At 44.4% G+C, this 244,931-nt stretch overlaps 2 protein-coding genes, 1 long non-coding RNA gene, 18 other non-coding genes and 2 pseudogenes across 60 annotated transcripts; 5 read left to right on the top strand and 18 right to left on the bottom strand.

The window, feature by feature from the left end:
- The first annotated feature begins 27,235 nt into the window (after positions 1-27,235).
- Positions 27,236-27,307, top strand: Trnac-gca10 (transfer RNA cysteine (anticodon GCA) 10). The gene has a single exon. It is a non-coding gene; the product is annotated as a tRNA-Cys (tRNA).
- Positions 27,308-31,859: 4,552 nt separating this feature from the next.
- Trnac-gca12 (transfer RNA cysteine (anticodon GCA) 12) lies at positions 31,860-31,931 on the bottom strand. Its single transcript has one exon. It is a non-coding gene; the product is annotated as a tRNA-Cys (tRNA).
- A 7,292-nt stretch (positions 31,932-39,223) lies between these two features.
- Trnac-gca13 (transfer RNA cysteine (anticodon GCA) 13) lies at positions 39,224-39,295 on the bottom strand. The gene has a single exon. It is a non-coding gene; the product is annotated as a tRNA-Cys (tRNA).
- Positions 39,296-44,877: 5,582 nt separating this feature from the next.
- On the bottom strand, positions 44,878-190,249 carry LOC108350703 (uncharacterized). Of its 4 annotated transcripts, none has more exons than XR_015686538.1 (4): positions 189,310-190,249; positions 95,943-96,053; positions 53,340-53,537; positions 44,878-45,176 (listed from the first exon to the last, which is right to left on the bottom strand). It is a non-coding gene; the product is annotated as an uncharacterized LOC108350703 (long non-coding RNA). The 4 variants fall into 4 exon arrangements; XR_015686536.1 differs by lacking the exons at positions 95,943-96,053; positions 189,310-190,249 and adding exons at positions 76,382-76,603; positions 76,938-77,711; XR_015686539.1 differs by lacking the exon at positions 95,943-96,053 and having other exon boundaries at positions 189,310-190,103.
- On the bottom strand, positions 50,920-50,991 carry Trnac-gca39 (transfer RNA cysteine (anticodon GCA) 39). The gene has a single exon. It is a non-coding gene; the product is annotated as a tRNA-Cys (tRNA).
- Positions 52,499-52,570, bottom strand: Trnac-gca14 (transfer RNA cysteine (anticodon GCA) 14). The gene has a single exon. It is a non-coding gene; the product is annotated as a tRNA-Cys (tRNA).
- On the bottom strand, positions 58,684-58,755 carry Trnac-gca15 (transfer RNA cysteine (anticodon GCA) 15). The gene has a single exon. It is a non-coding gene; the product is annotated as a tRNA-Cys (tRNA).
- Positions 81,226-81,297, bottom strand: Trnac-gca16 (transfer RNA cysteine (anticodon GCA) 16). Its single transcript has one exon. It is a non-coding gene; the product is annotated as a tRNA-Cys (tRNA).
- Trnac-gca17 (transfer RNA cysteine (anticodon GCA) 17) lies at positions 84,108-84,179 on the bottom strand. The gene has a single exon. It is a non-coding gene; the product is annotated as a tRNA-Cys (tRNA).
- Trnac-gca18 (transfer RNA cysteine (anticodon GCA) 18) lies at positions 85,099-85,170 on the bottom strand. The gene has a single exon. It is a non-coding gene; the product is annotated as a tRNA-Cys (tRNA).
- Positions 101,705-102,257, top strand: Mrpl17-ps2 (mitochondrial ribosomal protein L17, pseudogene 2; annotated as a pseudogene).
- Trnac-gca19 (transfer RNA cysteine (anticodon GCA) 19) lies at positions 113,987-114,058 on the bottom strand. The gene has a single exon. It is a non-coding gene; the product is annotated as a tRNA-Cys (tRNA).
- Trnac-gca20 (transfer RNA cysteine (anticodon GCA) 20) lies at positions 115,002-115,073 on the bottom strand. The gene has a single exon. It is a non-coding gene; the product is annotated as a tRNA-Cys (tRNA).
- On the bottom strand, positions 122,035-122,106 carry Trnac-gca22 (transfer RNA cysteine (anticodon GCA) 22). Its single transcript has one exon. It is a non-coding gene; the product is annotated as a tRNA-Cys (tRNA).
- On the bottom strand, positions 124,793-124,864 carry Trnac-gca23 (transfer RNA cysteine (anticodon GCA) 23). Its single transcript has one exon. It is a non-coding gene; the product is annotated as a tRNA-Cys (tRNA).
- Fgfr1-ps1 (fibroblast growth factor receptor 1, pseudogene 1) lies at positions 128,302-130,720 on the bottom strand (annotated as a pseudogene).
- On the bottom strand, positions 131,583-131,654 carry Trnac-gca24 (transfer RNA cysteine (anticodon GCA) 24). The gene has a single exon. It is a non-coding gene; the product is annotated as a tRNA-Cys (tRNA).
- On the bottom strand, positions 132,564-132,635 carry Trnac-gca25 (transfer RNA cysteine (anticodon GCA) 25). The gene has a single exon. It is a non-coding gene; the product is annotated as a tRNA-Cys (tRNA).
- Trnac-gca (transfer RNA cysteine (anticodon GCA)) lies at positions 143,593-143,664 on the top strand. Its single transcript has one exon. It is a non-coding gene; the product is annotated as a tRNA-Cys (tRNA).
- Positions 144,572-144,643, top strand: Trnac-gca (transfer RNA cysteine (anticodon GCA)). Its single transcript has one exon. It is a non-coding gene; the product is annotated as a tRNA-Cys (tRNA).
- On the bottom strand, positions 156,359-156,430 carry Trnac-gca (transfer RNA cysteine (anticodon GCA)). Its single transcript has one exon. It is a non-coding gene; the product is annotated as a tRNA-Cys (tRNA).
- A 58-nt stretch (positions 190,250-190,307) lies between the features above and the next one.
- On the top strand, positions 190,308-211,750 carry Krabd3 (KRAB domain containing 3). Of its 24 annotated transcripts, none has more exons than XM_087658051.1 (18): positions 190,308-190,566; positions 197,745-197,884; positions 198,251-198,370; positions 198,861-199,010; positions 199,634-199,789; positions 200,678-200,809; positions 201,204-201,377; positions 202,036-202,203; positions 202,936-203,136; positions 203,584-203,757; positions 204,133-204,312; positions 206,259-206,411; positions 206,920-207,069; positions 207,729-207,923; positions 208,014-208,154; positions 208,892-208,996; positions 209,332-209,445; positions 210,477-211,750. In XM_087658051.1, exons 2-18 carry the CDS (start codon positions 197,851-197,853, stop codon positions 211,286-211,288), a joined length of 3,159 nt encoding a protein of 1,052 aa, XP_087514177.1. In that variant the 5' UTR covers positions 190,308-190,566; positions 197,745-197,850; the 3' UTR covers positions 211,289-211,750.
- A 7,037-nt stretch (positions 211,751-218,787) lies between these two features.
- Positions 218,788-243,244, bottom strand: Zfp467 (zinc finger protein 467). Of its 14 annotated transcripts, none has more exons than XM_087658691.1 (6): positions 242,815-243,244; positions 240,875-240,950; positions 240,128-240,241; positions 239,271-239,384; positions 236,400-237,023; positions 218,788-219,107 (listed from the first exon to the last, which is right to left on the bottom strand). In XM_087658691.1, the coding sequence occupies exons 2-6, from the start codon at positions 240,906-240,908 to the stop codon at positions 219,046-219,048; spliced, it is 948 nt and encodes a 315-aa protein (XP_087514817.1). In that variant the 5' UTR covers positions 240,909-240,950; positions 242,815-243,244; the 3' UTR covers positions 218,788-219,045.
- Positions 243,245-244,931: the final 1,687 nt, after the last annotated feature.

Genomic DNA, 244,931 nt, shown 5'->3' on the forward strand with positions numbered 1-244,931 from the left:
CTTTTTCTACCCTGCAGAAGAACTCCTTAAAACAGAAAAACTCCTTTAAAAAACTCCTTAAAATAACTAGAATAGCACTGAGTTAGTATGATGGAAATCCATTCGAGAGGGACTGGTTCACCAGCACCATTAGGGATACTTGGTTATCTCTATCTGAAGTCCCCATACATGTCTGGGAGTGGAGGACCATGGGTGGGAGGCACTGTTGAGGGAACTGGGAATAAGGAAAGATGTGTTTGAACCCCAGTTCACTGGGATGGATAGAACTGTGTTGACAGAGAGATTAAATAAATAGCAGGGACTGCTGGCCTAGTATGAGCTTTAGCTGAGCGCCTTGGTGAAGCAAGCTCTGTGTGAATGGAAAGGCTTCAGCACATCTCAGTGGCCTCGTCCAGCATATAGTGTCTGTCCAGTGAGAAAGCAGCCTACAGGAGACAAGGAAAGCTAAAGCCAAGGAACAGGCATGTCCGAAATATCTAACTGGAGTAGTTCTTAAGGGGAAAACTGTTAGAAAGCAAAGTAGTATGCTAAAGAGCTGCTGGAAGGCTTTAAAGCCCGAGAAGCAGCTCACAGAAGATAGAGAATGTATAGACGAAGATGATCGAGTCTGTTCCAGCAGTGGGTAGTTCCTCTCTCCAGGTCAAGGAGGGTACATTTCCCTCTAGTAAAAGGTTATGCTAGAGGTGGATATGGTTTGCCCCACCAGAAATTCCCCCACTGTCAGGTGAATGGGAAGCACTACCTACATTGCTAACCCAGGGCTTCTGGGACCGAGGGATCCGGCAGGTATAGCAGTGAGGAGCAGGGCCCTCTGCCCCCTTAACCCTGGGTAAGGTTGAGCAGATCACAGAAGCTCACTGAATTCATCAGGCATGGAAAAAGGTAGGGAGGCTCCGTGGTAGAGCTCCAGGATACGAAAGTGTAATGGTCCGGAGAGCGCGACTGAGGATGGCAGGAAACTAGTTAAGTTGGTGCCTCCTACCCATGTTTTGTACCCAACCTGGATCTGTGAAGGAAGCACATGACACAAATGGATGGAAGCTGTCCATGCTGTATTAAACCTTGCTCATTTCGACTTTAGTTATCTTCTTAGTTGTGAACTGCTGGGCTCACCTGACACTCGCTGAGGACAGATGACTGACTTTCAGGTGTTTCACCAAGGTTATCTTTGGAACCCCTTGTCTCAGTGTTTCACCACTGTGAAGAGACACTATGACCACAGAAACTCTTACAAAAGAAACATTTAATAGGGGCTGGGTTACAGTTTCAGAGTTTTAGTCCATTATCATGGTGAGAAGCAGGGTGGTGTGCAGGCAGACATGGTGCTGGAGGAGTTCTATATCCTGATCCACAGGTAACAAAAGGAGACTGTGTGTCACACTGAGCTTAGCTTGAGCATAGGAGACCTCCAAGCCCACCCCCATGGTGACACATTTCCTCCAACAAGACCACATCTCCTAATAATTCTATACCCTTTGGACCATGCATTCAAAGACACGAGTCTATGGGGGCCATGCCTATTTAAACCACCATGCCCCTGTTTGTTATGGGATAATGATTCGGGATGTCGCCTTGTTCTGTATATCCTATGGAAAAGGTTTTGTTATATTGATAACATAATGCTAATACCTGAGTATTTTGCAGATTTGGAAAGCCACTGGAGAAATAATCAGGTACAATGGTACTTCCGCCTATCTTAAAACCCTTACAGAGGCTGGGTCATATGTAAGGAAAAAATTCAAGCTACATGGGTGGAAAAGGACATTCACAGAAGCCATAATGTTATTAAATGAAACCCCCCAGTGCTTTGTACCAACATGCCACACAGGATGTGCTGGCACTATAGTGGCTCCACTGTCATTGGTAAGACTAATAGCCTTCCATAAGTTTGACTTAAGGCCTGCTCCATAAGAGGTAGTTTCATATCTGGTATGGTAATCCAGAACAAAAACCTGTGGCTAGAGTGATTATAGGTCCCAACGGGGAAGCAACCTCTATCCTTTTACCAGGTGGATGTGATGTACCTGTCGACTGCCTTCTAAACATTTGTGTTTACACCCAAATCACTGTTGTGAGCTTCAACTCATAACCAATGGTGAAATGCTTAAGAACAAGTACACCTAGTCTGTAGCTATGACACAGATGGACACCTAAGGTTACCTCCTCCAAGGCTCAGGGGTCTCTGTGGAAGAGGGGTCAGAAAGAATCCAATAGCTGTAGGAAGAGGTGGACTATTGTGTAGTAGTTTGATTACTGAAACATTCTATTCTACAGGGAAGCTACTTAAGCAGAAGACAATCAACTCAAAATAGTTTCAGAAAGTCCCTGAAACTGATCAGATTCACTAGGTCTCTCCTTCCTTTCGAGAGTAAACAGTAAAGATGTCTGAGGATCATTCTCAGACAAACAAAGCTGCAAAGGTTCTGAGATCAGCTGATCTGCCTGGAAGAGGTTTAGATCAAGGAATCACTTGGAAAAAATACTTTACAACCTGTTGAGCTGCCTGCAGGCTATGCAGGGTGCTCCAGGTCCCAAGTGTTTATGAACTGTTACCCTTGCTGGGGTTGGCTTTGGTGCTGTAGTTGTTTTGAATCATTTCTGCTCCTAAAAGTAACTTCTCACCCCCACTCTTGTAGGTAACCCCAATTAAACTTATTAGTTTGCCAAATTGAATTTTAGTAGTATCCATACTTTGTTCTGTCACAGACTTCCTATTTGTGGTGTGTAGGTGTGTGTGTTATCTTCACAGGAAAAAGATTTGTCATGTATGCAACATTCCTTTAACCTCCACCTTCAGCTGGGCATCTCTGTTTTGGTTTGGTTTTAAACGACCAAGGTAATGAGGTCTTCTTCTAATTTTATTTTGTTTCTATTTTGTTTCTTTTTAGCCTTTCATCCCCAACAGCCACATTCATCTTAGCAATGCTTTTTGTGACGTTCATGTCCTCGTTCCAAATTCATTATGGAAAACACTATTGAACTTTACAATGAAAGCAGAGGTTATTAGGCTGCCCCAACTCCCTCACTAATGCAACTCCCCTTCAAACACTGATGTAATTGTTATCTTTTAAAAACACTGTATCCCTCAGCTTGGGCACCAAGGCACTTTTCAGAGGCACAGGCTTTAATTGACTTAATTAGTGTGGTTGTGAAAAAATTTCTTGCATGGATCATTTCATTTGGAGACCCCAGCAAAATTATGCCATGTTCAATGGGATTCAGTCTCACTCATGGTCTTCACTACCAAGAAGAGATTGCAGGGAAAGTGACCCTGACAAATGCTCCAGGGCTCTGCTCCTTTCACTGAGTCTAGAGAGATCTGTTGAGACTACCATGTTCTGGACACTAAAACAGTCCTTCTGACACTCCACCGAGGTAAGTCTGTACACTGAACTCACTTCTGGTTCTTTTGAGGAGTTTGAGGCCCACTTAATGAAAAGGGCTAGGTAGGCTCCAGGTGAAACACTATAATGTGCCCTTTTTCTGGAGAGATATTTTCTTCTGGAAAAGGGGTATATTCCCAGGGGAATCTTCCTTGAGATTATGGAAGATATCCCTGTTCAGGGAGACCTCTTATGATCTGGAAATTTATCTACTTGGGGATAAAGATTTCGACAGGAAATCCTTCCCCAGTTCTTCCTTGCTAAGTTGGGAGTTACTACCCTGGTTCTACCTCTCATGAGGGATATGGCTTTGATTTTGCTTGAATGAATGGCCAGCCAATCCTATAAATGAGTGACTGTGTGATGGACAAGTTTGGCCCAGGGAGTTTTTTTATTTACTTCCTTGATTTTGTTGCTGGTGTTTCAAAAGACTTCTCTCCCCAAAAGCTAGGTGACATGCTTAAAATTCTGTTGATTTCTCTGGATTCTGCCACTAGGTGGCACCCTGTGTACGCTGTTGTTAGCTATTTGTCCTTTTTTGTCTACTACAGAAAAGGGAGGGGCGGGTAGGGAAGAAAGGATGGAGGGAGGGAGGAAGGAAAGAAGGAGGAAAAAGTCTACTTTTCTCTCCAGGACAGGAAAATTCTAGTCATCTCAGTCTGTTCCTGGAGTCACACACACCTGCCCCTCCTCCAGCGCCTCTCAGGTTGAGGTGAGGGGGTGGGGCGTCAGGTCATGCGGTGGGGGACATTCGGGGGGCACCCAGTCCAGGCTACTCTTGCCTTGGGCACCAGCCCAGCACCAGCCTGGGTGCCCAGTGTTAGCATTCTGTCTAGGCTCCGCCCCACAGTTACCTCAGTCAGGTGTGCCTGAGTCACTATAAAAAGGGCTGCATGCCCCTTCCTCTCTCTTGCTCTCTTGCCCTCTTGCTCTCACTCTGTCCTCTACCCCATGCTCCCTCTCCCCCCCCATTCCACTCCCCTCCTCTCTTCATATGCTCATGGCCGGCCTCTACTCTTCTACTCTGTCTCTCTGCCTTTCTCTGTCTTTACTACCCTCTCAACTCTCCTCCCCATGCATGCCCTGAATAAACTGCATTCTATACTATACCTTTGTGTGGCTGGTCCCTCAGGGGGAAGGGATGCTTCAGCATGGGCGCACAGAGGCAACCCTTCCCCCTCACCTGACTACACATCCACCAAACATATTCCTTCTCTCTTTATTTTTTTATAAAACACAACACCCAGACTCCCACTACTGTCCAGAAGATGGAGATCTGCCGAAGGTCCTAAGTTCTTGTAGTGTCAGCCAGAAAGCTTTGCCTGGGGAATGCAGCTGCTCTCCCTTCCACACCAAGACTAAACTACCAGAGGTGCCAGTGAGTGAGTGGGCTTGCCAGGGATGGGGTCAGGTTGCTCGCTCTGATGCGGGGCTCCCTGTATGGACACAAGCCTTGCCACAGGTCATGTCGACCCAAAAGGCAAAATTGACTGCTCTCACTCAAGCCACATGCTGGAAAAGGGACAACTGAGCAACCATTTATACAGATAACAGATATGTTTTTGCTGCCCTTCATGTCCATGCCATGATTTATAGTGAGAGGTGTGGGATGATGTCATACAGGTGAGGCAGGTACAAGATAGAATGAGGCCTGTCATTGGATGAGAAGGAAGGATGGGCAGGAGTAAAGTCTGAGGGAAGATGAGGAGACCGAAACGGAAGGAGACGGGAGAGAAGCCGCAGAGAGAACATGGAGGCTAATGTTAGGAACACCCATCCAGAGCCTGCCCCACATGTGGCCCATACATATACAGCCACCCAATTAGACAAGATGGATGAAGCAAAGAAGTGCAGGCTGACAGGAACCGGATGTAGATCGCTCCTGAGAGACACAGCCAGAATACAGCAAATACAGAGGCGAATGCCAGCAGCAAACCACTGAACTGAGAATAGGACCCCCGTTGAAGGAATCAGAGAAAGGACTGAAAGAGTTGAAGGGGCTTGAGACCCCATATGAACAACAATGCCAAGCAACCAGAGCTTCCAGGGACTAAGCCACTACCTAAAGACTATACATGGACTGACCCTGGACTCTGACCTCATAGGTAGCAATGAATATCCTAGTAAGAGCACCAGTGGAAGGAGAAGCCCTGGGTCCTGCTAAGACTGAACCCCCCCTGAACGTGATTGTTGGGGGGAGGGCGGCAATGGGGGGAGGATGGGGAGGGGAAGCCCATATAGAAGGGGAGGGGGAGGGGTTAGGGGGATGTTGGCCCAGAAACCGGGAAGGGTAATAACAATTGAAATGTAAATGAGAAATACACAATTTAATAAAGGTGGAAAAAAAAGGATTCCACTCTGTGTATTTACAGGTTGTTATGAGTGTTCTTTCTTTTCTTTTTTTTTTTTTTTCTATTTTTCGGAGCTGGGGACCGAACCCAGGGCCTTGCGCTTGCTAGGCAAGTGCTCTACCACTGAGCTAAATCCCCAACCCCGTTATGAGTGTTCTTAAGGGATGGATGTGTATAGGGCTTTGTATGTTTAGGTGGGCAATTACAATCTTATCAGTTGGATCATAGGTTATTGTGTTGTGTGTTCTTTCATGTGCAGATTTAAGTGTAAGAGAGTGTGAGGTAGCGAGAGACACTGGGCTGCCACAGAGTTGGAATGTGTGCTTTTAGCAAGATATCTACCAGATATCTTGGGGCACTGCAGTGCTGGACCTATTGGGGGTGGTAAAAGACAGCCATGTTTATATTTTTACAACAGAGAGGGGTCTATTGACTGAAAAAAAAACCCTTAAAAACAAAGAAAAACTTCTTGTTCTTCTTAAAGCTGTTTGGCTCACCAAGGAAATAGATGTCGTCCATTGCCAAGGAGCATCAAACTTCCAAGGAAATCAGAGGGCATATCAGCCTGACAGGCAGCAGAGATGCCATGGAGCCCCTTTCTGTATTGCCTATTGTTTTCCTCAAGCCACATTTCTCCTCTCCCCACCCCAACCCATCTATAGCTAGGAAAGAGGACAGGGCTTGCTCCTAGGATGTAAAATAGGAGGGGAAGATCATTCTCCTGGAAATAACTGGCAGGATGCTGGTAACTGACCTTCACTAGGCTACTCATCTGGGGTTCATGGAACTTTCTGAGATTCTCAGACCAAGGAGGATTGGACCCAGGCCAAGATCTGGATGGGACAGCCTGACATCCAGTGTCAGCCAAGTTGCTAGGTTTGTGCTCAAGTAAATTGAAGACAGATAATCCTTACCCAGTGTGATGGCTTGTATATGCTTGGCCCAGGGAATGGCACTGTTGGGAGGTGTGGCTTTGTTGGAATAAGTGTGGCCTTATGGTTGTGAACTTTAATACCTTTTCCCTAGCTGCCTGAGAGAGAGTATTCTGCTAGCAGCCTTCAGGTGAAGATGTAGAACCCTCAGCTCCTCCAGTCCCATGTCTGTCTGGATGCGGCCAGGCTCCCACATTGATGATAATGGACTGAACCTCTGAACCTGTAAGCCAGCCCCAATTAAATATCATCCTTTGTAAGACTTGCCTTGGTCATGGTGTCTGCTCACAGCAGTAAAACCCTAACGTACCCAGAAATTGTTCCAAATAAGAGGCCAACACCCCAGTAAACTCTGGAAATCCAACTTTACTAAGACCTGGCCTGCCAGGGAAGGCTATACATACTTGCTAGGTTTTTTTTATAGATACTGATTCTGGGTGGGTAGTTTTCCCACCCAGTCTGAAATTGGTTTGATTTGTCATCCCCCTAGCAATGGGTTTGACAGTGGCCTGGATTTCATGGTCAAAGCCTCTGAATTAACAGTTAAAGCTTTAGACATAGATTGAAAACTTCATTGTGCATATAGACCTCAGTGTTCTGGGCAGGTAGAAAGAATAAACAGGACATTTACACAAAAACCTAACAAAACTCTCATTAGAGTTCAGTGAAGGCTAGACAAACCTCCTTCCCTTTGCTTTGCTTTGCTTTGAATCTGCTGCAGTCCACATAGCAAGGGGTATAGCTGGCCTTTGCTATTTTGTGGGTTCTTTCCCCCCATCCTTTACCCTCTCAGTTTTACCTCCTATCACTAGATATGAGAGAAAGAAGGATAGTGAGGGAAAGAGAGAGCTAGAGATCTCTGAGTCTAACTTCTCTCTTTGAGCATGACTACTAACAAACTGCATCCAACCCTCCTGAGAGACCAACAGTCCCCCCAACTGCCTCTCAGTGCCCCTAGCATTCACATACTGTGGTGGTTTGAATATGCTTTGCCCATAGGAAGTGGTACTGTTAGGAGGTATGGCCTTGTTGGAGGAAGTGTGTCACTGTTGGGGTGGACTTTGGAGGTCTCCTCCTATGCTCAGGCTCCACCTATTGTGGAAGGGAGCTTTCTCTTGGTTTCCTTTGAATCAAGATGCAGAACTTCTCCAGTAACATGTCTGCCTAGATGGTACCATTCTTCCTGCTATGATGACAATGGACTAAACCTCTAAAACTGTAAGCCAGCCCCAATTAAATGTTTGCCTTTGTAAGAGTTGCCTTGGTCATGGTGTCTCTTCATATTAATGAAAACCCTAACTAAACATATACCCTCTGAAAAGTTCCCAGATTCCAGATGTCACACAATTGCAGGAACTATTTGCAGCTGGCAAAACCATGCCTTGGCTAGAGCACGAAGTAAATCATAGTCAGTTGCTGCAAAGCAGCCCATATCCCACACCTGGGATTAAAATGAAAACGTATTCCTACAATATTACTATGTTTTTAAAGAAGCCTAAATTCCAGAATTCTCTCTACAGAGGAATTTAATCCCTATGCAATTTTGTTTGGAAGACCTCCCTCACTGCACTCCTTCTCTAATCATTCCTTTCTCAAGTCACTACAGGACCACCAGTCCTCCATAAGGTTCACCTGATTGTCTGAGAGACCATGCTGAAGACTGAGTCCCTCACCAGTTTTCCCTTGTTCAAGTCTAAGGATAGTGTCTGGGTCAAGCAGGTAGCCAAAGGTTACTGAAACCAAATTGGAGAGAACCCTAAATGGGAATTCTCTCCACTTCTATGGCTGTGAAGGTAGCTGGCATTACACCATGGATTCACCACACTCAGGTCAAGAAAGCAGAAACCATGACTACCACCATCAAATGGACTGTCTCCTTCAAATGGACCTGTGAAAATTAAGGTTTTATCAGGGCCCTTCTATCCCCCGCCCCTCTACCTCCTCCAAAGTCTTGTGTTATGACCTATGGATATAAGTACAGGGCCGTAGTCCAACTCCCACTGCCTTCAAGTCTGGAGCTGGGAGTTGAGGAAGACAGGTAAAGGGGAGGTGTTGGCTCTCATGACTACAATCAGTAACCAATACTCCATCTTGACCTTTGCTCACTGATGTCCACTTTAAGTGTCTGGTTGAATTGGAGAAAGGGAGGATATGGAAACTTAACTTTTGAGATAGGAATATAGCTTAAAATTCTGTGCATGCCCATGGCTGAGCCCCCTACTTGCCAAGAACTAGGGAGTTTCCATTGCAAAGAATGGGGTTGTGAAACAGAGGCTTCCTGGAAACACGTGGGTAAACACACACACACACACACACACACACACACACACACACAGAGAGAGAGAGAGAGAGAGAGAGAGAGAGAGAGAGAGAGAGAGAGATATAACCCCTTCTCAAGGAATGCATAATAGAAAAATGTAATTCAGTGCCCATAAAATTAAAGGTTTAGACATTCCTTTAAAATTATTCTGGCCTTTGGAAAACGGAGTACCTAGAGAATCAAATTCTGTGCCACATGAAGGGACCTTGAGGATAAATTTACTATTCAGAAAAAAACACCTCCTTTCCCCTCCCCAGACCTTTGAGTCCTAATAAAGATCTGCCTGTGACAAAGCCCTGACAATCTCTCCCCTCCAAAGAAACTACCAACTCAACACACTGGGGGCTAGAGTCCCACCTCCTGCTGTCCAGGAGGCTGTCTGCTTACTGTTGTCCAGAAAGCTGAGGGATCTCCATTTCTACTTTCCACTCCTGACAAGGTCTACCACTTAATTAATTATTCCCAGCGAGTAATCAGTCAGAATCACTGGTTATGTTTAAACATTTGAACCCTACTACACAGGGATAGGAACTAACCAGACAGTACATTAACAAAACTCACTATGAGTGGGGCAGCTCAAATTAACAGTAGAGGAATTGAAAGGGGCTGGAACCTGTCTACTCCACAAAACCTTGAACGTAGGCCCTTATCTTTATTCTGGTGCCTACTATTCTGTATACAAGTAAACTGTGGACAACAGCAATATTACTGGGTCCCTGAGATACTTGTTTTGCACTGTTTGATTAATGTACCTCTTCTGATGTTTCTAAACTTAAGGACACCCTTTTTGTGTGTCTTGGTACTTATTCTGCCCCAGGTATCCTATTTAATGGGAAAGAAGGGAGAATACATTTTAATATAGATCCTGGATGACAAAGGGGGAAAAAAGTTGCATCAGTCCTCACCCCATTCCTGGTCATTGCAGGCACAGCCACTCAACAGCCATAGGCACATCAGCCATTATCATGGGGATACAAACGTTAAGGAACTGAAGAGACAGGCTGATTGGGACCTAGAGGTGTTGAAAGTTTCCATTTTGGAATTAGAGCAACAATTAGGCCCCTTGTGGAAGTGGTCCTGCCAAACCAGAGGCTGAAGCTTATTTCTCATGAAACAGAAATGCGGAGTATATATGGCTTTGGGAGAAACCTGTTGTTACTATTCTAATTGATCAGAAGTAATTACAAAAAAAGCTTTCTGTAGTTGGGGAAAACAACACAGTGGGGGGAGGGAGGGAGGCAGGGAGGGAGAGAGAAACAGACAAACAGAGACAGAGACGGGGGCGGGGGGATCAGATAATTGATTCCAGTTTCTGTTTTCTTGGTTCATCCTACATACTCTGCTATTAGCATTGACTGGGTGTTTAATTCTCATTCCAACTGGATTAATGGTGGGGTTCTGCATCTTAAAATGCAAACAATTATGTAAAACAAAGGCTTAATTCAGTCAAAATAATGGTCTTGAGTCCAGGATTTGACTAATTCACTAAGGCCAGTGGGGAATATGGCGGGGCAAAGGTCCCTCCATTGAGTCTCATTTGGAGCCATCTTTGGTTTAACTTGAAACTGACCCCCTCCCTTTTTCTACCCTTGCCATGAAAAGTCCCATGGGAAAGCACCAGCCCTACTCTAGAAGCTCAAGGTTGAAATGCCCCAGTTGTTGGCTTCTGTTAAACTGCTTGCTTGCTTTACTTCCCTTTACAAGTGCCACCGAGGATGTAGGTTTTCTGTGTTCTTTGTCCTTTTAAAAGCTCCCTGTATAATGCACTTGAGGCTGTTCTGTGAGAATAGTTTCTCCCCAGGATGACTATAGATTCTCAGTCTGACACTGCGCACTGAGTGGACTTTTGATCTTTACAACAACAGGGGCTTAGTTCCCTGTACACCAGTCTCGCCTGCTGTATGACCTCAGAATGGCTGTATAATAGTCCAGATCTATGTATGGTTATGCATGTACTTCCCCAAATGCATGCTTACTCAGGACTAGAGGAGGCCCACCTCTTACTCACCTTTGGGCTGCCCCATCAGCAGACAGGAGAGCTTCCCTTCTTGTTCCAATGAAGTAAATTGCCTTTTAAGGTTCATCAAACAAAAATTGCCTCAGAACTCAGTATTTACCCTGTAGACAAATTCAAAGTTTTTTTTTTTTGTTCTTTTTTTTTGGAGCCAGGGACTGAACCCAGGGCCTTGCGCTTCCACTGAGCTAAATCCCCAACCCCAAATTCAAAGTTTTAAAAGTAACAAAATTGTGGGGTGTGTGTGAAATGACTAAGGTAACACCATCTTGTCCTTTTGTTTCTGCCGGGCCATTTCTCAGCCTTTCACCCCTAGCAGCCACATTTACCTTGGCAGTGCCTTGGGAACTATCTATGATCCAGACTGTGGTCCAAACAGACTATGTAGTATCTGGGAAATACCACTGAGCTTTACAAAGAAAGCAGATGTTACTAGGCCATACCAAATCCCTCACTAATGTAACTGTCTGTAAACACTGATGCAAATGTGGATTTGTCTTTAAAACACTGGTCCCCTCACCAAGGCATTTTCAGAGGTATGAGCCTGCTCTTGGTTTGGCTATTAATAAAAGGACTAAAAACCTTGATTGGCTTAATTGGGGTGGCTGTTGATAACTATCTTGTGTGGATCATTTCAGGTTATGTAACAGATGGTTCCCATCACTGTGTCTGTCCTAAAGGGAACAGAGCTCTGGTGTAGCTGTTCTTCCAGCTGCTCAGCCAAAGATCTGACTGCTTCCCTTTGTGGTTTTCTCTCATTCTCTGAATCTGTGGTGGTTTGAGTGTAAATGGCCCCAATAGCCTTATAGATTCAAATCCTTGGTCCCCAGGGAGTGGCAGTATTTGAAAGGATTAGAAACTCATTCCAAGCTCAGAATTTCTCTTCCTGTTGCCTGAGGATCCGGATGTAGAGCTCTCTGCTACTTCTCCAGTACCACATCTGCCTGCATACCATAAGCTTCCCACCCTGATGACAATGGACTAAACCTCTGAACTGTACACCAACTCCAACTTAATATTTTTCTTCATAAGAGTTGCCATGGTCATGGTGTCTCTTCACAGCAGTGGAAACACTGTCCAAATCACTATCAGCTCCAGCTCCTGTTCATGTGACTTCAATACACATCCGGTTTCTGACCACTTCTCTTTACCTCTACCACTATGGTGCTAGACGGATTCCCAACTATCTCTTTCCTGGCTCACTGGAGCTAAGTTAGATCAGGGTAGAAAAAACAGACATATGGCCCATGAAGATTTTGGAGCCAGGTGTAGCAAGGCTGGAGGCTGCAAAGGCTGCCTCAGCCTCCTGCAGGACTATCCTTTGCCTGCTGACATTTCTAGTACATCAACATGTCCTAGCTGGATGCTTTGTTGCATGTTGGAAGGAAGAGTGATGGCACAGGGAAAAGCTGGAAATAAGCATGGCAGAGAAGATGAATGGAGGAAAGACACACAAGGCTCTGGGTCTAATGAACCTAGGGGCTTGCAGGGACTGCTGTGCTAATGATATTATACTCAGGTAAAGGATACTAATCATGGCAATCCTCAGCCATGGGGGTATAGCTCATGGGTAGAGCATTTGACTGCAGATCAAGAGGTCCCTGGTTCAAATCCAGGTGCCTCCTATTGGTATCTCTTGATTTGATTGATTCAGGGCTCTCCTCACTTAGAATGTCTTCAGTTATTCCCAATCTCACTTTGTCAGCCTGCTCCACTGAGAAGTAACAGGTTCACATCTGCCAGACTCTTCCCCCTCTCATTGACCATACTTTGAGCTTTGTGACATTTCCTCTCCTCTTTCAGTACTGAGACACTTCCTGTTCTCTCCTTCAAGCTTGGTTGGTTGTATCTATCACAGACAACCTGAAGACAGAAACCTAGTAATTAAATACAAAAAATCTATTGGGAAGAATAATTATGGTAAGAAAGAAGAGTATAAGCTTCAAAGAAAAAGACAACGTGTTCTGCAGGATAAGGGTTCAAGCAAGTTCAAAGTTGGAAGGGAGTCCTCTCCAAAGTCCTGCTCACACTGGGGAAAGAGTTTTTGTTTGCTTTTAATTATTATTTTTGGGAGGACATTAACATACAAAGTGATGGGTTTCATTATGCATCGGCATACATGGGTCATTATACTGCTTTCATCCCCGCACCCTACTGCCTTCCACTGTGTTCCCATCTCCCCACTACTCAGTTGTACCTCCTGCCTTCTTATCATATGTGTTCCATTGCCCTCTCCATTGAGATGCCCTCCTCACTTCTTATGATCCCATTTTTAGTGTTCTCTCTGTGTCTCTGACTCTGTCTCTTCACACACACACACACACACACACACACACACACACACACACACACACACACTTTTAAACAAGGTTCTCTGGAAAATATCATCCTGAGTGAGGTAACCCAATCACAGAAAAACACGCATGATATGCACTCATTGATAAGTGGATATTAGCCCAAATGCTCGAATTACCCTAGATGCACAGAACACATGAAACTCAAGAAGGATGACCAAAACGTGAATGTTTCACTCCTTCTTTAAAAGGGGAGCAAGAATACCCTTGGGAGAGGATAGGGAGGCAAAGTTTAGAACAGAGGCTGAAGGAACACCCATTCAGAGCCTGCCCCACATGTGGCCCATACATATACAGCCACCAAACTAGATAAGATGGATGAAGCAAAGAAGTGCAGGCTGACAGGAACAGGATGTAGATCTCTCCTGAGAGACACAGCCAGAATACAGCAAATACATAGGCGAATGCCAGCAGCAAACCACTGAACTGAGAACGGGACCCCCGTTGAAGGAATCAGAGAAAGGACTGAAAGAGCTTGAAGGGGCTTGAGACCCCATATGAATAACAATGACAACCAACCAGAGCTCCCAGGGACTAAGCCACTACCCAAAGACTATACATGGACTGCCCCTAGGCTCTGACCTCATAGGTAGCAATAAGTAGCCTAGTAAGGGCACCAGTGGAAGGGGAAGCCCTTGGTTCTGCCAAGGCTGGACCCCCAGGGAACGTGATTCTTGGGGGGAGGGCAGCAATGGGGGGAGGAATGGGAGGGGAACACCCATATAGAAGGGGGGGTATTAGGGGGATGTTGGCATGGAAACCGAGAAAGGGAATAACATTTGAAATGTAAATAAGAAATACCCAATTTAATAAAGATGGAAAAAAAGAAAAAATAAAAGAAAGAAAAATAAAAAATAGTAATTTAAGTTATAAATATAAAAAATTTGAATTTTTTTAAAAAAAAAAACCAAGGTTCTCTAAGCCTGAACCATGAAGTATTTATCTTTTGGAGTTTGCCTTGTTTTGCTTAACATGATTTCCATGTACATGACTTTCCTGCAAATGTCATGATTTTGTTCATTCTACATAGGTGAGTAAAATTCCACAGTCTTCTTATCCATTCCCATCAATCTGGGAAAGGGTATTAATAGATTACTAGCCATTCTTGGTTACAGTTTCAAGGCAAGCAGACAGTAGCCCTGTATAGATTACATGAATCATGAGGATGTGAGGTCAGGGGTTACCAGGGGCTACAGTGTTTCCCAGAAACAGTCCAGGCAGCAAGGGCATCAGTGGACCAGGCTAAGTCTGTAGGCAGAGGGTGGTTCCAAGACTGGCTAGGGCTGTGAGGTCTCCAAGGGCCAGACTTCCTTCTCTGGACAGAGAAGCACCAGCCGAAGTGACATTGCACTATTGAGCAACCATCCAGAATCAGGGAAGCAGGCATACTTGGGAAAGCATAAAGCTACCTCTGTTCCTGACCTCCTTGCAGGAACCCCTAGAGACAACTGTCCAATCATGTTTCCTCAAAACAGGTTCCTTATGGCAGAGTAAATAAGGAGGGTAGATTGACAGCTGAGAATCACAGACTGATAGTGGCTGAAGTAGGACTCGTTTGCTTTGGTCAGTGGGTGTGCAAAGATGTGATATAGGCAGGACATGAGGCCAGTTGGTAAGACTGCTGTCTGGCACTTCCATGATGAGCATGACATGTGCTTGTCCTATGGTCCTATGGTACCTTTTTAGCTGGACCTTAGAAGGAGCACACATGGTCACACCTGAGCATAGGTGGTAGTGAGGAGCCAAGGCCAATTGAACCAGAAACTTGAATCTATGAAAGTAGTTGGAGCCAAAATGGAGTCATCTATGCCAAATATTAATGAAACAGAATGAGGAGGCCATGAAAGAGGGTTTGTCACACATATTCATGCCTGTGACTAAAAGTACAACAAAGACTTTCTGAATCTACAACCCTGCATAAAGCCCACTGAAATCTTACACAGGAAATTCCTCTGGGTGGATGCCTGTCCAGAGTCTATTGTCGAACAGTGGACAGACACCACCCCATTGCCACCCCTGATCCTTGGGTAATTGTCTCAAATAGTACACGAAATCTCATTTTTCTCCTGCTCATCTGGGTGTGCCTATGGGTTCTCAGAGCCTGTGTGTCCTGGATTCTGATTTCTCTTGTGTTCCCGAACAAACTCATTTCTCTGTAGAGCCTCTCTCCATGTCACCATTTTTGGTTGACAAAAAGTCCAGTCTAGACCATTCATTTCACATTCCAACTGCAGGCTCACAGGCACTGTGACAGATGGCTGTATTTTGTGACACTAGACTTTCTGTGGCTTGTTACGCAACATCACTGTGAGTAAGACTTCCCAGTGCTGAAATGGGTATTTGGAGGGGTTCTTGCTGGGACAGATCCCAAATCCATGGTCTCTGTGTGTAGCAAGCAATCTGTTCCGTCAGCTGCAGGGATGGTAGGAGCCACTGCCAAGGGCAGGGAGACAGCAGCCTGGGAAAGCCTGGGAAGCAGAAAGTGTCCTTGATGGCGCAGAGCAGGGGAGGGATGGTGGGTAAATGTTCAGTGTGTGAGCTCCTTGATGTAGGCTGCATCTGACCTGAGTTCAGATGAGAACTGCCTAGCTTTATAAGCAGCATTTAAAGGTGGTGTGGATTACTCAGAAATTGCAGAGTTGGGAAAGTAAGATTGATCTGTCTGAGACTATGATACCAGTTTAAGAAGAAGGAAATTCAATGCCTTTTATAGACACAACCTCAGGGGAAAAGCCAACTCGACCATGTGGCTTAAAAGCCCTTTTACCAGGACCACTGATATCACCAAGGTGGTGCCAGCTAAATAACTCTTGTTGGCAATGAGTGTTCCTCAGAAGATGAAGGGCGTGGTCCCACAGGAACCTGATGTGCCCAAAATTTACAACCAAGCCAGAGAAAAGCAGTATCAAAAAGGAGTGTGGAGGGGTTGGGGATTTAGCTCAGTGGTAGAGCGCTTGCCTAGCAAGCACAAGGCCCTGGCTTCGGTCCCCAGCTCCAAAAAAAAAAAAAAAAAAAAAAAAAAAAGGAGTGTGGAGATGGCTGTTTAGAATGAAACCAATTTCATAAGCAACCCATGATTTTCTTGAGGGCTTCTATTAGCAGGCTTCTGTGTTGCTGCGTCCAAATATCTGAGGGAAGCATTTTAAAGGAGGAAATGTTTATTTTGCTTGTGCTTTCTGCTGCTGTTGCAGGGGTGGAAAGCATGGGCAGAGCAGATACGGTGGTGGGCAGAGGACAGGAGCACAGGAAGGTTCCAGGGTAAATGACAATGCTCAGGGCATGGCTTGTGACCTACTTCTTACTGTGAGGTCTCACCACCTGTGTTTCAGCACTAGCTCCATCCTATGATGAGTTCATGGAGGCACGAATCCTTCCTTCTGTCATGATCCCTGGAGACCACTTCCTGGTCATCCTCAGAGCTGGCTTAACTAATCTCCTGGTATTTTTCTACCCCTTCAAGCTGACAATTAAGATCCAGCAGCACGGGTTGTATTCACAGAAGTGTGACAAACTAAACAAAAGAGACCAAGAACACAAGAGATGCAAAACGGCCTCGGAGTCAGTAGCACTCTACAGGCGGGAGCAGCTGAAGGGACCGCTCAGCCATCGTAAAGCATGTAGTTTTTGACAACCTTTTCAGAAATAGCAAAGAAACATGGTGGATTTTCAATGAGGAGCCAAATGTCTTCCTGAACAATGACAGAAGCTGCTTCAGTGGCATGGCCAGAGCCTAATGAGGGAATAACCTGAACCCCAGGGTTCTCACCTATTGGTCTGGGTCTCCTAGTTTGGAGGTTAATTTGTTATGGCATATGGTTGAGGGAAGGTTGGAAAACACTGAAAGTGGCATATAAAAGAGGAGTCACTGTGAGGAAGTGATAACTGGGACCACGTCCACCTATAGCTAACTCTCCATGGCTGTGTACACTTCCGGTGTTGTTCAGTCTGTATGCACAAATGTTTTGCAGTCTTTTCTGATACATCCTCTATATTTGGGGTCCAGGATGGACAGAAATTTTGTCTTTTAACTTCACAGAATTTTAAATCAAGAAATTCCACCAAGCCTTATTATAGTCCATGATCCTGGACCTTGACTGGATAAGGCTTTGGGAGAGCTGGCCTCAGGTCTTTACTTACATCCCTTTCCAGATCTTCCCAGAGAGAGGACATACTTCCTAGCCATTGGCTAGGGCTCAGTCCTGAGACCAGCTTTTACCAGGAGGAGGTCGCATGTGATACAGAAGAGCCTGGAAACCTGTTCACTAGTTTGACATTCTCAACTGATTTCTGCCTTTTTCACAGAGGTATTTTCTTGCCAGCTGTTTGTTCTCCACCAGGGACCCCAGAATGAACACATAAGAAGTAGGCTGAGCCAGATCACAGAGATAGAAAGAAATTAAATCCATAGATGGACCCACAGCTTGAGACAGAGCTGACTAAGCACAGTCTGGACCCACTGATGGACATCTGCCCTACTAACTATGGAAATGGAAATAATGCTTATCACTGTGTGGGGCTCAACTTTGGAATGATTCGTTAGATAGCATTGTTGTGGAGGTGGCAGACAACCTCAGCCATGGTTCCCATGCCTGCCCCTTCCCAACACCCATCAAGTTCTGACAGAGAGGCAGATAAAGCACCAATATATTGAATTCAGAATGTGTAGATGATGTAGAAAGAAGATGCTGATCCAAGTGAGAGACATCATCGGAATGTAGTGGTGAATTCTTCGCTGGAGGGAGAGTATCTAGGCAGCTGTGACAGGTTATCCTAGCCTATCAACGAGTAAGAATTGCGTACACTGTGGAAACCTTGGATATAGTAACACAGGTATTATTATTACTTGGATATGAATATTTCCTGAAAGGCTCCTGTGTTTAAGATTTAAATCAGAATCCAGCGAGGTTCAGAGGTGTGGTTTTAGGGAAGTGACTCCACCATAAGAAATCTCCATCAATGATTAATCTATTAATGGACCATATTCTCATGCATTATCTGTGTGTCGTGTGTGTGTGCATGTGTGTGTGCGATTGTGTCCTCTTGAAGGAAGTAAATCACTGGCATAGAGCCTGGAAAGATATTCTATATGCCCTGCCTCTTCCTGCCTCTGTCTTTCCCCACTTCCTGGCTGTCATGAGCTTGATGACTCTACTCTGTCACACCCTCTCTGCTATTATTCTCTGACTCATGACAGGCTGCACAGACAGGGCCAAGTGATGTTGTCCTGAAACCTCTGAAATCTGAACCAAAGTGCCTCTACCTTCCTCTTACATAATCTCTTTCAGATATGTCACAACAACACAACATAAGATGACTAGTCAGTGGAATAAATTGAGGAGAAATACTGGCCAGTAAAGGGTTAAAGCTCTGCTGATTCAGAGAATCTGGGATTCTCTCCTGGTACTCACTCTGTTGCCAAACCTAAAATTCTCCAGTTTCCTCCTATATGGTGGTAAGGATTGAACCTAGAACTCTCCACATACTAGACAAGCACCATACCCCTGAGCTATACCTCCAACCCTAAAATGTCCTTTTCTTTCTTTACTAGGCCCTCTGATCATCGCTCTTAGGACTTGTTTCAGTTTTCTCTGTTGACATCAAGACACGGTTGTCATGAGAAAGGGTTCTCTTCCTAATGGTTGTGTGTATTTTTAAAAAGGACTTACTTATTTTTATTTTAAGAATATGAGTATTTGCCTGCACGTATGTCTCTGTGGATCAAGAGTGTACCTGGTTACTGTGAAGGTTAGAAGGGTGTCAAATACCTGAAAACTGGCATCCCAGACAATTATGAGTTGTCTGTTGATGCTGGAAACCAAACCTGGGTCCTCTTCTAGAGCGGTTAGTGCTCTGCACTGCTGATCCATCTCTTGAGCTCTGAGTGTATATTTTTAAACACTCATAACTCACTGGTTGCTTTTAGGAGGGATGTGCTAAATCAGAGGTCATGCAGCCTGGCTGAATCCTCTCTCATTAGCAGCACTTGGAACCACCAGGAACCTTGACACTGGTGTGGAGGAATCCCAATCCCCTCCTAGCATCTACCTAATAAATTCCGTGATCTTAAGTGACAGAATTTGCACCACCATGTGATTCCAAATGGCGCACAGGTGAACGAACATCGGTGAAGCTCAGCTCATCTGCCATCTGTGATCGAGGGACGTAATGCTGGGTTTAGACTAGATGATGTAACTGTGGAAAGGACTAGAATGAGGACAGAATCCAGGAACTGGGGAAAGGGTAACCAATTGGAGTGACCCAGCACTGTTGAAGGTAGTGGTGGCAGGCCACCGTGTATCCACTCAACTCCCTGAACTAAGCTCAGAAGTGAAGCATGCTCATCGCAGCATTGCATGTTTCTGAATAAGCGCTTAGCAGACCACTCCTGAGTCCAATTCCCACACTCCCTACACCAGTTATTTGCTCAAAAAAACCATGGTGTTAAGAACAGACTTCCCTTGACCTCCTGAGCCCATGTATGCTGAATCTTCCTACAAGAGTGGAAGAGAGGATAAATGGGTATATAGTTCTTCCCTGGATTGAAGAACAGTCCCTGGAAGAGGAAGGGAAGACACTTCCAAGGCCCATGAAAGTCACAAGACCCACCCACCCCCAGGTCCTATAAGAGGGAAGGGAGGTCTTCAGTGGTGCAGCTACCTGCAAGTATATGTGGGCATTCTTTGCTTGGAAAGTTGTTTTCCAGCCTTTCACTCTGAGGTAGTGTCTGTCTTTGTCTCTGAGGTGTGTTTCCTGTAGGCAGCAGAATGCAGGGTCCTCGTTGCGTATCCAGTTTGTTAATCTATGTCTTTTTATTGGGGAGTTGAGGCCATTGATGTTGAGAGATATTAAGGAATAGTGATTATTGCTTCCTGTTATATTCATATTTGGATGTGACTTTCCAAGCAAATGGTCAGAAGAAGCAAGCTGGAGTAGCCATTCTAATATCAAATAAAATCAATTTTCAACTAAAAGTCATCAAAAAAGATAAGGAAGGACACTTCATATTCATCAAAGGAAAAATCCACCAAGATGAACTCTCAATCCTAAATATCTATGCTCCAAGTACAAGGGGACCTACATACATAAAAGAAACCTTACTAAAGCTCAAAACACACATTGCACCTCACACAATAATAGTGGGAGATTTCAACACCCCACTCTCATCAATGGACAGATCATGGAAACAGAAATTAAACAGAGATGTAGACAGACTAAGAGAAGTCATGAGTCAAATGGACTTAACGGATATTTATAGAACATTCTATCCTAAAGCAAAAGGATATACCTTCTTCTCAGCTCCTCATGGTACTTTCTCCAAAATTTGACCATATAATTGGTCAAAAAACGGGCCTCAACAGGTACAGAAAGATAGAAATAATCCCATGCATGCTATCAGACCACCACGGCCTAAAACTGGTCTTCAATAACAATCAAGGAAGAATGCCCACATATACTTGGAAATTGAACAATGCTCTACTCAATGATAACCTGGTCAAGGAAGAAATAAAGAAAGAAATTAAAAACTTTTTAGAATTTAATGAAAATGAAGGTACAACATACCCAAACTTATGGGACACAATGAAAGCTGTGCTAAGAGGAAAACTCATAGCGCTGAGTGCCTGCAGAAAGAAACAGGAAAGAGCATATGTCAGCAGCTTGACAGCACACCTAAAAGATCTAGAACAAAAAGAAGCAAATACACCCAGGAGGAGTAGAAGGCAGGAAATAATCAAACTCAGAGCTGAAATCAACCAAGTAGAAACAAAAAGGACCATAGAAAGAATCAACAGAACCAAAAGTTGGTTCTTTGAGAAAATCAACAAGATAGATAAACCCTTAGCCAGACTAACGAGAGGACACAGAGAGTGTGTCCAAATTAGCAAAATCAGAAATGAAAAGGGAGACATAACTACAGATTCAGAGGAAATTAAAAAAATCATCAGATCTTACTATAAAAACCTATATTCAACAAAACTTGAAAATCTTCAGGAAATGGACAATTTCCTAGACAGATACCAGGTACCGAAGTTAAATCAGGAACAGATAAACCAGTTAAACAACCCCATAACTCCTAAGGAAATAGAAGCAGTCATTAAAGGTCTCCCAACCAAAAAGAGCCCAGGTCCAGACAGGTTTAGTGCAGAATTCTATCAAACCTTCATAGAAGACCTTATACCAATATTATCCAAACTATTCCACAAAATTGAAACAGATGGATCACTACCGAATACCTTCTACGAAGCCACAATTACTCTTATACCTAAACCACACAAAGACACAACAAAGAAAGAGAACTTCAGACCAATTTCCCTTATGAATATCGACGCAAAAATACTCAACAAAATTCTGGCAAACCGAATCCAAGAGCACATCAAAACAATCATCCACCATGACCAAGTAGGCTTCATCCCAGGCATGCAGGGATGGTTTAATATACGGAAAACCATCAACGTGATCCATTATATAAACAAACTGAAAGAACAAAACCACATGATCATTTCATTAGACGCTGAGAAAGCATTTGACAAAATTCAACACCCCTTCATGATAAAAGTCCTGGAAAGAATAGGAATTCAAGGCCCATACCTGAACATAGTAAAAGCCATATACAGCAAACCAGTTGCTAACATTAAACTAAATGGAGAGAAACTTGAAGCAATCCCACTAAAATCAGGGACTAGACAAGGCTGCCCACTCTCTCCCTACTTATTCAATATAGTTCCTGAAGTTCTAGCCAGAGCAATCAGACAACAAATGGAGGTCAAGGGGATACAGATCGGAAAAGAAGAAGTCAAAATATCACTATTTGCAGATGATATGATAGTATATTTAAGTGATCCCAAAAGTTCCACCAGAGAACTACTAAAGCTGATAGACAACTTCAGCAAAGTGGCTGGGTATAAAATTAACTCAAATAAATCAGTTGCCTTCCTCTATACAAAAGAGAAACAAGCCGAGAAAGAAATTAGGGAAACGACACCCTTCATAATAGACCCAAATAATATAAAGTACCTCGGTGTGACTTTAACCAAGCAAGTAAAAGATCTGTACAATAAGAACTTCAAGACACTGAAGAAGGAAATTGAAGAAGACCTTAGAAGATGGAAAGATCTCCCATGCTCATGGATTGGCAGGATTAATATAGTAAAAATGGCCATTTTACCAAAAGCAATCTACAGATTCAATGCAATCCCCATCAAAATACCAATCCAATTCTTCAAAGAGTTAGACAGAACAATTTGCAAATTCATCTGGAATAACAAAAAACCCAGGATAGCTAAAGCTATCCTCAACAATAAAAGGACTTCAGGGGGAATCACTATCCCTGAACTCAAGCAGTATTACAGAGCAATAGTGATAAAAACTGCATGGTATTGGTACAGAGACAGACAGATAGACCAATGGAATAGAATTGAAGACCCAGAAATGAACCCACACACCTATGGTCACTTGATTTTTGACAAAGGAGCCCAAACCATCAAATGGAAAAAAGATAGCATTTTCAGCAAATGGTGCTGGTTCAACTGGAGGTCAACATGTAGAAGAATGCAGATCGATCCATGCTTATCACCCTGTACAAAGCTTAAGTCCAAGTGGATCAAGGACCTCCATATCAAACCAGACACACTCAAACTAATAGAAGAAAAACTAGGGAAGCATCTGGAACACATGGGCACTGGAAAAAATTTCCTAAACAAAACACCAATGGCTTACGCTCTAAGATCAAGAATTGACAAATGGGATCTCATAAAACTGCAAAGCTTCTGTAAGGCAAAGGACACTGTGGTTAGGACAAAACGGCAACCAACAGATTGGGAAAAGATCTTTACCAATCCTACAACAGATAGAGGCCTTATATCCAAAATATACAAAGAACTCAAGAAGTTAGACCGCAGGGAAACAAATAACCCTATTAAAAAATGGGGTTCAGAGCTAAACAAAGAATTCACAGCTGAGGAATGCCAAATCGCTGAGAAACACCTAAAGAAATGTTCAACATCTTTAGTCATAAGGGAAATGCAAATCAAAACAACCCTGAGATTTCACCTCACACCAGTGAGAATGGCTATGATCAAAAACTCAGGGGACAACAGATGCTGGCGAGGATGTGGAGAAAGAGGAACACTCCTCCATTGTTGGTGGGATTGCAAACTGGTACAACCATTCTGGAAATCAGTCTGGAGGATCCTCAGAAAATTGGACATTGAACTGCCTGAGGATCCAGCTATACCTCTCTTGGGCACATACCCAAAAGATGCCCCAACATATAAAAAAGACACGTGCTCCACTATGTTCATTGCAGCCTTATTTATAATAGCCAGAAGCTGGAAAGAACCCAGATACCCTTCAACAGAGGAATGGATACAGAAAATGTGGTACATCTACACAATGGAATATTACTCAGCTATCAAAAACAATGACTTTATGAAATTCGTAGGCAAATGGTTGGAACTGGAAAACATCATCCTGAGTGAGCTAACCCAATCACAGAAAGACATACATGGTATGCACTCATTGATAAGTGGCTATTAGCCCAAATGCTTGAATTACCCTAGATGCCTAGAACAAATGAAACTCAAGACGGATGATCAAAATGTGAATGCTTCACTCCTTCTTTAAAAGGGGAACAAGAATACCCTTGGCAGGGAAGAGAGAGGCAAAGATTAAAACAGAGACTGAAGGAACTCCCATTCAGAGTCTGCCCCACATGTGGCCCATACATATATAGCCACCCAATTAGACAAGATGGATGAAGCAAAGAAGTGCAGGCCGACAGGAGCCGGATGTAGATCTCTCCTGAGAGACACAGCCAGAATACAGCAAATACAGAGGCGAATGCCAGCAGCAAACCACTGAACTGAGAATAGGACCCCCGTTGAAGGAATCAGAGAAAGAACTGGAAGAGCTTGAAGGGGCTCGAGACCCCATATGTACAACAATGCTAAGCAACCAGAGCTTCCAGGACTAAGCCACTACCTAAAGACTATACATGGACTGACCCTGGACTCTGACCTCATAGGTAGCAATGAATATCCTAGTAGAGCACCAGTGGAAGGGGAAGCCCTGGGTCCTGCTAAGAGTGAACCCCCAGTGAACTAGACTGGTGGGGGGAGGGCGGCAATGGGGGGAGGGTTGGGAGGGGAACACCCATAAGGAAGGGGAGGGGGGAGGGGGATGTTTGCCCGGATACCGGGAAAGGGAATAACACTCGAAATGTATATAAGAAATACTCAAGTTAATTAAAAAAAAAAAAAAAGAAGAAGCAAACTCAAGACCAGATCATTGAGTTAAGCCAAAGAGAGGAAGACTCAAGTCTTGAGGCAGAGATTTTTAATACCAGCCTACACCAGCTTCTGGGTGCTCCTAGTGCTGAGCTGTAAGCAGGAGAATAAATGTGTGCTGTTGATGCAGCTGAAGTTGGGGTGACTGTTGTGGAAGTGCTGGCTACTGCAACCATGATTCCTACACCTGGTACCCAACTGGGTGCATCAGGGACTGACTATGGGGAAGAGGAGATTTTAGTATCCAAAGAATTCAGAATATGTATACAGAGTATAAGTGAAATTCTCAGACATAGGAGGGACCACTGGGGCATAGGATAGCAAACTCTAAGTTGGAAATAGCATGTTCTATCAGTCCCTGTTCTATTCCTGTGAAGAGACACCACACCCAAAGCATCTCTTATGAAAGCAAGTATTTAATTGGGGGCTGGCTTACCATTTCAGAGGGTGGTTGGTCCATTATCATAATGGCAGGGAACATAGCAGCTCCCAGGTAGGCATGGCCCTAGAGAAGTAGTTGAGGGTTGTAACTTGATTGAGAGAGAGAGAGAGAGAGAGAGAGAGAGAGAGAGAGAGAGAGAGAGAGAAACAGAGAGAGAAACAGAGACAGAGACAGAGAGGTCTGGGTTTTCAAAACCTCAAAGTTCACCTCCAGTGCCACACCTCCTCCAACAAGGTCACACCCCCTAGTCCTTCCAGTTCATTAGCTGTGGGCTAAACATGCAAATGTATGAGCCTGTGGGGGCCATTCTCATTCAAACCACTGCACGTGTCTAAACAGTTGGAATTGGTTGATCGATTTTTATAGTGTAAGAATGAGAAAACGTATAGTACATTAGAGAGTCAAGAATAGACATAGACAAAAAAATCCCTAAGGATGTGTGACACCAGAGTGAGTCAGAGAACAGTAGAACTTTTAAAGTAGACAAGACTCCAGAAAGAAAGTAGAGAGCAAGACTTTGGCTCTGAACAGTAGTTCTCCAAACCAAGTCTCCACAAAGTCCTGAGGAGGAGGCCAGGATGCTGGCTAGGAACTACCTCTATAAGTGTAACAGTCTTCCAGACCTTCTATGGTGATAGAACCCTTCAGGCCATAAAATTCAGCATGCAGGCAGCAACCCCCTGCCAAAACAAAACCAAAGGTCTAACCCATCAAAACCCACAGTTATGGAAAAGAATGTGTGTTGGTTCCAATATGTTGGCCCAGAGAGTGGTACTATTAGGAGGCACAGCCTTGTTGGAGTAGGTGCGGCCTTTTGGAGGAAGTGTGTCACTGTGGGGGTGAGCTTTGAGACCCTCCTCCAAGCCACATGGGAGACAGTCTGTTTCTGGCTTCTTTTAGATGATGCTATAGAACTCTCAGCTCCTCCCACACCCATACCTTCCATGCTCCTGCCTTGATGATAATGGACTGAACCTCTGAACATATGAGACAGCCCCAATTAAATGTTTTCCTTATAAGAGTTGTCTTGGTGATGATGTCTATTTACAGCAGTAAAACCCTAACTAAAACTCTAAATGTAATAAGCTTGCTTGTTGGCTTCTATAGTTCTGCTTCTGGCCAACTGTTCTTGTTAACTAAAGTATGTCAACCTAGGACATGTTTTTTGTGCTTAAAAGCTCACCTTGAGAGAGGCTTGAGGCCATACTGAGATCCTGTACACCCAGTGTAGTCACTGGCTGGCTAATAAAGACTTCTATTGCCTTAAACCAATATTCAAGTGGTCTTTTCTTGTGGATATCCCAAAACATAAGAGCTGTGATGGGTCTATGGAAAGGACAGTGTAAGTTCAAGGTTAAATAGAGGCCTATCATAAAGAGGTCAGTCCACTGTGACTATCTGACTAAAAGTGAGGAAGCTTCACAATGCATGTGAGTCCTTGTGTGTTCAAAGCACAGCACAGTGATGTGAATCCCAACAATTAAAACAGGTAGAGTGTGAGTCAGATGAGAGTGTCTGAAGCTTTCTGAAAATGGAAAATAAGAGAGGAAGAAGGAGAGAGGAAGGAAGCCAGGGATCCTCTGCCCTGGGCTGTTTGGGGGCAAAGGTCCTTTACCATAAATGTGGATTCTGTGTGTGTTCTGGTCACTAATCAGGTGTTTTGTTTGGGCATGATTATAACAATTGCCATTTTTTCTACATGTGCACAACAGAAGGAAGCAGATTAAATCACTAGTTGCAAACTGTCAATGAGTCAGAGGCATCCACTGAGCTTGTCTAAGATACAGGTCATCCTCCTAGAGAGTCTTGTTTAGTTCTTAGGTAGGAGTTAAGACATGAGTTTTCTCTAGCCCTGCCCCCATCTATCTCCAGATTTCAGTTGAGTATCCAAACCTCTACATCTGAGTCTTATAGGCAAGTCTGAAAGATAGGTCTAGCACAGAGCTCAGGACTTAATGCCCCTGTCTAAACTGGGAACTAGGTCAGGATGATGATTGCCAGGAGGAAGTGGCAGTTAGATGGACAAAGACAGCCCAGGGTTGGGTATCCTAGGAGGAAGCAGATAATGGCAAAAGACTGGCAAGTATGAATGCCAGATGGTGAGTCAGGGAGTGGTCATGAAGGTTTAGAATGTTTATTAGACCTATATAAGCAGGTGGGGGTATAGCTCAGGGGTAGAGCATTTGACTGCAGATCAAGAGGTCCCCGGTTCAAATCCGGGTGCCCCCTATTTTTTCCCCATGAACACTGAGTGGGTTGTATGCTTTTCAGGAGAGTCCCAGTCTTTCGAAACTTTGTCATTTTTGTAGGGCTAAGGCTAGTTTTCATTGGCTCAATTCTGGTGGAGGCAGTCTTGCCTCTGGTTAAGGAAGACAACAGTGACAGATGTTTGAACTGGGCACATTGATCATGACTGAACAGAGAAAACAGAATTGACAGTGTGTGAATTGTGAACTTTGTATGCTTACACAGAGACATACTGAGAAATGCTTGTGCAGTTTTGGGGTAGAAAAGGGAAGAATACAGGCTAGAGACTTGGAAGAGGCAACATGGTAGGCAGAATCTGAGGAATGTGTGAAATCAAATTTCCTCCTCCTTGCAGACATCACTCTTTCTTCCCAGGCCTTTCTTTACCGGATACAGGAGGAACATCTGCTTTACAGTGGCAAATGGACCTTGCTTAAAGTCTTCCAATGGAAAGTCGGGTACCAACAAAAACCTGCCTTCACAACACTATCTGCATTGGCATATTATGGCCTCAATGACTGGCAGCATGATTTATTTAGCACAATGGATAGTACCCAAGCTTCTCAGTGATGTGCCTTGAAATAAGGCTGTGAGTGTTGAGTAAGCTACATAAAGAGGTGGAGAGATTTGGAGAGATCCTGGAGTTGGCTGACCCAGGCACCAGGCTAGATGCTGAAGCCAGTGTTTATTGTATCATTCTGATGGGCAATAAGGCTGGCTGAAGTCCTGGTCCCATGTTTCCTTAGGTCTTATTTCTTTTCCTGCATCATCTTGAGGTCTCTGCCATCCTTCCAATGATGATCTTCCATGTTACTTATCCACAGATAGGCTTTTATTTAAACAAAGGGCTGCTGCTGGAATCGTTTGGTAACAAGAACGATTCTCAGAAAAGTACATGAAGTGAGGCTGGTCGACCTCATGGGACCCAAAGATCATAAAGATCCATATGTTTACTCCAAAAAGGCCCTGCCTCCTAATGCTGCCCAAACAGTTCCACTAACTGGGGACCAAGCATTCAAATACAAAAGGCTTATTATTTTTCAAACCACCACAATTCAGTAGACTCCAGGGGTGGAATGAACACTCCCAGATCTTCCAGAACACAGTGAATGGCACTAGCCCTCAGTTTCCATAGACCACTATGCAGTTTCCAGAGAGTACCGGCAGTGCCTGCAGATTCAGTACAGATATGCTCGAATGTCACATTGCATGCCCTGGTCCTCATGAGATAAAACATGGAGCCCTTTCTGGCCAAAATGTGAAGACTCGCTGGCCTCCAGTTACTACAGATGAGAAGCAGCCAAAAGGTAGAGCAAAGGCTGATCTCAGCTAGCTGGCTTCTGTGTCAGTGGCATCTATAATTTCCCTGGTTTTCTTGCTGAAAATAGGTTAGTGGTTAAGAAAGAATTGAACTTGAGGGATGGCAATGTGGAGCTACGAGAGCACTGGGACAACGTAGATATTAATCACATCAATAGCTCTACATAATCTATCAGCCAATCATGGTTAAGTCTTGTCCTCACAGTCTGAAGACTGACTCCTTTAGTCATTTACCTGGAAAATCAGTCCTGAACAAAGGAAATGTCTTCCTTGTCCCTGTATTCACAGCATTGTCCGAGACTGACACGTGACAAGCTCCATGTTTGCCCAGTGAATGAATGACCAAGTGAAATAGGAACACCTTCTCAAAGCCTTGGAGTTTGGACACGGCTCTTCTGTGTTCAGTGTCAAGTTACTTTGAAGACCAGGATAAACTGCTCTTGTCCTGACCAGTGTGTGACTTTAAGGACTCTTACAGTGAGGTATCTTTTCCAGGTGCAAGGCTAGTGCCTCCACCAGACTCTGAAGTATGGGGCACTGAGTGGGACAGGTTAAAGTTGAAAATAAGGGAAGGCAAGCTGTAGTGGAGAGTGAGGCCACAGTGGAATATAAACCCATGCAGTGCCATGGTTAAAGAGATACTAACAAGAAGTTATATATAAGTGGGGGGATAGCTCAGGGGTAGAGCATTTGACTGCAGATCAAGAGGTCCCTGGTTCAAATCCAGGTGCCCCCTACCTTTTGTCACTGAATTGTTTTCCTTGTAGGTCAGAAGTCCTGGAAAAGAATGATGAAGCACATCAAACTCTAATCCATAGTAGAAGCACAGACCTGATGTCACTCAGGTGACTTAATGCACCTGTTAGAGGTTGTAAGACATGGATCCTTGCTTCTGCTAGCCCTCAGATTTTACTCTGGGGTTGTTGGAAAGCTCCTCCAAAATGCTGGTGATCCATAGATGAGGCTGGTCATTTCTTCTCCTGCCTCCTAAGCTGGAGCATCATGTCCCTTGCAATGGAGTGGCTCCCAGGTTTCTAATTCCACCATGCCAGGCTGTAGGTCAGAGGCCCTGGACCTTGGGTCTGTATCCTAAGTCTGGCGCTCCTTCCCTGGGCTGCTGCAGATTACTAGCCACATGCACTTATGCCTTGCCTTATCCAGATCTGGGAATAGGGGAAGAACAGGATTCTAGGAGGCTCTCTAGGACAAAAGCCCAGAGTGAGGTAGTGATGGAAGTCACTTAGGGGTTCTTAGAGGATTGACCTGAACTTCTTGGTCTCTTCTCTACACCCTACATGATAACAGGTTAAGAATCATGGGCAAAGGGGTTGGGGATTTAGCTCAGTGGTAGAGCGCTTGCCTAGCAAGCGCAAGGCCCTGGGTTCAGTCCCCAGCTCCGAAAAAAAAAATCATGGGCAAGAAAAGAAAACCAGAGTCATATCCTCAGATCAATAGCTAGAAACAAGAAGACCTGAATTAAAGTATGATCTGTCTTTAAATGCTCATCTTATTATCTAATGACAACCTAAGGATTCTGCTAATGCCTTGTGTTCTCGATATGCAGTAATCCACAGCTGCAGACATTATGGGAGCATCTGCAGACTTGCAGATGAATGTGAGGCATGGCTGTTCTACTGGGACATCATCATAGTTTCAAATTAGGGAGATTCTGATCACAGAGGGCATACCTGTGTGGGAATAAAGATTGACAGGCCCCATCTCATAGCTCCAGCATCTGAGATGGGGCAAGGACATTTTGGTGGTGGTGGTTTTTCTGTTTTGTTTTTAACAAGATCTTCCCATGATCCCAGTGGAACTGGGAGCCTCCAAGTTTGTTTGATGCCCCATAGTATAGACTTCAAAAAAGGTTGTGATTATGAGACATGTTGAAACATACACACCCTATTAAAAGCAGGGTTGGGAATGAATCCCAGTTTGGGCTCTCTCCACCAGCCCAGCCTAGAACCTCAATACGACCTGCTGGCTACATCTGGTCTTCAGTCTCTAAAGCTCGTTGAGCTGGGTCTTATGAAATGGCCCTAAAGACTGAGTTTATTTAATACTAGCCCCATTATACCTCAAAGGAGACAGGCAGGCAGGCAGCAGGCAGGCAGACACACACGCACGTGCACACACACACACACACACACACACACACACACACACACACACACGCACATGCAGAGCCCTGGATTTGAATTATGAACCTCCTGACCTGTAGTTAATGTTCCTTCATCAAGCTGAAGCCCACTTCAAGCAAGTTCTGTCGTTGGTGCTGTTTAACCACTGTGGGCATCTTCTGGGAACCTTTAGTTCAGTTTATCGATGGTTAGAGCCCATGTTGTGACCTACCCTCTGCATGCAAACCGCTCCTCTTCCAGTCACCAGCTGCCTCCTGACCATTCAGTTGGACAGGGGAGGCCTCCTGTGTCCTGCCTAGTGTATACTCTTCCTGTATCCAGCAGGGAGCAGTACACTAGCTTCGGAGTCATCTCCTGTTAGCATGGCATGACTTCCCTGCTGTTCCCATCCTGGACTCTTTTCACTCCACTGTCACCTTTTAGACTAGTGGCTGGAATTTTGCTCTTTTATCCATTTTCTAGTTTTTTCTTTTCTTTATACCAAGGCCAGATTCTTGGCACTGGTCTTCCTGGGCTGAACTTGTGAGGAACCTGAGGCCAAGCCTGGTAACCAATCTCAGGAGATCTCATTTTAGCAAGTCAGCACACTTGGAAGAATAGAGATTGGGTTGCCTTAGGATCCAAATGAAATTCCCAAGGGGTTTTCAACTGAGAAGAACCCGCCTCTACTGCTAAATGTTTACCTAGACCCCTCAAACCACAGGTTTAATACGTATCTTACCCTCAAGGTGTACCTGGAGGTTACCACAGCCTCACTGTTGCAAAATTCCAAGGTCAAGTTCAAACTCATATAACAGAGGTCCTGATGTTTTAGAAAGTCACACATCAGGTCTTGCACTGGTAGATGGAAGAGAGATGCTGGCCATTTTGTAAGAGGTTCAGCTTGCTGGATAGTCATATAGAACATCAAGCCCTGGCCACAAGACAGGGAGGAACACAGGGACAAATATAGGACAAGGCCCTTCTGGGTCTGTTCCTTACTGAGCTATTCTTGCCTACCTCTTGTCTCTGAGAATTAGAATGTTGGGGGTAGCGAGGAGAGCTGACTCAGGGGCTAAAAAGACACAATTACTAGGGGGCACCTGGATTTGAACCAGGGACCTCTTGATCTGCAGTCAAATGCTCTACCCCTGAGCTATGCCCCCTTCCTGCCATACCTTGGAATTAGCACTAATAACCAGGTAGCCCTCTAACTACGACTACTAAGTACTGTAGTTCCTATTTGATCTTAGGCTCCCTTTGGTCTCTGGTAGATTTCTTTATTTGGCTGCAAGTTCCTCCTTCTCTGATCTTTCAGGAGATTCTCCCCAAACCTCCTTTTATCTTATTTCATGTTTTTCTTCCTTAGTACTGTCTGATATTCCCATAGAGAACCAGTAAATGGAATTTCAGATTTTTTTTTAAATCGGTCTTCTTACCCCATCCTATGGCTAATTTGTGGCCTTAGCTGAATTTCCACAGACCTGCTCAACATCAGAACAGGTATTTGGCCAGAAAGGGGCCAGAAAGACTGGTCCCTTTCAAGAGGACATCACCATCCTTGGCTGTAAAGAACAAGCTGTATGGCCCCTGAGATACAGTACTCTTGTGAGTACTCTTCTGGCAAAACTCTGGCTCCATAGCAGGACAAAAATTGCTAGAAGATCTGTGCCTGCACCAAGCAGACATAGAATGACAATATGTCTGACCTCCTCTGTGTTGATGATAGTCCTTCGTTCCAGTGTTTCTGTGCTGTCCTCCTGTGTCTTCCTTTAGGAATGGGAATGTTTACTCTGTGCCATGGTATGGCAGAAGTACATAATGTATATTTGATTTACAGCCAAGAGTTTGTCTTGGTCTCAGAAGTGATTTTGGACTTGTGGGGCCTGTTAAGATTGCGAGGACTCTTGCCGTTGGACTGAATGTTCTTTATATTATTACCTGACCACAAGCCCAAGGGAGGCAGGGGCAGAAATTCAGGGTTCTGTGCGTACAGCATAGGTTTTAACACTTGGTCCTCAGATGGTGGACCTGTTCTGGAAGTTTGTGAGACTTGGATATGCATGCCCTAGATGGCAGTCACAGGCCACCAGATGGTGGCTTGAAGGTTAGAGTCTGTCCCCACCGCTAAGTCCACTCTTTATGCTTTCTGCTTCTGGATTTTTTTTCTGATGTTCCTGCTGCCATCAACTCTACCATGCCTTCCTCAGTGTGATGGACCAAAACAACGGGCCCAAATAAATCTCTCCTTCCTAAGTTGTACTTTGTCACAGTACTAAGGAAAACATTGAACAAGCATTCATTATAATTACGCCCACCATTTGCTGGTTCTAGAAAAGTCTAGAATGTTTATCATGGTAGCTACTAAAATGGAGAACTTGAAATTCACATTTTTTTAAAGAAGAGAAAAACCTAGATACAAATAGGGGACTTGTGGCTTTGAACCAGCTACCTCTTGATGTGCAGACAAATGCTCTGCCCATGATCCACACACACACCTGCTACTATAAAGTTTAATTAATATATTTCACTTCTAAAACCACTCTCAGTTCCTTTGTAAACAGTACTGCCACTTTAAGATAGTTGCTTTGCAAAGCTTCCAGGCCTGAGTCAGAAGAAACTCATTAGCCTGTTCCCAGAAGCCTTGCCATCTGTAGCCTTCAGTCATTAGGGCCAGGGAGCAGCCTGGAGAGACAGCTGCTAAAAGGCCCTGGGTCAGGACTGAACCATAGAAATTCAGACAGTGAAGCCTACCCAGGAATTCACACATGGGAACAAATGACTCCTCTCACCATTTGCATTACCCTCTAATGAGGAATTTATCTATTTTCTTTTACCATGTCCTGAAATTTTAAGTAAAATTTTAAATTAAAAAGTGACGAACTAATTCAGTTGGTGGAGGAAATCAAAAGACCAAGTAGCATTCAGTTAGTGGCCCAGTTAATGCTGACTGCTATTAACCAGATTTAGGCTAAACTGCAGAGTGGAAGATGAGATAGACAAAGCAACCATGCTCATTAAAGAGGTTAGCACCACTGAAAAGAAGGCAAACTGTCAGGGTGACCAACCACTTCCTGATTGGATGTACAGCCTGCTCCACAGGAGGGAATTCTGGTACTTAAAACTTGACCAAGAGTCCCTGGCTGAGAGTGTCAAAAGTCCTAGGGGTTAACCTACCATGAGGTTGTGCTGTCAAGTTGCCTTCTAAATACTTATGTCTATACTTTGGTTGCAGAAGACCTTTGCCTTTTTCCACCTGCAGTGGGCACCCATTATTGCAGATATCCATACTGGTCAAAGTGCTGAGAATAAGAATTTAGAGCGCTTGGCCCTAAGTGGTACATCTACCTCAGCATCACACTCCCCAGGGCTCAGGGAGCATTATGGAAGAGGGGACAGACAGGACGTAAGAGCTGGAGGATGGGAGGATGCTGAGATGTGCTGTCTTCTGGGTATGACATAGCCATTGCACTCAGGAACACACAGCAGCTGAGGGTAACTGCATAAGCCAGAATCCCAGCACGGACCAGGAAGGGGCTGGTAAAGCCCCACCCCTAGCTGGAGGGCTGTTGGCAGTTGATGGAAATTATGGAAATGAGGGAGGATCGCTTTTCCTTTTTGCTGTGGTCACAGGTAGGTTAGCCATTATCTAGTAGGTGACCACACACCCATTTGCAGCCAGAGAACACTAACTAGACTATGTGTTACTGTTAAAACAAAGAAGAGGACATGGAGTTGGGAAAGGGATGTGTGGGGTGGTCTTGGGGGAGTTAGTAATGGGTAGATATGATCAGAACACATTCTAAGCATGCATAAACTTCTCAAAGCATAAGTGAAATGGTCTTATGTAAAAAGGAAAGCAGTATTGAAACTGCAGGAAAGGTGGCTGCAAGGCAAGACCCTGCTGCTCACGGCTTCCAAGGTATAAAACTGAAGACCCCTTGGGAAGCCTTTTCCTTTGTACAGAGAAAGCCGACGTGGTCCTGCTGGTAAGACTGCCCACTGGAGAGCTTTCCTGACTCAGCTGAGTAGACTTAGAAGATTCTAGTCCTAGAGGGGCACAGCTGCTACTCCAGCTAGAAGCAGAACTTGACCTCATCCATGGTTCTAAGTTTTCAAGCATGCAGAAGAAGGTCAGGGCTATGGGGTTGTGGAAATTTGTGCCCATTAAAATATGGAAAGATGAATCCTGCTTTTGAGAATAGACAATATTTAGCCTGGTCAGATCTTTGAAGGGATCCTCTGAGAAGCCGATCTATGAAGCTGTGAGGATAAAGTCTGAGCTGCAATCTCCATTGCATTAGGATATTACAATCATTGGATATCTGCCAAGGAAGCCTGCAGGCACAGAGTAGAGCTGGCCTGAGAGAGAGGCCATGCATGCTATAAAAAACAAGGTTGTGCTTGGGAAGAGAAACCTATTTGAACCTATTATAGCTCTGATGTTGCTAACATGTGCCCTAGACGCTGGATAAGGAGCCATGGTATTTACCACTGGCCCTGTGCAATTTGGGGCTTCCTGCCCTTCTCCTGTTTGAAATGACAGTACTTTGTGCAATTGTGTATTAGAAACACACACACACACACACACACACACACACGTTAGTTTTGCCAGATAAAATAGTTACAATGATACCAAAGTAACTTACAGCATAGAGATGATACCAAATATCAACAATGCCTTAAAATAATATGTTAAAATAATAATAATAATAATAATACATATTATTTTATGGAGACTCACAGCTGTGATATTGCACCTGGACTTGAACTCTTGAATGAAATTAGAGTCATTAAGACTTAAGGAGTCTTGAACTTGGAAAAGGCACTTTGCATTATACAATGGCCCTGAAACTCTGGGGACCAGGGTTGAATGTTATGGTTGGAATCCTAATTGTTCTCCATGAGCTCATTATTTGAATACTTGGTCAACAGCTGGTGGCACTGTTTTTAGGACGCTGAAGCCAGTGTTTATTGTATCATTCTGATGGGCAATAAGGCTGGCTGAAGTCCTGGTCCCATGTTTCCTTAGGTCTTATTTCTTTTCCTGCATCATCTTGAGGTCTCTGTCATCCTTCCAATGATGATCTTCCATGTTACTTATCCACAGATAGGCTTTTATTTAGGACTTTTAAGAGACGGGGTCTTGTTGACAGAAGTAGGTCCCTAGAGGTGAGCCTTTGAAGTTACCTGTTCTGGATCTTCCTTGCTGTCTGCTTTCTGCTCCACCCTGCTGTGAAGGGTCTGTCATGTGTTCCTGTTTGCATGAACTCTGCAATGCCTTCCCCACCATGAAGAACTGAATCCATGAAACCAAATAAGTACTCCATCTCATAAATAGTTACAGTGACACAAAAAGAACTAATACAGCATAGAAATGATACTCAATATCAGCAGACAATACCTTAAAATCTGCTTGCTAGGGCAATACCCACCATCCCAGTAGAACATGGACAGCTCCTGAGCTTGCACTACCACATATCAGAGGTAGGAAACAAGGATAAGCTGTAACATCAAGGTTACCAGACAAAGTAACTGTCTCAGGCTGTGTGTTGCTCACAGAAGAAGGAATTCACTACATTGGATCACTACCAAAGTGATGGTATCTCCATCTGTCAGAGACTCATTAACTCCACAGGAACAGAAAACTCAAAAGCAACATCCCAAAGTAGTCAACGTAGTCTCTCAACTCCTCTCTCAGAGGGGTGTTAAGACAGAAAATGCAGAATGCTGTGTTTTCTTACAGGATGTTCTAAGGTTCCTCAAAGCACCAGACCTCTAGAAGTTTCACCAAGGTACTAAGCTCTCTCTAATCATCCCAATACAATGTAGGCATCTCCAGGACAGAGTTGTCAGGTAAATGGCTGAAGAAGGCTTTGAGGAATTCTGATGGAATAATCTAAAACTCTATAGCACATGGCTGGATATCACAATTGTTCTTTTTTTTAATCCTTCAGTCATTGAGGAACAGTCTTTAAAAACATTCAAGTATGGAGCTGAAGGGAATTACTACTGCTGATTAGATGAGCAAGGCACAATCACCAATCTATCCCCTGACTTTCAGTCTAAGGATTCATTCTACACTATGCTAGGAAATCCCTCATATCTGAGCTACATCTGAATTGACCACCTGTGAATGCAGGTCTGAACAACAGGTTTTTAAGTTGTTCCAGATGTGACATTTTAAATATGAGGGCAATTGGGTATAACCATAAAAACTCATCACACTTATTTAAATGTATAGTCTTCTAACTTCATAAAATTTGTAAAATATGCCCCATCTACACATGCTCTCTATAATTTGCTGCTGTCAATTAACTGGTTTAAATGGTTTGGGAATATCTGCAGCTCACAGAAGTTGGAGAAGAATGCATCTGGATTAGAGTAATCTGAGCTCTGGCTATGATCTCCAAGTGTGAGGGTAGTGTTAATCTCCCACTGCAGAGCAAGTCCCCAGTCCATCGGGCTGGCTTCCACACAGAAGAGGCTGGCTTGTCTGACAGAGATTACATAGAGCTGGTGATTTGGTTAAGACTTGTGCTGTCTTAACCAAAGTTAAGACACTGTTCTCATAAGTCCACACTGCCTTCCCTGAAGTTCCATGCTTCTTAACCATTGCTTTTTCAGCAAGGAAATGAAAACTATGGAAGGTACAGATGTCCTCACCATACGGAACTGATGTCCTAGATTCACGAAGTTTGTAGGACTCAAGGGAAGCAGGGCGTCAACAAGCCACTGGAGCTGCTCAATAAATACCCACCTCAGCCTCTGGCCTTTGTTATTGCTTGAGCTCTGCCTCTTTGGGTAACACCAAAACCACCCACCTCTGTATGACTTACTCAGTGCTCAGAGTCTGATTTAGGAGTGCATGGTGGAAGAGTTTAAGTCAATTACTTATTGCACTAGATAATTTTATACGGTCCTCTAGGAGCATAGCTGTTTGGTCCAACACAACTGAGTTGTCTGTCAAAGCATGTTTTGTTGTGAGCCATATTTTTTTTTTGGTTCTTTTTTTCGGAACTGGGGGCCGAACCCAGGGCCTTGCACTTCCTAGGCAAGCGCTCTACCACTGAGCTAAATCCCCAACCCCGTGAGCCATATTTTAATCAGTAGACTTTGAGTCAATCCTACCACTGTCTGTAAGGTGGGTAGGTCACCTGCACCAGCTGATGTCTTAGGAGGAAAGACTCGAAGTCTCTGGAGAAGGAGGAGATCAGCCGACTGGCTTTCATGTCACCCCTTCCTAGTCTCCATACCATGGAACATGAGACTTGTCCTTTCTAGTGAGCTGCTTATTAAAATTCCTCTCTGTAAGACACAAACCGCTCTTATTTGTGCCCTTTCAGTTCTGTCTGCTCTGGACAGCCACGAGTAACACACCTATTCAGGACATCTGCCACTATTGTCTTTCTTAACCAGATGCAGGATCTTGTCTCCACCCATACTAAACCAATGAAGAAATAGTTCCTGGCTCACTGGGCGTATCTCCAACTCAAGACATTTTGTACACTAAGGGAAAAATATGGGATACCTGAACTTGAACCAGGGACCTGTTGATCTGTGGACAACTGCGCTACTGCTGAGCTACACCCCCACTTTGGTGTGGTCTCTCATTATCACCTATCCATCCATGACACCACACCAGACTACTGTGTACTTTAACTCTGCTGGCTTCTTTGCAGGTTCTGAGGACTGGAAAGTTCTCTGTACAGCAGTCTGTTCTCCCCTCCTCAACCTTACCTAGTGATCATGATCCCTCTACCTCAGGGTGTGCTGAGGGCATCACCTTTCATTTGGAAAGTTGCCCTACTATGATTTTTTTCCTCCAAGTCCCCCATGCAGCAGTCAGGACAAGAGCTGTTGGATTAGGTCTATAGTGAACCACTTACATTGCCTAGATACTCCACAGCCTCAGGAGGTGCTCCCTAATTCATACCATCATTCATTCACTCACACCGAGGAGCCTCTCAGGCACTGGTTTCTAATATCTAGGACACAGAAATAGAAATAATAAAACATTGTTCTTGTTCTTCAGAGTTTTAGCACAAATAGGGGACAAAGTCATGGACATGCTTCCATAGAGTCCACTGAAAGCTGAGAGTAAGAAACACCCTATAGTAAGCTGAAGATGAGCTTCTTGGGGGAATGATAAGAAAGAATTAACAAAAGCAGGTCAACTTCTAGGCTGGACTAGCCACAGTGAGCGAACCCCATGATTACTAACTTAAAGGGCAGTTGTGCCACAGTGTGAGTGCATGTGACCCAGATGGCCTCACAATCCTTTGTTAGCTTCTACCAGAGGTAAGGACACAGGTTAGGCCTGAGAAGAATTTAGAACACAAGGGGAACACAGTTCAGTGAGGCATACTGGGAAGTTTAGGCAATGAAAGCCATATATTTGACTGTTATTGTCTACTTCAGGAGTTTTGCTCTCTGGCATCCAAAATAGAATCTGGCAAGGGGGCACCTGGATTTGAACCAGGGACCTCTTGATCTGCAGTCAAATGCTCTACCCCTGAGCTATACCCCCACCTTCTTGCTTATGCCTCATAGGTATTCTAAACCTGCATGACAACTTCCTGACTGACACAGCTGTGACACATGCACTTGCATCATCAGCTTCTTCCTATGATACCCAGCCCTGAGCCACCTTGGCACATCTGACTGCCACCTTCTCAGTAACCAGTAGCCACTTCCCCTCTGTGGGGGTTTGAATGAGAATGGTCCACATGGGTTATATATCTGAATACTTGGTCCCCAGTTGGAGGAATTATTTGGGAAATATTAGGAGGTTCCACCTTGCTGAAGGAGATGTGTCACTGGGGCCTAGCCTAAGGTTTCAAAAGACTCAGGCTATGACTCTCTGCCTCATGGTTGTAGATTAAGATGTGAGCTCTCAGCTGTTTTGTTACAGCACTAGAATGTAACTAAATAACCTTCATTTTCAGCTGAGGCAGGGTCTACAGCTAGAATATTTTCAGACCCACCTGGAAAAGTCAAACTCAGAGTGTTGGATACTAAGCAGACCATTTATACATAGCCGAGATAGGGCGGGACAAAGGCAATTTTCCTATCAGTACCTAAGGGTTAAACTAGACTCTGAGAAGGGGACCAAGGGACACAATTTAAAACCTCTAAAGACAATTCTGACTCACAAACTATGTGGAGATACTGATTTAATCTATGTCCCCACCCCACCACCATGGCGTAGATGTGGAAAACGACAGTGGGTAAAATCATAAAATAAACACACCTGATTAGTGTGGGCAAACCATCCACAGAAGGTGATAGGGACGCTCTGCCTCAAACACCCGGGGCTGGGAATGGCCTCACCTTTGCCTCTCCTTCCTTTCTTATTTCCTATTTGTAGAACCCTTCATGTGTCAAACAGAAGTATTCTGAGGAAAAGATCTGGAAGTGAGAGCCTACAGATGGCAGTCTTGATCCGGGAACTGCAGGCTTGCAATCAAATGTTTTCCTCCGAGTTCCACCCCCCACACCTGCTTCACTGTTCAGATTTTCACACTTGTCTGTGTGTGGTCACATGTGGGGACCCCTGGGTATCGTTGTTTCCTTGTTTCTAGTGAACTTGCAGCCGTGGTTACTTCTTTCAAACAGACCTAGGTTTACCCTGAACTTGTCCTTCCCATAGACCTATCACAGGACTTCTACAGATCTTGGCTGCCCAGCATCTGCGACCTCCTACTTGTGGTGCCTTAGTGTTGAGAGCCGGAGTCTGGTCTTGTCTAAGAGCCTGACTTTGTGAGTCTTTGCCTCCCTCTCACCCTCTGCTGCTTCCATCTTCTTTGGGATTCACTTGTTACTCTGTTCTCCTTCACAGTTTCTTATTTTCTAGCTCTGGGCTTGAAAGCCAGGCACCTTTCCAGAGAGGTTTCCACCCCTCACTGGTCCCAAGCCATCAACTCAGCACAGCTGGAAGAGTGGAGGCCAGGTGGACAGGATGGCTTTCTGTGTACCCAGGGTGCACTGAAGTGGGTTCTGGGAACTCTTCTTGTTGGCCCTTCCCTTGAGAACTACCAGGTCAGTGGACAACAGCTATCTCGAGAATGCAAGAAATATCCTGAGGTCTGAGCCTGTCCTAAGAGAAGTCTGGGAGGTTAAAGCCTTAAATCCTTGTGATCTGTGAGAGATGGTCAGGTAAAAGTGTTTTCTTCCTGAACAATAATTGATTTGATTGTATTGATTAGTTGGGAAATATGGTTCTGGTATAATAGCGTGTCTCTACCCAGGTGCCTCTGACTGGCTGTGGGAGATGCAGATGCAGAGTTACAACATTTTACACCCTGAGTCCTCACAACTGAGAGGTTCAGAACAGACAAAGAGATAAAGCTGTCCCTCTACTCTGACCCCCAACCCTTCAGGGAGAGTCATTTCTCCTCACACCACTGTCATCCTCAAAATGTGGACAGAGGACACATACTGAGGATAAAGAAAGAAAAATTGAAAACTATAAGAGAACTACTCTGCCAAGAAAATGAAATAGGGGTGAACAGGTCTGAAGGGTTAGAGTGGGGGGCACATGGATGGCAGAATCATGGGGAGGGGGTTCAGCCTGACCACTACTGAGCTACTGCTTACCTCAGATGAGAACCAAAGCAATGATCTCCTCAGATGGGGTTACTTACAGGGTGACTCCCAGGCATCTACTTCACCAGTCACCCCAGCATGGCTGACTGCTCCTGAGATCTACATCACTGGAATCCCATGAGCACCTTGCAGGTAGCTGCACCACTGAAGACCTCCCCTCCCTCTTATAGGACCTGGGGGTGGGGTTGGGGTGTTGTGGGTCTTGTGACTTTCATAAGCCTTGGAAGTCTCCTCCCTTCTTCTTCCAGAGACTATTTCAATCCAGGGGACAACTACATACCCATTTACCCTCTCCCCAACCCTTGTAGGAAGATTCAGCATTCAGGCCCTCAGGAGGCAGAGAGAGATCCATTCCTAATAGCAACAGATGTGCGGGATGTGGGAACCTAAATCAGGGGCCGTGATTTGCCACGTGCTCACTCAGTACTGTGAAGAGCCTGCTTCAACTCTGAGCTTAGTGCATATGGCCTGCCCCACAGATCAGTGATAGAGCCCCTCCACTTGGTCACCCTTTCCCTGTGGCTTCAGTTCACTTTCCAGGCATCTCCCACAGTTACACACCTCCATGATACCTGCCATTGTCTATGACTAAGCCCCACATGACATCCTCAGTCATGGGTGGGCTTGAGAACCTCTGATGTTCACCACAATGCCATTTAGCATCATAGCATCACAAAGCTGCGTAAATTCCAGCGAAATTCACCTGCCAGTTACTCGCCGGATATCAAGAGGGAATTTTGACCCCTGTATTAAAGTTCCACTTGCTCTTGCCTGATATTAATCAGAAGTAAATGTGCTAGCCAGAAAACCTGAAGCAGAATAAGGTTGGCTGATCTCTCTCTCTCTCTCTCTCTCTCTCTCTCTCTCTCTCTCTCTCTCTGTGTGTGTGTGTGTGTGTGTGTGTCTGTCTGTCTGTCTGTCTGTCTCCCCCCCCTGTGGCTGGCTAGTTTTCTGTCAACTTGATGCAAGCTCCTCAGAGAGGAGGGAAACCTCAGTTGAGAAGATGCCTCCATAAGATCAGGCTCAAGCCTGTAAGGCATTTTCTTAATTACTGACTGATGTGGGAAGGCCCAGCCAATTGTGGGTGGGGTCACAGTTGGGCTGATGGTCTTACTTGCTGTAAGAAAACAAGCTGAGCAAGCCAGCTTGCAGCACCCTTCCATGGCCTCCACGCCAGCTCTTGCTGTCATGTCCCTGGCCCCAACCCCAGTTGAGTTTCTGTCCTGACTTCCTTGATGGTGAGCGGTAATAGTAAGCATAGCCAACCTCTTTCTCCCAAAGTTGCTTTGGTAATGGTATTTCACCACAGCAATAATAACCCTAAGACAGAAATTGGTACCAGGTTAGCAGGGTATTGCTGTGACAGACCTGACCATGTTGATTTGGGGAAAGTTGTAGAAGGACTTTGGAAACTTGTGCAAGAAAAGATACTGAACGTTCAAAGCTTTGTGACTTGTTCTGTGGGAGCTTGGGAAAAGAGTGTTGAAAGAATTCCTAATGCTGTGACCCTTTAATACAGTTCCTCATGTTGTGACCTCAAACCATAAAATTATTTTCATTGCTATTTTATAACAGTAATTTTTCTACTGTTGTGAAGTGTAATGTAAATATCTGATATGCAGAATATCTAATATGCTACCCCTGTGAAAGGGTTGTTTGACCCCCCAAAGCGTTGTGATTCATCTGGAGCTAAAGAATCAGCTGTGATTAGCACAAGACCAAAACCATCAAAGAAAAACCTTTCTTTCCTGGGACAGTTGATGATGGTTAACTAGAGCTGAGAAACTAGTGGTGATTAAGAAGGGACCAGCATCAGTGGGGTGAAATCTTTTGGGAAGTGTTTCCTCCAAGTAAACACATAGTAACTATGTTCCAGAGGCACCCCAGGTTGTGCCTTGTGCTGACAGCCCAGACTTGATAATGTGTAAGAGTCTCCTAGGTGATACTAGCTTTGAATGCATGAAGAGGTCATGGAGAGCAGCTGAGGCTTGGCACTGTGAGAAGCCAGGAGAGGCCATTGGTAAAGGTGCAGCCTCAGTGGCAGTTGAAGGCCCAGGATTAAAGGGGTCATGCAGAGAAGTTGAGGCTTGGCATCATGAAGAGAGCCCATGGGAGACTCTTGGTGAAAATGCAGTCCACTGCATCAGAGATCCCATCATTTTGGAGATGCCAGCCATGGAATGACCATCAAGAACAGCAGCTGTAGGGGTGGTGTGGAGCCAGACGGAGCCTAAGACCACTGAGTAGGCTGTGGAGGACAGAGACTGAGACGTGACCCAAGACTCTTGGAGGAACCCAGAAGACCCTGAGCGAACCCCAGACACCGGACAGCGAGTTGTTGCTATTGGAGTTTGGCTCTGTTTTGGCAACTGTGCCCTGGTTCTTCCTTCTTGAAGTAAGAAAGTATTTCATTTATTATTGATTTTATAGGAGTCAACACCTGGGAGAATCTAAACTTTTGAAAAAGAGATTTTGGAGTTTTAGAGAGACTTTGGATTTTAAGAGACTGGATATTTTTAAAAAGAAAACTTTTAAAATATTTTAATTTACAAGGCTCTGGCGGATATTTTACTTTTAAAATATTTTATATTGTGATGTTTTTATTAATATGTGACTTTGGGGATGAAGAGGACAGGAAAGGTGGCTTAACAGTGATGGTTTGTGTGTCAAGTTGACAAAAAGTCAGTTGTGTTGTCCAGTTTTATAACAATTTGACACAAGCTGAAGTCACCAGTGAGGAGATAACCTCAACTGAGAAAATCCCAATGTAAGATTGGGCTCTAGGCAAGCCCGTAGGGCATATTCTAATTAGTGATTGGTGTGGGAGGGCCCAGACCATTGTGGGTGGAGCCACCCAGGTTGGTGATCTTAGGTTCTGTAAGAAAGCAGGTTGTATAAGCCAGTTAGCAGCACCCCTCCATGGCCTCTGCACCAGCTTCTGTTTCCAGGTTACTGGCCTGTTTTAGTTCTTGTCCCAGCTTCCTTCAATAATGGGCTATGATATGGAAGTATAAAACAAATAAACTCTCCCAAACTTGCTTGGTCATCACGTTTCATCATAGCAATAGTAACTATAACTAAGACAAGGACCCTGCGTCAAACTAGTGATGTCACTGAGAACATTAGAGCAAGTTCTAGACAGAGTGGCGATCAGAGGGAGGCATTCATAGTACTACACCTTTAATCCCAGCAGACAGGAGGCAGAGGGAAGTGGATTTCTGTGAGTCTGAAGCCAGCCTAGTCTAGATAAAGAGTTCTAAGCCAGCCAGGGCTACATCGTGAGACCTATCTAAAAAAAGAGCACTGAAGAGATGGCTCAGCAGTTAAGAGCTCTCAAAGGACCTTGGTTAGGTTCTCAACACATACATGGCAGCTAATGGCTGTCTGTACATCCAGTTCCAGGATCTGAACCCTATTCTGGTCCCTGGCAGCACTACACACATGTGGTGCACAAACATCCATGCAAACAAAACATCCATACATATAAAATAAAGAGAATAAATCTTTACAAACTACAGATTTGTAAAGGTGTGCTGGTCAGCAGGACTAGTAAGCAGAACACTTGATCAAAAAAGATCATTTTAGGGTTGGGGATGGAGCTCAGGGGAGTGTGCTTTGTCTAGCACACCGAGGCTCCAGGTACAATCTTCAGCACCACCATGGGGAATAATTGGAGAGCAAGTAGACCAGGAGGGTGGTCCTGGATTTGATCCAGTCGAGTTATAACCCTTTCCATGACTGGAGTTCCTCCTCCGCATATCTCACCACCTTCTCAGTCATCTGTGCGTTGCTGTGACAGACACCTGAAAGAAAAGATGTAAAATGAAGGTACATTTGTTGGTCCAAGTTCCAGCCGGATACAAGGCATGGCATCCTGGGAGGAGAAACCCAGAGAGTTTGACTGTGCTTATCCCACATCTGCAGCCCGCACAGGACAGATGCTGGGCTTCAGGGAAGTGCTAAGTCACCACTGTGGGGATGGGAAAACACAGTCAGATGCAAGAAAGCCAAGGCTGGTATTTCCTGGCCTCTGAGCCACCAGTCACTGCTGGAGAACACACAGAGAAGTCAGGAATGAAGTGTCGTGGGTTCCCGGGCCTATGACGAGGCCAGAACCAGGCAGTCCCAAACTCCTGGACTTTCAGGCACTGCTGAGTCTCCAGGAGTTGAGAGAATAGTCAGGGACCGGGCATTTAGCTTGGGGTTGAGGGAAAGGCAAGCTCTGGCTTAGCTCAATGGTGATTGTCCTTAACTTGGCTGCAGTTGTGGCTGGAAACACAGAGAGGCCTTCTGCAGGAGGATTAGGCTGCAACTCGGTGGTTGAAAACCCCTTCCATGTTCCCCACGATGATTCTTGATGGAGGAGACAGCCCGTGGTTCTAAACTGTTTATTGACTGTTCATCATGGAAAATGGATGCATAGTGTACCAACTTTTCAGGGTGGGTTGGAAATTGAATACCTTTGTCGGAGAAGGGAAGCTTATTGGCTAACCCTCAGGGCCTCTAGGTACCTCTTTGGCATGGAGAACTCTGTTCTGATCCTACATGAGCACAGGTCATGTTTCCTTATATGGGAAGTGTGACATGTGTTCCAGGCCAGGAATGTGGCAGGGAGCAGGGAGCAGGGAGGCACCTACCATCTTCAGTGTGGGTTTCTAGGGTCTCAACCCACTCTACCTACCAACCTTCTTGGCTTGGTTCTATGGTGAGATAATGCATAGGGGAGAAAGGACGTGATGGAGGAGAGTGGCCCACCTCACTAGCCAGGGAACAGGGAAAGAAGAGACTGGAAGAGGCAGGACACAGGATTATCTTTCTGTGCCACTTTCCAATGGTCCACTTCCTCTCTGAAGCTCATCTCCTAGTCCCCATCCTCCTCAATAATACATGAGAGTGCGACTCTTTATCGGTGGATCAGCCATGGGCACAATGAGGCTCCATTGGTGGATCAGCCATGGGTTCAGTGAGGCTCCTCACAATGGAGTCACTATCCCAAAGATCCACCTCTGAGCCTCACCATGTTGGAATTGTTTTCTACACTTTTTATTTCTTCTTTAGGTGTCTACAAGTATATTTATGTGAATTTATGTGCACCACTTGTGTGCAGTTCCCACAGAGGCCAAAATAGGGCTGGGTTCCCTGGAACTGGAGAGTTAGAGATCTTTGCTTCTACCTTGTGGGGGCTAGAATTTCGAGAACTAGAGCCAGCTCTCCAGCCTCCAACACATAAGCCTTTTAGGAAATATTCTTACCCAAACCATAGTACCAATGTTACCACAAAAAGAATCCCACAAGGGACAATAAACCTTACTCACTGATAGGCTAGGGAAACTGGCAACCCACCAGCAGCTGCCTAGATGCTCAACTTCCATGAGTTCACCACTACATTTCTGAGAGTTCTCTCACTTATCTAAACACCTTTGCTATTCCATCCACACATCTTGAATCCAACACATTTATGTTCTTCCTCTTCTCAGTCAACACTTGATGGGTGTTGGGAAGGGGCAGGTGTGGGAGCTATGACTGCCACAGCAATGCTAGCCAACTCCCCATTCCACAGTTGAGACCCATGCAGTGGGAAACATCCCTTTATTCTCATCGTTCAGTAGGTTGGACGCCCATCGGTGCGTGGGTCTAGGCTGGGCCTCAAGCTGTGGGCCCATCTGTATTCTTCTCTCTGTGTTTGGGGCTTAGCCAGCTTCATGTTCATGCTGGAGAAGTAGCAGCTGGCAAAGGGACACTTTCATAGCAGTGACAGAAACACAAATGAGGAAGTCTGACTAGGTGAACAGGTTTCCAGACTCGGCTGGGCACTCCCTACCATCTCATGCCAAGTACATTAGAAGATCAAGGACCAGGAAGTATGTCCCATCTCTGTTCTGGACTGAACTGGGGCTCAGAGCTTGATTGACCATGCTCTCCTCCTGATGAGTCCTACATGTACAATACACTAACCTCCACCCACTGCTTCCAACCAATCTTCCAAACTCAGCCCAGGATCTTGTGTTCCACATTAAACCCTATTGAGTTGGATGGTTAATCTCAATGGTCATCCTGAGGGGATGCAGAATCACAGTGGAGACAATGCTGAGCAGGTCTCCTAGATCAATTTAATAAGAGAGGAAATTCACTAGAAGGTCTGGGACTCTGCATGAACTATGATAAATAGCCCCTCAAAATTCCACTTATCTTCTAAGTCTCTGCAAATGGTACCATTACTTATCAATTGCTCAAGACAGAAGTTTATGGTTCACTTTTACTGAAGTAAAAGAGAAAGCTAGCTGAATAGACATCACTCTCTGACTGTAAATATGATCTGAACAGCTGCCTCCCATTCAGATTCCAAATGTCTTCTCACCGTGCTGGGCTTCTGAAACCAAAGGCCAAAACAAACCCTTTCTCTTAAGCTGCCTTTGTCAAGGTCTTTTGTCCTAGCAACAATTTGGAGGCTTCTTTTATTCATGAACTTAAATAGATAAGATTCTGACACAAACACCCACCCACCCCATTCCAAATTCAGAGGAGTAGACTTTCAGCATCACAATTATACTCAAATACTAAAAAAACAAAACAAAACAAAACAAAAACCAAAAACAAAAAAAAAAAACAATACAAGTACATGATATTAGAAACTGACTTTAACAAAAAAGAAAAGAAATTCTCAAGTATGTGGTTGGGAATGTAGACCCATTGGTAGAGTGCCTGCCTAGATGCATGAGGACTTAAGTTGGTACCCCAGTAACACATAAGCCGGAAGATGCAGGGATTGCCTAAAATTTCAATTATTGGTAGGTGGAGACAAGGGTAACAGAAGTTCAAGGTCATCTTTGGTTATAAATTGAGTTCTGGTCAAAGACAAAAAGAAAACTAAGATTCAGATCCAGGTGAAATGCTGTGCTTCTCTATCACAGTTACCTGTGTCTCTGTCTACAAGCCAATGTGAGCACCTCCAGACTGTTCCCTGTCACTCAAACAATTACCCCCAAAGTAACAAGCACACCCCATGATTACAAGTTTTCTTTCGGGGCTGGGGATTTAGCTCAGTGGTAGAGTGCTTACCTAGGAAGCGCAAGGCCCTGGGTTCGGTCCCCAGCTCCGAAAAAAAGAACCAAAAAAAAAAAAAGAAGTTTTCTTTCATTAGATCCTTGCTCTGCCACACAGGACTACTTCTCATCATTGTTCTATATGACTTTTGGCTCTGTCATCTGAGAACCTATCTTTTCCACTATCCTATAAATCTGAAAAGATTACTGGAAATATGTCATTTCTGAGTAGTTACCATGCCTGACTCTCCCGTGTGCAATGACTGGTGCAGTGGTCCTTCTTAATGCCTTTGTGTAATTTGTTCACACTACTTTGTGTAATTTGAACACAGCCTGTGATAGTGGATCTTAATAGTGACCTTGAAGGGATGGAGAAAACACCAAGAGATTGAATAGGTCAGGAGGCAGTTCCTAGGATTCATTAGATCGTGGTAGCTCTGACCTAAGGTAGGATCAATCTTTCCATGGATTCACTATGCATAGGATGGAGTTAGTGCTGAAACACTGGTGGCGGGACCTCACGGAAAGAAGTAGGTCACAGGACATGTCCTGGGCATTGTCATTTGCCCTGGCACCTTCCTGTGTTCCTGTCCTCTGCCCACCACAGCATCTGCTCTGCCCATGCTTTCCATTCCTGCCACAGTAGCAGAAAATCACCAGCAAAATAAACATTTCCTCCTTTAAAATGCTTCCCTCAGATATTTGGACACAGCAATACAGAAGCCTAGCTAATACAAGCCCTCAAGAAAATCATGGGTTGCTTATGAAATTGGTTTCATTCTGAACAGCGATCTCCACACTCCTTTTTGATACTGCTTTTCTCTGGCTTGGTTGTAAATTTTGGGCACATCAGGTTCCTGTGGGACCACGCCCTTCATCTTCTGAGGAACACTCATTGCCAACAAGAGTTATTTAGCTGGCACCACCTTGGTGATATTAGTGGTCCTGGTAAAAGGGCTTTTAAGCCACATGGTCGAGTTGGCTTTTCCCCTGAGGTTGTGTCTATAAAAGGCATTGAATTTCCTTCTTCTTAAACTGGTATCATAGTCTCAGACAGATCAATCTTACTTTCCCAACTCTGCAATTTCTGAGTAATCCACACCACCTTTAAATGCTGCTTATAAAGCTAGGCAGTTCTCATCTGAACTCAGGTCAGATGCAGCCTACATCAAGGAGCTCACACACTGAACATTTACCCACCATCCCTCCCCTGCTCTGCGCCATCAAGGACACTTTCTGCTTCCCAGGCTTTCCCAGGCTGCTGTCTCCCTGCCCTTGGCAGTGGCTCCTACCATCCCTGCAGCTGACGGAACAGATTGCTTGCTACACACAGAGACCATGGATTTGGGATCTGTCCCAGCAAGAACCCCTCCAAATACCCATTTCAGCACTGGGAAGTCTTACTCACAGTGATGTTGTGTAACAAGTCACAGAAAGTCTAGTGCCACAAAATACAGCCATCTGTCACAGTGCCTGTGAGCCTGCAGTTGGAATGCGAATTGAATGGTCCAGACTGGGCTTTTTGTCAACCAAAAATGGTGACATGGAGAGAGGCTCTACAGAGAAATGAGTTTGTTCGGGAACACAAGAGAAATCAGAATCCAGGACACACAGGCTCTGAGAACCCATAGGCACACCCAGATGAGCAGGAGAAAAATGAGATTTCGTGTACTATTTGAGACAATTACCCAAGGATCAGGGGTGGCAATGGAGTGGTGTCTGTCCACCGTTCAACAATAGACACTGGACAGGCATCCACCCAGAGGAATTTCCTGTGTAAGGTTTCAGTGGACTTTATGCAGATGTGAAGATTTAGAGAACCTTTGTCACACTTCTAGTCACCAGCAGTGTGTGTGTGTGTGTGTGTGTGTGTGTGTGTGTGTGTGTGTGGTAAGTTGAGTCATGGAACGCATAAGATAAAAAGGACTTGGGAGTCATTTGGGAAGAAAAGGGAACTGAGTGGGAAGAGGGATGGAGGTGGGGAAGGGAACAAGTGAGGACGAAGTGTAATGATACATAGGTATGAAGACACCACACTGTGGTGACACAAAGTGCTTTCTACACTAACTCAAAGCATTAAACAAAAGTAAACAAAAACTTCTCCAGGAGGCTAAACCTTTACTTGGACCCCTGCTGTTCTCATTTGATCTTGCTTGGGTCTCTCACTACAAAGAACTACGTACACACAGTTGTCTTCATGTCTTTACACTGTCTTTGTAGTGTAACTCTCTTTTACTGGCCTTCTGTCTCCTGCTTGATTGTGACTGATAGAACTCACTAGTTTAGAGGATGTGAAAGTTTCTGGCTATCAAAATCAGGTGCAAGTGTCTATAAGACTCAAGGTATGAACACAGAGAGCTGAGGGATCAGGTGGAGGTATAGATTGCCATCCCTCTGTGTGGCAGAGGGAGGTAGCTCAGGCTGACATAAGGGAGGCTAAAAATGTCTGAAAATATTTCTAGTGAGGATAGCACTAAATTAGGGAGGCAAAAGAGATACCTAAAGGGGGCACCTGGATTTGAACCAGGGACCTCTTGATCTGCAGTCAAATGCTCTACCCCTGAGCTATACCCCCTTGCCCTTGCCTGAGAGGTAATATAATTAATAGCCTTTACAAGGCAGTCCTGCAAGTTAGATGTTGCTGCAAGCCCTCTCTGAGTTCCACTTCCTTCTGTTCTGTAGTACTTCTCATACGTGACTGAGGACAGCCCTCTGGCTTGTTGGGGCATATACCTGAGGATTCCCTTAAACCAGCCAGAGAATTGTCTTTGACAATGGCAACCATGGAGTACTGACTTATTGTCAGCTGCCCTGGGTTGGGAGCTTGTCACTGGGTGACAGTATCTTCCCGTGCATGGAACAGAATTTCAGAGCCCTTGGCTTGATGTTTATTTTATAAAAGACTAAGATTCCTGATAATTTGTCAAGTGTGTAGGCAAAATACAAAATGCATGTGGGTGGAATCATGGAGATTTGAGCTTTTAACAATGTAGTGTTGTCATGTGGCCCATACATATACAGCCACCAAACTAGATAAGATGGATGAAGCAAAGAAGTGCAGACCGACAGGAGCCGGATGTAGATCGCTCCTGAGAGACACAGCCAGAATACAGCAAATACAGAGGCGAATGCCAGCAGCAAACCACTGAACTGAGAACAGGACCCCCGTTGAAGGAATCAGAGAAAGAACTGGAAGAGCTGGAAGGGGCTCGAGACCCCATATGAACAACAATGCCAAGCAACCAGAGCTTCCAGGGACTAAGCCACTACCCAAAGACTATACATGGACTGACCCTGGTCTCTGACCTCATAGGTAGCAATGAATATCTTAGTAAGAGCACCAGTGGAAGGGGAAGCCCTGGGTCCTGCCAAGACTGAACCCCCAGTGAACATGATTGTTGGGGGGAGGGTGGTAATGGGGGGAGGGTTGGGAGGGGAAGCCTATATAGAAGGGGAGGGGGAGGGGTTAGGGGGATGTTGGCCCAGAAACCGAGAAGGGGAATAACAATCGAAATGTAAATAAGAAATACTCAAGTTAATAAAGATTAAAAAAAACAATGTAGTATTGTTTATATTTTAACTGTTAATATCAATCATATTGCTTGTGTTAAAAAATAAAAGTTAGCTATGTATGGTGGAGATCACAGCACTCCAAAGGCTGAGGCGGGGTTGAGGTTGAGGAGCTAGACATCTTGCTGAATCTCTGTTAGTTATTTTTCTTTTTTCTTTTAAGTTCCTAGAGAAAAAAATGGTCCCATTTTCCTTCAGCAGTGCTCACATAGTTGTACTCGGATACAGAGATTCATTGGTTCCCGATTTTAGTCAATAAAGAACTGGAGCTGTGAGCATGTGCATCAGAGATTATGCACATTCATGGGATGGAATATGATATACCCATAAAAAATAAAATGGTCCCAGGACACTCTCCAAAAAAATACATCTCAGTGAGAGCATCCCACAAGGAAAGGACATTGCTGCTATATGTAATATGGTTTGTTCTTTGTCTTTTTTAAAAACTTGGTTTATTTTGGACTTTTGAGACAGGATCTCAGAAGCATTGTGTTCGATGAGTAAAAAAGGGAAGGGGGCACCTGGATTTGAACCAGGGACCTCTTGATCTGCAGTCAAATGCTCTACCCCTGAGCTATGCCCCCACCTGTTTATATATGTATACTACATAACGTATAATACATAATTCTAAACCCACATGGCCACCCCCTGGCTGTTAACATCTGACATGTGCACTTACCAGTGCTCTGCCATTATCTGCTTCCTCCTCTGAGGCCCAGGCCTGAGCTGTCTCTGCACATCTGACAGCCACATTCTCATGAACAGCAGCCTCCTGCCCTAGTTCCCAGTTGAGGCAGGCACATTAAAAATTTTGGAGTTCAAGGGCTCGAGAATTGGCTCAGTGGTTAAGAACATTTGTTGTTATTGCAGAGTACTCAGGTTCAAGTCATCCCAGCACCCAGCAGCTCACAACCATCTGTAACTCCAGTCCTGGGGGACCTAACCCCCTTTTCTGACCTTGGTGCGTGTCACATGGTGCAGACATTTATTCAGGTAAAATAGCTATACATATACATAATATATATAGCTATACATATAACATAATAAAAATTATGTCTCAAAACTCTACAGCTCCACATACAAGAGAACAACCCAGAAAATAGCTGTTAAACAGATCTTCTGGAGGTGTGAGAAAAAGCAAAACTTCTTGATATTAAAAAAATCATGTAGAAAAATCTGAAGAAGAATGTAGACTCGTAGGGAAGGGAGCTAGGGATGATGTATGTTGCTATCAAGCTTAATGAAAATTCACACTCACACTCAGATTGAAGATGTTGATTTAATCTGTGACCTTCCATATTGTAGATATGAAAAAAAACACTGTCATTAAACTCACTTCCAAATACAACATACCTGATTAGTGGCCATGCCACAACCAGAGTCCACATTTACACTTAAGTAGCCTCTTTGCACAGTGTTCTGGGGCAATAGATGAACTTGCTTTGTTTCTCTCCATCCTCCTTCTTCCCCATTTGCAGACAGAAGTTATCTGAGGAGAGGATCCGGTCCACAGAGGGGTTGTTGGCTCAGCAGCTTGATGGGGTTGTGTTGCTGTAAAATTATGAAAAAGGCTGTCTTTTACCCCTCCTAGATCTGGCACTGCAGTGCCCCAAGATATCTGGTAGATACCTTGCCAGAAACACATATCCCAACTCCGTGGTGGCCCAGTGTCTCTCTGCCACCACACACTCTCCCAAAGTCAAATCGCCACAAGAAAGAGCACACAACACAATAACCTCTGATCCAATTGATAAGATATAATTGCCCACCTAAACATGCAAAGCCCTGTACACATCTATCCCTTAAGAACATTCATAACTACCTGTAAACAGAATGGGATCTTTACATCAGCCTCCATGTTCTTTTGGCGGCGGCTTCTCTGCAGCCTCCCCCAGCCTCCCATCCTTTCCATCCCAGTCTTCTCCTCTTCCCTCAAACTTTTCTCCCGCTCATCCTTCCCTCTTGTCCAATGATAGGCCTCATTCTATTTGTACCTGCCTCACCTGTATGACATCATCCCACAGGGTTGCCAGGATGTCACCACACCAGGAAGGGCCCAAGCTTCATGTGCAGACAAGGGCTTTCTCCCTGGTCGGTGCTGCTTTTCCTAGAGACTCCTGCATCGCCCATGTTGGCTCATCCAGTAGCCCATGATAGAGTGTGACTTCTCAAGTCTTGTGCACTCGTGGGTTGTGACGGGGCACACAGGCCTTCACCTGCCCTTTCTCACAGACTCATCTCTAAACTTGTAGAAACCTTCCCTACCCAGACCCCTTTGGCCTCCTCCTCAGGTCCCATTGGGTACTTTTCTGGAGAATCGAGCCCACTCTCCCTTTCCCTCTAATGTCTTCTTTTACATTCCCCCTGCTATAGGTGTCTCTCTCCACCTCATTCTCACCACTGCACATTCGGGTACAACTTGTTTGCTGATTTCTATTCTCAGCTTTTCTCATCTTCTGGTCCTGGATTTCAAAGGTAGAGTTTATGACCTGTCACTTCAACCTTTCAGTGAGAACAGGAAGCAGCATAAAAACAGGCTTTACAACACCCAAGGCCTCCAAGGTGCGCTGAAGTGGAGCCAGGACTCTCTCCCATGTGGGCCCTCCTGACCCAACAGATTGCATGACGCACAGTGAGAATTGTCTTCCAAAGGGGTCTCATTCATGGAGACAATTATTTTGGGAAAGGGGTGAACTCAACAATGAATCATGATCCACAAGAGACACTCAGGCAAGCAGCAGTGTTTTATTCTTTGGGTAATGAGTTATTTGATTATTTCAACTAGCTAGGAAATGTGCCTTCAGGTATAAATAATATATGTTCTTTGGGTCTCTCTAATGTGCCTCATAGGACTGAAGAATTCTAAGTGAAGCTGTTGACTTTGCATATTGGATATGCACATGTAATGTGAGTCAGGGGGACCTGGCTGGGTAGAGGGGGGAGAGGCTGTTGTCTACTCTATTGTGGGGCTGCAAGTAGTCATTTCTTCACAGAGAGCCACCACTGGAGATTCTTAATTGTTGACAGGCTTCACAGGTTTGGAACAATATAAGAATGGAAAATCAAATGAGAGATTTTTGTCTACCCAAGAAAAGTAAGATATGACTGGATAGGACTGAAGATAGGCTGTGGGTATGTCATTTGGAGTAGAAATATGGTAGATGGGGGTGGTGAGACAAACTCACTCGGCCCTTCATCCCTCCTTGCAAGAAGACCCAGCATTTAGAACCCAGAAAAAGAAAACTTTCCTAATGTTCCATGGACAAACATGTGTAGCTAGAGAACATACAAATTGGAATTAGAAATTTATGATCATCAGTACAGAAAAGTGATTCTCAAAAAGCAGGAAGGAGGCCAACCAGTATCTTTTCAGCATCAGAAGGAGGGAATTTGAATTCTGAGTGTTAAAGCCCAGAGCTGAGTTCTTATAGCAAGCTACCACCCCAAGAATAATGTGCTTCTCCACACGGTCACTTTTCAGCCACACCCACAGTTTCCAGGCCTTCTCCATAGTCAGCTCTGCACACCTGGTCTTTATCTGTCCCAAGCTGAACATCCTATACCCTTCAGGCATGGCTGAAGTTACTAGTTGGGGTGGCACATGATATTCAACACAGCTGTGACATTTTGCATTGCATGTTGTTCTAAGTTCCAGTCCATGCTACCTGCTACTCGAAGTCACTGGATGCTGGGATGGATGTTGGCAGGAGATTATACTCCCTAAAGGTAAAAGAGTGATCTATTTTTTATTAAGGTTGGAGTCCCCATTGCACCCCAACTTCTCTGACAGGCCCCTTTCCAGCCTGTATTGAAAATCAGAAACCCTTCAACAAACTATCTCCTTCTTATAGACAAAGTCTCCAAGGGACTAAATATGACAAAGCCCTGTCATACATGGTCATTTATCTGCCATTCAATATAGAAACCAAGATATTCTTGCACCCCAAATGGCTTTACAAGGACTCATTTTGACCATACAAGATGCAAACTCCTGATTTTTATACAAATCCAGTGAATCATGGAATATGTTCTAGGTACTTATTTTTTATTAACAAAATATTTTTATTGATTATTTGGAAGTTTCACATAACGCACCCTTATCACATTTATTTCCCAGGTCCTCCCCCATCCTTGTGAGCTCCCCCAAAACAAAAGAAAAAAAGGAAGAAAAAAATTACAAAGTCCAATTTGTGTTGCCCATATACTCACTGGAGCATAGTCAAACTCCCAGCGGCCAGTTTAAAGAGTTGTCTTCAATGGCTTTCTTTTTTTGGGGGTGGGGGGTGGGGAAGTATCAGAGGATGGGGAAGAGAGGTTTCCCAGAGGCCTTCTATGTCTCTCATTCTCAGCTGTGAGTCTGCAGTCATCAATACCACACCAAGAAAAGCTTTCTTGCCCTTTATAGTCAGTGTAGTATGGATCACAGACTTCCACACAACCTCCGGCCACAGCAGGAACCATGAACATTGCCATGGATTCTGGTGCAGCACAAACCATGGACATCTCTATGGCCTTCAGTGGCATCTAGGGTTTCTGTTGCTGTGAAGAGACACCATGACAACAGCAACTCTTATGAAGGAAAACATTTAATCAGGGCTGACTTACAGTCCAGAGATTTAGTTCATTATCACCATAGCAGGAACATGGTGGCATGAAGTCAGACATGGTGTTGGAGAAGGAGCTGAGAGTTCTACATCTTGATCCACAGTCAGGAGGAAGGACTGTGAGACACTAGACCAATCTTGAGCTTCTGAGACCTCAAAGCCCACCCTCACAGTGACACTCTTCCTTGGGCAAGGCCATACCTACTCCAATAAGGCCACACCTCTTAATAGTGCCACTCCCTCTGGGCCAAACATTCAAACACATGTCTATAGAGCCCATTCCTATTCAAACTACCACTGGCAGTACACTTACTACAGATATCAACATGGCCTTCAGCTGCAGCATGGACCACAGACACCAGCATGGCTCCTGGCAGCACCATAGGCCATTGACATCAACATGGCCATAGCCAGATCACAGAGACCAACATGGCCTTTGGCAGCAACCCGGTCCATGGACATCAACATGGCTTCAGGTGGCAGCACAGACCACAGACATCTCCATGGCTTTTAGTGGTAACAAAGGCCATTGACATTGGCATGGCCTCTGTCTGCAGCAGGGTCACAGACACCAACATGGCCTTTGGTGGTCACAGGGACTACAGACATAGGCCACATATATTAACGTGGCCTCCAGTGGCAACACAGACCATGGACACTGACGTGGCCTGCAGCAGCAGTAGCATCAGGAACCACAGGCATCAGCATGGTTTCAGGTGGCATACAGACAGTGAAAATTCCCACGGCCTTTAGTGGTGATGAGGGCCATAGATATCATCATGCTTGGCACTTTTTTTAAAAGGCTATAAAAGATGTTTCATGTGAGGGATGGTAAAAGCCATAAGTGGAACTTCTGAACTATATTCTCCAATCTGTACCTGTAGAGAGCGGTGCGGCAAAACAAAGATGGCGCCGACATCCAGCCTTGTCTGGATATAAACGACTTACTGCGCATGTGCAGGCTTGTCCCCCTTGCTAGGGCTCCCTCTAGTGGTGAACAGCGGTACTGCACATGTGCGGTTTATGCACCAGGTGTCAGTTGACCGTTAATATGCTAATGAGGTGATTCATTCTCCGCCAATCCCTGGAGGACAAGTAGTGGGGTGATCCAAGCCCCACCAATCCCTGAGAGATAATTAGCATACTGTTGTCTATATAAGCTGAGTGATTTTGCTACTCAGGGTCCCTGTTCAAGAGAGCTGTAACACAGTAAAGGCTTGTTCGCAGAAGAATCCTGTTGCCGCGCGTTGTTCTTACTGGCGGGACATTAGGCGCGCGACATGTACCCACAATGGGTTCTGAGAGTTTTTACCAAAAAGCTGTTTGTTCTTCAAAATATGAAAAGTAACATGATTTTAGTTTTGAGACAGTTTATATTTTGTACAGCTTTTTTTCCAAAGTGTGAATAACACAGTTACCCTTGTGTGTTGCACTAACTAAACACATCTTAAAACATCTTACCCACGAAGTTGCTATCACTCTCTGAAACCCCTGCCCCCAAACATCCCCCCTCTCTGTTCTGGACTTATGAGAACTATCTTACTGAGCCACAGATCTTAGTAGCTGTGATCAGAAGACCAATTTCATCTCTTCCTGGGAAGAATTCTTGGACAGGCAAGAGAAAAAGATTAAGAAAGTAAGAAGCACAGAAAAGGGATGATCTGTCTCTGAAAGGTGCAGTCCAGTCCGGTTTTAGACATTTTACATATTAACATATCACACACAAATGCTTGTGGATATGAGTGAAGGTCCAGACAGATAGAGCTGTGCAGACAGAGCTGAGTTGAGGCAGCCAGGGCTGAGGCAGCTTTCAGGAAACTCTGTAAGGCCGGTTCTCATCTCAGAGGGTTCTAGAAACCACAGGGAAGCTTTTATGAGGCCTTAGCTCCACCCAGGGTGTTCTAGCTGTTTGAGGTGAGGCCTGGGAAAGGGATCTTTTATAGACTCTTTGATTAATCATAATTTATTTTGGGTGGCAATACCACCATAAAAGCCTTAATAGTTGCTGTTTCTAAAAAATATTTTTAACTCTGTTGTCTAGTAAGGAACTAGAACTTAAAATTCAAATATCTATGTAGAAAAAAATTATGAGTAGGGGGCACCTGGATTTGAACCAGGGACCTTTTGATCTGCAGTCAAATGCTCTACCCCTGAGCTATACCCCCTTTACTAATATAAGGCTTAATTAATATCCTTCACTTCCAGAGTTACACCCACATCACTTGTACCCTATGCATCATCATTTGAGAACTTCAGGCTGAGTCAGAGAAAGCACATCACTCTCCTGCATAAAAAGTCACAGGCCCCTTCTGAAATGAAAATGTAAGGATTCTTTGGAAAGTCAGTTGGATGGTGTTTTGCTGGGGTAAACACATGAAAGTGGACATAGATATGAAAGGCTCAGGCAGACTTGCAAGGGAGCATTTCACTGAAGCAGACACAGGAGAGAGCCTTTCTGCTAAGGCAAGCAGGTCTAAGGATACACAATGAAGGATTCTTTGCTAACAACATTCATGTATTGGTCTGCCTTACATTGTATAGTTGAGCTCCATTTTCTGGACTCTGCAGACTTGGGCTGATTGGATGCACATGCTGAGGCAAAAGCCATGGAGGACATGTGATGTTTGGAGGGTATAAATAGGACTCCGAGGAGTGATGGAGAGCTTGGCTTGCTGGTATAGCTAGCTGTGCAATGCTTGTGCTTGTGGGTCTTCACTGTTCTTCACTTCCCTGAGAGAGGCACAACCAAGAACTCCTGGTATTCCTGTTGGTCCCCCCTGCTCACTAAAGCTGAGGCCTGGCTGTCTCTGCTGGGTATTGCCACCACTGCTGATTCGTGTTTGCTATCCCAACTCTACCAACTGGACTGCTGGTGTATCTGTGATGTGTTTGTGAATTCAAGCTGCTGCCTGCTGACCTATGAACTGAAGTACTGATTTCCAGACAACACAGATGGGAGCTGCTCCAAAGAATCTTTCTAAACAGGTCTACTCCCCCCCCCATCCTTTCTTTTCCACCACCTCTGGTGGGTGATGGGCTACAAGGAAGGTTAAAGCTTTTAAGAACCATCATTAAAAATTGGATTTGAGCACTTCCAGTTTCTGGCTGTGGCCAGAAATACTCTGATCCTGGCCCACAGCTCCCTGCTCTCAAATCCTGTGGGAGAGAGAGCTGAACACCCGGAAGTGCAGGCAATCCTGAGATTACAGGATAGATTGCCACTTCTGTCCACCTTTGCCTACATCCTTGGCCCAAAAAGAAACTGCATAGTGCCTCTGGACGCAGAAATATAGGAGCAGTCAGCTGCAGGAACCCCGCAGTCCAGATCTGTGCCCAGATCAGAGCTGAATTGGTCAAACAGCTCCCTGTGCCCAAATCCCATGGTGGGTGGGGAGAGCTAGACCCTCAGAGGTGCAGACACACCTAAGAACTCAGAGGAGACTACTCTCTGCTCACATTCCTGACTCAAGAGGAAAATGCCTAGTGCTATCTGTGCCCCCTGTACACAAGGACCTAGGAGCAGTAGGGGCAGGACCCTTCCAGTTGCTGCCCTCACCAAGAGCTGAAAAGCCAGCCTTTAGGAGCAACTACATGCCTGAGAGAAAAACACTCTGTTCCCATAACTGGCTGAAAGAAAAAAGGAAAACAGGTCTCCAGGAGTGCTGACACACAGGCCCACAGGAGGGTCAAGCCAACATCAGAAACAGCAAGACAAGCTAACAAGCTAACACCAGAGACAACCTGATGGCGAGAAGAAAGCTCAGGAACCCAAGCATAATTAGAGCCCAGTTCTCCTACCAAAGCAAACGCTGGATATCCAAAAACACAGAAAAAGATTTAGATTTAGATTTCAAATCACATTTTATCATGATGATGGAGGACTTTAAGAAGGTCATAAATAACTCCCTTAAGGAAATACAGGACAACACAGGTAAACAAGTAGAAGTCCTTAAAGAGGAAACACAAAAATCCCTTAAAGAACTATAAAAAACCACAACCAAACAGGAGAAGGAAATGAACAAAACCATACAGGAGTTAAAATGGAAATAGAAACAATAAAGAAAGCACAAAGGGAGACAACCCTGGAGATAGAAAACCTAGGTAAGAGATCAGGAGTCACAGATGCGAGCACCACCAACAGAATACAAGGGATAGAAGAGAGAATCTCAGGAGCAGAAGATACCATAGAAAACATCGACACAACTGTCAAAGATAATGTAAAACAGAAAAAGCTCCTAGCCCAAAACAAGCAGGAAATCCAGGACAAAATAAGAAGATCAAACCTAAGGATAATAGGTATAGAAGAGAGTGAAGACTTCCAACTTAAAGGGCCAGTAAATATATTCAACAAAATCTTAGAAGAAAACTTCCATAACCTAAAGAAAGAGATGCCCATAAACATACAAGAAGCCTACAGAACTCCAAATAGATTGGACCAGAAAAGAAATTCCTCCCATTACAAAATAGTCAAAACATCATATGCACAATACAAAGAAAGAATATTAAACTCAGTAAGGGGAGAAGGTCAAGTAACAAATAAAGGCAGACCTATCAGAATTACACCAGACTTCTCACCAGAGACTATAAAAGCCAAAAAATCCTGGACAGATGTCATACAGAGCCAAAGAGAGCACAAATGCCAGCCCAGGCTAATATATCCAGCAAAACTATCAATTAACATTGAGGGAGAAACCAAGATATACCATGACAAAACCAAATTTACACAATATCTTTCTAAAACTCCAGCCCTACAAAGAATAATAAATGGAAAAGCACAACACAAGGAGGGAAACTACACACTAAAAAAAGCAAGAATATAATCTCCTTGCAACAAAACCAAAAGAAGAGAAGCACACAAACATAATCCTCTAAATACAAAAATAACAGGAAGCAATAATCACTATTCTTTAATATTGCTCAACATCAATGGACTCAATTCCCCAGTAAAAAGACACAGATTAACAGACTGGATATGTAAAGAGGACCCAGCATTTTGCTGCCTACAGGAAACACATGTCAGAGACAAAGACAGACACTACCTCATAGTAAAAGACTGAAAAACAACTTTCCAATCAAATGGTCTAAAGAAACAAGCTGGAATAGCCATTCTACTATCATATAAAATTGACTTTCAACCAAAAAGTCATCAAAAAAGATAAAGAAGGACACTTCATATTCATCAAAGGAAAAATCCACCAAGATGAACTCTCAATCTTAAATGTCTATGCCCCAAATAGAGGGGCACCTACAATCATAAAAGAAACTTACTAAAGCTCAAAGCACACATTGAACCTCACACAATAATGGTAGGAGATTTCAACACCCCACTATCATTAATGGACAGATCATGGAAACAGAAATTAAACAGAGACATAGAGAGACTAACAGAAGTTATGAACCAAATGGGCTTTACAAATATTTATAGAACATTCTACCCAAAAGCAAAAGGATATACCTTCTTCTCACCACCTCATGGTATCTTCTCCAAAATTGACCATATAATTGATCACAAAACAGGCCTCAACAGATACAGAAAGATAGAAATAATCCCACGCATCCTATAAGATCACCACGGACTAAGGCTTGTCTTCAATTACAACAATAAGGAAAGAATGCCCACATATACATGGAAATTGAACAATGCTCTACTCAACAATAACTTGGTCAAAAGAAATAAAGAAAGAAATTAAAGACTTCTTAGAATTTAATGAAAATGAAGGTACAACATACCCCAACTTATGGAACACAATGAAAGCTGTGCTAAGAGGAAAACTCATAGCTCTGAGTGCCTGCAGAAAGAAACAGGAAACAGGAGAAAGCAGACATCAGCAGCTTGACAGCACACCTAAAAGCTCTAGAACAAAAAGAGGCAAATACACCCAGGAGGAGTAGGAGGCAGGAAATAATCAAACTCAGAGCTGAAATCAACCAAGTAGAAACAAAAAGGACTATAAAAAGAACTTTTGATTCTTTGAGAAAATCAACAAGATAGATAAACCCTTAGCCAGCATAACTAGAGGGCATAGTGTGTACAAATTAACAAAATCAGAAATGAAAAGGGAGACATAACAACAGAATCTGAGGGAATTAAAAAATCATTAGATCCTAATACAAAAGCATATAGTCAACAAAACTTGAAAATCTGGAGGAAATGGACAATTTCCTAGGAACCAAAGTTAAATCAGGAATAGATGAACCATCTAAACAACCCCATAACTCCTAAAGAAATAGAAGCAGTCACTAAAAGTTTCCCAACCAAAAAGAGCCCAGGACCAGATGGGTTTAGTGCAGAATTCTATCCGACCTTCATAGAAGAGCTCATACCAATATTGTCCAAACTATTTCACAAAATAGAAGCAGATGGAGCGCTACTGAATTCCTTCTATGAAGCCACAATTACTCTTATACTGAAACCACACAAAGACCCAACAAAGAAAGAGAACTTCAGACCAATTTCCCTTATGAATATCGATGCAAAAATATTCAATAAAATTCTTGCAAACCGAATCCAAGAACACATCAAAACGATCATCCATCATGATAAAGTAGGCTTCATCCCAGGTATGCAGGGATGGTTTAATATACGAAAATCCATCAATGAAATCCACTATATAAACTAACTCAAAGATAAGAACCACGTGATCATCTCATTAGATGATAAAAAACATTCGACAAAATTCAACAACCCTTCACGATAAAAGTCCTGGAAAGAACAAGAATTCAAGGCCCAAATCTAAATATAGTAAAAGCCATATACAGCAAAGCAGTAGCTAACATTAAACTAAATGGAGAGAAACTTGAAGCAATCCCACTAAAATCAGGGACTAAACAAGACTGCCCACTATCCCCCTACTTATTCAATATAGTCCTCAAAGTCCTAGCCAGAGCAATCAGGCAGCAAAAGGAGGTCAAAGGGATACAAATTGGAAAGAAAGAAGTCAAAATATCACTATTTACAGATGATATGATAGTATACTTAAGTGACTCCAAAAGTTCCACCAGAGAACTACTTTATCTGATAAACAACTTCAGCAAAGTGGCTGGGTATAAAATTAACTCAAACAAATTAGTAGCCTTCCTCTAAACAAAAGATAAACAGGTTGAGAAAGAAATTAGGGAAACAACACCCTTCATAATAGTCCCAAATAATGTAAAATATCTCACTGTGACTTTAGTCAAGCAAGTGAAAGATGTGTATGATAAGAACTTCAAGTCTCTGAAGAAATAAATTGAAGATCTCAGAAGATGGACAGATTTTCAATGCTCATAGATTGGCAGTTAATAGTTTATAATAAAATGTCCATTTTATCAAAAACAATCTACAGGTTCAATGCAATCCCCATCAAAATTCCAATTCAATTCTTCATAGAGTTAGAAAGAAAAATTTGCAAACTCATTTGGATAATGAAAAACCCAGGATAGCTAAAACTATCCTCAACAATAAAAGGACTTCTGGGGGAATCACCGTCCCTGACCTCAAGCAGTACTACAGAGGAATAGTGATAAAGACTGTATGGTATTGGTACAAAGACAGGCAAAGAGATCAGTGGAACAGAATTGAAGACCCAGAAATGAACCCACATACCTATAGCCACTTGATCTTTGACAAAGGAGCTAAAACCATCCAATGGAAAAAGATAGCATTTTCAACAAATGGTGCTGGTTCAACTGGAGGTCAGCATGTAGAAGAATGCAGATTGATCCATTCTTATCACCATGTACAATGTTTAAGACCAAATGGATCAAGGATCTTCACATCAAACCAGATACACTCAAACTAATAGAAGAACAAGTGGGGAAGAGTCTTGAACACATGGGCACTGGGGAAAATTTCCTGAACAGAACACCAATAGCTTATGCCCTAAGAACAAGAATCGACAAATGGGATCTCATAAAACTGCAAAGCTTCTGTAAGGTAAAGGACACTGTCATTAGGACAAAACAGCAACCAACAGATTGGGAAAAGATCGTTACCAATCCTACATCCGATAGAGGGCCAATATCTAATATATACAAAGAACTCAAGAAGTTAGACTCCAGAGAGCCAAATAACCCTATTAAAAATGGGCTACAGAGCTAAACAAAGAATTCACAGCTGAGGAATATTGATTGACTCAGAAGCACCTAAAGAAATATTCAACATCTTCAGTCATAAGGGAAATGCAAATCAAAACAACCCTGAGATTCCACCTCACACCAGTCAGAATGGCTAAGATCAAAAGCTCAGGCAACAGCAGATGCTGGTGAGGATGTGGAGAAAGAGGAACACTCCTCCATTGTTGGTGGGATTGCAAACTGGGAAACCACTCTGGAAATCAGTCTGGAGGTTCCTCAGAAAATTGGACATTGCACTACCTGAGGACCCAGCTATACCTCTATTGGGCATATACCCAAAAGATGCTCCAACATACAACAAAGACACATGCTCCATTATGTTCATAGCAGCCTTATTTATAATAGCCAGAAGCTGGAAACAAGCCACATGTCCTTCAACAGAGGAATGGATACAGAAAGTGTGGTATATCTACACCATAGAGTACTTCACAACTATCAAAAACAATGACTTCATGAAATTCATAGGCAAATGGATGGAACTAGAAAATACCATCCTGAGTGGGGTAACCCAACCACAGAAAAAATACACATGGTATGCACTCACTGATAAGCAGATATTAGCTCAAATGCTCAAATTACCCAAGATGTAATGCATGGACTACATGAAACTCAAGAAGGATGACCAAAATGTGGATGCTTCACTCCTTCTTTAAAGGGGGAACAAAAATATCTATAGAAGGTGATAGGGAGGCAAAGTTTAGAGTAGAGACCAAAGGAACGGCTATTCAGAGCCTGCCCCACATGTAGCCCATATATATACAGCCACAAAAACTAGATAAGATTGATGAAGCTAAGAAGTACAGGCTGACAGGAACCGGACATAGATCTCTCCTGAGAGACACAGCCAGAACATGTCAAATACAGAGGCGAATGCTAGCAGCAAACCACTGAACTGAGAATGCGACCCCCTTTGGAGGAATTAGAGAAAGGACTGAAGGAGCTGAAGGAACTTGAGACCCCATATGAACAATGCCAACCAACCAGAGCTTCCAGGGACTAAACCACTACCCAACGACTATACATGGACTGACCCTGGGCTTCAACTGCATAGGTAGCAGTGAATAGCCTTGTTGGGGCATGAGTGGGAGGGGAAGCCCTTGGTCCTGCCAAGGGTGGACCTCCAGTGTAGGGGATTGTTGGGGGGCAGAACTGGGGGGTGGATGGGGAGGGGAAACCTGAATGGGTGAGGGGGAAGTGTTAAGGGGTTGATGGACAGGAAACTGGGAAAGGGAATAACATTTGAAATGTAAAGAAGAAATATCCAATTTAATAAAAATGGGAAAAAAGATTATAAGACAAGGGGGACTGTATATTTTGCATAATGTCAAAGCAGTACATATATAGTATCATACATTTTCTAAAACGCATGAAATCTTACAGCAGAAATCATGAAACATAAGACAGTAAAAAACAACAAAAATGTTTAGTTGTTAAAGGGAACCTGCAAAGAACACAAAATATGGCACGATAAGGAATTGTATTCCACAGTATGAAATTTTATATGACAGGGCCAAAGCACTGACATAATCAGAATAATTGTTGAAATGACTGCTATTATTAAGATGGCCATAACTACACATGATTATTGTGTTCTAGTTGAAACAATTGTTTGGAATGGATATAAATGTTGATGATCCCATACATGTATACTGAAATTATACATTTAAAAATGTATATGGTGTATTACAACCCAGGTTCTCATATCTCTAATGGGACTTTATTGATAAGTAAGGGAAAGAAAGAAGTAATAAAATATGCTGTAGACTTTTAAAAACCACTAAAAAAAATTGAATTTGAAAAAAATTAAAGTTACACCCTTCCCTAGAAATTCTACAGCATGTTCTCCAGCCTTCAGTCCCAAGGATTAGACAGTCCTGGAGTGGCACTGATACTGGCTGCTAGAATGGTTGTCAGAGTCAAGCTTTGAGTCTATTGTGGTGTGATTTACACACATAAATTCCACACAACTGGGGTGTTGATCTTGTCAAATGTGATGACAAATTCATGCCTGCCCCTCCTGGACTAATCTTACGTTCAGGGAACTTGCTGCAGAACTCCAGGCTAGGATGAAATACGGTCACTTCTCACTCAGTGAATATAGACAGAGAATGAGGAAGAATAAACTTCTCCAATAAATAGTTGAAAGTGGGCTTCTGAATCTCCCAAACCATTAATGGACCAACAGTCATAAAAATCTAGGAGCAAGAAATATTATCAGACTAACCTATATGGCCTGGAAAAAGGTGGTGGACAAAGCCCCATTCTATCTGGAAACCAGTCTGGACATGGAGGTGTCTGCCTGACATGGCTTTTCTCCTCCATGGAGGTGTCTGTCTAACGTGGCTTTTCTCTTCTGATAGATTCTTAGCCTAACCGTGTATAAGCCCATAGTCTGTTCCTTATTTGCTGTACTTTAAAATAATCAAATCATGGATATCTGTTACACCTGATTGGGTATCTTTCTTATTTATTTTATAATCATTATTTTCTCATTAATCTGGTATAAGTTTGGATTTCTCCATAAGGAGAACTTAAACAAGAATTTCTTTTTTCTAAATTTTTTATTATATATTTCTTTACTTACATTTCAAAGGTTATTCCCCTTCCCGGTTTCCTGTCCATAAGCCCCCATTCCCTCCCCTCCCGCTCCCCCATATGGGTATTCCCCCTAAACACCTGCCTTATTGCCCTCCACCATATTCCCCTGCACTGGGGGTCCAACCTTGGCAAGACCAAGGGCTTCCCGTTCCCCTGGTGCCCCAACAAGGCTATTCACTGCTACATATGCAGTTGGAGCCCTGGATCAGTCCATGTATAGTCTTTTGGTAGTGATTTAGTCCCTGAGAGCTCTGGTTGGTTGGCATTGTTGTTTTTATGGTGTTGCAAGCTCCTTCAACTCTTTCAATACTTCCTCTAATTCCCCCCCAAGGGGGCCCTATTCTCAGTTTGGTAGTTTGCTGCTAGCATTGACCTCTCTATTTGACATGCTCTGGATGTGTCTCTCAGGAGAGATCTATATCCGGTCCATTACCACATGTGTATTTTAGCTTCATCAATCTTATCTAGTTCTGGTGGCTGTATAGACATGGGCAACATGTGTGTCAGGATCTGAATGGCCATTCCTTGAGTCGCTGCTCTAAGCTTTGCTTCCATATCCCCTCCTGTGAATATTTTTCCCCCATTTAAGGAGTGGGAACATCTGCATTTTGGTCATCCTTCTTCTTGAGCTTCCTATGGTGTGTGGATTGCATCTTGGGTAATTTGATTTTCTTGGCTAATATCCACTTATCAATGAGTGCATACCAACTGTGTTTTTCTGTGATTCAGTAACCTCACTCAGGATGATATTTTCTAGTTCATTCCATTAGCCTATGAATTTCATGAAGTCATTGCTTTTAATAACTGAGTAGTACTCCATTGTGTAGATGTACCACATTTTTTTAATCCATTCCTCTGTTGAAGGGCATCTGGGATCTTTCCAGCTTCTGGCTATTATAAATAAGGCTGCTATGAACATAGTGGAGCATGGGTCTTTGTTATATGTTGGGGCATATTTTGGGTATATGCACAGGAGTGGTATAGCTGGGTCCTCAGGTAGTGCAATGTCCAATTTTCTGAGGAACCTCCAGACTGATTTCCAGAATGGTTGTACCAGTCTGCAATCCCACCAACAATGGAGGAGTGTTCCTCATTCTCCACATCCTCACCAGCATCTGCTGTTGCCTGAGCTTTTGATTTTATCCATTCTGACTGGTGTGAGGTGGAATCTCAGGGTTGTTTTGATTTGCATTTCCCTGATGATTAAGGATGTTGAACATTTCATTAGGTGCTTTTTGACCATTCGATAATCCTCAGCTGAGAATGTTTTGTTTAGCTCTGTACCCCATTTTTTAGTAGGGTGATTTGGCTCTCTGGAGTCTAACTTCTTGAGTTCTTTGTATATTTTGGATATTAGCCCTCTATCAGATGTACGATTGGTAACGGTCTTTTCCCAATCTGTTGGTTACCATTTTGTCCTAGTGACAGTGTCTTTTTCTTTACAAAAGCTTTGCAGTTTTATGAGGTCCCATTTGGCGATTCTTGATTTTAGAGCATAAGCCATTGGTCTTTTGTTCAGGAAATTTTCCCTAGTACCCATGTGATTGTGATTGAGACTCTTCCCCACTTGTTCTTCTATTAGTTTGAATGTATCTGGTTTGATATGGAAGTCCTTGATCCACTTGGATTTACGCTTTGTACATGGTGATAAGAATGGATTGATTTGCATTCTTCTACATGCTGACTTCCAGTTGAACCAGCACCATTCTACATGCTATCTTTCTTCCATTGGATGGTTTTAGCTCCTTTGTCAAAGATCAAGTGGCTATAGGTATGTGGGTTCATTTCTGCGTCTTCAATTCTGTTCCACTGATCTATCTGCCTGTCTCTGTACCAATTATGACTATTGCTCTGTAATACTGCTTGAAGTCAGGGATGGTGATTTCCCCAGAAGTTCTTTTATTGTTGAGTATAGTTTTTGCTATCCTGGTTTTTTTGTTATTCCAAATGAATTTGCAAATTGCTCTTTCTATCTCTATAAAAATTGAGTAGGAATTTTGATGGGGATTGCATTGAATCTGTAGATTGCTTTTGGCAAAATGGCCATCTTTACTATATTAATCCTGCCAATCCATGAGCATGGAAGATCTTTCCATCTTCTGAGATCTTCCTCAATTTCTTTCTTCAGAGATTTGAAGTTCTTGTCATACAGACCTTTCACTTGCTTGGTTAAAGTCACACCAAGATATTTTATGTAATTTGTGACTATTGTGAAAGGTGTCATTTCCTTAATTTCTTTCTCAGCCTGTTTATCTCTGAGTAGAGGAAGGCTACTGATTTATTTGAGTTAATTTTATACCCTGACACTTTGCTGACATTATTTATCAGGTTAAGTAGTTCTCTGGTGGAACTTTTGGGGTTGCTTAAATACACTATCATATCATCTACAAATAGTGATATTTTGATTTCTTCCCTTTCAATTTGTATCCCTTTGACCTCCTTTTGCTGTCTGATTGCTCTGACTAGGATTTCAAGTATTATATTGAATAAGTAGGGAGAGAGTGGGCAGCCTTGTCTAGTCCCTGATTTTAGTGGGATCATTTCCAGTTTCTTTCCATTTAGTTTGATGTTAGCTAGTGGTTTGCTGTATATTGCTTTTACTATGTTTAGATATGGGCTTGAATTACTGATCGTTACAGGACTTTTATCATGAAGGGGTGTTGAATTTTGTCAAATGCTCTCTCAGCATTGAATGAAATGACCATGTGGTTCTTATCTTTGAGTTTGTTTATATAGTGGATTATGTTGATGGTTTTCCATATATTAAACCATCACTGCATACCTGAAATGAAGCCTACTTGATCATGATTGATGATTGTTTTGATGTGTTCTTGGATTCAGTCTGCAAGAATTTTATTGAGTATTTTTGCGTCGATATTCATAAGGGAAACTGGTCTGAAGTACGCTTTTCTTTGTTGGGTCTTTTTGTGGTTTTGGTATAAGAGTAATTGTGACTTCATAAAGGGAATTTGGTAGTGCTCTGTCTGTTTCAATTTTGTGGAGTAGTTTGGACAGTTTTGGTATGAGGTCTTCTAAGAAGGTCTGATAGAATTCTGCACTGAACCCATCTGGACCTGGGCTCTTTTTGGCTGGGAGACTTTTTTTTTTTTTTCGGGGCTGGGGACCGAACCCAGGACCTTGTGCTTCCTAGGTAAGCGCTCTACCACTGAGCCAGATCCCCAACCCCTGGCTGGGAGACTTTTAATAACTGCTTCTATTTCTTTAGGAGTTGTGGGGTTGTTTAGATGATTTATTTATTCCTGATTTAACCTTGGTACCAGGTATCTGTCTAGAAAATTGTCCATTTCCTCCAGATTTTCCAGTTTTGTTGAATATAGGCTTCTGTAGTAGGATCTGATGATTTTTTAAATTTTTTTAGATTCTGTTGTTATGTCTCCCTTTTCATTTCTTATTTTCTTAATTTGGATATACTCTCTGTCACCTCTGGTTGGTCTGGCTAAGGGTTTATCTATCTTGTTAATTTTCTCAAAGAACCAGCTCCTGCTTTTGTTGTTTCTTTGTACAGTACTTCTCTTTTCTATTTGGTTGGTTTCAGCTCTGAGTTTGATTATTTCCTGCTTTCTACTCCTCTTGGGTTTATTTATTTCTTTTTGTTCTAGAGCTTTAAGGTGTGCTCTCAAGCTGCTGACATATGCTCTCTCCTGTTTCCTTTTGCAGGTACTCAGAGCTATGAGTTTTCCTCTAGTACCACTTTCCTTGTGTCCCATAAGTTTGGGAATGTTGTAACTTCATTTTCATTAAATTTTAAGAAGTCTTTAATTTCTTTCTTTATTTCTTCTTTGACCAAGTTGGCATTGAGTAGAGCATTGTTCAACTTCCATGTACATTGTGGGCTTTCTGTCATTATTGTTGTTGTTATTGAAGACCAGTTTTAGTCCATGGTGATCTGATAGGATGCATGGGAGTATTTCTGTCCTCCTGTATCTGTTGAGGCCTAGTTTGTGGCTGATTATATGGTCAATTTTGGAGAAGGTTCCATGAGCTGCTGAGAAGAAAGTATATCCTTTTGTTTTAGGATGGAATGTTCCATAAATATTTGTTAAATCCAATTGGTTCATAACTTCTGTTAGTTTCTCTAACAGAAGTTAGTCTCTGTTTAATTTCTGTTTCCATGATCTGTCCAGTGATGAGAGTGGGGTGTTGAAATCTCCTACTATTACCGTGTTAGGTCCAATGTGTGCTTTGAGCTTTTAGTAAGTTTTCTTTTATGAATGTAGGTGCACTTGTATTTGTAGCATAGATATTTAGGATTGAGAGTTCATCTTGGTGGATTTTTCCTTTGATAAATATCAAGTGTCCTTCCTTATCTTTTTTAATGGCTCTTGGTTGAAAGTCAATTTTATATGATATTAGAATGGCAACTCCAGCTTGTTTCTTCGGGCCGTTTGCTTGGAAAATGGTTTTCTAGCCATTTACTCTGAGGTAGTGTCTGTCTTTGTCACTGAGGTGTGTTTCCTGCATGCAGCAAAATGCTGGGTCCTCTTTATGTATCCAGTCTGTTAGTCTATGTCTTTTTATTGAGGAAGTGAGTCCATTGATGTTGAGAGATATTAAGGAATAGTGCTTGTCACTTCCTGTTATTTTCGTTGTTAGAGGTGGAATTATGTTTGTCTCTCTTTTGGTTTCATTGCAAGGAAATTATGTTCTTGCTTTCTGTATGGTATAGTTTCTCTCCTTTTGTTGGAGTTTTCCATTTATTATCCTTTGTAGGGCTGGGTTTGTAGAAAGATACTGCATAAATTTGGTTTTGTCATGGAATATCTTGGTTTATCCATCTATGTTGATTGAAAATTTTGCTGGATACAGTAACTTGGGCTGGCATTTGTGTTCTCTTGGGGTCTGTATGACATCTGTCCAGGATCTTCTGGCTTTCATATCTCTGGTGAGAAGGTGAGAAGTCTGGTGTAATTCTTTTAGGTCTACCTTTATATGTCACTTGACCTTTTTCCCTTACTGCTTTTAATATTCTTTCTTTGTTTTGTGCATTTGCTCTTTTAACTATTATGTGACAGGAAGAATTTCTCTTCTGGTCCAATCTATTTGGAGTTCTGTAGGCTTCTTGTATGTTTATGGGCATCTCTTTCTTTAGGTTAGGGAAATTTTCTTCTATAATTTTGTTGAATATATTTACTAGCCCCTTAAGTTGGGAGTCTTTACTTTCTTCTATACCTATTATTCTTAGGTTTCATTTTCTCATTGTTCCCTGGATTTCCTGTATGTTTTGGGCTAGGAGCTTTTTCTGTTTTATCTTTCATAGTTGTGTCGATGTTTTCTATGGTATCTTCTGCCCCTGAGATTCTCTTTTCTATCTCTTGTATTCTGTTGGTGATGTTTTTGTCTACGGCTCCTTGTCTCTTCCTTTGGTTTTCTATATCTAGGGTTGTCTCCCTTTGTGCTTTCTTTATTGTTTCTATTTCCATTTTCAATTCTCTCACCTGTTTGGTTGTCTCTTCCTGTAATTCTTTTAGTGATTTTTGTGTTTCCTCTCTAAGGGCTTCTACTTGTTTACTTGTGCTTTCCTGCATTTCTCTAAGGGAGTTCTTTATGTCTTTCTTAAAGTCCTCCATCATTATCAAAAAATGTGATTTCAAATCTAAATCTTGCTTTTCTGGTGTGTTTGGATACCCAGTATTTTCTTTGGTGGGAGAACTAGGCTCTGATGATGCCAAGTACTCTTGGTTTCTGTTGATTAGGTTCCTGCTCTTGCCTCTAGCCATTGGGTTGTCTCTGGTGTTTGCTTGTCTTGCTGTTTCTGGGAGTGACTTGGCCCTGCCTTAGGCCTCTGTGTCAGCACTCCTGTAGAACTATTTTCCTGTTTTCTTTCAGCCTTTCCTGAGTACAGGTGCTCTGCTCTTAGCTGTGGCAGTGCTCCTGGAGATTGTCTTCCAGCTCTAGGAATGAGCAGGAATCAAAGGTTCCTGGCCCTGATTGCTCTTGTAGGTCCTTGCACCCAGTGGGCACAGTTTGTACTATGCAATTCCCTCTTGGATCTGGACTGTGGGCACAGGGTATTCTCCTCTGACTTCTTAGGGGTATTCACACTTCTGAGGTTGCAGCTCTCTCCCCCACGGAATTTGGGTGCAGGAAGCTGTTTGGCAGGATCAGTTCAGTTTTGGGCGCAGACCAGAACTGAGGGTACCAGCGGCTGCCTGTTCCTATGTCCCTCTGTCCAGAGGCACTGTGCAGTTTCCCCTTGGCCCAGGGATGTGGGCCAAGGTGTGCAGAGGTGGCACTCTGTCCTGTGGCCTCAGGATGTCTACACTCCTGGGTGGTCTGCTCTTTTCCCCATGGGATTTGGGTGTAAGGAACTCAAAACCAGAATTTCAAAGCAAGTAGTTTGTTTTGTAGAAAAAACATCTAGGAAAAACTGGTAGAGCATGGATAAGTAGGGTGGAGACAGGAAGAAAGGCAAGTGTAGATGGGAGATGAAGCACTCATTGATCACATGCAACTAGGGCTTTACACCAAGGCTGAACACATATAGGTCACCTCAAGTCACCCTCCCTCAAAGGACAAGGGAGCTGAGATGTTTAACTGACACCTCTAGGCAGTATTTTCCAAGGCTCTTCTTGGGCAGAGCTCTGTTTCTCTAATGTTTTTAGCATGTTGCATGTTTACAACATGAATATACTTCAGTCATAAAGTTCAATGCTGAAGTTGACATTGGCATGCAGGCCCAGAAATGTGCTGAGGGCCTGACTATGTGCATCACAGAGCTGTCTAAAGTGAATCCAATCTTGCACTCCTCAAATGATGTCAATTTGGTTATTCCTTGTTACTCATTTATTTTGCTACAATACTGACTTTGATTTATTAAGGCCTTTGTTTAACAATCTATGTTGAATAAATTAGATTGGCCTGTTGTCTTGTTTTCTCTTATAATCTTTGAAAATTTCCCAGCATCTTTAAATTAGACTTAAAAAGTGAATGGGGGTGACCCCCCCTTTTTTTTTTATTAACTTGAGTATTTCTTATATACATTTCGAGTGTTATTCCCTTTCCCGGTTTCCGGGCAAACATCCCCCTCCCCCCTCACCTTCCTTATGGGTGTTCCCCTCCCCATCCTTCCCCCATTGCCGCCCTCCCCCCAACAATCTAGTTCACTGGGAGTTCAGTCTTAGCAGGACCCAGGGCTTCCCCTTCCACTGGTGCTCTTACTAGGATATTCATTGCTACCTATGAGGTCGGAGTCCAGGGTCAGTCCATGTATAGTCTTTAGGTAGTGGCTTAGTCCCTGGAAGCTCTGGTTGCTTGGCATTGTTGTACTTTTGGGGTCTCGAGCCCCTTCAAGCTCTTCCAGTTCTTTCTCTGATTCCTTCAACAGGGGTCCTATTCTCAGTTCAGTGGTTTGCTGCTGGCATTCACCTCTGTGTTTGCTGTATTCTGGCTGTGTCTCTCAGGAGCGATCTACATCCGGCTCCTGTCGGTCTGCACTTCTTTGCTTCATCCATCTTGTCTAATTGGATGGCTGTATATGTATGGGCCACATGTGGGGCAGGCTCTGAATGGGTGTTCCTTCTGTATCTGTTTTAATCTTTGCCTCTCTATTCCCTGCCAAGGGTATTCTTGTTCCCCTTTTAAAGAAGGAGTGAAGGGGTTGGGGATTTAGCTCAGTGGTAGAGCGCTTGCCTAGCAAGCGCAAGGCCCTGGGTTCGGTCCCAAGCTCCAAAAAAAAAAATAAATAAATAAATAAAGAAGGAGTGAAGCATTCACATTTTGATCATCCATCTTGAGTTTCATTTGTTCTAGGCATCTAGGGTAATTCAAGCATTTGGGCTAATAGCCACTTATCAATGAGTGCATACCATGTGTGTTTTTCTGTGATTGGGTTACCTCACTCAGGATGATATTTTCCAGTTCCAACCATTTGCCTACGAATTTCATAAAGTCATTGTTTTTGATAGATGAATAATATTCCATTGTGTAGATGTACCACATTTTCTGTATCCATTCCTCTGTTGAAGGGCATCTGGGTTCTTTCCAGCTTCTGGCTATTATAAATAAGGCTGCTATGAGCATAGTGGAGCACGTGTCTTTTTTATATGTTGGGGCATCTTTTGGGTATATGCCCAAGAGAGGTATAGCTGGATCCTCAGGCAGTTCAATGTCCAATTTTCTGAGGAACCTCCAGACTGATTTCCAGAATGGTTGTACCAGTCTGCAATCCCACCAACAATGGAGGAGTGTTCCTCTTTCTCTGCATCCTCGCCAGCATCTGCTGTGACCTGAGTTTTTGATCTTAGCCATTCTCACTGGTGTGAGGTGAAATCTCAGGGTTGTTTTGATTTGCATTTCCCTGATGACTAAGGATGTTGAACATTTCTTTAGGTGTTTCTCAGCCATTCGGCATTCCTCAGCTGTGAATTCTTTGTTTAGCTCTGAACCCCATTTTTTAATAGGGTAACCCCCTTTTAAAATATGTCCAAGAATTGTTTGTATAAAATTTTTCTTTCCTGAAACTTTTGATATATATAACAAATTATTTTGTTATATTTTAATGTCCTCAATAATTATACATGATTTTTTATTTATTTTTATTTGAAAACTAATGTCAGCATCATAGTCTTGGTTTTTTTTTTTTTTTAATAATTCCAAACCCTTGTCTGTAATGTATCCTGAGAAATCGCAGATGAACGGCCTCCCTGATTCTCCTGTGCAGCTTTCAGGACTGCATGAGACCCCCAAAGAAAGTCTGTGCCCCAGCCCACCTCTTGGGAAGACACCTGATCATCTAACTTATCGTCTACCTCTGACCCTCAGGGGCATTCCACTCATTTCATACACACACGGATGCAGGCACAGAGAGACAGACAGACAGACAGACAGACAGACAGACACACACACACACACACACACTCAAACACATGTAGAGACACAGGCACACCTTTGAAGTCTAGGAAGCACAAACTATTTTTTTTCCACTGTCTGTCAGGTGGAACCTTCCTGCATGCCGCCTACACACTCACCTTAAAAAAAAGAATCATTTATTTGTTCATACACGTAAGCAATATGCCTTAATCAACGCACCCCAAAAGTTCCCACACACCCTTCTCCTACCTTCTGTGTCCTCTCCTTTCTTTTGTTAATAACCTGCTGAGTCCGGTTAGTGCTGCTGCAGACAGATCTTGAAGACTTCATTTTATGTGGGTTAACCACAGCTGCAGTGAGTTCATGGGCACAACTGCCCTGTGTGTGCAGAAGATGGAGTCTCTCAGCACTCCTCCAATTCTCCAGCTCTGCCATGTTTTCCCTGCGCATCCTCTGAGGTCTTCCTTGAGCCTTGGAGAGAGGAGTTTTGAGGAGCCACACAAACCTAAGGCTTTGTCAGAGGCCCTGATAAAAGGGCAAAGAGGATACTAGTTCTGTGTCCTTGCCCAGGGGCAGACTTGGCAAGGCCTGCACTGGGGCTGGGGCTGGGGCTGGGGCTGGGGCTGGGGCTGGGGCTGGGGCTGGGGAATGGGGATGGGGCCAGAGCCTTGAAGGAGTTAGGTTTCATCTCCTGGGAACCCAGATTTCCCTTCTTGAGGGCTATGGTTATCAGCCCTAACACAGCTGTGTCTGGCCTATCCCCTACTCTCTTTGCTAACATTGTTTGATTTAGCTTTCTGCTGACCTCAGTGCAGTTTCCTCCTGAAAACAGTGTGTACAATGAGGCACTTCTTAATTAACTTGCTTGGTGTAAAACAGGTTGTGCAAAACCTCCTGATCCCACCTTTTCTATCTTCTTCATCTCATCTCCTGGCCTTCCACTTAGGAGTCTGTCACTGAAGAGTGACCTGTTGACTTAGGTCAGGAGTTGATGTAGATGTCCAGTTTAAGTCAATAGTCCCACATACTCAGCACTTTGACCAGTTATGAGATTACCCTTGTGGAGTGAAACTTCTCTGGCATGGTTGAGGGCAGCATCAATCTAGCAGTGTAAACAATTTAAAGGACAGTTTGACAACATGCCATTTAGCAGTACAATGGTAGTAGGTTCCTCCCTAGGGCCCATGACCTCCCAAGTCACGGGCTTTTGACCGGATCTACAGCAGCACTCCTGAATTCCTTCCTCTGGACAGGCCTCAAATCTAATCCAAAAGCAGTCGGACACACCCACAAACTTCATTCCAAGGAGCACAGCTTGCCTGGCAGGTCAGTACTGAAGCATGCTGTGCTGGCTGCAGTGATACTGGTAAAGGCTTTTTGACTTCAGCAGCTTGAGTCACTTTCAGTCCTATAAAACTAGTTACCAAAGAAGAAGTTTTCAGCTAAGTTCTATCTTGTTTGTCTGTGCCATTCTACAAAAGTGTCAGCAATACTATCTTCACACTAATTCAGCACACTTGCATCGTGAAGACTCCACTAATCCTCACCGTCCCTGCCAGGTTGTGACTCGGCTGGTATCAGGGACCAGCCTGGCTCTGGGCCACTCTCCTTCTCATTACACCCAATGACCCTTTGTGATGCGCATCACTCTCTGGACCACAGGTCTCTATGATGGGAGAAGGATGGAGTGTTGTGACCAGATTTGCTTAGTCCAGCTCCCTGCCTCAGACACGTGACATTAACTGAGGGGCCGAGTGCACAGTGTTTATAATTCCACAGCTCTCCAGGGTCATTTCCTGTTACACTCGGAGAGATGAAAGAGGGAGGTGGCAGGGCTTCAGTATCTAAGGATACCAGGCAGAGGGTGGAGAGAAGTGTGCAACAGGAGCCGAGACTGGCGTCCTGTCCATGAGGGAGGCTGCACACAACACATCAGCTTACCTCCTTACTTGGGAAGGTGATGTTACAGTGTGGGGTTTTTTTTGCATTGAAAATAAACTAATTTTAAAAAACCCTATTTATTTATTGGCTGTCAGGTAGGTAAGAGCTTGAATCTAAGCATCAGATGCAGACTGAGAATTTTCTGGTTCAAATCTTCACACTCACCACCCAGTCTGAAATTGCTTCATTAAAGTGTAGTTCAATGCCCCCAGAAAAGTGGGAAGGGTGTTGGAGATCACAAACCTTCTGGAACAAATATAGGTTCCTGCCATGGCTCTTGACTGATGTGGGAGCCCATAGTGCCAAGTTGGCTTTGGGGGTACCCTAGTCCTGGTCCTGTAGGTTGGCTTCAGTCTGGCTGGCCTGCCCTTCCACAGGCAGTCACACTAAGGATGTAGGAGAACCCAGTCCAGAGCTCATTATTAACTTCATAGCCTCAGCCTTTCCCACCAAAGAGCCTCCCAGACAGAAATCGAGAATTCAGAATATACCTCATCTCTTGGTGACCAATAAAAGCAGACCAACCATGATTCCTCTGTGATAATGAACACAGGGCAGAGGTGAGGAGTGGAGTGGGAAGTGAACTCACGTGTGGAAGGCACTGTACACTGAGCACCTGATGTACTAACGTGAGGAGTTGGAAGCCTTTGAGAGCTTGGGTGACAGTAGTGGGTTGTGGAGCTAAGGCACTGTGATTGTTTGAATATTCCTGGCCCAAGCACTAGCACTGTTAGGAGGTGTGGCTCTGCTGGAGTAGGTGTGTCACTGTGGGTATGGTCCTTAAGACCCTAGTCCTAGTTGCCTAGAAGCTAGTCTTCTAGCTGCTTTCAGAGCAAGATGTAGAACTCTTAGCTCCTCAAGCCCCATGTCTGCCAGGACACCGCCATGCTCCCACATTGATGATAATGGACTGAACCTCCGAAATGTAAGCTAGCCCCAGTTAAATGATGTCCATTGTAAGACTTGCCTTGGTCATAGTGTCTGTTCACAGCAGCAAAGCCCTAACTAAGACAGGTACAAACACCCTAAGCTATGTAGCCCAGAATAGAAGATCTGAGTTTATATGGCTAATTCTAACTAGTCCACCAAGGCCCCACCTAAGGGAAATATGGTAAGTTAACTACCAGAGTCATGTTTAAGCAATGGGGCACCTGGACGTGAACCAGGGATTCTTGATCTATAGTTAAATGCTCTGCCCCTGCCTATACCCCCACTTTAAAGGTAAGGTAGTCTCTGATCAACACTTCAACCTTGGAGCCACACTCAAACTGTTATATGTCCATGATCTATGGCTTCTGCTACTGATCTTGAACCTGGCAGGATTTTTCCATTTGGTTTGTCCTCCACGCTTCTTCTTTCCAACCATAGCTAGCCCACCTCAATGCGCGCTCTCTCTCTCTCTCCCTCTCTGGAAGTAGAAAAGACACTTGTCCATGTGTTTTCCTTAAGTTCACACGAAGTGGACAAGACAAAAGCTGTGGGTTCTGGACCTTCATAGGCCCAACCTGCAGCACAGAGAGAAGCTTTTCCTCCAGGACATCAGGAGGGTATGCATTACTTCCCTCAATCATTAATTCACTCAATAACATGTACAGAGCTCATTAGCTTCTGGTCACTGATCAACCACATCGAGTACACAAAGAGAGATCAATCATTTCCCTTTTTGTTCACATCCTAGTATAAATAGGAAACAAATTCATGAATCAAACATGTTTCATAGTAGTGGCGGGAGCTGAAGTACAGGTTGGGAATAGCTGGGAGTGAGGAGGATACTAGGAGCCCAAGAGAGGCTTCTTGAGAGATGAAAGACAAAGGCTTCCAGGAGGTAGTTCTGTTCCAAGCCTCTAAGCTTAATTTCCAGTGATGAGTAACCCACAGGGTCACAGACTTAGAGGACAATCAATGCACAAGTGACTGTGACCTGGGTAGGCTTCAGAGAGCAGTGGGTAGAGGGACTTGAGTGAATCTACTGCACAGGTGAACACAGATCAGTGCATAATGGGACACCATCCAGGACAAGGAACAATGAGGTAATAAAGATCTTATTTGGGAGTTTTGGGCTCCTGAAGGCATTTTACCATCTAACATCTAAAAGAAAACCTGGGAAGGGGGCACCTGGATTTGAACCAGGGACCTCTTTTTTTTTTTTTTTTTTTTTTTTTTTTTTGGTTCTTTTTTTCGGAGCTGGGGACCGAACCCAGGGCCTTGCGCTTCCTAGGTAAGCGCTCTACCACTGAGCTAAATCCCCAGCCCCGAACCAGGGACCTCTTGATCTGCAGTCAAATGCTCTACCCCTGAGCTATACCCCCACTGGTACCAGTGTACACAGTTAATAATTTGCATCTCAGTGGTGATACACTAGGACGGACTACAAAGTGAAATTACAGATGCTCACAGACCTATATCCCAGAAGCTGCCCAACCTGACAGGTGAGATGCCTTCCTCAGCTTTGCAGCTTTCCAGGCCCATCCTTGAGAAAGGAGAGAAAGGAGCTGCCTGCAGACCATAAGCGCACTTCACACTGCCGTCCTGGGTTAGCTCCTGAGCTGGCCAACTGCCTGAGCCCCCAAACACCCAGATCTTCTTTATCTGAAGACAGATGGGTTCTCACAGGGTCCTAGCTGGCACTATCAGCAGCAATACTGCAGGATCCCTCTTTGCCTGGGACAGGAGCTCAGGCAGTCTTTAGCCTCTGAGGGTGAAGCAGGAAGTGGAGGTCTCTGGAAGTGGGAGAGAAGCTCATGGGAAAAATGTCTACCCTACACAGACAGCCAGATTCTGTGACTTGCCTCCTTAGCTCTGACTACAGATTCACCAGATAGCCCCAGAGGCACATACTTTTATGGTTAGGCTTCCTTATTGGTCCCTGGATACTGGCTGTCACTATAAGTACTGAGAAAGTAGATATATGCAGGGACAGGGGAGACAGATAACAAGAATGGGAGGGACAGTCAGCATGTAGGAAGAGATGGGAGACAGCCATCTATCCACATGACAGGTTGGACGGTAGCTCCCAGGTCTGGTGAGGTCCATGACTGGAATGAATGGAAGAAACATAAGACTCAGTGTGTGTGTGTGTGTGTGTGTGTGTGTGTGTGTGTGTGTGTGTGTGTGTGTGTGATATCTCCATGAGTAAAAAACAAATGTGTGGTAGGGGGCACCTGGATTTGAACCAGGGACCTCTTGATCTGCAGTCAAATGCTCTACCCCTGAGCTATACCCCCACCTGTTTATTAATGTCTCATAGGCACTCAGAACCTGCATGGCCACTCCATGGTTGTTAACATCTGGCATGTGCACCTGCCAGTGCTCTGTCATCATCTGCTTCCTCCTATGAGGCCCAGCCTTGAGCTGCCTCTGCACATCTGATGGCCATGTCCTCAGGAGTGACTACCATTCTCCTACTGAAGTCCTAGCTGAGAGGCAGGAGGCTTCAGTTGAAGCTGCTTCAACCTTCAACTCAACTAACATCCACATGTGACACAATGGCTACTTGGCTGGCCTTTGGGGATGAGTGGGAGGCAGGAGTGGATAGAATGGAATATTTGGCTGCTGAGAACTCCTTGGTCAGATTCGGTAGGAGGGACAAAGAAAACACTCCTGATTAATAACCACATAATGGAGAGACTGCAGACATGATGAAAGACATCTGGAGACCATAGTGAGTGAAGCATGATGCAGGACAGTGGCTGATAAGGTGATCAGCAGGTGACAGTCCTGGAGCAGGGCGTGATTGAGATTAATGTCCTGTGTTGCTCTTTCTAGGACTTTGTAGACTCCCCATTGGCACAGGTCACCTGCACTGCCTCACCCGAGGATGTAGAACACATGGTGACATCTGCAGTGGCTAGAGGACCTGACCCACCTCCTTCAGACCAGACTCTATCAGGCTTGGATTCACCATGTCCTCCCCAATAGACCTACCACAGGACACTCAGAATCCCTCCATGTCCAGAACACTGCAGACTTAGCTGCTCAGTGTAGGGAGAACTTTGGTTTCACTAAAAAAACCAGTTAGGTTAATGAATATATTTTTGTTTTAATTCCAGATGTGGTATATTGGTCTGCTTCAGATTGTCAACAGCCATTAACCATAATTCTTGAGATCTAAGAGCTGAATGATTTTCATCAGTGCACATAGTTTATGTTTGGAATTCTGTAAACTCTTGAGAGTCTATAAATATAAAAGTTCAGAGAGGGCCTGTGGCAGCTGTTGTTTCCCCTGCTGTTTCTGGTTCGTGCTGGTGCTTTTGCTAATGGTTTTGCTGGGTTGCTGGGTTGCAGGACTGCTGGGTTGCTGGGTTGCAAGATTGCTTGGTTGCTGGGTTGCTGGGTTGCTGGGTTGCAGGATTGCTGGAATGCTGGATCTACCTAAGTGGGACCAGGAATCTCTACTTGTGGACCTTTCTCCTAGAAGCCATCACAATGAGGCAAAGGACCACAGAGATGTCAAAGATGTAAGAGAACACCATAGCCAAAGAATGTAGTCTGTGGGGACAGAGAACAAGGAGAGGATTCAGAGAGGTCTTAGTTCAACTTTTGTGATTTGCATAAGATGATAAGGAAAATCACAGAATGCTTCTTCTTGGGAAACTATTCATTTAGATTTTATCTAGTAAATATACTTCTGCTGTATATTTTACTCATAGAACAAGACTTATGCAAGGTAACTAAACCATTATACAAAGACAAACTAAGAAGTGTCACTGGTGAATTCTTAAAGATATGTAAACAATAACATGGGATTCACACAAGGATTGAAGACACAGAGCACAAAGTTACCATTGCTAAATTCACCATAGAGTCAGCACAGGCTTAGTTTCCAGTGTTGAGAGAAATCTTGTGTGAGGGTGTGCATGCACATGTGCATGTGCATGTGTGTGTACGTGTGCATGTCCAAATGAGCTACTTTTAGGAAAACACCATCATGTTATTAGAAACATAAAGCATAGAGATGATGTTTGGTGAGTACTAACTATAAACCCACCACAGGGTTTCAGATGAATATTTGAAAAGATCCTTAGATCCAGCAGAGGATCTTCCAAGGCTCCATCACTTGTTATAGGAAAATATGCCAATAAAGGTCCACATGAGATTTCTCTTTCAAGTCTGGGGAGGTGTCAACATCCTCAAAAATCCCAGTGGAGTTGGTCACTGACATGACAATGCACACAAGGGACAGGGACACTGATCCCAGTATGGTGCTGATTTGACTCTGTGTGTGGCTTTATGGAATCTCTGTCACTTTGTACACTGTCACTGTACTAGAAAAGCAGAGGCCATCAGGCAGTGGGGAGAGGGAGGGTATTGCTGCTCTCTCCCTTTTCCTAAAAAGGGCAGACAGAGGAGCTGTCCATGGTGTGAAGCACAAACCCAGCATGGTCAGGCTCTGCTTGGCCTTTCACACTGAGCTGTGGCAACAGCTGTCACAAGAAAGTCAGGAACTTGGTTGGGAACTTTATTCCAAGAGATAACACTTAAAATAGGGACACATGGCTGACAGAGCACATATGCTGAGCCACTAGGACAGATATCAGCAATGACCCAAGCAATGGATACACACCAGGCCCATGAGCATCTTAGAAACCCCATGATCTATGAGATCCACATGATTTTATGTGCCCCTCCCCTCTGAGAGCCAGGATTCCCACATTCCCAGCTCTGATGAACCAACTGAACATCTCCCACTCTAGTGTGTTTCCAGCCCAGTATCCCTTACTCAGTTTTCTTGAGGGTCCTTTGCTGATGCCCACTGCATTCGGTTCTTGAATCCCATATGCTGAGAAACGCTCATGGTTTCTCTAGTAAAACCTAGCTTTTACAGGTTTAAAAAACTCACTATACATTCTAAAAATGCTGAAGACTCACATGAAAGATTTGAGATTCAATGAACACCTAGAGCCACCTGTCACGTGAAGGATCTGATGGGTAAGAACACAGCTGTAGCATCCACGGGTTGAATCTCCAGCCATGAGCCAAAGAGAGAAAGTGCTTCTATACTACAAATGTGGACAGTTTCCAAAATCACATGAAAAGGGGGCACCTGGATTTGAACCAGGGACCTCTTGATCTGCAGTCAAATGCTCTACCCCTGAGCTATACCCCCACTGGTATCAGTGTACACAGTTAATAATTGTCATCTGAGTGGTGATCTATTAGGACTGACTATAAAGTTAAATTACAGACGCACACAGACCTATATCCCAGAAGCTGTCCAACCTGACAGGTGAGATGCCTTTCTGAGCTCTGCAGCTTTCCAGGTCCATCCTTGAATAGCATCATCAGCCAAGGAAATGGAGAGGAGCAGCCTGCAGACCCTGAGCCCACTTCACACTGCTCTCCTGGGTTAGCTCTAGAGCTAGTCAACTGCCTGGACCCCCAAACACCCGGATCTTCTTTATCTGAAGACAGATGATCTGTCACTCAGAGTTCTCACAGGGCCCTAGCTGGCACTGTCAGCAGAAACACTGCAGGATCCCTCTTTGCCTGGGACAGGAGCTCAGGCAGTCTTTAGCCTCTGAGGGTGAAGCAAGAGAGCAGTGAGCTCTGGAAGGGGGAGAGAAGCTCACATGGGAAATGTCCACCCTACACAGACAGCACAATTCTATGATTTGCCTCCTTAGCTCTGACTACAGATTCACCAGATAGCCCCAGAGGCACATACTTTTATGGTTAGACTTCCTTATTGGTCCCTGAACACTGGCTGTCAATATAACTGCTGTGCCTAGAAAGTCCCTAATTGTCCCTTACAGTTCTTGTCTTCTATTAAACATCACATCTGCATATGCACAAATCAACAGAACCAGAGAAACTAGGTATATGCAAGAACAGGGGAGACAGATATAAAGAATGGGAGGGACAGTCAGCATGTAGGAAGAGATGGGAGGCAGCCATCTATCCACATGACAGGCTGGACTGTAGCTCCCAGGTCTTGTGAGGTCCATGACTGGAATGAATGGAAGAAACATAAGACTCAGTGTGTGTGTGTGTGTGATATCTCCATGAGTAAAAAACAAATGTGTGGTAGGGGGCACCTGGATTTGAACCAGGGACCTCTTGATCTGCAGTCAAATGCTCTACCCCTGAGCTATACCCCCACCTGTTTATTAATGTCTCACAGGCACTCAGAACCTGCATGGCCACTCCCTGGCTGTTAACATCCAGCATATGCACCTGCCAATGCTCTGCCATCATCAGCTTCCTCCTATGAGGCCCAGCCCTGAGCTGCCTCTGCATATCCGATGGCCATGTCCTCAGGAGTGACTATTCTCATCCTTATTCTCAATCCTTAATTCTACATAAGACAAGGGCACTTGAGAAGTGAGTAGCACCAGAAAAATGGAACAAAAAGGTTAAGAGCTGGTGACTGTGAGCGTGAACTTCCGGCAGAATGAAAGAGGGAAGCAGACTTCACTAGAAGGAAGATTGCTGTCCCACCCTGTGCTGGGCACTTTACGTTTCAAGTTCCTCCAGTCCCTGAGTAGGGAAGTGACCTAGAAAGGGACCTAGAGAAACAAGCCCATGCAGGATGATAGAGTTAAAAAGTCTATTTGGAGAGAAAGTGTTAATTTGAGCCAAGTGCACACCAGAGGAGTGGCCTGGAATGATGAAGTCACCATCAGTCCTCAGTAATTGTGTTAATGGTTCTGATCATGATTATGATGAAATAATGTGGTATTCTATAGAAATGATTTTTAGGCTTTTTAAAGATGCTGTTATTTCCTAAAGAATGCATTCCCCTCATGTTAAACAAGTGTTGAGTAACTTGCCTACCCCAAATAGAGTTATTTCCCTAAGACTCAAAATGTTTGGTAACAAACAGCTGTGCTAGAGGCCAGTCAACAGTTACAATGGTGAGCATGAAGGAGTGAATACTGAACAATGAAATAGAGCAAGAAGAAGGAATATTGCTAACGATCAATTGCTTGGTGAAGGGTAGTATTCTGATTTACAAGAACAAATTCGATTTGATGATGCTATTATAGAACATTGTCACTTGGTGACTTTAAGAGCTTGGGACAAAGTCGAGGAGCCCAGGTAGAGACCTACTACATTCACTAAGATTATACAAGGCTCTGAGGGAAGCCTTCACAAATTTCTTATAAAGACTGGTTTCAGCTGTAAAGAATGTCACATTATACCCTGATGTGAGACAGGTATTGATAGAGACCTTGGCTTTTGAGAATTCAAATACTGAATACAAAGGAGTCATTAGCCTGTTAGTCACAAGCAGTACCAATGGATGAGTGCCTAACAGAAATGAATATTGGCTTTCATGAGCATCACGCCAATATCATAGGACAAGCTACACTAGAGTGTCAGGATATCAAAATACCCAAGGTTTAACTGCAGTGAATTCGGCCATTTACAAGGAAATTTTGAGGCTAAAAGCCTCAGAGCTCAAAATGTTCATTCTGTAACTAAAAGACACAGTACTTTCAGGGAGAAGGGAACATGCAGTTTTTGGTGGCAATAGGTTCTCTGAAAGGACTCCTAGGCTTCCTAGGATTTGTAGGCACCGTGGCAAAGGGCACCATTGGACTAATAAGTGCAAATCCAGGAGAGACATACAAGTGATTGCTTGTGTTTGGGAAATGAAATCCAGAGCCTACCAGCTTGATGTCCTGCAGCAAAAAAAAAAAAATCTGAGCTATTTCTCCCTGGTCATCCAGAAGGTAAAAAGCAGACAGAGAAAGCACAACTGAGTATTGCTGATCTCATGCATGCTGCAGAAGACAATACTGCTTTAAATTTGGCCACAGTTAAACCTCATGCCCTATCTCAAAAAACTCGGTGTTACAAAATTACCCTAGATGCCTAGAACAAATGAAACTCAAGATGGATGATCAAAATGTGAATGCTTCACTCCTTCTCTAAAAGGGGAACAAGAATACCCTTGGCAGGAAAGAGAGAGGCAAAGATTAAAACAGAGACTGAAGGAACTCCCATTCAGAGCCTGCCCCACATGTGGCCCATACATATACAGCCACCCAATTAGACAAGATGGATGAAGCAAAGAAGTGCAGACCGACAGGAGCCGGATGTAGATCGCTCCTGAGAGACACAGCCAGAATACAGCAAATACAGAGGCGAATGCCAGCAGCAAACCACTGAACTGAGAATAGGACCCCCGTTGAAGGAATCAGAGAAAGAACTGGAAGATCTTGAAGGGGCTCGAGACCCCATATGTACAACAATGCCAAGCAACCAGAGCTTCCAGGGACTAAGCCACTACCTAAAGACTATACATGGACTGACCCTGGACTCTGACCTCATAGGTAGCAATGAATATCCTAGTAAGAGCACCAGTGGAAGGGGAAGCCCTGGGTCCTGCTAAGACTGAACCCCCAGTCCCGTGGGGGAGGGCCCAGGAGCGGCAGGACACCTGCCTGAGACACCGCCGGAACCTGAAAGAAACAGACCGGATAAACAGTTCTCTGCACCCAAATCCCGTGGGAGGGAGAGCTAAACCTTCAGAGAGGCAGACAAGCCTGGGAAACCAGAAGAGACTGCTCCCTGCACACACATCTCGGACGCCAGAGGAAAAAGCCAAAGACCATCTGGAACCCTGGTGCACTGAAGTTCCCGGAAGGGGCGGCACAGGTCTTCCTGGTTGCTGCCGCTGCAGAGAGCCCCTGGGCAGCACCCCACGAGCGAACTTGAGCCTCGGGACCACAGGTAAGACCAAATTTTCTGCTGCAAGAAAGCTGCCTGGTGAGCTTGGGACACACGGAAGCAGAATTTCTCTAGGACCGGGCACGTTCTGTGTTTACCGGAAGTCCCACACCCGCGGATCCCGGCCCGCAGCAGCTCTCTGCTCCCAGACCCGGTGAGAGAGAGACCCAACTGCCTGGTCAGGTGGGCACTCCTGAGGCTGCAGAGCGGAAGAGACCACTAACACTGCTCACCCCTGCCCACATCCCTGGCCCAAGAGGAAACTGTATAAGGCCTCTGGGCTCCCGTGGGGGAGGGCCCAGGAGCGGCAGGACACCTGCCTGAGACACCGCCGGAACCTGAAAGAAACAGACCGGATAAACAGTTCTCTGCACCCAAATCCCGTGGGAGGGAGAGATAAACCTTCAGAGAGGCAGACAAGCCTGGGAAACCAGAAGAGACTGCTCCCTGCACACACATCTCGGACGCCAGAGGAAAAAGCCAAAGACCATCTGGAACCCTGGTGCACTGAAGCTCCCGGAAGGGGCGGCACAGGTCTTCCTGGTTGCTGCCACTGCAGAGAGACCCTGGGCAGCACCCCACGAGCGAACCTGAGCCTCGGGACCACAGGTAAGACCAAATTTTCTGCTGCAAGAAAGCTGCCTGGTGAACTCAAGACACAGGCCCACAGGAACAGCTGAAGACCTGTAGAGAGGAAAAACTACATGCCCGAAAGCAGAACACACTGTCCCCATAACTGACTGAAAGAGAGGAAAACAGGTCTACAGCACTCCTGACACACAGGCTTATAGGACAGTCTAGCCACTGTCAGAAATAGCAGAACAAAGTAACACTAGAGATAATCTGATGGCGAGAGGCAAGCGCAGGAACCCAAGCAACAGAAACCAAGACTACATGCCATCATCGGAGCCCAATTCTCCCACCAAAACAAACATGGAATATCCAAACACACCAGAAAAGCAAGATCTAGTTTCAAAATCATATTTGATCATGATGCTGGAGGACTTCAAGAAAGACATGAACACACTTAGGGAAACACAGGAAAACATTAATAAACAAGTAGAAGCCTACAGAGAGGAATCGCAAAAATCCCTGAAAGAATTCCAGGAAAACACAATCAAACAGTTGAAGGAATTAAAAATGGAAATAGAAGCAATCAAGAAAGAACACATGGAAACAACCCTGGATATAGAAAACCAAAAGAAGAGACAAGGAGCTGTAGATACAAGCTTCACCAACAGAATACAAGAGATGGAAGAGAGAATCTCAGGAGTAGAAGATTCCATAGAAATCATTGACTCAACTGTCAAAGATAATGTAAAGCGGAAAAAGCTACTGGTCCAAAACATACAGGAAATCCAGGACTCAATGAGAAGATCAAACCTAAGGATAATAGGTATAGAAGAGAGTGAAGACTCCCAGCTCAAAGGACCAGTAAATATCTTCAACAAAATCATAGAAGAAAACTTCCCTAACCTAAAAAAAGAGATACCCATAGACATACAAGAAGCCTACAGAACTCCAAATAGATTGGACCAGAAAAGAAACACCTCCCGTCACATAATTGTCAAAACACCAAACGCACAAAATAAAGAAAGAATATAAAAGCAGTAAGGGAAAAAGGTCAAGTAACATATAAAGGGAGACCTATCAGAATCACACCAGACTTCTCGCCAGAAACTATGAAGGCCAGAAGATCCTGGACAGATGTCATACAGACCCTAAGAGAACACAAATGCCAGCCCAGGTTACTGTATCCTGCAAAACTCTCAATTAACATTGATGGAGAAACCAAGATATTCCATGACAAAACCAAATTTACACAATATCTTTCTACAAATCCAGCACTACAAAGGATAATAAATGGTAAAGCCCAACATAAGGAGGCAAGCTATATCCTAGAAGAAGCAAGAAACTAATGGTCTTGGCAACAAAACAAAGAGAATGAAAGCACACAAACATAACCTCACATCCAAATATGAATATAAAGGGAAACAATAATCACTATTCCTTAATATCTCTCAATATCAATGGCCTCAACTCCCCAATAAAAAGACATAGATTAACAAACTGGATACGCAACGAGGACCCTGCATTCTGCTGCCTACAGGAAACACACCTCAGAGACAAAGACAGACACTACCTCAGAGTGAAAGGCTGGAAAACAACTTTCCAAGCAAATGGTCAGAAGAAGCAAGCTGGAGTAGCCATTCTAATATCAAATAAAATCAATTTCCAACTAAAAGTCATCAAAAAAGATAAGGAAGGACACTTCATATTCATCAAAGGAAAAATCCACCAAGATGAACTCTCAATCCTAAATATCTATGCCCCAAATACAAGGGCACCTACATACGTAAAAGAAACCTTACTAAAGCTCAAAACACACATTGCACCTCACACAATAATAGTGGGAGATTTCAACCCCCCACTCTCATCAATGGACAGATCATGGAAACAGAAATTAAACAGTGATGTCGACAGACTAAGAGAAGTCATGAGCCAAATGGACTTAACGGATATTTATAGAACATTCTATCCTAAAGCAAAAGGATATACCTTCTTCTCAGCTCCTCATGGTACTTTCTCCAAAATTGACCACATAATTGGTCAAAAAACGGGCCTCAACAGGTACAGAAAGATAGAAATAATCCCATGCGTGCTATCGGACCACCACGGCCTAAAACTGGTCTTCAATAACAATAAGGGAAGAATGCCCACATATACGTGGAAATTGAACAATGCTCTACTCAATGATAACCTGGTCAAGGAAGAAATAAAGAAAGAAATTAAAAACTTTTTAGAATTTAATGAAAATGAAGATACAACATACTCAAACTTATGGGACACAATGAAAGCTGTGCTAAGAGGAAAACTCATAGCGCTGAGTGCCTGCAGAAAGAAACAGGAAAGAGCATATGTCAGCAGCTTGACAGCACACCTAAAAGCTCTAGAACAAAAAGAAGCAAATACACCCAGGAGGAGTAGAAGGCAGGAAATAATCAAACTCAGAGCTGAAATCAACCAAGTAGACACAAAAAGGACCATAGAAAGAATCAACAGAACCAAAAGTTGGTTCTTTGAGAAAATCAACAAGATAGATAAACCCTTAGCCAGACTAACGAGAGGACACAGAGAGTGCGTCCAAATTAACAAAATCAGAAATGAAAAGGGAGACATAACTACAGATTCAGAGGAAATTCAAAAAATCATCAGATCTTACTATAAAAACCTATATTCAACAAAATTTGAAAATCTTCAGGAAATGGACAATTTCCTAGACAGATACCAGGTATCGAAGTTAAATCAGGAACAGATAAACCAGTTAAACAACCCCATAACTCCTAAAGAAATAGAAGCAGTCATTAAAGGTCTCCCAACCAAAAAGAGCCCAGGTCCAGACGGGTTTAGTGCAGAATTCTATCAAACCTTCATAGAAGACCTCATACCAATATTATCCAAACTATTCCACAAAATTGAAACAGATGGAGCCCTACCGAATTCCTTCTACGAAGCCACAATTACTCTTATACCTAAACCACACAAAGACACAACAAAGAAAGAGAACTTCAGACCAATTTCCCTTATGAATATCGACGCAAAAATACTCAATAAAATTCTGGCAAACCGAATCCAAGAGCACATCAAAACAATCATCCACCATGATCAAGTAGGCTTCATCCCAGGCATGCAGGGATGGTTTAATATACGGAAAACCATCAACGTGATCCATCATATAAACAAACTGAAAGAACAGAACCACATGATCATTTCATTAGATGCTGAGAAAGCATTTGACAAAATTCAACACCCCTTCATGATAAAAGTCCTGGAAAGAATAGGAATTCAAGGCCCATACCTGAACATAGTAAAAGCCATATACAGCAAACCAGTTGCTAACATTAAACTAAATGGAGAGAAACTTGAAGCAATCCCACTAAAATCAGGGACTAGACAAGGCTGCCCACTCTCTCCCTACTTATTCAATATAGTTCTTGAAGTTCTAGCCAGAGCAATCAGACAACAAAAGGAGATCAAAGGGATACAGATCGGAAAAGAAGAGGTCAAAATATCACTATTTGCAGATGACATGATAGTATATTTAAGTGATCCCAAAAGTTCCACCAGAGAACTACTAAAGCTGATAAACAACTTCAGCAAAGTGGCTGGGTATAAAATTAACTCAAATAAATCAGTTGCCTTCCTCTATACAAAAGAGAAACAAGCCGAGAAAGAAATTAGGGAAACGACACCCTTCATAATAGACCCAAATAATATAAAGTACCTCGGTGTGACTTTAACCAAGCAAGTAAAAGATCTGTACAATAAGAACTTCAAGACACTGAGGAAAGAAATTGAAGAAGACCTCAGAAGATGGAAAGATCTCCCATGCTCATGGATTGGCAGGATTAATATAGTAAAAATAGCCATTTTACCAAAAGCAATCTACAGATTCAATGCAATCCCCATCAAAATACCAATCCAATTCTTCAAAGAGTTAGACAGAACAATTTGCAAATTCATCTGGAATAACAAAAAACCCAGGATAGCTAAAGCTATCCTCAACAATAAAAGGACTTCAGGGGGAATCACTATCCCTGAACTCAAGCAGTATTACAGAGCAATAGTGATAAAAACTGCATGGTATTGGTACAGAGACAGACAGATAGACCAATGGAATAGAATTGAAGACCCAGAAATGAACCCACACACCTATGGTCACTTGATTTTTGACAAAGGAGCCAAAACCATCCAATGGAAAAAAGATAGCATTTTCAGCAAATGGTGCTGGTTCAACTGGAGGTCAACATGTAGAAGAATGCAGCTCGATCCATGCCTTCACCCTGTACAAAGCTTAAGTCCAAGTGGATCAAGGACCTCCACATCAAACCAGACACACTCAAACTAATAGAAGAAAAACTAGGGAAGCATCTGGAACACATGGGCACTGGAAAAAATTTCCTGAACAAAACACCAATGGCTTATGCTCTAAGATCAAGAATTGACAAATGGGATCTCATAAAACTGCAAAGCTTCTGTAAGGCAAAGGACACTGTGGTTAGGACAAAACGGCAACCAACAGATTGGGAAAAGATCTTTACCAATACTACAACATAGAGGCCTTATATCCAAAATATACAAAGAACTCAAGAAGTTAGACCGCAGGGAAACAAATAACCCTATTAAAAAATGGGGTTCAGAGCTAAACAAAGAATTCACAGCTGAGGAATGCCGAATGGCTGAGAAACACCTAAAGAAATGTTCAACATCTTTAGTCATAAGGGAAATGCAAATCAAAACAACCCTGAGATTTCATCTCACGCCAGTGAGAATAGCTAAGATCAAAAACTCGGGTGACAGCAAATGCTGGCGAGGATGCGGAGAAAGAGGAACACTCCTCCATTGTTGGTGGGGTTGCAGACTGGTACAACCATTCTGGAAATCAGTCTGGAGGTTCCTCAGAAAATTGGACATTGAACTGCCTGAGGATCCAGCTATACCTCTCTTGGGCATATACCCAAAAGATGCCTCAACATATAAAAGAGACACGTGCTCCACTATGTTCATCGCAGCCTTATTTATAATAGCCAGAAAATGGAAAGAACCCAGATGCCCTTCAACAGAGGAATGGATACAGAAAATGTGGTACATCTACACAATGGAATATTACTCAGCTATCAAAAACAACGAGTTTATGAAATTCGTAGGCAAATGGTTGGAACTGGAAAATATCATCCTGAGTGAGCTAACCCAATCACAGAAAGACATACATGGTATGCACTCATTGATAAGTGGCTATTAGCCCAAATGCTTGAATTACCCTAGATGCCTAGAACAAACGAAACTCAAGACAGATGATCAAAATGTGAATGCTTCACTCCTTCTTTAAATGAGGAAAAAGAATACCCTTGGCAGGGAAGGGAGAGGCAAAGATTAAAACAGAGACTGAAGGAATACCCATTCAGAGCCTGCCCCACATTTGGCCCATACATATACAGCCACCCTATTAGACAAGATGGATGAAGCAAAGAAGTGCAGACCGACAGGAGCCAGATGTAGATCGCTCCTGAGAGACACAGCCAGAATACAGCAAATACAGAGGCGAATGCCAGCAGCAAACCACTGAACTGAGAATAGGTCCCCTATTGAAGGAATCAGAGAAAGAACTGGAAGAGCTTGAAGGGGCTCAAGACCCCAAAAGTACAACAATGCCAAGCAACCAGAGCTTCCAGGGACTAAGCCACTACCTAAAGACTATACATGGACTGACCCTGGACTCTGACCCCATAGGTAGCAATGAATATCCTAGTAAGAGCACCAGTGGAAGGGGAAGCCCTGGGTCCTGCTAAGACTGAACCCCCAGTGAACTAGTCTATGGGGGGAGGGTGGCAATGGGGGGAGGGTTGGGAGGGGAACACCCATAAGGAAGGGGAGGTGGGAGGGGGATGTTTGCCCGGAAACCGGGAAAGGGAATAACACTCGAAATGTATATAAGAAATACTCAAGTTAATAAAAAAAAAAAAAAAGACTGAACCCCCAGTGAACTAGACTGGTGGGGGGAGGGCGGCAATGGGGGGAGGGTTGGGAGGGGAACACCCATAAGGAAGGGGAGGGGGGAAGGGGATGTTTGCCCGGAAACCAAAGAATTATTATTAAGTATTAAATAAATTAAAAAAAGAAATGTAAATAAATAAAATTTCCATTAAAAAAGAGTTGTTGTGGAAAAAAAAATAAATCCCCCTTCCCTTCAAAGTTACTCATTTGGGCCTTTGGTCATAGTTCTGCAAACTTAACTAATATGATGACCATAACAGATTCAGAATCTTCACAATGTAGACTTTGTGATATGTAAATTGAAACTTGAAATTAAACAAAATAAAGAACAAAAAAAGAAAAAAAAAAACAAAATAACCATTAGTGTTTGTAGTCCTTTGCCCCTAGGGACAGCAGGGAATGATCCTGGGAAGAACTAGATTAACTTTCTAAGGATCCATTCTCCATCCAGGTATTACAGACAGATGAAGCAGAAGTCTCTGGTCATGCCATGTCACGCAGACTCAGCTGGTGTTTTGCTAAGGCAAGACCCATAGGAGGACAGGTGATGTTTGGAGAGAGAATAAACAGGACTCAACAAACAGTGACCAGGCGCTTGCACAGCGAGCTGTGCAAAGCTTCATCAGTCTTACATTTTCACTGATCTTTACTTCATGGAGAGAGGCACAGCAGAGAACTTCTCATGGCACGCCAGCTGGGCCTGGTCACTCCCGCTCACTTGTGCCCATTCAGTGGAGTCCTCGATGTTTCTGCTGAATTGTCCTGTGACTGACTGCTGATTTGTGTTTGGTGACACTATTTGAACTGAACTGCTGGTATCTTGATAAATGGAGATTGGAATTGCCCCCAAAGAGTTACTTCTAAACAGGTCCACATCCCCTTGTCCGATTTAGCATCTTTTCTCCCCTATGGTGAGCAAGAGGGGTCGGAGCATTTGACCCCTTTTAACCCTTATTAAAAGTAGGGTTTGCAAAATGTACGCCTACAGATGAGGATTTCAAGGAAGGAGTTATAATTACTGCATATGTAAAAGAGATGTAAATTAGATGCAGTGGATAGGATTGCTTGGGTGCTGTTCTTTCACTACAGTAAGGCAAATTGCTCCAGCAAATACATCAGGGCATTTGGAAGTATTGGGAACCATGTGTTCTGACAAATGGCGGTTAATGATCAGAGATAAAAATTAAAATTTCAGTGAATGTTGTAGAGATAAGAGGTTTGGTGGATACAGGAGCTTGATGTCATTTCTCCAAATCCCAGAGTTCAATGGCCACTTCATAAGGTTTATATACAGTTTATAGGAAATGTCAAATTATCTCAAATAAAACAAAGTATATGATGGGCTAAATGTGTGGGACCAGAAAGGCAAACAGGGAAGTTGAAACCTTACGTAGAAGACATACTCATAAATTTATGGAGTGGGTTATTTTTTACAACAATGGGATACTCAATATTCCTGCAACCTCAGAGATATAGCTCATGATGAAATTAGCAGGGGGGACAGTAGATGTTCTTGGGGAAGGCATTGATATATATCAACACAACCACAGGCTGCGCCCATTGTCCAATCACAGATAATTACAGGGATTGAGTTTCCAAATTGGAAAAGGGGCCACTGCTGAAATACCAACAGCCTTACCTTAAAACGGTTAACTGAGAACCCTGTGTGTAAGGCAACAACCAAGGGAAGAAGATGGCAGGCACTTGAAGAGCTGGTATACAGAAGAAATCCACCAGCCCATGAATTTCCCTGTTTGTTAAAAAGAAAACAGGAAAATGGAGGATGTTAACAGATTTAAGACTGGTGAATAGAGTAATTCAAACAATGAGTCCTTTACAGTCTAGAATTCCTTTCCCCTCTTTATTGCCTAAGGCTTTTTTATAATCCTCTTGCATGAGAATGATAGGGAAAGGTTTGCTTTCTCAGTGCCTACTAAGAGTAATAATGGTCCACTAAAGAGACATCATTGAAAAGATCTTCCATAGGAACATTAAATAGTCCAACTTTATGTCAAGATTTTGTGTGACTATTGCTAGAAATAATTTGTAGGCAATTTCCTCAATTTATTATCATTACATGAATGATATTTTATTGCCTGATTCTGACACACATACTTAAGAGAAAATGTTTAAGGAGGCACAAAGAATTCTGCCATGTTGGGGGTTATAAATTGTTCCTGAAAAACTATAGAGAAGAGATTCTATTAACTATTTGGGCTATAAAATAAGTAAAAAATTAACCACAAAAGGTACAGATCCATAGATCAGTTTCAAACACTTATTGATTTTCAAAAATTAATGGTGACAGCCTACAATTGGATTAACTATTCATGATAAGTAATTTGTTTCAAAAGTTACAAGGAGATTGGGACTTAAACGGTCCAAGACGGTTGAAAGCTGAAGCAGAGAGAGAGAGAGAGAGAGAGAAAGAGAGAGAGAGAGAGAGAGAGAGAGAGAGAGAGAGAGAGAGAGAGAGAGAGAGAGAGAACTCTCTTAGAATAGAAACTACAAGATGCATATTTGGATCGAATTGACCCTAAACTTAATTGTGTTTTCATTATTTTGTATTTCAACTCATTCTACTACTGGACTCTTGCAAAGGAATGACAATATTATGGCATGAATTTTCTTAGCACATAAAGTAAAAAAATAAAGGCATATAGAAAAGGTTTCTGGATTAATCATAAAAAATAGAACAAGTTAATTGTCAGGAACAGACCTGACCAGAATTATAGTGCCTTTTACTAATGCTGCGATTACGTCATCACAGCTAATCAATGAAGATTATCAACTGGCTTGTAGCAACTATTTGGGAGAAATTAACAAATATCCAAAAAACAAAAAACAAAAAACAAAAATCAGGCATCTGCAAAGAACGAATTGAACTCTCCAACATATTGTAAAGGAAATGCCAAATCCCAAAGCACCCACATTTTATACTGATACAAATATGTTGGGAAGGGCAGGCTCTAAGTCAGACAAAATAAGCAAAATAATCCAAGCTCCTAACTTCAGTTCAAAAATCAGAGTTGTATGCAATCCTTATGATATCAGATTTTCTTGAGCCTCTTAATACAATTACTGACTCTCAATATGCAGAAAGAATTGTTCTACATATAGAAACTGTTGAATTTGTTCTTGATGATTCAGAATTAACTTTTTTGTTTATGTAACTGCAACAGGCAATCAGAAATAGAATCTGTGCATTATATATTACTCATATTGGTCTCATACAGGTTTTCCAGGTCACAAGGAAATGAGGAAATTAATCAATTATTAGTAGGAAATGTGTTAGAAGCCTCAAAATTTCATGAAAAAAAAACCCACCATGTTAATTGTTAGGGCATAGGTAAAATGTTAATAAAGTCTAGGTAATAGTTACTTGGCTGCCATTATAAAGAAACTTTCTCATATGTTCTGCTGTTACTAGGAAAATTTCTAATACCAGATTGATTATATATTTTTATGTTCTGTGCCCTTGGAAACCAAATATGATAAAAGTCAATAGAATTGTTTTGTATAGTTACCTACAATAAGCTTGGACCCAAACCAACTACCCAACAGCCCCTCCCCCCTGCACCTGTGTATAAGTGTTTACAGTATAAGCTGCCCCTGGGATAGACCCTAACACAAGAGAGACACATCTGTCCCAATGTAAGAAACTGTTTGGAATATTTCCATTTTGAGTAGGGCTTGAGTAAAGTTTAAGTTCCCAAAACCTCCCTGGGAACTGATATCCTACTTGGCAGAAAGATACATGAGTAACTGACATCCTGGTTGGCAGGTTAAGACATAAATGTTAGACAAGGCCCATCCTGATAGAAAAGTTAGGGCATAAATATTAGACAGGGCAAGTCCCCTGCCACAGTTGAGCACCCCAACCAATGGGATCAAGATAAATGTACAACAAAGACATGTTCCTAGGGACATCCCCTATTCTTAAATCCTGATGGATGAAATAGCTTGGCACAGATGTCTGTGGATTTTGGGCTTAAAAACCCTGTAGGATCTTAACTTGGATTCGTGGTTCAGTTCCTGAATGTGGACCATGGCCTGGTTGACCAGTCCTGGGGCGTTTGCTCAATAAACAATCCCTGTCTGAATGACATCAGTGTTTGTGTAGTTTGTGAGGCAATTCCTGACTCCAACATTAGCAGTAAAAGTTTAATGAGAAAATTTTCTATCACTTGACAACATGCCATGGAAATTATATGAAAATGTCCTATGTGTTGTCTGAATAACCAAACTCTATTACCTACTGGAAGTAACCCCAGGGGGCAACAAAAGAAATGAAATGTGTCAAAGGGATGTGTTTCATTTTACAGAATTTGGAAAAGTAAAGTTTGCACACTATACCATTGATACATAGTCAGAGTTCCAATGGGCAACTGCTTTGAGCTCTGAAAAAGCTGATTCTGGATTTATTGGAAATAATGGCAGTTAGAGGGCTGACACGGCCTCCATATGTCAACAGTAAGGTGAAGCAACTCTCTGCATATTACAATAGAAAGCACATTGCAGGCACACCACACAATCGTACAGGACAAGCAAGTGTAGAAATATCATACCTTAAAGGAAATGCTTATAATACAAAAAGGAAGAATAAAGACACCATGACTCCAGGGACAAAATGCATAGTATTTTGTTAACCCTAAATATTCTTTTTTTTTTTTCCGGAGCTGGGGACCGAACCCAGGGCCTTGCGCTTGCTAGGCAAGCGCTCTACCACTGAGCTAAATCCCCAACCCCAACCCTAAATATTTTTAATGTTAGTGAAAAAGGAACAATAGTAGCCGAGAGACAATGGATTATAGAAAAAACTGGAATTAAATCAGACCATATATTATAAGGATATGCTAACACCAGAATAGGAGCCTGCAATAGTTTTGTGTTGAAAATGTGGTTTTGTTTATGTTTTGACAAAATATAGAAATATATTGATACCATCCAAACTTATAATGATTAGATTTTTCCAGAGAGGACCTCCTGTGAGATGAGACATGACTATTTCTGCAGACCCAATGAATCTTTTTGACTATCTGATCTTCATGACTTATTACATGCCAACCTTTCATATGGTATGGATGGAGTTTGGTTATGTGGTCCAAATGGACTTATAAAGTTGACAGATGTCTTTCACCTGCTCAAATAAAAAACAAAATCATCTTTAGCTGAGTTGTGCACATTGCATACATACACTATTGCAGAAATGTACCTGTACTATTTATTACCTTCAGAAGTTTGTGTGTTTTCAGAGCAAAAAGGTCAGACATCAATGAAGACAATGCACGTAGCCCGGGGCACCCAGCCTCAGACTTCCTGAACTGCTGTTACCTCAAAACTTGGATCCAGGACTATTTCAAAGCCGCTAGCTCAGATGGTCCAGACTTAGAGACTGTTTCAGCCAGGACTTCAGTTAAGCTCTATACTTTTCTTTCACACAGAGAATAAATACAGGTAGCTCTCCCAGGACTTCTCCAATATCCCAATTTTCTTAGGATCCCCAAAAGATGTCTCCACCTCCAGACAAAAGGAAGCAATTTTAAAGACATGATGCCCCCCATTACTGAGAGGTGGAGTGAGTGGTTACCGGTCACTCCTTGGGTTATAGATGTTTGTTACAAGTTGTTATCGGTCTTGATCAGGGAGAAAACAAGGTAAAGGAGGTTGAAATCAGGGATCTCTTTCTGTCTTTTCTCATTCTTGACTATCCTTCTTTCTCTCCTATCTAGTATTAGAGGAAAGGACAGGAAAGGGGGATAAAAGGAAAAAGGAGAGGATATAGGAAAACAAGGAAAAGAAAAGTAGATTATTGTACCTACTTTTAAACTGAAAAGCAACCAGTAGTCTCAAGTAGTTTATGTTGGTGTGGATTTTTTATATGGGCAGAAATGTAAGGCTATGTCTTTTATAATAAACTGAACATTTAACTCTTGCTTAGGGTGTTGTGCAACTCATTTTAAAAGTAAAGTTCTATACTTATGAAGGTTACTAGTTTCAACTGTTCAGAATAATTGAGAAATGGAGTTAGTAGTCAGCCACCTATAAACAAACCTGTAGTCATGTTAGGTACTAGTTAATTACAGAAATAAGCTTTATTTAGCCTCCTGCATGTGTTTTCAAAGTTAAGCAGAAAGTAAATATCTAGAAACAAACAATGGTGTCTACTCAGATACACTTTAGAAAAATGCTCCTCAAATACTCCATAGAGCTGCAGGAATAATTAAAGGTTTTTCAGACAGACAGATACATGAGCTTTGGACAGCAGCCCCATTCACCCTCAAATCAGAGAATACACCTGAAGAACTGCCAACAGCAGTTTGCTTAAATTGTAGCAAAAAGAGCAAAGTGAACTACTTGTAGGAAATTACGGTTGTATTATTAGAAATACAAACATGCAGTTGTCCAATAGCACAGTGGAGGAGGGTGGGGTCTGCACGTTTAATCTGTGTCTACCCCAGAGGGACAGGCAGAGAAGCTGTCCATGGTATGAATCACAGACCCAGGATGTTCAGTCTCTGCTTGGCCCTTCACACAGAACTGTTGTAGCAACAGCTGTCAAGAAAGTCAGGAACTTTGTTGGGAAATTTATTCCAACAGGTATCACTTAATATAGGAACACATGCTCCAGTCTCCATCTGCACCAAGAGCTAAGGCTGTCATCCATCATGCCTGGAGAGAGCTGGTCTCCCAGAAGTGCTCTCACTCCTAGGCCCACAGGTGAGACCCACTTTCACTCCAATAACTGTCCAAAGAGGGACCCTCCAGGAGCACACAGGGCACAGGAACTGTGGAGCAGCCTAGGACAGGATCCTTCCAGCCTCCATCTGCACCAGAGCTAAGACTGTCCACAACCCTCCAGACACAAAACTTTCCAGGAGAGAGCTAGTCTCCAAGGAGTGCTCTCACTCCTAAGATCACAGGCCCAAAGGCCCACAAGAGGGACAAGCTTTACTCAGATACAGAAGGACCAAGTAACATCAGAGATAATCAGATGGCAAGAGGCAAGCACAAGAACCAAAGCAACAGAAACCAAGGATACTTGGCATCATCAGAACCCGGTTCTCCCACAACAGCAAGCTGGGATACCCTAGCACACTAGAAAAGCAAGATTTGGATTTAAAATCACACCTCATAATGATGATATAGGAGTTTAAGAAGGACATAAATAACTCTGTTAAAGAAATACAGGAGAGGGGCTGGGGATTTAGCTCAGTGGTAGAGCGCTTGCCTAGGAAGCGCAAGGCCCTGGGTTCGGTCCCCAGCTCCGAAAAAAAGAACCAAAAAAAAAAAAAAAAAAAAAAAAAGAAATACAGGAGAACGAAAGTAAACAAGTAGAAACCCTTAAAGAGGAAACACAAAAATCCATTAAAGAATTACAGGAGAGAGGTGAGGCCAAGGTGGGAGCATGAGGTTGTCCCTAGCTGCCACTATCTCCCATGGCCGCGTCTACCGCTGCCTGGGCCTCGGTCCCGAGTCCCGGATCCACCTGCTACGGAACTTGCTCACAGGCCTAGTTCACCACGAACGCATCGAGGCGACTTAGGCACGCATGGACGAGATGAGGGGCTACACGGAGAAGCTCATTGACTATGGAAAGCTGGGAGACACCAACAATGAGCCATGCGTATGGCTGACTTCTGGCTCACTGAGAAGGACTTGATCCCAAAGCAGTTTAAAGTGTTAGCGCCTCCGTTCCAAGGTCAGAATGGCAACTACACAAGAATGCTACAGATCCCGAATCGAAAGGAACAAGATCGGGCCAAGATGGCAGTGATAGACTATAAGGGGAACTGCCTCCCTCCCCTGTCTCTGCCTCACAGAGATAGCAACCTTACTATCCTAAACCAGCTACTCCTGGGACTGCAGCAGGACCTGCACCACAACCAGGAAGCAAGCCTCCACAGCTCCCATACGGTTTAAACACCAAAGACTTAACTGGAGCTGGAGAGTGCATAGGTGTGGTGCCTGTATTGGTGGGTCTTGGAGCTCTTGTAGTGTGTTAGACTTGGAAGTAGCATTGTGGAGCCCCCTCATAATGAGGCCCAGACCTCCCTGCTGACTAGAATTGATCCCCTATGCACAGTAGATAAAATCCTTGATATGAAAAAAAAAAAAGAATTACAGGAAAACCCAACCAAATAAGTAAAGGAATTGAACAAAACCACCCAGGATCTAAAAAAAGAAATAGAAACAATAAAGAAATCACAAAGAGAGACAACCCTGGAGATAGAAAACCTAGGAAAGAGATCAGAAGTCATAGAAGCAAGCATCACCAACAAGTGATAGAAGAGAGAATCTCAGGAGCAGAAGATACCATAGAAAACATTGACACAATGGTCAAATAAAATGCAAAGTACAAAAAGCTCCTAGCCCAAAACATACAGGAAATCCAGGACACAATGAGAAGATTAAACCTAATGATAATAGGTATAAAAGAGAATGAAGACTCCCAACTTAAAGGGTCAGTAAATAGCTTCAACAAAATTATAGAAGAAAACTTCCCTAACCTAAAGAAAGAGATGCCAATGTACATACAAGAAGCATACAGAACCCCAAATAGATTTGGCCAGAAAAGAAATTACTCACGTCACATAATAGTGAAAACTCCAAACTCACTAAACAAAGAAAGAATATTAAAAGCAGTAAGAAAAAAAGGTCAAGTAACATATAAAGGCAGACCTATCAGAATTGCACCAGACTTCTTCTCACCAGAGACTATAAAAACTATAAGAACATGGGCAGATGTCATACAGACCCTAAGAGAACACAAATGTCAGCCCAGGTTACTGTATCCAGCAAAACTCTCAATTAACATAGATGGAGAAACCAAGATATTCCATGACAAAAATAAATTTACACAATATCTTTACACCAATCTAGTTCTACAAAGGATAATAGATGGAAAACTCCAGCATGAGGAGAAAAACCACAACCTAGAAAAAGCAATGAAGCAATCTTCTTTCAAAAAACCCAAAAAAGATAGCCACACAAACATATTCCACCTTTAACCCCCAAAATAAGAAGAAACAACAATCACTATCCCTTAGTATCTTTTAATGTCAGTGGACTCAATTCCCCAATAAAAAGACATAGACTAACAGACTCGATACATAAAAAAGACCTAGCATTTTGCTGCATACAGAAAATGCATCTCAGTGACAAAGACAGACACTACCTCAGAGTAAAAGGCTGGAAATTTTTTTCCAAGAAAATGGTCCAAAAAAACAAGCTGGAGTAGCCATTCTAATATCGAATAAAATCAACATTTAACCAAAAGTTATCAAAAAAGATAAGGACATTCATACTCATCAAAAAAGAACTACCAAGATAAACTCTCACTTCTGAGCATCAATGCTTCAAATGCAAGGGCACTCACATTCATAAAAGAAACCTTACGAAAGCTCAAAGCACACATTGCACCTCACACAGTAATAGTGGGAGATTTCAACACCCCAATCTCATCAATGGACAGATCATGGAAACAGAAACTAAACATAGACACAGAAAGACTAACAGAAGTTATGAACCAAATGGATTTAACAGATATCTCTAGAACATCTCATCCAAACCAAAAGAATATACCCTCCTCTCAGCACCTCATGGTACCTTATCCAAAATTGACCATATACTCAGTCACAAAACAGGCCTTAACAGATACAAGAAGATTGAAATAATCCCATGCATCCTATCAGACCACCACAGACTAAGGCTAGTCTTCAATAACAACAAAAATGACAGAAAGCCCACGTATACATGGAAGTTGACAGCCAGAGCATGTGGGATACAGAGGTGAATGCTAGCAGCAAACCAGTGAACTGAGAATTCGACTCCTGTTGGAAGAATTAGAGAAAGGATAGAAAGCCCACATACACATGGAAGCTGAACAATGCTCTACTCAACTTGGTCAAGGAAAAATAAAGAAAAAAAATAAAGACTTTTTAGAATTTAATGAAATGAAGGCACCACACACCCAAACTTATGGGACACAACAAAAGCAGCGCTAAGAGGAAAACACATAGCTCTGACGGCCTCCAAAAGAAACGAGAGCATACACTAACCGCTTGTCAGCACATCTGAAAGCTCTAGAACAAAAAGAAGCAAATACATCCAAAAGGAATAGAAGGCAGGAAACAATCAAACTCAGAGTTGAAATCAACTAAGTAGAAAAAAAAAGAACTATATAAAGAATCAGTAAAAATAAAAAAAAATCTAGCCAGAGCAATCACACAATGAAAAGAGGTCAAAGGTATACATATTGGAAAGGAAGAAGTGAAAATATCACTATTTACAGATGATATGACAGTATAATTAAATGACTTCAAAATTCAGGTGTCACTCCTAAACATGATTCACAACTTCAGCAAGATGGCTGGACATAAAATTAACTCTACTCAAGCCATCCTCTACTTAAAGGATAAACAGGCTGAGAAAGAAATTAAGGAAATGGCACCATTCACAATAGTCACAACAATATAAACTACCTCAGTGTGACTCAAACCAAGCAAGTGAAAGATCTGTATGGCAAGAACTTCACATCTCTGAAGAAAGGAATTGAAAAGGATCTCAGAAGATGGAAAGATCTCCCATGCTCATAGGTTGTCAGGATTAATATAGTACAAATGGCCATTTTGCCAAAAGCAATCTACAGATTCAATGCAATCCCCATCAAAATTCCAACTCAATTCTTCATAGAGTTAGAAAGAGCAATTTACAAATTCATTTGGAATAAAAAAAACCCAGGATATTGAAAACTATTCTCAACAATAAAAACAAAAGACAAAAAACAAAAAAAAGTTCTAGGGGAATCACCATCCTGACCTCAAGCTGTATTACAGAGCAATCATGATAAAAACTGCATGGTATTGGTACAGAGACAGGCAGATAGACAACAGGCAGATAGACAGGGGAATAAAATTGAAGACCCAGGAATGAACCCACACACCTGTGGTCACTTGATCTTTGACAAAGGAGCTAAAACCATCCAGTGGAAAAAAGACATTTTCAACAAATAGTGCTGGTTCAACTTGTGGTCATCATGTAGAAGAATGCAAATCGATCAATTCTTATCTACCTGTACAAAGCTCAAGTCCAAGTGGATCAAGTACCTCCACATAAAACCAGATAAGATGAAACTCATAGAAGAGAAAGTGGGGAAGAGCCTGGAACACATGATCATAGGGCAAATTTTCCTGAACAGAACACAGGATCAAGAATTGATAAATGGAACCTCATAAAATTGCAAAGGCAAAATTGTAAGGCAAAGGACACTGTTGTTAGGACAAAATGGCAACCACCAGATTGGGAAAAGATCTTTACCAATCGTACATCTGATAGAGAGCGAATATCCAATATATACAAAGAACTCAAGAAGTTAGGCTCCACAGATCCATATAACCCTATTAAAAAATGATACAGAGCGAAACAATGAGTTATCAACTGAGGATTATTGAATGGTTAGAAGAAGCTAAAGAAATGTTCAATATCCTTAGTCATCAGGAAAATATAAATCAAAACAACCCTGAAATTCCACCTTACACCAGTTAGAATGGCTAAGATCAAATGAGTGACCGCCGGAACCTGAAGGGACCGACCGGATAAACAGTTCTCTGCACCCAAATCCCATGGGAGGGAGAGCTAAACCATCAGAGAGGCAGACATGCCTGGGAAACCAGAAGAGACTGCACTCTGCACACATTACTGATTCCAGAGGAAAACACCAAACGCCATCTGGAACCCTAGTGCACGGAAGCTCCAGGGAAGGGTGACATATCTTCCTGGTTGCAGCCCCGACGGAGAGCTCATAAGCAACACCCCACGAGCAAACTTGAGCCTCGGGACCACAGGTAAGACCAACTTTTCTGCTCCAAGCGACTTGCCTGGTGAACTCAAGACACAGGCCCACAGGAACAGCTGAAAAACTATAGATAGGGAAAACTACACTCCCGAAAGCAGAACACTCTGTTCCCATAACTGGCTGTAAGAAAACAGAAAAACAGGTCTACAGCACCCCTGACACACAGGCTTATAGGACAGTCTAGCCACTGTCAGAAATAGCAGAACAAAGTAACACTAGAGATAATCTGATGGCGAGAGGCAAACGCAGGAATCCAAGCAACAGAAACCAAGACTGCATGGCATCATCGGAGCCCAATTCTCCCACCAAAGCAAACACGGAATATCCAAACACACCAGAAAAGCAAGATCTAGTTTCAAAATCATATTTGATCATGATGCAGGAACTCCCTTAGAGAAACACAGGAAAACATTAATAAACAAGTAGAAGCCTACAGAGAGGAATCGCAAAAATCCCTGAAAGAATTCCAGGAAAACATAAATAAACAAGTAGAAACCCATAGAGAGGAGTCACAAAAATCCCTGAAAGAATTCCAGGAAATCAAACAGTTGAAGGAATTAAAAATGGAAATAGAAGCAATCAAGAAAGAACACATGGAAACAACCCTGAATATAGAAAACCAAAAGAAGAGACAAGGAGCTGTTGATACGAGCTTCACCAACAGAATACAAGAGATGGAAGAGAGAATCTCAGGAGCAGAAGATTCCATAGAAATCATTGACTCAACTGTCAAAGATAATGTAAAGCGGAAAAAGCTACTGGTCCAAAACATACAGGAAATCCAGGACTCAATGAGAAGATCAAACCTAAGGATAATAGGTATAGAAGAGAGTGAAGACTCCCAGCTCAAAGGACTAGTAAATATCTTCAACAAAATCATAGAAGAAAACTTCCCTAACCTAAAGAAAGAGATACCCATAGACATACAAGAAGCCAAATAGATTGGACCAGAAAAGAAATTTCTCCCATCACATAATAGTCAAAACACCAAACGCACAAAATAAAGAAAGAATATTAAAAGCAGTAAGGGAAAAAGGTCAAGTAACATATAAAGGCAGACCTATCAGAATCACACCAGACTTTTCGCCAGAGACTATGAAAGCCAGAAGATCCTGGACAGATGTCATACAGATCCTAAGAGAACACAAATGCCAGCCCAGGTTACTGTATCCTGCAAAACTCTCAATTAACATAGATGGAGAAACCAAGATATTCCATGACAAAACCAAATTTACACAATATCTTTCTACAAATCCAGCACTACAAAGGATAATAAAGGGTAAAGCCCAACATAAGGAGGCAAGCTATACCCTAGAAGAAGCAAGAAACTAATCGTCTTGGCAACAAAACAAAGAGAATGAAAGCACACAAATATAACCTCACATCCAAATATGAATATAACGGGAAGCAATAATCACTATTCCTTAATATCTCTCAACATCAATGGCCTCAACTCCCCAATAAAAAGACATAGATTAACAAATTGGATACGCAATGAGGACCCTGCATTCTGCTGCCTACATGAAACACACCTCAGAGACAAAGACAGACACTGCCTCAGAGTGAAAGGCTGGAAAACAACTTTCCAAGCAAATGGTCGGAAGAAGCAAGCTGGAGTAGCCATTCTAATATCAGATAAAATCAATTTTCAACTAAAAGTCATCAAAAAAGATAAGGAAGGATAGTTCATATTCATCAAAGGAAAAATCCACCAAGATGAACTCTCAATCCTAAATATCTATGCCCCAAATACAAGGGCACCTACATACGTAAAAGAAACCTTACTAAAGCTCAAAACACACATTGCACCTCACACAATAATAGTGGGAGATTTCAACACCCCACTCTCATCAATGGACAGATCATGGAAACAGAAATTAAACAGAGACGTAGACAGACTAAGAGAAGTCATGAGCCAAATGGACTTAACAGATATTTATAGAACATTCTATCCTAAAGCAAAAGGATATACCTTCTTCTCAGCTCCTCATGGTACTTTCTCCAAAATTGACCACATAATTGGTCAAAAAACAGGCCTCAACAGGTACAGAAAGATAGAAATAATCCCATGCGTGCTATCGGACCACTACGGCCTAAAGCTGGTCTTCAATAACAATAAGGGAAGAATGCCCACATACGTGGAAAACAATGCTCTACTCAATGATAACCTGGTCAAGGAAGAAATAAAGAAAGAAATTAAAGACTTTTTAGAATTTAATGAAAATGAAGGTACAACATACCCAAACTTATGGGATACAATGAAAGCTGTGCTAAGAGGAAAACTCATAGTGCTGAGTGCCTGCAGAAAGAAACAGGAAAGAGCGTATGTCAGCAGCTTGACAGCACACCTAAAAGATCTAGAACAAAAAGATGCAAATACACCCAGGAGGAGTAGAAGGCAGGAAATAATCAAACTCAGAGCTGAAATCAACCAAGTAGAAACAAAAAGGACCATAGAAAGAATCAACAGAACCAAAAGTTGGTTCTTTGAGAAAATCAACAAGATAGATAAACCCTTAGCCAGACTAATGAGAGGACACAGAGAGTGTGTCCAAATTAACAAAATCAGAAATGAAAAGGGAGACATAACAGATTCAGAGGAAATTCAAAAAATCATCAGATCTTACTATAAAAACCTATATTCAACAAAACTTGAAAATCTTCAGGAAATGGACAATTTCCTAGACAGATACCAGGTACCGAAGTTAAATCAGGAACAGATAAACCAGTTAAACAACTCCATAACTCCTAAGGAAATAGAAGCAGTCATTAAAGGTCTCCCAACCAAAAAGAGCCCAGGTCCAGACAGGTTTAGTGCAGAATTCTATCAGACCTTCATAGAAGACCTCATACCAATATTATTCAAACTATTCCACAAAATTGAAACAGATGGAGCACTACCAAATTCCTTCTATGAAGCCACAATTACTCTTATACCTAAACCACACAAAGACACAACAAAGAGAGAGAACTTCAGACTAATTTCCCTTATGAATATTGACGCAAAAATACTCAATAAAATTCTGGCAAACCGAATCCAAGAGCACATCAAAACAATCATCCACCATGATCAAGTAGGCTTCATCCCAGGCATGCAGGGATGGTTTAATATACGGAAAACCATCAACGTGATCCATTATATAAACAAACTGAAAGAACAGAACCACATGATCATTTCATTAGATGCTGAGAAAGCATTTGACAAAATTCAACACCCCTTCATGATAAAAGTCCTGGAAAGAATAGGAATTCAAGGCCCATACCTAAACATAGTAAAAGCCATATACGACAAACCAGTTGCTAACATTAATAAATGGAGAGAAACTTGAAGCAATCCCACTAAAATCAGGGACTAGACAAGGCTGCCGACTCTCTCGCTACTTATTCAATATAGTTCTTGAAGTTCTAGCCAGAGCAATCAGACAACAAAAGGAGATCAAGGGGATACAGATCGGAAAAGAAGAAGTCAAAATATCACTATTTGCAGATGATATGATAGTATATTTAAGTGATCCCAAAAGTTCCACCAGATAACTACTAAAGCTGATAAACAACTTAAGCCAAGTGGCTGGGTATAAAATTAAATCAAATAAATCAGTAGCCTTCCTCTACACAAAAGAGAAATAAGCCGAGAAAGAAATTAGGAAAATGACACCCTTCATATTAGACCCAAATAATATAAAGTACCTCGGTGTGACTTTAACCAAGCAAGTAAAAGATCTGTACAATAAGAACTTCAAGACTCTGAAGAAAGAAATTGAAGAAGACCTCAGAAGATGGAAAGATCTCCCATGCTCATGGATTGGCAGGATTAATATAGTAAAAATGGCCATTTTACCAAAAGCAATCTACAGATTCAATGCAATCCCCATCAAAATACCAATCCAATTCTTCAGAGAGTTAGAACAATTTGCAAATTCATCTGGAATAATAAAAAACCCAGGATAGCTAAAACTATCCTCAACAATAAAAGGACTTCAGGGGGAATCACTATCCCTGAACTCAAGCAGTATTACAGAGCAATAGTGATACAAACTGCATGGTATTGGTACAGAGACAGACAGATAGACCAATGGAACAGAATTGAAGACCCAGAAATGACCCCACACACCTATGGGCACTTGATTTTTGACAAAGGAGCCAAAACCTTCACATGGAAAAAAGACAGCATTTTCAACAAATGGTGCTGGTTCAACTGGAGGTCAACATGTAGAAGAATGCAGATCGATCCATGCTTATCACCCTGTACAAAGCTTAAGTCCAAGTGGATCAAGGACCTCCACATCAAACCAGATACACTCAAACTAATAGAAGAAAAACTAGGGCAGCATCTCGAACACATGAGCACTGGAAAAAATTTCCTGAACAAAACACCAATGGCTTATGCTCTAAGATCAAGAATTGACAAATGGGATCTCATAAAACTGCAAAGCTTCTGTAAGGCAAAGGACACTGTGGTTAGGACAAAACGGCAACCAACAGATTGGGAAAAGATCTTTACCAATCCTACAACAGATAGAGGCCTTATATCCAAAATATACAAAGAACTCAAGAAGTTAGACTGCAGGGAGACAAATAACCCTATTAAAAAATGGGGTTCAGAGCTAAACAAAGAATTCACAGCTGAGGAATGCCGAATGGCTGAGAAACACCTAAAGAAATGTTCAACATCTTTAGTCATAAGGGAAATGCAAATCAAAACAACCCTGAGATTCCACCTCACATCAGTGAGAATGGCTAAGATCAAAAACTCAGGTGACAGTAGATGCTGGCAAGGATGTGGAGAAAGAGGAACACTCCTCCATTGTTGGTGGGATTGCAGACTGGTACAACCATTCTGGAAATCAGTCTGGAGTTTCCTCAGAAAATTGGACATTGAACTGCCTGAGGATCCAGCTATACCTCTCTTAGGCATATACCCAAAAGATGCCCCAACATATAAAAAAGACACGTGCTCCACTATGTTCATAGCAGGCTTATTTATAATAGCCAGAAGCTGGAAAGAACCCAGATGCCCTTCAACAGAGGAATGGATACAGAAAATGTGGTACATCTACACAATGCAATATTACTCAGCTATCAAAAACAATGACTTTATGAAATTCGTAGGCAAATGGTTGGAACTGGAAAATATCATCCTGAGTGAGCTAACCCAATCACAGAAAAACACACATGGTATGCACTCATTGATAAGTAACTATTAGCCCAAATGCTTGAATTACCCTAGATGCCTAGAACAAATGAAACTCAAGAGGGATGACCAAAATGTGAATGCTTCACTCCTTTTTTAAAAGGGGAACAAGAATACCCTTGGCAGGGAAGAGAGAGGCAAAGATTAAAACAGACACAGAAGGAACACCCATTCAGAGCCTGCCCCACATGTGGCCCATACATATACAGCCATCCAATTAGACAAGATGGATGAAGCAAAGAAGTGCATGCCGACAGGAGCCGGATGTAGATCTCTCCTGAGAGCCACAGCCAGAATACAGCAAATACAGAGGCGAATGCCAGCAGCAAACCACTGAACTGAGAATAGGACCCCCGTTGAAGGAATCAGAGAAAGAACTGGAAGAGCTTGAAGGGGCTCGAGACCCCATATGTACAACAATGCCAAGCAACCAGAGATTCCAGGGACTAAGCCACTACCTAAAGACTATACATGGACTGACCCTGGACTCTGACCTCATAGGAAGCAATGAATATCCTAGTAAGAGCACCAGTGGAAGGGGAAGCCCTTGGTCCTGGTAAGACTGAACCCCCAGTGAACTAGATTGTTGGGGGGAGGGCGGCAATGGGGGGAGGATGGGGAGGGGAACACCCATAAAGAAGGGGAGGGTGAGGGATTAGGGGGATGTTTGCCCGGAAACCGGGAAAGGGAATAACACTGGGAATGTAAATAAGAAATACTCAAGTTAATAAAAAAAAAAAAAAACTACCAAATCAAAAAAAAAAAAAACTCACGTGACAGGAGATGCGGGCCAGGATGTGGAGAATGTAGAACACTCCTCCATTCTTGCTGGGATGGCAAACTGGTACAAACACTCTGGAAATCAATCTGGATGTTCCTCAGAAAATTAGACATAGTATTACCTGAGGACCCAGCTATACCACTCCTATGCATATACCCAAAAGATGCTCCAACATATAACAAGGACACATGCTCCACTATGTTTAGCAGCCTTATTTATAATAGCCAGAAGCTGAAAACAACCCAGATGCCCTTCAACAGAGGAATGGATACAGAAATTGTGGTACTTCTACCCAATGGAGTACAACTCAGCTATCAGAAACAATGACTTCATGAAATTCATAGGCAAATGGATGGAACTAGAAAATATCATCCTGAGTGAGGTAACCCAATCTCTCTCTCTCTCTCTCTCTCTCTCTCTCTCTCTCTCTCTCTCTCTCTCTCTCTCTCTCTCACACACACACACACACACACACACACACACACAAACCAAACCACACATAGTATGTGCTCACTGATAAGTAGATATTAGCCCAAAAGCTTGGAATACCCAAGATACACCCCACAGACCATATGAAACTCAAGAAGGAAGACCAAAATGGGGATTGTTCAGTCCTTTGTAGAAGGGGGAAGGAAATACTCATGGGAGGAATTAGAGTAGAGCAGAGACTGAAGAAAAGGCCATCCAGAGACTGCCCCACCTGGGAATCCATCCATATGCAGCCACCAAACCCAGTCACTATTGCTGATGCCAAGAAGTGCTTGCTGACAAGAGCCATATATGGGTGTCTCCTGAGAGGCTCTGCCAAAGCCTGATGAATACAGATGAGAATGAGTGTAACTAACAATCAGACTGAGCACAGGGTCCCCAATGGAGGAGTTAGAGAAAGGACCGAAGGAGTTGAAGGGGATTACAACCCTATACGAAGAACAACAATATCAACAACCACACCCCACCAGAGCTCCCAGGGACTAAACCATCAACCAAAGAGTACACATGGAGGGACCCATGTCTCCAGCCACATATGTAGCAGAAGATAGCATTGTCAGTATCAACAGAAGGAGAAGCCCTTGTCCTGTGAAGGCTCGGTGAAGAATCATTTCCCCAGTGTAGAAGAATGCCTGGGTATTGAGGTGGGAGTGGGTCTGTGGAAGGGGGAGCATCCTCATAGAAGAAGGCAGAGGAGTTATGGAAAAGTGGGGAAAAAGGAAATTGGATAACATTTGAAATGTAAATATATAAAATATCCAATAAAAATAAAAATAATTATTTTCAATAATCCATATTATATTTATATTTTAAAAAATAGGGACACATGGCTGCCACAGCACAGATGCTGAGCCACTAGGACAGATGTCAGCCATGAACCAGCAATGGATATACACCAGGCCCATGAGCAGCTTAGGAACCCTGTGATCTATGAGATCCACATAATCTTATGCTCCCCTCCCCTCTGAGAGCCAGGTTTCCCACATTCCCAGCTCTGATGAACCAACTGAACATCTCCCACTCTAGTGTGTTTCCAGTATCCCCTACTCCATTTTCTTGATGGTCCTATGCTGATGCCCAATGAATCCATGTGTTGAATCCCATATGCTGAGAAACACTGATGGTTTCTCTAGTAAAACCTAGCTTTTATAGGTTTAAAAACTCACTATACATTCTACCATCTCTGAAGATTGGCTCACATGAAAGATTTGAGATTCAATGAACACCCAGAGCCACCTGTCACATGAAGGATCTGATGGGTAAGAACACAGCTGTAGCATCCACGGGTTGAATCTCCAGCCATGAGCAAAAGAGAGAAAGTGCTTCTATACCATGAATGTGGACAGTTTCCAAAATCACATGAAAAGGGGGCACCTGGATTTGAACCAGGGACCTCTTGATCTGCAGTCAAATGCTCTACCCCTGAGCTATACCCCCACTGGTACCAGTGTACACAGTTAATAATTTATATCTCTGTGGTGATACATTAGGACTGGCTATAAAGTTAAATTACAGATGCACACAGACCTATATCAAAAAAGCTGCCCAACCTGACAAGTGAGATGCCTTCCTTAGCTCAGAGTTTCCAAATACCCATATAAACTAGGTATATACACCTTCTCAGGCCCATTCTTGAATACCATCATCAGCCAAGGAAATGGGGAGGAGAAGCTTGCAGACCCTGAGCCACTTCAAACTGCTGTCCTGGTTTAGCTCCTGAGCTGGCCAACTGCCTTCACCTGGACCCCCAGACACCCAGCTCTTCTTTATCTGAAGACAGATGATCTGTCACTCAGTTCTCACAGGGACCTAGATGGCACTGTCAGTTTCGAAATTACAGGAACCCTTTCTGCCTGGGACAGGAACTCAGCCAGTCTTTTGTCTCAGGATGTGAAGTGAGGGAGCAGTGGTCTCTGGAAAGGGCAGACAAGCTCAGAGGGGAAACTCCCATCCTACACAGACAGCCAGATTCTGTGACTGACCACCTTAGCTCTGACTACAGATTCGCCAGATAGCCTGGAGGCACATACTTTTATGGTTAGGCTTCCTTATTGGTCCCTGGACACTGGCTGTCACTGTAACTGCTGAGCCTAGAAAGTCCCTAATTCTCCGTTATAGCTCTTGTCTTCTATTTAACATCCTATCTACATAGCCGCAAGTCAACAGAACCAGAGAACCTAGGTCTATGGAGGAACATGGGAGACAGGTAATAAGAATGGGAGGGACAGTCAGCATGTAGGAAGAGATGGGAGACAGCCATCTATCCACATGACAGGTTGGACGGTAGCTCCCAGGTCTGGTGAGGTCCATGACTGGAATGAATGGAACAAATAAGACTGAGTGTCTGTGATATCTCCATGAGTAAAAACGAACTTTTGTTAGGGGGCACCTGGATTTGAACCAGGGACCTCTTGATCTGCAGTCAAATGCTCTACCCCTGAGCTATACCCCCACCTGTTTATTAATGTCTCACAGGCACTCAGAACCTGCATGGCCACTCCATGGCTGTTAATATCTGACATGTGCACATGCCAGTGCTCTGCCATCATCTGCTTCCTACTATGAGGCCCGGCCCTGAGCTGCCTCTGCACATCTGACTGCTATGTGTTTATGAATGACTAGCACTCTCCTGCCTTAGAACCTAGGTGAGGCAGAGGCAGTAAATTCATGAGGCTTCGGCTGGTGCTACTTCAACCTTCAACCCAACTAAAATAGCCAAATGGAAACCCAAAGGCTGACCTTTGGAGTCGAGTGGGAGGCAGGAGTGGACAGAATGGGATGTTGTCTGCTGCAGAGAACTCCTTGGTCAGATTCTCTAGGAGTGACAAAGAAAACACTCCTGCTTAACAACCAAGGGAAAGCAGTCTAAAAATAAGTTTACAGACTTCTGGGGAACATGGTCACTGGAATACAGCACAGGACATAGTTGTTAATAAATGATCAGCAGGTGACAGAGTCTTGGAGTAGGGTCACATTGAGACAAAGTTCCTGTGTCTTGCTCTTGTAAACTGCCAAATTTTTCATTAGCACAGCTCACCTGCACTGCCTCACCTAAGGATGTAGTGTGCAAAGTGGTGGTTAATCTCAGTGAGCTAGAGGACCTGACCCACCTCCTACGGACTGAACTCTGCCAGGCTTGCATTCACCGTGTCCTTCCTCATACCACAGGACACCCAGAATCCCTCCATGTCCAGCACTCCAGCCTTCGCCGGTCAGCATCTGTGAGTCCTCAATTGGAGAATTAGTGTGCAGGGCTGGGGTCCTCCTCTGCTTCCCTCCTGTCTGTGGTTTTGCCTGCAAAGTCCCACCCACTATTTCACTTGCCACTCAACTCTACCCTTCAGCACATTTGTGTATTGGGATCTTCTCTGTGATTTTTCACCCTCTGGTCTCCTGCTTTACTATTTTCTGGTCCTAAATCTGAATGAAAATTTCCAAATTTGAGAGAGAGTTAACCACATGCTGACTCCAAACCATCAGCTCAGCATCAGCACTGACCACTTACTTGGAACAGTCAGAGCATAGCCTACTGGAGGTTGGCTTAGGTTTTTCACAACCTACTTTAATTAGTATTCTTACACACTTCACTGTGCTTTCCATCCCACCTACCAGAGGTGGGGGGAAAATGAGAGTTAATAGAAAATAGAGATTGTAGACCTGATTAGAAGTGGTTCTTTGATAGGAATTCAAGGCCCATACCTAAACATAGTAAAAGCCATATATGGCAAACCAGCCACTAATATTAACCTAAATGGAGAGAAACTTGAAGCAATCCCACTAAAATCAGGGACTACACAAGGCTGCTCACTTTCTCCCTACTTATTCAATATAGTTCCTGAAGTTCTAGCCAGAGCAATCAGACAACAAAAGGAGATCAATGGGATACAGATTGGAAAAGAAGAAGTCAAAATATCACTATTTGTAGATGATATGATAGTATATTTAAGTGATCCCAAAAGTTCCACCAGAGAACTACTAAAGCTGATAAACAACTTCAGCCAAGTGGCTGGGTATAAAATTAAATCAAATAAATCAGTAGCCTTCCTCTACACAAAAGAGAAACAAGTCGAGAAAGAAATTAGGGAAACGACACCCTTCATAATAGTCCCAAATAATATAAAATACCTCGGTGTGACTTCAACCAAGCAAGTGAAAGATCTGTATGATAAGAACTTCAAGCCTCTGAAGAAAGAAATTGAAGAAGACCTCAGAAGATGGAAAGATCTCCCATGCTCATGGGTTGGCAGGATTAATATAGTAAAAATGGCCATTTTACCAAAAGCGATCTACAGATTCAATGCAATCCCCATCAAAATACCAATCCAATTCTTCAGAGAGTTAGACAGAACAATTTGCAAATTCATCTGGAATAATAAAAAACCCAGGATAGCTAAAACTATCCTCAACAATAAAAGGACTTCTGGGGGAATCACTATCCCTGAACTCAAGCAGTATTACAGAGCAATAGTGATAAAAACTGCATGGTATTGGTACAGAGACAGACAGATAGACCAGTAGAATAGAATTGAAGACCCAGAAATGACCCCACACACCTATGGGCACTTGATTTTTGACAAAGGAGCCAAAACCTTCACATGGAAAAAAGACAGCATTTTCAACAAATGGTGCTGGTTCAACTGGAGGTCAACATGTAGAAGAATGCAGATCGATCCATGCTTATCACCCTGTACAAAGCTTAAGTCCAAGTGGATCAAGGACCTCCACATCAAACCAGATACACTCAAACTAATAGAAAAAAAAGTGGGGAAACATCTCGAACACATGGTCACTGGAGAAAATTTCCTGAACAAAACACCAATGGCTTATGCTCTAAGATCAAGAATTGACAAATGGGATCTCATAAAACTGCAAAGCTTCTGTAAGGTAAAGGACACTGTGGTTAGGACAAAACGGCAACCAACAGATTGGGAAAAGATCTTTACCAATCCTACAACAGATAGAGGCCTTATATCCAAAATATACAAAGAACTCAAGAAGTTAGACTGCAGGGAGACAAATAACCCTATTAAAAAATGGGGTTCAGAGCTAAACAAAGAATTCACAGCTGAGGAATGCCGAATGGCTGAGAAACACCTAAAGAAATGTTCAACATCTTTAGTCATAAGGGAAATGCAAATCAAAACAACCCTGAGATTTCACCTCACACCAGTGAGAATGGCTAAGATCAAAAACTCAGGTGACAGCAGATGCTGGCAAGGATGTGGAGAAAGAGGAACACTCCTCCATTGTTGGTGGGATTGCAGACTGGTACAACCATTCTGGAAATCAGTCTGGAGTTTCCTCAGAAAAGTGGACATTGAACTACCTGAGGACACAGCTATACCTCTCTTGGGCATATACCCAAAAGATGCCCCAACATATAACAAAGACACGTGCTCCACTATGTTCATAGCAGCCTTATTTATAATAGCCAGAAGCTGGAAAGAACCCAGATGCCCTTCAACAGAGGAATGGATACAGAAAATGTGGTACATCTACACAATGGAATATTACTCAGCTATCAAAAACAATGACTTTATGAAATTCGTAGGCAAAAGGATGGAACTGGAAAATATCATCCTGAGTGAGGTAACCCAATCACAGAAAAACACACATGGTATGCACTCATTGATAAGTGGATATTAGCCCAAATGCTTGAATTACCCTAGATGCACAGAACACATGAAACTCAAGAAGGATGATGAAAATGTGAATGCTTCACTCCTTCTTTAAAAGGGGAACAAGAATACCCTTGGCAGGGAATAGGGAGGCAAAGTATAGAACAGAGGCAGAAGTAACACCCATCCAGAGCCTGCCCCACATGTGGCCCATATATATACAGCCACCCAATTAGATAAGATGGATGAAGCAAAGAAGTGCAGGCTGACAGGAACCAGATGTAGACCTCTCCCGAGAGACACAGCCAGAATACAGCAAATACATAGGCGAACGCCAGCAGCAAACCACTGAACTGAGAACGGGGACCCCTGTTGAAGGAATCAGAGAAAGGACTGGGAGAGCTGAAGCGGCATATGAACAACAATGCCAATCAACCAGAGCTTCCAGGGACTAAGCCACTACCCAAAGACTATACATGGACTGACCCTGGGCTCTAACCTCATAGGTAGCAATGAATATCCTAGTAAGAGCACCAGTGGAAGGGGAAGCCCTTGGTCCTGCCAAGACTGAATCCCCCGTGAACGTGATTGTTGGGGGGACAGCAGTAATGGGGGGAGGATGGGGAGGGGAAACCCATATAGAAGGAGAGGGGCAGAGGTAAAGGGATGTTGACCCGGAAACCAGGAAGGGGAATAACAATCAAAATGTAAATAAGAGATACTCAAGTTAATAAAGATAAAAAAATTAAAAAAAAAAGAAGTGGTTCTTGGGGACAATTTTGACCTTCATTGTCAGCAGTCCAGTGCACTCAGAAAATCCAAACCACACACCAGCACTGGCAGTTTGGTCCAAAAACAAAAAAACAAAACAAAAACAAAAACACACACACAAAAAAAAAAACTGAGGGACGTTGCCAAATCGACATGTGTCTGTGGAAGCATCAAGAAGCAGCTGAAATATCACGAGAAGTTCTTTGTCAAGTCTCTGTGTGAAGTCACAAGGAAAGATCAGAAACACGGTGCAAGGTGAACCAATGTGAAATCCTCATCACACTGTCTAGGGTTACATTGCTGTTCCTTCTAATTGGCACGCATTCTTCAGCGAAGCGTCTGCACATCTGTCTGTTTCAGCAAGGCATCATGTGACCTAACTGAGTCCCCAGGAAATTTCAGTTTCACAGGAACTTCTGTCATGTTTTCTCCTGGAAACCGTCACAAAGCCACACAAATAACAAAGATGTAAGAGAGGATCACAGATGCAGGATGTGGTCTGTGGAATCAGAGAACAAGGGGAGGATTCAGGGATGCCCCAGCACAAATTTTGTGATTTGCATGAGCTGCTGAGGGAAATCACACAATTCTTCTCCTTGAGAACTTTCATTCCAACTTTATCTAGTAAATATACTTCCACTGAATACTTATAGAACAAGGACTTTGCAAAGTAGTCAAACCATCACACACTAAAAGAACAAGTGGAGAAGCCTCACCAGTACGTTCTTACATATACACAAGCCAGTAACACAAGGCTCACACAGGGTTGGCAGAGACAGAGCAGCAGTCATTATCGCTCAATTCACCACAAAATTAGGCACGAACTTAATATCCAGTTTGAGAGAAAACTGGAGTGTGTGTGTGTGTGTGTGTGTGTGTGTGTGTGTGTGTAAGGGGGATGTTCAAATGACCTACTTTTAGAAAAATGTGGTTGTAGTATTAGAAATATAAAATCGGTATTCATGACTCCTAGCCACCAATCCACTACAGGGTTTCAGATGAATCTTTGAGAAGAGCCTTGGATTCATCATTGGCTCTTCCTAGCTTCTGTTACCTGTAACAGAAAAAATGTCAATAAAGACTCATGTGACTCACGGAACTTTTTTCTCAAGTTTGGGGAAGGGCCAGTACCCTCCAAAACATCACTGATGTGACAATACACACCAGAGAGAGAGACACTGTGACCCCAGCACTGTGCTGCTTTGAGTCTGTGTTTGGTTTTTCTCTGTCACTGTAGAAGGAGTTGAGGACCTCAGAACAATGCAGGATGGTGGGGGTCTGCATGCTCCCTGTGTCTTCAGTAACAAGGATGGCAGAGGAGCTGTCCACGGTATGAGGCAGAGCTCCAGCATGGCCAGGCTCTCCTTGGCCCTCACACTGAACCATAGCAACAGATGCCAAGACAGTCACGATGGTCCATGGGAAACACATTCTCAGGAGTAACACTTAGCACATGGAGACATGATTACTACAGCCTGGATGCTGAGCCTGCAGAGCAGACGTCAGCGATGAGCCACACTAGATACAAACCAGGCCCATGAGCCTTTGGGAGTGCTGGGATCTGTGCACCGTGGGGCTCTTATTCTCCCTCCCCTGCGAGCCTGGAATCCCACATTTCCAGCTCTGATACACTGATCCCACGTCTCCAATTATGATGAAATAGCATCCCAGCATCCCCTACATCATTTACTTTACAATACTTTGATGCGGCCCAATGCTTCTGTGTGTTGGAATCTATGTTCTAAGAACCACTGATGGTTCTTTCTAAAAAAAAAAAAAAACCTAGCTTTTCTAGGTTTCAGTAACTCCATCTATATTCTAAAAGTATTAGAGTTTTGCTCACCAGAAAGAGTTGAGATCATGTGAATACACACAGCCACCTGCCACAAAGGTATCTGATATGTGACAACAGCACTGTGCTCTCACTGAGGTGAATGTCAAGCACTCTGAGTGAAAAGGGAAAGTAGGACTACCTATCAATGTTATCACATAGTTTCCAAAATCACATGAGAAGGGGGCACCTGGATTTGAACCAGGGACCTCTTGATCTGCAGTCAAATGGTCTACCCCTGAGCTACACCCCCACTGATACCGGTGTATACAGTTAATAATGTGCATCTCACTGGCAATATATTAGGACTGACTAAAGGTAAATTATAGATACTCATAAACCCACTTTGCAGAAGCTGTCCGACCTGACAGACAAGATGCCTTCCTCAGCTAAAGTTTCCCTACACCCATATAAACTAGGTATATACACCTTCTCAGGCCATCCTTGAATAGCATCATCAGCCAAGGAAATGGAGAAGAGCAGCCTGCAGACCCTGAGCCCACTTCACACTTCTGTCCTGGGTTAGCTCCTGAGCTGGCCAACTGCCTTCTTCTGGACCCCCAAACTCCCAGCTCTTCTTTATCTGAAGACAGATGGGCTGTCACTCAGAGTTCTCACAGGGTCCTAGCTGGCACTGTCAGTAGCAAAACTAAAGGATCCCTCTCTGCCTGGGACAGAAACTCAGTCAGTCTTTAGTCTCAGGATGTGAAGTGAGGGAGCAGTGGTCTCTGGAAAGGGCAGACAAGCTCACAGGGGAGACGTCCACCCTACACAGACAGCCAGATTCTGTGACTGACCGCCTTAGCTCTGACTGCAGATCCACCAGATAGCCCCGGAGGCACAGACTTTTATGGTTAGGCCTCCTTCTTGGTCCCTAGAAGCTAGCTGTCACTGTAACCGCTGTGCCTAGAAAGTCCCTAATTCTCCCTTATAGTTCTTGTCTTTTACTTAACATCATATTTACACATCCACAAGTCACAAGAACCACAGAAACTAGAAACAGGAGACATAAGTAATAAGAATGGGAGGGACAGTCAGCATGTAGGAAGAGATGGGAGACAGCCATCTATCACATGACAGGCTGGATTGTAGATCCCAGGTCTGGTGAGGTCCATGACTGGAATGAATGGAAGAAATATAAGACTGAGTGTGTATGATATCACCATGAGTAAAAAAAAAAAAAAACTTTTGTTAGGGGGCACCTGGATTTGAACCAGGGACCTCTTGATCTGCAGTCAAATGCTCTACCCCTGAGCTATACCCCCACCTGTTTATTAATGTCTCACAGGCACTCAGAACCTGCATGGCCACTCCCTGGTTGTTAACATCTGGCATGTGCACTTGCCAGTGCTCTGCTATCATCTGCTTCCTCCTATGAGGCCCAGCCCTGAGCTGCCTCTGCACATCTGACAGCCATGTCCCCATGAGTGACTAGCATTCTCCTGCTCAGGACCTAGCTGGTGGGTGGGTATTCAAACCTCAACTCAACTCAAACCCAAATGCTACACAGTAGCTCCTTGGCTTACTTACTTTGGAGGAGCTGCATCAGCAGAGCAGGGACAGAGATTGCTGACACTATGGCCTCTACCTGAGCATTCAAACATATCAGGATTACACCAACTTGATAACACATACTTTTTATTGAATATTTTCTTTACTTACATTTCAAATGTTATCCCCTTTCCCGATTTCCCCTCTGGAATCCTCCTATAATTTCCCCACTTCCCCTGCCTCTATGAGAGTGTTCACCCACCCACCCTCTCCCTCCCATGTCTCTGCCCTGGATTTCTCCTTCACGGGGGCAGTGAGCCTTCACAGGGCCAAGGGCTTGTCCTCTCACTGATGCCTGATAAGACCATCCTCTGCTACATATGTGGCTGGAGCCATGGCTCCACTCCTGTATAATCCTTGGTTGATGGTTTCAAATCCAGGAGCTCTGGGTGTATGTGTGTGTGTGTGTGTGTGTGTGTGTGTGTGTGTGTGTGTGTGTGTGTGTGTGTGTGTTTCTGGTTTTTTGATATTGTTTTTCTTCCTATTGGGTTGAAAACCCCTTCACCTCCATCTTTTTTTGTTGATTATTTTTTATTTACATTTCAAATGGTATCCCCTTTCTCGGTTTCCCTTACATAAAGCCCCAAACTCATCCCCACTCACCCTTCTTCTATGAGGGTATACCCCTCTCCAACCACTCCCCTTCCCACCTACCTGCTCTTACATCCCCTACAGTTGGGGGGTCCAGCCTTGGCAGGATCAAAGACTTCTCCTCCCACTGGTGCCCGAAAAGGGGACCCTGCTACATATGAAACTGGAGCCATGGGTCTGTCCAAGTGTACTCTTTGGGTAGTAGTTTAGTCCCTGGGAGCTCTGGTTTGTTGGTACGGTTGGTCTTATGGGGTTGCAAGCCCCTTCAGCTCCTTCAATCTTTTCTCTAACTCCTCCAATTGGGATCCTGTTCTCAGTTTAATGGTTTGCTGCTAGCGTTCCCTTCTGTATTTGTCAGGCTCTGTCAGAGCCTCTAAGAGACAGTTACATCAGACTCCTGTCAGCATGCACTTCTTGGCATCAGCAATATTATCTGGTGGCTGTATGTATATGGGCTGGATCCCGAGGTGGGGCAGGCTCTGAATGGCCAATCCCTCAGTCTCTGCTCCAAACTTTGTCTCCATATCTCCTCCTATGAATATTTTTGTTCCCCCTTTTAAGAAGAATTGAAAGATCCATACTTTGGTCATCCTTCTTCTTCAGCTTCATGTGTTCTGTGGACTGTATCTTGGCTATTTTGTGCTTTTGGGCTAATATCCACTTGTCACTGAGTACATATCAAGTGTGGTCTTTGTGATTGGGTTATTTCACTAAGGATGAGATTTTCTAGTTCCATCCTTTTGCCTATGCATTTATGTAGTCATTGTTTCTGATAGCTGAGTAATATTCCATTGTGTAGATGTACCACATTTTCTGCATCCATTCCTCTGTTGAGGGACATCTGGGTTCTTTCCAGCTTCTTGCTATTATAAATAAGGCTGCTATGAGCATAGTGGAACAAGTGTCCTTGTTATATGTTGGAGCATCTTCTGGGTATTTGCCCAGAAGAAGTATAGCTTGGTCCTCAGGGTAGTACTATATTCAATATTCTGAGGAATCTCCAGTTGATTTTCGGAGTGGTTGTACCAGTCTTCAATCCCACCAACAATGGAGGAGTGTTCCTCTTTCTCCACATCCTCACCAGCACCTGTTGTCACTTGAGTTTTTGATCTTAGCCATTCTGACTGGTGTGAGGTGAATTCTCAGGGTTGTTTTGATTTGCATTTCCCTGAGGACTAAGGAGGTTGAACATTGCTTTAGGTGCTTCTCAGTCATTCGATATTCCTCAGCTGAGAATTCTTTTTTTAGCTCTGTATGCCATTTATGATTAGGATTATTTGATTCTCTGGAGTCTAACATCTTGATATCTTTGTATATATTGGATATAGGCCCTCTGTCAGATGTAGGATTGGTAAAGATCTTTCCGAATCTGTTGGTTGCTGTTTTGTCCTAATGACAGTGTCCTTTGCCTTACAAGAGCTTTGGAATTTTATGAGTGCACATTGGTCGATTCTTGATTTTAGAACATAAGCCATTGGTGTTCTGTTCAGAAAATTTTCCCCAGTTCGCATGTGTTAGAGGCTCTTTCCTACTTTTTCTTCTAGTAGTTTAATCTAAGCTTTACCTCGTACACTGAGTGACCCAAGAGGTCACTGCCTTAGAGGACAATCCATGCACTAGCATAAGTGACTTTGACCTGATTTAGTTTCAGAAAACATCACGGAAACTGAGCCTGAGTAAAATCCACTGCACACGTGGGCACAGACCAGGACACCACACAGGGCAAGGGACAATGAGATAATAGGGATTTTATTTGGTTGTTTTTGACTACTTACAACATTTGATTAACATCTAAAAGAAACCTTAGGAAGGGGGCACCTGGATTTGAACCAGGGACCTCTTGATCTGCAGTCAAATGCTCTACCCCTGAGCTATACCCCCACCTGTTTATTAATGTCTCACAGGCACTCAGAACCTGCATGGCCACTCCCTGGCTGTAAACATGTGGCATGTGCACCCGACAGTGCTCTGCCATCATCTGCTTCCTCCTATGAAGCTCAGTCCTGAGCTGCCTATGCACATCTGACAGCCATGTCCTCATGAGTGACTAGCATTCCCCTGCCTTAGACCCTAGCTGAGGCAGGGACATTAAACTCAGGAGGCCTCAGCTGAAGCTGTTTGACCTCCTTCAATATTACTGAAGGAGCCATAAGCAAACACGCTGGCTGCTGAGCTGACCTTTGCAGGTGAGTGAGAGGCAGGAGTAGACAGAGGGGAAAGTTCTCTATCCACTGAGAAATCCTTGGCCAGAGGGTATATGAGGGACAAATAAAACACTCCTGCTAAATGACCAAGTAATGGAGAGACTGCAGATATGATGAAGGACATCTGGAGACCATAGTGAGTGAAGCGTGATGCAGGACAGTGACTGATAAGGTGATCAGCAGGTGACAGTCCTGGAGCAGGGCGTGATTGAGATTAATGTCCTGTGTTGCTCTTTCTAGGACTTTGTAGACTCCCTCATTGGCACAGGTCACCTGCACTGCCTCACCCGAGGATGTAGAACACATGGTGACATCTGCAGTGGCTAGAAGACCTGACCCACCTCCTTCAGACCAGACTCTATCAGGCTTGGATTCACCATGTCCTCCCCATAGGCCGACCCCTTAGAGTCCCTCCATGCCCAGCACACTGCAGCCTTAGCTGCTCAGCATCCATGGACGCTCAATTGGAGAACCAGTGTGCAGGGCCGGAGTCCTGCTCTGTTCCCCCCTGAGATTTTGCCTGCAAATTCCTCCCATTTATTCTCTCCGCACCCCACTCTGACCCTCAGCACATGCTTACACTGGGAATCTTTTCTGTGACTTTTTTCAGCCTCTGCTCTCCTGAACTTTATCATTTCCTGGCCCTAAATTTGAAATAAAATCTCTAAATCTGAGAACAATTTAACCTCATGCTGGTCCCAAACCTTTAGCTCAGCAGGGACCAGGTACAAAGACTGGCTATTTTATCAGTCAGAGCTCAGCCTACAGAATCAACCAAAGTGGGGCCAGAAATCTCTGCTGTGTGGACCCATCCCCAACAGAGATGCCAGGGATGTAGTCTGTGGAGACAGAGAACAAGGGGAGGATTCAGGGAGGCCCTGGCACAGTGTTTGTGATTTGCATAAGCTGCTGAGGAAAACCACAAAATGTTTCTTTTTGGAAAATATTCATTCATAATTTACCTAGTAAATATACTTTTGTTGTATATTTTACTCATAGAACAAGATTTATGCAAAGTAGTTAAACCATTACACCAAGGGGTTGGGGATTTAGCTCAGTGGTAGAGCGCTTGCCTAGCAATTGCAAGGCCCTGGGTTCAGTCCCCAGCTCCGAAAATAAAGAAAAAAGAAAAAAGAAAAAACCATTACACCAAAACCAGGTTTAGGAGCCACATTGGTGAATTCTTACAGAATTAAAAGCAAATAACACAAAGTTCACATAAGCATTGCAGAGACAGAGCAGGAAGTTACCATTGACCAACTCACTATAGAGTCAGCAGAGGCTTAGTATCCAGTTTTGAGAGAAATTGTGTGTGTGTGTGTGTGTGTGTGTGTGTGTGTGCGTGCATGTGTGTGTTTGTGTGCACGTGTGTATGTGTGTGTGCCTGTGTGTTTGTGCGTGCATGTGTGTGTGTTTGTGTGCATGTAGGTATGTGTGTGTGTTTGTGTACATGTATGTGTGTGTGTATGTGTATAAATGAACTTTTTAAGGAAAACGTGGTTGTGTTGTTTGAAATATAAACATACAGGCTTGCAGTTGGTATACGGTGACTACTACCCATCAACCCAACCCGGGGTTTTTCGGATGAATGTTGGAGAAGATCCCTGGATCCAGCATTGGATCTTCCTAGGCTCTGCCACTTGTGACAGAAAAATATCCCAACAAAGGCTCAAGGGAGACATGGACCTTCTCTTTCACGTTGGAGCCAATATCCTCCAAAACTCTAGTGGATTTTGTCCACTCGTGGCAACACACATGAGAGAAGGGGGCATTGTGACCCAGTGCTGTGCTGATTTATTTCTGTGTTTGGTTGTATGGAATCTCTGTCACTCTGTAGAAAGAGCTGAAGCCATCAGCATATCAGTGGAGAGGTTGCATGTTCCCTCTGTGTCTTCAGTGAAAAGACAGGAAGAGGTGCTATCTGGGGTCCAATAGGGAGCTCCAGCGTGGTCAGGATCTGCTTGTTCCTTCACACTGAGCTGTAGCAACAGCTGCCAAAATGTCGGGATCATTGTTGGGATTTTTTTTTAAATGAAGCAGCAGCAATTTTTATTGAGGGACCTAAACTGAAAATAGGTTTAAAACATAATTTAAAAAAATAAGGGTTGGGGATTTGGCTCAGTGGCAGAGCGCTTGCCTAGGAAGCACAAGGCCCTGGGTTCTGTCCCCAGCTCCGGAAAAAAAAAGAACCAAAAAAAAAAAAAAAAAAGATTACCTATGCGTATATGGGGTTGGGGATTTATTTAGCTCAGTGGTGCAAGGCCCTGGGTTCGGTCCCCAGCTCCGGAAAAAAAAAAAGAAAAAGAAAAAAAAAATAAAACAGCAAAAGTGCCAAAAAATATATGACTTTTTAAAAAACACTTTCCTTTTTTTTTTGTTGTTTGTTTGTTTTTAATATGTAGCAAGTGATGCCTCGGGTCCAGCCACCAGGAGCGTCTCACCCGATGGGTGAATCTCTAGTAACGACCCTTTTAGAAAGACATATATACTCAGATTTATACACTTTGTGTTTTCTTCATAGCTATGTACAGAGCACCCAAGTCTAGGGCTCAGCCCCAGGGCACATCCCTGCTCCCAATCACTGACTTCCTGTCTTCTGGTACCAGGTATTTGGTCAGCAAAGCAAATTAGTATTGGAATTAAGAAGCTACTGGTACCATCCATCTGGAGCAGAGGTTGCCACCTTTGGTTAAGGCCTAAACAGAATCCTCGGTGCTTCAGGAGCCCCAAGGCCCCTGCCACCAGAACACAAGGGACTGATGGATCAACAAGAACATCCAGGAAGCTCTTGCCTGCACACCTATGCCACTTGCTTCCACTCCAGAGACCTCCCAGCAGTGCCAGGCAGCAGGGTTGGTCTTGGTCTAACACTTGGGAAGGAGGAAGTAGCCACCAGCAAGTACCTGCCTCTTGGCTCCTCTCTCACACAGCAGGCTAAGAAGAGGAAGAGAGGGGTCTTGTGGGTGATGGAGGGGTAAGCTACACAGGAAGGCCTCAGTCAGGCACTGGTTCTTGCCAGCCACAAAGGAGAAGGAGACAGTGTTTACAACGGGGAGTTGCAGGTGATGGGCACGGGTGATGACAGAATGGGGGAAGGCTAGGGACGGTTGGTCATCAGCGCCATTTGAGTCCACCATTCACAAGCTGGGTGGGGTGTCATGGCAGACAGGGCTCCTCAGGTAATGGCTCATGAAAGAAGACAGAGTCCTCCCCTGAAGAGCAGGTAGAGCTCCGTGTGTTGGGGAAGCTGGGCGAGTACTGATCCAGTGGCATGAACAGGTCCAGATACTCCTGGTTGGAGGTCAAGGCCACAATGCAGTCCAGGTCTTCCACCAGCTGCTTGAAAGTAGGTCTCTGAGAGGGTACTGCATGCCAGCAGTCCCGCACCGTCATGTACAGCTCATTGGTACAGTTACTGGGCTTGTCCATTCGATGACCCTCCTTCAGCAGCTTGTAAAGTTCTTCCACAGGCACACTGGGGTATGGGAAGATCTCCCACAAGAGCACCCCAAAAGACCACCCATCCTTCTGGGATGTAGATCCAGTCAAACAATGCCTCAGGTGCCATCCACTTCACAGGCAGCCACGTTGGTGGTTTTCTTATAGTAGTCGATATGGTGAATGTCTCGAGCTAGGCCAAAGTCTGCGATCATCATGACCTTATCCTCTGTCACCAGGACATTCCTAGCAGCCAGGTCTCAGTGTATAAACTTCTTTGAGGCAAGATACTCCATGCCCCAGACCACTTGATAGGCACAGGACACCAGATCTTTGGAAGACAGCTGTTCCTCGGGGTTGTGGCTGGGGCTGTAGCACTACTCCAGCCCAGGAGGCCTCCGGGCCTGCAGATACTCCCAAAGATTGCCTTTGGGGGCATAATCCACGATGACATAGAGGGAATCATCCTGGGTGCACACCCCCAGCAGATTAATGATATTCTTGTGCTTCCCGATCATTTTCATCATCTCCATCTCCGAGATCAGGTCTGACAGGTCCTTCTCTGTTTCATTAGACTTCAACATCTTTCTCCGCCACTTTGGTCATGCGGTTGGGTTTGTCCTTATCCAGACCGATGGCTTCGGCCAATACCACCTGCCCGAAGCCCTTGCCAAGCGGTTTTCTTAAGACCAGTCTGTCTCGGGGCAGCTCCCAGCAGGGATCTTCAGGGAGGTCATATTCAGAGACACCAGCTAGCATGGGGGGTCCCACTGGAGGAGAGTTATGAAGGCTAAACCAGGTGAACCCCAGAGTTCATGGATGCACTAGAGTCAGCTGACACTGTTACCTGTCTGCACAGAAGGGTGCTCTTAGCCAGTTTATGCACAGCCATCTGGCTATGGAAGTCGCTCTTCTTGATGCCGCTTTTCATCTTGTAGATGACGACGGGCCCCAGCATACAGGAGATCAGGAAGGCCCCGGTGCAATAGATAATGATTTCCAGGTACAGAGGTGAGGTCATCATGGCTTGTCTCTCTTCCAGGGCTTCCCAACGGTCAACCATGTAGAGTGATGGGAGAGTCCAATAGAGTTACCTGCCAAGCACGTATACCCTCCTGCATCCTCAAAGGAGACATTCCGTAGATGAAGCACCTCCATTTCCTTGTCGGTGGTATTAACTCCAGCAGTCTTCAGGATCTGGACATATGGCAAGCTGTCTGGACCAATCTTACTCCCGTTCATCTTGATGTGCTTCAGCCACTGGATGTGAGGCTGTGGGTCACTGTACACCTTACACATGAACTCCACGGTGCTGCCCGGGGCCACGGTCTTGTTGGCAGGTAGCCCTGCCTGAAGGATGGGCCGGTGAGGGGATCGCTCCACAACATCTAGCTGGTAGGTGTGGTTAATGCTCCCATACTCATTCTCCATGGTGCAGGTGTAGTTGCCCTTGTTGAAAGGCACCACAGAGTCCACTATGATGCTCCAAGTGGCATAATGAACCTTGTAGCCTCCAATTCAGTGGTCAGGTTTGAATTCCTTGCCATTCTTCAACCAGCGCAAAGTGGGGCTGGGTGTCCCGCTCGACGGGCATTTGAACTTCACCGTCTTGGCAGCTGGCACTGCGTGCAGTTTCCTCTCCATTTTTTCTGGGGATGTCCAGTATGGCGCTACAGGCCTATGGTTTGGTTTGGTGGTGTCTGTCCCTTTCTCCTCTGAGGAGGAATCATCGTCGTCATCATCATCCTCCGAGGATGGCAGTGCATCTGAGACATTGGCGGAGAAGTAGGTGGTATCGCTACCAGAGGGGCTGCTGGTCACACAAGCGTAGAGGCCAGAGTCAGCGGGGATGGAATCCTGCACCTCCACCTCCTCCCCTGTGATGTGGGTGCGACTGCTCTCCACCAGCTGCACCCACAGCGAGTTGATGCTCTGCACATCATTGCGCAGCCGACAGTGAAGCTGTAGCAGGCCATGGGTGGACCAGGAGAGACTCCACTTCCACAGGGACTCCCCAGGGTTGAGCTTTCATCCCAGGCAGATCTCTTCTGAGGTCGAGGCTAGCCTGGTCTACAGAGTGAATTCCAGAACAGCCAGGGCTACACAGAGAAACTGTGTGTCAAACAAACAAACAAACAACAACAACAACAACAACAACAACAAAACAGGTAAAAAGGTCATAGGTCCTCTAGCTTCAGTCTCCATTACTGCCTCAGCCAGAATTTTTTAATTAATTACATTTCAAATTTACATTTATTTATATTTCAAATGTTGTCTCCTACCCCTTCCCTAACACCCCACTCATCCCCTCTCTCCTTTGCCTCTAAGAGGTGCTCCCCCACCCACCCACCTACTCCCACTTCACCCCCTAGCATCCCCAGGGACTTTATTCCAAAGAGTAACAGTTAGAATACAGACACACGGCTCCTACAGTACAAATGCTGAACCTGTAGAACAGATGCCAGTCATGAGCCACCACTGGATAACAACCAGGCCCTTGAGCATCTTGGGAAACTTGTGAGCTATGGAATCCTCATGGTCTTATGCTCCCCCTTCTGAGAGCCAGAACTCCCATATTCCCAGCTCTGATGAATCACCTGGATGTCCTCAACTGTTTTACCAGCTCAGTATGCATAACTCCATCTTCTTTAGGATCCACAGCTACTGCCCAATTCGTCTGTGTCTTGATTCCATAATCTGAGGACCATTGATGGTTCTTTCGAATAAAACCTAGCTTTTTGGGTTTATGAAATTTACTCTACATTCTAAAACTGTAGAAGACTTTCTCACCTAAAATACTTGAGAGACAATGAACACATGGTCAGCTATGTGTGAGGGATCTGATGGACAATAACACAGCTGTGTCCTCCACTGGGGTGAATCTCAAGTCACGAGTCAAGAGAGAGAGTAGGTCTATACTATGAATATGGACAGTTAGTTTCCAAAATCAGACAAAAAGGGGGCACCTGGATTTGAACCAGGGACCTCTTGATCTGCAGTCAAATGCTCTACCCCTGAGCTATACCCCCATTGGTACCAGTGTACACACATAATTGTCACATCTGAGTGGTGATCCATTAGTACTGACTATAAAGTTAAATTACAGATGCTCACAAACCTATATCTCAGAAGCTGTCTGACCTGACAGACAAGATGCCTTCCTCAGCTAAAGTTTCCCTACACCCATATAAACTAGGTATATACACCTTCTCAGCCCATTCTTGAATAGCATCATCAGCAAAGGAAATGGAGAAGAGCAGCCTGCAGACCCTGAGCCCACTTCACACTTCTGTCCTGGGTTAGCTCTTTAGCTGGCCAACTGCCTTCCACCTTGGCCCCCAAACACCTTTCTCTTCCTTCCCTGAAGGCAGATGAGCTGTAACAAAGTTTTCACAGGGCCACAGCTGGCACTGTCAGTAGCAACACTGCAGCATCCTTCTCTGCCTGGTACAGCAGCTCAGCAGTCTTTAGCCTCTGCGGGTGAAGTAAGTGAAGAGTGGGCTCTGGAAAGTGGAGAGGAGCACACAGGGGAAGTATTCACAGCCTGGTTTTGTGATTTGTCTCCTTAGTTCTAACCACAGATTCACCTGATAGGCCAAGAGGATTAAAGGTTTATGGGTAGGCTTTCCTTTCTGGTCCCTGGACACTGGCTGTCACTATAACTGCTGGGCCTAGAAAATCCTTAAGTTCTCTTTCATAATCCTTGCCTTCTATTTATAAAGTAATAGAACCAAAGAAACTAGGTCTATGGAGAAACAGGGAGACAGATATTAAGAATGTGAGGGACAGTCAGCATGTAGGAAGAGATGGAAGGCAGCCATTTATCCACATGACAGGCTGGTCTGTAACTCTGGTCAGGTCCATGACTGGAATGAATGGAAGAAACATAGGACGAGTGTGTGTGTGGTATCTCCATGAGTAAAAATTAAATGTGTGGTAGGGGGCACCTGGATTTGAACCAGGGACCTCTTGATCTGCAGTCAAATGCTCTACCCCTGAGCTATACCCCCACCTGTTTATTAATGTCTCACAGGCACTCAGAACCTGCATGGCCACTCCCTGGCTGTTAACATCTGGCATGTGCACCTCCCGGTGCTCTGCCATCATCTGCTTCCTCCTATGAGGCCCAGCCCTGAGCTGCCTCTGCACATCTGATGACCATGTCCTCAGGAGTAACTAGCATTCTCCTGCTCAAGACCTAGCTGAGGCAGGAGGCTTCAGCTGGAGCTGTTTCAACCCTCAACTCAACTAAAACCCACATGCAGCACAATGATTCCTTGGTGGCCTTTGGAGGAGCTGCATCAGCAGAGCAGGGACAGAGAATGCTGACACTATGGCCTCTACCTGAGCCTTCAAACCTATCACCTCTACACAAACTTGTTTGTATATATCTTTTATTGAATATTTTCTTTACTTACATTTCAAATGTTATCCCCTTTCCTGATTTCCCTTCTGGAATCCCCATATCCTTTCCTCCCTCCCCCTGCCTCTATGAGAGTCTTCCCCAACCTACCTACTCCCTCAGATCTCCTTGCCCTGCTATTCCTCTACAGCAGACATTGAGCCTTCACAGGGTCAAAGGGCTCTCCTCTCGTTGATGCCTGATCAGTCCACCTTTACTGCATATGTGGCTGGAGCCATTGGTCCATCCATGTGTACTCTTTGGTTGGTGGTTTAGTTTCTGGGACCTCTGGGGGATCTGGTTTGTTGATATTGTTGTTCTTCCTATGGGGTTGGAAACCCCTTCAGCTGTTCAGTCCTTTTTTTTATTGCATATGTTTTACTTACATTTAAAATGGTGTCCCCTTTCCTGGTTTCCCTTTCATAAAGTCCCAATCCCCTTCCCCTTCCCCCTTCTTCTATGAGGGTGTTCCCCCTCCCTAACAACCTACTCCTTCCCACCTCCCAGCCCTGACATTCCCCTGCACTGGGGGGGGGGTCCAGCCTTGGTAGGATCAAGGATTTCTCCTCCCATTGGTGCCCAACAAGGCCATCCTCTGCTACATATGCAGCTGGAGCTATGGGTCTATCCATGTGTTCTCCTTGGATGGTGGTTTAGTCCCTGGGAGCTCTGGTTGGTTGGTATTGTTGTTCTTATGGGGTGGCAAGCCCCTTCAACTCCTTCAACCTTTTCTCTAACTTCTCCAATGGAGATCCCATTCTCAGTTCAATAGTTGGCTGCTAGCATTTGTCACACTCTGGCAGAGCCCCTCAGGACAGCTATATCAGGCTCCTGTCAGCATGCATTTTTTAGCATCAGCAATATTGTCTGGGTTTGGTGGCTGTATGTATATGGGCTAAATTCCCAGGTGAGGCAGGCTCTGAACAATCATTTCTTCTGTCTCTACTCCAAACTTTGTCTCCATATCGCCTATGAATATTTTTGTCACCCCTTTTAAGAATAACTGAAGCATCCGTACTTTGGTTTTCCTTCTTCTTGAGCTTCATGTGGTCTGTGGATTGTATCTTGGGTAATCTGAGCTTTTGGGCTAACATCTACTCATCAGTGAGTGCATACCATGTGTGTTCTTTTGTGACTGTGTTATTTCACTCAGGATATTTTCTAGTTCCATCCATTTGCCTATGAATTTCATGAATTCATTGTTTTTGATAGCTGATTAGTCTACATTGTGTAGATGTACCACATTTTCTGTATCTGTTTCTCTGTTGAAGGGCATCTGGGTTCTTTCCAGCTTCTGGCTATTATAAATAAGGCTGCTATGAACATAGTGGAGCATGTGTCTTTGTTATATGTTGGAGCATCTTTTGGATATATGCCCAGGAGTGGTACAGCTGGGTCCTCAGGTAGTAGTAAGTCCAATTTTCTGAGGAACCTCCAGGCTGATTTCCAGAGTGGTTGTACCAGCTCCCACCAACAATGAAGGAGTGTTCCTCTTTCTCCACATCCTTACCAGCATCTGCTGTCGCCTGAGCTTTTGATCTTAGCCATTCTGACTGGTATGAGGTAGAATCTCAGGGTTGTTTTGATTTGCATTTCCTAAATGACTAAGGATGTTGAACATTTCTTTAGGTACTTCTCAGCCATTTGATATTCCTCAGCTGAGAATTCTTTGTTTAGCTCTGTACTCCATTTTTAATAGGGTTTTTTAACTCTCTGAAATCTAACTTCATCAGTTCTTTGTATATATTGGATATTAGTTAGCCCTCTATGGGATATAGGATTGGTAAATATCTTTTCCCAATCTGTTGGTTGCCATTTTGTCCTAATGACAGTGTCTTTTGCCTTACAGGAGCTTTGCAATTTATGGAGTCCCATTTGTGCATTCTACATCTTAGAACATAAGCCATTGGTGTTCTCTTCAGGAAAATTTCCCTAGTGCCCATGTGATTGAGGTTCTTCCCCACTTTTTCTTCTATTAGTTTCAGTGTATCTGGTTTTATGTAGAGGTTCTTGATCCAGTTTTGACTTAAACTTTGCACAGCATGGTAAGAATGGATTAATTTGTACTTGTCTACATGCTGACCTCCAGTTGAACCAACACCATTTGTTAAAAATGCTGTCTCTTTTCCATTGGATGGTTTTAGCACCTTTGTTAAAGATTACATGACCACAGGTGTGTTGGTTCATTTCTGAGTCTTCAATTCTATTCCATTGATCTACCTGCCTGTCTCTGTACCAATACCATGCAGTTTTTATGATGACTGCTCTATAATATAGCTTGAGGTCAGAGATGGTGATCCCCTGCAGAAGTTCTTTTATTGTTGAGAATAGTTTTCGCTATCCTGGGTTTTTTGTTATTCCAAATACATTTGAAAATTGCTCTTTCTAACTCTATAGAATTGAGTTGGAATTTTGATGGGGATTACATTGAATCTATAGATTGCTTTTGGCAAAATGGAGCATGGAACATCTTTTCATCTTCTGAGATCTTCAATTTCCTTAAGAATTTTTACGTTCTTGTCATACAGATCTTTCACATGCTTGGTTAGAGTCACACTGAGGTATTTCATATTATTTTTGACTATTGTGAAGGGTGCCATTTCCCTAATTTCTTTCTCAGCCTATTTATCCTTTGAGTAGAGGAAGGCTATTGATTTGTTTGAGATAATTTTATATCCAGCCACTTTGTTGAAGTTGTTTATCAGACTTAGTAGTTCTCTGATGAACCTTTTAGGTTCACTTAAGTATACTATCATATCATCTGCAAATAGTGATATTTTGACTTCTTCCTTTTCAATCTGTATCCCTTTGACCTCCTTATCTCCTAGCTCTGGCTAGGAATTTAAGTACTTTATTGTATAAGTGGGGAAAGAGTGGGCCGCTTTGTCTAATCCCTGACTTTTGTGGAATTACTTCAAATTTCTCTCCACTTAGTTTCATTTTGGCTACTGGTTTGCTGTATTTTGCTTTTACTATGTTTAGATATGGGCCTTGAATTCCTGATCTTTCCAAGATTTTTAAAATGAAGGGGTGTTGAATTTTGTCAAATGCTTTCTCAGCATCTAATGAGATCATGTCTTTTTTTCATTTCTTTGAGTTTGTTTATCTAGTGTATTATGTTGATGGATTTCCGGATACTGAACCATCCCTGCATACCTGGGATGAAGCCCACTTGATAATGATGGATGATGGTTTTGATGTGTTCTTGAATTTGGTTTGCAAATTTGGTTTGTTGAGTATTTCTGCATTGATATTCATAAGGGAAATTGGTCTGAATTTCTTTCTCTTTGTTGCATCTTTGTGTGGTTTAGGTATAAGTGTAATTGTGGCTTCATAGAAGCAATTGGGTAGTGCTCCTTCTGTTTGTACTCTGTGGAATAGTTTGGACAGTACTGGTGTGAAGGTCTGATAGAATTCTCCACTGAGCTTTTTTTTTTTTTTTTTGGTTGGGACACTTAATAACTGCTTCTATTTCTTTAGGAGTTATTGGACTGTTTAGATGGTTTATCTGATTCTGATTTAACTTTGGTATCTGATATCTGTGTAGAAAATTGCCCATTTCATCCAGATTTTCTGGTTTTGTTGAACATAGGCTTTAGCAGTAGGATCTAGTGATTTCTTTTTAAAATTTTCTCAGATTCTGTTTTTATGTCTCCCTTTTCATTTCTGATTTTGTTAATTTGGATACTCTTTCTGTGCCTTCTGGTTAGTCTGGCTAAGTGCTTATCTATTTTGTTGATTTTCTCAAAGACCCAGCTCCTGGTTTTATTGATTATTTGTATATTTCTTTTTATTTCTACTTGGTTGATTTCAGCCCTGAGTTTGATTATTTCCTGCCCTCTACTCCTCTTGGGTGTATTTGCTTCTTTTTGTTCTAGAGCTTTTAGGTGTGCTGTCAAACTGCTGACATATGCTCTCTCTAGTTTCTTTTTGTAGGCTCTCAGAGCTATGAGTTTTCCTCTTAGCACTGCTTTCATTGTGTCCTATAAGTTTGGGTATGTTGTGCTTTCGTTTTCATTAAATTCTAAAAAGTCTTTAATTTCTTTATTTCTTTGTTCACCAAGTTATTGAGTAGAGTGTTGTTCAACTTCCAGAATATGTGGACTTTCTGTCATTTTTGTTGTTATTGAAGACTAGCCTTAGTCTGTTGTGATTGGATAGGATGCATAGAATTATTTCAATCTTCTTTTATTGGTTCAGGCTTGTTTTGTGACTGATTATATGGTCAATTTTGGAGAAGGTACCATGAGGTGCTGATAGAAATGTATATTCTTTTGTTTTAGGATGGAATGTTCTATAACTATCTGTTAAATCTATTTGGTTCATAACTTCTGTTAGTTTCTTTATGTTTCTGTTTAGTTTCTGTTTTCATGATCTATTGATCAGAGTGGGGTGTTGAAGTCTCCCACTAGTATGTGTGCTTTGAGCTTTAGTAAGGTTTCTTTTATGAAAGTAGCTGCCCTTACATTTGGAGCATAGATATTCAGGATTGAGAGTTCATCTTGGTGGGTTTTTCCTTTGACGAATATGAAGTGTCCTTCCTTACCTTTTTTGATAACTTTTGGTTGAAAGTTGATTTTATGCGATTTGAGAATGGCGACTCCAGCTTGTTTGAACCATTTGTTTGGAAAATTGTTTTCCAGCCATTTACTCTGAGGTATTGTCTGTCTTTGTCACTGATGTGTGTTTCCTATATGCACCAAAATGCTGTGTCCTCTTTATGTATCCAGTCTCTTAGTCTATGTCTTTATATTGGGGAATTGAGTGCATTGATGTTAAGAAATAGTGATTTTTGTTACCTGTTATTTTGGTGGTTAGAGGTGGGATTATGTTGGTATGTTTCTCCTCTTTGGGGCTTGTTGCAAGAAGATTATTTTCTTGCTTTTTCTATGGTGTACTTTCCCTCCTTGTGTTGGAGTTTTCCATCTATTATCCTTCGTAGGGCTGGATTGCTGTAAAGAATTGTGTAACTTTGGTTTTGTCATGGAATATCTTGGTTTCTCATCTATGTTAATTGAGAGTTTTGCTGGATATAGTAGCCTGAGCTGGCATTTGTGTTCTCTTAGGGTCTGTATGACATCTGTCTAGGATTTTCTGGCTTTCATAGTCTCTGGTAAGAAGTCTTGTATAGCTGCCCACTCTCTCCCTACTTATTCAATATAGTTCTTGAAGTTCTAGCCAGAGCAATCAGACAACAAAAGGAGGTCAAGGGGATACAGATCAGAAAAGAAGAAGTCAAAATATCGCTATTTGCAGATGATATGATAGTTTATTTAAGTGATCCCAAAAGCTCCACCAGAGAACTACTAAAGCTGATAAACAACTTCAGCAAAGTGGCTGGGTATAAAATTAACTCAAATAAATCATTAGCCTTCCTCTACACAAAAGAGAAACAAGCCGAGAAAGAAATTAGGGAAACGACACCCTTCATAATAGACCCAAATAATATAAAGTACCTCGGTGTGACTTTAACCAAGCAAGTAAAAGATTTGTACAATAAGAACTTCAAGACACTGAAGAAAGAAATTGAAGAAGACCTCAGAAGATGGAAAGATCTCCCATGCTCATGGATTGGCAGGATTAATATAGTAAAAATGGCCATTTTACCAAAAGCGATCTACAGATTCAATGCAATCCCCATCAAAATACCAATCCAATTCTTCAAAGAGTTAGACAGAACAATTTGCAAATTCATCTGGAATAACAAAAAACCCAGGATAGCTAAAACTATCCTCAACAATAAAAGGACTTCAGGGGGAATCACTATCCCTGAACTCAAGCAGTATTACAGAGCAATAGTGATAAAAACTGCATGGTATTGGTACAGAGACAGACAGATAGACCAATGGAATAGAATTGAAGACCCAGAAATGAACCCACATACCTATGGTCACTTGATTTTTGACAAAGGAGCCAAAACCATCCAATGGAAAAAAGATAGCATTTTCAGCAAATGGTGCTGGTTCAACTGGAGGGCAACATGTAGAAGAATGCAGATCGATCCATGCTTATCACCCTGTACAAAGCTTAAGTCCAAGTGGATCAAGGACCTCCACATCAAACCAGACACACTCAAACTAATAGAAGAAAAACTAGGGAAGCATCTGGAACACATGGGCACTGGAAAAAATTTCCTGAACAAAACACCAATGGCTTATGCTCTAAGATCAAGAATCGACAAATGGGATCTCATAAAACTGCAAAACTTCTGTAAGGCAAAGGACACTGTGGTTAGGACAAAACGGCAACCAACAGATTGGGAAAAGATCTTTACCAATCCTACAACAGATAGAGGGCTTATATCCAAAATATACAAAGAACTCAAGAAGTTAGACCGCAGGGAGACAAATAACCCTATTAAAAATGGGGTTCAGAGCTAAACAAAGAATTCACAGCTGAGGAATGCTGAATGGCTGAGAAACACCTGAAGAAATGTTCAACATCTTTAGTCATAAGGGAAATGCAAATCAAAACAACCCTGAGATTTCACCTCACACCAGTGAGAATGGCTAAGATCAAAAACTCAGGTGACAGCAGATGCTGGCGAGGATGTGGAGAAAGAGGAACACTCCTCCATTGTTGGTGGGATTGCAGACTGGTACAACCATTCTGGAAATCAGTCTGGAGGTTCCTCAGAAAATTGGACATTGAACTGCCTGAGGATCCAGCTATACCTCTCTTGGGCATATACCCAAAAGATGTCTCAACATATAAAAGAGACACGTGCTCCACTATGTTCATTGCAGCCTTATTTATAATAGCCAGAAACTGGAAAGAACCCAGATGCCCTTCAACAGAGGAATGGATACAGAAAATGTGGTACATCTACACAATGGAATATTACTCAGCTATCAAAAACAACAAGTTTATGAAATTCATAGGCAAATGGTTGGAACTGGAAAATATCATCCTGAGTGAGCTAACCCAATCACAGAAAGACATACATGGTATGCACTCATTGATAAGTGGCTATTAGCCCAAATGCTTGAATTACCCTAGATCCCTAGAACAAACGAAACTCAAGACGGATGATCAAAATGTGAATGCTTCACTCCTTCTTTAAATGAGGAAAAAGAATACCCTTGGCAGGGAAGGGAGAGGCAAAGATTAAAACAGAGACTGAAGGAACACCCATTCAGAGCCTGTCCCACATGTGGCCCATACATATACAGCCACCCAATTAGACAAGATGGATGAAGCAAAGAAGTGCAGACCGACAGGAGCCGGATGTAGATGTCTCCTGAGAGACACATCCAGAATACAGCAAATACATAGGCGAATGCCAGCAGCAAACCACTGAACTGAGAACAGGACCCCCGTTGAAGGAATCAGAGAAAGGACTGAAAGAGCTTGAAGGGGTTCGAGACCCCATATGAACAAAAATGCCAACCAACCAGAGCTTCCAGTGACTAAGCCACTACCTAAAGACTATACATGGACTAACCCTGGGCTCCAACCTCATAGGTAGCAATGAATGGCCTAGTAAGAGCACCAGTGGAAGGGGAAGCTCTTGGTCCTGCCAAGACTGAACCCCGAGTGAACTAGACTATGGGGGGGAGGGCGGCAATGGGGGGAGGGTTGGGAGGGGAACACCCATAAGGAAGGGGAGGGGGGTGGGGGATGTTTGCCCGGAAACCGGGAAAGGGAATAACACTCGAAATGTATATAAGAAATACTCAATAAAAAAAAAAAAAGAAGAAGTCTTGTATAATTCTGATAGGTCTGCCTTTATATGTTACTTGACATTTTTTTTTCAGAGCTGGGAACTGAACCCAGGGCCTTGGGCTTACTAGGCAAGTGCTTTACCACTGAGCTAAATCCTCAACCCCTGACATTTTTTCTTAGTGCTTTTAATATTCTTTGTTTTGTGCATTTGGTGTTTTAACTATTATGTGACAGGAGGAATTTATTTTCTGGTCCAACCTATTTGGGGTTCTGTAGGCTTCTTGTATGTTTATAGACATCTCTTTCTTTAGGTTAGGGAAGTTTTCTTCTATAATTTTGTTGAAGACATTTACTGGCCCTTTAAGTTGTGAGTCTTAGCTCTGTTCTTTACCTATTATCTGCAGGTTTGACCCTCTCACTGTGTTCTGGATTTCCTGGATGCTTTGGGTTAGGAGCTTTGTGCATTTTACATTTTCTTTGACTATTGTGTCAATGTTTTTATGGTTATCTTCTGCTCCTAAGATTCTCATCTATCTCTTCTATTCTGTTGGTGAGGCTTGTGCCTATGGCTCCTGATCTCTTTCATAGGTTTTCTATCTCCAGGGTTGTCTCCCTTTGTTGTTTCTTTATTGTTTCTATTTCCATTTTTAGATCCTGGATGGTTTTGTCCAATTCCTTTACCTGTTTGGTTGTGTTTTCCTGTAAGTCTTGAAGGGATTTTTGTGTTTCCTCTTTAAGGATCGCTACATGTTTACCTATGTTGTCTTGTATTTCTTTAAGGGAATTATTTATGTCCCTCTTAAAGTCCTCTATCATCATCATGAAATGAGACTTTAAATCCAAATCTTGCTTTTCTGGTGTGTTGGGATATCCAGTATTTGCTTTGGTGGGAGAACTGGGCTCTGATGATGGTAAGTAGTCTTGGTTTCTGTTGCTTAGGTTCTTGTGCTTGTGTCTTGTCATCTGGTTGTCTCTGTTGTTAGCTGGTCTTGCTGTCTCTGACAGTGGCCTGACCCTCCTGTAATCCTGTGAGTAGCACTCTTGGAGACTGGTTTTCTCCCAGTGGGATCTGTGTACAAAGAACTGTGGGACCAGGTCAGCTCTGGACGAAGGCAGAAACTGGAAGGGTCCTGTCCCAGACTGCTCCTGGGTTTGTGTGTTCTGAGGGCTCCAGGCAGGTCCCTCGGAGTAGAAGTGTTGGTCTTACCTCGGCTCTCAAGTGTGTCAGTACTCCTGGTGACTGGCTTTCTGCTCTGGGCACAGGCAGAGAAGGGAAGTATTCTCTCCCTGACTACTCCTAGGCTCCTGTGTCCAGAGGACTCTAGACAAGTTGTTCTTGGGGCCAGGAATGTGAGCAGAAGTAGTGGTCTTCCCAGAGCTCTCAGGATTGTCCACATTTCTGAGAGTCTAGCTCTATCTTCCACAGGATTTGGGTACAGAAAAGTGTGGGACCAGGTCAGCTTCTGGTGCAGAGTAAGGAGGAAGCAGCCCTGTCCATCTCAGGATGAAACTTGTAGGGTCTGGACACATCTCAACCTGACTATTGCTGTAAACTACCTCCCATAGTTGCACAGCTTTCTGGCCCCACATCTCCCCTTTTTTTGTTGAATAAGGGAGGAGGTGTCATCATAGTCATCAGCCTCTATGTTGGGAAGGGTTTGGTATTGAATCAGGAAGTGATTGCGAGTGATTTTTGCAATGCTACTTATCTGCCATTTTAGAAATTGGATGAAGCAGGATGCCAGGAGGAATAGAGCCCTAATTGCTAATACAGAAATAAGGAGGGGAAAAGCTATCAGAGTGTTTAAGTACCATGGAGTCGGGGTGTTGGGCACATAGCATGCTCTGAAGATCTTGCAGGAGATCTTTGGGCATTTGTATGTTTTCTTCTACCAGCACAGATTCATTAACAAAGAAACAGCGTTCCTCCCACAACACCATGCAAGTCACTCCCTGTTCAGCAGTCATTAAGGCCAGAATTCTCTGGTTTTATAAAACAACTTCTGCTAGAGAGATGATCTGTCCCAGGAGGGACACAGACTGTCCATGGTGGAATCTATACCCTGGTCAAGCTTATCCTGGAAGTCAAAGGTTACATGGTGTGTTTAGACTGCCTCTAGCAGCTCCCATCACATCCAGAGAGATGGTGAGACCCAGTCAGATGAGCAGAGGGATGAAGATCTCCCTTTTCTTTGGTCCCTTTGGTGTAAAGTGAGCTCTTCAGGCTAGACCCAGGTTCATGACCATGTTAGTAGAATTAGAAATGAGTACCATCTAATGGAGTGGATCTTTCTGCCAATGTTTTTAAAAGTTATGCCCATGACATTGTGTATTGGTTCTTCTCCACAACCCGGCGGTAAGACCCTATTGCTGAAGAAAAATATATTTTAAAATACTTTCATTAATTTCATTAATTACTTACATTAATTAATTTGTATTTGGATCCTATTCACCTTCACCTAGGTCCTTTAACTCCTCCTCCTCACAGAGCCATCGACCTCTATACCCCAGGATTTGTTCCTCCAATTTGTGAAGTCCACATGCTTCTGGGTCCCAAGTATTCCACTGCACTAGGATTGACTTACCAAGAGCCACTCCTTTAAATAAAACAGTCCTCTCTCCCTCAAAAGCTATCAACTGCTTAAACCACCCCTTTGAGTATGGCTTATATAAGTGGGTCTGCAGGATGAGATGAATGCAGATTTCCAGCTGATTGTGTTCTGTCTCGGCCGTGAAATAGGATAGGAGGGTGCTGGTCATGAGTTGACAGACAGGTGTACAGAGTTGGATTAGGGCTGGGCCTCACAGGAGAAAGGAGATATTTTAGTTTACTGGGAAGCACACATTAGGAAGTGGCCATATGACTTCAGATATGTTTATGAGATATACATAAAGCAGAAGGGGGTATAGCTCAGGGGTAGAGCATTTGACTGCAGATCAAGAGGTCCCTGGTTCAAATCCAGGTGCCCCCTTCTTATTGTCACCTTTATTTACAAGAGACCAAATATGAAGAATTGGTTAACACAGAGCTGCATAACATACTGTACTTCCCTGTGCTCTGTATTCTGCTCAAGCCTGATCTCTGTTCTCTTCTCTGACAGGAAATAGTAAGAAACCCACTGTGAGACCCATGCAAGTTACATGTTGTGGCACAGGGCTGCATTCCAAGGCGCTGTAAGGCTCGCTCAGTGCAGAAGGTCAGAGCAGAGTCCTGTGAAGCTTAGGAGTGGATTCTTCCTCTGGAAACATTCCATAGATGTCCTTTCAGGAAGTCCCTTCAGAGCTCCCTATAGGGTGCTCCTCAGTTCCACTTCCCCCTAGCTTGTACTTTGGCTCCTGCTCCTTCTGAGGAAAGACTTTGATCCATGAATTTGATACCTATTTATACGAAGACTCTGAGGAAAAAGGGGAAATGATTTATCTCTCTTTGTGTCTTCACCATGGCTGATAAGTGACCAGAGCTAATGAACTCCATGAATGTTATTGAGTGAATAAATGATGGAGTGAAGTAATGAGCACTGTCCTGATGTCCTAGAAGATAAAGTTCCCTCTGGACTGCAGGTTGGCTAATGAAGACGCAGAATCCACAGCTCTTGATTTGGCCATTTTAGAAGTTAATCATGAACTGAAGGAAAACACCACAGTTATGTGTCTTTCTAGACCTGAGAGAGATCAACCTGCAGCACACTCAGAGAGAGGGGTGCATTTACGTGGGCTAATCAAACTTGAGAGGAGAAGGGAAAAGGGCAAACTCAAATAGAAAATTACTGGTAGGTTCAAGATCAGTAGAGGAAGCAGTAGATCATAAACACATAGCAAGCCTGGGTGTGGCACTATGCTTGAAGAGGTGCTAATGAGAGGCTACCTTACCTACAAAGTGGGGGTATAGCTCAGGGGTAGAGCATTTGACTGCAGATCAAGAGGTCCCTGGTTCAAATCCAGGTGCCCCCTTGCTTTAATATGATTTTGGTACTGAACTTGCGAAATCCACCTTAATTGGGTCTTCAATGAACCCATGATATATTCATTAGTTGGAGTTTCTTGAATGAACTGTATACCCTCCCTCTCTGGGCTGCATAATACAAGGTAAATTGATGTCTTCTATGAGTATGACTTAGCCTTAAGAGAACTTAACAGAATTCCCAAACAAAGGGATAAACTTTTAAGACTGAATCGCCACACCCTGACCCCACATTTGCACAATGATCAGAAATAGAAAATGATGGAAGGACAAAATACAAGAAAATTTCTCACAAAGAAAGATGTGGGTTTCCATCCTAACTTTCTTCAAGTACTCATCAAAATGAATGAGCTCCACAGGGAGTATCAAAGAATTTTAACACCAAAGGGAAGATCTTAAAACCCTAGGCTACAAAGTACAGATGATATATACATCATCATGGTAGTTAACTTTTCAACAGACGTACTTGAAACTAGGAGATAAGAAATGTTTGTGGCTCCAGGACACCTCTGACTAACAATTGAAAGTGATGCATCCCTTACCTGGCACTGGGATTTCTTATTTGACAATTTATGGCTTCTTGAAGAGCCTAATCCCCTGAGTAGGGCAATTCCATTAAACTCTGGTGATTCTGAGATCCCCAGGACATTCTAGGGTACTGCCATTGCTCTCAGATGCCTACCAGCACACTCACTAAATGCTATTGGTGAAGACACCAGACATATTAGTCACGGGACATGGGGAACCAAGAAGGTACTGACCAGGAAGCTTCCTCCTTGTCGGCTGGCTTGGGTGGAACTGGAGAGTCCTTTGTGAAGTCATCAACAGCTGTGGACTCTGTGAATTGCAATAATGACCTGCATGGCCAGTTATGAAGCTGAAACCCCCTTTTGTTGGGTTCAAAACATATGGCAAGTGGGATAAGGTAGGTGAGAAGCAAATGTCCTTAGTCCCTACTCAATAAAACCTAAACCAGATCCTCTGCGAACAATACCTTAGGATGACATACCTGCATCTCTTAAAAAGCTCTAGGGATGTTTCAGATACACTTCCTTATACCTATTAATTTTATATAAGCAACTCCATGCTACAGATGTGAAAAAACATTGGTTAAATCAGAGCCACAACTCATAATAACCAAGTCATAGCACAGTTTACATTAATGATTCAGGGACTCTTGTGCCAGCCTTCCTGAGCAAGGATTGAGTAGCTTCAATTGTCTCCCATCTTCCTCCCTCTTGGTCTCCATTTGCCAATCCCTCGATGTATCAGAAGAAATAACATGAAGAATGGCTTCCACCCTCGGAATTGTGGAGAAGTAAGAATCAGAGAGTGGATGGTCTCAGGAGCATGACATGGCCAGCAGTGTGGCCAACAGGGTACAGTCTTGAGTCAGAAATTGCATGAACTGTAAGCAATTGTTCTACTAGTGACTTATGCCCTTGTACCTGTGTAGACTCTCCTCATTAGCACCTGATCCATGTACTGCCTCACCAGGGATGCACTGTGACTTCTCATCCCCAGTGCCCAAGGGAACCTGACTCACTACTAATGAAAATTAGTATTCAAGAGAGATAGGGGCGGTGGGGAAGAGTGGAAAACCCAGGAGCGCAGACATCCTGAGGCCGCAGGACAGACTGCCACCTCTGCACACCTTGACCAACAATCCTGATCCAAGGGGAAACTGCACAGTGCCTCTGGACAGAGGGATATAGGAACAGAGAGCCGCTGGTAACCGCAGTTCTGGTCTGTGCCTAGGACTGAACTGATTCTGCCAAACAGCTCCCTTAGAGAGGAAACCCTTAGAAAGGAAACAAAAATCACTGAAAGAATTACAGGAAAAGACAACCAAACAGGTGAAAAAATTGAAAATGGAAATAGAAACAATAAAGAAAGCACAAAGGGAGACAACCCTGGATATAGAAAACCAAAGGAAGAGACAAGGAGCCGTAGACACAAGCATCACCAACAGAATACAAGAGACAGAAGAGAGAATCTCAGGGGCAGAAGATACCATAGAAAACATTGACACAACTGTCAAAGATAATGTAAGATGCAAAAAGCTCCTAGCCCAAAACATACAGGAAATCCAGGACACAGTGAGAAGATCAAAGCTAAGGATAATAGGTATAAAAGAAAGTGAAGACTCCCAACTTAAGGGGCCAGTAAATATATTCAACAAAATTATAGAAGAAAACTTCCATAACCTAAAGAAAGAGATGCCCAAAAACATACAAGAAGCCTACAGAATTCCAAATTGATTGGACCAGAAGAGAAATTCCTCCTGTCACATAATAGTTAAAACACCAAATGCACAAAACAAAGAAAGAATATTAAAAGCAGTAAGGGAAAAAGGTTAAGTGACATATAAAGGCAGGCCAATAAGAATTAACCAGACTTCTCACCGGAGACTATGAAAGCCAGAAGATCCTGGACAAATGTCATACAGACCCTAAGAGAACACAAATGACAGCCCAAGTTACTGTATCCAGCAAAACTTTCAATTAACATAGATGGAGAAACCAAAATATTCCATGACAAACCAAATTTATGCAATATCTTTTTACAAGTCCAGCCCTACAAAGGATAATAGATGGAAAACTCCAACACAAGGAGAGAAACTATACCGTACAGAAAGCAAGAACATAATTTCATTGCAATGAAGCCAAAAGAAAGACAAACAAACATAATTCCACCTCTAAAAACGAAAATAACAGGAAGCGACAATTGCTATTACTTAATATCTCTAAACATCAACAGACTCAATTCCCCAATAAAAAGACATAGACTAACAGACTGGATACATAAAAAGGACCCAGCATTTTGCTGCATGCAGGAAACACACCTCGGTGACAAAGACAGATACTACCTCAGAGTAAATGGCTAGAAAACAATTTTCCAAGCAAATGGCCTGAAGAAACAAGCTGGAGTTACCATTCTAATAGCAAATAAAATTGACTTTCAACCAAGAGTCATTAAAAAAGATAAGGAAGGACACTTCATATTCATCAAAGGAAAAAATCCACCAAGATGAACTCTCAATCCTAAATATCTATGCTCCAAATACAAGTGCACCTACATTCATAAAAGAAAACTTACTAAAGCTCAAAGCACACATTGCACCTCACATGACAATAGTAGGAGATTTCAACACCCCACTCTCATCACTGGACCAATCATGGAAACAGAAATTAAACAGAGACTTAGAAAAACTAACAAGTTAAGAACCAATTGGATTGAACAGATATTTATAGGACATTCCATCCTAAAAGAAAAGGCTATACCTTCTTCTCAGCACCTCGTGGAACCTTTTCCAAAATTGACTATATAATCAGCCACAAAACAGCCCCAACAGATACAGGAATATAGAAATAATCCCATGCATCCTATCAGATCACCACACACTAAGACTGGTCTTCAATAACAACAATAATAATGACAGAGAGCCCACAAATACATGGAAGTGGAACAATGCTCTACTCAATGACAACTTGTGTTGTTGTAATAATATAAAAATAAAATAGGTATTGTTGTCTATTACCCCGCTAGGTCCGCACCGCAGTGTCCCAAGATATCTGCTGATATCTTGGCGGAAACACATCCCAGCCGCACACTTTCCTACATTCAAACCCTCACATAAAAGAACACACAACACAATAATCTTTGACCCAATTCATAAGATATAATTACCCACTGAAACATACAAAGCCCAGTACCATCCATCCCTTGAGAACATTAATAACAACCTGTAAATACACAGAGCAGAATCTTAACATCACCTGCCATCTTGTCCTGCCATGGCTTCTCTGCCCCTCTCTCCCTCCTGTCTCTTCCTTTCTCCCTCATCTCCTCCTCTTCCTTCAAAATTCTCTCCCACCCATCCTTCCTTCTCCTCCAATGACAGGCCTCCTTCTATCCTGTACCTGCCCCTCACCTGTACTTTACAAATTCAATGGGGAGGTGGTTCTGGTGAAGTCACCTGAGTTCTGAGTCCTTGACTAGGCAGCTGTCCTTGGGGCAGTCTAATTAGCATCAAAATACAGATAACTTCAGGGCAAACCACAAAAAAATTGGTCAAGGAAGAAATAAAGAAATTAAAGACTTCTTAGAATTTAATGAAAATGAAGATACAACATTCTCAAAGTTATGGAACACAATGAAAGTGGACCTAAGAGGAAAATTCATAGGTCTGCGTGCCTGCAAAAAGAAACAGAAGAGAGCATATGTCAGCAGCCTGACAGCACACCTTAAAGCTCTAGAACAAAAAAGAAATAAACCCAAGAGGAGTAGAAGGCAGGAAATAATCAAACTCAGAACTGAAATCAACCGAGTAGACACAAAAAGGACTATACAAAGAATCAACAAAAGAGGACCTGGTTCTTTGAGAAAATCAACAAGATAGATAGCCCTTAGCCAGACTAACCAGAGGTCACAGAGAGTGTATCCAAATTAAGAAAATCAGAAATGAAAAGGGAGACATAAGGACAGAATCTGAAGAAATTAAAAAAAATCATCAGATCCTACTACAAAAGCCTATATTCAACAAAACTGGAAAATCTGGAGGAAATGGACAATTTTCTAGACAGATACCAGGTAGCAAAGTTAAATCAGGAAGAGATAAACCATCTAAACAACCCCATAATTCCTAAAGAAATAGAAGCAGTCATTAAAGGTCTCCCAACCAAAAAAAGCCCAGGTCCAGATGGTTTCAGTGCAGAATTTTATCAGACCTCCATAGAAGACCTCATACCAATACTGTCCAAACTATTCCACAAAATTGAAACAGACACAGCACTACCAAATTCCTTCTATGAAGCCACAATTACTCTTATACCAAAACCACACAAAGACCCAACAAAGAAAGAGAACTTCAGACCAATTTCCCTTATGAATATGGACGTAAAAAATACTCAATAATATTCTTGCAAACTGAATCCAAGAGCATATCAAAAAAATCATCCACCATGATCAAGTAGGCTTCATCCCAGGCATGCAGGGATGGTTTAATATATGAAAATCCATAAATGTAATTCACTATATAAACAAACTCAAAGATAAGAACCACATGGTTCTTTATCTTATTTCATTAGATGCTGAGAAAGCATTTGACAAATTCAACACCCCTTCATGATAAAAGTCTTGGAAAGAACAGGAATTCAAGGCCCATACCTAAACATAGTAAACACCATATACGGCAAACCAGTAGCTAACATTAAACTAAATGGAGAGAAACTTGAAACAATCCCACTAAAATCAAGGACTAGACAAGGCTGCTCACTTTCTCCCTACTTATTCAATATAGTACTTGAAGTCCTAGTCAGAGCAATCATATAGCAAAAGGAGATCAAAGGATACAAATTGGAAGGGAAGAAATCAAAATATCACTATTTGCAGATGATATGATGGTGTACTTAAGCGACCCCAAAAGTTCCACCAGAGAACTGCTTAACCTGATAAACTACTTCAGCAAAGTGTCGGGGTATAAAATTAACTCAAATAAATCAGTAGCCTTCCTCTACTTAAAGGGTAAACAGGCTGAGAAAGAAATTAGGGAAATGACACCCTTCACAATAGTCCCTAATAACATAAATTATCTTGGTGTGACTTTAACCAAGCAAGTGAAAGATCTGTATGACAAGAACTTCAAATCTCTGAAGAAAGAAATTGAGGAAGATCTCAGAAGATGGAAAGATCTTCCATGCTCATGGATTGGCAGGATTAATATAGTAAAGATGGCCATTTTGCCAAAAGCAATCCTCAGATTCAATGCAATCCCCATCAAAATTCCTACTCAATTCTTTATAGAGATAGAAAGAGCAATTTGCAAATTCATTTGGAATAACAAAAAACCCAGGATAGCGAAAACTATAATCAACAATAAAAGAACTTCTGGGGGAATCACCATCCCTGACTTCAAGCAGTATTACAGAGCAATAGTGTTAAAAAAAAAAAAACCTGTATGGTAATGGTACAGAGACAGGCAGGTAGATCAGTGAAACAGAATTGAAGACCCAGAAATGAGCCCACACACCTATAGCCACTTGATCTTTGACAAAGGAGCTAAAACCATCCAATGTAAGAAAGACAGCATTTTCAACAAATGGTGCTGGTTCAACTGGAGGTCGGCATGTAGAAGAATGCAAATCGATCCATGCTTATCACCATGTACAAAGCTTCAGTCCAAGTGGATCAAGGACCTCCACATCTAACCAGATACACTCAAACTACTAGAAGAAAAAGTGGGGAAGAGTCTTGAACACATGAGCACTGGGGAAATTTTCCTGAACAAAATACCAATGGCTCATGCTCTAAGATCAAGAATTGACAAATGGGACCTCATAAAACTGCAAAGCTTTTGTAAAGCAAAAGACACTGTCATTAGGACAAAATGGCAACCAACAGATTGGGAAAAGATCTTTACCAATCCTACATCTGATAGAGGGCTAATTTCCAAAATATATAATGAACTCAAGAAGTTAGACTCCAGAGAGACAAATCAGCCTATTAAAAAATGGGGTAAAGAGCTAAACAAAGAATTCACAGCTGAGGAATGCTGAATGGCCAAAAAGCACCTAAAGAAATGTTCAACATCCTTAGTCATCAGGGAAATGCAAATCAAAACAAACCTGAGATTCTACTTCACACCAGTCAGAATGGCTAAGATCAAATACTCAGATGACAGCAGATGCTGGTGAGGATGTGGAGAAAGAGGAACACTCCTCCATTGTTGGTGGGATTTCAAACTAGTGCAACCACTCTGGAAATCAGTCTGGAGGTTCCTGAGAAAATTGGACATTACACTAGCTGAGGACCCAGCTATACCTCTCCTGTGCATATACCCAAAAGATGCTCCAACAAACAACAAAGACTCATGCTCCACTATGTTCATAGCAGCCTTATTTATAATAGCCAGAAGCTTGAAAGAACCCAGATGCCCTTCAACAGAGGAATGGATTCAAAAAATATGGTACATCTACACAATGGAGTACTACTCAGCTATCAAAAACAATGACTTGATGAAATTCATAGGCAAATGGAATGAACTAGAAAATATCATCCTGAGTGAAGTAACCCAATCTCAGAAAAACACACTTGGTATGCACTCATTAATAAGTGGATATTAGCCCAAAAGCTCAAATTACCCACGATGCAATCTACAGACCACAGGAAGCTCAAGAAGAAGGATGACCAAAATGCAGATGCTCCCACTCCTTCTTAAAAGGGGGAAAATATTCACAGGAGGGGATATGGAAGCAAAGTTTAGAGCAGTGCCTCAAGGAATTCAGAGCCTGACACACATGTGGCCCATATCTATACAGCCACCAAAACTAGATAAGATTGGTGAAGCTAAAATACACATGCGGAAAGAGACTGGATATAGATCTCTCCTGAGAGACACATCCAGAGCACGTCCAATACAGAGGTCAATGCTAGCAGCAAATCATTGAACTGAGAACAGGACCCCCTTCGGGGGAATTAGAGGAAGTATTGAAAGAGTTGAAGGAGCTTGCAACACCATAAAAACAACAATGTCAACCAACCAGAGCTTCCAGGGACTAAACCACTAACTAAAGACTATACATGGACTGACCCAGGACTCCAACTGCATATGTAGCAGAGAATAGCCTTGTTGAGGCACCAGTGGAAGGGAAAGCCCTTGGTGTTGCCAAGGTTGGACCCCCAGTGCAAGGGAATATGGGGGACGGCAATAAGGGAATGTATAGGGGGAATACCCCTATGGGGGAGGAGGAGGGGAGGGAATGGAGGCTTATCTACAGGAAACTGGGAAGGGGAATAACCTTTGAAATGTAAGTAAAGAAATATATAATAAAAATTTTTGAAAAAAAAGAGAGAGATAGGGGCACTGATAATTCCCAACACTGGTATGTGTGTGTATGCTTACAATTGCATGTGTGTGTAGGAATGAGTGTGCATGTATGTGTGTGTATGTGTGGATATCTCTGTGGATGTGCAAGTATCATGTGTTTGTGAGGGCATGTGCTTACCATGGAGCACGTGGGGAGCTCAGAGGAAAGTCAGAGGTGTCAGCTCTCACCTTCTGCTTTATTTGAAGCAGAGTCTCTCTTATTGCTTGAGACATGGATACATACTCCAGGCTAACTCTTCATGATCTTCCAGAAAGAGTCTCCTGTCAACTCCCATCTTCCTGTACGATTGCTTGGATCACATCTATGTTCCTATATGCCTGTCCTTTTCATGTGGGAAAGAAAAATACACATATGACACATATCCACCTTAGATTCTCAGGCTCGTGCAGCAAGTGCTGATGTCTGCTGAGCCAGCACACTAGACAGCATTATGGTAATTTGATTATTGTTTTCAGTTTCAGTTTTATGCAATCCTATCCACCCTGCAGAAATAGCTGAGGCCACTACACAGTGGAGGGGTCTGCATTCTCTCTGTGTGTCTTCAGCAAAGCCAGCTGACTGTGGAGCTGTCCATGGTACATGATGGAGCTCCAGCCCTGTCAGGCTCTTAGCTCTTCACACAGCATTATAGCAAAGGCTGCCTGTGAAAAGTTCAGGTCTTTGGTGGGAATAAATATTGTTCTGTGCAGTGAAACTTCAAACACTAAAGCACAACTTTGACCACACAGATCCTGACCGTTTAGAGCAGGTGTCAGCCAACACCCACCATTGGATGCCAATGAGCTGCCTAGAATCCTGGTGGCTTGTGTGCTTCACCCCCACAGCCTGGGATTCACAATCCCCAGCTCTGGAGGATCCACTGGAGTCCTCCAGTTGATGCAGAAGTCAGCCCTCTCTTTATCTCCTTGCTTTAGGGACTTTACCTGCTGCCCACTCCACATGCTGTGCTGGCTTCCTTCCATACAGGGTTCTAGATGCAGAAACCCTTTCTTTCTACTGAAGGTGCCATGGCCTAGGATTAGGGACCTCATGTCCCCTTCTAAATATGATGAAGACTTGGTCCACTGAAAGATCAGAGATCCAAGGAACACACACACACACACACACACACACACACACACACACACACACCAGCTGGGATGCACCTTACACTGCTGACCAAGCAGATGGGTGATGACAGATCTCCTCCCTCTGCATGGTGAATCCCAAACACTGGGGTGTCTTCTCACACACAAACTGTATGTGGTGTGAGGGGAACCTGGTAGGGCACAAGTGACCAGGACAAGGTAAACACGGCCCTTATCCTGATGTCTGAGGCCAGAAGCAGTCATTTTGTCACAGAGTCACCTCACTGTGAACTTTAAACTCTGAACAGAGGATTCTTAGGTTGAAGAACAAAGAAAGAAGAAAGGAAACCAATGTAAGAGAATTGTCTCCTAAGAAAACAGAGACTGAAGGGTGGAAAGCTGAGACAGGACTGCAGGGCTGGAGCCTGGGGCAATGGCTTGATGCTTTAGACCTCATGTTGCTTTGAAGAAGACACAGGTTTGATTTCTAGCACACACTTGGCATCTCTCAACAGTCTGTAAGTCCAGGTCCAAGAGGTCTGAAATGCTTTTCTGGTTACCTTGGGCACCAGGAAACCACATATTTTACAGACAAACATGCAGACAAAACAGCCAAACTCATAAAATGTAAAAAAATAAAAAGACTGAAGGACAGGGTTTGCTGCCGCACAGTGGGGAGAGTGGGACAAAGTGAGCCACTGACTTAGCCTCAGAATAACTCAGCAGCCTCAGATTCAGGCTATCCCTCCACAATGGAAGGTTTATGGAGCAACTAATTAAGACCTTCTGAAATAGACACAGATCATTAAACATTGATGGGACTCTCACTTATGATTGATATCTGATGTTTGCAAAGCGCAGCTATAGGGTCCTAGAGGGACAGTTTTGGAGGTGACTGGAAAGCAGAACACTGAAGAGAGGAGACAATCATAGGCTTGTAATGAAGAGACGCATCAGCAGGAGTCTGCTGGATTTGAACTGAGAACCCAAGTCTGTAGTTCAATAGTCTAACCTGAGCTACACCCTTGTGGTGTGAGGTTTCCGTGGTGCATCTCACCTGTGTGACCCTGATTGGATCCCATAATATACTATATATGTCACTAAACCAGAACCATCACCAGCTGACCAAACTGTTTCCTGTTCAGCTCCCAGAGGCCATTCATTCATCTCACAGTTTCTTTTCCACCACAAATCACAATCTGAATTCCTACAATAAGCCAGAGCCTCTGCCTTCTCCTCAGTCAGGACCTGGGGATGTTGGGGGCAGGTCGGGGAATCAAGGCTTGTCAGCAGAGCTCCCACACCATGAGGTTCCAGTGATGTGACTCCATTTGTCACAATGCAGCTCAGTGACACATATATGGACCCATTGGGCTTCTGTGGGCTTCATTCTTCCTGGATGCTCTTTTCCATGAAGAGAATTTACCAGGCATCACTTCACTCAAATCAGTCTTCATAAGGGGCATCCAACTACATTGCCAATATGTAGCTAACGGGAAGGCTCTGGGTTCTCTACTTCTGTGAACTGATTTAGTCAAGGCCTCCTGCCATGGAGAAAGATCTCTTTCCCTTTTTCCAACAGCAAAGTTCTATCTGCATTGCCTCTGAATTCTCGTTCTGAACCACTCAGTTCTCATGGGACGTCAAACCTTCTCATAGAATGGATGGCAAGAACAGCCTGTCACAGATAGTCACACCGTCATTGCTTTACTCTGAAGTTTAGCCTTTCAGCTCTGCAAGTTCATATATATATGTCTTAATGGGTCATCATGACAGCCATGTTATATACTTTCAATACTATTCCCTACATTTCCAGCAGTGAGCATCCTATAGGTCCTGTACTTTGGAATCAAACCAGTCAGCCCAATGGATGTTTCAGTCACATCCTAATGTACCAATCTTACAAAAGGAACAAACCATCTTCCTAAGCAGAAAGAGACCTCCTCTGGCATCTCCTCAACAGCTGACATTAGCGAGTTAGTGGCTTTAAAAGTTCAGCACCTCTGCTGATGCCTTCTGCCTCCTATGAGTCTTTGACTTCAGGTAGCATTTCTCCATGCAGGCACAGCCTCAGACTCTGTCCACTATCATCTTAGCCTGCCAACAGAGTCTTGAAATTCAGAATGCAGTCCATCGTTCAATGGGCACCTAGACCACACTGGACCATTGCTCATTGAGTTGGGGGGTACTGGAAGAAGGTATGTCATACTTTCATTTCTGCTGCTGTGATAAAAATGCCCTGAAAGGAGGCAAGTGAGGGTAAACAGGGTTAAAGTTAACTCACAATTTCAGGTTACAGTCCCTTATTTCAGGAAAGTCAAGGCAGCAGGAACGGTAAGCAGTTGGTCATATCACTTCTATGGCTAAGAGCAGAGAAAAATGAATACACGCATGCTTGTCAGGGCTAAGCTCACTTTCTGCACTCACACAGTTCAGCATACCTGCCTAGGGAACAGTGCTGGGTCTTCATAATCCATTGCCTTAGTCCTCAACACAATCCCCTCCAGACATGCCCATAGGCCAACCTAATCCAGACCAACCTAATCCAGGAGGTGTAGGATGTGAAACCCTTGCAGGGTGAACCAGGAGGAGAATAAAATCTGGAGTGTTAAAAAAACAAACAAATAATCAATGGCAGTAACTGGGAGCATAATAGCATTGATTCCAGAGGCCTCAGCTAATGAAGACTTTCTAACATCATGGGTAGCCTGCCTAAGATGAATGGTAAGTCAGTAACCAGACATAAATAAGGGGGCACCTGGATTTGAACCAGGGACCTCTTGATCTGCAGTCAAATGCTCTACCCCTGAGCTATACCCCCACTGGTACCAGTGTACACAGTTAATAATTGTCATCTAAGTGGTGATCTAGTAGGACTGACTATAAAGTTAAATTACAGATGCTCACAGACCTATATCCCAGAAGCTGCCAGACCTGATAGGTGAGATGCCTTCCTCAGCTCTGCAGCTTTCCAGGCCTGTCCTTGAATAGCATCATCAGCCAAGGAAATGGAGAAGAGCAGCCTGCAGACCCTGAGCCTACTTCACACTGCTGTCCTCGGTTAGCTCCTAAGCTGGCCAACTGCCTTCACCTGGGTACCCAGGTACCCCTGACAGATGGGCTGTCACTCAAGAGTTTGATCAGAGCCATAGTTGACACTGTCAGCAGCCACACTGCAGGATCTCTCTCTGCCTTGTATAGCAGCTGAGTAGTCTTTAGCCTCTGAGCATGAAGGAAGTGAGCAGTGGGCTCTGGAAGGGGGAGAGAAACACAGAGGAAATGTCCACCTGACACAGACCTCCTGGTTTTCTGATTGTCTCCATAGTCTTGACCACAGGTTTACCAGATAGCCATGGAGAGAGATACTTTTATAGTTGGGCTTTCCTTTCTGGTCCCCGGACATTGTCTCCCTCTATAACTGCTTTGCCTGGAAAACTGCAGAAGAATTTTTCTGTCGTAGTCTTTGTCTTGTTTTTATGAACTCAAGAGAACCAAAGAAGATAGATATATGCCAGAATAGGGGAGACAGATATTAATAACAAGAAGGACACCCAGCCTGCAGGAAGAGAACAGGAGACTATCCATCATATGACAGGTATTCAACGGCTGGGCTGGAGCTCCAAGCTCTGCTGAAGAATGAAAGAAAGAAACATAGAACTGAGTGTGTGTGATATAAATATATGGTAGGGGTCACCATGATTTGAACCAGGGACCTCTTAATCTGAAGTCAAATATTCTACCTCAGAGCTATATCCCTTCCCTCTCAGACATGTGTAGTAAGTATCTTTCACTTTCTACATTCCTAAAGCTTAAGTTTTTTGTTGTCTCACCAGACTTGGTAAGACCAGTACTCCTGCCACCACAAACAACCCAGAGAGGTTCCTGTCCTGCCCACAGTGTCTCCAACTCTGCCTCTGTTGTCATGTGAGCACTCTCCCACATCTCAGCCTGTTCAAACAGCACAGTTGGAGGAGGCATGAGGACATAAGCTAATACAAGGGTCTTTAAAAGAGTTATATGTCTGACTTCCTCAGTAAAGCAACAAGCACTTGGTATGAAGAGACCCTGGTATATTTTGGGCCACAAATGGTAGGTACCTGCATGTGAAAACATCTCTCTAGCCCATGTATGGTTTGTGTGTTAGACTCTGAGGTTGGTTTCTGGATAGTTCGTAAAAATGTCTCTTCAGGACTGAGTGGTTCACTGACGAGCTCTGAGGAGTATCAGGAAGATAGCAGATAAAGAGGGCCTCTGGTTTAAAACTAAGTAATGCTGAAGCTATGGGTCCCATCTTGACCTGCAGATCTACCCCAAAAGCATGGATGGTTTTAATTTGACACTTGAGTGCTGATTTGAGTAAGAATTGCCCCATAGGCTCAAATGCTTGCATTCTTGGTCCCCAGTTATTAGAATTGTTTGGGGAGAATTAGAAGGTATTGAATTTTTGAGGTAAGAGCGTTACTGGGGTTAGGTTTTGAGGTTTCAAAGGCTGATGAAGGTTCAGGCTTGTGGATCCTGTAAGCTCTCAGCACCATGCCTGCCTGCCAGTCATCCCACTCCCCACAGTGATGATCATGAATTAACCCTCTGAAAATGGAAGTAAGCACCCAATTAAATGTTTCCTTTTATGTGCTGCCTTCATTGTGGTGTCTTTTCACAGAAATAAAACAGTAACTAAGACAATGTTTTTTGTTTTTTTTCCAAAGAATCTTGTACAATTGTATTTAGAAGTGAAATGTTTTTAAAGTTTACCAAGAAAAATATCCTCCTCCTTTTGGTATATCTTTCCTGTTTCTAAGATGGATTCATTCTGGCTCTACCTTCTAGTCTGTCTGTGTGCCCTTAAATAAATTCACTATTCTACAGTGTGTCTAATTTAATCCAATCTTGAAATCAGTAACTGACCAGCTTTTGTAGATAAGGATTATAAGTCATGTGCCTCTTGCTATATTCATTTTTCACATATATTTCTATCTCAACTTTTGTTTAAATTATCTTCTATGTTTCTATCATGCTGATTAGGTAATTGTATTCAGGGATTATCTATACGGTGCTAATGGGGCTATGATTCTGGGTAGAAGCTTTGCTTTAATAGAAGCTAGTGACATTATACTTTAATCACTTTCATAAATACACCTAAGTTTGTGTTTCAATGTTGGTTTTAAATCTATCCTAGCTGACAAGGAAGATTAAGTAACACCACTGCACCCTCTGTAGAACACGATGGCATCACTGGTGATAAGCAGGATGAGGGCAAAGCTAAGGTCTTAAGGAAGGGGTAATTGGGAACCCAGGAGAAAGAAAACCAGTCTGGGACCTACAGCCTCCCTGGCTGAAAGGTTTAGGCCCTGTGTTTGCATCTTTGCAACTCCAGGAGCTCAGAAGGGCGCTCACTCTGCTGTTCACTATTCAATCATTCAATTATATTGAAATGATATGTGAACACTCAAGGAGCTTGTCCCATCCTGGACATCCATTTAAACACAGAGAGAAAGCATGGACATTGTTCTAATTCTTCAAAGAGACTTCTTTCAAATAGACGACCAATCCAGGAGTCATATTACCATAGAAGCGGCAGGAGGCAGAGGACAGAGTACCCAAGCTGGGGATGTGATGCAGATCCCTAGAGAGATGAGAAGTGTTGCTTGAGGAAGAAGCCAGCTCCTCAATCCCTGCCTTAGTCTTTGTTCTATTGCTGTGAAGAAATACCATGATCTGAAGTAGAAATTTCTGGTTTCTTTGAAGACTCAGTTGTGTCATGTGATGTTTCTCTAGAAACTGTCTTCTGAGAGGATTTTTTGCTAAAGCAGACACATGAAAAGATATTTTGCTAAGAACAGATATATAGTGTTTTCCTTGGAGCAGCCTGGAAAAAAAGGCATGTGATGTTTTCCTAGAGCTGATGCCTGAGAGAAGAAGTGATGATTGGAAAGGATATAAATATAGCACAACAAACACTGGATGCTGCTGGATGGTATTGGTGTGCCTTGCTTTGTGGTCACTGTTGGGCTTTGCTGATGCTGGTCTTTGCTGATGATGCTGAATGTGGTGTTGGTATGCCTTACCATTCTTTGTTGGTCATTGTTTGTCGTAACTTCATAGAAAGAAACACACCAAAAACTTCTAGTGGTGTTCTGGCAGCGTCTTCCTGCTTCCACTGACTTGGACCAATTGTCAGAGCCTTGCAGTTTCTTCTGGATCAACCTGTCATTGCTGATTTGTGAATGGTGTTTGTGAGTGGATCGAGGTGCAGATTCCGATTCCTGTGAACTGAACTGGTGATATCCTAACAAAGCAGATTGGATTTGTTCCAAAGAAATATTTCTTAACAGGCCCACATCCTTCTTTGCTCTATTAACCTTTCCTTTCTACTACCTCTAGTGGGTGGTAGGCTAGAAGGGAGGTTAAGACATTTAAGAAAACTTATTAAGTTGGTTTTGAAAAATTCTAAGCCTACAGTGATCCACAATCAAGGCAACTTGTAGAAAAGCATACATTTAGTTGGGGCCTTATTTACAGTTTAGAGGCTTAACCCATTGGTAGTTAGTATGGCAGCACACATGGTGCTAGAGCCATAGCTGACAGCTACATCTTGATCCTCAGGCAAACAGGCAGCGGGGTGGGAAGATTGGTCCTGATTTTAAAATCCCAAAGCCTACCCCCAATGACATGCTTCCTCCAACAAGGCCATACCCAGTCCATCGGGTCACAACTCCCAATCTTTCTCAAATAGTGCCATACCCTGGTGACTATGCTTCCAAATATATAAGCCTATGGGGGAGACATTCTTATTCAAACCACATCAACCATTCAGGCTTCTTCAGACTGGGTTTCCTGCACTGAGTGAGCCTCAGGGTCACTTCCTGGATGACTACCTGGATCATAGTAGAGTGACTATGACCTGGATGAACTTCACAGTGAGCCCTCTGTTGGCTCTTTCCTAGAATGCAGGTTCTTTCTATAACTAACAGCTCAGCCTTCGAAAGGTCCAGAAGAACTGGATAAATGGAAGAAAAGCAAAAATGAGTATGAGCAACAGCTTCTCTGGGGAGAAAAACTCACTTATCAGGAAGCACCCAGACTTGAACCAGAACCTCACTGGTCAGAAGTCAAATGACCTGAAGCAGATGCTCTACCCCTTGAGCTATACCCTCTGCTCTATGAGAGTGGTCTAATAATTTCCTTTTATATTCACATATATAGCATTCCTACAATATACAGGAAGTTTATACTTATTTCTAGAGAGTTTGTAAGACTAGCACTGATTCTTCAGCAAATTCAACCTAGAGAGCACCTTGTCCAGTCCTAGCTTTACCCTGCTCACATCCTTCCCCCTTTCTTCAGGCTGTGGAAGCAACAGACACACACACACTATAACATATATATATATATATATACACATATATATTCATACATACATGCATGCATGCATACATACATACATACATACAAATAATACTAGAGGGACTCTAGGATTTACATGCTATGCTTTATGTTATAAATCACAAAGCTTCGGGGAAAGGTACTGTGCCTAAGTTTTGAGACACCCAAGTGCTTATACCTGAATACATCTCTTCAGCCCAAGGACCTGTATTAGATCCTAAGGTTGTGGACAGGAGAAGGTTGTGAACTTCCCAGGTCTTGAGTGGACAATGAAGAAGTTCTGTGAACCATCATGAGGACAACATAGAATGAAGATCATAAAGGGCCTCTATGGAGACAGCTCTACAGTGACCTTTATCCCACTACATGAATGTGTCCACTGTTGCATATTTGTTCTTATATCAAAGTATCTTCCACAATTATTTTTCAGTCAAACATTGCTTTAAGGGTTATCATAAACCCTGCCAATTTTTGCAGTCTTCCTGTGCAGGCTCCACTTTCCAAAGCTTTGGTTGTTTATTCTGGTACCGTGGGATTAAGTGAGTATAGCTAAGTTGAACGTAATTAAGTTATTAGCATCCTTTTATAGACAAGTATGTCACTTTTAATCATTTGTGTTGTTTTGGAGAATGTGTAATAGTACGAATGTCATGCTTAAGTAGGTCTAAGAATTTGTGTTCGCCTGTTTCATTTCCTGGGGATAATAACAATATTTCTTTCCTTCTTTTTGCTTTGTTTTGTTTTGGTTTTGGTTTTGGTCAAGACAGGGTTTCTCTGTGTAGCCCTGGCTGTCCTGGAACTTGTTCTGTAGACCAAGATGACCTCAAAAGTCACAAAAATCCACTTGCCTCTGCCTCCTGAGTGCTGAGATTAAAGGTGTAACCATAACTGCCCAACTGCTTTATTTCCCTTAAGTATACTTTATCTATACTTTTTTTTACAAACTTTGATTTTTCTCTAAAATGTCTTTCAAAATAAATTTCCACATGTTCAAATATTGAACATTTCTCTTTTACTTTTCTTTTTTTCAATAGATCCCAGACTACTTCACCAGGACATTCTTTGTTTCTTTTTCTCTCCTGTATGAAATTCTCTCTTTTCTGCATTTCTTGTCTTGAATCTCTCTCTCTCTCTCTCTCTCTCTCTCTCTCTCTCTCTCTTTCTCTCTCTCTCTCTCTGTGTGTGTGTGTGTGTGTGTGTGTGTGCGTGCGTGCGTGTGTAAAGAACACCTGATGTTTCCCTCTGTCCTCTGCACACACAAACACATACACCAAAGAAAGAAAGAAAAAGGCAGGAATGACAATGTGGAAATGACGAGTGAACCCAGGTGAGTGGTGTGGGACGTGTGTGCAGAGAACACTCACTAATCAGAAGGGGACTCCAAGAGCTCTGAGAGCAGAACATTGTTACTATTTCTGAAACCACAGTAAGGTTGCAGAAGCCCTGCACTAAAGTCTGAGTAGCTGAGCTCCTAAGCAATGACATCAGTAGAGGCCGGCAGGCTTCAGTCATGGCTTTCAGGAACAGACTCAGCAATATCCCCGTTTTTAGGCCTCACATTTCTATACTCTTTGAATTCTCTCCCTGTGTTAGTTACTTTTTCTTCACTATGACAAACTACCTGACAGAAGCAAGTTAAAGAAGGAAGGGTTTGTTCTGGCTTGCAGTCTAGGAGGACACTGTCTTGATGCTGGGGAAGACAAGGCAGAGGAAAATGAGGAAGCTGGTCATATTATCTCCACAAACAGGAAGTAGAGGGAAATGCATGTTGATGTTCTATTCACTATGGTGTGGCCCATACTCAAGATCAGTCTTCACACCTCAGTTAAACCCCCTAACACACTGCTGTGAGAGGATGGGGAAAAGGGAGAGTGCCATTGTAAAGTTCAACTTTTCCAGCCCCAGCTCAGACCTAACAATTCAGAATGTCTGGAGATGAGATCGGGGATTAAGCATGTTGGGCCCTACCTTGGTGTTTCCCTTCCCCCTCGCTGAGCCTTTTAGCCTGCTATAGCAAGAAAATGTTTACACCCTCGGCAGCTGCTCTTAGCCCCTGATTTGGGGCTGGGATTTTCCATGGCACCCTTCCTCCCCACCGAGCCTTCCTGCTTGTTGTTGTTAAGAAGTTGTTTATGCCCCTGATTGGGCCGGAACTCTCACCACACAGACTTTTCCTGTTTTCCTGGTTGGGGATTTTCACCTGCCTTGTTGTTTTCCACGGCTTTTGCCTCGGGTATAGGAGATCTCAGTAACGCCTTGGTGGCACTTGCTGAAAACGGGTGATCTGTGTACGTGTTTTCTTTCAATCCTGCAGACCTACGCCCAATATTCACACACTGGTGGCACAGGTGTGACATAAGCACATGTCACCATACCCCAAGGCCATTCTGGAATTCACACACATTTAACAACTTTCATGTTTAGTCTGCACTTCCGTGTTGTATACTTGAGGAAAAGACTAGAAGAGAAAGCCTTCCTTAGTCTACACTATGCTTAGCACACGATGTTGGCCAGACATGGTGGCACTTGTCTTTAACCCCAGTGTGTGGGAAGCAGAGGCAGCTGGATCTCTGTGATTTCTCCAAAGTGTTCTACATAGTGGGCTTCAGGACAGCCATAGCTACATAGGGAAACACAAAACATGACCACGTCCTAAAACCATATTTCTTGTTCTGAAACATTCTACTTCTCCAGTCAAGAAGATAGGCTAGACTCCGTCCGAACTGTCTCTTCTGCCTTGGTTTCCCTCCCATGGCTCTCTGAAGGGCCCCTCTGTTGGGGGTTGGTCTTGCATACTGTATATTCAGATGATTTTTGTGCCCAGACATCTGATTACAGTACAGATAATGGTCTGGTCAAGCATCTCCAGTCTCAATGTTATGTAAAAATTGTTTTCCCTCAGCTCTGATTGATTGATAATAAAGAGCTGATCAGCCTATGATTGGGCAGGAGAGGACACTAGAGGTGGAACATCAGATCCCAGTGAGAGGGTCCTGGCTAGAGAGAGGAGCAGGAAGAGAAGAAAGGTGTGGAGAGACCACGTGGAGCCACCAGGAGGATTCACCGTGAGGTCAGGATGAGAGAGCACACACATAGAGCAGAGAGAGCCAAGGCGAGACTGAGATGGCAAGTGACAGGGCATGTGTCTGGGTACTGATAGCCTTAGAGGGTTACAGTCGCTCAGAAGCTGTCCAGCAGAGTGCCAGGAGCATGTTAATAAAAGTACCAGGTCTCCGTGTCTTTTATTTGGGATCTACATGAGTTACGTGGATGTAGAAACTGCCTACAGTTATTTGGGAGCAAAAGAGGGCACTGAGAAATACTTCTACACCCTCAACCTGAAAGATACAATGAATCAAGCTGACGACACACTGGAATTTACCACAGGACACCAGTACTAAAGTTCCTCAGAGGGTGCCTAGAGCTGGACCAGGGACCTTTTCCCAGTAGTCAAATGTTCTGCCTGTGAGAGTGCCCCTTGTCACTCTGGAACCAATTGCTAAATGCCTTTTGAGTCACATTGCAAAACCACACTCGGAATCCATACCCATTGGATTGAAATTTGTTTCAGAAAGTGCTAATATTATAAAAATTTTGCGACACAAAAAATAGCATCTTTGGTCTTTTTCCTCTGTATGGACCTGGCCCTTTCACTGGCCCTCAGGAGCCTTATTTACACAATCTCATCTGGGTTGGTTTTTATTTTGTTTCGGGTTTTGGTTTTTGTCTGTTTTTTTGTCACAGTCGAGATTTATTTCAATAAAAACACTCAGATTAATCAAGATAGTCCTGTAATTTCTTATAATACATAAACATATAACGTAAAATCTTGAAAGCTAGAAATCTAACCTCTAAGAAACATTTCTCCAAAGTGATGGCTGTTTAACAACACTCAAGGGAACATTATCTGTGAACTGCCTTAATCTTAATAAGAACTTAATTACCAGAAAGCTACTCAGACAAAACAAACTTTTATCTGTCTTTACTCACTTCTAGGTAGCAAGAGCTGTCAACTCTGCCCAGCACAAAGTTACCTTGAGGAGTCTCAAGTAGGAGAGTGCATCAATCACACTGGCATTTGGGAATGCCTGCCGGGTATTTTCTTGATTGCTAACTGATACAGGAAGGCATCTAATTGTCTTAGCATTCCATTAAAAGTCTTTACCAATGCTACTGGCAACTTCTAGAATCTGATGATAAAGCCCTATTGCTGTAGACACCACATACTTAGTTACAGAACATGAAAAAATCAACCTGGTATTCACTTGGTAGCTTATTCCTATTGGACATTAGAAGGTCTCTACAGGCTGCTGGAAGAGGAGGGTAATGTGAACTACAATAATAACAGCCTGAGGAGGCATGCCCACTGGTGCACTAGTGGCATGACATCATGGGAAATCAACCACTTTCTCCTCGAATGTAAGTCCCATTCCACAAGATGAACCCTGTAACTGGTGCTATTACTGGTCCAACCACCTTTAGCTAGACAGGTTGTAGGCCTAGAGGAGAACCTACTACTATTATACTGCTAAATAGATTCAGTATTAAACCAACTTCTAATGACTTCTAATACCTATAAATACATCAAGTTTTTAAAGTATTGGAATTTTTAAAGACTCTAGGACTCTTAAAGTTGTACTGTATTTTATATCATGATATTAATATGAAATAATGCAGATAAATAAAGGAAAGGTGATGTGTTTATTTATCAGGTCGCCAAGGTGTGAAGTCTCCTTAGCTTCAGCTGTCAACTTGACACAGCCTAGAGTTTTCTGAGGCAATTTTGACTGGGAAGTGACTCAACCAGATTAGCCTGTGGGGAATTGTCTTGACTGCTCATTGATGTAGGAAGGCCAGTTCCACTGTTGAGGGGGTACCCATCCCTAGGCAGAAGGTTCTGGGCTATATTAGAAAGCTAGCTGAGCAGGAGCAGGAGAGCGAGGCAGTATGCAGTCTTCCTCCATGGCTTCTATTTCAGTTCCTGCTTGATTTCCTTCATGAATGTAGGTGTAATACCTCTCCATCCCTGGTTATTTTAGTCAGAGCGTTTTATCACAGCAACAGAGAGAAAACTAGGACACACGTTTTCCTTGTTTGTTTCTAACTTTGTATCATAAAGCCACTGATAATTAAGGCTTCTTTCAACTGTAGAGTTTCTAACATTAAAAATGTTTCCAACATTGAACTGCCTGAGGATCCAGCTATACCTCTCTTGGGCATATACCCAAAAGATGCCCCAACATATAAAAAAGACACGTGCTCCACTATGTTCATCGCAGCCTTATTTATAATAGCCAGAAGCTGGAAAGAACCCAGATGCCCTTCAACAGAGGAATGGATACAGAAAATGTAGTACATCTACACAATGGAATATTACTCAGCTATCAAAAACAACGGCTTTATGAAATTCGTAGGCAAATGGTTGGACCTGGAAAATATCATCCTGAGTGAGCTAACCCAATCACAGAAAGACATACATGGTATGCACTCACTGATAAGTGGCTATTAGCCCAAATGCTTGAATTACCCTAGATGCCTAGAACAAATGAAACTCAAGACGGATGATCAAAATGTGAATGCTTCACTCCTTCTCTAAAAGGGGAACAAGAATACCCTTGGCAGGGAAGAGAGAGGCAAAGATTAAAACAGAGACTGAAGGAACACCCATTCAGAGCCTGCCCCACATGTGGCCCATACATATACAGCCACCCAATTAGACAAGATGGATGAAGCAAAGAAGTGCAGACCGACAGGAGCCAGATGTAGATCGCTCCTGAGAGACACAGCCAGAATACAGCAAACACAGAGGCGAATGCCAGCAGCAAACCACTGAACTGAGAATAGGACCCCCGTTGAAGGAATCAGAGAAAGAACTGGAAGAGCTTGAAGGGGCTCGAGACCCCATATGTACAACAATGCCAAGCAACCAGAGCTTCCAGGGACTAAGCCACTACCTAAAGACTATATATGGACTGACCCTGGACTCTGACCTCATAGGTAGCAATGAATATCTTAATAAGAGCACCAGTGGAAGGGGAAGGCCTGGGTCCTGCTAAGACTGAACCCCCAGTGAACTAGACTGTTGGGGGGAGGGCGGCAATGAGGGGAGGGTTGGGAGGGGAACACCCATAAGGAAGGGGAGGGGGGAGGGGATGTTTGCCCGGAAACCAAAGAATTATTATTAAGTATTAAATAAATTAAAAAAAAAGAAATACCCAAAATAGAATAAAAAAATGTTTCCAACATAAAAAAAATATTTAAGGTTTCTAACATTAAAAATGTTAGAAATGTATTTTCTTGGAAGTGGCTATAGCTTAGTGGGAGAGCACTTGGCCCACAATCAAAAGGCCCTGGGTTCCATTCCCAGCATCCTACATACTCTCATAAAATACACATATTAATGCATATTTATGCATATATGCATATGTGAATGCATGTTTATGTGTTCCTGTGCACATGTCTTTAAATCTACCTTCTATGCATTAGAACATAGACCCTCTGGAAATCCATTGCTCTCAGGTGAACAATGATTCCATATGCTGGTTGATGGGTCACAAAACAGTCCATGACTCAGTTTCCTAACTACCTCGTTTTAATTTTCTGAAACCTGTCACCAAGCTTCAAGGCCTCATCAGATTAGCATTACACTTACATCCACCTAGCTGTGCTCACTGGTCCATGCTGCTTTAGATTAGCTCTAGAACATGTGACCATATTTGTTTTAAAGCTCTAGCTTTGTATCGCTGGCTTGCCTGGATCTCACTATGTAGATCAGGCTGGCCTCAAGCTCATACAGTTCTGTCTGTCTCTGCTTCCCAAGTGCTGAGATTTAAGGAATTCACCATGCCTGAGCAAGTTCACACTTTTAAAAACTTATTTCTGGGGCTGGAGAGATGACTCAGCTGTTTAATAGCACTTGCTGCTCTTACAGAGGACACAGGTAGCATTCCACATGGTGGCTCACATCTGCCTTTAACTCCAGTTCCAGGGGATCTGACACACTTTTCCGACCAACCTGGGCACCAGGCACAATACATATACAGACATGCAAGCAAATGCTCCTATACTTAAAATAAAATAAATACATATTTTTAAACCTTACTTCTTAATTTAGTTGGTTACTAAGTAATTTCTCTATACATGTGTTGGTGTTCTGTAAGAAACAGGTATATGCAAATGAATGTATACATGTTTATTCGTTTGCGTGCCAAGGAAGACAATGGATAAAGTGCATTGTGTTGTTTTCTAAAAGTGCAATGCAGATATGCTCTTACACACCATCCACTCAGCAGTGGAGTGGATGTCACATAAGCTCTGACATGGACAGCTGCAGGTATTCCCAATGGGAATAACCAAGGTAGTTGCTTAAAGAAAAAAGAACTAAAGACAAGAAAAATGTTAAAGATGAAACAGTATACAGCACAAAATAAAACTTTTTACATTTTGGGAAAAAAACTAACAGGAAGAGAGAATCCAGGTCACTTCAAATTGAGTATCAGGAGACCAATTCCACTCCTCAGCGAGAATTACTAGGGAGACAAGAAGAATCAAGAAAACTTAAGAGTGTTGAGAAAGCAGTTGTCAGTGGAAGATGCTGGTGTAGTCTGGCTATACATGTTGTACACGTATGTACAGATGCTCCCAACGTAAGCAGAGGTTAAAAACACAGGTGCTGGGTGAAATGGGCTGACGGAGACTCCTGGGAAACTCCACAGTGATGCTTCTCGCCTTTGTGGTCCACTGGGATGCTTTTATGGTGTGAGGACCCCACCCAAGACATTCTGATTTATTTGGTCTAGATGAGGCCTGGGAAAGGAAATTTTTTATAGATTCTTGCTCCTAATGTACATTTGGGGTTCAAAACCATCACAACAAAGCCTCACCATATGCTGGATCTGGAAAAAGAAAATGTATCCTAGTTTCTACTAAGAAAGAACTTGAAATTCCAGCATCTACTTCAGAGTGAGTGGTTAGAACTAACGGTGGGGCTGTGAACACAGTACCTGCCCTTTGGGCACTAACATCTGAGCCCAAGTCTACAAGCCCCCATGCAAAAACAGAAAAACAAAAAAGCAAAACAAAAAAACATGACGAGGTATAGCAGGCCTACAATCCCAGTGCTAGGAGAACAGGCAAAGGAGGACAAGGATGAGAGACGAAGAAGCTGGGAGGGTTGGGAGCAACTTGCTAGCCACATAGTCTAGTGACGGTGCAAGAAAGGAGGATGAGGGGCCATCAATACAGCCAACCGATAAACTCAGGTGCAGTGAGAGAACATCTCTCAAAACTCAAAGTGGATGCCCACCCTGACAGACACAAAAGTAAATATAAGAGTGAGTAAGGGAAACCTATTTGAACCAGAGACCTCTTGCTCTGCAGTCAAATGCCAAATGCTCTACTCCTGACCGACACCCCCTCCTGCTTATATGGAGTTTACTTAAAACCTTTTACTTCTAGAGCCATACCCATATCCCTTGTAACCTTATTTACTGACACTACAGGATGGAGATCTCAGGAGCACCAAGCCTGACTCAAAGAAAATCTATCTTCTGCTGTGTACCTAAAGACTGGGTCACTTTCCTGGAAGTCCTACAGCTGTGTCCTCTCCACAACTTCCCCCCCCCAGGGCCAGCTGGTGCCTAAAGTAGCTTTGAGTTGTTTGCTAAAATGGTCTTTAGAGCCAAAGCCAGGGCCCATCATGATGGAGACTTACAAATAGAAACCACATAGGAATGAGGTTTCTGTCATGTCTCACATGACGACAAAGCCAAGCCTGACCCACCTGGACCAATTCATAGAGTTCATAGCCCTTCCTACATAACTACAGACTAGGACATAGGAGGGCAGCTCCAATTTTCTCTTCAGTTAATGTAGGTAAGTATGATGGACAATGAGCTCCTCAAAGAAACAGTGAAAGGCAGATTTGGAATTTCCCAGAGTATGAAGGGACAGATACCAACATAGATCACAGCCAGGAAACACTACCAGCAATGAATCCTATTTAATTCAGATCAGCCAGGCACTGGGCAAAGCCCTACCCCATCTAAAAAATGTTGCCTTAGTACTATGCTATCCCCTCAGTCTACCAAGGCCTGTCAGAGTTGTCGAAGAGACTCTCAAAACAATGTACACAATTGTTGTAGCCCTTGATTTCTCCTCAAGAAGTAGAAAGTGTGTCCTTCAAAATTCAACACCCCTTCATGATAAAAGTCCTGGAAGGAATAGGAATTCAAGTCCCATACCTAAACATAGTAAAAGCCATATACAGTAAACCAGTAGCTAACATTAAACTAAATGGAGAGAAACTTGAAGCAATCCCACTAAAATCAGGGACTAGACAGGCTACCCACTCTTTTCCTACTTATTCAATACAGTTCTTGAAGTTCTAGCCAGAGCAATCAGACAACAAAAGGAGATCAATGGGATACAGATTGGAAAAGAAGAAGTCAAAGTATCACTATTTGCAGATGATATGATATTATATTTAAGTGATCCCAAAAGTTCCACCAGAGAACTACTAAAGCTGATAAACAACTTCAGCAAAGTGGCTGGGTATAAAATTAACTCAAATAAATCAGTAGCCTTCCTCTACACAAAAGAGAAACAAACCGAGAAAGAAATTAGGGAAACGACACCCTTCACAATAGTCCCAAATAATATAAAGTACCTCGGTGTGACTTTAACCAAGCAAGTAAAAGATCTGTACAATAAGAACTTCAAGACTCTGAAGAAAGAAATTGAAGAAGACCTCAGAAGATGGAAAGATCTCCCATGCTCATGGATTGGCAGGATTAATATAGTAAAAATGGCCATTTTACCAAAAGCGATCTACAGATTCAATGCAATCCCCATCAAAATACCAATCCAATTCTTCAGAGAGTTAGACAGAACAATTTGCAAATTCATCTGGAGTAACAGAAAACCCAGGATAGCTAAAACTATCCTCAACAATAAAAGGACTTCAGGGGGAATCACTATCCCTGAACTCAAGCAGTATTACAGAGCAATAGTGATAAAAACTGCATGGTATTGGTACAGAGACAGACAGATAGACCAGTGCAATAGAATTGAAGACCCAGAAATGAACCCACACATATGGTCACTTGATTTTTAACAAAGGAGCTAAAACCATCCAATGGAAAAAAGATAGCATTTTCAGCAAATGGTGCTGGTTCAACTGGAGGTCAACATGTAGAAGAATGCAGATCGATCCATGCTTATCACCCTGTACAAAGCATAAGTCCAAGTGGATCAAGGACCTCCACATCAAACCAGATACACTCAAACTAATAGAAGAAAAAGTGGGGAAGCATCTCGAACACATGGGCACTGGAGAAAATTTCCTGAAGAAAAAACCAATAGCTTATGCTCTAAGATCAAGAATTGACAAATGGGATCTCATAAAACTGAAAAGCTTCTGTAAGGCAAAGGACACTGTTGTTGGGACAAAAGGGCAACCAGCAGATTGGGAAAAGATCTTTACCAATCCTACAACTGATAGAGGGCTTAAATCCAAAATATACAAAGAATTCAAGAAGTTAGACTGCAGGGAGACAAATAACCCTATTTAAAAAATGGGATTCAGAGCTAAACAAAGAATTCACAGCTGAGGAATGCCAAATGGCTGAGAAACACCTAAAGAAATGTTCAACATCTTTAGTCATAAGGGAAATGCAAATCAAAACAACCTTGAGATTTCACCTCATACCACTCACAATGGCTAAGATCAAAACCTCAGGTGACAGCAAATGCTGGTGAGGATGTGGAGAAAGAGGGACACTCCTCCATTGTTGGTGGGATTGCAGACTGGTACAACCATTCTGGAAATCAGTCTGGAGGTTCCTCAGAAAATTGGACATTGAACTGCCTGAGGATCCAGCTATACCTCTCTTGGGCATATACCCAAAAGATGCCCCAACATATAAAAAAGACACGTGCTCCACTATGTTCATTGCAGCCTTATTTATAATAGCCAGAAGCTGGAAAGAACCCAGATGCCCTTCAACAGAGGAATGGATACAGAAAATGTGGTACATCTACACAATGGAATATTACTCAGCTATCAAAAACAACGGCTTTATGAAATTCGTAGGCAAATGGTTGGAACTGGAAAATATCATCCTGAGTGAGGTAACCCAATCACAGAAAAACACACATGGTATGCACTCATTGATAAGTGGCTATTAGCCCAAATGCTTGAATTACCCTAGATGCCTAGAACAAATGAAACTCAAGATGGATGATCAAAATGTGAATGCTTCACTCCTTCTTTAAAAGGGGAACAAGAATACCCTTGGCAGGGAAGGGAGAGGCAAAGATTAAAACAGAGACTGAAGGAACACCCATTCAGAGCCTGCCCCACAGGTGGCCCATACATATACAGCCACCCAATTAGACAAGATGGATGAAGCAAAGAAGTGCAGACCGACAGGAGCCGGATGTAGATCGCTCCTGAGAGACACAGCCAGAATACAGCAAATACAGAGGCGAATGCCAGCAGCAAACCACTGAACTGAGAATAGGTCCCCCGTTGAAGGAATCAGAGAAAGAACTGGAAGAGCTTGAAGGTGCTCGAGACCCCAAAAGTACAACAATGTCAAGCAACCAGAGCTTCCAGGGACTAAGCCACTACCTAAAGACTATACATGGACTGACCCTGGACTCTGTCCCCATAGGTAGCAATGAATATCCTAGTAAGAGCACCAGTGGAAGGGGAAGCCCTGGGTCCTGCTAAGACTGAACCCCCAGTGAACTAGACTATGCGGGGAGGGTGGCAATGGGGGGAGGTTTGGGAGGGGAACACCCATAAGGAAGGGGAGGGGGGAGGGTGATGTTTGTCCGGAAACTGGGAAAGGGAATAACACTTGAAATGTATATAAGAAATACTCAAGTTAATAAAAAATAAATAAATAAATAAATAAATAAATAAATAAATAAATAAATAAAACAACGGCTTTATGAAATTCGTAGGCAAATGGTTGGAACTGGAAAATATCATCCTGAGTGAGGTAACCCAATCACAGAAAAACACACATGGTATGCACTCATTGATAAGTGGCTATTAGCCCAAATGCTTGAATTACCCTAGATGCCTAGAACAAATGAAACTCAAGACGGATGATCAAAATGTGAATGCTTCACTCCTTCTTTAAAAGGGGAACAAGAATACCCTTGGCAGGGAATAGAGAGGCAAAGATTAAAACAGAGGCAGAAGGAACACCCATTCAGAGCCTGCCCCACATGTGGCCCATACATATACAGCCATCCAATTAGACAAGATGGATGAAGCAAAGAAGTGCAGGCCGACAGGAGCCGGATGTAGATCTCTCCTGAGAGACACAGCCAGAATACAGCAAACACAGAGGCGAATGCCAGCAGCAAACCACTGAACTGAGAATAGGACCCCCATTGAAGGAATCAGAGAAAGAACTGGAAGAGCTTGAAGGGGCTCGAGACCCCATATGTACAACAATGCCAAGCAACCAGAGCTTCCAGGGACTAAGCCACTACCTAAAGACTATATATGGACTGACCCTGGACTCTGATCTCATAGTGTAGCAATGAATATCCTAGTAAGAGCACCAGTGGAAGGGGAAGCCCTGAGTCCTGCTAAGACTGAACCCCCAGTGAACGTGATTGTAGGGGGGAGGGTGGCAATGGGGGGAGGATGGGGAGGGGAACACCCATAAGGAAGGGGAGAGGGGAGGGGGATGTTTGCCCGGAAACCGGGAAAGGGAATAACACTCGAAATGTATATAAGAAATACTCAAGTTAATAAAAAAAGAAAGAAAGAAAGAAAGAAAGAAAGTGTGTCCTTATTGCCAAAGACACCATTCATTTCAGATACAGAAGCAAGAAGACCTGAGCTTCTTTCCTGAGAACTTTCATGGTTGGTAACCAGAAGACATCATACAAGCTTCCAGTTGATGGAAGCAACCAATTGTCCTACCTACCAGTAGCATCTATGGACCACAACATTGACCAGCACGGCACAATAACTCTAGAAGTACAACAGCAGCAGTAACCAACAGCTCTAATTAGACTTGGGCCTGTTCAACAAAAGAAAAATCATGCTTGTCATTGGAAACCTAGGGCTAGAGGAATCATGGATCTTGTAGAAAAAGCTATAAATGTTACTTTACCAAACTACCATAACACCTAGCTACAGTCTAAATATTTATCCTCATACCCACAAGTAAGTTTAGTTCTCATCCCTCATCAAGAAAATTTCTATTTGTAACAGATAGAGGCTATTACAGGAAACCACAACTGATCAAAATGCAAAGAACAAGAGCTCGTGCAGCCCAGTCCCAGTTGATAGCTCTACAGCACAGCTCTTGCACCTAGGGCTCAGAAGAGCAAGATGTTTGATGTGAGACTGTGTCTCCTAGAAATGTCAGTGGAGCTACACCCATGAAGGCTCATCACCAAGGCTGCCTAAACACAACCAAAGACAACGCCAATATATCTGTAACACGGAGGAGAGAAAGCTCACATAACCTAAGTCATACACAAAGAACTATAAGCAACTAAGGAATGACACGAGCAGAAGACATAGTTTTCCTTAGGAAGGAGCACACTAATTGCTTATTCAATACCAAATGGTCAGCCCTGAAATCATACACATAAATAATATTATATGGGCTGAGTACCTTATATTTAGAATGTGTGTGTGTGTGTGTGTGTGAACAACTACAGAAAAAGAGGCCATAATTTGAGAGATAGCAAGGGGGTACATAGGAGGTGCTAGAAGGAGAAAAGGGAAAGGGAAAATGTTTTAATTATATTATAATTCCAAAATTTAAAAATATTTACAAAAACACTACTGTAACTTACTTCCTCCAGCTAGGCCCCACCTCTTAAAGTTTGTACTGCCTCCCAACATAGATCCACCAGTTAGAGGGGAGAAGGGACCAAGTCTCCAACACATTAATTAGCCCTTGGGGGCATTTCCCTTTCAAACCATACCGAGAGGATTCTTCCTACCAGGTCTAGCCTGGGCCTTTGAATTTCTGCCCATCTTTGGAGAGGACGATGTTCCCTTTCTTTCTCTTGAAAGAGCTTTGAGCTCTAGTTCAATGCATCCTTCTATATGTCAAGCAAGTCCTAGCTGGTTTTGGCTAATGTACTTATATGTTTTTAGGAACTATTTGTACAATTAAACACATACAAACAAACATAATTCCAGTTTCTACTTACTTATAATTTCTTACTAACTTGCATCTATGGTTTAGACAAAGGCAGGGAGAATTCACATATTTCTGATAACTAGGTTTCCAACCCACAAGTCATCTATCTTCTCGGTATTTTGGTTCATTAGTTTTTTCCCAGAGACTTTTGTAGTTGCAGAAATTTTGTGTAATTTTTGCTCATCTGTGGTTAGGAGGAATGACAGTTAATCTTATCAATTTGACTAGATTTAAAATCACCATGGAAACAGATCACTGGATATTCATGCAAGTGATCCAGAAAGGTTTAAACTGGGGAAGGAAGACCCAGCCTGAATAGGTCCTGGACTAAGTGAAAGTAGACAGGGAATGGAGAAGCAACATTCATCTCCTTCTGCTTCCTGACAGTGGAAACAATGTGACCAGCCATTTATGCTTCTGCCACCAAGCCTTCCTGACCACGGCAGACCATATCCCTCTTAAAACTAGAGGAAAATATAAATCCTTCCTGAAGGTGTATTTGCCATGTGTCTTTCACAACAATAAGGAAATTAACTCATACAGAAGGTTAAGATTTTATGTTATTCTAAATGGAATTTTTGTCTTTTTCCAGTTTCTGGCTGGTACCTGAAATATAATCATTGATATAATGATTTCAACTTTGAATCCAAAAACACTGCTGGAACAGTCAATAATCCTAATTAGTGTGCCTCTGATGTCTTTTTAAGTTTTACATGTACAATCACACTGAAGTGACTTGTCCTGACTTCATTTTGTGTCCTGCTTAGACACTTTTCAGCTCTCTATGACCCCAACAACCATGTCTGCCTTGGAAGCACATTTGGCATTTCTAAGATTCTGATCATGGCCCAGATGAATTAGCCAAAAGAATGCTATACAAACCAAACATTAGCTAAAGTAAATGAAAAGGATATAAAACACAAGCAATTGTCATGTTGTGTCTGAAATAACTGTTATGTTTTACTAAAAGAACTGTAACAGTAACTGTGACCTTTGCCTAAGATAGATGTAATTGTGGGTTTTAACTTTAAAAATGTTGTACCCCTAGGCTTTGGCACCAAAAGTCTGAGGCACTATCCCACTGCTGGTTATTAACCAAGGGTAAAGGATGGACTCTAATTTGACCTTGTGTATATGGTGGTCTACAACATTCTCACCTATATTATTTTCCCCTTAAAAGCATACATCTTGTTTATTTTTTATCAACTCCTTTCTCCCTGGCTAAGACCTTCATTTATCAAAGATTATATGTAGTCACAATAAATATTTCTATCTTGTTTTGAGTTTCAATGGAAAACCTTCACTATCCTACAATTAATAGGATTTATTTGGTTTAGAGAAATTCATTGGAGCACACTTGTCCTAATTGGCTAAAAACAGCCAAAACCATGAATATGTGTTCACTCTTCTGTTTTAATGGTATGTGATTTTTCCTCCTTCAAACTGGTGTCCTACTTTAGGTTGTTCCAAAAATAGATCTTGTCACTTGAAGAAGTAGTTAGTGAGATGAATACAGGAACCACTTTTCTGGAGTGGGTGAGTCACAGGTTCAGAGAAGGCATCATTTTGAAAATAGCATTATTCTCCAGAAGTTAAAGACATCATTTGTCTGTGAGATGTTTGATATTACAACTCTATGTGCAATAGGGCTTTGATGCATGTGTCACTGAAGCCCCTTCATTTTCTGGGTCTGGATAACCCATTTTTCAAAGAGAGAGGGGTGCTGGTGTCACTCACTGTTGTTGTGTCACAACTTATCCAACTCATTATGCCTGGTAGTGTTAGTTATATGAAATCAGGAGCATCAGCACCTGGGGTACATATTCCTGTGATTATATCCATGTGACAGATTGTTTCTTAATATATAGTGCTTCTTTGTCTCTTTCTATTTGAGCTCAAATATATGTATTCTAGGTGCTTTCCATATCTGCTTGCTTGTAACATTTTCTGTCCATTCACTTTCAATCTGTCTGGGCCTTTGCTGGTGAGGTGTGTTTCCTGCAAACAAAAACTGGGTGGTTCTAGTTTTTAATCAATTTAGTTAGTCTCCATTTTTTTTAAACCAAAGGAGATTTAAGATCATTTACAGTTAGGATTGCCATTGAGCATTATGATTCCTGAAATTTTGTTGGATTATTTCCTGGTTGAGACAAGCACTGTTTGTTGATTTGTTTGTTTGTTTGTTTGTTTGTTCCCTTGTTCAGTGAAGGAGTGTCATGCATTACTGAGTAGAACATATTTGGTTACTTCCTAATTTATTCTTGTTTCTAGCCAGTTTTCTTTCCTGACCTTAAATGCTTGCCACTGTCTTTCTTCCTCACTTCTGTGTAGAATTCTTTGAAGTATCTTTTACTGTACAGGCTACTGGTCATGAACTGTCTTAGTTTGTGCTTATCTTAAAAGTCTTTCCCCTCTGTCCTTTTATTTCTCGGTGTATTTGTATTCTTATGTTTAGATTTGTCTCTCAGAAACAAAAACACATAGTTGGCTGACTATTTTTAATCCAGCAGCATATTTGTCTTTTAATTTGGCAATTTTGGTTAATAATTGGTTAATTTTCGTAACACTTAAATTTAATGTTGAAAATTAGCTATATTTTATACCTTCTTTATCCTGTAAGATCTCATTTATTTTTATTGTTTTATTGCATTATTTGTTTTGGAGACTATAGAAAGAGAATTTCAGAATTTTGAGGTATAATTTACATCCAGGAATAGAGTGAGTAAAAACCCACAGGTTGGTCCTAAAGAGATGGCTCTGGGATTAAGACCATTTGTTGCTGTGATAGAGAAGCAGGTTTCCCAGCAGCCACATAAAAATTCAGGAGATACAACACTTTCTTCCAACAAAGTATGCATGTACTGCACATATATACGTACATGCAGGCAATGCATTCAAAGACATAAAATTAAGTAATTAAACCTATTTTTAAAAAACCTCAGTTGTCCATGGATCACATTAATATCACTGCCCAGAAGGATCACCTGGCACACTCTGCACCTGAGATACATGGTGACAGAAACTAGAGATAGAGTTTTCACAAGGAAACCACAACGCTACTATACTCTTGATAATAACCTGTACATTCTAGACCAGCAAATGGATGGAATAGAAAAGAAAGAGCCAAATAACAAAGCAGTCTCCCTGGGCTGAGCTGAGACTGGTGCACAGTAGATACTGAATGATAGGGAAACAAATAAAGACAACCTTTTATTGCTCTCCTATTTTCTGAAGTAGAAGACAAAGTCAGGTCCTGTTTCCCTGGAGGAAGAGTTTGGTGAAAGATGAGGGGGAGAAAAGGGAAATAGACTGATGGGTGTCCTTTCCCTGCTAGGAAAGACCACAATGATTTCACTTTCTATAGGAAGATTGAAGTGAAACAGGTGGATAGAGGCTCCTACAAGGCAACACTGAGCGCCACGTATGCGACTAGCCCTTCAACTGTAATTTCCCACATAATTTCCATCACAGCCCAGCAAATCAGGCTCATTTGAAATGAGTTTCAAAAGTGCCAGCTCAGTGACACAAGCTGTTGTTTGTAAGAGATCACTCAACTTTGACCAGAGTCTACGTCTTTATTTCATAGCACACTATGGCCCACCCCAAACCAGCACCTCCACCACTCCACAGCAACCTCCTGCCTTCATAAGTGTTTCCTCCTAGCTGTGTGGGGTTCATTTTATTGCCCTAGAGGTCAATTCCTCTTCTATTTCCTGGGGATAATATCTTATAATCTCCTTCTTCCTAAATAAATAAGTAAGGAGTCTGGGGTGTCCAAGCTGAGGGATAACGAATGGTGTGGCTCAGGGTGAGATGCTCTGTTTCTTTAAGTAAGACAAGACACTTAGCTGATTGTTGAAGCCTCCACTGACTGTGGAGGTAAGCACTCTCCCTACTGGTAGTGCTTTACCCAAACCTGGGGAAATGAGGATCAAAGACAGGAGGTTTGATAGGACCAGAGGCCATGTCACACAACTGGAAGGTGAACTGGCATCTAAATAAAATTATTTCATAGCTCTAAAAGCAAACAGTTTGGAATAAAGCCATTGATCAACAAGGCCTTCCACCTCCTGGTGGATGCTGGCAGTCTTCGGCCCACCTCATCTTGTGAACACACCACTCCTCTGTCTTTATTCCACAACCTTCTTTCCCGTGTGTGTCTTCTCTCCTCTTCTTATATAAACACCAACCATACTGGATCAGAGCCATCCTACCCAAGCATTACTCAACTGGATTATAACTGAGCAGCCCTAATTCTAGCTAGGTCACGTTCACCAGGAATATGGATACATTTTACACAGATTCAAGATACAACAGATTCATCCACACTCAAGGCCTCCTTTGACATGCAGGAGTCACTATGAGTAGTTACTGGAGTCTTCAACTGCTGCCAAGAGTTAAGAGTGCCAATCAGTGCGTGTTTGAATACACTGGGATTAGAATTAGGGCAGCATTTAGCTGAAGTCAAGAGGTCTCTGGTTCAAAGCCACATCCACCTTCCTTACCTTTAGGGTTTTGTTTTGCTCTTGTTGTTCCACAAATGGAGGTTGTAAAAGTAATGTTCAATTCAGGGGGTAACAGTGAATTATCAGCAAAAATGAAATTAAAGTGTCAAGTTACCATTCAAAGTTATCTGTACTGTGAGTTCTGGAATTTTAGTTTCTTAAAACCACAGAAATATTATAAGAATATGGTTTGGCCTAATCTCAGGTGTAGGGATACGGGGTTGACCATGAAACCAAGGGTGGGGCATGGAGAGGGTATAAAGAGTAGGAAAAAGAAGAACCCACAAAGGGGCAAAGACCAATTACAAGTGGAATCTCAACATGGGCATGAAAGTTAAGGATAAAAACAGGAAGACTGATTTCAAATGCTGCAGAAGAAACAGCAGAGATGAAGGAATGGTTATTCTTTTCAAGATGCAAAAAGAAATTTATTGCAGCTGCTACTGCTGGGATGTCCTCCTCCTCCTCCTCCTCCTCCTCCTCCACCTCCTCCTCCTCCTCCTCCTCCTCCACCTCCTCCTCCTCCTCCTCCTCCTCCATCACCACCACCACCACTACCACCACCACCACCACCCTGCTTTGCTCCCAGAGGGGATTTTCTGATTTTCCCTTTTCTTCTTTCTATATTCTCTTCCAAAAAAAGGTTGGAAGAATGGCTAGCAAAAATTGCAGGTGGAAATGGAGGGGCTTGAGGAACAAAAAATGGCTAGAATGGGAAAACAAACGGGTTTGTTCTGCACTCTCATTTCTGAAATGGTTACAGAGTTGGCTGTGCAACTGGAAAAGTTGTGGGTGGAAGAGCACCAAAAAAGAGATAAGAAAAAGGTTCAGTCCCAGTGACTGAGCAAGAGAGCAGGAGTTTCCCTGCAGAAGGAGGGAAAGAAACTATGCTGGAGGGTAGTAGAGTCAGAGAAAATCTGAAAAAATTGGATGGCAATCTGATGAAACAGCCCACAAGAAAGAAAGGATTAATCTCTAACCAACTGCACCAGAGTTTGAGAAAGGGTGGCTCAGGGTCACAAGACCACCATCAGCTTCCCCATACATTTGTACAGCATATGTCTGATAATGGTGTGGAAGAAGATTGTGATGAGATAGGATGGCATCCTAAAGAAATGATAGACCTAAGACATTTTAAAGAAGCCATGATTTCATATAGGATGCATTCACCTTGTGTGAAACAAATCGACATAAATGACTGGCTACTCAAAACAGAATTATTCCCCAAGACTGGAAAGGATTGGTGACAGCTATTCTGCAGTCTGGTCCACAGTTGCAATGGTTAACATGGTGAAGAGGCAAAGCCATGAATACTGAACAGCACAATAGAGTAAGGGGAATGAGTACAGGAAAAGACCAGTTGCTGGGTGAAGGGCAGTACTCTGATATACAGAACAGATTGAATTTGATGATGTTACTAGTGGCTAGTGATGATGTGACTAGTGATAATGTCACATAGTGGCTTTAAGAGCTTGGGACAAGGGGTTGGGGATTTAGCTCAATGGTAGAGAACTTGCCTAGCACGTGCAAGGCCCTGGGTTCAGTCCTCAGCTCCGGAAAAAAAAAAAGAGCTTGGGACAAAGTTAAGGACCCTGGGAAGAAGTTCACCTCATTTACAAAGATTATACAAGGTTCTAGAGAGGCCTTCACTGATTTTGTCTTTTAACAAAGATTAGTCTCAGCTAAAACTTCAACATAAAATTCTTGTTACTCAAAAATAAAAGTTTATTGATAACTGTCCTTCAGTGGGGTGGGCCAAACACTGTGTTGTAAACGAAGACTTGAATTAAAACAAATGTTGTCTATTAAAATGTTCAAAATGAGCCTGTAAAAGCAAAACTGATGATTGCTATAAAAGAATGTACTTTCCCTTTATAAGTTAAAAAAATTCACACGTAGGAACTAAATTTTAGAGCCCTTTTCTTTAATACTAGAAATCTAATAATTTAAATTGTTATATTTTTTAAATATTTGTGAACTTGGTTTTCCATATTCTTTTCCTTTCTTTTTATATTTTTAAGTTTATATCCTAAAAAATTCAAAGATTTTTTTTCCTAAATCAAAATGAGAAATGTAGTTTTAGTGACACTTAATGCATAAACATCAAGAATTCTACCAATAATATGGATTATACTAGAGTGAATCACACTGTAATTTATAGGGAAAATGTCTGAGGAAGAAATAAACTAGGCTTTTTTAAACTATCTACTTGCAAGAACAGGATAAGGAATGGTTTGCTTTCACAGTATCTACTTATAAAAATGCTCAACTTGTTTAAAGGTATCAGTGGAAAGATCTTCCACTGGCAATGTTAAACAGTCCAGATTTATGTCAATATTTTGTGCAACCACTGCTAGAAATAATTCATAGGCAATTATCATTACATGGATGATATTTATAACCGCAGGCTTTTCCACTTGTGCACAAGTTCCCCAAAATAATGACTCTAAGACTTATTATTTCTGAATAAATACATAGGCCAAAAGCTTTAGCTTGTTCCCTGACTAGCTCATTACTTAATTACTCATTTATTCTATTCTATGTCCCACCATGTGATTGATTTTGATTACCTCTCCTTGGTTTCATGCAGCCGCAGCTGTCTCTTTCAGCATTGGGGTGAATCTCTCCTGTACCTAAGTCTACCCCCAGAAATATTCTCTGTACTGAATTTCCACTTCCCTATTTCCTGTCTAAGTTAATGGGACACAGCATTTTATTGACAGACGATGATTCTTTCTATGGACATTTTGTTAGTTGATTCTGATACACATATTTTAGAGAAAAAGTTTAAGGAAACACAAAGAATTCTATCATGCAGGGGGTTACAGATTGCTTCTGGAAAACTACAGAGAAGAGATTCTATTTGGGTTCTAAAATAAGTCAACACAAAATTCAATAACATAAGGTACAAGTCAGAGATCATTTGAAATCTCTTATTGATTTTCAAAAATTAATGGGACACATAAATTGGCTTTGGCCTACCATTGGACTATCTACTCATGGGCTTTTTTCAAACAATACAAGGAGTTTCAGACCTAAACAGTCCAAGATGGACTCTGGGATAGTTAACTTTGGTAGAAGAGAGACTGTGAGATGCGTATGTAGATCACATAGATCCCAAACTTGATTGTACTTTGATTATTCTGCCTTCAACTCATTTTCCTGCTGGGCTTATTATGCAAAGAAAATATAGTATGGATGAGTTCTCCTAGCACATAAACAAATTTTAAAAATTAAAGACTTACATAGAAAAAGCTTCTGATTTAGTCTTCGAAAAGTAAAATAAGACTATGTCACTTATAGGAATGGACCCAGCAGAAGTTGTAGTATGTTATACTAATGCTGAGATTATGTCATTATGGGTGATCAATGAAGATTGGCAACAAGCTTGTAGCAAGTACTTTGGAGAAATTAACAGCTAATATCCTAAAAGCAAGCACTTTCAGTTTATAAAAAGAACTAATTGTACACACATTGTAAAAGGAATGCCAATTCCTGAAGTACCTACATTCTATACTGATACAAATAAGTTGGAAATGGCAGGCTCTAAGTCAGGAAACAAATGAGCAAAGTAATTCAAAGCCCATATGCTTTAACTAAAAAATCAGAGCTGTGTGCAATTCTTATGGTATTATTAGATTTTCCTGAATCTCTTAATGTAATTACTGACTCTCAATCTGCACATTACAGGTATACAACACAACCCTACAGTCAAGCAGTTGCAGAATGATCTAATCACAACATAAAGGATATGTTTATAAAACAAAAGGAAGAATAAAGACCTCCAGGGGCCAATTAAATAGTGCTTTGTTAACTTGGAATTAAATCAGTCTATATACTACTATAAGGATGTAGAAACCAGCAAGGGTGTGGTTTTGTTTCTGTGTCTACAGGAAATGGGAAAGTTTTATAAAGATTAGAATTGAGCAAGAGAGGTCTTCTAAAAACTTTGGTCACTGACCCAATAGCGCTCAAAATAAACTTGAAAATGTTTGTTTATAACTTCCCACTAAACACAGTGAAAGACCACTGGGATGAGGAAGACCCCACTCAAATCTCGAGACGATGTAACCCCCCAAGAACTCATGAGAAACCGTTCTTGATGTAATGAACAAGAGGTGTATTTGAGGAACCAGAGCTCTGGGGACGACACATATCTCACACAGGAGACAGAGGAGTCGACCCTGAGCCCAATTAGGGGAAGGTATTTATAGGGAAAATTACATAGGCAGTTGGCAACAGTTATACAAAGCAATTTTAGTGGTTTGTAACTTTGGCTCAGTTTAACTCTAGGCCACCCTGTTTTGGGGACAAGTTGACCCTAATTTTTGTTTTTTTTTTAGGACTGTTGAGTCAGGCCTTATCGAGGTCAGATGGTTTGTGGTGGCTATAGTCAGGCTATATCTCTAAAACATGTTATCTTTTTGTTGTGAGGTGTATTTGTCCTCACAGCAGGGTCAGTGAGGGATAGTTTAAAATCTTTATTTTTCAACAGCATGATTAATGCCTTAAAACAGAAAGGGGGAGATGTAGTGAGAATTCTGGAATTTTGGGTTCCTCCAAAAAGACAGAAATATTATAAGAACATGTTTTAATTTTAATCCCAGGTGTGAGGAGATGGGGCTTCCCAGCAGCTATGACTTGCCTCGTGCTCCAGCAGAGGCATGTTTTATTCAGCTGCAGAGAGTTTCTGAAATTGTGTGTCATGTGGAATTCTGGGAACTTTTTAGAAAGTGTATGAATGCCAGGGCCCCAACATGGTTGATGGTCATTCAGGGTTGTTGTTTGTAGTTTGCTATTAGTCATCTTCAAAGAAGAAAGAAACTAGATTTGGGGATCTCTCTCTCTCTCTCTCTCTCTCTCTCTCTCTCTCTCTCTCTCTCTCTCTCTCTCTCTCTCTCTGTATGTGTGTGTGTGTGTCTGTCTGTCTGTCTCTCTATGTGTGTCTATCTGTGTCTGTCTCTCTTTATCCTTCTTTCTCTCCTATTTAGTGATAGGGGTTGAAACTGTCGGGGACAGGATAAAGGGTGGGAAAAAGAAGAACCCACAAAGTAGCAAAGACCAACTATATGTATTTCTTCCAAAGATACCCCAAGGCTCCAGGGTATCAAAACAATCCCTTTGAGAAGCAATGTTATTTACTGAGAAACTTCATCTTCCAAAGGTAGACTACCAGCACTTCCAGTTTCCTCAGTAAGAGTGCCACAATCCATTTAAAATTAATAGCTAAAAGCATAGCAAATTTATCTTCTTATAGGCCTGGAGGACTGACATTCAGAATCTGCATCACTGGGCCAAAACCAGAGTGGGAACAGGTTGAAGCTCTCTTCTGAAGGCTCCAAGGGAAAACAGCATTCATTTGTCTGGAGGACCAAAGTCAATGTGGCACACAGCTCGCCTGTTCCACCCACAAGCAAAGCTTCAGGCAAGGGGTCTCTGCCTGCAGCACTTCGTGCAGATTTTACATTTATAGTGACCAAGGGCCCAAAAGCCCAGATCCAGGTGTAGCACACATCTGAGGTGGATTTGTTTCTGTGCTGTGTGACACTTCCCAAGGATACCAGTCAGACCCCTGGAGTAAGTCCTTCCCTCAGCTCTCACATCTCCATGGTCACAAGATCCTGCCTGCAGACGCAGGGCTAGCAACCCTGCCAGCACCTCCCTTCTAGTACTGGCATCCCTTACTGGCATGCTCTCCTTCGCACTGGGCCTACTCTATAAGCCGTAGTTTCTGGTACCCTAATGCACCCTGAAATTAGTAGCTGCTAGTTTATAGAATGTTTTAGAACATTTGGCAAGATCCTTATCTAAGTCCTGTGCCAGCATAGGATGATACTATAAAATGCCTAAGCTGGATTCTTCTTACATGCCCATGTCTTCTTGCAGACAGCAGACAGCAGATCTAGACCTAGGGCAGTCCTTCCAGCAGCTCCTGACATTGCATCCAAAAGCAAGGTCCCTAGATGATTCCTAGCACAAAAATCTGTGGACTGGCCCAGGTGCATATCAGCACCTGTTCAAATCCTCAAGGTTCCATCAGCCAATCCTTGAGTTGTAAAGGATGCTCCTCCCCCCTCAAATCTGTGTTCTAATCCCCCAGCACCTTATGAGTGTATAAATCTAGTCACACATAGTTCCTGATATGGACTGAGGAAAGGGAAAGATGGTTTATTAAAGGATCCTAAACCCAAGCAGGAGGAATCAACTTAACTCCTAATTTTGTGTGTGCCTGAGAAGTACGTTAATTTTGACTCTGTTGGCAGATGCCTACAATGAAAGGCATACCAGATGACTGACTCTCTAAACCCTTTTGGCCATCAGTGGCAGTATCAGTCCTGTCCCTGAAAGTGCAAGAAAAGGTTTGGGAGAGGAAACTGGTTTTTTGTTTTATATCATAGAGATAAATTTGTAGTTATGCAAGCTTGGTGGTTTCTAGGACCTGTGGTTAAATAAATACCCATGGCAACATTTTATAGACATGTTAGGCATGGTTATACAGGTATAAGGCACTAATTAGAATCTAGTCATCATCAGGGGATATAGCTCAAGGGTAGAACATTTGACTGCAGATCAAGAGGTCCCTGGTTCAAATTTAGCTGCCCCCTACTGCTCTATTAGTATTTTTATCACTGCTATATTATTTTGATTATTATTATGACAAATCCAGGTGTCCCATACTGTTCTGCTATTATTGTTATTATTTTGATTACTAAGGCTGGATACTGAAAATCCATTCTATCCTCTAATCCTAAGTCTCAGGATACTGAGCTTCCTAAAAATCTCAGAGACAATTGGGAGTGATTTAGAACCATGCCATTGAATATTCCAGGCCCCAAACTGCAAGTCCCTCCAACCCAAACTTTTTATTTCACTTATCAAATTTAAATCGAAAGTTTTCTTTTACCTTTTAAAGTGTGTGCATCTATATTGGGCAAGGATGTATCATACTATGTGTGTGAAGGTCATAGGACAACCTCAGGTATCTTTTTTCAGTGTCATTCACTTTGCTGTTGTTGTTGTAGGATTTCTTACTGGAACTCACCACGGATGCTAGGTGGGCTGATCAGTGATCCTAGGACCTGCTTGTCTCTGTGTCCCCAGTGCTGACATTGGGTATGTGCTACCATACCCAGCTTTGCCATGTGGGTTCTGGAGATCAAACTAGGCACTAAATCCTTCCATAGCCTCGGGGACTTTACCTCACTGGGACATCCACAGAATGAAGACAAGACAAACACAGTGTCTTAGTTAATTTTCTATTAGTATAATGAAACGGCATGGCCAAAGTAATTGATAGCAGAAACCGTTTAATTTGGCTTACAGTTGCACATGCTGAGAGTCCACAATGGCAGAGTGAAGAAATAGCCAAGACCCCACTATTGATCCACAGCCTCGAAGGAGAGACATAGTAGGGTGGGAGTCTTTTAAAACCTTAAAGCCAACTCCCCAGTGACAGACTTCCTCCAACAAAGTAACAGCCCCTGGTGCTTTCTAAAGAAGTCCACCAACTAGGACCAAGTATTCAAATATTCGACTATTGGGGCCATTCTTATTCTAACCACGACACCCAGCAATCTCGCTATCAGATAAAAGAGATCATAGACAAAATGTGTTGTTGGGAATAGTGTTACTTCCTAAAATTAAAATGAACAATTCTCTAGGAAAATACTACTGTAAGGAGAATCTCTTGTAAGTATCACCTGTCAATAAAAAACCAATGGCCGATGAGCTGAGGCAGGAAATAGGAGGGAGGAAAAGGGAGGATTCTGGGAAATATGGAGAGGCTCTGGAAGATATAATGAGATGGATACATAGTACCTGAGCACAGGTAACCAGTTATGTGACAGAATGTAGGTTAGAATATATGGGTTATTTTGTTATGATCTAGACATAACAGAGCCTAATTATATGGCCAAGGTATTTCTAAATATATTTTGAGTCTAAGTCATATTTCTGGCAGCACATGGCTGGGAGGAAGAACCAGACCAAACTTCTACATACTACAATTCTAAATTTCTATGCACAGCACCAAATACAAAAAGGGAGACATAGACAAGTGCATAATCGTGAGATTTTAAACACAGTTCAATAGCCAAAAGGTAAATAAATGATAACATGTAAAAGGCACATATAACATGATCAATACGATTTAATCTCTAACTAGATCATTACAACCCACATTAGAATATGAACACTCTTCTGAAGAAAACATGAAACATTAAATGTTTCTTGTTTTACTGGTCAGAAAATGAGTCTCAGAAAATTCTAGCAAGTGTGTGCAACCACTGGCCCTCAACAGCCATGGATGCTAATAAATACAAGACGACAGGCTTACGTAAAACCTTATGAGATTTTCTTTCTGGGATTCTTTATAACTCAACTGTTTGGTAAACTTCGGCACGGTGTCAAGTTCAGATACAATCATTACAATCTGACTATAGAGCAAAATTAAAAAAACAAACTCCTCTATAAAATCTTCATCATGGGAAATTCCAAAGTCTTTTTAGGTGACCTCATAGATGGAAAAAGAAAACCGTGATGGAAATCAGAAAGTTCCAGCTATTTTTCAGATGGGGAAAAAGACAGCACAGTTTATCGCGGACAGAAACTAGCTGAACAAGACAGCTGGTCGTCCATTAGAAGCCAATTCATTGAATGGCCAGGTAACCAAATGGCAAATAAGTAGAAAGTTAAGCCCCCTGAACAACCAATTGGAATTGCTGAGTTTTTTAATGTATTCCATTTCTATTCCATCCTTGAACTCACGTGCAGTTCTTGGGATCAAACTAGAGCTACTCTGTTAAACCGACAGAATCACTAGCCAACCACTGACAGAAAATGTCAAGAAGCCTTAGTGATAAGGGTGGAGATTTCTTCACACATATTTGCAGATAACAAGAACGATTACAAAAGACTGCCAAGAACACAACCTCACACAAATGCTATAGCAACCCTGTATGGGGGAAAAGCACTTCTACAAGGATGCCCATCCAGCAAGAGCCTGCTTGGAGTTGGACTGACCCCTTTGTTACTGATCCTTATAGCCAAGGACTATCAGTTCAAAACAACTCTGCCTCCTTCTTTACTTGTGAATCCTAGCACTTGGGATGCAGACCCCGGCGGACCTCTGTGGGTTCCAGACCAGACTAGTCTACAAAGCCAGTCTGGTTAGTATAACAGCCAGGGCTGGTTACACTGAGAAACCCTGCCTCAAAAAACGAAAACATAACAAAATCCTTTCCCTTCTCTGAACACAATCATTGTTGTCACAGTACCATATACCAGACCACAACCCCTATCACCTGGAGTAAAATTTTTTAACGCTGAGATTATAAGGGCTCGTGTAGAGGCAAAAACAGTCAAAGGGATAATGAATGTGCAGCAGGTTTTCCCATTAACTTTAACTGGCCATTCAGCAAGTTTGATGGTGTAAGCTCTTCTTAGAGACAGACAGCCCAAATCTCCAAATGCTACACCAAGCCCAGACAGGAGGAGGACACTTAAAGCAAGATAGCATCAAGACACTTCACATGCTGTAAATTGTGTCTTCCTTTTTTGAAAGGTTTTGAGAGGATTTTGTGCCTTAGGGATCATGGGTCCCTGGCTTGAGGCCTAGGACTTACCCTGAGATGTTTACTAGAGATGAGATTGACCTTTCAGTTTGCTTTTTCTATGTTCCGGTCCTGTCCTTGGAGTATGAAGGAGGAAATTCACTCAGCTGTGCTGGGCAGTAATAGTTAGTGGTCTCTGCTCAATCATGAGTTCTGGCATGTCATGAGACAAAACCAGCGGAGCCCACATAGGCCAGAGTCACTAAAGAACTATACTGAGGTGGCTAGGAGAAAAATCATCCTTCTTCGGAATATCGCTGATTAGGAGACTCTCCTGCAGACATTTTTAGGAGTGGAGAGCAGAAAAGAGCAAATCCTGGGTAGGGTGGCTTCAGCTCTGGCTCCAAGCACCTGTTTCAAAGAGCAGTTGAAGCTCCACAAACTTCTCTTTTTGAGTTTTTCCCGTATAATGAAGGAAGAGTGAGGGCTCCAGAAAGGAAAATGAGCCTCACAGTGCAGCCTGAGGACTATGTCTGCACCACACAGAGACACCAGCACAAATTAATCCAAGGATGGTGGGACCCACACTTAGTCCATACATCATACGTATATTTAAGCATAGCATTTGTCAGGAACTACTAGGGCTGCCACCATCAGAGGGCGAAACCAGCAAACATATAGTCACATAAAATATAGTGATGCAGATGAGTGTGGTGGTGAGCCACTGTGCCCTGGCCCTCAGCCACTCAGGGTCGGGTTTACGTGACTGCGGCCTATGAGAGAAGCTGGTCCCTTTTTATCCACGCATCCGAACCTGGCACCTGTACAGGACGCGCTCAGAAAGCGCCGGATGCTGAAGGAAACGCATGAATGGTTATTTGGATAAACGGTTGTTTGCACCTGAGCATGCGCAGCCGCAAGCCTGACAGGATGTAGCGAATGCCAAGAGGGTCCCTGAACCTGAGCAGCTAGAGGTGTGAGGGACGGAGCAATAAGGGAGAACCCCCGCCACACCCCCTGAAGCCACGCCCCAGCCACGGCGCCCTCTGGGAAGTGTAGTCTGCGCTTGCGTCGTTCTCGCTGTGAGGCTGGGGGCTGCGGACGGAAGCGGGACCACCCCTCCCGGGATGCGAAGCGCGGGGCCGACCCAGAGGAGCCAACTCTGCGGCTCTCGGTGCAGCGAGTCCCCCGGCCCCGCTTCCTGTCGTGCAGAACTGGGCCGCTGTCCCCGAGGGTCTCGAGGGTCTCGGTGCAGCCTCCAGCTAGAGCCGCACCGGAAGCTGGGTGGGCCACGGAGTCGCGAAGCTGAGTTCCGCCATGGCGCTCCAGGTAAGACGAGCCGTTGCGGACCGACGGACGCCTAGGTCGGGCTTCAGGGTGCAGCGCGATCCCCGGGGCAACAGGCCCGGGAGGAGCCGTCACCGCCGACTTTGAGCTTGGGTGAGCGCATCAAGGTCGGCCAGTGCCCAGGATTCCCTAGCCAGAAGTCTAAGGCTCTCCCCTTCTCCCAGGACACAAGGACCTGGAGCTTTTTTTCTACCCGGGAAACTCATTCCTTTGGCTTTTCAACACAAGATATTGTGAGAGGGTGTGCACGATCGAAGCCTGAGTGGATCTTGGGAGAATAACTAAATCTGACATTTATTTTTGTTAAGATACGGAATCCCGGTGAGTTGGGCCGAAAAAGTAGGGAGAAAGAAAACAGATCGAAGTTAATGCTGCTAAAATATATCAATCCCAGAGCTGAAGAAGAGCCCCATCAGCTGTTGTGGCCTAGGTACAGTTCCGGCAGGGTTGTAGACTGTTAAGATGCCAGGGCAGTTGCTGCACTGCCTTCTGGGTAGACACCCAGAGTCAGGTGTGCAATTTTGTTGCCCACGAGCTTTGGCCAGACTTAGGCAGCTGTGTTGAGGTTGTGTCTTGACATCACCAATAGCCCATAAGAATTCCAGGAGAAACGGTAAACCAGGTAAATCAGATAATTGGCCTTCGAGAGTCCTTTTTAGCTTTGGCTGATAGGTAGCCCAAGGACACTTTTGCTCAGATGCGCCCACTGGCCCTATCCTAGAGTCTGCTTGTTTGGGTCCAATGAGGGAATTGGACCACAGATCTCTCAGACCTGATGTTCAAGGAAGAATATCCACATACTCTGTAGCTGCATAGAGAAGTACAGGGTCACAGTCTGAGGGAAAGGGGCAGGGAAGGTCTAAGATCTTTGTGTTCAGTGTGACAGGAGTGACAGAATCACAGGGGTGTGTGCATAGTCTGCAGCTGGGGACAGTGAGTGGCAGCAGGATACAAGGTCTGACCCTGGTAGCCTGAGGCATGCTGGGGCAATGGGGCTAGACTGAGTGCTGAAACTGCAATTTCATATAGAGAGTGACACAGTAGAAGCAGGTTCTTAGGCCCATCGTGGCAATTATGAGCAAGGAGAGTGATCAACTACTATGGTCCTAGTTAGCCCAGAAGGTTTTCTTCTGAGGGTTGGGCAGGAGCTCGGATGGCAAGCCAGTGGTAGTTCCACTCTGTCTCTTCCCCTCCTTTTCCCACTCCCTGTCCTTCACACACACACACACACACACACACACACACACACACACACTCACTCACTATTTACTCTTCATTTGCTTTTTATTTTATTCTTTATATTTTTGGAGACAAGAGTCTCATGGCTGAAGATGACCCTGACCTGATCCTCCTACAACCACCGGGAATCAGGCATATGCTACCATAGCCCTGGGGCTTAATTCCAGGACATGCCAGGCAAACACTTTACCATCTGACCAACATCCCCAGTTCCACTTGGGAAAGCTCTGAAGGGAGCATCTCCTCACTCAAGCAAGTTCCCATCCACATCAACAAAACAAACACTGTCAGTGCAGATTGCCTTTTGAGGCTAGGTTGGAGAGAGGCCTGGAAAATATCGCATGCAAAGACCTAAAAGAGCCAGATATATTTAGCCGTGAGATAAAGAGCCACATATGCTGCCCCCCAAAGTCAGGAGTGGTGTGTAGAAGAGCCTGAGGTGGCAAGCCGTGCTCTGTAAATGGATATTAGGCAGACAGACAGCTTGGCTCTAGTGACACTAGTCACAGCACTTAATGGGCCGCAGCATTTATTCTAGACATTCATTCTAGCCTATAGTAATTAATATTGTCTATACAGAATCCCTATGAACTAGATATGATCTGTAATAGGATGAGTTTGCTAAGGCTCAGATGGGGCGGCCATTTGGCTGAAGTCTCATCATTAATATGTCGTCATTCCTTGCACCTTAGGTTGTGGTTCTCAAGAGGACTGACTTACACTAAGCAGACTCACATAATACTAATGAAAATGCTGTGGTTTGAAAATCCCCTCCGGATTTCACCTGTTAGAAACTAAATTCCTAGTGTCATATGTTTATGCTTTGTGGGGAAATCATTGGAGTTAATGGGTGATTGAGGGAGTAGCCTTGTTTAGAAGGCCTTTCTGGCTGGCTGGCTTGCTTGCTGGCTTTGTTTCCCCGTCAAACTATTATGTACCATACGAGATGGCAGGGGTGCCCTCAACCAACATGGCCCCTTGACCTTGGGTTTCCCAGCATCTGCAACTGTAAGCAGTCAATTTATTTTCTTTATAATCACCCTGTCTCAGGTATTCTGTTATAGTAGTAGAAACCAGAGGGGAAGGAAACCAGGTGCTTACTTCTAGTGGAAAATGAAGCTGGCAAACCGAAAAATGCATGAAGATACAGCTTCTTCGTATTTGTATATTAAAATACCTAAGATGGGTCACTTCTAAAGAACAGATTTTGGCTGGATGAGGCAATATACACCTTTAATCTCAGCACTTGGGAGGCAGAGGCAGCTGAATCTCTTGTGAGTTTAAAGACAGCTTGACCTACACAATAAGTTCTAGGACAACCAGGGCTACAACAGTGAGGCTACTTCTCAAAAAGCAACAATAACAAACCAGACTTTCCCCTACAATTCTAGCTGCTGGGAAATCTAAAGAGTAGGGCAAGGAACTGGCATCTGGCAAGGGATAATGTGTGGGTTAGCTACTTTTCTGGTTGTTCTGACCAAATACCCAGTAGAAACACCTAAGAGAGGCTAGGTTTACTTTGCCTCCTGCTTTCAGGGGATTCAGTCATGGTCATTTGTTCTGCCCTGTACTTGGGCAAAACATACTGGGCAGCAAAGTGTGTGTTCTTTAAGTCTTGGTTGGGAGATAGGGGGGTTGACATAAAGGAACCACGAGTACTACACCCCAAAGGGTCTACTTCCAGTGATATATTAGGTTTACTTTGTAAAGTTTCTATGACCTCCTAAAATCATTCATCAGACAGGGAACAAGCTTTTAAAACATTAGCTTGGGGGCACTGGAGGACTCTTCACATTCAGCCAATAGCACTGTCGTCCCATGATGAAAGGCAGAAGGACAGAAGAGCATGAGTAAGAGAGGAAGAAGAGGCACACCATATCTTTTTATCAAGAAATTACTTCCCCCAGAATAGCCTAATCACCCTGACCCAGAGTGGACCCTATGTGGGAAGCCAAGAGCTAACAGAGAGCTGTCTCATAGACGTTCAGGTGCTGGACAAACTTGAGAGCTGGCAGTACACAGCTGTGGTAGCCTGAGCCATGCTGCTGTATAGGAAGACTTCTGCTATGTGGGCCAGAATGCACATGTGGCATGGCCAAGGCCAGGGATCCACAAGCAAGACCTCCCCTTTTACTAAACTCATCTGTAAACTTACGCTATTCTGTGGGAGCTCCCTTTCTCTGGCAGGGTCTGAAATAGTTGACCAGTTCCAGCAGTTTAGGCTGCAGGCCCCATTAGGTCAGGTCTTTCTGCTGCCATGGCTTGGCTACCCTTTCCAGTGACTCCCTTAGCCGGCACAGTGAGAAGGTTGGATTATAAACAGGGGTTCTATTGTTCTGGCTTTATGACCCTGTCTTGATGGTGAACTTTCCCTGATCCCCCATAGTTGTCTGCTTAGTGCATGAGGTGGTGAGTGTTCACACATCGTAATTTGTATGACTTCTAAAGGATAGGAGTGTTCATTAAACAGCAGCAGTACATGTGTAATGTGTGGGAGTAAAACATGCATATTTGGCCTGCAGGAGGCATGAATATGCCCAATTTGGACCCTGAGCCTGTTGTGGCAGACCTGGGAGTCTGCACTCAGCAGCTTCTGCCCACTTGCCAGCCCCCCACAGTTCCCAGGTATTGGCTGTTGGGGTACCAGAGGGAGAGGGGAAAGAGGGCAGTATCAGAGGGGCCAGAGGACAGAGCTGTAGCAGAGCTGCCACAGGAGAGGCTAGAAAGTGATGGGTAGAATTCATAGAGGGGTTGTAAGATGTCCAAGTGTGGTGGGCCCCCCAAGAGCATCTAAAGCTTAGAGACATCCATGAGGATTCAGGCTTAGCCGGTAGTTAGCCCCATAGCTGTGTCTATGACAGTGGAAAGACATCTGACAAATACACAATCAGCAAAGGCACTGTCTTTTGGTGTGATGTTAGAAAGCATTTGAGGGCAGGTTCCCAGAGGCCTCCACAGGAAGTGCTTAGCTCCCCCAGCATGAAGTTGAATGACCCATGTAGAATGCCCACTGTGGGTGGGAGTCTTGCCAGAGACTCTAGACCCAGGATTGTTAGTGAGAACAGGTTACTCAATCTGCTAGCACTTGACCCAGTTGCAGACACCTAGAAGGAAAGTGTGTGTGTTCAGCACAAACTATATCACACAAATTAACCTCTGTAGCTGGTCTTTGTTACTTTGTGGTTTCTTTTTCCCACCCTTTATCCCCCTCCTATTTCACCACCTATCACTAGATAGGAGAGAAAGGATAAAAGGGAGAAAGAGATAAAGACCTCTAAATCTAATTTTTCTTTTGTTTCTACTTTGACCCTGCTCCCAACCCACCTGAACAACTGCTAACCCCCACCAATTGAGTCTCTAGCATTTATATACCTACTCAAAATTCCCAGAACTCCAGATGTCACACAATCGCAGAAACTATCTGCAGCTGGCAAAACCATGCCTCTGCTAGAGCACGAGGCAAATCACAGTCAGCTGCTACAGAGCAGCCCCATATCCCCACACCCAGGATTACAACAAAAATGTATTCTTATAATATGTCTTAAGTTTTTTTTTTTTAAGAGACTAAAATTCCAGAATTCTCACTACAAGCCTCTGTGTCAACCTCTAATTGGTTAGGTAGAAACCCTTTTGAGATGCACATTCCCAGGTGCCTGCTGGGACCACCTAGTGCTAGATATTTTGAAGGGCAGCAGTGCCATGCCTGCCCTGTGGTCTCTTTAGTACAGAACCTAAGATTATCCACCTTTTATGTGCTAGGAGGCCAACAAGAAATGCACAGTGGGGGTTGGGGATTTAGCTCAGTGGTAGAGCGCTTGCCTAGGAAGCGCAAGGCCCTGGGTTCGGTCCCCAGCTCCGGGGAAAAAAAAAAAAAAAAAGAACCAAAAAAAAAAAAAGAACCAAAAAAAAAAAAAAAAAAAAAAAAAAAAAAGAAATGCACAGTGGCTTCCTGCTAGAGGTTTGTGGAGTACCTGAGATGTTCCTGAGGGATAGTGGCCATAGTGGGCCAGGGCTACAGTTGAGGCCTGGGGAAAGAGTCTGCTGGGTCGCCCACCAGGCCATAGAGATGGTTGGGAATGCACAATGAGCCAGGAGGCAAAGGACACAGCCTCTGATCGCTTCTGGGCTTCGGAGTCAACAGTCACTGGAGATGCTGTCCTTGGCCAGATGTGTGACTGGAGCCTAACTACTTCAAAATGTCAGGGCTCTGGGAGTCTGAGCCTATAAATGCACACTGGTAGCTGTCAGCTGTCAGGAATGGCAGGCAGAGAGCTGGCGGGGAGTGGATGACAAGGCTGTCATTCGTAGCAGAGATAGTTTTTAAAGTCAGTGACATATGCATGAATAGGCAGTAGAGTCTCCTCTGCTTTACTAGAAGTGCGGCCATTTTCTTCACAGTTCTCTGCTTTACTAGAAGTGCGGCCATTTTCTTCACACTTCCTTTCTGCAAGTCATGCTCGTTTCTAACCTAGAGGGAGTCTTTCCTTAACTTACATTCTGTTTGTGTTATTTACATGCTTGATTCTTGCCGTAACTGAAGCTCTCTTCTCTCAGACGTTGGTCCTTGTCCTGAGTTTTCATGGCTGCTTTCATGATGACTTTAAAGTAAGAGCTGTTGCTCTCAGCTTACAAAGCCACAGGAAAGGAAGCAGGAGGCAGCATGGTAGCTAAAGGTGTGAAGTGCGGATGTAAGAAGTGTTTCCGGAAGCTCCTGGGTTTCTGGGTTTCTTCTGAGCAGGTCCCTAAGGACCACACTACAAGCTTTCAGTGCTAAGTGGCAATAGGGGAGGGGTGGGGTAGGAAGCTAGGTGAGGTGGAGCCACTAGGCTGCAGCCTAGGAGGGCTTTGTGGGCATCACCTCTTGCGTGTTTCTGCTGAGTGATGAGCCTGGTGGTGGGTGTCACAGATCTCTGCAGTGGAATTGACCCAGGCTATACCAGGGTTTGTGGAGAGTTGAAGCCTTGAAGGTCAGATGGGACTGGAAGAGTGAAGGTGGATCCTGCCCAGCCACTAGGACCCTGGACCCACCCAGGAGCTGAGATCAGAGGCCCTAAGCACAGGTCAGGCCTAGGAGTGCCTGGTTCACCTGCTACCTGACTGGCAGGTAGAAAAGTGGCAGACATCTCTAGATCTTCAAGGCTTCCTGAGTTTTTTGTTGCTACCCATCCCCCTGCTTTTTGATGGTGTTTAATTTCTGACATAAATTATGCCATCCCTGCTGAAGAGCATTAAGTGGGATTTTTCTTTGCTTTGTGGGTTGATTAACCCTAGTCCAAAAGTCTGAGATGGAAAATGCTCCACAGGGCAGAGCTTGTGAGCACTGTGATGGCACGTGTGGAGAAGCCCACATCTGAGCTCACAAACACTTGTAGTCAAAATGAGTCAAAAACTCTGTAAAAGTTACCATCCGCTAGGTTTGTACAAAAGAACAAAATATGAACAACATTCTCACTTTGACCTAAGTGTCATCTCTAAAATAACTCAATATGCATACGAAAACACTCAAAAACAAATATTCAAAACACATCTGACCCCAGGAATTGGGGATAAAGAATACTAGACCTTGGTAACAAGCTGGTCTCATTAGCTGATGTCTCCCTTTCAATGCCACAGTGCTGGAGTTCTGGTCCTTGGGCATTCACTTATTAACTGACACAGCAAATATAGGTCTTGCCTGTGTATGGGGGAATGTAGTTTCATCTTTCCAAGTTACACGTGTGGTGACCTTGTTTCTAAAATGTTGCTGGCAGCACATCTTCCTGGGGTTACCAGCACGGTCCCTGTAACTGCTGCTCCCAGGCCAGTCCCACCCATTTCTGCACTGCCTGTTCCCAGTGTCTACCAAGAGACCCATGAGGCTGGTTCTCAAGGGACAGTTTGGGTGGGCCTTGTTGGCATGGTTGCAGCCAACCCCCCCGGAGACTGTACCCACAGGTGCCCATCAGCTTCAAGGACTTGGCCGTGCGGTTCTCTGAAGAGGAGTGGCGGCTCCTGCAGGAGGGGCAGCGGGAATTCTACCGAGACGTGATGCGGGAAAACTACGAGACGTTGGTGTCCGTGGGTGAGGTCCTGAGGCCTCCAGTGTGGGTTGCAGGGACAGAAGAGGGTAGCTGGTCTTGAGTCTCTGAGGGACCCTAGGCTCCTCCAGGTCGTGGTTTCCTCATCTGTGAATTGAGGAGTTGTAGAGAGTGTTCAGAGCTTGAGGCTGCCCAGGGCCATGCTTTCCTTTGATACTCTGCCTGTTTCTGTGAGCTGGAGTGGGGTCTGGGCACAAGGCTTTAGGGTGTATGGTCTTTCGATCTGATGACCACATATGCTAACACATAAGGAAATCTATAGGTAGATAAGCAGGCATCTGGGCCATCACATGACTGTGGGAGGGTAAAAGCCACTCTATTCCTGGTGTAACTGCTCCTTCTTTCCCCAGGGACCTCTGAGCTGCTTCCTCTCTCTGCTTTCCTGTCACCTGCAGAGGCTGGAGGAGCCACAGCAGGAGAAAACCACCAGGATAAAGGACAAAAACCCGCTTTGGAGCACAGTTCCCAGGGTGGGTCCTCCCAGTAGACTTCGAGCACTTTCTCCTAGTCATAGTTTTCAGCTCCTAGGTTCTACCCCTCAAATGACTTCAGCTAAGTTGGTCCAGGGCCTCTTGAGTCTTCGCCCTGACTCCTCTGGGTTGGAGACTCATATGGTCAATTATATGGAGAAATGCTCAGAATAAGACCTGAGGTCACAGGGAGACCTCTGACTTGGGCCCCCTCACCACCACCCAGAGCCAGCCTGCAGTTTAAACAGTAGAGTTGGCACGCAGGGCGCAGGTAAGGGAGGAAAGTGAGAAGACCAGATGGGACCCTTCAGTATTACCCTTGATAGAAAGGAGACAGGAGGAGCTACTGGGAGCTACTGGGCACAGAACCCTCCTGAGTCCAGCACCCCCTTCTCTGAGCTACTTGCTGTCTTCGACTGTTCATCTGTGACTGAGAGGGTTCTCTGAGGAGCTAGGTGACTGAGCACAGGGCTCACACACCTCTCCACAGGAGAGCAGCCTCAGCAGAGCCTGCACCTCACCGCGTTAGTGCAGCTGGTGAAGGAGATTCCAGAGTTCTTGTTTGGAGAAGTGAAGGGTGCTGAGGACTACTCCGAGAGTGGGAGCACCAGTCTGGATGGGGAGCAAGCAAGCCCTGAGGGTAAGTCACACAAGCTGCAAGAGTAACCTCACTACAGCCACAGTGTTGTGCACAGTCGCCTTCCAGCTCTGCTTGACCTCCCTCCCAGCCTTTGGGACCTGTCGAGTACAGGGACAGCTCACGCCTTTCCTTGGTGTTCTGGTACGGGTCCAGCCACCTAGTGATCCCTCCCTGTTGCCTTGCACCTTGCAGTGGCGAGCAGTGTGTTTGTCCCTATTGAGCAGATGGAGAACAAGAGAGAAGCTGAGCTTTGTCCTGATAACCAGTGGGACCCAGGTCCTGTTGCCGGCCTTGCTCATCCTGCTTCACAGACTGTCTGTTCTTTCCCTGTCTACTTGGTCAGCTCAGTACCAACCTCCTCCTGGAGCATGTCGTGTCCCTCTACCCATTGGAGCCCTCTCTAGTTAACGTTGGAAGGGCGCAGAGGTATAGAGTGGCTTCATACTCCGTGCTCTGTGCTTTACCAGGACATGGCCAAGACCATGCGTCTTAGTTTCAGAGCTCAGCAATGGCGTACGCAGGTCATTGACTCCTGGTGGTTGTTAGTGGAACATGACAGGGAAAACACGGACAGCGGTGATGTTAGGACAACTTACCAGTTCATCTTCTCCATCTCCCAACAGTAGCCGTGGCTGTGGAAGCTTGCCCTCCCCGAGGCCTGATCAGTTCTCTTCCGGAGAGCCCTGCAAGCCACCCCAGCCTGGCCACCACACCCACAGGCAGCTCAACTTCCAGCAGCCTTCCTGGAGCCTGGGCACAAGGAAGCCCCTTACCTGCTAGTGAGTCTGAACTAATATGTACAGGGACACCCAGCACTGTAAAGGCCTAGCCCAGGAACCTGGCCATAGACCTTGCGCCCTTTTCACTTTCTCTGCCTTGGCTTGCTCTGTAGCTAACTGGAAACAAAGGTCTCTGAATAGTGAGAGAATTCTCTTGGCCTCTGGTCTACAGACCAGGTGATATGATGCTTCATTCCAGATGGCCTGTTCCCCATGTTGATTACTGAGGACTGTATGTATTCACAGGGAGCTCTGAGCAGTCCCTAATATACAGGCCCTGCAGGCCATTAACCTGTGTGCACCTGCTCGGATTCTCAGACTCTCAGCAAAGCTAGCCCCAGGGGAGCAATGCTGGTCACCAGAGCTTCTCTGGGGTCTCATTTTATCTTTCAGAACTCTTGAAGATTGTACTTGTCTGAATGTTTTGGTTTTTGTTTTGTTTTTGGTTGTGAGCCTAGCCTTTAATGGCTGAGTAATCTCTCCAGACCCGTTTTGGTGTTTTAATTTAGAATATTTAAAGGAATAAAGATTAAAAAGGACATCCCCAAAAAACGTACTCCAATTAGCTGTTGTTCCAAGTGCCATCTGCCTTACAAGCCCCACGTAAGAGTCTGGAGTACAAGGCTGACCTGTGCGGCTGCTGGCTTCACTGGCTGGGCTAGAATCACAGACTGGGATCAGAGGAAGGGTCTGGAAGCATTTACAGCTAGACCAGAAGGAACTGGGAAACAGCTTCCAGCCCTGTTAGAGCAAATCCTCCAAAGATGGCCCCAGCCTGAGGCTAATATTTACAATTTGGATGACTCTCAAAGGGTTGGTAAACAGATCTGGGGAGATCCCGGGATGTGAGTCCCTCCCTAACATGGCCTTCTTTATGTTTTGCAGTAGAAACTGACGATAAACCACTGTCTATAGAGAAGGAAGGTGTAGGAGTCTCGGGAGAGACCTTCATTCATTCCCCTCAAAGCCTGGGCCAGAGCAAGAGTTACCTAAGACAGGATAGAGGCAGCATGGGAACAGGTAAAAGGCTGACTTTCCTGAGGTGGAGCAGCCTAGAGTGAGTGGGGTCAGTGAAAGTCATGTCACTCATCCAACTGAACTCCACGACATCCCTATAGCCAGTGGTTCTCAACCTTCCTATTGCGACCCTTTAAATAAGTCCTCATGTTCTGGTGACCCCCCAATCATAAAATTAATTTCTTGCTACTTTATAACTGTAATTTTGCTACTGTTATAAATCATAATGTAAATATCTGATATGCTATTCCCAAGGAGGTTGCAACCCACAAGTTGAGAAGCATGCTATAAGATAAGCCTGTGCGTTTGAATGGGTGCCCAGAGATGGTGGAGGTAGCTGAAGGTCTCATGCTGCCTGTCAGGACTACACTGACTTAGCTACCTCGTACATGCATAGGCACTCTTCCTGAGAACAGTCCATTGCAAGGCCTCATCAACTGTCTGAAGGAGATCCTTGTGCCCAGGCCCCAGCACCGGGGAACAGTGCCAGATTTGCCGCCTTCTCCCCCTGGCCTGAGTATGTTGAAGCAGACCAGAGCTGAGGTAGAAGCTGAGAGCCTGCCCTGCCCGGGTGAGTCCCTGGATACTTGGCCTGCCCAGGCCAAAGTCTCCAAAGTCCCAGAAGGTTCAGACCAGCATTCATAGATATTACTGTGTTCCATACTGTCTCCTGTGATATGACCACTGGGTGCTCCTGTGTCCCTAGGATCAAGGATCTGAAGCCCAATGGCTCTTTCTAGGACAGCAGCAGCAGACTTGTCTGTTTTCCTCACTGTTCTCTGTTCCTTCTGATGTGGGACTGAGGAAAACTCTTTTTTCTGTTAACATGAATGAGTGTCACTGGATGCTCAGGTCTGCCTGAGATTTCCCTCACAAGACTGTCAAGCTTTGAGCCTTGGTCTTGTATCTGTAGAGGGGGACTGTTCCATCCTCTGACTTGGGGTGAACTTAACTACAGAATTACCCTCATGTATAACGTTACCTGTGTCTCTCAGTACACCTCGGAGCTACACTCAGAGCTCTGAAAACTGCCAGTCCTCTCCTTCAGTTTCTGCCCTGAGTGATAGCTGTGCCCAGTGCTGCCCACCTGCAAAGTCTATACAAATATAGACTTTCCAGTTTCTGGCCCTGTGATGCTCAGATGGCAGACACCTCAGGACAGACCTCGTTTATCTGTCAGGAGACTAAAGATACTGAACTTAAGTGAGGTGTGGTGCTTTTTCCCTTAGTGAAGACAGAGGCAGCACCCGGGGATTGTCCCCTTCAGGGCTTGCTGAACTGTCTGAAGGAGATCCCGAAAGCTCCAGACCAGCGTCCCAGCCCCTCAGGAGCATCAGACTTGCAGCTGCAGGAGGATCCAGGGAAAAGGCATTCTGGAGGTAAAGGCCACTCACTAGGTTAGTGGTGGGGTACTAGATGTAATGTGTTTGGTTTCCCTGCTCTGAGTACAGCTATGTGACCCTTCACACCAAAATCTGATGCCCTGAATCAGCGTGTTAGTCAGAGGACTCAGGATTGGATTTCATCACTGTACAAAGAGCAAAGCAGTTGGAGATCCCTAGTCGGTGCTTCATAATTTTCCAAACTGTCTCTTGTTATAGGAGGTAAAAGTACTAGAACTTTCTAGAAGGGATACTGGGGAGATAGACATGAACTAGAGGGCAAGAGTTGCAGCAGAGTAGATTGTAATGGTCACTGGGGATTCCTGTTGTCCTGTGCTCAGGCCTGGTGCTATGACTGGAGGTTGGGGTCCTAGCACATATATTTGGACTGGGATCATTCGTCAGTTCATCAATAAGCTCGTATTCCTCAGAACATAGCCTTAAAAGGGTGGAGAGGGTAAGTTTGAGCCAAGCCTGCTGCATGAGAAGCAAGATCTGACTTGTTGCTGACCAAGGAGGGATTCATTTTTAACATGTCTTAGAAAGCTCTAGAGCACTCAGGGGTGAGAGAGGTGTAACTTGGATCTATGCTTGGGATTGAGAAGCGACTATACCCAGAGCCAGTGACTGCTATGGAGGCAGAGGCGCCTTGAAAGTCCCTCCTAAGCCTATAAAGAGGAGCTTCTCAGGACTTAAGGTAAGTCCAAGCCTGAAATCAAGGCTCCCCAGCAATCACTTCTCCCACAGGGATGAGACACCTCCAGACTCCTCCTCCCCACCCTAGTCACGGAGCTGGCAATATGCTTACCACGGTGAAGGTGGAGGATGGCTGGGCCCAAAGTCCCCCAGTACCAGCATCCTGTCAACTTGGCAGACAGGGCTACAGCTCCCACTCCATTGGAGACAACAGAGAAGTCCGTGTGCCCCGCTGGGGCCCCATGGCTCTAGGTAAGTTCTGGGTTATCTACCCACATATTCCAGTGGGAATGAGTTCCAAAGCCCAACAGGAAAAGTACCTGCTTCTCTTTGGCCAAGGACCCTTTTCCTTTGCCTCTCCTCCCAAGCTGTTCCACTGTAGTCTATGTTCTTAATCCATGCCCATGTACAGGCAGCCCTCTGGTTTTGGGACCTTCCTTTTGCAGTGAGGTGCTGGCTACTGCATATGGGTGGCTGTCCCACCCTTCTCCTCAGAGTTGGGGTCAGCGCCATTCCTTCTTTAGAAGCAGAAAACACTTTGAGAGTTCCTCGCTAGAGGATCTGCTTAGCAGATCCCTGGAGCCTGCTATAGAAGCAGGCTGTGGGCCGGCCAGCCAGCCAGCCAAGAGCCAAGCTGGGGTCTGACAAGCAGGCCAGGGCCCAGCAAGAGAGGATGATAAGGTGTCTTCTCTTGTCCAGCCAGCAGGACCTCAAGCTCACCCCTAGAAGCTCTGGAGGCCTGTCTGAAGGGCATTCCTCCAGGTGGGTCATCACCTCTTCAGTCACTAGCCATCTCATGGTCCAGAAGTCCTCAGCCAGGAGACGCTGGATCTCAGAGGTTTGAGCTACAGCAACAAGGATCTCACAGTGAAGGTACTTGGGCCAGGGTTGGCAGTTATTCCTGTGTGCACAGTGGAGGGAGGTGCTAGTCATCTCTCTGGACCTCCTCAAGTATATGTCCTTCTTTCCTAACCCCTGCTTGATGCCTTCCCCCAAATAGCTATCCAGGTTTAGTGAGAGCCAAATTCTACCCAACCACTTTCCCTGCTCTGAGGACTTCTCCTTATTCCCAAGAACGTTTGGGAGGTGGGGAGCAGGTAGATGTTAGGCTGACCTTTCATCAGTGCCATGGGAAACCCTGTAAAGGGAAAGGGATCTCTGGGCTGGGTCTCCTGGTACCATATACTCTAAGGCCCCAGGATTTCTCCAGCAGGCTCTGGCTTGACCCAATTATACTTCTCTCTGCAGAAGCTACAAGGGAGCCACTTCTGCCTCTGAGCTTGCAGGGCTATGTGAGAGAAGGACCTGGGATTCAAGGCTGTGGCTCTCAGGGTGCTGCCTCTACCAGCTTCTCCTCAGCCAGCAGCAGTGATGGGGATCTGGATTTCAGGAGTCCCCGGAGCAGCCAGGGGCAGAGGCTTGGGAAAGGTGAGCTGCTGGTCCAGCGGAGGTTGTAGTCCCCAGGAAGGAGTACACGGTCCTTGCCCACCATTATCTCTGCTCTAACACCAAAAGAAGAGCTAGGAGTTCACAGCAGAAGCAGATTCAGGACTTGTCTTGGCAAAGCAGCAGAGTCTGTTGTGGTGACTTGGCTCAGAGGGGGTAGGACAATGACTGGCCATGTGTCCTTAACCTCCCTTTATAGTAAATGCTCCCTATTCCAGACAGAATGAAGTGTCTCTAATACTAACTGACCTCCAGCTTAGGGGAAATAGTGTGAGAACCACAGAAGACTGACTGCCTTCAGAGTTGTACTCAGTATCATGTGCCTCCCTGGGCCCTGCCGAAGGAAGTCAGTCTTGAGAACTTTGGGGTCTTATGAGCTCTCTCAGCATCTCCCTCTGCCTTTCCTCTTGGAACAGTCATGTCTGCCTTGTCCTGTGATGGATACCCGGTTCATCTGCCCATCTGTGCCCTGGCCACATCCATTGTTAGTGGAAAGACCTGGAAATGTAAAACTGACATCTGCCTCAGTGACTTGGCACCAGCAGCTTAAAGAGTGACTTGTTTTAGTTTACTGTGATGAGTTAAACCAGTCTCCCAGGGCTTCCTTGGGCATTGTGGATGGCTGTGGGAAGCTACATTTTCTCAGAGTCCCCAAGTGCACACCTCCCAAGCTCCTCATTCAGTGACTCTAAGTCAACAGCAGAATCAGCGTGAAGCTTAGCTTGTGGCACTGCCCAGCTTTTAAAGCAGCAGAGCTGATACTAAGGACAAGGACAAAGCCAGCTGAGTAAGTCACATGTTTATGTGTGTCCTGTTCTTGCCCTGATCAGAGACTCTGCTGGTTTTGCCAAACACTGCTTAATGGTAATAGTGGGCAGAATGACTTAGTTTGCTTTTGTCTGGTACATACATAGAAGAGCTAAGTAACATTTTGCTGCAAGTTGTAACCTTCAGCCTTCAGGAGACTGCTTTCATTGTAGATCCTGCTTTTTTCTCTTCCTGAGTCCTATTGAGGCAACACCTGCTCCCACACCCACACACCCCCAACCTCTTTCTCCTCCCCCAACCCCTGCTCCCCACAGTGTACAAATCAAATGCTCTTCAGCTTTTAGCTTCTCCCGTGTGTGCGTGTGTGTGTGTGTGTGTGTGTATGTATCATGGCATATATATGGTAGAAGACAACTTGCAGCAGTCAGTTCTAAACTTCAGACACCATACTGTTCTGGAGATCAAACTCAAGTGTACTCAGGCTTGGCACCAAGCACCTTTGTCTGCTGTGGCTTCCGCTTCTAAGCTATGCTATGCTACACCAGCCCCACGTGACAGCCTCTTGTTTACAACCTCTGCCCAGGTCCAGAGTAGACAGGAGGTACCTCACAAAGGAATGTGGCCAGTGCTGTCTGTTAACCATATCCCACTAGAATCTCACGTCATCTAGTTCATGTTAGTTGCATAAGACTGTTTGACTAGGAGTGCTGTCGGCGATGTGTCTGAAACCTGTGGAGAATTAGACTTCCTGTAACCTGATGTCATACTTAGAGGCAAAAAGGCCTGCAGCTTGCCCTCCTTGGAAGGTGAAAAGAAGCCTTGTACACATTTGATTGTTAGGGTATCCTACACAACAGGAGGCAGCATCACCCCTCACCATGGTGACAAGCTGTTGTACTGAGGGAGCCTAAAACCTATACCTGCAACTAGACTCCTTCATTCTAGCCCCCAAGCAGACTTCTGTGTCAGCTTTCTCCAGAGCAGCCTGAGCACGGGCTACCCCAAAGCCAGGGATGACAAGTGTTTAGGTCACGTCTTCATCTGGGACCCCATATTCTGTGTCTCCTTCCTCTGCTTTAATCAGGACAAAAGAGACAGGCTCCAGGGATTCACAGGACACTGGCTACCCATCCAAGACTGTTCATGTTTGACCTTCACAGGCTATGCACCAGGAAACTCTCCACTTCAGGGCCTGGAGAACTGCCTGAGAGAGATCCCTGTTCCCAGGCCACAGGCTGCCTGGCCTTGCTCCTCAGCTGTCAATAGGGGGTTGAAGAGAACAGAGCCCAGGAACTGGACTGGAGACAGAGAAGGTAACGAAATGGTAGCTGTGGATACTTGAGAGAAGAGCAATCCTTCCTATCCTACACTGGCTTTGGCAGCAAGCGATGTCGCAGCCCTCAGATCTCAGCTGAGCTGGGAGGATGCTCCGAAACAGGCTGACGACAGTCAGATAGATAGTCACTCCCCCGCACATGCAGACTCACGGGCAGATGAGCCACAGGCAGAGTACAGCGTCCAAGACGTGGAGGCCAAGCACCACTGTGTGCTGCCCACTGAGCCAGAGCGTGGCTGGCCAAGTGTTCTGACATGGCTGCATCATCCCTTATGCCCTGTGGTCTGGGCACTGAGCTGTACACCTCCTGAGATTCCATGTGGCTTGGGTCGGGAGTAAAAGGTTTTGGTTGGTGCCGTGACAAAGCAGAGCCATTTCCACATCTGCAACTTGTGTGCTAAAAGCCTGGCAGTAGCAGAAATTCTGTTCATTCTGTGGCAGTACGAGATGCCACAGGACTATCGGGACTATTCTCATTAAAACAGGACTGAGGGGTGAGGCCTCTGAGCCACCCCACCTCAGACAGCGTCATGGAGAAGTACCCAGCAGGAGTCTCCATCGAGGCAGTCCACAGACCTGCACTCCCACCTGCCACCAAGTGACTCCCAGGCCAACATGGCAGTGGCCACAAGAGGGTAAGCTTCCTTCAGGGCATACATCATAGTTTACCCCCAGTTAGTTTTTGTCGAGGCGGTAGCCTTCCCTTCTCTGTCTTTCTATTTCTGTCCGCCCTCCCTTCCCTTGCACGGACTGTAGAAGTGGACAGAAAGAATAGGATGTTGTGTGGTCTCCCTGTGGGGTCTGCAGCGGAGATGCTGTGTGACTGACAGATACACCTCGTTGACTGTAGGCGGCTCTAGGAGGACCATGCTAGTCAGTCTCTGCAGTGGGTAGGAGGAAGACACTTCACTCATCAGTGACCCTCAGTAAACTGCAACTCTTGTGTGGTGCTGTATAGAGAGGGTCTGCTGAGAAGAGGGCTGGCAACCTACTACCCAGAGGGAAGGAGCTGAGCTTGCAAGGCTCAAAACCTAACAAACCTGATCAGGAATAGTTTCTCCCAATCAGGAATTCTAGATCTTCCAGGAACTTCCAGAAAGTTCTGCAGCTCACTGAACCAGGGACATGGCTAGCTACTGGCTTTGCTTCTCTGCCTATAACCGGGAAGTAAGTTATTCAGGATCCACTAGAGCCCATGGGGTGTGGCTGAGCAGAAAAAGACAAATCCCAAGTGCCTGGCTCTCCAGACTGCTGCTGTCAGGTACTAGTCAGTGAAGTCTTCTCCTTTGTTTAGAGACAGCCACCATGCCCTCCCCTCTGCACCGCCTGGAGAACTCTCTGAAGGGGATCTTGCCCATGAGGCCCTTGCGCTTCACCTGCGTGACTGGCCCCGGCCCCAGTCCCAGCCCATGCTCCAGTTCCAGCTTCAGCAGCTCTGATGGAGAAGATCTAAGACCAGAGCCTGCCTTTTGGCAGCCACCCCTCCAGCGTGAGTCTGCTAGCATGGGGGTGGGAGGAACAGTAAGCTGCTCGTTGGGGTACCCGTCAGTACTCTGATGCTAGCTTACTTATGGCACAGAGAAAGACCACCTTCCCTCCTGTAAGGACCCAGTTCATCTGGACCCTGTCTCTGGAGCGTCTCCAAGAGTCAACGACAATACCTGTTCTGCCGAAGACCCTGAGAGAGCAGAGCCCAGGGCCTGCAGCAACCTCAGTGCAGGTGAACCTAGAGTCTCCCTGGATGACAGCCACATGTCCCCAGTGGGCCAAGGCTCCAGGCTTCAATCTCTACATTCCACTGTCCTTTTGCTGGCTCTCATTAAAATGTTCCCCTAATTTTTTATGCTTTAGAGCTTGTAAGGCTGGGCCAGAGAGAAGGTAAGCCCAGGAGCCAAGGACTGTGTTCTATTAGGGGGTCTGGGTAAACCACCAAGTGATGTATACATTATAAATATTATATCATATATATTATGTATTTTATATATGTGTTTATTAATATATGCTCACATGCATATGTGTACACACACACCATTGGTATCCAATAGTATTTTTAAGGTGACAATTTTAACAAAAGAAATATCGGGCTGGAGAGATGGCTCAGTGATTAAGAGCATTTCCAGAGGTTCTGAGTTCAATTCCCAGCAACCACATGGTGGCTCACAATCATCTGTAATGGAATCTGATGCCCTCTTCTGGTGTGTCTGAGGACAGCTACAGTGTACTTACATATAATAAATAAATCTTAAAAAATAAATAAATAAAAGAAATATCAAAAGTGGTGTTTTTCATTGGTAAAGCATTTATCTAGCATACATTAGGCCCTGGGTCTGATCCCCAACATCACATACACAGTTACGTAGTGAGAATAGAACTTTTGAAATTGGCCCAGAAGTACAGAAATGACACCTGGTATTACAGCTAAGCTGTGACCCTGTGACCCAGACTTTGTTTCTACAGGAAGAGCAGAAGAGAAGACACACCCACCCAGAAGAGAGGATGGTGCAGAGCGCACATGCCAGCCTGGCCCTGTCAGCAGTGCTGAAGGAAAAGAAGGAAAAGGAGGTAGGGGCCCAAAACCGTCTTCAGAGGCTGCTCCCCTCATAGGCTCTGGCTGCCACCTGTATAGGACTCAGGAGGAGCTACATTCCTCACATTTCCTTATCAGACACCGAGGATTTAGTAGGAAATGGCAGAGCGGGTCCCCATATGCCACAGCAGGCCAGCCGTCAGCTCCCTAGCATCTTGTATCTGACTTAATCATGTTTTTCAAGTTGAAGAGTTTTCACTGGGGTGAGGGTAGGAATGGGGGTTGTGGCTCATCAGAATATCCCCATGTCGGAGTGGTGCTGACAAAGCAATATTGTCCTAATTCTGCGAGCTCTGTGCTCTCTCTGCAGAGGCAGCTGGGCACCCGTGGCCTGCCCCTCAGCTGGAGGAAAGGTCTGAGCCCAAGGGTACTGAAGAAGACTCCAGGGACCTGGAGCCTGGACAGGGACGGCCCAGTGCCACAGGTGAGCTGATGGCTCTTCAGCACTCACTGTGCTTTAGTGGCCGCTGGGAGATTCAGAACCAGATCCCATCCTAAGGAAGTAAACATGTTCCAGGTTCATCATTTGGGTCACGTTAGGAAAGCCTTACACTGAAGCCACTCAGTACTTGGGTCACTTTACGTCAGGGTTTTCATAAAAGTGCACAAGCTCACCTTTTAGAGACACTGAGAAGCATATGGAGTCAAAGTGTGGGTTTGAGGGAACTGAACCTCAGCACTGTTGAGATCCTGCACAGCACACAGCTTCACATTAGGGACCCACGGTGACAACTGGCAGGGTGATGTCCCCGTGTCTTGAGCTGTGCTGGGAAGGCCTCACGGGTATGCAGGACCCGAGTATCTGCTTGCTCTTACACTTATGTGGGTGCCTTCTAGGCCTCCTCCTCCTCCTCCGAGAATGCAAGGCTTTGTTGAGAGCCCTGGCTGCCCTTCTTCAGATGAAGCGTCAGACCACATTCTTACTTGTTTTGTGGTGTTCGTTAGATCTTGATTGAGACAAGGTTTCACCAAGTAACCCAGGCCACCTGGAGCATGTGATCCTGCTGCCTCAGTTGCAGATCCTAGCTTTAATTGAAAAGCTTGGGGAGACAAGATATGAGTCCTTAGGCCACTCTGGCCATTGCCTGTCCTTCACTGTCTGCAGCCCTAACGATACTGAAAAGACAAGGGCAGGCCTTGACGGGGCTTTACAGACAGTAGATCCCTCTTCCATTCTGGGCTAAGTGGGTGAAGAATGTCAGAGGCCTTGACCAGTACCATGGTGCCTGGGGTGAGACCCACTACAAGACACGTGGGACTAAAGAATTAGACCGTTTTGGGAAAGGGGGAACCTAAGATTAAGCTCTCTGGAAACCTGGCCTTCTAGGCAGGATACTGAATACACTAACGCGGTCACTGGAGCTAGAGAAAAGACCTTCATCTAGGCGCTCTTACCCACCCTTCCTCTGCTTTCCTTCATCTAAGCACTCTTACCCACCCTTCCTCTGCTTTTAGCCAGGACTCATGGGAAGCTGTTCTCTGGGGACCTTCCGGAACCACCTAGCAAGTCTCCCCTCCCCACAACTGTCTTGTCAAAATGGTCACCCACTTCTCTTCAGCCACCATGCCCCTGTGGCAGGTCCCTGCAGCAGGAACTGCATAACCTTGGCACTGCCCTCACAGACAAGCTAGACCAGCTTGCAGTGACCTTGGCAGGCCTGACTCAGGAAGTTGCAACCATGAGGACCCAAATGGATCAGCTGGGAAGGCGCCCATGGAGCCTTGGGCCAAAGGGTAAGGGTTCCTGGCGGTTGCCCCTCCCACAGAGACCTCGCTGGATCAACAGACTGAACCACCGACATCTACCCTACTGGAGACAGAAGGGCCCCACCAGGCCCAGACCAAAGATCCTGCGGACCCAGGCAGAAGGCTGCAAGGCTGGTGACCACTCAGGACTCCCTAGAGGGAAGGGTAGTTTGGTGCCTCAGCTGCCTCCAGAAGCTTCCTCAGTAGAATCTTCCAGGCCCACCTGTAGTTCATCCCAGCAGATCTCCTCTACACCTGGAAGCCACACTGTGCTGACTGCACACCCCTCTCTGGAACACACTGAATGCTACCAGAATCCCCTCTCCCCTTCAGTGCCTACTGCCTTGGTCCCCCTTGTGGCCTCGCCTACAACCAGTGCAGACCCAGAACCTCAGGCTGCTAGAGGGGCAGCAGTCAGCATTCCAAACCAGCCCAAGGACCCTAACAGCCTGCTAGGGGATGCCCTCAGCAAAGACCTCTGGGGAGGTGACCACAGGGATCCAAGGTGGGGGGCCCATTAACTGGGCTGTTTGCTCAGCCTTGCTGGGGACTCTGGGTGGCAGGGATGTCCTGGTGGGACGCTCTGGAGTCCAACCATCCCAGGCTGTCTGCTTACCTGTTCAACCAGCCCTCTCATTGCTGCTGCAAGTGTGGCTCTGCCTCTTCTATGCCAAGCCTCCATGGTGTCTGCATAGAGCCACGGAAGAGGCATTCCTCAGCCATGCCTCTGGCTTTCTTGGCTCGGGTTCAGTCGGTTGCTCTTCCTCCTTGGCAAAGCCATGTAGGTTCCAGGTGGGTGTCGTGCATACCACATGTGCACAGAGCGAGCTGCAGAGGGCACCACAAGGGCACCTTACCCTGCTCCTGATCTCAAGGACACTAAAAGGCTAGCCTTTGATCTCATTTAGGGAGAGCCTGACTGAGATCTAAGCTGAATTTACCCACATGGATTCTAAAATTAAATATATTAGTTGCTAAGTAAAGGCCATTGGCTTCTGTGGAAGGTGCTCAGAGGGGCGGCACTTGGGCATGGGTGCCTGGATTGTCACCAGTACATTGGGAACTCAGCAGCTGGTGTTCCCTTTTCCACACATGCACCTCATGGGAACTGAGCATGTGTAGTACAGTTTGGCACAGAATGCCACAGGGCCTCTGCACATGTGCCAGTCTCCTGAGCTGTGTACAAGTGTCACAGACTTAGTCCGGGCAGCTTAAATCAGGGGTCCCAAATCTAGGTCCTGCCAGACTCTGTTCTGCAGGGGACATTTGGTTCTGTTGATAGCTATTTTCATGTTCACATGGCATCTTTGAGTCTTTTCTCCAAATGCCACTCATACCAGGACACAAGATGTTTCAATTGATGCCCATTCTCATTTGATCTTAATCTAAAGACAAAAGAACATCACATTCTGAAGTGCTGAGGGGAGGATGGGGTGGGGGCTTTCCCTAGTGCCTGGTGTCTCCCTTTTCACATCATGACAGCTTTGTCATCCAGAAAGTTTATATTCAAGAACCAGACAGTTGAGATTTGAAAGGAAGTCAGAAGAAAGCCATGTCTTGAGTATGCTTACAAGTTTATGTTGGTTGCATAGATCACATTCCTCAGCTACATACAGGCCACCTGTGCCCGTTAGGATTAAACAGAAACAGGGAGGAGGGCACTGTCTAGCTCATAATACACCTAAGACCTAGGCTGACTAGATGTCACTATCTGCTTCCGCCCTGGTAAAATGTTTGGCACTCTACCACAGCTGGCCACCCTATACTTACACAGTTGTGTCCTTCAGAGTTGGCCTGAATTCCTTTTGATCCTCAGGCCTTTCAGGAGCTGTGCCTACACCCATGGGAGCTAGGAAGGCCTGAGACTGCCTGCTGAAGCTTGGGGTGTCATGGCCTTGGTCTTGTCAGCCACAGGCAGTTTCTAGTGGCTGCTTTGCCCTGTGACAGCCTAAAGTAATGGTCCCTGAGGATATCCAGGGCCTGGGTGCCCCTCAGGTAGCCATGCCTAGGGCTGGGTGAGTGTGGTTTAAACAAATACAGTCACAAAGCAGTGGCTCTCAACCTGTGGGTCACAAAGGATCCACCCTTTAAGGATCACATATCAGACATTTACATTATGATTCATAACAGCAAAACTATAGTTATAAAGTAACAAAGAAATAATTTTATAGTTGGTGGTCACCACAACATGAGGAACTATTAATGTTTGTAACGTTAGTAAGGTTGAGAACTACTGCTTTAAAGACTAAAGCACGCCCCCCAAGAAGTCTGCCTACATGTGGAGTAGAAATCAGGTGGCTGCAGCTTCCAGGGCAGCTGCATCTCCATGCTAGTGGGGCACTGCTGGTGCTTACAGCACCAGTGGGCAGGGATAAGACCCAGGTCCAGAGCAGAGAAACATTCAATTACATAATCCTACTTGAAAGATCTGGGTAGTCTTAAGTTGATGAGGCAGACTGCAGGCTGGTATAGGTGTCCCTGGCCAGGACAGGAAGTTTGTCCTTTCTCTTCTAAGCATGAGACTACATTGTCTGTCGGTGAAAGGGATGGGACGTCTGCCTTGCTGACAGCCAGCACAAATGACCAAACAGCATTACAGGACAGTTACCCAGGCCTATCATCTCCTGGGTGGTAAGTGCTTCCCTTGGCTGTGCCATAAAGGCAGTTGGAACCAAGCTGAAGTCATTCAACTGGACAGAATAACAGGTTTAAAGAAATGTTTAGACTGGAACATGAGCCACTAGAACCCTATGGATTTCTGTGGTGTCAGCTACGACACACCACTGTAAGGTCTCTAGGACCTGCTGCTATCACAGCTGTTAATCAGAGAGCCTCCTGGGCTTACTGGGTCCACTTCCTGACAGGATGGTCTGAGACAACCTGTTAAACTCAGTTCAGATTTACTGCCCAGGAGGTGGGAACCAGAGGTCTATCCCCTGCTGATCTGAGAAGTGGCCATAAGCCATCCCTGAGTGGGGACTTCTTCCTTATAACACCCACAGGGTTAAGAGGGTGAGTCCTGCTCACTGAGCAGACCGAGGGAAGGCTGAAGGAGGTGGCCCCAGGGACCATCGGTGACTTCCTGGACACCCTGCATGTAGCTGTTCCTCCACAGAAGTATCTCTCAGTGCTGCAGTGACCTCACTCTGGGCTGGCTCAACTCTGGATCTCACGTGTGGCTCCTGTAAATAACCTGGACTGCAAGGCTCCCTCCTGATCCATCTTGTCGAGTTCTGTTCCTGGAGGCCTTAACCCATTTACATGGTGTTGCTCACTGATTCATTCACAGATGAACACCTTACTACTCTATGCTTTGTCCCACTTTCAGAGTTTGGGGTTGGTTGGGGTTTTTTGCTATTTTTTCTTTTCTCCTCCTTTCCTGTCTTGTTTGGGATTGGCTGTGGTGTGGTTGTTGTTTTTAATTTTTTTCATACTCATTCCACTCCTCCCAAAGAACTAGAAGAGAAACATCTGAATTCACAATTCTATTTGGAAGATTTCAGTATTTTCTCAAGTTGATAAAACAAATTAGGGTGGAAGCTAAAATTTTGAACAAGCTGTTAACAAAATTCTCCCACTTCATGAATGTAGATACACCACACTATAGGACTGCTGTTTCCACACAAACACAGAACAGTATGGAAATTAACTCAGTTGACTAAGCCCTAGAGCAAGTTTAGGCAAATTTAAAAGTATTGAAATCACATGGAATGTGTATTACCACACTTTACCTTCTAGGCTAGAGTTAAATAGCAAATCTCAGACATTTTTATATACTCAAAAAATAATGATTATACTTTCAAAACTAACACAAGGGACTAGCCTGAGGTAAAATACCAATGCAAAAAGAAAGTACAAGCAACCAGTCTCAGGAATGAAAAAGAACGTTACTGTAGATGTTGGCTGTAAAAGATAATACAAAACTTTTTGCTAAGATCTTGAAAATTAAATTATAAAACACTTCAAACATTGAGAAACATAGAAAACCTGAGTAGTTTTATACCACTTAAAGAGTTGTTTGTTAAATCCCTTCCTACAGAAGAATTCAAGGGCCTCACAGGTCAACCGAGGAATGGGAATAGCCAAAGCTTCCAGAGAAGTGGCGCTTTGGGCTCCAGCTCAATGAGATTACCTCAACTATGAAGCCAAAACTTGCTGACGGTCCTAGGGAGGGCATCATCGCCAGCCTCAGAGTCTGTGGAAGCCAAAATCCACATCAGAGTACCAACAACCAGTCATACATTAGCATAATAAGGTCACAATTACATCAGGCCTGTCGGTGAGATCCCAAACTGATCAACATCTGAAAATCACCAGTGACAACCCACCACCATCACAGACTAAATTAAAAATGACATTATTAGTAGCTACAGAAACTATGTGTGGGGTCAAGTGGACCATGCCACCAGACAGAGGAACTGGGAAGGTTGAGCAAACCCAAGTCCCAGGGAATCTCAGAACTGAGAATGGGGCCAGCTCCTTGCCAAACTGCCTGATCTGGAACACGCCCCTCTGCATTCAGAACCAAACTGGATTCTGTCCCTGTTCTCAGACTCTGCCTTTCCTTTCCTGTTTGGCACACAAACACCCTGAGGGGAAGCCTGGATCCTCAGACCCCCATTCCTAACTCCCAGTGGCACCCCGGCGGCGTCTGGGTACACAGACTGAGAACCACAGGAACCATCTGTCCCAGCCCCTGCTGTTTCTCACACAGGCAAACATGGGCTGAGACTCCTATCATGGACTGTGCTCTGCCTCTCCTGAGAGGCTTGCCAGCAGTGCTCGGCACCCCAGCAGCGAAGCTCACATGCAACCCAACAAGGACGGTCATTTCAAACTAGTGTTGTAGTGCATACCTCAAGACTCAGCACTTGGAAGTCATGAGTTCTAGGCCAGCCTGGTCTAGAACATAGTGAGTTTCACACTGGCCAGGGTTACACAGTGAGACCCTGCCTCAAAACCTAATAGGAAAGGAAGGGAAACACACCTTTAGAAACTGTCGCCTTTATTCATTTGTTCCACTGAAACATGTATTGCCCCTAAATGTAAATGTCACCTCAGTTATGACCTTCCTGACCACTCTATTAAAAACTGTAATGTGGCCCACAGCACTCCTTACCCCTCCCCAGCTGTATTTTCCTTGGACGCATCAGCTGACAAGCTGCTATTGTATTCACTCCTTTTGTTATTCTCTGTGTTCCCTATGTACTACTTTGTCTACTATTACTCCCTCGGCTGCTGCCTCCACACTGCTGGTCACGCAACAGGGGCACAGTAAATATTTTATTTTTATGTATATGTGCCTGTGTGCGTTTAGGTGCACCAGGCGCATTCAGGTGCCCTCAGAGGCCAGAGGGTCTTGGATCCCTTGGAAGCACAGTTACTGCATCAGCTGCCTGACGTGAGTGCTAGAAATCCAAGTCGGTCCTCTGCAGGAGCAGTCAGTGTTTCTAATTGCTGAGTCATCTCTTGAGCCCCCACAATAAACATTTGAAAATGAACACAATGCATCTAAATAAGAAAGAGTGAACCTGTTAAATCCTTTTTTCTCCTGAGAGAGAGAGAGAAAGAGAGAAGAAAGGGGGGGTTGAAAAGACGTCTCCGTGGTTAAGAATATTTATTGTTATTGCAGAAACCTAGGTTTGACTCCCATTACCCTCATAGCAGATCACAACCATCTATAACTCCAGTTCCAGGGGGTTCGACACCCTCTTCTAGCCCCCATAGGCATAAGACTTGTATGTGGTTCACAGACATACATAACAGGCAAACACTCAAACACATAAAAAAGTTAAAAATAATTTAAAAAATAAAATCAGGGCATAATGACACATAGCTGTAAACCCAGCACTTCTGAGGTGAGACGAGACCAGGAGTTCAAGGTCAACCTCAGTTACACAAAAAGTTCAAGGCTAACTTAGGCTATGTGAGACCTCAAGTCAGAAAGGAAGAAAGGAAGGAAGGAAGGAAGGAAGGAAGGAAGGAAGGAAGGAGCAAAAAAAAGAGGTGCACCACCACTGAGCCTTGAAGAATTGAAGGTCTTCGGGGTCTGAAGTATTAATTAGGCATGGAATATTTTGAGCATGGAGGGGGAAAAGTGTGGATTAGTTGGAACCTGGGGCTCTTGATGACGACACCTCCATTAAATCTGGCAAGGATGCAAACTGAAACTACAGTTGTCCAACCTTTCCAAGAGACCTTTGCTCTTCTACATCTATGGTGACCCAAAGATGTTGCTGGGTGTCCCGAGTGACCTCACAGGAGGCCTCTGTGGGGAATTTCACACAAGCTAAGTATGTGAGCTATCAAGTGCTATCATGCAGAAGATTGCTCTATTCATTCCCCACCCCACCCCCAGTACCCAAAACACAGAAAAGTACATTTTAGGCAAAAGTCCCCTTTCCATGAAAAGTGACATTTAAATGTCTGTCTTCCACTGTTGTTAGGACAAAACGGTAACCAATAGATTGGGAAAAGATCTTTACCAATCCTACAACTGATAGAGGGCTTATATGCAAAATATACAAAGAACTCACGAAGTTAGACCGCAGGGAGACAAATAACCCTATTAAAAATGGGGTTCAGAGCTAAACAAAGAATTCACAGCTGAGGAATGCCGAATGGCTGAGAAACACATAAAGAAATGTTCAACATCTTTAGTCATAAGGGAAATGCAAATCCACCTCACACCAGTGAGAATGGCTAAGATCAAAAACTCAGGTGACAGCAGATGCTGGCGAGGATGTGGAGAAAGAGGAACACTCCTCCATTGTTGGTGGGATTGCAGACTGGTACAACCATTCTGGAAATCAGTCTGGAGGTTCCTCAGAAAATTGGACATTGAACTGCCTGAGGACCCAGCTATACCTCTCTTGGGCATATACCCAAAAGATGCCCCAACATATAACAAAGACACATGCTCCACTATGTTCATAGCAGCCTTATTTATAATAGCCAGAAGTTGGAAAGAACCCAGATGCCCTTCAACAGAGGAATGGATACAGAAAATGTGGTACATCTACACAATGGAATATTACTCAGCTATCAAAAACAATGACTTTATGAAATTCATAGGCAAATGGATGGAACTGGAAAATATCATCCTGAGTGAGGCAACCCAATCACAGAAAAACACACATGGTATGCACTCATTGATAAGTGGATATTAGCCCAAATGCTCGAATTACCCTAGATGCACAGAACACATGAAACTCAAGAAGGATGACCAAAATGCGAATGCTTCACTCCTTCTTTAAAAGGGGAACAAGAATACCCTTGGCAGGGAATAGGGAGGCAAAGTTTAGAACAGAGGCAGAAGGAACACCCATTTAGAGCCTGCCCCACATGTGGCCCATACATATACAGCCACCAAACTAGATAAGATGGATGAAGCAAAGAAGTGCAGGCTGACAGGAACAGGATGTAGATCTCTCCTGAGAGACACAGCCAGAATACAGCAAATACATAGGCGAATGCCAGCAGCAAACCACTGAACTGAGAACGGGACCCCCGTTGAAGGAATCAGAGAAAGGACTGAAAGAGCTTGAAGGGGCTTGAGACCCCATATGAACAACAATGCCAACCAACCAAAGCTTCCAGGGACTAAGCCACTACCCAAAGACTATACATGGACTGACCCTGGGCTCTGACCTCATAGGTAGCAGTGAATATCCTAGTAAGAGCACCAGTGGAAGGGGAAGCCTTGGGTCCTGCCAAGACTGAACCCTGAGTGAACGTAATTGTTGGGGGGAGGGCAGTAATGGGGGGAGGATGGAGAGGGGAACACCCATATAGAAGGGGAGGGGGAAGGCATAGGGGGGATGTTGGCCCGGAAACCGGGAAAGGGAATAACAATTGAAATGTAAATAAGAAATACCCAAGTTAATAAAGATGGAGGGGGAAGAAAAGGAAAAAATAAATAAATGTCTGTCTTCAGACAGGGTTCTCACTTTATAGCTTCAATTGGCCTCAAACTTGCTATTCTCCTGCCTCAGCCTCTTGAAAGTTAGGAATACAGACGTACAGTGTTACACTTGGTTTAATGTTCTACAGCATCTTAGGGATCCTTTAGCTCAGCACAGTGTGGGTAGCTCTCTGGGAAAATGGAGGGTCCTACACCGTGCCCTGGGCTAGGTCCTTTGAGTCTATGGGCTCCCCAGGTGGGGCCTTTCCATGGTCTTTTCATTCGTGTCCTCATCTTCCATGTTGGCTGCCCTCCCAGTAAGTCTGCTTTCGGTCTCCGGGTGAAGTCCTCTCTCCGAGAGCTTCTCAGGCTTGATTACATCTGACATATAAAAGTGGATCTCCTCTGGGAGTCAGACTTCATGCTCTTGCTGCTTCCTGTGAACAGAGACAGGCCTAATCAACGTTCTATTCTATTCCTGATGCCTAAGCTGCTCCAAGACTTGAGAACTGCCTATCAGGCTGCTCTCGATTAGCCCCTCCCAAAAGTGAAGTCACCGAAACACAGGCATGCCTCTAAGGGCAGTTTTCCTCCTGCCTCTTGATTCTCTCAGCACAGTGCTTCCTTAATTGGGTCTATCCATCTTTACTGTGTTGTTTTGTTTTGTTTTGTTTTGTTTTGTTTTGTTTTTGGATAGAATAGAATAGAATATTATTCTGTAGACTTGCCCTGGAACTGGAACTCCCCATGCAAACCAGATGGCCTCAAACCACAGAGATAATTTGCCAAGTGCTGGAATTAGAAGCCTGCCCCACCATGCCCATCTGCAGTGATCTTTTTCTATTTAGAAGTTCCAGTAAGTACAAGAGCATGGTCGTAGGGAAAGCATTTCCTCTGTTCTGCTCAACAACATTGAAGGAGATGCCTGTGAACTAGTATTTAAGACAAACAGGCAGACTGATGCTAAAGTCCACACACATGACAAGTTAGTTTTGTATCCATCTGATCTTTGGTTAGTCGTGTGGACATGTCCTTAACATACGAACACATGCATGCACGCACACACACACACACACACACACACACACACGCACGCACGCACGCACGCACGCACACACACACACACACACGCACGCACGCACGCACACGCACGCACACATCCACGCATACATTCACACCCTGTTACACTCATTCATCTCCCCAGGTGCATTAGTTACTTTCCCGTTGGTGTGATAAAATACCACCAAGACCAATACTAGTAAATTTGACTGCCCCCAAGCTAAGTAAATGACTTACCCATCCCATCTTCAATTTACACTATGACCAAGGTTATCTATAAAACAATTTATTGAGCTTACAATTTCAGAAAAGCAAGAATTCTTGTCATAACAGGGAGGCCTGGCACCAAGCAACAGCAGGGAGCCGAGAGCTCACATCTTCAATGGCAAGCATGAAACAGAGAGGGCAAACTGGAAGTGGCAAGAGGCTTTGAACTCTCAAAGTCAGCCTTTCGTGACTTACTCCAATAAGACTGCACCTCCAAAACCTCCCCAAACAGTGCCACCAGCTGCAGACCACATGTTCAAACATCAGAGCGATGAGAAACATTCTCATCCAAACCACTACACAATGCGTACATACACTAACATGTGCACGCTTGTAGTGATTAGAAGGATCAGCTAATGTTGTTTTACGAATGGGTTGTGGACTCTTACTGAGTCAGGTAAGAGATCAGTCACTACAAAGCAGAGGTGCAACTGATATGCGAAAAGTTATGTGAGGGTCAAGGAGATGCTGCTGAAAATACGAGACTTTTAGAATGTAGTGTTGTCTGAAAGCCGTTCTTTTTATGTTGTGACACAAAAAGGAAAGGACATCAAATAAACAGCTGGTAGCAGCTTCCTGGGTGTGCTGAGACATATTTCAAGTGTAATTGTAATTATGCTTAGCTTTTCCAGACTCACATAACATTATTTCAAACCATAAAATCTCTTGTAGTACACTGACAAAGTTCTGCCTAGAAGGATACCTCAAACTCAAAGAAGATGAGGCCTTGTGACCTAGGGCATGTGAGTCCTGACAAGCCCCTGAGCATTTAAAGCCTCGGTCACTTTACTAGCCTGCGGGGATAGGTAAGCATGCAAAAGTGCACTATACAGAGAAAGCACATGACAAACACTTAATTGTGAGAGGCATACTAAGATGTTTTAATTTTCTTCTTTATCCTTTTCTTTCCCACATTTTTTCCAAGGTGTGTGTGTGTGTGTGTGTGTGTGTGTGTCTGTCTGTCTGTCTGTCTGTCTGTCTGTCTGTCTGTCAATACATGTGCCCTTGGAGGACAGAAGAGGGCATCAGATCTCCTGGAGTAAGAATTACAGGCATTTAATGCAAAATGGTGAAAATATAGCCAAGACCATAAAACATTCTGGGTGTATGTTGGCAGATTTCAGTTCTTCGGGGCTGCAGGACTGAGGGGAGAGGTCCCAGCTTTTTAATAGCTCAGCTTAAAAGTCATTCTCAGACCCTAGCTAGGAGGGTACCCAAGATTCTCTGCCATGGGCTTCCAAGTACATTTGCTTATCAGGCCTACAGAGAGAAGCTTTGCTGACAAATTATCCCTGTATTACACAGTGTGCAGTGATCTTCATCAGCACTGTCATAACTGTCTTAGAGGCCAAGTCACAGACATGCTCACACTCTAAAGGGGCGTGTGCTTTGTATATGTGTGTGCAAGGGTGCACTTGCCTGTGTATACTCATGTGGAAGGTCAGAGGCCAACAGCAAGAGGCCTGTTTTTTACTGTTTTCTACTTTATTTTTTGAGGCATGGTCTCTCTCTAAATCCAGAGCTCAGCATTTTGGAAAGTCTGGCTAGCCAGCAAGTTCCTGGGATCAGTGTACTTCTGACTCACCTCAGCCCTGGAGTCACAAATGCACACTGCTGCAACCTGGATTTTACATGAGCACTGCAGATCTGAACTCTGGTCTGCATGCTCCCACAGCAAGCAATACCCACAAGTCATCTCACCAGTCCTACTGAGGCTTACCATGTGCCAGCCTCAGCGGGGGTGTTTAATGAGGACTTGCATTGAAGACCTGGGACTAGCTCTTGATCAGTGTAATGAAATAAGATATTTAGTGGTTTTATTGTCTATTTTTTAAATTTAATATTTACACCCAGAATACATCCAGAATGTTCTAAGCCCTCTGTTATATTATCTCATCATTTTGCTTTTTTATTCTTGCATTCTAATGCCAACCCAATAAAGTGTTGTTTTATCCTTATTTTTCAGAGAAGGAAATGGAAGCTGCTTAGCCTGAGGACAGTCAGATTTACTAATCATGAAACCATAGGTTGTTACTTCAGAGGTTGCTTCCATAGGAGAGCAAGAGCAGGGGCTTAGACTGTAAGTGGTTTAGTGGCAAACGGAAATAAGGAAGTGGAGACAAGATGCGTTGACTATTTAGAATAGATATGTAACTTTTTATTTCTGCTTTTATTTCTGTATCACTATGTGTCCCTGGCTGGCCTGGAACTCACTCTAGAGACCAGGCTGGTTTCAAACTCACAAAGATTTACCTGCCGTTGCTTCTGAAGTGCAGGGATTAGAGGCGTATACCACCATGCCTCAACTAGATAGGGATTTTTTTTAAAGATTTATATATTTTATGTATATGAGTACTCTGTCACTGTCTACACTGGAAGAGGGCATCAGATCCCATTACAGATGGCTGTGAGCCACCATGTGGTTGCTGGGAAATGAACTCAGGACCTCTGGAAGAGCAATCAGTGCTCTTAACTGCTGAGCCGTCTCTCCAGTCCTAGATATGGAAATTTTATTTGCCCAGTGGCACCCTTCTTCAGGAAAACGAAGCTCTTTATTCTTCCTGCTTCATCAGCATGGCCAATAGCCATCATGTTCCTATGTGACTCTGCCCCTGGCGTCTGCTGACTGGTCCAAAAGGGAATATGGGAGCCAGGGGTTGGTAGCACACACCTTTAACTGCAGTCCTCAGGAGACAGAAGTAAGTGGATGTTTGTGAATTTGAGGCCACTGAGGTCTACAGAGTGAGTTCCAGTACAGCCAGGGCTACAGACAAAGAGAGAGAGAGAGAGAGAGAGAGAGAGAGAGAGAGAGAGAGAGAGAGAGAGAGAAAGAGAGAGAGAGTGTGTGTCTTGCCAAACTGAACCATCTGAAACACCTTCTTCAAGGTCAGTAACTTTAAATCATGGAGTTTGTGCATTATTTTCTTAGTTAGCAAAAGCCATAAACAGCAAATCCTGAGAATTCTTGGTATTCCCAAGGCTGAGTCAGAGCCCTACTCTCCTGTAGGAATTGGAGATGCCACTCTTGAATGTCTCATCTAAACCCAGTCCTGCTCTGTTCAAGAAAGCAGTGGCTGATGGTCTGCAGGCACTGGTCTTCATTCAGGATTCACCCCAGCTCATCAGCCTAGGCCATGCTTTTCCTAGGAAGTACCAGCCCTATCTGAGCATGACAGAGTACCAGGCTTTGCAGGACGCCTGCAGTAGTGCAGGAGACCCCTCTGACAAGTCATCTTTGCCTCAGAATTCCCTGCTGAGACTTTATGCATAGCGGTGTGAGGCCCCACCTACATGAGTCTACTCGTCTGATTCCTGCCTTACTTTTCAGAGTCACTGTGGGGCTCAGATGCCTTTTCTCACTTAGCTTCTTGCTTGCTTATTCTCCCATGGGAACTCCCCCCATAAACCTCTCCTTCTGCCCAGCTTTGCCAAACAAGCCTCCCCATGGATTTATTGAATCAACATTTGCCTTTTTGTCTTCACTAGTTAAGTTGAGCTGCTTTGACAATCAACATTTTATGTAAATTTAACTGGGCTAAGGGATATTCAGTCTACAGAACCATGAGCCAAATGCATTTGCATTTATTATAAATTACTCAGACCCAGGCATGATTTTATAGCAATTCAAAACGAAGAAAGCAATCCTTTGTAGTATCTCAGCTAGGCAGAAAGTGAAGGGCAGGCATCAGAAGACATGTTTCCTCATCAGAGAACAGTGGAACTTCATGTGGTCTCATGCCAGGACAGGGACAGAGCTCATCAGAGCTTCTGAACTTAAGAGTTTAGTATTCCAACACATCCAGACACACCAAGGTCCCTTACCAGATGGAAAATGAATGAATCATTTCTTTCTCCTTTCATAACCCCTGTCCTTTTATAAGGGAGTCCATGTGTACTGGTAGAGAAGAAGCAGAAAACAAGAGCGAGACCATGGAGACATGGCCCTCTTCTCCTGTCATTGAGCAGCCTCGGGGATATCAGGCAGAAAGTCAGTAAGCTGGTGAGAGAGTGAAGTTTTAGGTTAGATAAGACTGAAGCTTGCAATAGTTGAAAGAGGAGCTACCCAAGCGCACGAGCTTTATTAGGACCCATCTAACATATGTTCCAGTAGTGGGTACAGGAGACTGCCAACCAAGATGGCTGACAACTTGATGTGAACAAGAGAATATGGCAGAAGTGACATTGCATGAGATCTGGGGTTAAGGCTGCTTTTGCTCTCTCTGTTTCAGAGTTATCATGTTGGGGAACACAGACTTGATTCCTGGAGGCTAACAGTGGGGACATCTTGGATCACCCAGGTCTGGAATTCCAGGAGCTTTAATATATGTGATTATAGCTATATGTGGCCTTCAGGCATATTCAGGGTAGTGTGGCTATGAGGCCTCCAATAAGACTAGCCAAAGCCGCTCAGCAGAGCCCACCCCTAACTGCTGCCCATGTGTGGTAATTATTCATTAACTGGGTTTAAAATAACATTGGAACCACATCTTTGGGTACCACTGTGTATTTGCAGTGATGTTTAACTGAGGAGGGAAAGTCTACCTTAAATATGGGCATCCCGTGAGCTGGAATCCTAGACTGAATAAAAAGGGGAAAGGAAAATCGTTTGAACATCAGCATTCAACTCTCTGCTTCCTGACTGACAATACAATGTCACTAGCCTCAGGCTCCCACTCCCATGACTTAGTAGACTGTATCTTGAGCCAAAACTATCATAAGAAGTATTTTTTGTTCTAATCCCAGGTGTGAGATATAGGGCTGCTTCAGACTGTCTTCAGCAGCTGACTATGATTTGCCTCATGCTCTAGCAGAGGCAAGGTTTTGCCAGTTGCAGATAGTTTTTGCAATTGTATGAGGTTTGGGATTCTGGGAACTTTTCAGAAGGTGTATAAATGGTAAGGCGCTGAGAGGTATGGTAGGCTGTTAGTGAGTTGTTGTTCCTTGTTTCTTGTTTTTGGTTGCAGTTTATTAAGTAGCTGTGTACAAAGAAGAAACAAGAAGGAGAAATTAGATATCCTGATGATGAAGATCAAACTTGCCCCAAGGAGCTTGACACCCCTAATGAACAGGAAGTAGTCTAACAATAATGTTGCCTCCTTTCTCACCCCTGACTTTATTCAGGGATCTCTCTATCCTTTTTTTCTCTCTTATCTAGAGACAGAGGGTTGAAAGGGCAGAAGAAAAGGGATGGAGAAGGGTGGGACAAAGAACCCACAAAGGAGCAAAAGACTGGCTACAGGTTCATGTTTTCCCACTTAATTTGGGATTGGTGTGTTGTCCAGCTACAGAAAACTGATAAGGTTGAAAAGAGAGATACAACAGTGAAAGTAGTAATGACAGAAATGTTTACCTCCTGTTTGCTACCTACCAAGTCTATTTATTTAACTAGTTACATGACCAAAAGGCAGCTAGTGCAGAGATGCTATACAGAGTCTAGACTCACCCTTCCCAGTATTCTCTGGTGATTGTTGTGGTGACTATTCTTCACCCAGTCAGCACTGCTTCCCTTGGGACATTACCCACAAAACCTGTACAGCCCCCAGCTGTGACCTTGGCTAGGAAATAGGTGTGGAGTTGAGGATGAGACTTAAAAAGCTCAGGAACAGAACAAAACTCAAAAACTCCTGAAACTTACAAGATTTACAAGCTTCCCTTCTCAAGGTTATATAAATAGTCCCAATTGCTGGGTGGAGGAGACAGAATGATCTGCTAATAGTTTAAAGAGCTCATGGGATGTACCTTTCCTCAGTTGGCACTCTATCTGGGTCGGCTTCTCAGTGACCTTTGAGTCACGTGTGCTCCTTGTAAGTAACCCCTCACACATTCTCATGCCATGGTATCACTGTGGGGATCAATGGACCACTCACAGGAGACATCCCTCTCCTTCCAGCATCTAACTTCCAACGATCTAAGTCTGGTCATCAGGCTTGGCAGAAAACCCCGGTAACCCATGAGGGCCCACAAACATGATAAAGAGTGGATCATGGGCTCTGAATTTATATGCAATCTTATTTCAACACATGTTTGGTTTTTTTTTTTTTGTTTGTTTTTTTTGTTTTTTGTTTTTTTTTGTTTTTTTTTTCGGAGCTGGGGACAGAACCCAGGGCCTTGCGCTTCCTAGGCAAGCGCTCTACCACTGAGCTAAATCCCCAACCCCAACACATGTTATTTTGAGGGAAGAATACATGTTTATCATGAATAAGGAACATATAGTCTGTGTACACAGGGAATATTATTCAGCCCTAAGGAGAAGTGAAGTGCTGCCATTTGCAACTGGAAGGCGTTGAGTCAAACAGAAGGGCAATGCTGCATGTTTCCTCTCATGTGAGGAAGCTAAGCTCCACGGAACTGAATGCAGAGCAGCGAACCACGAAGCTGGGAGGAGCATGGGTGTGTGTAGATAAAAGTGTACACTGTACTTACGTGTGAAAGTCTCACACTTACACCAACAGTATATATAAATAATATGCATTAATTGTAATTAATGCATAATTAATAAACATTTAAAATTTTTAGCCTTTAGAGACTCATGTTCTAGAACATTCCCAGGCCTCTATAACACAAGCCTGACTGAGGTGACAGCATTGAAAGTACAAGTGTGGAGGTTGGGAGGAGGAGGGAGGCATCTGAGTGGGCCTGGGGGTGTTCTGCAGAGGAAAGATCCCAGGGATCCTCAGGATGGAGTTAGCCTCATCTGTCTAAAATCCACATCCTGTGGGAAGACCCTGAAGACCACTGGAAGTGAATCCTGGATAGAAAGCCTAGTAGAGAAAGAGAGCTCAGACCCCCCAGGGCCTGTCTTGCAGCGTTGGAAGGGATCCCTGGTCCGGCTTCTGCAGAGCCTCAAGTAGAATACAATCTGCGATGCCTCTAATGACATTACATAACAGTATTACATAAACCGGTTACATAAACCAGTGTCCTGTAGTTGACCAGGAAGGTCCCCTGCCCCGAGGCTGACCTAATCCCAAGCCTGTAGGCTCTGTCTTCAGTTGGGTGGTTGGTTTAATCTGCTCCCCATGTCTCCTGTGCAGCCTGTACAGATCTAGCAACTCAAATCTTCAGCATCTTAGGACCTCCACCTCCTAGATCTGGCCACTATTCCATTCCTCTAGTTCTTGTCATGTACTCCTACCTCTCCCCAGGGAGGGTCCCACATCCCTTCCCTAGAGACACTCTTCCAGCCCCTCCCACAATGGCTGCTCCAGAAAGCACAGATGCTGTTCATTCATAGAAGTGTGTGAATGGTTTCCAACCCTGCTTTGTCTCCAGCTAAGTCCCAAGGGTCAATAGGTAAGTAAAACTAAGTGAGTTCCTCTAAAGAACAGAGGAAGTGTCTGTCTGAAGCCCCTGGGGTTCATAAAATTATCAGCAAGGGCTAGACATGGTGTCACACACCTTTGGTTCCACCCAGCAATTGGTGGAATGAATTGGTTTGATTACCTTTGAAAAGACAAAATCTCCAGATACAATGACCTCAGAGCTATAGGAAAGCCTGCAATGAAGGCTCTCATAGATGAGGGCAGAGGCAGGTGGATCTTTCTGAGATGGAAGACAGCATGGACTACATAGTAAGTTCTGGGCTACATAGGGAAACCCTGTCTTGAAAACAACGCAAGTGAAATCACTTGTGTAGGCAAAAATGATGTTCTGTCCTACAGCAGTGGTTTCGAGTGATATCACTCCAGAGTCAGCTCCCAGCCTCCGGGCACCTGGAGCCTTCATTTCAGGCCCTCCTACAGCTCTGAGGCCATGTATCTGGAAACTGTGCCTCTGCAAAGGTAATCGAATTAAGATGAAGTCATTAGATTGGGTCTAATCCAATAGGATCTGTGTCCTTAAGAAGAGAAGACACAGATGCCCACAGAATGATGGCTTGGGAAGTTGTATGAGGTCAGAAGGGGAGATGGAGAAGCGTTCGCCAGGGAAGGGGCAGATAGGATAGAGGCAGAGACCAGTATCTCCAGCCTTCTCTCCAAGCAGTGGGCTCGAGGTCCTGCTAGCACTCGGGCCTTAGTCTCACAACCTCTATCCAACCACAAGACAGAAGCTGCTTGTCATTTGGAGCCTCCCAGACCCTGTCCTCTAGTAAGAAGATTCCAGAAAAGGAATATGGTGCTGTTGGTGAAAGGTCCTGGGCACAGACTATCCCCCACTTCGTGTGTGAAGGTGGGTGTGGATGGTAGGAGTGAAAGCAGGCAACATTAAAAGATAGGGAAATTCCCAAGCAGCTCAGATACCCAGGCTAGGTGTGAGGCCAGGCCTGGATGATGTCACCTGTCTGTGATGCAAAGCATCCTGGGGGGCTTCCCCATCCTCCCGAATTCTTGCCTGTCACACAGCTGGCCTCCCTTGGGTCATCTGCTGAGACACTTGTTTCTTCTCCAAAGTGCCTTTATTCAGCATGTCCTACAATCTCTTCCCATGAAAACTGGGTTTGACCCAGCCTGTTCATTTCTAGATGTTGTAAATTGTGTCTCCCACACCTCGCTGTAGACTGCAATAGCGTTGTCTCTGAAAAGGACAGTGGTTCCTGGGATGTTTGTAACTGAGACCCAGATGCAGTCTGCATTCCTTGCCATGGCAGTGTTCACAGTCTTGGGCATGGGGGAAGATGCTTTCCTCTTCTTTCTCAGGAGACAGACAGTGAATGCCCTGGGTGTGTAGAACCATGCTGCCTGGATGGCCGGAGGCCCAGATCACAACACTGATATTCCTGTCAATTCGATTCATCTTCTCAGAGATGCCTCCTGACTGTGCAGGCAGAATCCATCCCTTTTTATTCTTTCCCCCAGACACCTCGCACATAGTTGTCTTACGTATTCAGCTGCTGGGTCCATCTATGAATCCAAGTTTACAGAGCCCAGGAATGAGAGGATGCTCTCCGCAGCGGAGTACAGCATCACTCACATGAAACAACCTGTATCACTGAGATGACTAGAGAAACAAAAGACTGTAGACACGCAGTGGAATATTATCCAGCCTTTAAAAGGAAGAAAATTGTGTTTCAACTCAAAAGACTAAAATAAAAATAAAGCAATGTTGTGCCTAAGATGGCCCAGTGGGTGAAGGTATTTGCTATGTGATACCCAAGACCCACAGGGTGGAAGGAGAGAACAGACTCCCTCAGGTGTCCTCTGATCTCCACATGTGTCTTTCTCTGTCTCACCACTGGGATGCCAGAGTGCCACCAGCATGTTGTTCAGGGAAAGCAAACAGCAGTCCAAGATAGAGGCTTCCAACCTGTGTTTCCCTGGGTGAGAAACTGCAGGGGTTGGGATGGATGCTGTGGTTCCCAGCCTCCTAAGAATGCAGACACCTCTGGGAACGGGCGTCTGGAGGTCTGTGCTTTCCTTATGCACCAGACAGGAAAGGGATGGCTGAGCCTAGGATGGGGCAGAAACCAGTCTGGCTTCAAGTGACTGCTGAGAAAGTAGGAAGGGGCTAGAAGAGAGGCCTTCTCCAGGAGATTTACGTGTGGCTCTTTACAAGGAAGACCCCCCCCATTGGAGATCCTTGATGAAGAAGAGGGTCCTTGCTTGTCCAAACTGCCTTATTGTTATGGAGGACGTGAATGCATAGTCTTCCTCAGGATGAACCAGGGATTAAATACCTTTTCCAAGAAGGGATGCCCAGGAAGGGAAGAAGCTCATTGGCTAAACACTCGAGACCTATCTAGATGTCTCATTAGCGTGGAGAACTCTAGGTTTTTATGTGACATGACCGAGACCGGTTGTCATGCCCCCTCAATGGGGTGTGTGGTCATATATTCCAGGTCAGATAGACCCTGGTCGGGAGCTGATTCTAATGCCTGTCATTTTCAATTGTGAGACTTCCCACGGTTTTGAACCTGTTTCAACCCTGCCAGGTCTTCTGTCTGGTGGCATGGTCCACTTACCCCACACTGATACACATACAATGCATTTAACTTTTTAAGAAAAGGAATTTATGGGGTTGGGGATTTAGCTCAGTGGTAGAGCGCTTGCCTAGCAAGTGCAAGGCCCTGGGTTTGGTCCCCAGCTCCGGAAAAAAAAAAAAAAAAAAAAAAAGAAAGAAAAGGAATTTATAAAGGAAATTCTAGTATATGCTACCATATGTATGATGAACCTTGAAGATTTTTTACTAAGTGAAAAAAGTCAGACAAATAAAAGAGTTCTAATAGTCAAATTCATAGAGAAAGTAGAATGTTAGTTGTCAGAGGCTGCCAGATGGGGAGACTATGAAGTCCTTGTTCTATAGCAGAGTGTCAGTTTTCTCAGTTGACACTAGTGATCACATGTATGTGGGGTATGGTATGACGTTTATATATGATGAATAGTTAGTAATTACTAACTGTACTGTCTAGTTTTATGTCAGCTTGACACAGAGAGGAGGGAGCTCCAGTTGAGAAAATCCCTCTATAAGATCCAGCGGTGAGACATTTTCTTAATTAGTGATCAATGGGGGAGGACCCAGCCCATTGTGGGTGCCAGGCCTGCACAGGTGGTCCTGGGTTCTATAAGAAAGCAGGTTGAGCAAGCCATGGAGAGCAAGCCATGGAGAGCAAGCCAGTAAGCAACATCCCTCCATGGCCTCTGCATCAGCCCCTACCTCTGGGTTCCTGCCCTGTCCTGGCTTCCTCTGATGATAAACAGTGATATGAAAGCATACACCAAATAGACCCTTTCCTTCCCAAACTCGCTGTGGTCATGGTGTTCTACCACAGCCAGGGAACCTAAGGCAATATCCATCAGCTAGAACATCAATCATTTCAGCAGAGGGATTTCCCTGAACCTACCCTTAGAAGAACAGGTTCTCATCACTGCCTTACACAGAACTGGTTCCCTGTGACCCAACCCCCACACCTTCAGGTTATCCTAAATCTTCTCTCTGCCTCCTGCTTACCATCCTAGTCCCCTTCTTGAGCCAGGACACACTCCTCTCCAGCCCACACCCGGCCCTTTCTCTGCCCGTTGGTCACGAATAGGTTGCAATACCTGTGCCTGCCCAGCCTCGAGTGATGGGAATGTTGTGAAGTTCCAGCTTTGCTTTGGCTCAGGTTCAAGTTTGTGAGTCTGGGACTGTGATTCTTATTTCTTTACCATCTCCCAGAACACTCAGCATTAAGGGCCATCCACAGGACAGAGCTCGCCTTACATCGGAGGAATCAAATTCCGGAGATCAAGGGCTTGTGCTCTGTTTCCTACAATGTTTGCACAGGGCTGGGTGGATTTGCAAGCTCAGAGGATTAAAATGCCAGTCTCTACCTGCTTGTCTGAGCTGGTCAGAGACACACCTAGACTCTCTGGCTTGAGACTTGCAGTGTGTTTGACAGGTCCCTCTGGCCAGCAGCTCTGAATGTCCGTTCACCCCTACAGACAGAGGGAGAAGACACCAGAGGCTCCGCCACAAGCAGATTCCTGTGTCATGGGCTCACATGATTGGCAGATTTCACTAGAGCCTGGATCAGCTGCTGCTAAAGTCCACTCGCTTTGCTCTGCCCTTGCCAAGTAGTCTCTTGATCATTGATTGTTCCCCAAGCAAGGCAGTGTGTGGAAGAAAATGAGAAAAGAGAGGGTGGGGAGCAGCGTTCTGGGCATCTGAACAGCTGTCAAGGGTAAGCAACACAGGGGCTGCACGTTCTGTTGGAAACTCACCAGATCCTCCCAACTCCTCCCCCTCCAGATGAGAGGCAGCAGCAGAGCACAGGGAGTCTTTCTCCTCTGTCTGTGGACACTCATGCTTCATCTCTAGCCAGACTGTAGGTTCCTCACAGGCAGGCAGCATGAGCTATACATGTCTGTATTATGTACTGGGGCTACAGACTGCCTGCTTCATACCTGTTTACTACAGTCTTCCTGTGGAACAAGATTTGGAGGAAAAGACATTTTGGCTAATTGATGAAACAAACATCCATACGTAAATACATACATATAATTTGCGTTTTACTTCTCAGAGTATTTTTTTGGCATACCAGTACTTGGCTGGCTCACAACTCAGGTCCCACCTGAAGAAACACAGGAATGTGTATGAATTTTAATAAGAACACCTCTGACTGAATCTAGAGCTCCTCCTTGTAGCAGTCTTCAAAAGCCCCCGCCTTTCACTCAGATCACGAGCAGAGGAGGGATAGGAGCTGAACACAAAGCCTCGCATAATGCCAGACAAGTGCCTGCCACCAAGCTACAAACTACAAACCCAGAACTTTCCCTTTCAAACTTCTTTGTATTTATTCAGTGTGTGTACACACATACACATACCACAACAAATGTGTGGAGGTCAGGGGACAACTCGTAGGAGTCAGTTCACTCCTTCCACCGCATGGGTCCCTGGGATGGAATGTAGCCTCAGAGCAGTTGTGCTGAGTCATCTTGCCAGTACACACCCCCCACCCCCACCTCACCCCCACTCCCCCACCCCCCCACCCCCACCCCATATACACACACCTGCCCGCAATGTCTCACTAGGTTCTCCAGGCTAGCCTTGAACTCACTCTGTAGTCCAGATTAGCATTGCCCTTCAGATTCTCTGGTCTCAGCCTCCAAAGTGGCTGGGATGACAGCCCTGCCCCACTTGGTTTTGAGCACTTGTCACTTGTTTTGACCACCAGGCTTGACACTAAGTGACTTTCAACTATTTGCAAACAAGCTCAAAGGACAAAGAGTTTCGGGCTGGTGAATCTTCAAGAGAATGTGAAATCCCAGAAATGCTGGCACATGGTCATGTGCCAGGATCCAAAAGCTGTCGTTATGCAAGAATTCCAGAATGTTTGGAGAAGGGAAACAGTGGGAGAATGTCATGTGTGTGAGCTAAACAGTCCATGCAATAGCCTTTCAGCAGATCCTTCAAGCTCAGTGCCCCAGAAGCCAGGTGGGCAGCTCCCCAGAGAAGCTGAGCAGGGTTTTAGAGCAGCAGAGTGGTGGGGATCCCAATAGCCAGGCAGTAGTCAACAGTCAGCGACTAGTTCTTAGCCAGAAAACAAAACCTTAAACACATTCCTGCCCTTGACTTTACAGTGATAGTGGCTTCCCACAGTCTCTCACCTGTGTCCAGGTCTCACTCTCTGAGTCCTGCTCCAGGACTTTGCTTCTGTGATTCACCTTTGCTATTGGAACTCACCCAACCACTCAAATGCTGCATACCGTCGCCTTGGCACAAGACCCTGGGTTCATGTACTCTCCTCCCCCCCCCCCCCAGCCTTCAGCTGCTTCTTCCTTCCTGAAGTGTTTTCCAGGCATCCCTATCTCTCCTCTCAGGGTCTTCCTCTATTCTCTGGTGCTCTTAGTCTTTGCAGCTTCCTCTCAGGGCCCTTTCCTCATTGCTTGCACTCCACACCAGTGTTTTAGTCCAAGGCCTCTTGTTTTCACTCCATGCTCACTTCTTTGGAGAGTGGGCACCTAATATTTAATAGCTCCCAGAATGCAGATAGTTTCAGACCACCCATCTCCAGCTTGCCTTATCCTGAGCTCTGAACCAATATAGGCTACTTTCTACCAGTCAACCTCAGCAGGTACAAAAGACTGCTCTCCCAACATAAATGTTCCCACCCTGTGGACCGTTCTCAGGGGGAGACTGCTGTTAGCTAGCCAACTAAGCAGAAGTCAAGCCCCAGTGGTCCCACCATGCTTCTTAGCAGGTCCTGCACAATCTGACTAGTGTTTTTTGAATTCAACACTTCTCCATCTCCCCTGACATCTCCATAGGCCAAGGTCCCCACCACGTGACTGATGCACAAGTCTCCAGCCAGTCTGTCTAAAGTGTTGGTATATAAACACTGCATGTTTCCACGCTGCCTAAACCCTTCTGCCCCGACTCTTTAGATGCATCGGGAACTACTGTACAATGGAATGCCAACAGCCTTTCTTGTGTTGAGGCCTGCAGCTCTCTGGATCTCGGATTGGACCGAATCTGGGTCTTCTACTTCCATCCATCCTCCCGCCATGCTTCCCATGCACTCTTCAGAAGTGTAGCCTGTCATCCTCCCTTGACTATTCTTGCACTTTTGGGTCCCTATTCTGCCCTCATGGAGGCACTGTGTAGGCTACAGTTTGGTTTTATTTGTTTTGTTGCCAACTTGACGAAATTAAGAGTCATCTGGGAAGAAGGAACCTCAATTGACACAGTCCATCAGACTGGCCTGTGCAGCCCTTTTTTTTTTTTTTTTGATTAGTGGTTGGTGTGGGAGGGGACTCCTCTGAGAGCAGTGCCACCCCTAGGCACGTGGTCTCAGTTTTTTACGGAAGCAGACTGAATGAGTCATAAGATAGGCAGTATCCCTCCCTCCTTGGTCTCTGCTTCAGTTCCTGCCCTGACTTCCATGATTGACAGATTGTTTTAGACTTGAAAGAATAAAACAAATAACCCTCTGCTGCTCAAGGTCAGCATTTAATCACAGCAACAGTAAGCACAAACCAGGAAACCCACTTAAGCTGTGATGGAAGGATCCTTGCTAGCTGGCTCCTGACCTTTCCCAGTGCTTAGCACCCAGGAGACGGTTGCCTTGGGTATTTTTGTAGTTAGTAATCTAGTAATAGGATAGAAAGGAGTCTCCGCTTTCATCAACACCAGCTCTCGTTTTAATGAGAAATTGAAGTTCCAGGAGAGTAAAGGCTTCCCTCCAAGTTCTCTAAGAGGTCGAATCCAAAATAGTTCTCTCTAAACTCAGACCCCATCCCCCCACTGCTCCCTCTCGTCAGGCAGCCCCTCTGCTGCTGTCAGCCCAGGTGGGTGTACAGTTGTAGTGTCTTCAGGCTCCAGCACTCCTCACAAGGAGACAACTGGTCGAAAAGGCAACATAGAAACAACTTTTAATGGCCTGTTCAAGCACTGCCTCCTCTTTACCTCCTAGGCAGGTGCACGTAAGGATGCTTCTGGGAAGCCTCTTGAAGGGCTGCAAACAGGTGGTATGGAGCTGCAGCACCTACAGTAATAATGCTGGGCCCCTGGGAGCAGCCTTTGGTCCTTTGGTCCTCACCTCCCCCTCCAAGCCAAACTTGTGTGACACAGACACACGAGCGCGCACGGAACCATGGTAGTTGTTTGGCATCTGTGAATAATACACTTTGGTTGGGAAGAACCAGCTAGCTAGGTTTACTTCCCTGAACTGACAGGAAAGGTCTTTTCCTGTGGTTGGAGGTGGCAGTGAGTACAAGAGTCAGGCTTTCCTCCCCTGGCTCAGTGAACAGCCCCAGGACTTCAGATCTGAACGTTAATGACCTTCAAGTACATAAATAACTATTCTTTCCTTCTATTTAGAGGTTTCCTGCTCAGTCAGTCTCCCCTTGACCTGGTTGATCCCCAGAAATGTCTGGTTCTCAGTGTGATATCTGCAAGGGTAGTCTCTCTGTGTTCTTTGTCGTAACTGTCAAGAGCTAAGTATGTTTTTCGGACTTCTTAACTAACATTCAAGAAAGGACAAAGACTCAAGTGTCCTGGTGCTTTGGCAGCAACCTAGGTGTGAATATTGAAAACCCACTTAGTCTCCCAAATCTGTCGGGAAAGGCAGGGTGCGGGTCAGAATTCTGCTTAGAAGAAGATTGGAGGCGGTACCACCTCGGAGGGATTGGACCAGGCTGGAGCAGAGAGGTTTGTGGCTGAGGCTGGGAGGGCCGCTTCTCCATGGATGCGTTGGTGCCGCACCAGGTGGGTCTTGCGGCTGAAGCTCTTGGCGCACTGAGGGCAGGAAAAGGGACGGGAGCCCGTATGGATCGCCTGGTGGCGGACCAGGTTGGTTTTGGAGCTGAAGCAGCGGGCGCAGACGGCGCAAGCGTGGGGGCGGCTGCCAGTGTGCACTGCCTGGTGGCGGCCCAGGTGAGATTTCCGACTGAAGCGGCGGCCACACTGTGCACAGGCAAAAGGTCTGGCGCCGCTGTGAGCCCGGGAGTGGGCGACTAGATTGGGTCGTGAGCCGAAGCGGCGGCCACACTGAGCACAGGCAAATGGCCTTTCACCCGTGTGCACGCGCCGGTGCCGGGCCAGGTGCTGCCCGTGGGCGAAGCCGCGCCCGCAGTCGGGGCAGAAGAAGGAGCGCTCGCTAGAGGTCGTGCGCTGGGGTGCCACGGGCCCCGAACCCGGGCCACAGTCAGGCGCATGGGGAGTGCAGGCGGAGGGCTCGGCAGCGGGGTCCACGTTGGTGCCGAGTGCACATTCATCGCACCCAAAAGGACGACCCTCGGTGAGGTGCAGACTCTGATGCGTAGCGAGGTTCTTTTTCCAGCCAAAGCTCTGCCCGCAATGGGAGCAGGCGAAAGGCTTGGGCCCAGTAGGGGATGGGGCAAGAGACGCGGTCGGGGAATGGGGAGTAGCAGGAATGTCGGGAGAGGACCGGGTGCGGCTAGCAGCATCGTGCACCCTCTGGTGCCTCACCAGATGTTGCTTGTGGGTGAAGCTGCGTGTACACTGGGTGCACTGGTAGGGCCTCTCACCTGTGTGGATACGCTGGTGGCGGATCAGGTGCGTCTTCTTGCGGAAACGCTTCTCGCATTCCGTGCAGGGGAAGGGCCGCTCGCCAGTGTGGGTCTTCTGGTGCGAGCCTAGGTGAATCTTCTGGCTGAAGCGTTTGCCGCATTCGGCGCACGGGTAGGGACGCTCGCCAGTGTGAGTGCGCAGGTGACGGGTCAGGTGGGCTTTCTTGCTGAAACGCTTATCGCACTCTGAGCACGGGAAGGGACGCTCTCCGCGGTGGCTGCGTTGGTGCAGAAGCATATGAGCACGCTGCGTGAAGCTGCGGCCACAGTCCGGGCAGGCACAAGGACCCTCACCCCGGTGCAACCTCTGATGCAGCCGCAGAGTTAGCTGGTCCCGGAATCGCCGCTCGCATTCCTCGCAGCCATAAGGCTTTTCAGGGATCGGCGCCCACCCGGACAGCGCGATTCCACCTAGTGTCCCCGGAGTCCCTGGCTCCAGTTTGTATGCAACAGCCAACTGACCCAAGTCAGGAGTAGGAAAAGGACTGGGAAGGAAGGAGAGATGCTGGGGCCATTCCACCTCCTCCTCTGCCTCCTGGTCCTCATCCTCTACCTTCACTTTCCGAATCATCCATTCCTCCCCTGAGCAGTCAAAAGGGAAAAAAAAAAGGAATTGTGTGAAAGCCCATCCTCAAATGGGCACATCTATTTGCCAGTAGGCTCCTCACTGGCAGTCTGGCTCCTTTTTGTACTCTACTCAAAGCTTCCTGGGAATGAGTCAGTAAGCCCCAAAGTTCTTCCATCCTCTTTCTGTTACCTCTGCAGCTAAAGCTGCAGGTAAGCACGTCCCCCCTAGGGATTTTCTCCCAGGCTGGCCAGCCCCTCCTCCCAGGAACCCTCCCTTGAATCCTTAGTAGGCACCCTTCCCCTGTTCCCTGCAGAACAGAACTGCAGCCTACTTCCGAGCTTCCATCCTTATGGAGGATGCCCACTACCATCTTGGCCCTTTTTGGGTGTCCTTCAAACTGGCTATAGTGTCAACAAACGCCTGGCCTTCATAGGAGGCAGGATAGCCTTGGAACTCTGGTGCCTCTCCCCTTGTTTCCTTCCTAAGCACCAGGGAACCCCCTGTGCTCCATCCTGCCTTCCTCTACTGCTCCTTCCCCTTTGGAACCACTATTCAGCTCCCTTCTTCCCGCTCTACAGGACCCGGAAGTCCCATTAAGAAGCTGCACCTGGAAGGCAGAGGCGGGTGGATCTGTGAGTTCAAGGCCAGCCTTGTCTACAGAACAAGTTCCAGGACAGCTAAGGCTATACAGAGACACCTCCCCCCCCCATCCCCCAAAAGAAAGAAGCTGGAGTTGACAGGATTTACAAAGAAAGAGTTAAGGGAGAGAGAGCAAGACTGGAGTTTATAGGCTGGGGGCAGGGAGACTGCTGAGTGTTCAGCCACTGGAAGAAGTAAGGTGAAGCTTTAACCCAGGGGCAGATTCAATCCCCCAGGGAATCCCCACAAAATGCATCCATGCATGCAGAAGGATCTGTTCTCTTCCTTTAAAGCCGTCTCCCCCCCACCCCCCCATCCCCAGTGAATCGTGTCTGAGTGCTGCCTGGCCCTGAAAGCCAGTCATAGCCCGGGCGTTGATCATATTACACAGATTACATTCACTCCCAGTTTCTAACTCACTGGTTCCATATCACTGTCTGCTCAGCTTCTGATGTCACTTCCCCCTTCTGCACGCCACACCTCTGCTCAAGAATCAGCAATAGCTTCTGGTTTCTCACAGCCCCCCACATTCCTAGTCCAGCCTCCTCTTCATCCAGGTGTGAAGCTTTGTCCTTCACTCTGCTGCTCTTCAATCTGTCACATATCACCTTTCCTGCTTCCTGCCTGGAAGTCCTTTCTCCGCCAAGAACACCTTCCCCTCCTCCACCCCACTTACAACAGCTGAAATCCATGTTTCTCTCACAAGGCAGTACACCAAACAACATTTTGACATGTCTAGCACATAAAGATCCTTTACCATAAACTCCTATAGCAATCACCATTGATATTCTGTGAACTTGTGACTATGTATTACTGGTTTAATTATTTGTCCTGCCTCATAGCAACAGCAGCCTAGCTCTGACTTAGCTTCTGGATGGGAGACATCTTGAATTCTAAAATCAGTTCTATGACCATTTATTTGAGGCCAACTAGGGATTAGACAGTGTGCATGTAGCATCACGAAGCTTCACATTAACCATGATGCTACTATCACCCTGATGACAGGTAAACAAACCACCCCTGGAGTGAACACAGCATTCCACCCCAAGAACATTCAGTAGGTCAGTGCAGAACAAGGGTTCAACCCAGGTCTGTGTTTTTCCCTGCCACACTCAGCACCTCTGTGCAGTATACACTAAACCCTTGCTGAATTAGTGATGCCATTCAAGCAAGTGGTGATGAATGGAAAAAGTATGTGTTTGTGTTTGCGCACACATATGTGTGCAGGTGCATGTGTGTGCGCTACAGACTGGGGGCCCTTGGTATCCTGAAGATCAGCAGAGATTTGGGAAAAGGAGCATGCAGGGTAGAGGCAGTGAACACACTGATGAACACCCTGTATCGTTGTGGCAATTATAATCCAAGAGAACAACAGCATGTATGAATGGGGTGAGAGGGGATGATGGGGGAAGCTGGGACTTCCAAAAGTGAGCCGCACTTCTCTGGTAACTTCCTCTCCCATTCCACTGCCCACAGATGTGAAACTCCTTTGGAGCTCTGAAGTACTACAGAGGAAAAGGGAGAGGGCCTGCAGCACAGCTCTCTCCTCAGAGAGAAGCCCTGGAATTTGCTTGGTCCCTGTTCCCTTTGCCTGATCCTCCTGGAGCATCAAGAAGACTCACCTGGGACAGAGCTTGCAGGCTCGGCCTTCTGTGGGATACAGGCCTGGCTGCCCATACAAGGAGCTTCAGCTTGTTCTGTGTGGATACCTTCTTTCTGGCCAGGGGTCTCAGGCCCTAAAAGAGAAGAGGATGCCCCAAGGACTCCAAAAACATCACAGGTGGAAGGCAAACCCCATCTAGGGGGTAGGGAAGCAAGTCTGAACTCCCCAAAGATCTCTGTCCTACATCATACCTGAAAAGGCACATTCCCAGTGGCAGAAGCAGGTGCTAAGGGGGGACAGGAACCACAACTATGAGGAATTTCTGGACTATGTGTTTTTTTAAGGAGGTGGAAGGAAAGAAGGGAAGAACTTTGGCTTTCTTTTTTTTTTTTTTTTTTTTTTTCGGAGCTGGGGACCGAACCCAGGGCCTTGCGCTTGCTAGGCAAGCGCTCTACCACTGAGCTAAATCCTCAACCCCAAGGGAAGAACTTTGACCTGAGCAGTTAGACTTCTCAGTTCTAAGGGAGGCAAAACATGTGAGGAAAAGAATGGGAAGAAGCCAGGCTAGATCTTGCCTTAGGCATTCCTGCATCGTCCCACCAGCAGCCACGCAGGCCCCTCTCACTATGATATATCACCCCTATAGCACTTTTATTCTTCTAAGGTGGCTTACAGCTTTTATCATGCTTACACTTCTTGTTGGCTGACAGCTGCCCGTTCTAAAATTAAGTTCCAGGAAGGGAGGGACCTAGGTCTATTCAGTGCCTAAGGCATTCTAATTGTCCAGACTAGCATCCAGCAGAGTAGATGCTTAATCAATGGCTTGTGGAAGGAGGAATATCCTTTCCAGAGCCACCCTCCAAGCTACCCACTTACCTGAGCATGAGTGCAGTGTGCTCTCATCTCTAGATGACATCTTCTCCTGGGGATTACTGAACCCATCCCTGGGCTCACTTTGGGGTGCCATCTCTGGCTGTCCCACTGAGAATCCTGTTAGAGGCAGAGGAATGAGTTCAAATGAAGATTCTAGTACTGGACTGGTATCAGAGATGGGGCATTTTCCCAGCTGGTTTGGGAAGAAAGGTATCTCTTGTCTGCATGGATAAGAGACAGAGCTTCTCAGCAGTCTGGCCAGGCGTTAAGCTCAGCCCTTTTAATTGAGGGAAGAAAAAAGAAAGAAAAGAAATTGAATAGTTTGAAATAGAAAAAAAAATGAATTCCAGTGTTGGGCAGGGGAGATGGCTCAGTGGTAAAGGTACTTGCCTTCACACCTAGTTATCTGCATTTGGTTTCCAAAACCCACATGGTAGGAGATAACTCAGAAAATTGTTCTCTCACCTCCACATATGAGGCACACATAATAAGCACAATAAATATGTAAGTGCAATAAGTTTGCTTGTTTTTAGCTTCCATTTCTCTGTGAATCCCATACATACATACATACAATCTAGTATTATCATCTTGGTCTGGTCACTGAGACATATAATGGTGACCTAAAAAGATGTCTGCCATGTCTCCGGCTGCCATGGTTTGGGGTCAAGGTTGTAAACTCCTGTGGACAATACTACTACACTTCGGATGCCTAGGAACTCCCACCCTCCTGGTTCCTTTGTCCCCACTCACCCAAAGAGTTCAGGGCCTCCAGGGTCTCTCTCATGGCCACCAGGAGTGGCTCTCCTAGGTGATCAGGCCACAGACCCTAAAAAGATAGCCCTGTTCAGATTCTTCCTCTCAGCTATCCCCAAGAACACCAAAGTGATGTCCTAGGCACAGGTGAGGGAAACTGGATTTGGAACAGAGGCCTCTGAAGATAGGTACCCAATCACATGGAATCTTCTGCAAACTCTGGTTGGCTATGAATATCAGCCCCAGTCGCCACCTGTCAAGTCTTTAAAACCATCCCCAGGCCAGCAGCAGTCACTCACCACCCACTGTGTCTTTGCCAGGGGAAGTATAAGGACCACTTAATTCTCTGGACCAAGATGGGGAGTGGAAAACTACGTGTGGACCCTTCAGCGCCCCCCCCACCCCCCGCAGGAGCTAGTGAAATAAGAACCAGCCTTGGACGAGCAGTAACTCTTTAGGGATATGGGGGTGGGGGAGGTGAACATGGGCTCTTCCAGAGGTAGTAAATGACTCTGACTTCCTTCCCCTAAACCCCTACCTCAAAGACTCACAACCCCCATAGGACTAAGCCGGCGAGGACAACCCCCAAGCCAGGCCAGGACACTCCCCTATTTTTGCACTTCCCTGCTCCTCTTCCAACCGGTTCTCTGCCCCTCCTTTAGCAGACTCCCCTCCCCCCTCCCTGGCAGCCTTCCCTCTGCCCCTCCCCTCTCTCGCAGCCTTCCGCCCTCTCTCCCCACCAAATCTGGCAGCCTTTTGGGGCTCCTCCTCTTGCCCCGCCCCTTTGGCTCCTCCCTTACGCGCACCCGTCGGGTCAACCCCCAGGGGCCCCCTTGGAGTCGGCCCTCAGCAGCCACGGCCTCTCCCGACCCTCCTCTCCCAGCAGTCTTGGGCAGCGCTCCCCTCCCCCTTCCTCCGGTGCCCGCCCGCCTAGTTCTCCGCACGCCACCCCCTCCCGGGGCTGCTCACTCCCTCCCTTCCTTCCCCCTCCTCTTTTCCTTCCTCCCCCAACTCCCGCCCTCCCCTTCTCAGCTGCTCTCCCCCATCCGCTTGCCCCTCCCCTCTCCTCCCCCACTCGGGTTTCTTTTCCTTCTTTCCTCTCCTCGGTTCCCTCCCCCTCCCCCACACCATCCTCCCCTCTGCTTCTCTCCCTCCCGCTGCTCTCCTTCCCCCCTCAGCGGCCCCCGCCTCCCTTCCCCCTCTGCCTACCCTGCAAGCTCGGGCTCCGCTTCTCTCCCCTCCCGGTCCCCAGCCTTGTTCTTCCCCTCCCCCTCCTAGTCCGCTCCCTAGCTTCTAGGTCTCACGCCCCCCACCTCGGGGGAATCCAGGCTAACCCCGCAGTCTCAGGACCTACTCCCAGGTTCTGCCCCTCCCCATCCCCCTTTCTTCCCAACACACCTCCCTCTCAGCAGCCCCCTTACCCATTTCTGCTCCCCACTGACTTCACGCCCTCTCCGGAGTTTTCCTTCTGACTAGATTCCCCCCAATCCCCGCCCCTGTTAGCGCTCCGGAGTCACTCCGGGTCCCGGCCCCTTGCCCTGCTCTAGACTCACCTGTCAGCGTCCTTCGCTCCCGACCAGTCCCATCCCTGAGCCCGTTTCCTGCCCCTTCGCGCTGGACCCTTCCCCTATCCCGAGGAACCCTACTCCCGCTCCTTGGGATCCTCCCCGCAGGCCCCTCCTGCCCTCTTCCCACCTGCTCCCACCGGGCCTCTTCTAGTCCTTGCCATCCCCTCCAGTTTCCTAGTCTCCCCCTCTGCGCCTGGACCCTCCCTCCTGACTCCCTTCCCTCCCTCTTCTGACCCCCGCCCCTCCCCCACACTCGCGTCTGCGCGCCCCTTCCCTCGGGGTTGTCACCTGCCGTGAGCCGGCAGGGCTTGTAAAGCTCCGTTTGGGTGGCGGGCGGAGATGCCTGCTCCGGAGCCTCGGTGTCCTTACCTGGCGGGCTCCTGCGGCTACGTGCCGCGGCCCGCTTTGGGGGACCCAGGCGCTCGGGCCTCCGGTCCCGGGCGGCCGTTTGCACAATGGCGCCGGCTGCCTGCAGCTTGGGTGCGGGCTGCCCGAAAGACTCCCGGACTGACAGCCCTGAAACTTCGCGGGGAGGGGAAGGAAAGATGTGGAGGGAGAGGGTGCGGGGTAGCGTTGCGGGTGATGGGGGAGGAACCCGGAAAGCGGGAACAGTGCTTCGGGGCACCAGGCTGAGGCGGAGGGTCTTCGAGAGACCCGTCGCGGGAGGGTGCACTAATGGGTTTCAGTGCAGGTGACGGTCTGCAGGCAAGATGCCCGGAGTGTGGAGATGGAAAGTGGGAGCTTAGGACCGAGGAAGGGCAGAGGGGAGAGGAAGGAGAAGAGGCTAGGGAGGAAGGGCACTCGGGCTAGAAGGGAGGGTGCTCACAGCCTAGGAGGGAGGAGCTGGGGAAAGGTGGAGCGCGGAACGGGGTGGTGGTGGTAGTAGTGAAGAGTTGGGGGGAGCAGGGAAAGGAGGGGGCGTGTTTGGGGAGGAGAGCAGTGTGTACATGGCTGTCTTTAAAATCGCCAGTGGCAGCCGAGTATGTGGTAGCGCCGCGGTCCCGCGGGAGACTGTCTGACCAGCAGAGATTAGGAGAATCGGTCAAAAAAAAAAAAAAAAAAAAAACCAAACCAAAACAAAACAAAAAACCTCCACCAGGATCCACCCAGAACGGAGGAAGCGATCCAAGTCCCACTGTGGGGGCTGAGGATTAAGAACCAAGCTGAGAGGGCAAGGAGAGGGCTCTCAAAGTAGAAAATGGGAGAAATAGAACCAAGTGCCTGGCTGAGACGGCTGGACAGGCTTGGACGCTGCAGGGGGTGGGGCGGAGCGGGGCGGGGCTGGGGGCGTTGCGGGGGAGTGTTGTCGGTGGGTAAGAAAACCTCCTGGCGTGAGGTTTGGACTTCTCTCCAGACTTCCACTGTTTCTGCTTATGGATGCAGGTACTCCTGCGCCTTACCTCTGCTCCTCAGACACCCTATCCCAGACCTGGAACTAAAATCTAGGCTGGATATTCCATGCCCTGTGATCTTTCTTCAAACTCCCATGGGCTCCCATTTCCGCCTGCCTGCCCCCTGTAGGGGAAAGGGCAGATCCAAGTTACATTTCTCCCCAATCCAAGCGTCCCTTCTCAGCCAGGTTGCAGAACAGAGCAGGGATAGTCTGGGAAGAGGAGGCCAGTAAATGACCCTCCTGGATAAGAAAAGGCCCCTGGCTATGGCACAAGGATAGTGACACCTGTGGAGTCAGTGCAGTGACCCAAGGCTGGCCTTTTAAGATGGAGCAGGGCAGCCCTCAACATTTGCAGAGAGTTAGAGTGAGGTCTGGAGCAATGGAGACCTGAAGGACTAGGAGGTTCTGTGACTCAAGATGCAATTCTAATACCTGGATGCTTCACTGACTGAAGGTGGCCTAGAAGCAAAGTGCGTGTCCCTCTGTGTACAGGAATGGGCTTTGGGAACTGCAGTCCACATGTGTAGAATATACAGGAACACTGGCCACGTGAGAGTGTGAGAGACAGTAGAAAGACATTGTGCCCACAACAGATGCTGACCCTTTCCCAGGACTCTGCTCAACTCCCAGGCGCCAACCCTAGCTATCTGGAAGCAACTGGGGAGACTCATACTGGCCCTATTTTGTTTTCAGGCCCAATAGTAGGCCCAGAAGAAGGAACTCCCAGGCCAACTGTGGTGTGCCAGGTGAGGTGACCATACAGGATGCCCAATGGGACTTCATTTCATTATGAAATGAAAGGGTTCAGAGTTTCAGGTACAGCTGCATTCCAGCCCAGTGGCCTTGGAGGTCAACTGTTGACCAGGATGTAACCAGGATTTGCCTGTGGAGCCTGCAGCTGCCTCGTCTAAACCGGACACTGGGATTATTCTATCCGGCTCAGTTCAGCCCCATCCAGGGGCAGGGGGAACAAATTTCCTCCCAGTCTTATTCCACACCCCTCTCTCCTTCCCATCTTCCTGGGTCCTTTCAGTGTTTGGATGGATCCTTTGGGACCCTCAGAAACACCACAGGTGACCAAATGGCCACAACC

The sequence above is a fragment of the Rattus norvegicus genome, chromosome 4, assembly GCF_021556685.1.
Source record: "Rattus norvegicus strain SHRSP/BbbUtx chromosome 4, alternate assembly SHRSP_T2T, whole genome shotgun sequence".
NCBI classification, from domain to species: Eukaryota; Metazoa; Chordata; class Mammalia; order Rodentia; family Muridae; genus Rattus; species Rattus norvegicus.

Excerpts from the sequence above, each read along its gene's own strand:
- Krabd3 (XM_087658039.1), top strand. The coding sequence starts at position 190,365 with ATGCGAAGCGCGGGGCCGACCCAGAGGAGCCAACTCTGCGGCTCTCGG. Across the intron at positions 203,137-203,583 it reads CTGGGGCCCCATGGCTCTAG|CCAGCAGGACCTCAAGCTCA; the intron begins GTAAGTTCTGGG and ends TCTCTTGTCCAG. Across the intron at positions 208,997-209,331 it reads AGGAAAAGAAGGAAAAGGAG|AGGCAGCTGGGCACCCGTGG; the intron begins GTAGGGGCCCAA and ends CTCTCTCTGCAG.
- Zfp467 (XM_087658681.1), bottom strand. The coding sequence starts at position 240,908 with ATGAGAGAGACCCTGGAGGCCCTGAACTCTTTGG. Across the intron at positions 239,385-240,127 it reads CACACTGCACTCATGCTCAG|GGCCTGAGACCCCTGGCCAG; the intron begins GTAAGTGGGTAG and ends CTTCTCTTTTAG. Across the intron at positions 237,024-239,270 it reads GCCTGCAAGCTCTGTCCCAG|GGGAGGAATGGATGATTCGG; the intron begins GTGAGTCTTCTT and ends TTGACTGCTCAG.